General features: G+C 41.5%; 8 protein-coding genes and 1 long non-coding RNA gene across 17 annotated transcripts; 3 read left to right on the top strand and 6 right to left on the bottom strand.

The window, feature by feature from the left end:
* Positions 1-9,334: 9,334 nt before the first annotated feature.
* On the bottom strand, positions 9,335-16,237 carry fbxo30a (F-box protein 30a). The gene is made up of 3 exons (XM_058615760.1): positions 16,002-16,237; positions 12,366-14,411; positions 9,335-12,271 (listed from the first exon to the last, which is right to left on the bottom strand). The coding sequence occupies exons 2-3, from the start codon at positions 14,358-14,360 to the stop codon at positions 12,068-12,070; spliced, it is 2,199 nt and encodes a 732-aa protein (XP_058471743.1). The 5' UTR covers positions 14,361-14,411; positions 16,002-16,237; the 3' UTR covers positions 9,335-12,067.
* An 898-nt stretch (positions 16,238-17,135) lies between these two features.
* si:dkeyp-110a12.4 (alpha-tectorin) lies at positions 17,136-24,581 on the bottom strand. Its single transcript, XM_058615496.1, has 9 exons — positions 23,643-24,581; positions 22,725-22,813; positions 22,533-22,637; positions 20,604-20,764; positions 20,379-20,514; positions 19,341-19,435; positions 18,184-18,352; positions 17,844-17,958; positions 17,136-17,527 (listed from the first exon to the last, which is right to left on the bottom strand). The coding sequence occupies exons 1-9, from the start codon at positions 23,719-23,721 to the stop codon at positions 17,352-17,354; spliced, it is 1,125 nt and encodes a 374-aa protein (XP_058471479.1). The 5' UTR covers positions 23,722-24,581; the 3' UTR covers positions 17,136-17,351.
* A 92-nt stretch (positions 24,582-24,673) lies between these two features.
* Positions 24,674-38,036, bottom strand: shprh (SNF2 histone linker PHD RING helicase). Of its 2 annotated transcripts, XM_058615494.1 has the most exons (31): positions 37,877-38,036; positions 36,415-36,999; positions 35,746-35,829; positions 35,522-35,651; positions 35,185-35,403; positions 35,005-35,083; positions 34,759-34,909; positions 34,545-34,647; positions 34,200-34,459; positions 33,482-34,108; positions 33,079-33,330; positions 32,896-32,974; positions 32,561-32,724; positions 32,215-32,471; positions 31,839-31,960; positions 31,478-31,566; positions 30,983-31,075; positions 30,755-30,862; positions 30,138-30,280; positions 29,872-30,045; positions 29,567-29,629; positions 29,262-29,487; positions 28,457-28,594; positions 27,825-27,926; positions 27,661-27,732; positions 26,881-27,069; positions 26,554-26,646; positions 26,362-26,448; positions 25,741-25,919; positions 25,248-25,328; positions 24,674-25,165 (listed from the first exon to the last, which is right to left on the bottom strand). In XM_058615494.1, exons 2-31 carry the CDS (start codon positions 36,988-36,990, stop codon positions 25,075-25,077), a joined length of 5,031 nt encoding a protein of 1,676 aa, XP_058471477.1. In that variant the 5' UTR covers positions 36,991-36,999; positions 37,877-38,036; the 3' UTR covers positions 24,674-25,074. The 2 variants fall into 2 exon arrangements, with proteins under 2 accessions (XP_058471477.1, XP_058471478.1); XM_058615495.1 differs by lacking the exon at positions 35,746-35,829.
* Positions 38,037-39,310: 1,274 nt separating this feature from the next.
* On the top strand, positions 39,311-58,172 carry grm1b (glutamate receptor, metabotropic 1b). Of its 4 annotated transcripts, XM_058615313.1 has the most exons (12): positions 39,311-39,403; positions 40,132-40,962; positions 41,950-42,199; positions 47,665-47,900; positions 48,177-48,191; positions 48,804-48,815; positions 51,688-51,934; positions 53,085-53,253; positions 53,761-53,887; positions 54,873-55,800; positions 55,917-55,947; positions 57,051-57,139. In XM_058615313.1, exons 2-11 carry the CDS (start codon positions 40,251-40,253, stop codon positions 55,936-55,938), a joined length of 2,718 nt encoding a protein of 905 aa, XP_058471296.1. In that variant the 5' UTR covers positions 39,311-39,403; positions 40,132-40,250; the 3' UTR covers positions 55,939-55,947; positions 57,051-57,139. The 4 variants fall into 4 exon arrangements, with proteins under 4 accessions (XP_058471296.1, XP_058471293.1, XP_058471295.1 ...); XM_058615310.1 differs by lacking the exon at positions 55,917-55,947 and having other exon boundaries at positions 57,016-58,172; XM_058615312.1 differs by lacking the exon at positions 55,917-55,947 and having other exon boundaries at positions 57,051-57,259.
* On the bottom strand, positions 51,800-63,852 carry LOC131444719 (uncharacterized). The gene is made up of 3 exons (XR_009233767.1): positions 63,696-63,852; positions 53,076-53,231; positions 51,800-51,927 (listed from the first exon to the last, which is right to left on the bottom strand). It is a non-coding gene; the product is annotated as an uncharacterized LOC131444719 (long non-coding RNA).
* Positions 63,758-68,912, top strand: LOC131444718 (obg-like ATPase 1). Its single transcript, XM_058615317.1, has 11 exons — positions 63,758-63,862; positions 64,162-64,259; positions 64,821-64,964; positions 65,186-65,313; positions 65,783-65,958; positions 66,045-66,125; positions 66,233-66,330; positions 66,419-66,559; positions 66,740-66,836; positions 67,383-67,505; positions 67,601-68,912. Exons 2-11 carry the CDS (start codon positions 64,162-64,164, stop codon positions 67,700-67,702), a joined length of 1,188 nt encoding a protein of 395 aa, XP_058471300.1. The 5' UTR covers positions 63,758-63,862; the 3' UTR covers positions 67,703-68,912.
* Positions 68,913-70,265: 1,353 nt separating this feature from the next.
* Positions 70,266-80,442, top strand: LOC131444717 (transcription factor Sp3-like). Of its 3 annotated transcripts, XR_009233766.1 has the most exons (9): positions 70,266-70,849; positions 72,396-72,626; positions 73,269-73,844; positions 74,465-74,653; positions 75,303-75,507; positions 75,602-75,791; positions 76,127-76,323; positions 77,592-78,567; positions 78,675-80,442. XR_009233766.1 is itself a non-coding variant. In XM_058615314.1 (8 exons), exons 1-8 carry the CDS (start codon positions 70,781-70,783, stop codon positions 77,837-77,839), a joined length of 1,905 nt encoding a protein of 634 aa, XP_058471297.1. In that variant the 5' UTR covers positions 70,266-70,780; the 3' UTR covers positions 77,840-80,442. The 3 variants fall into 3 exon arrangements, 2 of the variants coding, with proteins under 2 accessions (XP_058471297.1, XP_058471299.1); XM_058615314.1 differs by having other exon boundaries at positions 77,592-80,442; XM_058615316.1 differs by having other exon boundaries at positions 70,266-70,425; positions 77,592-80,442.
* Positions 80,443-80,863: 421 nt separating this feature from the next.
* On the bottom strand, positions 80,864-109,395 carry uggt1 (UDP-glucose glycoprotein glucosyltransferase 1). Of its 3 annotated transcripts, none has more exons than XM_058615308.1 (41): positions 109,319-109,395; positions 107,208-107,346; positions 106,565-106,644; positions 106,186-106,316; positions 105,981-106,093; positions 105,720-105,894; positions 104,993-105,089; positions 104,805-104,883; positions 104,422-104,522; positions 100,656-100,755; positions 100,489-100,549; positions 97,686-97,777; positions 96,870-97,020; positions 96,542-96,661; positions 96,364-96,449; positions 95,840-95,975; positions 95,516-95,647; positions 94,736-94,900; positions 93,664-93,784; positions 93,345-93,443; positions 93,128-93,151; positions 92,519-92,613; positions 91,968-92,174; positions 91,702-91,833; positions 91,452-91,582; positions 91,255-91,350; positions 90,982-91,084; positions 90,804-90,883; positions 89,638-89,827; positions 88,976-89,134; positions 88,307-88,392; positions 88,111-88,195; positions 87,449-87,537; positions 86,963-87,067; positions 86,756-86,840; positions 85,263-85,445; positions 84,377-84,537; positions 83,943-84,057; positions 82,707-82,823; positions 82,090-82,261; positions 80,864-81,694 (listed from the first exon to the last, which is right to left on the bottom strand). In XM_058615308.1, the coding sequence occupies exons 2-41, from the start codon at positions 107,336-107,338 to the stop codon at positions 81,675-81,677; spliced, it is 4,605 nt and encodes a 1,534-aa protein (XP_058471291.1). In that variant the 5' UTR covers positions 107,339-107,346; positions 109,319-109,395; the 3' UTR covers positions 80,864-81,674. The 3 variants fall into 3 exon arrangements, with proteins under 3 accessions (XP_058471291.1, XP_058471290.1, XP_058471292.1); XM_058615307.1 differs by having other exon boundaries at positions 107,208-107,368; positions 109,319-109,368; XM_058615309.1 differs by lacking the exon at positions 93,128-93,151 and having other exon boundaries at positions 107,208-107,368; positions 109,319-109,367.
* Positions 109,396-114,445: 5,050 nt separating this feature from the next.
* On the bottom strand, positions 114,446-178,528 carry hs6st1a (heparan sulfate 6-O-sulfotransferase 1a). The gene is made up of 4 exons (XM_058615228.1): positions 177,641-178,528; positions 124,390-124,612; positions 122,022-122,270; positions 114,446-118,206 (listed from the first exon to the last, which is right to left on the bottom strand). The coding sequence occupies exons 1-4, from the start codon at positions 178,138-178,140 to the stop codon at positions 117,865-117,867; spliced, it is 1,314 nt and encodes a 437-aa protein (XP_058471211.1). The 5' UTR covers positions 178,141-178,528; the 3' UTR covers positions 114,446-117,864.
* Positions 178,529-216,699: the final 38,171 nt, after the last annotated feature.

Consider the following 216,699-nt stretch of genomic DNA (forward strand, 5'->3'; position numbering starts at 1 on the left):
ATACTATACTATGACTTTTTGACTGATTTTGGACGACATACTATACTATGACTTTTTTGACTGATTTTGGACGACATACTAACCTATGACGTTTTTGACTGATTTTGGACGACATACTAACCTATGACTTTTTTGACTGATTTTGGACGACATACTAACCTATGACTTTTTGGACTGATTTTGGACGACATACTATAGTATGACTTTTTGGACTGATTTTGGACGACATACTAACCTATGACTTTTTGGACTGATTTTGGACGACATACTATACTATGACTTTTTGGACTGATTTTGGACAACATACTAACCTATGACGTTTTTGACTGATTTTGGACGACATACTAACCTATGACTTTTTTGACTGATTTTGGACGACATTCTAACCTATGACGTTTTTGACTGATTTTGGACGACATACTAACCTATGACGTTTTTGACTGATTTTGGACGACATACTAACCTATGACATCTTTGACTGATTTTGGACGACATACAAACCTAGGACTTTTTGGACTGATTTTGGAAGACATACTATACTATGACGTTTTTGACTGATTTTGGACGACCTACTGACCTATAACATTTTACCTGACTTTTGAGACCAGATAGTGTTTTTTTCAGTTGGCTGTGTGGTTTGTGACGCTCCTGTTACAATACTGGTCTCTACGGAACACTGGTTCGAATCCCATCAGTGACTAATACCTGAGAAGTTTTTGACTGATTTTGGACGACATACTAACCTATGACATTTTACGTGACTTTTGAGACCAAACAGCGGTTTTTTCAGTTGGCTGTGTGGTTTGTGACGCTCCTGTTACAATACTGGTCTCTACGGAACACTGGTTTGAATCCCATCAGTGACAAATACCTGAGAAGTTTTTGACTGATTTTGGACGACATACTAACCTATGACATTTTATGTGACTTTTGAGACCAAACAGCGTTTTTTTCAGTTGGCTGTGTGGTTTGTGACGCTCCTGTTACAATACTGGTCTCTACGGAACACTGGTTCGAATCCCATCAGTGACAAATACCTGAGACGTTTTTGGATGACATGCTAACCTATGACTTTTTTGAATGTTGTTGGACGACATACTAACATATGACTTTTTGGACTGATTTTGGACGACATACTAACCTATGACTTTTTGGACTGATTATGGACGACATACTAACCTATGACTTTTTTGACCGCTTTTGGACGACATACTATACTATGACTTTTTTGACCGATTTTGGACGACATACTATACTATGACTTTTTGGACTGATTTTGGACGACATACTAACCTATGACTTTTTGGACTGATTATGGACGACATACTTACCTATGACTTTTTGGACCGATTTTGGACGACATACTATACTATGACTTTTCTGACCGATTTTGGACGACATACTATACTATGACTTTTTGGACTGATTTTGGACGACATACTAACCTATGACTTTTTTGACAGATTTTGGACGACATACTAACCTATGACTTTTTGACTGATTTTGGATGACATACTATACTATGACTTTTTTGACTGATTTTGGACGACATACTAACCTATGACTTTTTGACAGATTTTAGACGACATACTAACCTATGACTTTTTGACTGATTTTGGACGACAGACTTTACTATGACTTTTTTGACTGATTTTGGACGACATACTAACCTATGACGTTTTTGACTGATTTTGGACGACATACTAACCTATGACTTTTTGGACTGATTTTGGACGACATAGTAACCTATGACTTTTTGGACTGATTTTGGACGACATACTATATTATGACTTTTTGGACTGATTTTGGACGACATACTAACCTATGACGTTTTTGACTGATTTTGGACGACATACTAACCTATGACTTTTTTGACTGATTTTGGACGACATACTAACCTATGACGTTTTACACAACTTTTGAGACCAACCAGTGTTTTTTTCAGTTGGCTGTGTGGTTTGTGACGCTCCTGTTACAATACTGGTCTCTACGGAACACTGGTTCGAATCCCATCAGTGACTAATACCTGAGACGTTTTTGGATGACATGCTAACCTATGACTTTTTTGAATGTTGTTGGACGACATACTAACATATGACTTTTTTGAATGTTGTTGGACGACATACTTACATATGACTTTTTGGACTGATTTTCGACGACATACTAACCTATGACTTTTTGGACTGATTATGGACGACATACTAACCTATGACTTTTTTGATCGATTTTGGACGACATACTATACTATGACTTTTTGGACTGATTTTGGACGACATAATAACCTATGACTTTTTGGACTGATTATGGACGACATACTAACCTATGACTTTTTTGACCGATTTTGGACGACATACTATACTATGACTTTTCTGACCGATTTTGGACGACATACTATACTATGACTTTTTGGACTGATTTTGGACGACATACTAACCTATGACTTTTTTGACAGATTTTGGACGACATACTAACCTATGACTTTTTGACTGATTTTGGACGACATACTATACTATGACTTTTTTGACTGATTTTGGACGACATACTATACTATGACGTTTTTGAATGATTTTGGACGACATACTATACTATGACGTTTTTTGACCGATTATGGACGACATACTAACCTTTGACATTTTGGACTGATTTTGGACGACATACTATACTATGACTTTTTGGACTGATTTTGGACGACATACTATACTATGACTGTTTTGACTGATTTTGGACGACTTACTAACTTATGACTTTTTTGACTGATTTTGGACGACAAACTAACCTATGACGTTTTTGACTGATTTTGGACGACATACTATACTATGACTTTTTTGACTGATTTTGGACGACATACTAACCTATGACGTTTTTGACCGATTTTGGACGACATACTAACCTATGACTTTTTGGACTGATTTTGGACGACATACTAACCTATGACGTTTTTGACCGATTTTGGACAACATACTATACTATGACGTTTTTTGACTGATTTTGGACGACATACTAACCTATGACGTTTTTGACCGATTTTGGACGACATACTAACATATGACTTTTTTGAATGTTGTTGGACGACATACTAACATATGACTTTTTGGACTGATTTTCGACGACATACTAACCTATGACTTTTTGGACTGATTATGGACGACATACTAACCTATGACTTTTTGGACTGATTATGGACGACATACTAACCTATGACTTTTTGGACTGATTTTGGACGACATACTAACCTATGACTTTTTTGATCGATTTTGGACGACATACTATACTATGACTTTTTGGACTGATTTTGGACGACGTACTAACCTATGACTTTTTGGACTGATTATGGACGACATACTAACCTATGACTTTTTTGACCGATTTTGGACGACATACTATACTATGACTTTTCTGACCGATTTTGGACGACATACTATACTATGACTTTTTGGACTGATTTTGGACGACATACTAACCTATGACTTTTTTGACAGATTTTGGACGACATACTAACCTATGACTTTTTGACTGATTTTGGACGACATACTATACTATGACTTTTTTGACTGATTTTGGACGACATACTATACTATGACGTTTTTGAATGATTTTGGACGACATACTATACTATGACGTTTTTTGACCGATTTTGGACGACATACTAACCTTTGACATTTTGGACTGATTTTGGACGACATACTATACTATGACTTTTTGGACTGATTTTGGACAACATACTAACCTATGACTTTTTGGACTGATTTTGGACGACAAAGTAACCTATGACTTTTTGGACTGATTTTGGACGACATACTAACCTTTGACATTTTGGACTGATTTTGGACGACATACTATACTATGACTTTTTGGACTGATTTTGGACGACATACTATACTATGACTGTTTTGACTGATTTTGGACGACTTACTAACTTATGACTTTTTTGACTGATTTTGGACGACAAACTAACCTATGACGTTTTTGACTGATTTTGGACGACATACTATACTATGACTTTTTTGACTGATTTTGGACGACATACTAACCTATGACGTTTTTGACCGATTTTGGACGACATACTAACCTATGACTTTTTGGACTGATTTTGGACGACATACTAACCTATGACGTTTTTGACCGATTTTGGACAACATACTATACTATGACGTTTTTTGACTGATTTTGGACGACATACTAACCTATGACGTTTTTGACCGATTTTGGACGACATACTAACATATGACTTTTTTGAATGTTGTTGGACGACATACTAACATATGACTTTTTGGACTGATTTTCGACGACATACTAACCTATGACTTTTTGGACTGATTATGGACGACATACTAACCTATGACTTTTTGGACTGATTATGGACGACATACTAACCTATGACTTTTTGGACTGATTTTGGACGACATACTAACCTATGACTTTTTTGATCGATTTTGGACGACATACTATACTATGACTTTTTGGACTGATTTTGGACGACGTACTAACCTATGACTTTTTGGACTGATTATGGACGACATACTAACCTATGACTTTTTTGACCGATTTTGGACGACATACTATACTATGACTTTTCTGACCGATTTTGGACGACATACTATACTATGACTTTTTGGACTGATTTTGGACGACATACTAACCTATGACTTTTTTGACAGATTTTGGACGACATACTAACCTATGACTTTTTGACTGATTTTGGACGACATACTATACTATGACTTTTTTGACTGATTTTGGACGACATACTATACTATGACGTTTTTGAATGATTTTGGACGACATACTATACTATGACGTTTTTTGACCGATTTTGGACGACATACTAACCTTTGACATTTTGGACTGATTTTGGACGACATACTATACTATGACTTTTTGGACTGATTTTGGACGACATACTATACTATGACTGTTTTGACTGATTTTGGACGACTTACTAACTTATGACTTTTTTGACTGATTTTGGACGACAAACTAACCTATGACGTTTTTGACTGATTTTGGACGACATACTATACTATGACTTTTTTGACTGATTTTGGACGACATACTAACCTATGACGTTTTTGACCGATTTTGGACGACATACTAACCTATGACTTTTTGGACTGATTTTGGACGACATACTAACCTATGACGTTTTTGACCGATTTTGGACAACATACTATGCTATGACGTTTTTTGACTGATTTTGGACGACATACTAACCTATGACGTTTTTGACCGATTTTGGACGACATACTAACATATGACTTTTTTGAATGTTGTTGGACGACATACTAACATATGACTTTTTGGACTGATTTTCGACGACATACTAACCTATGACTTTTTGGACTGATTATGGACGACATACTAACCTATGACTTTTTGGACTGATTATGGACGACATACTAACCTATGACTTTTTGGACTGATTTTGGACGACATACTAACCTATGACTTTTTTGATCGATTTTGGACGACATACTATACTATGACTTTTTGGACTGATTTTGGACGACGTACTAACCTATGACTTTTTGGACTGATTATGGACGACATACTAACCTATGACTTTTTTGACCGATTTTGGACGACATACTATACTATGACTTTTCTGACCGATTTTGGACGACATACTATACTATGACTTTTTGGACTGATTTTGGACGACATACTAACCTATGACTTTTTTGACAGATTTTGGACGACATACTAACCTATGACTTTTTGACTGATTTTGGACGACATACTATACTATGACTTTTTTGACTGATTTTGGACGACATACTATACTATGACGTTTTTGAATGATTTTGGACGACATACTATACTATGACGTTTTTTGACCGATTTTGGACGACATACTAACCTTTGACATTTTGGACTGATTTTGGACGACATACTATACTATGACTTTTTGGACTGATTTTGGACAACATACTAACCTATGACTTTTTGGACTGATTTTGGACGACAAAGTAACCTATGACTTTTTGGACTGATTTTGGATGACATACTATACTATGACTTTTTGGACTGATTTTGGACGACATACTAACCTATGACGTTTTTGACTGATTTTGGACGACATACTAACCTATGACTTTTTTGACTGATTTTGGACGACATACTAACCTATGACGTTTTACGCAACTTTTGAGACCAAACAGTGTTTTTTTCAGTTGGCTGTGTGGTTTGTGACGCTCCTGTTACAATACTGGTCTCTACGGAACACTGGTTCGAATCCCATCAGTGACTAATACCTGAGACGTTTTTGGATGACATGCTAACCTATGACTTTTTTGAATGTTGTTGGACGACATACTAACATATGACTTTTTTGAATGTTGTTGGACGACATACTGACATATGACTTTTTGGACTGATTTTCGACGACATACTAACCTATGACTTTTTGGACTGATTATGGACGACATACTAACCTATGACTTTTTTGATCGATTTTGGACGACATACTATACTATGACTTTTTGGACTGATTTTGGACGACATACTAACCTATGACTTTTTGGACTGATTATGGACGACATACTAACCTATGACTTTTTTGACCGATTTTGGACGACATACTATACTATGACTTTTCTGACCGATTTTGGACGACATACTATACTATGACTTTTTGGACTGATTTTGGACGACATACTAACCTATGACTTTTTTGACAGATTTTGGACGACATACTAACCTATGACTTTTTGACTGATTTTGGACGACATACTATACTATGACTTTTTTGACTGATTTTGGACGACATACTATACTATGACGTTTTTGAATGATTTTGGACGACATACTATACTATGACGTTTTTTGACCGATTTTGGACGACATACTAACCTTTGACATTTTGGACTGATTTTGGACGACATACTATACTATGACTTTTTGGACTGATTTTGGACGACATACTATACTATGACTGTTTTGACTGATTTTGGACAACTTACTAACTTATGACTTTTTTGACTGATTTTGGACGACAAACTAACCTATGACGTTTTTGACTGTTTTTGTACGACATACTATACTATGACTTTTTTGACTGATTTTGGACGACATACTAACCTATGACGTTTTTGACTGATTTTGGACGACATACTAACCTATGACTTTTTGGACTGATTTTGGACGACAAACTAACCTATGACGTTTTTGACCGATTTTGGACGACATACTAACATATGACTTTTTTGAATGTTGTTGGACGACATACTAACATATGACTTTTTGGACTGATTTTCGACGACATACTAACCTATGACTTTTTGGACTGATTATGGACGACATACTATACTATGACTTTTTTGACCGATTTTGGACGACATACTATACTATGACTTTTTGGACTGATTTTGGACGACAAACTAACCTATGACGTTTTTGACTGATTTTGGACGACATACTAACCTATGACTTTTTGACCGATTTTGGACGACATACTATACTATGACGTTTTTTGACTGATTTTGGACGACATACTATACTATGACTTTTTGGACTGATTTTGGACGACATACTAACCTATGACTTTTTTGACAGATTTTGGACGACATACTATACTATGACTTTTTGGACTGATTTTGGACGACATACTAACCTATGACTTTTTTGACAGATTTTGGACGACATACTATACTATGACTTTTTGGACTGATTTTGGACGACATACTATACTATGACTTTTTGGACTGATTTTGGACAACATACTAACCTATGACGTTTTTGACCGATTTTGGACGACATACTAACATATGACTTTTTTGAATGTTGTTGGACGACATACTAACATATGACTTTTTGGACTGATTTTCGACGACATACTAACCTATGACTTTTTGGACTGATTATGGACGACATACAATACTATGACTTTTTTGACCGATTTTGGACGACATACTAAGCTATGACTTTTTTGACAGATTTTGGACGACATACTAACCTATGACTTTTTGACTGATTTTGGACGACATACTATACTATGACTTTTTTGACTGATTTTGGACGACATACTATACTATGACGTTTTTGAATGATTTTGGACGACATACTATACTATGACGTTTTTTGACCGATTTTGGACGACATACTAACCTTTGACATTTTGGACTGATTTTGGACGACATACTATACTATGACTTTTTGGACTGATTTTGGACGACATACTATACTATGACTGTTTTGACTGATTTTGGACAACTTACTAACTTATGACTTTTTTGACTGATTTTGGACGACAAACTAACCTATGACGTTTTTGACTGATTTTGGACGACATACTATACTATGACTTTTTTGACTGATTTTGGACGACATACTAACCTATGACGTTTTTGACTGATTTTGGACGACATACTATACTATGACTTTTTGGACTGATTTTGGACGACATACTATACTATGACTTTTTGGACTGATTTTGGACGACATACTAACCTATGACTTTTTTGACAGATTTTGGACGACATACTATACTATGACTTTTTGGACTGATTTTGGACGACATACTAACCTATGACTTTTTTGACAGATTTTGGACGACATACTATACTATGACTTTTTGGACTGATTTTGGACGACATACTATACTATGACTTTTTGGACTGATTTTGGACGACATACTAACCTATGACGTTTTTGACCGATTTTGGACGACATACTAACATATGACTTTTTTGAATGTTGTTGGACGACATACTAACATATGACTTTTTGGACTGATTTTCGACGACATACTAACCTATGACTTTTTGGACTGATTATGGACGACATACAATACTATGACTTTTTTGACCGATTTTGGACGACATACTATACTATGACTTTTTTTGACTGATTTTGGACGACATACTAACCTATGATGTTTTTGACAGATTTTGGACGACATACTATACTATGACGTTTTGGAATGATTTTGGACGACATACTATACTATGACTTTTTTGACTGATTTTGGACGACATACTAACCTACGACTTTTTGGACTGATTTTGGACGACATACGAACCTATGACGTTTTTGACCGATTTTGGACGACATACTATAGTATGACTTTTTTGACAGTTTACGGATTACATGCTATACTATGACTTTTTTTTACCGATTTTGGACGACATGCTAAACTATGACGTTTAGTGTAATTTTGGACGACATATTATACTATGACGTTTTTGGGTGATTCTGGATGACATACTTTGGCATACTATGACATCTTTTGGAGATTTTGGACGACATACTATACTACAACATCTTAGTGTCCTTTTGGACAACATTTTTGTAATCCAGCCAATGTGGGTATCAATTACAGTAAATTAATACAAATAAAAACTGTACCAACCAAGGGCCTCTTTATTAAAATGCTTCAAAAGAACAAACAAATGAAGCTGGCATAATATTGTGAAACATAAACATACACACACACACACACACACACACACTTCATTCAGCAGGAGTGAAAACAAAGCATAAAAAACTCTGGTGAAAATGTTGGTACACTCCAGGTGCCTGCAATGACATGTCTGCATTGCAAAATCAAAAGTGATGAAATGCATGTTTCTTGAAAACTGTTTCAACCTCAAGCACAATTAAAAAGAAAAAAAAGAAAAAAAAAGGATTAAAAGGTGGAGACATGTTATCAGATCTGGATGAAAGTCATCATGATAACACGATTTTTTTTTTTAAATGTAACAACTCATATGAAAATATATTCTACACTGAGACATCAAACTCACATGCAGAGCACAGGTCAGTTAGAACGCTCCTTGGTATCCTGATTTTAACTTTACAGTACATACCTTCATGTGCAAATTAATTATCCAAACACAAATCTTGACATTACAGAGGCAGACTCTTTCTGAATTAAAGTACCAGTACAAAAATAAGAAATAAACCAAACACAGACTGGGACATATTCAAATAAAGACAGCTCAGTCTCAACAATGCTTGTTAGGCTTAACCTAAAAAATATAAAACAAGAAAAAAAAACCACAACTTTTTTTCACCAATTATCACATCTTATACTGTGACATTTTCAAAAAAAACAAGAATAGAAAATTCTCTCATATTAATGAGAAAAGTATGTCATGTTCACATGTTCTCAGCCCTAAATACCTAATCCAAACAAACCCCATGTTTTTAAAGCACATTCAAACCATCAGTGATCAGCACAACGCTGACTGGATGACAAACATGAAAACATGTTGTTTGTTAGTTCAGCACTGCAACACAAACACACACTGTTAATACTGAGTGGTACACCAGTCAGCTGTAAGACCCTACAACGATCAAGTAGCTGATATATCGTTTATTAGCGGCTGTACTATAGACATACTAAACGGTGACATTTTGGAGTGATTCTAGACGACATACTACACTATGATGTTTTGGGGTGATTTTGGACGACATACTATTTTATAACATTTTGGGGTGATCTTGGACAATACTAAACTGTTGAGAGAAACTTGAGAGACACAGTGACATGTAGTGACAGAAACATACAGATGTGATAAATAATGTGAACATAATTACTGATGCTCGTTACTGGAGGGAAGTGTGTGCCCGCTATGTTGCGTAAACACCTGGCCTGCAGGGTTTTATGAGGTCTGCCGTCAGCCACCGATGGATTTCTCCTATTTACTGGGCACAAACTGTACATTCCTACGAAAGCCGAGAACGACACTATGATCACTACTGTATTTTTCATTCTCTAATCTCAAGATCACAGAGGAATGACCTTGTATTACAGGATAACAAGGCTCATTTTCTTGTAATAAAAAAATATAAAAGGCTGTTCCCTCTGCTGATCTGTTTTTATGCCAGTAGCTGAAAATGTTACAAAAATGAGAATCTACTGATCAGGCTGTAGTTCAGTCAACAAGGAACACAAGCACATATTCATTTATCAATTTGATTATTCCGTAATCTCAAGATGACAAAATGGAAAAATATTGTTGTGTCAATGGCCGCTCTAAGTTTCTGTACATTCCTTTTTTTTACTTGATACATTTAGACTCTCAGAGAAAAGAACAGTTGCTGGTTACTCCTCAAAGCTGATAGATAAAACAAACCACAGCTAAAAATGCTACTGCAATGTTACATTGCGTCTCAGAGGTGAGGGAGAAACAGAAAATGTCAGTGCCACTTACAAAACCACAAAAACACACCACCTTTAGACACAATGACAGTGACGTGCTTATGCTGGTGAACAGAAATCCACTTCTACAGTTAGTAGGGCCAGGTCCCACTGATTTAAAAAAAATAAGTAAACTATAAAACTATAATTTGTAAAGTCAAAATGAAGTCAGACATCTGCCTTTCAGCTTGGTGGTTCCTGGGCCTGCCTTGTTTATAGGTTCATTTTTCTCCTTACGTGAAGTCTTACACAAGAGAAATCTATCAATGAATCAATTTCCGATTGAGTTTTATCAGAAAACATATTTCTATCAAGCAAGCCTTAACAGCGACACGCTTTGCTCACAGCTGTGTAGTGACATTCATGGAACCATCACAGATGTTTGGTCAGTATTAAAAATGTAGAATTAAGCCATGAAATCTATGGGCTGTAAGCAGTGTGCACACGCACGGTTACTCTATGGTATCATGATATAAAACTGTGCAGGACACCAGTTAACGAGAAGCAGAGACCCCAAGACTAGAAAATCAAGTGTATCACAAGTTAAGGCTCTACTCTTTTCCTCCATTGTAGCAAAGTACTGACTTTTCAATATAAATCTTGTTTTTTATTTTTTTTTTATCTGAATTTTTACACAATGTCAGAGTAGATAATGGTAGAGAAATCCATCATAGATTAGGATACAAAGCTAACAAGATTCTGCTGTAATATTTATGAGTGTTCCACTGGCTTTGTCTTATTTAAAGGCCTGTATTCATGGCAGAGTTTTTGATGTTTTATGTTCCTACTGTGACCTATCAAAATGTCTGCCCGTAGGTGTGAAGGTTTTTTCCCCTGTGGAGCAAAAAACACTCAACAGTAAACAACACCAAGCTGTAAACACTGTAAACACAATAGGATATCGTGTGGATTTGAGTCCAGGTGGTCTCATGCTACTGGTTTGAGAACTGAACGCAAACATCTTCCTTCTTTTGTGAGCTCTCTGGTGAAGCACATGGACGGCAGGGGGACGGCCTCCTCCCGGCGAGTGATCGTATTGAACTTGCACTTCTTGAGGTGGTCAGCCATGCTGGAGATGTTTGCAAACTTCCACTCGTTCACTGTACCGAACGCAGTGCTGAATCGCCACACCTGAAAGACAAGCGCAACGGATTATTTACAGCTTTCATTTTTTCCATCAATACAACAGACAAATCAGTCTGAAAGAGTAAAATACAAGGCCAACCTTATCTGTGATCTGCCAAGTCGGTGACCCATCAGCACGCTTTTTCTTCTCCCACAGCAGGACGACCATGCCGCGCATCAGGAGCAGGCTCGAACACACATCCCTCATAGTGCGGGATACTCTGGATAATTGGCACAAGCTGAAGCTGTCCAGGAAGCTTGCTATATGTTGCAAAACCTCAAAGGGAAGACCGCTGAACTGATCGCACTGCGCGGCAAACTGGCGCATGTGTCTTGGAAGTGTGTCCCCAGGTAGACCAGGCTGAACCCCAAAAGAGCCGAGGTGCCTGTCATGGATGATTCGGAAGCCTTGTACAGACGGGCAGAATCGTCTCTGGGAGTAGGTACAGCCATAGTAAGCCAAGGGGCAGCGTTGCTCCATCCAGCCGTTGAGTCCAGCGTGGATGTCCCCGTGAACATTTTTGAAATGAGATGAGAACTCATCACGCCGGAACAGTTGGCCGCACACAAACGTAAACATGGAGCGCTGCTTAGTTTGGTATCGGGCAAAATATTCGAGCACAAGGTCCAGCCTGAGAGTGTGGAAGGGACTGGGGCTGGAAAGCTGTGGGCTGCCGTGATCACAGGCTGAGGCTGACGCAATGTCCCCCACCATGGTGTTGGTTGCAAGAATGGCTGAAGGGAAGGAGAAAGTCTGAGTACCGAAGTCAATGTGGTAGCCATCCACAAATCTGCTGTCTGAGATCCCTCTGCCTCCTGGAGAGTCACCGAGACAAAACAGCAAAGCTGCAGTAATGAGATCGATGCCGTGGAGACCCATGGGGTCTTCAGCTACCTCTAGGTCAGATGTGTCGACTGCCTTGTCCTCCATCTTTGCTCGAAAGAAGTAAGGGTCTGACTGCAATGCCTGCCACCGATCGATTGTAAATATACCTCTAAATACTTGAAAGTTCTGTGATTGACGCTCCAAGAAATTACGCCTGAATGCAGGGGATAAATATTGCAAAAAGTGACCTTTCACGTGATGAGACAGCAGGAATGGCATTGGGGGCGTCACTGGTGCTGGCTGAGGTACTGTAGGCAACAGCGCTACAATGGGCAAATAATCACGAGACGCCTCCGGCCAGACATGGTTGGAATCATTTAGTGGCTCCTTAATCCTATCTTCCTTTTCATCAAAAAACAACTCTACAAAATCATCATCTCTCCAGCCATTACCATTTTCCTCTCCATCTGTCCCCACAGCGCAATCGACTCCACCTACTGCTCCAACCTCACAGTCTGAATCAGAATCATTCTCTTGCATATCTACATTCCTGCTTCCCTCTGCAACATAAACATTATGATTATCGCCATTCTCTCCATTGTGGAGCACTCCATTCTTATCAGGCTTTTCCCCATTTAGATTTCCTACAATTACATCAATATCCTTGGAATTCGAGAGAATGTCCAAGGCCACTGCCAGACTTCTGCTCGCCCCCATTGAGGCATTATACATCCCAGTATAGGGCTCTTCTTCCATTTGTACTTGTTTATTATCTAATCCCGTCTCTAGTAAACCTGATGCTGTGTCCAACTTATCACCGTCCTCGCCCTTTTTAACTCCATTCTTCGACACAGTGGACGTAGCTCTCAGGGACTCCAACAACATCCTCTGATCCTGCAGAGCCAAAGCCATGTCTAGCTGCTCCACATTATCAAAGTCTTTGCTCAAGTTCTCATAGGACTTGCGATCAGCATAGCTGATGGGCCAGCGGTTCCACTCCATAGTACAACATACTATACTGGCTGGGCAAGTCTTAAGATGTTGCGCCATCCTGGTCCTTGTAATGGTGAAGGGGCAGCCAAACTCGTGGTTCAGGCATGGCAGACGCTCATGTGGACAAAGCAGGCGATGTTCTTCGAGTTTGCACGAATGGAAAACTGCACCGCAGATGAGGGGACAGCACATGAGGTTGCAAGACACCCCGGTTTCTGGTCTTACCATGCATCTTCTGTTAATGCATTTGAGGCAGTGGGGGTGCAGGTTCTCCATTATACTGTGCAGCTCCTTGCCAAACAGGAAACGGGGGTGAAGAGTTTGACCCTGAAAAGTAGACAGAAAAAACAAGGTTCACAATTCTGAAAAGACAACAAAAAATGCCAGATAACAACAATGTTTTTGGGTAAACATTGGCAATAAGCATGCTGGTGTAACATTACCCCATGGATATTACATGCACAACACAGTACACAGATACAGCACACGTGAGCTCCCATGTCTTGAAAGTATTCTGTTACTTTTCCTCACATGTGTGTCTGTTTACTAAATCCCGAAGCCAGAGGTCACTAAATGTTAGACCAAATTCACTGGTGCTACTTTTCTGGCCCTTATAACACCAAAGGTCCAGGAATTTTGTGGTTTCAGTGTAAAAACTGACAACAAACAACATTATTTCATTATACTTTGCTACATTACACTCTTTGCTTTAAAAGACGGTTGTTGAATAAGCACAAACAATGCAACAAAAGGTTTTGTTATAAATTGCACTTGTTAAACAATATTAAGTTCTTGACCTTTGTTCGAGGAAACATTCTCTGTCTGAACCGCTTGGAATTTTAATTAACTACACCTGCTTTAAGCTATTCAGTATCATTCCACAACACCATTCTTAGATATCATAGACATAGACATGACACTTGCTCTTCCAAGACTTCAGGGAAAAGCCTGACCCTCATCCATCAGATACCAGAACTGTCCTTCACTCATGGAGTTTGGAGACAAACCCTATGAGAGTTTCAGCTTGTAATTCAAAGTGACTCCTGACCAAAGGTAAATCCCTCTGAGATCATAGCCCCGGGTTTATTTGGTGGTGTTACTTGTGTGGTGAGATAATGAATGCGGACTCAGCAGAGAACCAACCGAATTAAAGACCCACAACAATGCTGTAAGACTGAACACACCTGTGGTAGGCAACATAGCTAGTCAAAATAGCTGATATTAGTAATAAGTTTCTTCCAGGTCAAAATGAACATATACCTGTAATTTAGGTGTAACACTGCTACCACATTCTGTCCCTATTTCCAGTTTAAAAAACAAACAATATCTATATCGTTATTTTTAGACCCCTTTAACTAAATGTATACCAAGTCAAAATAAATTGAAGCTGTGCTCACTTGAAGGTATGTTGAAGGTATGTTGTTGTATTATCTTCATACTGAAGATAATATAAACTTTGATTCTGCCGAGTCAAAACCGAATGGACAGTCAAACTATTTTGAAAGACAAGTCGAAATTATTTGTTTGTTTGTCAGAATTAGCCATCAAAAGTTAAACCGGCTTCTTGCCATTGTTCAAGTGAGTGCGACCACTGCCAACAGCAGCAGCTCGCTGGCTAAATTACGCAAGCATTAAACTAGTGGCAAGGTTAGCAAACAGCTAAAAACACAAACAAACACAGCAGCCGGTTCTTTTTATTTTCACCAGACACAAAGTTTGAGCTCGTGTCATTTCAATGGCACGTATAAATACGCGTTATTGTAAGATACGTGTGCAACATACGGAGTGAAATGACATGCCACCTAAGTTTTAGAAGTTTTAACAAAAGAGCATCAACAACATGGCCAGGCAAGTTAGCATTAGCATTAGCTACATTTCGTTAGCATGGCTAGCTGCTCGCTTCCAGAAACTGCTTACCCGAGTTCAGCGGGATCTCCGGGGGGATTTTAACAGTATCTCTTTACTGCTGTCAGCTGCGTCAAAATCAACAGCACCGATAACTACATCCACACAATCATCTCGCGGTGTTAAATTTGTCCAAATCGTATTAAAACATGAAGTAGCAGCAAGTGTTTATGGTCTGCAGTAAAGTCCTTCGATGCTGCTCTGAGTCGGTCCGGTCGGAGTTTGTGTTGGTTGGTCATTGGTGCGCACGTCGCACTCTTACGTCATCACGTAAGACGTAAACTGACCACTCAGTATTATGGACGAAGAGCATGATGAGCCTGAACTGAAATAGAGAGGGGGAATGCCCGGAGCACTGATTTACATTTACCACTCAGGAACTAACATGTGCCTGTGATGGCTCTGCATTTCAATCGGTCCAGATTCTAATCTCTTAAAACATACATTTAAAAAGAGTGTGCTTGTAATACTGATACTGTTCATAATAGTTTCCCCCACAATATGTAAATCCACCTATTAAGGGGTGGATTTGTATTACAATCTATACAATCTAGATTAAAATCTATAAATATCAATTAAATGTCAGAAAATGTCGACCGCTGTTTTTCAAACCTGGAAAATATGATGTTCTCAAATGTTTTGTTTTGTCCACAAACCAAAATGAATCCGTTTTAATGATTTCTTTGTTATATGGAGCAAAGCAACCAGAAAATATTCACATTTAAGAAGCTTAAATCAGAACATTTGTTTTAATTTAAAAAACAAACAAAAAAAACCCTCAAGCATTTTATATTTTGAATCAATAAACCATCCATTTCCATGGGATGTTTGATTAACCTTATTTTAAACAAATGTTATTTTAACAATCTTTAGTAAAAAGCCGGAAAACCCAATTTGCTATGGTAATGACCAATTTAGAGTATATATTTGTCTTGTTTTGCTTTTGTTCTTTCTTTCTGTGTGTCTGTGTGTGTATGTTAGCATGAATCAGCATTTTAAAGTTGGAGCTGTCATGTACTTCATCTTCTTGGTTATAAAAATTAACCATATTTTACTGACTAGTCATGTTTTATGTAGTTTAGCATGAAGACAAACATTTCCCTCTCAAGTGTTGCTAAAGTGTAAAGTAGAATAAAATGGGAAAAATCAAGTAAAGGAGCTTTTATTTTCACCGCTGGGTAAAGGTTCAATAGGAAATAGGAAAACAACATAAACAATTCAATCTATAAAAGGAAAGACAATGTGAGCGCATTGATATTGTCATATATATCACACCTATGCTTATGTGTTTACATTTGTACATGTGTCTCTCTGTGTTTGTTTGTCCATGTGTCTGCTCAGGAAAGCCCCTCATCCCACGGTTCATGAGGCCACCTCTGAGATGTGGTGAATGTTGGACAGAGTGAGTTGCGCTTCTCGTGCCGGGTAGAAGCGTCTCGAGCGCAACCACAGCCTCCCAAACACTCCTGTGATCAGCAGCAGGACGGCCAGCAGCCCTCCAAGAACAAAGGTCGCCACGGGAGGGACTCCGCCCGCATCTACATTAAAAAGGACGCACATATAATTAGCATCCAAATACTTTTCACACCCTCTCCTTCACTGTTTAATTCCCTGGAAAAAGCACAACAAACCTTGAGAACTGAAGAAGCTTCTTTATATGAGACGTAAAAAAATCAAGTTGCTACTGAGTTTTGAGAGGACACCAGTGTGATTGACAGCTGGTATCATCCAATAGGAGCCTGACACTACATAGTCCTTACTCAGTGGGGATTATTTTCTATCAACTAAAAACTAACACTAAAAAAACCCAGATAACCACAGAGACTGTATATAATGTAAACAAAAAAAACATACTCATATTGGGCTTTTCATTGTTGTCCAGTAGTCGTCTGATTGGTCCATAAGACACTGTATGGGACAGAGGGACATCTCTCCTCATCCTCACTGATACATCTTCATTGTTGCAGTTCTGTTCAACGACACACAAACAAAACAAAGGAGATTCTTCACGTTTCAGGGTCAAGCTGTTCATATTTTAAAATACGTCACTTGTTGCTCACGTAGCAGGAAAAACAATTATAGCCTGGTGGGACTATATTAAGGCTGTAAGCTACACATATTATAGCATGGCTACTTGTCTGAACTGGCCTCTGACTCCCAGTGTGTGGAATAGGTGTAGCATGAGCTCACTCACAGGCTGACACAGTCCAGGGGTGTTGTGACAGATCTGGACGTTGCAGTGGAGGAAGACGTTGGTGTAAGAGCTGCCGACAAACTTAAACATTTGTATCCTGAACATGGCCTCGGGGCCGAGGCCGTTCGTCAGGACACGCAGGGTCTGTTGGTTTATCAACACCGGGCAGCTAGAGAGAGACACAGAAAACAAGTCAGGGAGATTTAAATCTAAAATTATATATACAGTTAAAACAGGAGGAAAAATAAACATATATCAATGTAAGAAATTAGGAAGTCGTGTTTCAACACAGTGAGAGACAGATTTATTTCTGAGTGTTTCCCGTTCACCCCCCCTCTCTCTTCCGGCATTGTGAAATCATTGTGCAGTTTCATTGCTGTGCTCTGCTCTGCTCTGCTCTCCCTAACAGTACCAAATACTGCCTGGTTGTCAAGGACATGCACAGCTGTCGGAGCCTCTCAGACAGGAGTCACATGACCGCCGGGGCTGTGAGTTGTTGTCTGGCTAACTCTCTAAGCAACAAATTCTCTTATTTCAGATTTCAACAGCGCACACACATGCAAGTGTGGTGAAATGACACAGGCACGGTGTAAAGTGTAAGCAGGTTTCGACACACACACACACACAGTCTCCTGTGTGAACTCAACCTCATTATTGTTATTATTATTCATGAGCGAGACCTTTACCATTGATTTCTTTATTATTTCTTAATGGTTGACTTTTGCTATTAGATAAGTATGAATTTTAGGTTTTGCTTTAGGTTTCAATCAAGGGATCCTCGTCAATTTAACAGGCCAGTCTTTACTGTGCTGCACAGTATGTTTAAAAAGTGCAATACATATATGTATATATATATATATATATATATATATATGTATATATACCCTCTTCAGCTTAAAAAACAGTACAGCTGAAGAGGGTGGAATTCAATCACAGATAATGATATATTGTCAAATAGACTAAACTACAAATTTAACATTAATGTTAATGAAAATATCGCAAGTAATCAATTTACAGCACAGCTAAAGAAAAAGACGGTGGCAACTTATACCATAATATTTAAAAAAAATATATTTCTTGTGGAAATTTGTGGCGATTCACTAAATCGGTTTATTAGAAACATTCAAGAAATTTGCACAACCATTTTGTGGGCAGACCTGTCTCTGATGAAGGTGTACTGTATATTACTGTATGGATCACTGGTTGGCGTCGCCCAGCACCTCTCGATACGCAGCATCAGGTGAGCCGGGATCTGTGGGACAGAAGGGAGTCGAGCGACAAGTCAACAAGAGGTTAAAACAACACGGGAGAGAAGATGAAGAGCATGTGTGCAGTGTTGGATTTCCTGCATGACTTGACAACTATATCGCAACAACAGACAACATGTTGCCTAACGTCCCGCAAGAACGTCCTCGACCTAATCCAAAAATAGCTGTCAATAGTGGGAATATTTCAAATGCTATCATGTTTTCTTCTGTCTGGCTTCAGCTTTAACATTTTGTTTTGAAAGCACAAAATATCTGGCACACTCAAGTTAATATAACATGCCGGTATTAAGGTTCAGGACTGTACATGATAAATTAACGTAGAAATAAGTATATTTTTTTCTCAATCAGTTCTTCAATAGCACATGATTAATGTTTTTTCTTTCTGATTAGAGGAGCAATAGACAATAAAGTATGGCACATATGAGCCTGGTTACAGGTGAAGTCTGTGAACTTTTGTTTGAAAAAAAATCAACATGGTACCGGGCCAATCACAAATGCAAAGGCTTGAATGGGAAAAAGGAGACAGATTTCAATCAGTGTTAGAAGAATGTTGTTCTTCTTCATTTGCATAGACCAGCCTTTGTGTTTCAAAATGCAAAACTCGCTCTCTGACTGGTTTGTCCATTCAGGCTGTTGTAGAAAGATAGCCCCTTTTCCACCTATGGTCCCAGCTCACCTCGCCTCGCATCGGCACAGCACGGCACGGCACGGTTTAGGTTGGTTTTCCACTACAAAAATAGTAACTACTCAATGTGGGCGGAGTCATCACTGCTGACTTTGTTTTACACGCGACACACACAAACGAGTGACCAGTGAGGCGGTGGAAACACGCCATAAGGCTACAAAAACCAGTACATCCAAAACTAATAATCCATTCTAAATGTTACATTCTGGACCTTTAATACTCTGTATTGAACTTTGATTTACCATGAAAACCTTCACAAAGATGTCATCGTCCAGAGTCAGTGACGGCACAGTCGTCCACCTGTCCTCAAAGGCTTCGTCCTTGTACAGCAACATGGACACGGAGAAGTTCCCGTCCTCTGTGTTTAGAGTTATTGTTCTGTGGCGATTAAAACAAACACACGTTAACAGCAAATACACCAAATCAGGGTATTTTAGGGTTAAAAAAAACAAAACAACAAGACCGACCTGACATCCACTCTGACCATGTTGTCGCCGTTGGGTTGTTGGACCAAATAGTTGTTGGGATAGCGGCACACAAACGTGATGTTGATGTAGTTCCTCGTTATGACGTCCGAGTCGTTGTTGTGTATGGCGTTTATGAACATGATGTGTGTGTCGTCTGAGGCCTGAGGAGAGGCAGACGATGTTAGTGGGAATAAAATAATTTCTTTGAAGCAGACGCTGTCCTTTAAATTGCTTTTTTTTACAAGACAAACAATGGGAAATGCAACATAATCAATTTACAGTTGACTATTAGGCAAATGAAAGAAGATAATTAGTTAAAATGTACATTTATCTACAAAATCGTACTGGTGTTTATAAATAATTTGACTGTAGATTTGTCTCACTGCGCAGTATTGTATTCTGTATATTTTAATGTTGTATTCTGTATGTTTGAATTGTTGTAACCCTGTCACTGTTTGTTGTTGACGCTCAATTTTATTTCTCGTTAAATTAAGGCTTTTAGGTTTTTGGCACTTGATACAGAATTTACACTCTGTCAGGAGTCAGTGAGGAGACTTAAAGCCACATATTCCTTTGCTGTAAAGTGATGTTGATGAAATCATAAAACAGGGTCCGGTTTAAAAGGCTGTCCGAGGTCCGTCTGGGCACCCGCTGAGTGCAGGCGGAGGAGTGGTGGTCAGTTTTTTTTACTGCCTCTTTGTAAACACACAACCCCCCAGCATGAGCACCAGCAGCAGGTTTGTACAGAGGCAACAGGTCCTGATTACTTGATGACAGAACCTGCTGGTGCTTGCACTTATCACTCACAAACACAGAAGTACTGCTGAAACGCGAGCAACGGTGCCGTCGAGTGTAAACGTCTGACCTTTAAACCCAAAATGTTCAGTCATTCCTCCTCCGACGGCTTGGGTTTAAGAGGTCCAATGGTCAAGGTGAAAGCCAGATTGACACAACTGTGGCATTCTTCAGCTTTAGCAACGTCCATCTAATCCAACAAAGACAAACTTCCCTAAGGCTCCATGCAATAACCTTGTGAAAGTACTGCGGTAGAGGACCGGGTGAGTTAACCTTTTGCTCGCTTTACGAGAAGAACCTTCACACATTCCAGGCGAGAAATTCAAGGACTCTTTGGCGAACTGAAGGAGGGATTCAAACCTCTTTAAATACTAAATCCATGCAAATGGCTGGATTGAAATAATCAAGGGCGCTTGTTGGCCAGTGATTTATGGCCTTCCTTTTCAGTGAGCCTCAACAAATAATCATCATTCCCATGTAAATTCTGATAATTTAAGACCACAGAGCCATTCAACGTCCCAGTGCTGCATTGAATAAGGTTGTGGGCTGTTGTAGGGAAAAGGAACAACACCACCCTTCTTTCTTGACACACACACCACTCCCCCCAGTGTCTTTTCTCTTCACTCCCTTTCTGTCTGGCCTCAGAATATGCGCCTTTCTCTGTCCATCTTATTATACTTGCTATGAGCTAATTCCAAACTACACATCTGAGTGAACACAGAACAGAGAGTCTCAGTCCACATTTACGTCACAGCAGAAAGGGGGGGGGGGTGTCAGTGCTGCTCCAGTTCCCACGACAACGAGACCATCGTAAAATGGATAATTTACTATGATGGTGATTTTATGTTGTCAATAATGGAGATACTGAGTGTAGTTTGTCTTCATAGTAGTTAAAACCATTTCATTCTTCCTTTTGTTTAGCACTTCTTCTAAATGTCTGCGTTCTCGTGCAACATTTGATTAGTTTTTTCCTTAAAGTAAAACTGTTAAATCCTTCTTGAAGCTCTATGTTGCACATTCCTATAACCTCTGTATATACTGTACGTTTAAACATAGTAATGGAAAAAAGCAGTCAAAATGCTCTGTGTTCTAAGGGTTAATAGCAAACATTTGTTAAATCTCTGAAGGTCGTACCATTATAGTCCCACAGTCTGAAAGATTTGTCTTTATGCTGAAAACATAGTCGTCTCCGACCTCAACGCCGCGGCACTCGGGATCATTTAAATGCAAATCCCAAACCTAAACATAGGAAAAAAACAAATCACACAGCAGATATTAGATGAAATAAGTCGGGAGGGAACGTCTACTTTAAGGGCAAACACTTACATGAACTGGAGGCACTTTGTTGAGGAAAAAAGCGCTGGGAATAATAACCTCCATGTGGTCGTTGGTGCAAACAACAGTTTCATTGAGCTCTGATGGAAAAATAACAACATTAAAAGCAAATTATACATCACACAGAATATATTGTGCAGGTAATAAGAAAAGATAAGGATTTTTTTTAATAATAATTAATATATACCACAGTATTCTTGTATTTTTATTTTGTCTACTTTTATTCTTTTACATACATTTTTAGAAGGAAATATGCGTTTTCAGCTAATTTAATAAAACGACTTAAATATGATGCTGATATTATACAAATTAGTAAAATGAAGCTGACTGATAATGAATGAATAATGATGTAATAAAATGACTGTTTTTATGCATTTATACATTAGTAACAAGGATTGAAAATAATTTGTAATAAGGATTGAAAAACAAACAAAAAAACAAAAAAAAATTAATTTTTCATTGAATTTTTTTTCATATATTTAATTTTGCAGATAAGCTATATGCTATAATATGTTATTAAATCTAATTCCTCATATGTTAATTAATTGATGGTGTTTTATTTGTGCGGCTGCCTGTTTTGGCCAAGTCTCCCGAGAGAAAGAGGTTCTTAATCTCATCCGGACTTTATTTTTGCTGGTTAAATAAAAGTTATATATTAAAAAAATAGCTTGAGTTTCACCTCTCAAATGACCGTCACATTTTCAATAAAACACAAAATCGAGCCCTGCTTCCTTCACATCGCATTTAGGAAATTTCATAACCTGGACGACAGACAATCTTCACAGAGATAAACGTCTTCAATAAGATCTTCAGTATGAAAACAGTTTCTCTATAATGATTAAATACAATTTAAAAAGTCTGACATCGTGTTCCAGGCTGTTTATGATGCTGACAAAAGTGTGAGCTCACCCTCCTCCTCAAGCTCTGCTGGCATGACCATCCTCAAGGTGAAGAGTAACCAGGAAAAAAACAAAGTGGCAGGTGCCATTTTCCAGACTCTCTCTCTGCTTTCTCTCTCAGCTCAGAAACTCCACTACCTTTTGGCCCCTCTTTCCTCGAACCTCTGTGAATCTTCTGGGTGACTATTTCTGTGGACTCACTGTCACCACCAAGACGTAGTACCTCTATCTTCTAACTCCGACCCTCGAAACACGGCTGTAATGAAGTGGGAGCCTCCCATCTGGCCTTAAAACACCCGCTTGAATGATGTTCCCACCAACAATGAGATTCCGCACATGAATAGGAGAACTGAGGGGAGTCCAAGGTAACACGCATGTCACCGCCTACCACAGCGATGTCGTCTTAGTAAACATCTTACAACTTTTCTTACTATAGCAGGGCAACAAGATGCCTGGTAACCATGCAGGAGTGGGACAACAGCACTGAGCTGGCACTCTTTGTTGTCTACATCCTTTGTCTGAACATTTTAAAAATCTTTACTGGAGCGGGAATACGCAAAAAAAAGAAAAGAAACTCATTATGAATCGAGGACAATTCAGTGATGATGCCAAGGACCTGTGAGTGTATGTGTGTGGTGGAACAGACCATAAAACATTATTTTGATCAAATTCTGAATGAAACAGCTTTACAATGTCCAGACAATTTGTTAAGTGGAAGAGGATGAGGTACCTGCTGCAAACAGGCAGAAAACAACGTTTTATCAGTTTGATTTACAAGATTCGTTTCCAAGACACTGAATCTCTGAAGCTTCTTCTGCCTTTTTTGTCTTGCAAATAGGACAGGACTCAAGTGTCAGACGGGATTGTTTTAACAGACAAATGGCTTAAAGAAGATCGTCCGGAACAAGAGGATCCCGCTTAAAATCTCTCACTTCTGTAAAGAAGTAAAAGTGCAACAAACAGTCCAAGGTCAACGACTTCCTGCCTGCCTGCCTCCATTTTTATGACATAATCACAATAAAATCACTGGACAACAAGAGCTAGAGTCAGAACAGGGTGGTGGTTTTATTTCCTGAAGAGTCTGGATTTTCTCCATGTGTATTTTGTCGCTTTGTTAAAAATTCACATTGTTATATTAGATTAACACCAAGAACAATTCTGTACAGTACAGGAGGCAGATTTGCACTTGCACAGCTGAGGAAGTCAAGTTACAATTAAGACAAGTGAGGCTAAGAGATTTCAAACAGGAGCTTATATTCAAATACAAAACAAGGTTGTAGTCTGTTGCAAGTCATTTGCTAAAATATCCTTTTGGAAATGTGTTTAATAATTTAGCAATGCCCCTACAAAATGAGTGGAATGTGCAAAATCAGAGTAGTTCTATCACCACTGAGTAGAAGAGAGTGAGTTGTTTTTGCCTTTGCATCTTCAGCAGGTGCAGCTCAGTGTTCACTGTCATCGGTGAACAGATCAGCGAGGTCAGCGACTGTCAATACTGCAGCCTCCGAGTGCTTCATGGTTGTGCTGGTGTGACTAGAATAGAAAAACAAAAAAACGTTCAGAATCCCACCCACACAGAATGAAGGGGTTTATTGAACACAGTGTGAACTCGTACCTCTTCTCTGCAGTCTTCAGCATTGTCTGCATTCTCTCTTCAATCGTGGATTTAATGAGGAATCTGTGAACAAATGTTGGCCTGGTGCAAAAGGAGAACAGAGATAAACACCAGTGTTTGGATATATTCAGAGAACAGCCATGATGTCGTATGAATTTTGACTCAATTAAAGTTACAGTATACAGATGTGAAGGAGAAGGTGGAACTAAATTTGAGGTTTTTAAGATTATTTAGGTTTAGGATAATTGATGACACTTCTGTCTATACCCAAACCTTTAAGCTGCTGGTTGTTGCTTTGCAGGGGTTCAAGTGAACCAAATGTAGGAGGCGGACTACAACGCAGGGCATAAACACAACCAAACCATGCGCGCGTTTAGAGCGATGGCCAGGAGAATTTGACACTTTATGTGACATCTAAAGTCAGTGGCTTAAAGATTTCAACATCTGCAGATGTGCAAAAAACCTGCAAAATATCCCATCGGTTGCGTCTTACTTGGTTTGGCCGATCCGGTGCACTCTGCCGATGGCCTGGAGCTCGTGAGCCGGGTTGAGGATGGGCTCAACCAGCAACACGTGCGTGGCTTCAATGATGTTCAGGCCGTTGGAGCCCGTGTGGAGAGGGAGGAGAAGAATGTTGATCTTGTCTTCGTACTTAAAGGAACACAGATTCTCCTGGAGAGATCGATGATTTGATCGTTAGAAATTAAAAAGAGCTACCACAGCAAAATGTACCAGATTATGACGATTCTTGTGTTTAATCCGTTTATAACAAATGTAATAGAAATAAAATAATATTTATCAGTCTGGAAACTTGGTAACATGACTGTTACACAAATTAAAGATTGGATTTTGGGATAAAGGATAAGAGTTTGAAAGAATAATTGAGAAGACATGCTGACGGAGAAAATGTGAAAGTAACCTGTCCATCAAATTTCCATATGGGATTAAAATTATGAGTTTGCATGTTGTTAAATAGTTCTAACCTTAAAATAAAGTGTTGGGAATAATAATATTTTCGGTGTAGTGGTGGAAAAAGTGGACACTCAACATATTTGTGGAGCACCTCTGTTGTCGAAGTAGCAGCGTGTGAGTTATGAAATGAAACGATTCAAACCTGAAATTTGTGAATTCCATTGATTTGTGAAAACTCCATATTGTTGTCAAACAACGCCTTGGCAATAATGTCCAGGACGCTCTGCCACTGTGGAGGAGAGAGAGTTAGAAACAAACTGGGTCAGATCCAAAATGGATATCATCACAGTAAATCACTATCTCTTGCAGGGAGGCAGGGATAGTTTACAGTTACCGTGGAGAAAACGAGACACTTGGCCCCGGGGTCGGTCACTTGAATCTTCTTAAGTGTTCTCACAACTGCCTCCACTTTTGTAGAATGGCTTCCCTGGCAAAAAGCAGGTGGAGGATAGTTAGGTTACACAGCTGGTCAGCAGTCAGTAATGTAACTAACCCCCCCCCCACAACAACTGATACAGTCATATATAATATTTAAAATCATACAGGTAGGCAACAAAATAGTTTTTCACCATGAAGTGAAATGAATAATAACTGTCAGACATGATGAATATCCTGCGCTGGGCCTGTATCACATGACATGATGATATTTGGCTCCACTGACCTTGACTGGGATGTCCTGGTCCTGACTGGATGACTGTGTGGTGAACACATAGGAGATCTCGGCGTGCGACGTGGTCTGCCTGCAGATGGCACACTTGATGGCGCGTCGCCTCGAGCCGATGCTGTACTGCTCCACGATGATGGAAATGCACTCGTTACAGAAGCAGTGGCCACACGTCAGCACTGCCCACTAGGGAAGAGAACAGAAAAGTACCAAATGACTTCATTAGTTACAGCTGATTAATTAGTTCCAGTGTGGAACATCTATTGCCCCCTGGAGACTAGATTTTTGAAGTTCGGCACTTTATGTGATGCATATCTGTCTTTTAACATACAGTTAGCTTGAAAAAGGTTCCTTCCAATGCAGCTCAATAACTCTGATGAGTGCCAGAAAGGAAAAGAACTTCACAGTCTTTCAGTACAACTCTGTTTGGGGCCTGAGGCCTTCGCTCATCACAATATTCGTTTCTGGTCTAGTTCAGAACACCGACAAAGTTAAGTATTAATCCAAATCCTAATCACTCATAAACTGAAACTAGTATAAAAACTTGTTAGGATCCTGGAGGAGAAGGAATGGCTTCAATCTAGACATAATCACAGACCCTGATAAGTGTTGATTAAACATTTGTACACATGGTGAGGTTCTCTGTCCTTCTCCACTCACTGCAGGGTAAATTATTCAGGTTGTTCTACAGGAACATGTTTTTCATTTAATTTTAAGACTCTAAAGTCCACTATAAGCAGGTTCACTGACTTTTTCTTTCAGCTATATAATACTCACTTCCTGCCCCAGAGGTCGAGCACAGATGGGACACGGCTCAGGATTGAGACCTCCAGTAGATTTGTCCTGGGACTGCAAGACAAGAATTTTTTATTATGTCTCTGCATGAGTCACTGAGGAGTTTTGGTAATCTGCTCTTGTGGTCACTGTTAACTGTAAATTACCCTCTCCAGATTTGTGAGATACAGAAGCTGGCCAAGCTTCTTTTGAAGCTGAGACTTGGCCACGGCGTGGTCATTCAGAAGCTTGACTCTGTTCTGCTCCACCTGGAAACACAACAGTTGAGGACTGGGTTCAGGAATGCAATAAAAAAAAGAGTTAACACAGAATATAACGTCTTTGGAAACATTCAGCAATTAAGTCAGACGTTGCAAAGGTAAAAGATAACTTTTATTTCCATTACTATGCTTAAACATGCAGTATATACAGAGTCTATAAGAAAATTGGATTGAATCTGTGAAATGTGGAAATACGTCCCAGTTTAAAAGTTCACATGGCTCGTTTTTATGAACAAAAACAAAAGAAAAACGCTCTATTTTGTGTTATCTGCACAATTATTGCTACTTTATATCACTACTAAAAATGTGACATAAAATGAATCACAACTTTGACTCAACATTCTTTAAAGCCTGAATATGTGACCTATAAACACACACCCTCAGGATGTCCATATAAGTGGAAATTAAAGAAACACTTTTTTTTATTTTTGTAAATTGAGGGTCTAAATATTGATGTTATTGATATTTTAGTTTTTTTCAAATTTCAATAGAGGGCTGTCATTTTTGGTAAAATTCACCTCATGTGGCTCAATAATGTGTAGGAGTTTGGGCTTCGGCTCGTCGGGGAGACGCACACGTAGCCTCTCTGTGGCCATTCCCAACTCGTCGATGGCCGACACGTTATTCCGCAGCACCATCCAGTACTCGTGCAGCACCTGAGGATCGAGAGACAGAGGATCGGTGTCACTAATATTTAAACATGTGCGAGGGTTAAGATCATGACACTGGTTCTAGCTTTACAAATGTATTTGTCAGCACATAACACGTTTAGGAATACAAACTCACACCCAGTAGAGGTTAACAATGAACCTTAAACTCAAGGATTTAGGGGTGCTTTGATTTTGTGCAGATATACCGGGGACAACAACAATAAAATACCAAGTAAATAGAAAATGTTACATAAAATGATAGAATTAAAATAAGAGATAAGAAAAACTGAGGTGATAAATTATGAAGATTGACACTGAATATACATATATCTATCATATTTCCCAGAAGCATTATTAGGAGATCTTGATGTTTAAAATAATGTAGTTATATTGTATAGCGAGTTTTAAATGAAACAGTGACTAAAATATTAAATATAATTATAATTTACTACAATAAACACTTTAAATCCAGTTTAAATGTTTAAATCCATTTCACATTTGTAAACATGTCTGAATTAAAGAGCCATTATTAGTCTCAAAGGTACAATGTAGTTTAACGTGAGAGCCATTAAACAACTATTAAAAGCTGCAGTGGAAGAATCTTATGTCACTTTTATGAGCATTTTGTGCTCACTTAAACTTTTTTATTGTAGGCGTTTGTACTTGTACAAACCTTGTACTCCTTCTTCCAGTTCTCAAACAGCTCCATGAAAGTGTTGCCCTCCTCCACCAGCTCTGGATCCACGCGTTTAGCTTTGGCAAAAGACAAAATGGCCTTCAGCGTGCGCTCGGTCTCACTGGCGGCCCAGAGACCTCGACTGGTTGTGGGGAGACGGTCGTCGACCAACCCTTCCTCGTCTTCAATCATTTCCTCAAAGATGGCCGTCTGACCCTTCACCCTGTTAGACAGTTGTTGTTGTCGTCATATTTTTATGCAAGTAGATTAATAAAACCAAGGGGCTATAGAAAGCTACTTACGTGTGAGAAAACAGCTTGGACTCGTAATCTACAAACAGTTCATCTGCTTTGCAAAAGACGCAGCTAAAAGAATTATAAAAAACAAAGAGTAGTCATTGATAGTATTAGTTATGAATTGACAGATACATTAGATAAATAGATAAAGACACAGATAAATACATAGACAGACAGATTAAAAGGACAGGCAGACAGCACAGTACCATAGTAAGACAAAGAAGCAAGAAAAGGAATGAAGGTGTACAGTAGCATTCAACATTCATAAGCTGAGCTGATACCCTAAAAGTGCAAAAAATAAAAAGTCTCACTTGTTGAGTGGCAGTCTCATGGGTCTGAGGTGACAGACGGTGACCTCATCGATCACCTTCTGTGAAACTGGGCCTTCGAGATCCTTCACTGCGTCCTGCACGGTCTTTTGGGAATCCACCAGATCTTGCATTTGCGTGGTGAGCAGGAACTGCAAACCGCAAGCATCACGGAACCTACACGGACACACACACACTTGCTTTTAGTGTGTTTTTTTCTCAGCATAACTAATCGCAATCACCTTATTTTTGTTCAATAGATTCCGCACTTGTCAGCCATGGAGAGCTTGCTGGCTTGTTGTTTGTAGCTGGACGTAAGCTCATTCTTGACACGAGACACCAGCTCGTCATCGGTGGAGCAGCGGATCGACCGCTGTATCACGTCCAGCCACCAGGGGGCGTTAAGCTTGACCTTGACAAAGAAAGTTTAATTATCAATTTTTATAATATGATATTTGTGATATGAAGACGAGTCATTTTTTGAGTCTGTTTTACATTTATATTAGTTTACTTTTGTAGTAGTTTAGTCGTAGGGTGTGAATATTGGATAAGTTTAATTTTAAAAGCTGGGGAAAACTGTTCATCTTTAAGTTAAATTAAAAGGTAGCAGTGTTTTCAATTAATTGTTTTCTGTTTTCATTTTGCAGGTAAGATTCGGTTTGAAAAGATAAGTTTTGGTTTGTTATTTAGGCATTGATCCGCTCTGAAAATTAATAAAACTTCTAAAAATGTTGGCTTTCTTTGGAAAGACACACACACGTTACCCCTGGTTTCCTCCTGGACATAACAATAACTCAAAAACACTAATCTGACTTTAACTTGGTAAATCATCAGTTATTTTTTACATCACAATCTATACAAATGCGAAGTAAAAGATGTTTCTCACTTTGCGTCGTAGCTCTTTGATGTTCAGTAACACCGGCTGCAGAGCCTGATGAGCGTCCGCCACCTCAGAGTCATATTTGGTCATGTAGTGCTGCCGCAGCTGCTCGGCCTGAGGAGTCAAAGTGGGTGAGAGCAACAGAAGACAAGAAAGTGTGACGAATATTCTCATCAGAAACAAGCTCAACAATAATGACCAACATGAGCAGGAGACAGGCACGGGTTTATTTACCTCCTCACTCAGTCTGTCGTCTCTCAGTGTAGGAGGTATCCCGGGGTGCTTTGCACTCAGCAGTTCCATCAAATTATGTGTAGCATGAAGTCTCTGATATGATAAAAAAAAATATATAGTTACAAAGTCATTTTGAAGTAATTCTTAAGGTTTTTGTATTCATAAAAATGACATAAAATCATTGAATATCTATTTTAATCACAGATATTAAAGCAATAACAAAGGAACTACTTTGATGACATTGGGAAGCAGCGTGGGATCATTTGTTTTAGAATTGTTGTTTTGTTTTTCTACGGATTTGAAGAGATTACACAATTCAACAAAGTATATAACAACCTGTAATTTTCATATATATATATATTTTAATGCTGAACTCTTTACATCCATCGTAAACAAACGCACGTTCAACTAATCTGATGCATTTATTCATTTTATTTATCCAGTGTATTTGAGAGACGTGTGAAAAAAAGACGTGAAGAGTATGAGGCCACATACCTGTAATGAATCCGTCTTCAGTCTGTCTTTGTGCTCCTCTGATGAGCGAAGCACTTCTCTATACATCTCCACTGCCTCCACAAAGTCATCTAAAAAGGTGGCAAAGGGAAACGTCCATCATTAGTGACACTCGACACGTCTGTCGCATGTAGCATTAATGAGACGTGCCATACAAACCACTCCGACACGCTCGGCCACATTATACACATCGCCTCACAGAGGCCTCCTTCCACAAAACATCTCGGTACAAAGAGTGTTGGGAGACATACAGCTGAGATCATGCCTTGTGTTTTGTTTGAACTGATTCCCATGGGAAACTGGGAGCAGATGGAGCACAAAAACAGAGGTGAGGTTTTTATACCTCTGATGATGTGAATTCCAGCCAGGCCGTTGAGAGCGCACACCAATTGTCTGTGTGCTTCTTCACATTCCACTCGACATTTCTTCTGCAGAGACTTCAGGAGCTCCTCCATTGTCATGGTGCTGCAGAGAGGACACAAACAAACCCCACTTAACAAACCCTCAAACACAAATTACACGGAATGGGTCAACTTTAAATAGACACAACCACAAACTGTGTCATTGAGAAAAAGAGATGCTATGGTCCTTTACAGTTACTAATCCTGTGAAACCCCAGTTCATTTAGCTAACTGTTAATTAACCGGTGCAGCTGCCTCCAAAATAAGACGCAGCTTCTCCACCGAGTGCCTTGAAACATAATGTCAAGGATCATCTACCTTTTCTGCAGAGGCAGGAACTCGCCCCTCACAGCCTGTGGATGGCAGCAGGCCTGACGCAGACGCAGCAGTGGGCAGAGGATGGTGTTGACGGTGCGACGGTCCAGGCTGCCAAGTTTCAGGCTCCAGTCAGATATCTTCCTGAGTTTGACCAGGGCGTCCTGGGAGCAGACCTCATGTTGACGGTGGTAGAAGTGACCCTCGACGGGGGAGAAGCGCAGCCAGTGAACCTCTTCTGTCTGAGGAGGAATCTGGATCTGGAAACATAGGAATACGAAAAAGTGAAATTAGCACAAACCCTGAAACTGTGCTGAAGTGAACACAATACAACAATTTTTAAACCAACCTGATCGATGACATCTTTTTTGGCAGATCGCCAGAGTAACTGAGCGATTACATTGTACAGAGGTTCTGTGTTTCCATGTCGATAAGGCCGATAAAGCAGCTGGTGCCACCAGTGCTTCACCCAGTATGGATCGACTCCCAAGAAAAGTACAAGACCATACAGATCTGGACACAGAAAAAAGACAAATCACAAGGGAACTAAAAAAGGTTTGAATGATTTTTTCAAAATTCTAGGATAAGTAGCCTTTGTTGTACATCAGATTAAAATAAAATGCCAAAAACCCAATCACAGGACATTGATCACAGCATTGATACCACAGATGTTTTTGGTATTACCTTCTAAGCCTCTTTGGACTGGAGTGCCGCTGACACACCAGCGGTTGACAGATGCAAGGCGGAGAGCCATTTCTGCAGCCTGACAGCAAAATGACAGGAAGCACAAATTAAGTTTCAACTAATTTCAACTAAAACTATCTTAACTATCAAATTAACTATCTATTATCTATTCTTCCATTTTACCTTCGCAGTTGGGCATTCAACCATCTGAGCCTCGTCCAGACAGATGCGCCACCACTCCACAGCCACCAGAGGACTGGGAACAGCCATGTATCGCTTTTGGTTACGGAAGCGGCGTCCATCTTTGCTGTTACTGTGGGGAATGTCCACGTAGTTGAGCTCCGACCGCAGCACGTCGTACGTGGTGATGACCACGTCATGCTCAGCGAGCATATGTGGCTGGATGAACCCGTGTTTCTTCACACCCTGATAAACCTGAGATGAAGAAGTCACATTGATTTAGGTGAATAACTCTGTCAGTATATGTTCTTTGGAATTACAAGTTAAAAAGCAGTGGAATCAGGGGGTAAAATGCCGTGTGGATATCAAACACATATGAGAAGAGTCATATATCCATTTTTCTCACCAGCACACGGAGGGAAGAGGACCTAATGTGTCGGTTGATCTCCTCCACCCACTGGTGGCAGATGGAGCTTGGCGAGATGATGAGGGTGGCAACAGTGGAGACAGGTTTCATAGCGACCAGGCAGTGAGGGCAATAGAAAGGTGTCGTTTCAAGGCTTTCCTCTTTGTAGTTCACACACTCTGCATGCTGCCACAGCTGACAGTTCATACACTGGACGCGGGCCTTGTAGTCAACGATGCCCAGTTCGCCACAGATGCACTCAAACCGGTAGTCTGGTGTGTTAAAGGGAACCCGAGACGCTCTGGTGGGGGTTTTTGTCTCCTCCTGGGTATCGAGTAGATCATTCATTCTGGACACCTCATGTGTGTCTGACTCACTTTTATCCTGAGACATCTCTAAGGATGCTTTGGACACATCCAACGTGTTATCTGACTGAGCTGTTGTCTCATTCAGACCTTCATCCCACTCCTCTTTGGTTTCTCTGTCCTCTGGTGCGGGACAGTCAGATGTAAGAGGACTCAGATCTCTCTCATCTTCTGTGAGAGCGTTTTGAAGAGCTGCTTCTGCTTTCTCTTTTGCTCGTCTCTGAAACATTTTTCTGGGTGTGCCCTCTGTGGTTTTTGAAATCTAAAATAAGAAAGCAACGAAGAAAGGTTAAACGTGACAACAGTAATATTTGTGGCATAAAAAATTCACACGGGAAGCAGTTTATTCTTACAGACTTGGATGCTCCTGCTAGTTTCTTCTTTATTTCTTTGAAGTTTTTTCCCAGTTTGAATGACCCGGCCAGACCACGTCCTTTAACCCGGTTAACCAGGCCTTCGTCTATTAGCTTCTCCAGCGTCTTCTTGATGTGGTTGCGGTTCTTTAACAGGTCATAACCGTAAGTGGCGCGGATGTAAGTGAACACAGCATTGACTGAGGCTCCCTTTCCAGATCTCATCTCCTTTATTGCCGTGAGTAGCATGACACGCACAGCTGGTGAAAAATGCACAACATTTATTAGAAACTGTAAATCAAATCGCAAAGGTTGTGATGTTTAAGAGGATTACAAATGATATACCTGGGTAAGATATTTTCATTTTAGGCTGAACTTCAGGCTTGCAGCGGATTACTTTCTTTCTTTCCAATGGAGGGGGAGGAACAAAGTAGTTGACAGATTTTCCCTGCAAGATACACAACCATAAACAGAGTCTTTTAATATAATGATTAAAAAGAAGAAAATATTAACAACAAAAGAGAAAAAGAAGGCAAGAAAATTGCATTTTTATCCTCACCTCTGGCAAGGTAAGTGTCTCTTGCTCCAGATCTTGCCGGGTGTGAGACAAGATGAGAGCCAGGACTTCCACTGTCTTTCCGAGTCCCATCTCATCAGCCAGGATACCACCAGGCCACTCGATGCCAGCCAGTGGAAATTCTCGTATTAAACTGCAGAAAGAACAGGTAATTATGTTAACGAAAAAAAGGATTTGTTTGGTAGTAAAAATTTACAGAAATCAACTTTTAAAAATCAAATTTCTTACCAGCCAGTAAATGGATTGTAGAACAACTTCTTCCCACACAAACTGACCATCTCCCTCCAGAGGAAATGCAGTGATTGTTCTGCAATTAAATAACAATCTTAAAAGACTAATTACGAAAATGTAATTATTACCAAATAAAACTGCCATTTAAGGATAAGGAATAATGTGTTTGTAAAGTACCTTTATGTGAAGTGTTTTTGTATTTTTCTCTCTTTAGCATCCAGTTGACAGCTTGAAACTGATAAGGTCTGAGCACAGGAATAAGAGCCTTGTGCTGGACGTCATAGGTAGTCTCCTGGCTCTCCCTCTGGTGTAAATGTCTGACGTAATCGTAGAGCTCCTCGATATTCTGCCTCTCCAAGTCGGTGTCACACTCCTCTTCCTCATTTTCAACAACTTCTACATAACAAATACAGCTGCAAAATTAACTCTTACTCGTGATTAATACAGAGTTACAAAGGGTTGAACTTGGCTTGCTTTGCATTAAACATCATAGACATTAGGACCAGACGCTTACCAGGGATGATGAAATCATAGAAATACTCCATTAACTTCTGCATGACTTGATTTGCTTTCTTCAGACGAGCATTTCCCTCACTGAGGAACTCAGGCTTCCCGAGCCCAGTTTCCAGCAAGTATATCCCAACCTGCCAAATGTAGACAAATATTAAAAGATGAAAAAATGTCAAATGTAACAATGTTAACAAGACATGTCAGCTGTTTGGCTAAAGTTCAACTTAAGTCTATGGCAGTGTATTTGTAGATCTCCTCGATATTCTGCCTCTCCAGGTCGGTGTCATAGTTCTTCCTCACTGTCAACAACTTCTAACAAATACAGCAGCAAAAACAACTCTTATCCAGGATCTCAGTGGACCTTAATTAATACAGAATTACAAAGGGTTGAACTTGGCTTTCATTTGAATAATCTATCTTGACAGCAAAAATTTTTTGATGAAGCAAAAAAAAACAACACATTTGTGATGATTTGCACAAAGAACTAAGAAAACTCCATGTATTAGAATTTAAGGTCCAGTGTGTTAGAATAATGACATCTAATGGTGAGACTGCAGATTGCAACAAACTGAAGACACCCTGGCTGTCACCGCTTCCTTTTCACAAGCACGACAAGGAACTATGGAAGCCTTTGCTTACCAAGAGGTATGTTGCTCTGCTTAATTTTCTTAATAAGCTTCTGTTCCACAACACACGCTCTGGCTGGTTTGTCAATTCAGGCTGCTGTATAAACATAGCGCCACAAGATGGCGGGCCAATATCAGAGCTTTAAATACTAATGACAAGCTTTTAAAGCTACAAAAACAATACTTATGGGTAGTATATTCAATGTTAGTTATGTCGATATTCCAGACATGTTACATACGGGACCTTTAACAGCACTTGTTGCATTCATACCTTTATTGAGTCCTCTTTTTTCTGGTGGCAGAGCTGCATCACCCTCCTCTTTTGCAGCCAGTCAAAGTCCTCTAGTGGGATGCGAGTTAGGCTGCACTCCGCTGTGCAAGTGTCCTCATCAGGTGTCCACTGCAGTGCCGAGTCGTCATCACACCTGCTGTAACTGAGGCAGAGCTGGTCCCCCATTCTGTGGAGTGCAAATGCTTTCTGTTCACAGTCTGGTGGGAGCCATGCCGGCCGAATACTGAACTCCCCGATGAGAGCCTTCCAGACATGACTTAGCTTTGAAGTTGGCACAACAGTCAGTGCCAGAGAGGCCGAGGCGACAATGCCGTCTGATGACGTACAAGGGAGTTCCTCTGTGAACTGGACAGACCGCGTGTAGGCAGCCTCAGTGCCTGAGTTTGACGAACTACTGGGAGTAAGTTCACTTGACAAAAAGGAGCAGGTAGGTGTCTGGTCATCATTTTCCTGGACCACTTCATTTTTGCGATCATCCAGCATGTTCCAGTTGAGCCTCTTCTTGGCCTCTTCATCGACCCTCACAGGAGGGGCCTTCTTTCTTTTGCTACTCATGACTGGATTCTGCCAAGAGAGAGTGAGTGAACACATAGTTGATCAGAAAATAATCACACCTTAGAAGAACTTGGTAGAAAATGTCACTTATCACAACTGTATATTTAAGTGTAATAAATATCCAACATATATCTTGATATTGTACATATGTATTGGTGTTTAACACATCTAGACCGACATTAAAGCATGAGTGATATAACTTGGACATAACATAAGTTGCACTTAAGGTAAGTAACATAAGGAGCACTTTTTAATGATATCACACTTGATTAGTTTGAGTGCACTAAACCAACCACTTAGGACAAACCACCCATTACAGAGTGGACATAATTAGGTAGATAGCAAAGCATTTCTAGAATCACCTTTTCTCCAAACAGTTTTATTTATTTGACGAGAACAACACTAATGAGTAACGTGCAACAGGCTAAAAAGTGCATTTTATCTTATAGGCTTACAGGTATTCATATGCACACAGGACACAGTTGATGTAATAATAATAATAATAATAATGCAGCTAATTATCGCATTCAAGTGATTGTCATTCTCTACACCCAAATTTCATTCAGTAATCTATGCTACCAAACCTTTTCTCCTCTAGCTAATGACTCTGGACTGTTCATTAAATGTAGGATGAATTACATAAGCACCATAGGTTTGTGTTAGTACAATAATACAAACATGTAGTTAAACACGTGTTAACTTTTATAAACAGCCTGGTTTTATAAGTTTTACGCTCACAGTGTAGGAGCAGTGCTGCTGTTATAAAAACACTGTTACACAATGAAAACAGTTGTGTGTGTCGCTACGTGTTTTATCGCCTGAATGCGAATAACCAGACATGAAATAAACACATTTCCTGTTACCAGTGTCACACACACACACCGACCTGCTTTGTTTCGCTGCACCGCGAATCGTTTTTTGTTGTTTTTAACCACAGAAGCTTCACATTTCTTCAGTGAAAAGCACCAAAACAGAGACACACTTCCTCTAGGGGGAGTTCAGTCTTGGTGTTCCGCCATCTTTAAATTCAGGAAGTGATGTCAGAGTAGGAGGTAATGACTACAACAATAAAAGCACAAGAAAACTTGGGATTTTAAAACGAAGTCGGAATCATTTCTGTGGATAAACTAAATTGTATACATTTATCATCACATACTTTTGTGTCGTTATCCGGGTATTTTCCATTGACAAGTAATATGATGTAATTTGTCTTTGATCAATGATTATTTATTTGACTTTTATTCAGTCTTTGTATAAAGTATCTAAAATTTATATTTTATCTTATTTTATCTTATTATCTTACGAGGAAATGACTTTGGTAGAAGTTGAGGTCACTTTTTTTTAATATTACGTATCAAAAGTAATTTTCTGATATAAAATGTACTTAAGTTTTAGAAGTAAAACTATTAAAAAAGTGAGGGGTTCAGAGTGCGTTGTCTTTCAATTGGAAGGTTGTTGACTCTGCTAGTCTGTATGTGTCCTTGAGCCAGGCACTTAACTCCATGTTTGAAGTGTGTGAATGGGTAAAAACTGTAAAGCAGTTCATCAACACTAGAAAAGCTCTAGAAGGGACGCTATCTTAATTACAGTTGCATTAAAAACACCCATATTTACGACAACCACACTAAACACAACAAAACAGAGTTTTATATATTCAAGTACAAATATAAACAAAAAAAAATTATGTCTGGTCTCCCATAAATAAATCTCATGTGTTTTTGATTTCTGAGGCTATTTTCTAATAGAACTATCATATTAAAAGAGACAGTTTTTTTGGGGGGGGGCAGTAATTGAAGTACCACACAATGGCCACAGGATGGTAGCAGAGTACATTATTTTTTTTATAGCTGCAGCGATGAATCGAAAGAGCATCACTGTTGTCGGCGTCTGTTATCGACTGCAGGACGAATTAATATGAAGTTTGAACTCTCTCTCTCTCTCTCTCTCTGTATGTGTCTGTGTGGTTTTTATCAGGAATATGAACAGCCTTGCATTTCACAAATATATGGTATATTTATGCAGGTCAACATCATTCCAAATGTGATTTTTTTTTCTATTATCATTATTTTATATGAATTAAACCCATGGATAAAAAAAAAAAATCCACCCCAGTCATTTATTAGTCCTACACGGTATGTGTGTGTGTGTGTGTGAATACCTCTCAAAGTGTGTGTGTGTGTGATTGTGTGTGGTTTTTCGAATCAGGGGCACTGCAGCGAGCGTGACCCGCTTTCAAGATGCAGTGAAGACGAGGAGAAGAAGGGGGGACCTCTTCATCAGTGCAGAGAGAGAGGGAGAGAGGGAGAGGGAGAGAGAGAGAGAGACTGACTCACAGTGATTTCGCAGCAGAAGAGCTGGAGTCCACAAAGAATACACACAGACTCGCTGCAATGTCCCCAACTGTCTGGTACAGGTAGGTGAAGTCATGTCACCTTTTCAAAGGTCGGTGCTTTTTGTTGTTCCCTGAAGCTGCTATATTCATGTCCGGTTACTGTTATTATTTTGTTGGTCAATTAAGCTTAAGCACCACGTTTTAATTGGGAATGCATGTGCTTGTGCGTGTGGGTGACGATGCTGCAAATGTAGAAGATGATGATGAAGAAGAAGAAGAAGAAGAAGAAGAAGAAGCTGCTGCTAAATGATTCACTCACTGGTTGTGGATCTGCGAATAAAGAGCCAGTCACACTGTGTGTGACAGGGGGAACCATCAGACAGTGTGTGTGTGTGTGTGTGTGTGTGATGTCTGAGGATAAAAGTTGAAGAAACAGTTGGTGACAGGGGTGAGGATCAGTTCTAACAGACACCAGCAGCTGTCCATGGTGCTGAAACTCAGAGGGGTTTCTCCATCACAAAGACACCTCTGTATTCCACAGACACAGCGTGTCGTGTCTTCAAAGCTTGATATTCATTGTTGTTATTCCATCCTATAGACCATAATAGTTATAGAATTCTTGTGGGTTGTCCCCCCCCATGTTTTATGCATGTTTGTGAGTCTGTCTTTAATATGAGTAGATTAGGTCAGAACTAAACTAAATATGCATTATTTCCTTTGGTTGATGAAATCATTTATATATTCACAAATCACTGCTGCTGTAGTTATGTGTAAAAATAAGAATTGATGACCCTTGTTCCATTATACAGGTCGACGACACTGAAAGAGAAGCAGCAGCTGAGTTATTTGCCATTTCATCCCAAAGAGGATTGATGGACCCCAATTATGGACAAGTGGACTTGATTCTACTCTCAGCTCCTGTAGCACAATGTCGAGTATTATGATTTACCTGACTGCCACTTTGTACTTGCCTGTTTTACTGTTTGAGGCCTTCGCATTGTCCAACAGCAAGTATGAGAAGTCACTGGTGCCCAGTTCTGCCTCTCGCCTGGTGGCCAGGATGGACGGGGACATAATAATCGGCGCCCTCTTCTCTGTTCACCACCAACCGTCCGCTGAGAAGGTGGCAGAGAGGAAATGTGGCGAGGTCAGGGAGCAGTACGGCATCCAAAGGGTGGAGGCCATGTTCCACGCCCTGGATCGGATTAACTCAGACCCAAATCTGTTACCCAACATCACCCTGGGCTGTGAGATCAGAGACTCCTGCTGGCACTCGTCTGTGGCTCTGGAGCAGAGCATCGAGTTCATACGAGACTCGCTCATCTCCCTCCGGGACGACAAAGACGGCTCCAAGTGGTGCATCGAGGGGACGCCGTCCAGTCAGCCACCACCGACCAAGAAGCCCATCGCAGGTGTCATCGGTCCAGGCTCCAGCTCTGTTGCAATCCAAGTCCAAAACCTTCTGCAGTTGTTCAACATACCGCAGATCGCGTACTCGGCCACCAGTATTGACCTGAGCGACAAGACTTTGTTCAAGTACTTCCTCAGGGTGGTGCCTTCAGACACCCTTCAAGCCAGAGCACTGCTGGACATCATCAAGAGATACAACTGGACGTATGTGTCTGCCGTGCACACAGAGGGTAAGACGGGAGTCACTGCTGCCTATGCATGAATGTGAGGAGCTTAGGAGTCGATATGATTCATGATATCAGCGGTTACGGTAGTGCATTAGGGCCACATGTAAAGAAAAGAAAAGAAAGAAAAATAAATAAAACAGCATGAATTCAGAGCATGAATTTACTTTTTTCTCAGAATTCTGACTTTAATCTCAGAATTGTGAATTTAATCTCAGAATTTTTTCTTAGAATTCTGACTTTTTTCTCAGAATTCTGACTTTTTTTCCCCAGAGAAAAATGTCAGAATTCTGACTTTCTCACAATTCATGATGTTTTTTTTTTTTATTTCATGTGGCCCTAATACTCTTCCATAGATCAGTCATGTTTATATCAGATGGTAATAGCTGTATGTATGTTAAGTTATAAACAGATCCAGTGGATCATAATGTATATATTTCAGGTGCTGGTTCTGTAAAACACAGGTGACAAAGTGTTTAAGTCTTTGTGGAGGTCTGTGCTCTCCGAACGCTCTTGCTCTTTACTCTGTTGTTCATCTATTTATTATTTTGGCAACAGAAAATCGATGCTACAGATATGAGAAGTTTCAAGGGCAGGACGAGGACAGCCTGAAAGTTTGAATAATTTCTTTAAATAATTTGTCATTTTCTTGGCTTTTTATCAGCGACGCTGCATGGATACATTACTGTTTGTGGATATTTGGATCGGCACCCAAAAAAAAAAGTGCTCTCCTTGTCCTTAGCAACTGCATCAAGGTCACCTTCACCCCGAGTGCTCCAGTTGTGCTGTTCTTGATTCCATAAAAAGAGATCTGGGGACATAATGGACCATTTTAATGCTAAAAGGAAAGAGCAAAGTCTCCCTGGATAGTTTTACCAAAGGAAAAAAAAAACCTGTTTGACATATGAATCCAGTCTGAACTTTTAAACAGATCCTTCTCTGTTTTCCCCCCCTTGGGATGAAACTCCCCTGACAGCACCTTTTGTCTTTCAGGTAACTATGGAGAAAGTGGGATGGAAGTGTTCAAAGAGCTGGCCTCGCAGGACGGCATCTGCATCGCTCACTCTGACAAGATCTACAGCAACGCTGGCGAGAAGCACTTTGACAGGCTGCTGCGGAAGCTGCGCGAGCGTCTGCCCAAGGCCCGAGTTGTTGTCTGCTTCTGTGAAGGCATGACAGTCCGAGGACTGCTCATGGCCATGAGACGGCTCGGAGTAGCCGGAGAGTTCCTCCTAATTGGCAGGTTTGTTGCTGTCTTTTCCCCTCAGGGGAGTTTAGTCTTGTATGTCTTTCATTTTTTTTTGGTTTAAAAGTTTTCAAAATAACTGTAAACTAAAAGAAATATTTCCCTGGTGCTGTGGAAGGCTTCAGGGGGAAAATGAAAAAGATCAGAGACACTGAAAACATTTGTTCATGGTTTATCTGCAGAGAAAACTGTTTCACGCGAACATCAGCTTAATAATAGTTCTTAGCCCTTAGTGCTCACGTGGCACGGATCTGTGCCACAGGTGGGCCCATGTTAATTTGCCATGGGAATAATAGACAACTCCTTATATGGGCATCCTGGGGGGGAGGGGGGCGGCTGTTTATAGGTCACATATTTTCCTTCTTCTTATGTGTTGTTGAGTCAAAGTTATGATTCATTTTCATTTGCATTTTTAGTAGCAATAAATGTGCAGAAGTCACAAAAATAGAGCGTTGAACAAATAATCTTCACCATGAACAAATAATACCTCATTATCTCAACATATGTCAAATCAAAGTCCATAATGAACACAATCTAACACAAAGTCTATCCAGTAAGATCATTCTGTCTCATTTTCTGTAAATTAAATTTTATTCTGTGATTTTCCTCTTTGCACCTCAACATAAACATCATCTGCAGACCATTTCCATTATTTTTGTATTATTATTATTATTTCTAGCTTTAAACACAACCCTTTAAAGTATTTTCAAATTCTCTAAATCTGTGAAAATCCTGTTTAAAAATCACATTACTTGTTTCTGTTAAACGTACACAGGGGTTTAATATCAGTGACTTACATGTGTCACAACTAAGTGAAAAGTTAAGAATGTATTCAATACTTTGACTGTTAACGCTTACGTCTCAATCTAATATAACATTTAGCTTATGTTAATAATAATAGGCCTTTATAGGATGCAGATATACCATGAAAACTTTATTTTAGAAGCTGTATTGAGGTGTAATTTTCTATTTGATCAAAATTATCTCTATTATTTGCACCGATATCTTGGAAAAAATGTGTTTTTCGCATCAGGTTTTTTGACACCTTGCAGCTCCAAAGGGGTAATCATCTGAAAATATCCCTCTCAAGTAACATTACCACTGAGATTGTAAAAAAAGTCAATTTATTTTGACATTGTTGTATGTTGTATTGCCCCCATTTGAAATGCAAAGCCACACACAGCACAGAGTACAGTACTCTGCTCTAAAAATACTCTATATACATACCGACAATCATCACGCCTCAAACACACACCTCGAGCAGTGACACTGCTACAATATTTATCTGCACTCAGGATGGAAGCTACACACAAAGTTCATATTGAACCAAAATATTCTTTTTCCTCTCTACTGGGTCTCTAGTCCCGGGAAAGCAGAAGATGCTTTGAGTCAGGATCACTAATGAATTATGCATCCATGTATATAGTAAGCCCCCCCCCCCCCTCCCTGTCAGATCACAGTCAGGACGGTGCTAATATGGGACAGCACCTCCAGCGTAAGCCGGTGAGCGTGGAAGTCTTGAAAATCAAAGCTCATATCAGCACTTAAACCAGACGTGGCTTTCTTTTACGAAGTCTCTGCTCGTCTTTATCATAGCCTGAAACGAGGCTACGATAAAAGCTCTCGCTGTGGTTAACTTTGCACGTTAATGAGCAGCTGCTTTTATTCATGAACGCTGACGACTCAAAACTTAAATGATAAAATACAAGTGCATGTAGGAAAAAATGGAGTTAAATTTAAATTTAAATTTAAAACCTAAACTGCGCTGCTACTAAAATGTTAATGGGAGAATTTTTTTTTCTTTTCCTTTTGTTTTTTTGATGTTATGAAATACTTTACAGTACAATATTAAAGTCGCCTAATACCATCTTATTTCTTTAGTACCTCATAAAAAAAACACACACCTGTACTAGTTCAAATCAATCATTCAGACATTTTAAATTTATACAATAAATTAAAATAACAATATTAATAGTCAAACTTAAGTTGCATGAAGATAAGTTGCTTTGAATTGATTTTATCCATTTAGGTTTTTATCAAATGAAGTCAATTTCTTTTAAAACGTTTATCAAACATTTTCATTTCTTTTTAGTGAACAGTTTCTACAAGATCACTCCAGGATATTTGTTATGTAATAGAGGATGAAGATTCATAGTTGAGTTGAATTGAACTAATTACTACATTTTTAAGTTTGTCAATCATTTTCTTGTCTTTTTTCCGTGTGTGAATTGATGTTAAAATAATGTTAAAGGTAAATAAGGAGGGTGTGTTGCATATGCATATGTGTATGAGTGTGTGTGTGCTTTTTTCTGGGTCAAGGAGACTATACTGGAAAAGGGAAAATGTTTTTTTTAGAGCGATGCAGTAAGTGAACACATGCAGGCCTGTGTAATGGGCCAAATATAAAAAAAAGAGATGCTGGTCATTAGCCATCCATCTTCTGCTGTGTGGTGGATGAAAGAAATGTCTGTTTGTCACAGCACAGATCCCACACAGCTCAAAAAAACACACAACTCATTTGATCAACTCTCAAGCTAAAACTCCCATTGCTTTGGAAATAATGAAAAGAAAAATATCAGCTTTAGTGGTTTAATTCTTTGAAAGCTTCCTTGGCCAATTGCTTAATGATTCCGCATAATTCAGGTCTTATAAACGCAGGGTTTTTAAGGACTCGTAAAAGCGTTGATATCTGATTCGTGCTATAATTTAAATCCGTACAGTGCTTTCGTGTGCTGTCGTCAGATCTGTAGGTGTTTGGCACGGGCAGTGTTGGAGAGTGATGGGAGTGTGATGCTGAGAAGCAGATGGCCAGGTACTGTTGATACTGTCACACTGGACAGCTATTGTCGGCTCGTTTTTTGAAGTGCCAGCCAAGCCAAACGTGCTGCTGGCTCGACATGAAAAAAGCCAAGTGTGAAAGCTGGTTATGGTTATTATTTTTGTCCCGTGGATGAACTACAGTTAGTGCAACAATAATAGCCCCAGTTTAGTGGTTTTGCTCCGGATTTATCTCTGTTGTCTTTGTGAGAGAAAATCATTTCTGATTTGATCAAATCACAGAATGACTCGGAAACTAATGCGTGCATACTCATTCCTAACACAGGGACGTGTGGCATTTAACCCTTAGAACGCAGAGCATTTAGGCTGCTTCTTTTCAATTACTATGTTTAAACATACAGTATATACAGAGGCTATAAGAATGTGCAATATAGAGTGACTTATTCCGGTTTTTTTTCAGCGCAACCTAGACAATCTGATGAAAAAAAAAAAAAATTCACCAACTATAGAAACAAACCTGAGCAAAAAGGTACTCAAAATGTGTGAAATTTGGAAATACATCACAGTTCAAAGTTCACTTGGCTAGTTTTTATGAAAAGATACAAAAGAAAAACGCTCTATTTTTGGGACTCCTGCACAATTATTGCTACTTTATATCACGACTAGAAATGCGACATAAAATTAATCATAACTTTGACTCAACAACACATAAGAAAACGCCTGAATATGTGACCTATAAACACACACCCCCAGGATGTCCATATAAGGAGTTCCCGGCATTTTACCGTGGGTGCACCTGTGGCACAGATCTGTGTCGCGTAAGCACTAAGGGTTAATAGATGGGGCACATTTAAATCATGCACGAACATCCGGGGACACAGAAAAGTTACAAAAATGACAAGCAGACAAAAAAATACACTGACATACAAACTAAAAATAAACAGAAAGCCCACAAAGTCACCGAAATTCTAAACTCTCGAAATAAAGTCGGACCGAGTGTGATGATGACGCACAGTCACGAAATGCTTCTATGTTTAGTCTGTACTCTGGGAGCAGTTGGCAGCCTCTGGGAGGTAACAAAGGTTTTTATACATTAACAGCCACTGATGTGAGTTTGTCCCAAGCCACTGACAGATTTACAGACAGTGAAGAGACCTGAGGACTGACGTGAGGAGTTCACGTTTGACATGTTAAATTGTGCGAGTCCTACCTGGATATCATCATGAACATGTTGCAGTACTCAGAAGATTCATTAGTGATTATTTTAGCTCACTGTCCAACATCACGCACAGATTCTCAACTTATTTTTGGTGTTCAGAGGTGAACACGAGCTCGATCTTTTAATTTCAGTGTGCTTTAAAAATAAGAAGAAGCAGCTTTCAACGCCTCAAATCCTCCTCTTTAAATACATATTCCTCAGTGCACTCCTTCATTTCTGACTCATACAAAATGCACTACAGTTTGGCACATATGCAAATTATAGCGATGCATAATCCCACTGTAAAAAAAAATACCCGAGAGGCATTTGCAACTCAAATGAAGGGGTTTTTCTTTCAGGGGCATTGGGGTATGTTTTCATTTGTGAAGCAGCAAACAAAGCCCTCTGTCTAATCTGCATGGTGTTTTGTGGGAGGATTAAACAAGATTGCCTTTCAAAGTATTATCTACGCGGCTAAAATATAAATACCAATAACTTACCAGTGTGGAAACAAAGTCACACTCGGAAGAATCTGTGCGTGCATGATGGTGGAAGCTCGATTGTCTGCTCCAGCACTGATCTGTGAATTCTCACCGGACTTGTGATTCAGTCTGTGGACTTTCTTTCCTTTTTTTCTTCTTTCCCTCTTCTGGCGAGTACAGTCAGCTCTCCGTGCCCCTCAGCAGGGAGCCTGAAAGTCAAAGAAACAAAAGGGGGAGACACTTTCTGCAGTATTCAATCAATCAGACTCGGGGTTTATGAGGCTTTATGTGGCTTCACACAGACATTTGGTGCCTATTACAACCCAATAAAACACATACTTGCCATAAAATTGGGACATCTATAACGGAGGCAGTTGATTTTATTTGAACCGAGTCCGGATTTAGGTTTAAAATTTAAATTAAAAGCTTCTGTTTCAAATAACTGAAGCTTTCTCTCTTTTTAACTGGCTTCATAAAGGCTAATGAAACCAAAACTAAAAGCATGTAATCCTTCCATTTCTCTTCCACAGTGTTGCTTCTTCTGTTATTAACATCTGTTTATCTGAAGTTGTAGCTTTTATCTCCTTTAGTAGCTGGAAACTTTGCCATTGAGTGTATACATATACAGTATATTAGCAGGAAATAACACCTATAACAAGAATTACAACATATAATATGCAATAATCTTGGAGGACATCGACTTGGGCCACACAACCACTATAGTGAGGTGAGATTTATCACTCAACAGCAAATCATTCGCCAGTGTTGTGCTAAAATTGGTTACATGTGACTATTTTATGCCAAATATTAATTTCACAAGTGTTTGGTAGTAAATGTCCTCAAACACTCTAGAAATATCTTCACCAAAGAGATAAATGTTGCAAACGGCCTTCTGTGTTTCCCAGAGGTCATTGGGGGTTTGTTTTTTCTCATGAAACACACTTAGCTCTGTGACTCCAATGTAATATTGATATAAGTGATGTCTTCTCTCCCTCTACCTGCAGCGATGGCTGGGCCGACCGTGTCGAGGTGGTGGAGGGATACGAGCAGGAGGCCGTGGGTGGCATCACCGTCAAGCTTCAGTCGGACGAAGTCTCCTCCTTTGACAACTACTTTCTGAAGCTCAGGCTCAGCACCAACACGCGCAACCCCTGGTTCCCGGAGTTCTGGCAGTACCGGTTTCAGTGCCGCCTTCCCGGACACCCGCAAGAGAACATGAATTATGCACGGAACTGCACAGGTACCTGAAACGGCTCGTCAGGCAATAATATGATGTTTCCTGCAGTTTTTTCATGGTTTACAATTTCATACACCAGTGTGCACGTCAGCTTGTCTTCTTCAACTGTTCCGATGATGTGTGCAATACCCAGAGGACGAGGCCGAAAGGCCCCATAAACTGGAACACACCCTTTAATTATGAATTAGACTGCTACGGGGTAGACCTCTCACCAAGTCAGCCCAATAACAAATATTTCTTTTCCATATTGTTCATTTTCTGTGACACTTGGCTTTACAGAGGATGAGGAACTAGGTAAATTAAATCATCTTTTCAAACAAAAAGAGCAAAACAAAAGCTTTCAGAAACAATGCTCGACAAGCATGTTTCCAAAACATGTTTTTTTTAAGATAAACACTCATGCATATTTTCCTTTTTTTTAAAAAATAGAAGCCCATATATATATATATATATATATATTTACGTTTTCAATGATCTTTCACAAACATCTTCTATTTTTCCAGACCATTCTGAAATAATGTCAACGTAAATATATTTATTGATAAAACGTAAATATAAAATAATGCATGCAGCAAAGAAAAAGAGACAGCATTCTTTTAAGTTGACACCTCAAGACTCTTCATTGAATTATTTATTTTTTTCCCATTGCATCTTCCTTTCTACAGTTATTTTCTTTGCAGTAGTCACACATGGCGGTGGTGTATTATACTGAGAATAGAGCCTCTCTTCTTTATTATGCACACACCTCAAGCTTTAATTCATTTCCTTCCTTCAGAGCACCATATTTTTATAAGCCATTATTACAGTATTTATTTTGTCTCATAAGTGTACATAGAGAGTTATTGTTTGCTGTCCTGTTCTTTTTTATTTATTATTTATGCTTTTATTTATTTATTGATGATGTAGAACTCCGGGACGGTGAGTGAATCCCTCTGAATGGAACCATAATGCTCCTCACTTTGGCAATATACATAGAGGTCGACTGATATTAAGGGTTTTTTAATCACATATTGGGACAAATAACGTCTTTCAACTTTCACTGTATCTATAATCTCAGTTGACCTCTAATATATGAAGCTATTGGGATGTTTTTTTTTTATTAATTTACTGGTTTGTTTTTGTTGTTGTAATGCAGTGAGAGCCCCACAATTGCTCTCATCTGCTCTCACGTTGTGCTCTCACACCCTTCCTGGCCTTACGATGGTTGTATAAACAGCCCAATAACATTTGAGTGAGATGGTGTCGGGGCTAATCCAGCTTTAGCTGCATGGAGAAGGAGAAAGACAACGGCGAAGCCACTTTGCAGTAGAGCATAATTCTCCGACGAAGCTTATCCATTAGATAGAAGGTTCATTTAGCAGCAGCCAACCACAGTAGGTCTTCTGCTTGCATGCTGGTATCATGACATCATTGCATCATCATGACTGAGGCTCACACAGCTCTGTGAGTGAGGCGCGTGTCAACGCCAAGGAGCTGCTCAAAACTAGGTCACCCATCACTACCAGCGGCAGCAGCAGCAGCAGCAGTTCCAGCCAGACAGACAACCAGCTGCCACCTGGATGAGTCTACTGTTAACGGGGTTTGTTTGCGCTGGTCGACGGTGGTTTCCCCGCAGTTTAACGATCACTGGCCTTCATGATTAAGGCTTAGTGCTGCAGTAGTGGAAGATGCTTATAAAAGTCGCAGTCTCACCTATCATACTGTTAAATCAGGGGCCTCAAACTAAAAATGACCTAGGGGCCAGTGAACTTCTAGTCTGGTCAGGAGGGGGCCATCAAGTGGAAAAAAAATATATTTGAGTGATTTAAATAAAATTATATCTTGATAATCCATCATGATGTTGCATTTACAAAATATTTAGGATGATATTGCACACCATTTCAAAGTAAAAGTGTTTTTTTATATATAGTTCACAAAAAAAATATATTTATGATGCTAAATGAATATGACAATAACAAAAACAGACAACATCAAAACACCTTGTAGAATTTAATGAAAACATGAGACAAGCTTCTATATAATTAAATGTTGAGTTTCAAAAATATTGTTCACTGTTGGTCAGTTTGGGCCAGTTTTCATTATAACTTTACAATAAGTTTAGGGCCACAAGATATCGACTGGGGGACCTCGAGTTTGACACCCCTGTGTTAAATGTTGTTGGGTGCGGCGAGTGAATCCTGTTTTGGGAAAAACACGGAAGGTGTAGCATCTCTAACAGAATCTGATTCAGTGTCAAAACAAAAGAGTTCTGATAGAAACGTGACTGTGGACTTGTCATCTTTTGAGCAATCTGGCCGGTCGTTATATGTGCATAACCAATCAAATTGCAGGAAAAAAATGGTCACAATCTTTCCTTCTCTTCCTATGGTGTTTAATAAAGAGCAGACGTGTTGTTATGATGTCACAGTAGCGTTGACCTTTGACGATTTGGATATATAATGTAAGCACTTATTGTATCCAATTAGACGTTATATGAGGTCACATTGACGTTGACTTGCTCAAGGTGCTTGTGAAATATGTCATACATGTGATGAGGATAGGGCTGAACAATTAATCCAACTTGTATCGAAATCCCAACACAGCCTACTGTAATATTTGTGTCAAAATATCATTTTAGATTAATTATTGTCTCGATCTGTACACGTCTTATTCTACAGGCTGTAGGGAACATCTTTGTTTGGCACAAATATCACACAGTGATCATTTTAAAGACGTTTTTCCAACAAAAATGAGAATGATAATAATGATGTATATAATATGACCATTCCCTCATCATGAATCATATCGCAATTCCTGTCAAAATAATCGCATTTAGCTATTGATTCAAAATCGGTCGGCCCTAGATGAGGACAAAAGGACACGCAACCAGAAGAACCATAGGGACGATTCATAAAAGTTCAAAAGTTATAATGAAAACATGTAGGGAGAAAAATGCTCTCTGATTTCTTCCTAGAATAATTTCTAACTATTCAAGATAAGATCACAAACGATAAAAAATGATTTGATTCCTTGTTTACAGATATAGCTGTAAGAAATTATTCTTGGAAAATAAATAACCTGTAAAATCCAGTACAATCAAACAAGGATTCCAGGCATGTTTCATATAATGTTATTATCATGCTTTAACACAATATTTTGGTCATTAACCACTTATTTTGACATAAAATCTAATTAAATTAAAAACTCATTATTGTTCTAAATGTACTAAATGGACAGTTTAGTACATTTACGGTAAGAGGTGGTATTGCTTTTGGAAAGAAAGAAGGAGTTGAATGCATGATGTAGCAATGACATTATACTGCGTTGAACTATAGTACCTTTAAAGAGCAACTGAAGAAACCTGCTTCCTCTGCTTCTAGCTTGTATTACACTGAACTGATAGGGTGTGTTTGAATGTCACATACACTTTGTCTCATCTGCTCAACGTGTTTGTCTGAGGAGCAACAAATCACGCAGAAAAACAACAGATCCAAACGCAATGTGCACCAGTGTGAAACAAACTCAAACCGAATCCCGAAATGGATGTTTGCGCCATGGTAACAAGGTCTCTTCTGAGGTTTCCACACACACAGAGAGACGCCTGTCTTCAGAGATGTAATGACACGAATGCACCTGTGAGCACCCTATCATTGCTTTGTAATAAGCGACATTATCTACACCTGAGATTTAGAAAAGCATAACACGCTACTGCTTGCAGCCTCAAAGCTCCTCCTGTAAGATGTTGTCTTTTTAAAAAAAGACAAAGGACGAGTTGCAAGTGAATTCACACCTGTCTTTCGTGTGTGGACAGGTTACGAAAGTCTCGAGGACAACTACGTCCAGGACAGCAAGATGGGCTTCGTCATCAACGCCATCTATGCCATGGCCCACGGGCTGCACGACATGCACACTCACCTCTGCCCCGGCCACGTGGGTCTGTGTGACGACATGGTGCCCGTCGACGGACGCCACTTGCTGGACTTCCTGCTCAAAACGTCTTTCACGGGCGTCTCCGGAGAGGACATATGGTTCGACGAGAACGGGGACTCACCTGGGAGGTAAAACACACATTTTCTTAATTGATTCACTTTTTCAAATACACGTGTTTATGATTAGTGACTTCAGTCGAGCAGCACAGATCCAACGTTGTCTCCTCAATGAGCAGTGCCTGGTTCACAGTCCTCTCTGAGTGACACCTGTAATTATCTTGGCCAGGTCTCCTTTCGTAAGAGAGAGAACGATCTCTAGGGGCTTTCTGGTTAAATAAAGGTTTGAAATGAAAATCTAAATTCACAGTTCACCACAGACAGCAATTTTAGAGTAGACTTATTCAATATTATGTCAATATTTCATAGTTTTCTTTGTTTACTTTTATAACATTTTCAGGACATTTGACTCGAAATGAAATTTAAAGCTCTACACAAAATGACTGCAAAATTCTATCAGTATGTGGTAATACATTTTAAAGATAACTGTATTGTACTTGTATTAGTAATAATGAAAACGTGGGTTTTTTTCCCTGCAGCCTTTCAGTTCATTTGTGACAGATTCATTTAATTCTGCCCTAAACACGGATGTACAAAAAATAATCTCTTAATAAGATAAAACAGTTGTGATCTTAAACCAAAGGTCCTGCTTAAAGTCCAGGATCATGAAATACAGAGAATGTAAGGACTCGTCATATATGATGTTAAACTTAAATCGTCTGAATCTTTGTGAGAGTTTGGGACTCTGATATAGATATTCATATCAATCTCACCATCAGCTTACTACCGTTTTGAGAAGAGCAAGCAATTTTCATACTAATATTAATCTAGTGTCGACTATGCAGTGTAGTAGTAGTAAGGAAAAATTGCTCTCTACATCATAAATTGATGAATAGTGTTTACACTGTGAGAACAAGGTGTTTTTTATATATATATTGAATGTGTCAAACATCATTTTTCATCAGTGAGGAACTGAAACTGCAGCATCAGGTGAAGCTGATTGTGGGCTGGGTTAGACGTTTTTTTTTTTTTATTACCGACCAGAGAACACGTAAGATGAAAGCCAGAAATAAAAACCTGTGTCTCTGCAGGAGCATTGATCATCAGGCTGACAGACGGCCGTCTGTTCTGAGTGGCAGTAAAACTCGATTTTCCTCTCTTAAAAATCGATTTGGTGATGGTGAAACCATTGTCTCCTTTCCCTTCTACTCACCCTCATCAGGTATGAGATTATGAACTTCCAGCGCATGCAGCCCGGGGTTTACGACTACATCAACACCGGCTCCTGGCACAAGGGCATCCTCAGTCTCGACGATGACATGCTCCAGATGAACCGCAGTGACATGGTCCGCTCTGTGTGCAGTGAGCCCTGCTCCAAAGGAGAGATCAAGGCAAAGGATCACACACCCCTGTTTTTTATATTGTCAGACGATAAGATCACATTGTGTCTTCACCAGGTTGTGAAAAAGAATAAATGACTAAAGGTAGATAATACGCCATCAAGGCTGTGGTTATTGTGTTAATAATTAATTAAGAAATGAATGAACTCATTTTGATCCTCTGACCCAGAGCCACAAAACTGTACTCTTTCAGAACCTCCCAATGGGATCAAGAAAAATCTAATTGGACTTGATAATTGTGCCACATGAGGGTCACAGGGGGGCGCTGTGCCAATCTCAGCCGACATAGAGCGACAGGCGGGGTCACACCCTGGACAGATTGCCAGTCCATCGCAGGGCCACATAGAGACAAACTTTTCCTTTGTTTTCATACTGCATTAATATTTTCTGTATACAAATCCATACGAGTTTTGCACAGCACTGTAAAACATAACTGTGTGTATTAAAGATTTCCAGAGAGTATAACTACACATTTCTCTTCACGTTTTCTCAAACCAGGTGATCAGGAAGGGTGAAGTGAGCTGCTGCTGGATTTGCACAGCCTGCAAAGACAACGAGTACGTCCAGGACGAGTTCACGTGCAAAGCCTGTGAGCTGGGCTGGTGGCCGGACAAAGAACTGGAAGGTGCGGTTGTCACCCTTTTTCTTGAGCACTCAGTTTTTAAACTGCACCAGAGCTGAACAAACAGCGATTGTTTTTTTATTTGACAGAACAGTTAAATGTTTTGGGGGAATATGTTGATTTGCTTACTGACTCAGCCCCACAGTGCCTGCACATGTACATTTAATAAATTATGTGTTTGTGGGTTTTAATTACCCAGAACAACATTTTTCTCTGCATTTCTGCAATCGACACGTTTCACATATGACCTCTGAGGTTCCTTACGTTCCTGTTACACGATTAAAGCTTTCAGAGATTATTGTTTAGATGTAAGAAAAGTGAAGTTCTTACATGCCTTCATTCCACTGTCTGTAGTCTGCACAGTTTTGTCTGCACCGTCCTAGTTTCATTGCCTTCCTACGACATCTGAGAGCCATTCATCATCTTCACCATTTCATCCAGCAACAGCCCCACTTCACTTAGCACTCTCCTGGCCCACTTTCAAAGGCCGTCTGTCCTGTACAAAGACACTTTCTTAACAGAACCATTTTACCTCCACGCCTCCCTTCATTTTAAAAACACAAGCTCATTAGATGCACAAAAAAAAGAGAAGATGTGCAGCAAAGTGGTGATTTAAAGCTTATTCTCTGCTGCACTTTTCTTAACCTAGCCCTCCTTCAGTTATACTGTAACCTCATTAAATATTCAGTGTGTTCTCATCATGAAGCAGAAAGCAGATCTTATTTGGATCCGTGTGAAATGCGACGGTTTCCTTTGTCCTGCTGCTGCATTGGCCCTCTCCTGCGACGACTGCAGCCCAGCCCCGGCCATGGCTCAGTAAAAAAGGGTTTATTTATAGTTGAGCTCAAAACCTACTTTTCAACTTGCTGCATTTTCTCAGGCAAAACATTTTTGAACATTTTCATGAAATGAATATGGTTAGCTTCATACAGCAAAGTTCTGCCCACAAATTTTATGAGCTGCCTGTGTTTTTTTCCCCCACTTTCAGTCTGTGAGCCAATTCCCCTGCGCTACTTGGAGTGGAGTAATCCAGAGTCCATTATCCAGGTGGTCTTCTCCTGCGTGGGCATCCTGATCACGTCATTTGTTGCCTTAGTCTTTGTCTTGTACCGTGACACACCTGTGGTCAAATCCTCCAGCCGGGAGCTCTGCTACATCATCCTCGCTGGCATCTTCCTGGGTTATCTGTGTCCCTTCACTCTCATTGCCCGTCCCACTGTGGCCTCCTGCTACCTGCAGCGACTTCTCGTTGGACTCTCAGCCGCGATGTGCTACTCTGCCCTGGTAACTAAAACCAACCGCATTGCCCGAATCCTGGCAGGCAGCAAGAAGAAGATTTGCACCAGAAAGCCGAGGTTCATGAGTGCTTGGGCGCAGGTGGTTATCGCCTCTATCCTGATCAGTGTCCAGCTCACGTTGGAGGTGACCCTCATCATCATGGAGCCACCTGAGCCAATCAAGTCCTACCCCAGCATCAGAGAGGTCTTCCTGATCTGCAACACTAGCAATCTCGGCGTCGTTGCCCCTTTGGGCTACAACGGCCTGCTCATCATGAGCTGCACATATTACGCCTTCAAGACTCGCAATGTTCCTGCAAATTTCAATGAGGCCAAATACATCGCCTTCACCATGTACACCACATGTATAATCTGGCTGGCGTTTGTACCAATCTATTTTGGGAGCAATTACAAGATCATCACAACGTCGTTCTCAGTGAGCCTCAGTGTGACTGTCGCTCTGGGCTGCATGTTCACACCAAAGATGTACATCATCATTGCCAAACCAGAGCGAAATGTGCGCAGCGCCTTCACCACCTCGGATGCTGTGCGCATGCACGTCGGAGACGGCAAAATTGCCTGCCGAAGCAACAGCCTGCTCAGCATGTTCAAGAGGAAGAAGAACGCTGGCAACGGCAGGTAGGTTCTTTAATTGAGTCTGTGAGTCCTGCTCCTGAGGCACCTCAGGGATGCTGGTTTTACTGTAATTCCCTCTCAAAGGGGAACCTGATGTCTCACTGTATTCATTCTCATAGGATCACCTGTTGTAAAGTGTGACGGATGTAGGTCAGTACTCAATTCACACAGACATTTTAACTTTGAATCTGTTGGCAAATTTAAAACAAGCATCTCTGTGTGCTAAGGGAGGACAATTGAAACCACAAATACAGAATACAGGGTTTCTGCAGGGTTAACTAAATCAAATCTAAGACTTCCTAGTGGTATAAATCAGCCATTCACAAACTTCAGAATAAAGCAACCCAAGTCACCAAAAACCTATATTCAATCTGATCAATATGCAAGACCATATGATTGGGTATTTCATCACATATTATACATATTTTATCATTTCAATTTTGAACTTCAGAATATAAAACAAACACTTATAAATGATCCATAAATTGTCTATAATACTCGATCCACATGAACATAACACTTTGCAGAGCCACTTTTCAAAACGGGTCAATAATATTTTAGAGTTATTCGAATCTTAATTACAAAACTGCAAAATTTAAAACCTACAGATTTCATTTATGTTTTTGACGCCCTTTGCAGTACCTTCACAGACCATAATGGAGATGCAGCAGTGAGTGAGTCCCACCCTTTGTGACTCACTAATATAAATAATTAAATAAATGGTTCGTGAAGCTAAGCAAACCAAAATTGAACGGGTTATTTTTAAGTCTTTGTTAAGATCCTGCCCATTAAACATCATTGAGTCTCCCATTGTTTTCATAGCCAACATTAGTGTGTGCTTGATGATGATGACCTATGCCGAGGAGGTTGTAGGGATATTTTCTGGGGATGTAGATTATAGCTCAGGGACGAAATTACTCGATTTTGTAGATCATCCAAACATGGAGACTGAATTGCCTTGGTGGAAGTTTGAACTCTCTGTCCCTAGCTTTGTTGTTTTGCTGATATTCACCACCACAACAATACGACTTAAAGTTTTTTAGTGAGACAAGGGGAAAATAATTTAAAAAAACAACAACCCTGCAGATACCTTTAAATAATATTTACAATTTCAAATATTATTTACATTGTTGTTTTTTTTATAAACTAGAAATAAAGTTTTTGTCTTTACATTTCTGGTTCCCTTTGAAGTAACAGCCATCTTTATTTTGTTCATAGTTCTAATGGAAAGTCTGTGTCATGGTCTGAACCAGGTGCAAGACATCCTCCCAAAGGGGATCATACATGGCACAGACTGTCAGTGCATGTGAAGAGACAGGAAGCAGGTTCCAATCAGATGGCTGTCATCAGACCCTTAACTAACACATACCATAATACGACACTGGAATTCTCAGACCTCAGCACGAAGACTCTGTACAATGTGGCTGAGGAGGAGGAAGAGGGTGACGCTATAAGATACAACCCCCCCATCACTCCCCCCATGATGGCCCACGGGCAAATACCTGCGTGTGGGCTACTAGAGGATGTGGACGAGGTGGTGGAGCTCTATACACCTCTACGTCTGCAAAAAAACAGTATTCTCCCCCAACATGTCATCATGGACCGCTTACAGGAGGAGGAGGAGGTGTTGGTGAGCAAATTTAACAGTGACATCCCGGAACTCAGTGATATGATAAGCATGCCTGAGGCTGTAAGCGGTGGCCTGCCTGTGTACCACCAGGCCCACCTCATCCAGCAGGAACCGGTCCTGCCTGTGCAATTCGACCCATTTGATGAGGAGCTCATCTCTCCTTTAGAGGAGGACGGGATGGACAGCGAACAGTTCGGTCTTCTTCATGGATACATGTACAACAACGCACAGATTCATGAGGAGGACTTGGTTCCGGTCAAATTAGCGGTGGAGGATTCTGTGGCTCTTATGCCTCCCTCCCCCTTCAGAGATCGTGCTGGTCCTCCAGCGAGCCCCTACCCAAACTCACCGGTGTCTGAGTCGATTTTGTGCACCCCTCCAAATGTGACGTACGCCGCTGTCATTCTCCAAGACTACAAACAAAGCTCCTCGACTCTGTGAAGGCATGTGGGAAGAAACCCATAGCCAGTTGTAGAATATTTTCAAGTTTATAATGACTTATTCTGTATATGATAATATATAAGCAAAAAGATCATTCTGTATTCTCCAATGTCATTTTCACTCTGTAACTTAATCGCTTTTACATGATAAGGGTGAACAACAAGCTGCCACATGTTAAAATATTTTAGATGTTAGATAAAAACGATCTGCCAGCCGTTTTAGGGATGAAATAGAATAGTTCTAAGTTTGTCTACAGTATGAGTGTACCTTTATGAATTAAAGTAATATAAATAGAATTATTTGATAAATGTAGCACATAATGTAACAAGCAAATTATTTTGTTGATTTAAAATAACTTTATGGCGAATATACTTTGTGTGTAATTCACAATCTTACAACATTTTAAAGACAAGTGTTTGGGTTTTTACATATTTATGAGGAAAGGAAAGATGTGGAAAGTTTTGGTGACATTTTACAAAAGAAAAACGTTTACATTATCCTTATCCTTACCTAATGGCCAGCTAATTATTAGATAAGAGTTAACAAGCTAATGATTAGCTAAGGTTTAGCTGATCATTAGCTAATGAATACCTTATCATTTAATGGTTGGTACATAATAACTACCTGTATGATGTTTTTTGTGTACTAGTTTTAGACTTCGGGGTAATATTTTTAATTATTTAATATTGGTCTGGTATATATAAACTTACAGCTAGCCACCACTAGCTTAGCTTTAATACAAGACAGAGTGGAGAAGCCCGTATCATCTATGCTAGGCTAAGCTAAGCTAATTTAGCATATTTTCCAGAATACCAATCTACGTTATGCTGGGGGTGAAGAGTAAACGTGTTCTTTGAAACAAACAAAATATACAAACAACTATCTGTGAATTTTTGATTGATACAGTACTGCCAAGCTAGTGCATGGTTCATGGACTGTATCATGAATGTAGCAGAGGACGTTCAAGTGCCACATTTTCATTAAGATTTTTTTGTACATTTATCTCATTTTTATGGTCTCTAGCACAACTAGTTTCAAATTTGTATATTTTATAATTAGGCTTAAGATTTCATACGTGTTTGAATTTACTGTGCGTATAAGATAAAGGATATACATATGTTTTGTGAATGTATGAATAGTGTATCATATTTTGGTATTCAGATTATATGCATTACAGTATTAGGAGGAACTCATTAGCTGCGTGTGCTTGTATTGTGTGACTGGGTGTGCACAGCAATCATTTTCCTAAATATTAAGACTGTCACAGCCTATTGAATCCGTAAAATGTGATAAAGTGCTATATTGTCTTTAACATTGATAATAAGCTATTTGCAGCATAATACACAGTATGGATTAAGTCTGCCATTTAAACAAATGTGTACTGTAGAGCATATGAAGGAAACTTCTTGGATTACAGTAAATTGATATTTTTTATGGTTTTGTCTCCTGTTTTTCATAGTAAAATGTGGTGGATTTAACGTATTGATTCCTGTTTTGGAACCAAAAGGGCAAAGCTATTTGGCTTTGGTCTGAAGGACGAAATAATCAAGAACATCCTGGGGGAATACTTTAAATTCAGCACAGACATTCAATTGGACTCATGGGTGAAAGGATTAGATTTTGGTGTCCAAAGGCCACAATGGCTCCTTGAAGATTTAAGTCCTTTTTGGTCAAGCCGCTGGGGAGGAAGCTGGAGTACCACGAGAAAACCCATGCACACATGGTGAGACAACAAACGCCGTCAAACTCTGACTTCTGCTTTAACATGACTAGCTGAATAAGTTTACAGTGTGTTCTACGTTTTCAAGCCTGGAACCTGCAGCAAGTAAAACTGCATCATTTTTACTCAACGTTTTCTCAGCTCTGAATTTAGTTCCCAGCCAGTGTCCATGGAAACATACCATTTTATTCCAGAAATGTAATGTGGTTAAAGTCTCACTTTACTTGTTACATAATGTTAAAGTGAAGGTCCAGTTGGATAATCTTAAATCATACCACTCATGATAAACAAATAGAAGCAGCACTTGCTCTGTATCTGGGGACACCATGAATTCAAATCCAAAAACTGAAATCCATCTGCCAAATAAAAACCTCCTACCTGCATGAAATTAATGAATCTTCATCGCTAGAACAAAACAGACTTATTTTTATCTTTCTTTATGGCCAAGAGTGGTTTGAAATTGAAAGAGTTGGGAGCAACAGTGGATTTTAACACTATAAAGACAATGCTGTCCTGTAATGGCCAACAAACATAACATGACAAGGAGGGACAGAGACTTGGCCGGCTTCTCTACACATAATATTCGCAGGCTGGTTTTTAAAAAAAGCTTTTTAGAGGAAAAATAGCATTTAGGGATAAACCTCTCTCTGAGGCATTATTAGCTGAATAAAGCCAATTGGAGCCAAGTAATACCTTCATCATACCAATTATCATAGTCAACACTAAATTGCTAACAACAAGGGGACTGCCTCATTATTGCTTACCAAAAGGGATCATTAAAACATCTCTAGTTGTGCCATATTAATTTGCATCACTTAAATACAGTGTTAACAAAAGCTGGTCCTGTTTTATTAATAAATATGGGTCACCAGGGGCCCACAAACACAATTTATTTTACCTTTATCACCTACATGTTGCTTCAGTTATGTCAATAACGATATTTAGTACAATATGAACAACATTTATAAATAGCATTTATTAAAAGAGATGTGTACATATAGGCGATAAGCCTAAGCCTATAGGCATCTCCTAGCATTTGTTTTTCTTTCTTCACTTCTACTACTGTTACACAAAACTACACTGCTGTTACTATAATGCATTTCATCATTACAGTAGAAGGCTTTTTTTAAAAAAAAGATAATTCAGTGGGTTTTTAAATGGTTTCTTTTGCATCTACACATACGAGAACATACAGCTAGTGACTTGTGCATTGTTCTGCAAATCCACTGTGTTTTGTACAGTAAATAGTTTTTACTGTAACTAATTATTTAGTGGCATGGTTGTGTTCTTTTCTGTATAAGCTGGAAGTTGACATGCACCGCATTTTTTTCAAATCAACTAGTGATTGGTTTAATAAATGCATACATGTTTCTTGTTTGATGATTTTTACATCTGACTAATTTCTGTTTGCAGTGCTGCAACTCAAATTATAATTATATGGATGGACATTGATTATACATACAGTATGTGTGAAGTTAAACACGACCGCTATATAACCTGCTCGTAAAAATTTGTTCAAATTTGAAGACACACGTGCACAGCTTGCAGCCATGGTTCAAATGCTTTAATTCAACGTATACAATGTTCGTGATCATATTCTACCTCACCATTCGTATGACAGTATAAATATTGATGGGGCAAACGATGCTGTGTGACAGTGAAAAGCACCACAGGGTCTGGATCAAAGTGAACCAGCCCACTCCGCTGCTGGAGACCAAAGAGCCAAACACAGGCTTCTGTTGGTTAAACGCTCCAACAAGACCGGATTTTGACACCGAGTTGTGAATAAATATCCATGAGCTATTTCAGCCTGTGAGCCGTACAAATTTATATTCATATTTCTCCCCGTTTTCTTTTTTTTCAATATTGTGTGGGCTGCCTCATAAACACCTCTGTGGAGACAACTGAGCTCAATTCTCAGATAAACCACTGATAGTCAGGCTCATTTATTTGCTAATAAACAAGTCAGCATGAAGCACGTCGTGCTGGGAAAAGTCTGCGAAACTCCCCGTGCAACCAAGATGTGTTGGTGACTGACCCACTACTGTATAATGAGAGGCCAGGAACTGTGAAACAGTGACAACCGTTTTCTCAAACCACAGAAACAGAAAGTGTGTGTGAGAGAAAGAGAGAGAGGAAGAGGGAGAGAGAGAGAGAGAGAGAGAATGCCCTGAAACATTTTAATAATTCAGGCTGTCACATATTCCTCCTTAAGTCACAACCTATCCGATCCCCGCTCTGGGTGTTACTTGTCTGTTATGCAATCCATGCATATAATTATCTGTTAATCACTTCACAGTGAGATGAGCTGAGTCCCAGGCATCAGCACTGCAGCTTGGCTTGATATGGCCAATAGCAAAGAAAAGCTACCAGCATGACCTGGTTTTACTGGAGGGAGGAAATATTAAGCGAAAATGCACCACCCAGAGTGAACTGTGTCAACGAACGGGTGTGCTGAACTGAAGAGGGTTCAAGAAATGTCACATGTCAATGGTAGAAAACATGTTCCAAAAAGACATTATTGTAATGCACTGTATATTCTCTACTGGAAACTATGATGTATTTCATGTAGAGGATAATCAAACACACAAAGCATTCTGGGAATGACGTATTATAATATTGACTAGAAACTTAAGGTTGAGCCACCACCAACGATTGCTTTCATAATCGATTAATCTGTCAATTATTTACTTGTTTTGTCTGTAAAATAGAAATTGTTACACTGAAAAAACTTATTTAATTAAATCATACTAAAATTCAGGCTTTATGAGGTTAAATGAGTTGCTACAAATGCAAATTATGTGAAGTGCAAGTGACTTACTCAGCACTTAGGAGATGCAATAATAATAACAATAATAATGTAAACTGCTTTGTAGATATTTAAGGAGAGTGAGACCTTGGCCTTTATGTTCACTGACATGTTGTCTATTACTCGGGTTATTTTTGTACACCAATCTGGTCTTTGCTGTCCTATAGTTTTACTTCCCTGTGTCCTTGCTCTGCATCTAGGGAACTGCTCCACATCTTGCTGGTGGATACCTGTACACAGCTTTTGTCCAAATTCTGGCTCCGTCCAGGTAAATCATGCAAATGTTTAAATGCAGCCACAGAAGACGCCACATTTGTGATCCTTGCCTACATACAGTATATCCACTACGCTCACCAAGTAAGCTGCACTATAAATACCAGAAGGTAGTGTATATTTCTTGATAGAATCTTGCCTGGGGGAAAGTGAGGAAAGAAGTGACAAGCAACTTCTAATTACGGATATGTGCCCCAGATTTGAGAGACCTGATTTCAGGAGTCAAAGCGAGATGCTGCCCCCAATTCTTTTTTCACATCGGACACAAAAGCTGGACCTCTTAACTTGTTGTTCATAAATATGAAAGTCTGGATGTGAGTCACACTCTCTGCAACACATCCCTTTACTTGTGCAATATTGATATTGTCCTATTTTATCTGCCCCGCAGTGTGCATCTTCTCAGGAGGCTTTGTGCCTATTATTAATGATTGCATGAACATGTGTAGTAGGTTTACTAAGAGTAAAGCACAGTCACCTCCTTGCTGTGCATCTGTCAGTCTCTTACTGGGTGTTGGCCATTTTATAATGGCCTGTGTTAATTACCTGGCTGTGAAAAGCAAATAAAAGCAGCAGCCTTTAACTACACAGGCTTTGTGTGTGTTAAAATAACTTTAGTCCGTCTTGCAAAGAAATTCTTAATGTGCACTAAAATGCCAGAATGAGAATTAACTAATAATTAAAAATGACTCCAATTTCAGTAAGATTAAATCATATGTTGCTATCCATGGTGCTCCGTTTGCTTTACAAGGTGAGTTCTTAGTAGACTGCGCCATCTAGTGTAGAACATATGTTAAAACTCACGTGGATCTACCAAATAAAACCAAGAAGAAGAAGCAGTAGTTTTCAGTTGGGCCACGCGAGGGCGTAATATCCCATACTAAACCGAGTAAATCGACGAATGGGGACTTTAATAACGTCTGCATGTATAACATAATACTCATTGAAAATGTAATTCACCCAAAATGTAAAAATTACAACACAATAAAAACCTAAAATCAAAGTAATACTGTTTGCATTGAACTTACCTCTAGCGTGACGTTTCAGTTTATCCTTCCGACCAATCAGAGAACGCGGAAGTAAACTCACGCACCTGCGCAGTGTTGTTCAGCCTGTCTTTCCAGCGGGGCGGCTAGTGTGGCGATATCACAACCCCAAACTCCACGTAGACCACGGGCTAAGGAATAACACACAGGTACTGCATCAGTGGGTTATATAGCCTTATGACTTCCCAGATGTTTGCACTGAGTTGTAAAATACAGTCAGGACTCTGTGTTCGGTGAAACCTTCTTGCTAACAACCAAATGGGATTCCTGTTAGCCGCTAGCTTAACGCTAGCATGCTGTGTTTGAATGAGCATAGGACTGAACACGTTTTTAGTGGCGCTGCCTCGTCAACAAAAAAAAAAAATAGAGAGCCCGGTGATGGTTGTCACATTACCCCGACTGTGATGGCGTGTTTTTGACGTGCGTGTCATGGTTGTGTCTCTTGCAGATGGCTCCAAAGAAGGGAGAAGCACCCAAAGAGGCTCCACTGATTGGACGATTCGGCACATCTCTGAAAATTGGAATAGTGGGATTACCTAATGTCGGGTACGTACCTGTGTGTGTGTATATATACCTGGTCTAATAATCATTATACTCTTATTTATTTATTTTTTTCTATTATTCTTCACTTCAGGAAATGTTCAATTTAAAAACACATAATTACATTTTACTGAAAAGCATCTTTTGTTGTGCTCACTCTTTTACGCTGATTTGTTTTTTTATATTATTGACACAATATACACTGTATATCAGTATGGGTTATCGGCCCAAGCACTCTCAATATATTAGCATATCAGATATTGGCAAAAAGTCCAATGTGGTTCAACACTGTTGAAATGAATCCCATGTATTGTGTTGTATTTCAATGTCTTGCTTGAAAAAATGTGTGTTGGTTTTTTTTAATTTCTTTAAACTTTCATGTGCATTACATTATAAAAAATATCTCTTGTTTATATTACCTACCGTAATATTACAGACATGCCTATTCATAGATTTTCTAATGATTTGTAACCTGCATTCATTTTGATTTGATGATCCATAGTCTTTAATCTTTACAACTTAATTTATTGTCACAAAATACCAAAGCAAAGTCCTTATATGTTACAGGAAATCTACTTTTTTCAACGTGCTGACCAAAAGTCAAGCAGCGGCAGAGAACTTCCCATTCTGCACCATCGACCCAAACGAGAGCAGGGTACCTGTTCCCGATGAGCGCTTTGACTTCCTCTGCCAGTACCACAAACCAGCCAGGTGTGTAGAATCGATAGAATCGGTGAGAAGATGTGACAACGACAGTGTGTTGTGGGTTTTGTTTGTTTAACGTCCGTCCTGAATCGGGTTTTTAACAGTCATATTTAGTGCTGTCCATGTGTAATCAGATCTCAGATAAATTTGAATACCAAAGTCTGGTCAAAGCCATTATGCATCTCATTAACAATCTAGTCTTTTCTTTTTTCTTTGTGTGTTTACAGTAAAGTCCCTGCCTTCCTAAATGTTGTGGACATCGCTGGTCTGGTGAAGGGAGCTCACGCAGGACAGGGACTTGGAAATAACTTCCTCTCCCACATCAGTGCCTGTGATGCCATTTTCCACATGACCCGTGAGTTGTCATTTGCTTCACGCTGCAGCTGCTGGGTAACAGCAACTGTGTGAAGGGTTAGAGTTGACAGCTGAAACGGGGCAGGCATTTAGAGTGCTGCACTTTTTAAAGGGGGGATAGACGGGTCTACTCAGCCAGACAGTCTTATGGCTGAGTGTGTAATTTGGTTCTGACATGCTTTTTCCAATTGTCAAATATTGAAAGGCAGTATTAGTTGTAATATGTTTGTATTTTTGACAATTTTGGCTTGTTTTGTTACATTTTGAAAAGGGAAAGCGTGTGTGCACAAAGGTTAGATCAGTTCTCTTATTGAACGCTTCAGGAAGTGTTTGCTTAATTAGAAATGACTAAAATGCAGATTTTGCTAATGAGAAGAATTCAACATCCACAGTAGTGGGCGGTTGCCAGACTTCAAAATGTGTAAATCTCTGTAACAGCCTGGCTGCATCTGTCAATGTTCGTTTGGTAGGTGCATTTGATGATGAGGACATTGTCCACGTGGAGGGTAACGTAGACCCGGTGAGAGACATTGAAATCATCCACGAGGAACTGCGGCTAAAAGACGAGGAACTGATTGCTCCAATTATTGACAAACTGGAGAAAACCGCCGTCAGGGGAAGCGACAAAAAACTGAAACCTGAATATGTAAGTAAAGTTGGTTGGCATGAGCATCATCGTGTTTTTGTTTGCATATTTTTATCAACAACCTCACCTGCTGCTTCTTGCTCCAGGACATCATGTTGAAGATACATAACTGGGTGGTAGAGGAGAAGAAACACATCAGATTTTGCCATGATTGGAACGAAAAAGAGGTATTTCGAGTGTTTGGGATTAAATGTGTCTGAGCTGTGAAATATCCTAAAAACAAAACTATTGATTGCAAAATTATGATCTGTACGTTTTTGATTCCTTTTCTCAGATTGAAGTGTTGAATAAACACCTTTTACTGACGTCCAAGCCCATGATCTATCTGGTGAATCTCTCGGAAAAGGATTACATCAGAAAAAAGAACAAGTGGTAGGCTACACATCCCATACATTATTCATGTGTTCCCTACATTGAGATGAATTCATAAAAGGATTCATAAAGCTCACCACTTCTGCAGGCTGGCAAAAATCAAGGAGTGGGTCGATGCTCATGACCCTGGTGCGCTGGTGATTCCTCTGAGTGGAGCGGTGGAGTCCAAGCTGCAGGAAATGGAGGAAGAGGAGAGGAATAAGTTCTGTGAGGAGCAGAAGACCCAGAGGTGAGACAAAAAAGGTTCAGAAAAAAGTTTAAACCGTTTGATTAGTCTTTTTTTAATGTTGATTATCCACATTTTCCAGACTGTAATGTCTTGGATTCATATCGGTCATTTTATTGATGTATTTTTGGTTTTTTTTATGAAACGTCAAAAATCATTTTGCTTTTTCTGTGTTTATTTAAGTGTTCTGACCAAAATAATAAAGACCGGCTATGCAGCGCTGCAGCTGGAATATTTCTTCACAGCGGGCCCAGATGAGGTGCGAGCTTGGACCATTAGGGTAAGTCATGTGATACAAAAATTTATTTGACCTGCCTCGTGTTTTTTTGGGCCAGTTTTCCTTTTTTCACATTTGCCTGCCCAGTTCTGCGATACGGACATTTAAAGTTTAAAGACAGAATGTGAAGTACTTCTTCGTGTCATGGGCAGAATATTGGGGTAATAGCCTACTGTTTGCTATAAATTTAAAATAAATGGCTTAAAAAAACATTTTCCATTTCACATCTATCTTCATTTGAAAGATCAAATCTGATTAATAATTACTTCAGACAGCCTGATGCAATTCTAGGATGGATTTTTAAGGTTTATTTTTTAAGAATTATCCTCTATTTACAGTAGAGTTGCACTTTGTAAACTCCACAAGTAAAATAGGTATGAAAACTGAAATATCTCTAAACTGGATTTGGAATCTTGTGAATTGGAATCAAATTGATTCAGGAAATCAGTAGCTATACCCAGCCCTAATCATTTGTAGTCCTTTCTGTTAAAGGTTTCTCTAGGAGACAGTGCGCTGATGTCTTAACACCATCCTGTTCTGTTTCAACAGAAAGGTTCAAGGGCTCCTCAGGCTGCAGGAAAGATTCACACTGACTTTGAGAAAGGCTTCATCATGGCTGAGGTGATGAAGTACAGCGACTTCAAAGAGGAGGGCAGTGAGAATGCAGTCAAGGTGTGTATTTGTGCAAGCGACAACTGCCTTTACTAAATAGAACAATCTTGTTGAATCAATTTCCTCTGATGTTTACCATCTTTTTTTTCCCCCAGGCTGTGGGCAAATACAGACAACTGGGCAGGAACTACATCGTGGAAGACGGGGACATCATCTTTTTCAAATTCAACACACCCAACGCCCCCAAAAAGAAATAATGAGATGACACAATCACCAGAGGGAGAGCTCAGAATACTGCTCGGTACTGCAGAGAGCTACACTGTCTGCTGGTTTTCATTTTTCTCTCGTAAATTCAGAGGATCAACAAGAGCCTGGACCAGAATATCTGGAGAGTTAACATTTTTTTTATACAACATTAATTCCTATGTCAACAAATGTGAGCAGCTTTTGAAACTGCACAGCCAGTCAAATATTTTGGAAAAAGAAGCAACAAATAAGTTTAGTTAAAAATATCAACTTAGTGTTTTACTGGAAATCAGATTAGAAGCCTGAAGCTGAATTTAAATTGCTTACTTGATTAAAGCTCTGAATGTAGCAAAGCATCCCCAGTTTAATAAGTGTTATTTTTCATCATTTAAAGCTTTAAGATACTTAGAGGAATCAAATGTGGTCTTAAAGATAAATATAAATGAAACCTTTGAGCGACGAAACCTTATCTTAAAGTCGACACTTGCCTCTATGATCCTAATGAGTCTTTAAATTAGTGTGTTATCATCATTAATAAACAGTGTAGTAGTTTCCTTGTCAGAGTTAACAAAAACGACCCTATTCTGATTTGGTACTTGGAACTTTTCATAGTTTCCCCGTTAGTTGATCTTCCCTAGATTAACAAAGTTGTATCACTTGAAACAAGAAAATAACAAAAAATTCTAACTTCATAATTTGATGGCCAGAGAGTTTACTTCATAAGAGAGAGAAATCCATCACCGTGTTGCCTTCAGGCGCAGTGTCGGGCTGTATTCTGAGCAGAAGAGCTATTTTAGACAGACCAATGCAGGCATCCCTGACGGTGCCAACCCTTGAACAGAGGATGTTGTCATACATAAAAATTATACAGCTGCTTTTATTGACTATTTGGGGCTTGTGGAAAAAAAGGACTCTTCACGTTATGAACTCTATCCTGCTTTATGAGACAATTCTTCTTTGTGAATTCTGGAGCGCTACAAGAGAAAAGCTTTCCATCGTCTGGACTACATCTGGTTTCACCTGTTCTCAGTACCTTCACAGTGTGATTGTCTTTATTTTCCAGAGAATTTACCTTCACCTTTCCAAATAACATGCCAAATTTGCAGAAGCAGAAGCTCGGCCCTCTTTATGAAGAAAGCTTGAAAGATGTTACTGCAGGTCTAATAACTAACAATCTCATTGATATGCATGTCAATAAATGGAGACAAACCTCTGTCATTACTTTGTGTATTTCTTATTTTGACTTGGAATTGGGGAAAAACTAATGTTGCATTTTGAATTCTGCTTTACTGAACTTGGTGTGAAGCAGTTTCAAACAGATTAAAGCTTCAGTGTGTAACTTCTGTCAAGAAAACACAGTTTGACTAGCTCCAAGACTTGGCCCTGTGCCTCAAATAGAACCTATAATTTCTTAATTTTAAATTTGAGCTGATTATGCTTAATCGGCATTGTGTAAACTCATTTTTGTACAGTATAAATTACGCTCTAAAGCTTTAAAGCATTCATAAAGTGCATTTGTCATATAAATTCAATATAATAGCGTTATTTTTGGGGCATTGCAATTCCTTCCTCTTGTGTCTACCTATTATTAAAATATTTCAGAATCTTTTCTGGACTTGATTAAAAAAAGACTACTGAGAACTTTGGTTCACCTTGTTTTCGAAGGTATCTAAATTTAAACGCCAAAATTCAGTCTGCATTTCTTGTTCTACAGAAATAAAGTTTACATTATGCCAGAGTCACTGTGTGTCAGTTCATAAATGCACCATTTAACAAGTTTAAGATTACAATTTAAAAGCGATAAGGTGTAGTGGTTCTCTCATGCTCCATACAATTCCCTTTGTAAAATAACTTCTAAATTCGCTCACATCCTCTAGGTCTACTTGTAATGAATGCACACACCATTGACTAATCTCTGTTCATGTGACCGTGGTTGTATGTTCAAACACTGAATTATTCAGCATATGCCTAATCTGTTGATATGTGTGTGTACATGTGATTGTAATTAAGAACGAAAAGAGAGTAAGTGGACCATTGAGAGGGAGAGTTTATCTACTAAAAGAGCTGCTTTTTTGTTGTTTAATAACAATGAGTTCAGACAAAGTAGCTGCTGCTGATGTAGCTTGTACTTGAACCTATTTTTCATTAGTGATGGAAAAGTTTGGATTTGACTGTAACAGCTGTGATGATTTTCAATGGTAGTATAATGGAAACCAGCTGGCAAACATAAAGTAACCATAACTTAAAAAAACGGGCCTGTTTTGGCAAAAAGAATCCCACCAATGTGCAAAGGAATGGCAAAACGTGGTTAATACGTTTATTTTTATTCTTCTACGGTTAGTTATGCGATTAGTTTCGACAGAGAAACCCCTGTTTTACAACTGTCTGCACTCAAACTCTTAACGACTGCATTCCTTCTCTCAACAACAAACAGGAAACACACGTCTTATACAAATAATGATTGGCGTGCTGGTTATCCAATGACGTGTCGCTGTACATCACACTCAGCCAGTCACACTAGAGAAGAAGGGCGGGACGTCCTGTAATGCGATGCAAATTGGTCGACTGACCGTGTTGGTCCCACCTTTTTGTGTTTCCCGCACCGTCAATCAAAATAGAAAAAAATCGACCCGAATTCACCGATCAACACTAGCCCGCCTTTGATAAAACAATCATGTTCGGAGTTTACTAGATCAGATAATCCTCCCGCTTACTAGCACTCACGATATGACTGGTACGTATACATTTAGCGCATCGAGGTGTGCAACTAATCGGTGAGTTTGTCCGGAAAACAGCGAAACGAGCTGCGTCTTTTTTATCTTTCGCTCCGATGCTAACTAGCTAGACATGGTTAGCTAACCGAGCTAGCGGGCTAGCCACGGAGTTGACAAAGTAAACAGTCGATCTGGGCCGAAATCGCCCCGGAACCCCCGCTGCAAAGTTGAGTTTCGCAGTTGGCTTCTTTTGGACTGGAGGGTGGGGATGCTTTGCGGGATTTTCTGGCTGCTAGGAGTTGAAGATTACAGAGTTTTGCCGAGTTTCCCCCTCTCTCCCTGCTAGCGCTAGAGCAGCCGCTGAAACAAGGAGAAATGGCGTCCGCGGACGTGGACAGCAGTCAAAGCGAGTTCCTGCAACCCGGCGGCGCCGCGGAAACACAGGTATCCGACATTTTCTAGCTCGTCTTTGTCGCTCGCCTTCGACTGCCCTGTTGTGTTTTTGAGAGCATGAAGTTCACACGTTTTAAATTTTTGATGGCATGGGGTGAAAGCCGTACACTTCCTGTGTTCCCCTCAATAACGGCCACCCACTTTACCCCTGTAAAACCCGCCCATAGTGGGTAGGACACTGAAGTCAGTCACTTGGGTCGGCTCGCTGGAAGATAGCCGCTGTACCTTGGGGTTGGAGGATGCAGAGGTGTGCCATTGTAGCACGGATTGCCTCCATAATCACAGTAAACAGTGGCGTTCAATTCTGTTGTAGTAGCCACCCATCCCCCACTCCCTGCTCTCGTATAGGTATGGGGGCAGATCACGATATGATTGTGTCATAAGGCGTTCACGGTATGTGATCGTGGTGAATTGACATTATCAAGATAAAAGTGAATGTGAGAAATCGTTTAAATTTCATGTTGAGTGACTTGGGAATGCTGCATGGCTCGCCTACATACAGTCCTAGTGGTTTTATTTTGAAGTGTCACAAAGGGGAGCCTCTTCTTCTCAGAATAAGTTGGTAATGGTCATTTTTGGTTATTGTGATGATTGTGAATCTGGAACATGGCGTCTTGGTGATTTATTATGACCTTCTCTTTTAAAATCTTCACTTTAAAATATGGATCAGTAGTAACATGTTTTTGTGTCACATCATTATTCCATTAATTTATCCGTTTCCTCCGCATGTGTAACTAAATGTTGACAATGCAGACAGAGTTTTGACAAATCTCTCTGTCTGTTTCCATTTACAAAGAAAGAACTAATTGAAAGCACATTTTTGGAATTATCTCTACGACGATGTGACTCTCGATTCTTCTTGGTCTGGATAATGCTGACATGAATTAGTTTTAAATCACCCCGTGCCAAATCTCAAACTATTTCTGAGCCATTCTCTTCTCTCTAAGTTGGTGATTGTGTTTAGATTGTGCCTGGTTTGTCGTCCATCTTAGTGATGCCCCCATGGCCACAGCCACAGACTTCTTTGTTTCTTTCTAGGTTTTTTTCTGTATTTAGATTTCATGTCACTTATTTTAGGGTTTGTTTGAAGTATGGACAAAAACAGAAATGGAAACGTTTTTTTCCCCCAAATTGGATTTATACCACATTTGGAGGTGGTTAAATGTAATTTGACAATGTGATGACACCCTTCGCTGCACACCAAAGCGCGATTTGACCACATTATGGAACATTTCAGGATATACTAGTCTACTCTGTCGCACCAGAAAAACTCAACTTGTCATGTAAATTGTTTCTGCATCTGTGGTAAAAAGCTGCACCACAAACATGGGTTAGTTACGGACACAAATCTGACCGGAACACTCGCAGTTTACAGTGCAGACAGAAATATATCTGATTGGAGAGTAAAAGTCTGATTTACCTGCAGTCTGAACATATCCTCTGTCTTTTTATGTATCGGCACAGTCTCTGCACCCGTTACTGTGATCTAATTTGAAACTTGAGATAATTTTTAACTTGTGTTCATTTTATTTCCCAGACGACCGACATGTCCGCCATTCAACTAACGGGTTCAGACCGATGGGAGGTGTTAACACCTGTCTCAGCTGGGAAGGACGACCAGGGAGTTCTTCACATTCCAAACTCGGGGATCGTTACGTCCAACGGGCAGTACGTGCTTCCTCTCGGGAGTCTTCAGAGCCAGCCCATTTATGTTACAGCGTCTGGGAATGAGGCTGCAGCCAACGGAGTGTCAGGCATTCAGTATCAGGTAAAAAAAAAAAAAAGGGAGAAGGAGAACCAGCACCCTGGTTGATCTGATTACAAGATCAACGCATTCAATGTGTCCCGTATGCACTCTGGGATCACAACAAACACACTTGTTGTGGTTTAAAGATGGCCGCATTCTTTTGCACGTTTGAGCGCAAATACGTCCTCGGGGCAGATTAAATGTCCTTTTGAATTGCCGTTGTTTTCACACTCCTCAGGGTCTATATGTCTGCAGCCACCTACACAATATTAACACCGATCGCCACATGATTTTTGTTATTGAACTATTCCTATGTGGTGTTACTGCAGTGCACTGGTTTACTACCTATCAGTTGTGATCATACATAGACACATTCACCCCAGCACACATGAACACATCTATTTGTATAATAACAACTTTCAAAATAATTACAAGGTGCTTTACAATAAATAGGTGTTAAAATGATTTGTCATACAAATTTAAATGTAAAATGTAACAACAAAAACCATGTGACAAAAGGGAGTTTAAGAAGAGATTTTAAAGATGATTCCCGAGGTTTCTGTTACTGTTTAGCGCTGGTGAAGTGAGATCTTGTTGCCAAAGATAGGAAAGGCTTACTTTTCCGCTGGTGATTTTACTTATAGCTGTCACTCCTCTGTCCAGGTCATCCCCCAAATCCAAAATGCAGATGGGACCCTTGCGGGATTCTCCACACAGGGAATGGACGACGGCACGGGTCAGATCCACCTCCTCCAAGACGGCAGCCAGTGCAGCATCGGGACAACATCGACCACAGACCTTCTGACGCAGGCGGGGCACGTGCAGTCAATCCAAGGTGTCTCGCTGACTGGGGGGGCAACGTACACCAGCTCGGTACCCGTAGGGCTGCCCGGCAACATAACATTCGTCCCCATAAACAGCGTGGACCTGGAGTCACTAGGGCTCACAGGAGCGCAGACAGTCCCCATCGCAACTGGGGTAACACCCGAAGGCCAACTGATCATGAGCGGACAGACGCTGGACACTCAAGGTCAGGGCGTTGGCAAGCAGTCGCTGGTGACTGTGAGCGGCGCCAACCATGAGCTCTACGTGCCAACCACCACCTCGTCCAACTCTTCCCACCTCCCCGCCACCATCGACGGCACTGGAGTTCTGACCCAAGCCACGGCCGTGTCCGCTGGCGTGTCTGACCCCTCCTCGGAGAACTACAACTCTCACAACCACCTGCAGCAAATCCAGGTGAGCCCACGCCGACTATATGATGCCATGTGTGTCAAGCCTGAGCCCTTTCGTTGTTCTGGAGGATTGTGTATATAAAATATATAAAAACTAGCCATGAGTGAAGGTGGACATTTGACGGTGCCATAATTTGGATGTATCCAATATGTGTTCGTACTTTCACTGTTAAGTTCCTACTTAAAAATACCTTCCTTTTTTTTTCCATTTCGTTTAGAAAAGTTCCCGTTCAGTTGCTTGTGCTTCTTTGGTAAAATATAAAAAAATTACTGTGTTATTTTGTTACTAGTGTTCAAACCCAATTATATTATCACTAGTATCTAAAAATATGAATGAATGTACAGCTTTAGTCATGGGAGTCACTGCCTTCCAGTCCATAATAGAAGACATTTTTCCAATAATTAGTCATAATTTACTTGTTTTACTTTGTAAAAAAAAAACCCTCATGATCAAATGCATTTGTAAATGTTGTAGTTTAACCAGCTTTTAGAACATTTCCAACCTCAAATTTCTTTAACTGTGGGAAATATTCCAACTGTGACAAAGGCACTGTTTAACCCGTCTGATTCCAAGACTTGACAGACCGCACAACTGTACAAAACAAACCTTGTTTTTTCTTCCAGGTGTCCTCCGCCAACACCACTATCTCACAGCCCATCCTGCATCTGTCCGGGGATAATCAGGGTCAAGGTCAGGACCTGAATGCAGCTGGTCAGACCATGCAGAGCGTGCAGCTGGTCAACCCTGGGACCTTCCTCATCCAGGCCCAAACGGTGTCCGCCACAGGACAGATCCAGTGGCAGACCTTCCAGGTAAGAACCAGGGTTCAGTCCTAAAAGGCATTGAATTAATTCATCGAATAAACATGGCTTTAATTAGTATTAAAGGTCCAGTGTGTATAACGTAGGTGAGAAAATGTTCTTTTGTCAGAAATAAACATACTTAATCTCAAGTATACAACCACAAATGAGCCTTTTTTTATTTATATCAGGATGTGGGTCAGCTCTATGGAGGACAACATGTTTTTACAGTAGCCCACAATGGACAAACTAAACATTCTGAATTTTGAGGCTTACATAGGTTCTCTAACACAGTTGGAAGGGAAGGATGAGACGTAACGGGCAACTTAGCCCATAAATGATGTAATGATTCACACTGTACCTTTTTTAAAAAGTCTTAAAAATCATGGGAAGAATAAACTTATGATTCTTTTCCAAAGTTGTAGTTGAAAATCGTCTATTTTTTAATTGAACAAAAAGCTACTTGGCTGTTCATGCGTCAGTCGCTTTAACCTGGATGACGTGGGAAAAGGCAAATACAGTAAAAAAAAATGTCTCACAGGTCTCTGACAGATCTCCAGATAACATTTGCATCTTTATTGTGAAATTGGTCTTAAATTTCAGTCTTAAAAGTCTTGAATTGTGTAGTGTTTTTATGCATATATCGGTTCTATCTCACTAGGTTCAAGGTGTCCAGTCACTCCAGGGGCTCCAGTTGCCCCAAGGCCAGGGTCAGGCCCAGCAGCTGACCTTAGCCCCTGTTCAGACCCTCCCTTTGGGCCAGGCGGGCCAGGTCAGTCTACCCAACCTCCAGACTGTCACAGTCAACTCTGTAACACAAGGTGGAGTTCAGTACACACACGGAGACGATCCAAACAGTCCAGCTGGTACGTTACTCCCCCCCCCCCCCCACCTGCATGTACTTAACATTCTCACACACACACACAGAACTCACATCACTCGTCATTCATTGTGTTTCAGGTATACACATAAAAGAGGAGCCAGACTCTGAGGAGTGGCAGCTGAGTGGAGATTCCACGCTGAACCCAAGCGACCTGAACAACCTGCGCGTTCAGATGGTGGACGAGGACATGGACATGCCGAGCGGCGAAGGCAAGCGGCTCCGCAGAGTAGCCTGCACCTGCCCCAACTGCAAGGAGTCTGGAGGAAGGTGAGCAAGATGAACAGTATCATATAAAAATGTTATCTTAAATTGGATCAGATTCCTTTGTAGTTGCAGAACCTTTCTGAAATATCACTTGTTAAACAACAGTAATGGAAATCTATATCCTATATAATCCTTTATGTTCATTTGTTAATATTAATATATAAAGAAACCAGGAAATATTTGCGTATAATTTAATAAGTAATTCAATCGTTGCAGCCCTGGGCATTTTACCCTTTCTTTCCTTACGTTTAAATGTTCCATTCACTCACTCTTGTAATTTTCCCACCTGGACGATTGGAAACGTCCGCTCACTCCACATTTCTCCGTTTGTGTCGCAGAGGTTCGGGCATGGGGAAGAAGAAGCAGCACATCTGTCACATCGCCGGCTGCGGGAAGGTTTACGGCAAGACGTCCCACCTCCGAGCTCACCTGCGCTGGCACAGCGGGGAGAGGCCGTTCGTCTGCAACTGGATGTTCTGCGGAAAGAGATTCACCAGGAGCGACGAGCTGCAGAGACACCGGAGGACACACACAGGTGAGACATTCGACTCCCTGTTGTCTTTCTGTTCACGTCCATCACCGTTTCACTGTTCACTTGATACAAACTTTATGACGCCATGACATTTGCATTGTTTCTTGTAGACATTTGTCAAAATGTTGTTGTCGCTGAGATAAGAGGGTCGAGCATGAACGTGTAAAGTGAGGAAATTAAAAAATCTGAACGCTCAACGTGAGGCAGTTTTGATCAAAACATTAATCAGCAGGGACCTTTAGTTTAGTGCTTAAAGATGACAGCGTATTAACACTTGGAATGTGATTTGCATTCACTACACTGTGAAATATGAGTTGGAATCAGCAGGACTTTAACAGCGTTAAATATTGAACTCAGTTTCATTAGAAAGTAAAAATAATAATAATATGATGCAATCGATTACTTATCAGCTGTTTTGTCAAACCGATTGTAGTGTTTTGTAAGTTTTTTTTATTTTATTTTATGCTTCTTAAATGTTAAATGTTTCCTGGTTCCTTTGCTCCATAGAACAAAGAATTATTTTGCTTTGTGGGCAAAAACAAGACTTTTCCAGGTTTGAGAAACACCAGTCAACGTTTTCTGACATTTCAGGGACCAAACAAGTCCTCGATTAATCGGTGGAATATAATTGACCGATTGATCGGTCTTGAAAATAATCGTTAGCTGCAGCCCTGATAATAATGTTAGCTGTATCACACTTTTCAAAATAGTTTCTCAAAGTGCTTTCCTTAGAATAAAGCAAAAGCAATAGGGCAGTGGAATAAAACAGTAAAACCAAGGTAAATAATGTAGTTAAAGTAATAAATCCACAATTATTGAAAGGTCTTTAAAGAAAACAAAGATTTTTAAAAAAAAATAATAATCACAGCCTTTGAATGCAACACACAGGCTCTAGTATATAGTGGAGTTGAAATAGTTGTATAATTGCACATTTTAAGATACTTTCATTGATGGAAACAACAATATTTTTATGTTACACTCAAGCTAAAAAGGTAAATTCATGTGTTTTTTCCTTTTTTAACTTAAGCCTCATTAACAGAGAACACTGGCATACTGGACTTTTGTCACGTCAGCGCTCTCTGGTGGTCAGACTGTGTAATGACGTCACCACCAGTGATGTGAAACAGACTTTGTGGCCCACACTTTGTGCTGCAGTTTCTCATTACTTACAGCAAACACACACACGTCAAGTGTTCCACAGCCAAACTGAGTGGTGTTTTCTTTTCTTTTTTTTAAAATTTAAATGTCTGTTTCCCGTCCTCTTGTCGCAGGAGAGAAGAAGTTTGTGTGCACAGAATGTTCCAAGAGGTTCATGCGGAGCGACCACCTGGCCAAGCACATAAAGACTCACCAGAATAAAAAAGGCGGGGTTCCCGTCGCCACGTCTCCGCCCACCACCGACACCCTCATCACGGCCGACGGCACCACGCTCATCCTCCAGACCACTAACGACCTCGTAGGCAATCAGGAGATCCCTCTGCAGCTGGTCACCGTGGCGCCGGGTGAGGTCTTGGAATGAGGCGTTGTTTTTCTCCTCGGTTTTTGTCTTTTTTTTGAGAACTGGCCTATCACAGGGACTCTCGGGCTTTTCCCCTCCCTCCCCCCTCCCTTCCTTTTTTTTACATAATGAATATATACGTAAATATATATGACAAATATATATATTTTAAGTAAGAGTTATCATGACTTTATGTTTGTTTTTTGCAGTCTTTTTATAGGCGGGCAAAAACAAACATTAAATGTGGTTGCTATGTACACACGTCACACACACACACATACACATACACACACACACACAGAGAGACAGAAAACACTCGACACACAACATGAATACTCAAACTCAATGAAATGCCTTATTTTGTATCATACTCTTGTATAAAATGCTGGAGGTGCATGTGTGTTTTTAAGCTTTGCAGATGATGATGATGATGTAACTGTTTGTGAAAACGCAGACGACAAAACGACGTCTCGGGAGTTTTTCGGGGGGAGAAAAAAAAAAACGAAGGAGCGAACCTCTCTGGGATCATTGAATCGTGTCTGTGGGAGAGTTTCGGGTTTAAAACCGACCTCTCCGTTTGAAGCAGCGCAAAAACCGTCCGCGCTCAACCCCGTTTTCCAAAATGCCTTTTTTTTTAAGCGTTCAGAGGAGTTGTTGGACTGTTTGTGGTCAAATGTGATTATTGGCTTTCTTGCTGAGGGTTACGTGATAGAGAGTGTGTGTGTGTGTGTGTGTGACAGCGCCGCCAGGTTTGCACACTGAAATACGCAGCCAGCAACCACCAGGTATCTTAGCTTAGCATAGCATTAAAGGTCCAGTGTGTAGGAATTAGTGACATCTAATGGTGAGACTGCAGATTACACCAAACTGAGGACTGCACATACCAGGAAGGATGTTGTTCACAACAACATCCTTCCTTCAAGCTCATCAGCTTATGAGGTTAACATAGTTACAGAGGTTGTTTTGTCTGTTAAGGTTGCCATAGAAACGTGGCGGCACAAGATGGTGGCCTATTTTAAATGATTATACTCTTATACAAACATAGTTATGGGTAGTATATTCGACTTCCGCTCCTAAATGATACAAACTGGACCTTTAATTCACGCAATGACTCCGCCTCTCATTACGTTTTTAAGCTGCAATGTTGTTTGTCGAGGGCGGGACATTCAATCACCGAGTTCCGGCTCCTGATTGGTTAAAAAGTCAGACTCACAGATGAAATTTTTAACTGAAATATTTCACCGACAGCTTTTGTCGCGTTTGTTTAATCCACTCAGAAGAAATTTAAGTGGGGGTAAAAAACAATTGGCAGTTTTAAAGGGGTATTTTTAAGGGTAGTATTCACCTTTCAAGGACGTTACCAAGAAATAGTCCGGTACGTGGTTGTTTATTTTATTTTTTTAACACTTGAGCTACAAAAAAAAATTAAGACTGATTACATGTCATTTTTTTGATTCTGATTTGTTTGACACATTTAAATTTCAAGTTATTTTGGGCGGTGAGCACTGGACACAAAATTGCAGTTTTTGTCACATATTTTTCCCTCTTCTTTTATCTTAATCAAATAATTTCAGAGTGTCGCTTTGGAGATTTGCACTTGGTCGTATTGTGATTTAGATATTTTCACCGTTAATAATTGCGCAGCTCGTTCTGTCGGGTGCATTGTTGTTACGTCACATCGCGCTGTGACCTTTTTGAACACAGACTGACACGTTTCTCATCTAGTTCTCAGCAAGAAAGTGAGTAAACTGGTTTTTCTTTTGTTGCTTTTTTTTTTTTAAATGTCAAACTTCCAATCACTGACATCCAGCAGGGCGGCGACACAGGTGTGATGTCGTGTTGTTTCAAGCAGCAGCAGAGAAGGACCGTGGCAGTGGTGTCGCCGTCACTGATTTGACGTTTTCCCCCCTCGAAGGACGGAGGGGGGAAAAAAGGGCAACTTCTTCCAGCATGTGGTCCGTGTGAACAGAACCTGTCCTCACACCGTCCTCTGTGCTCGTCCACATCTATACGCGTCTTCATTTTTGTCTCCTTTTCGCATATTTTTGTTGTAAATTTGCATTGTATGTCATTTTTTTTTGTCACGTGTCCTTTTCGCCAACCTGGGTGTCGTCTAAATCAAAAGCCACGCCCACACACGGCTGCGGGAGCAGAAACACGCAACAGTGTTGCCATGTGGAGAAGAACCCAAACGCGGATGCAACCAATTGTCAAGCCCCAAAGGGTGGGGGGCGTTTTTGTCATGGAACATTCCAGTCGGTTACCAGATGATGTGGGATTAAGTTTCCTGGCCAGATGTCGCTCAAAAGGAAAAACAATCATGCCATTGTTTTGTGTGTATTTTAATTATTTTTTTCCCCCCATTTTGTTTGTTTAATTTTTGAATTCATGTAATCCTTCCCCACGTTTGTCTTTTACGTTTGTAGCATTCATTTACATGTATATTATCTTATTTTCCACATTGTTTATAGAAGCCATTAACTAGTTATCAGAATTTGATGTATCAGAAACTTATTTTAAGTGATTTTTTGTTTTTTAAAGAATTGGTGTAAAAATTGAATGTTACCTTTTGTAAAACATTTTTTTCAAATGAATCACAATAAAAGTCTGAAACATTTACAGGGGACATGTGTTCGTCTGTTCTACAGTGTTTCAATCAGTTTTAATAATTTCTTTTCAGAAGCTTAAAAAAATCAGTTAATTATGAAAAATACTCAAACTGATTAATTGTAGCCCTTCAAACTATTTTAACTCGAGACTTCACAGCATCAGCTTCTTTAATGTGAATATTTTCTGGTTTTATTGTTTCCATTCGACAAAGAAATAAAAAGATTTTTGGTTTGGGGAAACACTGATAAAATAATACTGGATGAATCCATCATCACCTATCCTAAAATAGTTTGGATCCATTACTTTACCACAACAGTTAAAACAAGTCATCCTCACTCCTCGTGTCTGCTCGTATTGCATGTACAGACATTGTAATGAAATAAACACGTTAAAGCTCAACATTATTTAAGTGAAAAATACATGAAACTGTGACGATTCACTGGACCACGTCTTTATTGGGGGGGGGGGGGGGATTTTACTGAACAAAATGATCAGTCGGCCAAAACTAACCCACTGACATTAACTGAGAACTAGAAAACAACTCAAAAACACATCATGACAACTCTTCACCCTCAAACCCTGAGAGTCTAAGCGATTGTTTTTAGGTTCCTTAAAAAACTGCCAAGAGGTTTTATTTGGGATCTTCATGCCTGATGATGATGAGTGTGAACATGAAGTCCTCATCCACATTAAATAGAAAAGTTTAGACGAGGCACGATGTCCACGACAATCTGAGGTGATTTTTCCACACAAGATAAATTGTTAGAAATGTTCAAATTTTCCCTTAAGGTTTGAAAACCCGCCAAAATGATCCACGACTTCCCGAACTTTCAACAGAGCACAACACGTACAAGTAAGTACAAACCTATAAATCTACCTCGCAGAAAAACCCCGAATACCACCACCAGAAACCCAAGTTCACCAGCAGTGAGATCCAGAGTCCTTTAACCACAGGGCAGAATCCCGATCAGTGCAAACATACCAGAAAATAAGAGTGGGATCCACTGAACAAAAAGACTTTCTCACACACACGTACACACACACATACACACACACGCACGGCCATAGAAATGTCCATTCACACTTTAATAAAAGGAAAGATGAAAAATAAAGAATCCCTAACGTTTGATTGGTGTAGACCTGTCAGCGGTCAGTCTGTCACCAGGTCCAGAGAAGCTGGTCTTCATGAAGCAGACTCTTTAAACAGAGTCCAGTTCACCGCTTCACTGCAGCTACTGCTGGATCCTCACAACTCTGTGTGAGCATCTGACAACAAAAGAAAACAAAGATAAACATCACACACTTCTGGACACTTTTCTCACAATTATACTCAGGTTTGTTTTTTTTGTTGTTTTTTTTTAAAGAGAGTTTGTAGGACCGTCACCTGCTCAAGTCCAGGATATCTCAAGAATCTGTTCACTGCTTAAACGGCTCACTCCTTGCACCAAAGTCCATAGAGGAAATGTGGGATTTGACATCACAACATAAAGGAGTATTTTCTCTATGGACTCTGGTGCAGGAGATAAGAGCCGTTCACAAACATGTGTTTTCTTCCATCTAACAGTGAGACAGTGTCTGTTTTTGTTTGAGCGAGTGTCGGCGTCTGTCTAGCTTGTGGTAAAATCAGTGTCTCACTCTCACTTTAAATATATTGTGATTACCTGTGTCCTCCTCCTCCTCCTGCTGCTGCTGCTGCTGCTGCTGCGTTCTGTGGTTTGCTGCTTTCTGGACTCTGGTCTGCAGACGTTTAACCTCCTGGTCATAATCAGACCACTCGGCCACGATCCTCACCGCTGCCTGCAGCTTTGGCTCCTTGGTCATCGGGTTGTTACACTAAAATCAGGAGAAATGAAACGGGTGATGAGAACAGGATCTGCCTCTGTTTTATGCATGTTATACTTGTGTACATTTAATGATTAAGTGTAAATGTGTGTGTTTCAGTAGCCAAGTGAAATAAAATGGTTTTCCCACAAGTTTGTGACTAAACCCTGCAGTGACTTAGTCTTAATTAAAAAAAAAAAACCCTGTTGGAACTTTATTTTAATGATCTTTAAAATACAACTTACCCTACAAATCCAACATGTTCACTTACAGAAGATGTAATAATTACATACATTTCATCTCATAATCACCCTTTAAGCTCAAAAAACCCTCACCCTCTGCCCTCTAGTGGTCTTTAAGAGACACTACACTTGTAATAAGTCCCATCTCTCCCTCCTGCAGCTGGATTTGTCCTGATATTATTCCCAACACAAACACCTTGAGTTTTATTTTTTACCAAGTCTATAGTCTTGGCGCTTTTCTTGGTGCTGTCGTCACACCACGTCTCGCACCACAGCCACTCCTGAGGCAGAGACTTGATGGGAACCTGGTGGATCATGTTGTTGGGCAGATCCTGACCAATGGGAAAAAAAAACAAAAAACAGTTGAACAGTGAGACAATGTGCGAAGCAGGAACAGAAATGATTACTATTTTTACACAGAACTTTTATAATGGTCTCATTATAGTTTCTCATGTGAATCACAGCAGGACGTGTCACTTCAATGCTGGAGATTCATTACCGTCAATTTCTTTCTTCAGACATTAACTGGTACAAGAATATTGTGCAGACAGGGGTTTGTGTGCTTGCTATCTATCAATCTGTCTGTGTCTTTGTGAAATATTCTCAGAGAACTTTTCTCTTGGTCGAATCACCTTAGCTCCGAGGACAGACATGGTTGGTCTTTAAGGGCGCGTTCACACCAGCTCGGAAAGTCCAGTTGGTTTGGGGAGGTGTGAATGTGTAACCGAACGTGAATAAAACTGGGAACACACTACCCTTAGATATCAGGGAAGCCAACTCACTAGATATTTAATATATAAAACATAAAAACTTATCTTTTTACTCTTGCCTTCAACAAGCTCTTTTTTATTCCTGTGTTGTGTTTTATTTGCATTTTTAGTGCATTTTAAAGTTAAAACAGGGTTTTAACCTCTTGACTCTTTTCTACTTTTGTGTATTTTATTGTTTTAGTTGCATCTTTTGTTTTATTTCAAAGTTAAAAAAGGGTTTTTACTATTTTGACTTTAGACTCTTTTCTTTATTTTATTGAAATGCAATTTATTGTTGCATTTCCTTTTTATTGTAAAGCACTTTTAGCTGCCGTCCTCGTATGAAAGGTGCTATACAAATAAAGTTTATTGCTATCAAAGAAGCAAACTTTGGTCCACCTAAAAACGTAGGTCTCAGTTTACTTAAAGAGAACCAAATGCAGCAAGATAAAAGCTCTTATAGAAATATGGTCAGACGAAAACATATCACAACTGCTAGTAAGCACCCACAAGAACAGAAGAAGAAGACCTTGCAGGTTTGGTTCATTTCAGTGTGAAGGCAAACTCGGACCGGCTGAATGAGTCGCGGGTCAACCCCCAATTGACCCGAGTTTAGCGTAATATTAGGTGTGAAAACGACCTAAATTCAGACCCTTACTGATTTAAAAAGAGCACATATGGACAGACAGTGAAGAGACAGACCTGGTCCAGATTGGAGAGGCTGTTTGGATCTTGGCTGAGACCCTGGTATTGTCCTCTGAGTCGATCTCCTGCTGCTATTTTCCTGAATTTCTTGAGGTCGACCACATACAGGGCACTGCACGAGACAAATGACAATAACAGTACAGATGAATTGAAGGTCAGTGTGTGTGTATTTGTGTTTGTTACCTCTTCAGGACCTTGTCTGGCATAAACACTGATAAACACTGACATTGCTAGGACCAGTAGGTCCAATTTAGGGCTAAGACTTGAATTGTGGTTAGGTTAATGTTATGGTTAGACATTAACCTAAAGCTTTGTTTAGATTGTCCAAATGAATGAACTTAAATCTAGTTTCCTACAAAGAATGACTGTAAAGCCTGTGTGTGTGTGTTTGAGTGTTTTAAACTAGAGCCGACGGACCACAGTGTCTGTACCTGATGTGATATTTGCGTCCGGCGAGGTGACTCGCCCAGTAGCCAGACTTCCAGAAGCGATAGCCATCCATCTCTCTCCGACTCTCGCAGAACGGAGTGTAACCGTACGGAGCTCCTTCCAGGTCAAAGTCACGCAGATCCTTCAGGTCTGTTCGCACAATCTGCCCGAGGAGAGGACGAGGCGTAAATGATACACATGGATCACTTCAGGGCACCGACTACCACAATATTTTCTCACTTGTTTATAAAGAGACAAAAAACAGCGAAAGTCATCTTCATATTGTGTTTCGTATGTCTAATTCAAGTAAAAAGAACAGAATATCAACAGAAAACATGATAAAAGCAGCAAATACTTGTTTTTATCTCCTAAAAACGATTAAAATGGATTAGAATTTGTATGTTCAGATGTAAAAGGAACACCCGAGTTGCCAGGGTTAGCAATACAAGTCAATATTAACACAGTACATAGTATTTTGAACACAAACAGCAACATGTCCTCAGATAAAATCTAAACCAAAGGAGGAACAAATACAAACGAAGTGCAACCAAAACTAAAAGTACTGCAGTGTTTTTACTGTTGAAGCAAGTGGCAGCCACCTTAGAATCCTATGTCCTATTTGACAACAACTGGAACACACCATCATTTAATTCAATTTCACTTCAAACTGCTGTTAAACAAAAATATTAAAGATTAATTTAAAAAGTAGGCCAACTCTGACTGATCACAGTTAGACCAAAGGGTAAAAAGTAAATATTTGATCGCAAATTCCAAAGTGTTTAAAGGATCAAACACAATCCAACACCCCAATTATCATCAGTGAAGAGAACGGGTTCCTTCAAATATTTGCACAGCACAGTGTTTGTGCAGCTACACACGTGAGCTCACCTGGTCTGCGTCCACAAACAGGAACTTGTCAACAGCGAGAGGAAACAGCACGTCCAGGAACAGGATCTTGTAGCCCCAGATGATCCTCTGCTTCTCCGTCTGCTGGTGTAGCCAGCGCGGCCACTTGTACTGCACCAGCTCGTACTGGAAGCCATATTCCTTTGCCATGTAGGGGATGAACTCCTGTGACACGGTCACACACACACAAACACAGCTGCTGTCAGTGGCTTTTAAATGATGCACTTCTGACATCTTATGCACCAAACGATTGATTACTCGATTCATCGAGAAAATAATTGACCGATGAATTGATTATGAAAATAATCTCTAAACCAGAATATACTGTACATGCTTACAGTAAATACACCAATGCAAAAACACAATTTAGGGAGCATTTTTTATCCATGACGTCACAGGTTTGCAAAAAACAGATGTGGTTATGGTACACACGACGTTAAGGGCTGCAACTAATGCTTATTTCATAATCCTGATTAATTGAGTACTTGTTTGGTTCTCAAATTTATTGTTTTGTTCACAAAGCAGAATCATTCCGTTTTTAATTCATTCTGATTTGTTTACATCTCTTTTTATGTCCTAATTTTTTTTAGTTATGTGTGTATTAGTCTCGTAAATCTGAACGTTAAATGGTTGATGAACAAATTTGATTTGATTAATTGACGAGATAAAGCACAAGAAAACATAATTAACAGACAGTTGTCATCACATTATGATATTTCAAACTCATTTTGTCCATCGTTTGAGAAGCTTAAATTGCATTTGATTAGCTGTAAATGTGTTCTATAGATAGTGTTTGATTGATGATTATTGCTTCATAAAAGCAGGCAAACTTGAGTGGATCCTACAAGCACTTATGATTGCTGAGCTACCATCTTTAGTCATTTAACTGCTCTCATCTAATCAAAGGACTGCAGTTGAAAATTAGCAGGCTGACATGACAGCGACACATTCACAGAAGTGTCGTGTTGTTCATTTTTAATCACACCGTTATCCACCGTTAAACCGGCCCCAAGATTCTTTGGTGAATGCCACGGGAGGTGGTTTGAGAAGGAGAAAAACTCTCTGAAGTGTCATAATATAAAAGAATATTCAAAGAATTCCTTGAAATTGCAACATCTTCTGACACCTGTAGGTAACAGTGTGACAGACAGTGGATATAAAGGCAGTAAAACAATGATATGTGGAGGATAACCAGGCTTAACAACTAAAACCAGAGCGAAAGTGGTAAAGATGAGACATTAATGATGGCAACGGATGAAACTGTGAGCTGAAAAAAAAAACACTGAAGTGCTACAATTTTATTTATCAGGTGATTTTCGTCTGCAGCATTTTTCACGTTGATTTTCAGAGCTCATCTTTGTAAAGAAAAAGCTGCTGCCAATCATAGAAAATCACCAAATCAATGGTGTGACGCCAAAGACAGTTTTAAAAGAAACAATCAATGAAAAGAAAAAAAAAAAAAGATAAATTCTTACCTTGAATGCCGGGGACAGGTAGTTCTTGAGGAACCAGAACTTGACGGGAGTCTTGGTGTTTTTCAGAACTGACAGCATCATGATTCTGAAAGAATGAAAATGTTTCAAAAGACTGGCGATAAACGAGTAAAAATCAATGCATTCTTTATTCACACAAGAAGAAGAATGGATGATCTTTGTGCCCGTCCTCTGATCTCCGACACTGACCTGAGGAACCTCTCGTACAGATGCCCCGAGGCCACGGAGAAGATGTTGATCACATCGTCTTTCTCCTGCTTTGGCTCCTCCACCTTTCCTCCACTTGTAAACCCTCTGAAAGACAAAAGACTAAATAAACATATTTTTACACATTTAAAAAAAAAAAAAAAAACAAGAAAAAAAAACTTTTATTTTCAACTCAAAATACATTTATGAGAGAGATTTTCTTGAGTTCATCTCTTTGTGTTTAAGCTGGTGGTGGAAACAATTTAAGGATGCAACTAACAATTATGGTAATTATTGATTAATCAATGTCCTTTTAGGATTTCTAGATTGTAATGGTGTGTTTTCACTAGCGCTACTCGCCTCGTCTCAGCACAGCACGGTTATTTTGCGCTTCCATTAGCGACAGTACCTGGTACTATACTTAGTAACCACGTTGAGGAGGTACAAACTTAATTAACTTCCAGAAGGAGGGGGCGAGTAGGTTTGTACCTGGTCAGAGATTTCCAGAAGCCTGTGTCGGTCTCCTCGGTCCCATCACTCAGCAGTTCCTCGTTCAACTTGTCGGATTTCTTCTGGACCTGATCGACATGCAGGGTTAAAAATCAATTACTCAAAGGCATTAAGTTAAAGGCTAAAGGTTAATTTGTCCTATTTTGCAGCCCCAATTTGAAGAATAAACAAAACCGGCCTACCCTAAGAAATTAAACAAAAATGTATCCTGACAACACTGACCTCTGGTTTTGCAAATTTCTTTTAACCTTTAACCTCTTTAACTATTATGATACAACTTTATTCTATTTTATGGGGTCCTCCGCATACTGCATTAAAATATGTCACTGCTATATCCCATCAAAAGTGAAACATTAAAAAAGCAAAGGGGTGACAGGTGATGTATGACGTTCCCCATGTAATTTATATGTTGTGCATTATGTAAAAGGCTCAACACAGACTGGAGTCTCTACCTCACATTAAAATTTATGAGCTCAGAAATTGAGGGGATTTAAAATGTCGTCACTCACTCACTGTCCTGGACCTGATTTTATTTATCCGGGGACAAAAATTAAATCAGTTCAATGCGCTGAAGGGCATATGCCTGTCACCGTGCAGGCTGTTGTGCCAGACAGGCGTCACTTTATCAGTGGTGAACCGACCTTGACTTTAATGATCCTGCTCTTGAAGTTGTTCAGCACGACTATAGTGTCGTCAGAGTCTGCCGGAGAATCAGTGCCATCGTGACTGTAGATCAGAGAGGGAAAAAAAAATATTAAAATTATAATAGAATCTTTACAACTGTTGTTTACTTCCAATAATAAAAGCATGTGCTGAACTTAAAAGCTAATCAGTCACCTGTAAATCTTGTAGATTTCATCGGAGCGTCCTTTCCTCAGCTTCAGGATCCAGGCGCCTGGGTTGGCCTTGAGCTGGAAGTAACCCTGCAGAGCAGAACACAGATTATTTATTACATTTTTGATAGGAAAAAGAGGACAAAAATAATATGGAAATCAAAACAAAGATTGACTTAAAAAGCCAGTGAGAAGCCGTCTTAAATAGGAGTGTCTGTGAGTCTGTGGCCAACAACAAACTGTATTTATGTTTTGGTTTGGTGTATTATGGGTATTTCCTGTTTTTCTTTGCTTCATACAACAAAGAAATCATTAAGACATTAGAAAAACAAGATCATCGTTTCCAGGTTGGGAAACGACGATCTTTACATATTTCAATACATTTTCTGACAATGTATAGACCAAATGATTCCTCGAATAACCAAGAAAATAATTGACTGATGAATTGATTATAAAAAGCATAGTGTAACGGTCATATGCTCCCATCTCTTTAAATAAATGTGCATTTTTACAAATGATATATATGTATATAAAACCTCAATTAACAGGCTTCTTCAACCCTCACTTAGGAGTAAAAATCCATCTTTTATTAGCCAAAATCTTTCATAACAATTATCAATAGCAAATGATTTTAAATGGCATTGTTTGAATGTTCAGCAGGCTGAAAGCTTACCAAGTTTGCCATTACGATAGTGTCCACAATGACTGGCTCAGAGGCCGTTCCCAGTGTGAACTGCAGTCCACGAGGCGGTTGGCCCGAGCTGACGTCAAAGCAATGACCTTCCAACAAAAGATGCTCCAGCTCGTACTCTGCTGCCACAATGTTCTCCACCTGTTAGCACCGCAGGAGACGAGGCACGTTTATTTTGTGCAGCCCAATATCAAAGTCCCGCTGACTAGGCTTCACAATTTCATGAAATATAAAAAGAAAAAAAAACAAAAGGGAAGGAGACCTCAGAGAAAAGAAATCTCCGATTAAAACAGAGATCACACCTGCAGAGGAGGTAAAAACAAGTGAAAGAAAAATCTGTTACGATTCATAAGAAATATAGAGTAAAAACAACAAGGGTTTAATTAGAAACTGCACATTTGTTGAAGTGCTACTCAAGTTTCACCTCGTTAAATAATCCTCACTATAACGTTAAATGACTAATGAAAACAACATATGAGTAATAAAACCAAAACAGTCCCTCCTTTATGTAGAGCAGCCTTTTATACAAATAAATCAAATAGAAATGTTAGTGAAGTGTCCAGCTACATGGATCCAGAACCTGAACAGTGACTGAGTTTGAAATATTTCATCACAGTTAATCCAGACGCACAGATTCTCTTTACCTCCTGCAGGTAGATGTTGTCCAGGTCGTAGCGAGTGCGCACAGACTCCACCATCCAGCTCTCGGGAGTGTTGAGGTTTAGGGTGAAGAGCGGAGACTGAGGCATGTCCAGGAACTTGGCCATGGGGCCAGGAGAGAAGCTACTGTCGCTCTGAAACGTCACCTCAGGCTCCAGCACGTAGCGATAAAAGCTGGAAGACAACACAGGAGAATCACAGCAACTAGTTAAACATTGAGCTCAACCAGCATTAGGTGGATGAATAACACCGATGTTTTCTACTGGTTTTCACAGACAAATGTCCAAATTTCCTGAACTGGCTTGTTAAAATGATAAGCACTAGAATTACAGGTGCCTGTTACCGATGTCTTTTGGCTAACTCCCTGTTTGTTGCTGCCGTTAACAACCCTCTCTCCTTCTTTGTCCATGTGGGATACTGGAAAGTATTCTCCTAGATTCACTGTCAGAAAACCAGAGACGGAGAGACACCTGCCACAGAGCAAACTTTAGATCGGCGACAGCTGTCAGAACACAGAGCTAGTGACATAGATTTTAATAAAAGGATTTCGCTGACAGTCTGTCAAAGCAATCACAACTAAAAATTTCCCTTGCTCGCTCTTTTCAGAGCTGTTAGAATATCTAATGCACTGCGGGTGCAAGGTCTGGAAAAAGTCTGCGCCTAACAATGCTTCTCACAGTGACTATATTTGCAAGTTTATTAATGCATCTCCTTGAAGGCTTGAGGTAAAAAAAAAAAAAAAAAAAAAACAACAACAACATTGTGAAACTGTCTTAAACTGGATTTAGAAATTATTTTAGAATAAAAAAATGTTTCTCATGTTTTAAAGTTATGTTTCCTGCTAAAAAAAAAAAAGAACACGAATCATCACATTTGAATGTTTTTTCTAATCTAACTGTGTTTCTGAAGATTATTTATGTACATTTTAAGGTTTTCTAATGAATAACATTTGCTTAATTTATATGTTTATGGTGTTTTTCCCACATTATCCTTACAACAATGCAAATTTAAATTAATGTAGAGCTATATAGACATAGACAGGGTGGCTAAATGACACTCAACGAAAGTTACTGGACATAAAGGTGAATATCTACCGGTGTCACTAGGATGTATGGTTTTGAGTATTTGCAGGAATAGTTTGTGTCCTCACCTCTTGAGAGGGATTTCAGACAGTTTGGATTGGCAGTTCATGAAAACCCGCATGTTGACATTTATCAGCTGCCTCAGGACCTGCAGATGTAGAGGGGGGGAAAGATGTTAAACATGTGGTCCAATTAATCAACTGGACTGATCAGGAAGAGACAGAAAAAGATGGACAGTCACACTACCACTAGGAGAGGAGCGAGCTTTTGTGCATCTCTAGTTACTGGATCCACGACGGCAACAACATCAAAGTACACATCTCCCTCTTTAGGACGGATCTTCACGGCACTACAGGAATAAAAACACAACAACAATTTGAAATGGACCCTGCGTTTTTGACTTCTTAGAAGTGAACAACATGCAGTGACACAATCGCCCTGAAACATTTACTGCACGGACTCCCCTAGGAAATCAAAGAGGTCTGCTTGTCTAATTATGTGCAAGCGTCACAACTTTACCTGTAGCGGTCATCAGCAAAGTCATATTCTGCTCGGGCTTCTCCTTTGGGCTGGGAGGAGAGCAGAGCATCGACCTTCATCACAAGGTCACTGGCCCTGCGAGAAAACCACAATTTAACTCACAAAACTCAACAAACAGTGAAAATATAATTTTTCTGGAGTGTTACAGAGTAACTCAACTTGATGAAATAAAATACCTGTCTTCCTCAATGCCAAACTGCTGAACTTTGCTTTTAATTCGCTCTCCAGATGTCTTCAGGATGATGTTCTCCAAAAGCAGGAAGTCATCCTGATTAAACACCTCCTCATCCTCCAGTGGACCTATGATCTGTGAATAATGAACGAATAACGCTTGTAAATGTACACATTCACACGTTAATACAAACTAATGTATTTCAGTGCAGGTTTTAAGTTCTACCAACGACAATAAACCAGACTGTCACTCACTCTGCCGTTGCTTATGACTGCTCTCTGTCCTTTCTTCAGTTTGAGCACATCTCGGCAGTAGGCAGCATGGGAGAGCAGGACATCAAATTTGTTTTCTTCATATGCACTCTTGAACAGAGACACATCCATACCCTGAGGGGGAAAAAAAACACTTATTTATTCTAAATCTTTTTCATTTCATCAAAAAAAAAAGTGACAAGAGAAGAGATCTATAATTCTGAATCATGACCTCTGCAAAGAAAAGTGAAGTTATTCATCTCCCTCACCCCGACAGCGAACTCGCCAATGTCGACGCCCTTCTGCAGCGCTGTGGCCGTCTCTTCTTTGGCCATCTTAGTGATGAAGTTCTTGGCGTTGTTGGCAGACTGTGTCTGCATGGCGGCCCAGATCGCTCTGGCCACGTGTGTCGTCTCTGCGGGCAGATCAGCCGACGGGTTGTTGATCATCCCCAGTCGCACGTTATTGCTGGTTTTCTAAATGTGGAGAAGGTGAAAAGTAAAATCGCACAACTGAAGACAAAACTTGTGCTTTTTGACTTTAAACCACCTATAACTTAACTTTTAAATGTTACAGGACCATAACAACTACTCATAGTTTGAGCAATATATAAAACAAGGATATAGTATGGTTAAAATCAGGCTACATATGCTGGCTAAATTAGCATGCAGCTATTTTAAATGATATCAATCTCATTTAAATCAGCAAAAATGTTAATATCCCAAAATGTTGAGTTATTACTTTAAGTTTTGAATGTTTGCACAGGATCATTTCAATCAGGCAGCTCAATAAAACTCTGGTAAACTATAGGTTTCTGTACCATGTGTCTTATGGCATCGTAAAGGAGCTGTCGTCCTGACGGCTTGTCGAAGTCTCCCACCACCCAGAAGGTCACAGGACGGATGTAAGCATCATCTGCCAACCACAGAAGAAGAAAAACAGAGGTGAAGTTGGGCATGTGCTGGGCAAGTTTGGTAAATCAGACTCAACCAAATCTAGCATGAGTACTGTACTATATTACACCACAAGTAATCAAAAAAGTGACTATATTATATTAATACTATGTTATAGTATATTACAAAATTATTTTATGCAAAATTCAGACTTTCGGCATCTCATTCTCCATGCAGCTACAAGATGTGACGTTTAATGTCGTCTAAACGGACATGCTTCCCTTGAGAAGACGGAGGAAATTATGTTAGAAATCACAAATATTTTTGTGAGATTTTTTCACTGCAGACAAACAAGCACCACATGCATAAATTAGTCATTTATGTCTTGTGAGGATTGCAACACAGATGGAGGAATGGTGGTGGATCCACTCACACATCTAAACATTGCCAGCAACATTGTTCAGAGAACACAGGAAAAAGAAAAAAAAAAAGAGCAAGTGAGGAGGAGAGGAAATAATGAGGAGAAGTGTGATTACCATGCCTGTTGGTGGTGGTCATCCCTGGTGTAGGGATTTTTTTTTTTTTTTTTTTTTTTTTTAAACACATGAATATAAACAGAAAAAAGGAGAGGAGGAGAGAACAGAAGGAGAATACATGAGGAGAGTTTAGCCTGGAACGTGACTAATGCATCTTTCACTAGAAACAAATGCACGTCCACAAACTCTCATTCAGTCACACAAGACACTCCTGCACCTTTCTTGGTCATGTAGTTCATGCTGTTGGCCACAGCCGTGCTCTTCTCTTTACTGTCCAGTGTCGAGAAGCGAGCATAATCGTCTACAAAGAAGTTATCTGGGGGGAAAAAAGAGGTGAAAATGCATGACTTGGAGATTACATGTGTTGCCAATATGTTGATAGGGACTACACAAACGATAAGAAGCAAGTGGATAAACACTCATTACACTGGTGTCCACTCATATGTGCCATATTTTATCATGTCTTTTCCTCTAAATGGGACCACAATTTACAAAGTCAACCTCATGTGCTACTGAAGAACCTCCCATGTACTCACTGGTATCAGACAAGTCCAGGTATGTCCTGCTCGTGGACAGCACTCTGGGGTTGATGCGAGGAACAACGTTGGCCTGGTTCATGATGTAGTCTACCACGTCATGATCCGTAGCCAGTTCACCCTGGGAGCCGCATGAGCAAAGTTTCAATAATGTGAAAAGGACAAATCACAGAGGACAGTAATGCAGGAGGCCCTGGGCCATTCTGCTTTCCATCCCCACAGTAACGGAGAGCATTTCCAAACTTTAACAGCTTCTCCACTGCAGTTACTAATGTCTGCATATCGACTGAAAAGTTGGCCACTGACAAGTAAGGATTAAACATTAAACAGGAGAGAACAAGAGTGATGACTAACACTCTGTTCAGCAATAACACTAAAATCAAATTAAGCACTGTCCACTGTGCTTAATTGCCCTTTGAAACACCTTTGAAAGAACCAATTCAAAAAGTGGGATCAATTAATTGCAGGGGCAACATTAAAACTGAAGCAAATGGCAGCTGGAGCACCTCAAAGATTCTGTGTGAAAGACAGTTTCTTCCCAATAATCCTTAATAGTGTACTTCATGAAAAATTAACAACTTTCTTCTAAATAGCTTGATTTAAAAGAAGAAGGAAAAAGACTCAGCAGCGGAATGCCCCAACTGCTATAATCAGTTAACTTAATTATCAGTGAATGTGTGACCACATCTATTTAGTTTTATATAATGAGATGAATCTAGGTTTTTGTTGCTGAACATGAGTACAGTCTGAATCTCCTTGTTCAAGGATGGAAGAAACAACTGCACAGAACGTTAGTGTGTTATTTTAGAATTATGCAAATAAAATAAAAATGTTTTAATTCAAACTAATTTTGTATCATCTACAAATAGAAAATAGATTTTTGCTTTGAAGACAAATAAGAAAAAAAACCCCACAATGAATATGTTAAATGCTCCTAGAGGGTTTTCTTCACTCAATCTAATACAGGCAAAACAAGCCATCTTTATAAAAACAATACTAATAAAATAACAAAATCTCACTTAAAATCACTGTTTTGCATTGACACTATTATCAAAGAGTGTGTGTGACTGACCAGGTAGACGGCCCTCTGGTAGAAGGAGGTAGTCTCCAGGATCTTTTGCATGGTGACTGTCTCCAGTTCGTCCGGATCCAGCTGTTCATGCTGGTAAGGGATGCCATTGTACATGACAACAGGTAATGGGCCCACTCCTGTCTGCTCATAGTATGCTCGGGCTTCCTAGTAAAGGAGACACACAGAGGTATTGTTTGTCTAATAAAAAAAAAAGCTTAGGTCCCTAAATAGGATCTATAAAAGCCACTCCAAGCTTATGTGGGTTTGACATTTATAGCAGCTCCAGGTCAGGCAACAACAACCTTTATAAAAGGCATTTGACAGAGTTAAAACGAAAACAAAATACACATGTATCTGCTGTCCGGTCTCATTATTGGTTCAGAGAGCTGATTTTACAATCCTATTTTCTAAAATCTTTACTTTTCACAAACAAAATAATTATTGTGTCTTTTCAAACTGAGCTCATAAAATCATGATAAAAAACAGAAGCTGAGTTTAGCTATTTAAGAACACTAAATAAACACTGATCACGTCTCCAAGTTAATTACAGATTCATTTTCTCCACTGCTTATGCTTTAAGGGTTGTGGAGGCCAGAGCTAATTCCAGCTGACATTAAGCAAGAGGCGAAGTATATCATAGACAAGTCACCACTTTTAACTCAAAATATATTTTCAATTAGTTTCAAAAAAATACATTAATTCACTAATAACTGACGCAACAACATTGGATTTGATAATAACCCCAAAATGAACGTAGCATCCATAATAAACCAGACTGACCTTCCTGTTGCTGTCATAGCTGGAGTCGGCTCCCAGGATGCTGCTGACCTCCACGTAGGGGAACCTCTTCTCCAGCACCTTCACCACATCGCCAACACTTAGCTTTGCACCAACAGGCACCCGGTTATACATCTGAAAGGAAAGAGGGAGACAGCAAAGGAAGGACAAGAAGAGGTGATATTAAAGGATGCATGTCTCTGCTCATCCATGCAGGTTTTTTAAGTGGTGTCAAAATAACCAATATAATTTTATGAGAAAACATCAAAGCCTCTACACGCTCCAATCAGCAGTCTTTATTGCAGGGACGGCAAAAGGTCAACTCACCGAAATGACAGCTTCAAAAGCATTCTGACTGTTCACTTCATCGCTGATGTAGTTGTAGGCGCGCACCAGTGCCACGCCAGCATCCTGCATGCCATCTACGTCATCTTCATCCGACACCACAAACACCAACCCGATCCTGAAACACAAGCAGAAAGCAAATACGTTTACCAAATAACTCTAATGTGTATTGGACAGCTGAAATGCAGAGTGAGTGCCGTCTAGTTCATCAGTATTCAAACTAATGAACTGTCCCAAGACGCCACATGCTGGGAGGCATTAAAGGTCTCCTTAAACTGCCTGACAAAATTGGGATTTTAACTTTTAACTACACGTCCTTTCTCAGCAGACTGTTGCAGCAGCTTCATTATGATTTGCCTTGGTTTTAAAAGGAACTGTGGTGCGATAAAAATCATTAATATTGCATTTTGAATATTCATTAGGGGAATACATGGATATACAAACACCCAGAACATAAAGAATCAATTTTAACACTCCACCACTAACTTGATGACACAAACACAAACCTGAGTGGGATGTTGTTGGCATAAAACATCTCTGCGACACTCAGCAGCTCAGTGGCAGCCTCCTGAGTTGGGTCCAGAATAATTACCTGCAACACACACACACACACAAAACACTCACACACAAAGATCCATAATCGCTTTTGAGTCCCAGAACTTGATTAATCAGGGACAGACATACCAGATTGTGGAAATTCTTGCGGATCTGTCTGATGACTCCAGGGAATGTTGGTCTGAGCAGCTCCTGAACGTTGTAGGGCCAAGAGCTGTACCTGTGGTCTGTTTCCAGGTTGTTAATCCACTAAAAAACAGAAAAAAAAGATGAAATTTTAGTTGACTAATCAGTGGGCTGGAAACCAGGGTGTCAGTAATCAATATTTTTTTGTTTTTTTCAGGCATCAACTCCACATCTTCAAAAAATGAATCGAAATGACAGCCCAAATAAAAAGGTAAAACCGGCAACTGATCTGTCAGTAGATGACTTGGTGGTTGAAGACTGGATTTCTTACACTGATGGCAGAGCTGCGGATGTCGACGGCGTAGTCCGAGTCAGAGGGCTGGACGTTGAGCTTCAGGATGTCGTGGATGTAAGGCGTCTCGACGTGCAGTGAGCGCAGACCGTCCATCACTCTCGTCTCACTGCGCAGCATCTCAAACACACTGCAGGGGAGAGGGGGGGCAGAGGTGAGCCAATGTTTGAAGACTTATAGTGAAATTGTGAGGGTGTGTGTTTTTCTGTAGGTATAAATGAGAACATGAAGCTGTGAACGGGACTGCTGGAGGCAGATTATAGGCATGAGAAAGGTACTCATGTTCAGACAAAACAAGGAAATTGAAGACATGGCTGCAGGTGAGAGAAACTGATTAGAAAATGCCTGGTCATCAGCAGATTGGAAAATAACAACTTGTTACACCTCTACATTTCAGTCTTCAGGGGATGATCTGGACGACTGAGGACCTTCACAGGTATGCTACATTTCTGTCATTTTACCAACTACTATTTCAGTGGGCCTGGCTTAAACTGAATATCTTTGGACTGGTTTTTGTTTGCTGGGTATTCTGGCACGCATTATTTTACTGACTTCATGAAAAACTGGCACAATTGTATTACTATAAACTGCTGTATGATCAGTGGGTTTCTGTTGCTAAGAGACACAAACAGTGGTGTGAAATGGAGCTGCTCCATAACGTCTTAAAAAAACACTTCAAAAGTGTAACACAACACTGTTTCATTTAAACATCCGCCTTGTCTGTTTTTACATAGCTGTAAAACTGAATGATAATATAGTAGAAATAAACAATCAACAATAATTGCATGTCTGTACCTGAAGATGTCTTGCGTGTCCAGATCTATGTGCAGTCCATTGATGAATAAGGCTGAATCTCCGGGCTGCAGGCCCAGAGTCCCCTTGAAAAACTACGGAGAAATGAACATCAGCACAAGTCAACAACCTGTTCCTCACCAAACACTTAAAACTCCTCGTTCCCCCTGCAGTGAACGACCTGCCACATTGTGTAGCGTGTAAAGTCAAAGATGACCATGGTGTGGTCAACTATATTGCAAAACCTGAGGCAATTGTCTGGTTGTTCCCAGACACACATCAACATCTCCGAACAAGCAGTGACAGCTCTATTTAAAGTCTGTTTAGACCAAACGAACCATGCACGAAACAAATCGAATTATTAGAGAAAGAGTATGTGAATGCATGTGTGTGTGTGTGTGTGTGTGTGTTTTCATGGCAATGAGGAGCAGTGTGTGTGTGCATTTGTCAGCACAGGAAAAAGAAAAGCTCAAAGTCGTCCTGGCACGGTCAAATCTCATTAGAGAAAGACAAAGACATCAGATTAATCATACTCGAGACACTGCAATTACAACAAGACATGATTAACACTAATATTGTTCATCCCCCTTAAACAGTGTGTGGACGCATGTGTGTGCGTGAGAGAGAGAGAGAGAAATGTCTGCGTGCAAGTGAATGTGTCCAAACTACTTCAATCAATAATCCTTTCTCGCTGCAGGACTCAGTGTGCCTGCTGAATGAATCACCGAATCAGTAATTAGGACATTTTGCTGCTCTCTGCCAACACCCACCCAAACTACTGTCTGCACACCAAGATAATGTGAACACAGCTTGAGGAGGAGAGAGGAGGGGGAAGACGGGGAAGTGAAAAAAAAAAACAACTGACAAGAAAAAGGGGTGATTACCTATTCCATTAGCAGGGCAAACCCAAACACGTTGTCAGAAATGAAACGCTTTTCAAATCAGACGTTGTTTACGATTTATCACATAATAAAAGGTGAGCGGGACAAAACAAAAACAGGAGAGCAGGTTCTCATTTTGAGATATTTCCCTAAAGACAAAGGCTAAGAGGCTGCAGCACTTGTGGTTGTGGCTGCACGCAATAACGCGCTCTGTTTTTCTTTATTTTTCTTCCTTATTGGAGCGGATTGGGAAACAGCTAAACCTTAATTATCCCCGGCAACTCGACAACACAGTCAGCAGAAAGGTAAGGATGCTGGCATGCTGCGGAGCAAAGACAGAGGCAAGTAAATGAGGACGAGGAAGTCGCACAGTGATGTACAGACTGTGGGAACTGTGATGAAGGAAAATCTGTGGGTTTTTTTGAGACTATTATGAATATTTTAAACATAAAACATAATGTAACACACCATAAAGGCTCCCCTTTTTAATGGAAATCATCAACATGCACACTGAGGCTCAATATTTTATATCTGTTGACAAAACAAAAACAAAAGAAAAAGAAGAGAGTACAAGGGCGTCCTGGTGATTTAAGGATTTAAAATACTAATGTCTCTAGCAAAGGTCCATTACCGCATATCATCCTCCTTCCATCATCCTTATCTGATAATGGCAAAACGTACTTGACAATAACATAAAACATAACGATTAAACCTTTTTGGATATTCGGATATATAATAAAAAATAAAACAGCAATAGAGTATTGAATGTAAATCATGAAATACAAAAAAAGAGAGCAAGCTCGTAAAGCAATTTATTTCCACCTAACTCAAAACATGTCATATAAAATACAGAGCTTTGACCTTTAAAACATAAGGCTGGGGATTTTTTTTTTTTTTTAATTCTTGTCAACAAAGCCCATAAAAGGCCTTTTATTTATTATTTTACATATAAGTTTCATCTTTTTAGCCACAGCTCAGTGTAGCTTACAGGGTTTGTCAACACCGTAAAGGCTTATTGTTCTCCAAAACACACAAAATTACATAACAAAAACTAAACACATTAATGAGCCTCACCATTGCACTGGCTGATATGCAACTACATTACCAGGAGCAGTGGCACTGTAGTTTATTTGAAGTAAATACTACTCTGCTGCAAATACTTACCAGACCATTAAACAGCTGAAAATTGTTTACTATGAAGGCATTATTTCTTCTGGCTTAATAAGAGTTGCTAGAAACTACAGAGCCAAAAAAATTTAATTCAGTGAATCATTTAGCCTTCATCGGAAATTTAAACAATATATGACCCACAGCAGAGGATCTACATCTTTAGTATGAATATGTGGACCGTGGGCTAATTGTCACTGACAAAAATACAGACTAAGGTCATCATTTTGACAGGGCATTGCACACTTGATGGACATGGCACAAGGCAGTGTCCAGTGTCTCTCTAGCATCCTACAGGCATACACCCGCCTCCTACAACTGCCATAACACTGCCTGCAACTGACGGGATGAAAGCTTTCGCTCGTGGGCTGTCTGCTGTCAGATTTCAAGCCAGACCAACATGGCAGCTCATACGGAGAATTTCCCTCTTGTGAGAACACGATTTATTAAATTATATGTTTCTGAATAGATTTATTTAATGAGATATAAGCTGTTGCTGTCTTTTTTTTATTTTGAAAACCAGGGGATTAGAACAAAAACAAAAGTCGGACGTTTTGCGAGATAGCCATAAAGTAGCCTGAGCTTCAAATTCCCATATCTCAAAACACATGACTTCACTACCACAACACACTGCAGGGCTGTTTTGTATGGACAATGAATGGGAAGTGTGGAGGTCAATGAACCAGTGGACAGATACCGGCTATAAAATAGAGAGATAAAGGACAGTATCAATGATAAGATGATAAACAAACACATACCTTCTGATTCTCTTCGATCTCTTTGCGTATCTCTGAGTTGACCACTGTTTTAGTGATGGATCTGCGATGGGAAATACACAGACTGAACTGTGAAACAGCCGTCTAATGGATATGTGTGGAAATACAAACTGATACTTTTTGTGTATGTGTCAGTCTGTCTTCTTTACCTGGCTTTGGTGGGGAAGTTCTGACTGAGGTCTTTCATGACATTGAGGGCATCAACAGCGGGAGCAGCAAGAATGCGAGCTGCCGTCTGGAAGCTCAGATCTATTTAATAAAAGATAGCGGGCATAGAGGGCAACAGATTAGAAAAGACATGAAAGGAGAAAATCAGAGAGAAGAGCAGGAGGCATACAAGAGAGTGCAGGGGGGAAAAAGAAAATGTTCCACAAAATAAAGGCATCAGGAACATTTGTAGTGTACGAAGAAACTGACAAAACGTTAAAAGGCTCAAGTTTCTGCTCATCATTTGGTGCTGTGTGTTACTGTTATTATGAATTAACTAAAAGGAGCTATGTATGCGTGTGTGAGGCTGTGTGAACATGTTTTACCACCTTAGATGAGTGTGATCACATGCTAACATTTTCCAAAGTAGTACAGCTGAAGCTGTTTTTTTGGTCGTAAACTAATTATGGAGCAAATTAAAGCTTGAACAATGTGACTGAGATTCACATGGAGGGGGACGGACATGAATATGTGCACCACATTACACAACAGTCTACCTATATATATATATACATATACACACACATATAGATATATATTTCTCATTAGCACACACTTTATCCTATGTTCTAAAGTGCAGAAGAATCATTGTCATTTAGAAATGAGATCACGTGTAGTTGGGAATCGCGATTTTTTTAACGATTTCAAACTATCATAAGTGTATCACTATCAGTCAAACTCTAGTACAAACTTTGACAGACCCATGAGCCATTTTGCTAACATGGTGTAAAAAAGCATCAGTTTAGCCAATTTATACATTCATTTGAAACTAATTTCATGTTTTCTTCCCAACTTAATTTGTCTGGAAACACCGAGGCATATAAACCCAAATTGAGAATTTCAACTGGAATTTTATTTTATACAATATATATTTTAAGTACTGTATATAACATATTGTATAATAGACATCTTTTCCTTGTGACGAAGGGGTGAATGTGCTGAGGATTGATTTGCGGAGGATCATTTCGGTTGCAGGGAGAATCTTTGTAATGGTGTTGTAGCCTGTGTGATTATTAGCCCCTAGGGGTCTCCCTCTCTTTATGAACACACCGAGATAATGAGCCCCAGTGGGGTAGAAAGATAAAGACAGACGCCAACATGACAGTCTGACTCTGAGCTCAGTCGAACCCCTTCATCCCCTCACAGCATTTATTCAACACAATCAAATCAACAAAAGAAAGAAGGCAGATTCTTATATGTTAGTTTAACGACGGTTTATAGAAACAAGACCGATAACCTCTAATTAAGCAATATCAAACGAGAGGAAGTGCTGTTGTACAGTAACATCATAGACACGAGGCCGCAGATATCACAGCGTTCATACTCAGTATAAAGTTCTACAAACTCAGCCTAAGAGTTAGAAGCTATAACAGATTTAATGAGTTCCGCAACCACACCGATTTGAACAATGAGCTTTTCATACATGCTACACAGGTTATGTCGACTACTTTGTACATTTATTTGTATCCATTAATTCTGCAACCAGAGAAAATCGTGTCAGTTGAGAGTTGTTTTGGCGGTTTGTATAAATCTAGCGAGTCAACAGTCATCAAAGAGTCAACAGCTTGTTAGTTCACTGCACCATCGTTTCCAACTCCCAAGACGGAACAGGTTTTTTTTTTTTTTCTACGTTTAGACTATATTTTTTGTGTTCATGACGCATAATAAAGTCATCATTCTTATATTTAGTATCGCACCTGTGCCCACTCACTGACATGATCTCCCTCGCTGATGTCACATCAGCACTCTGGGAGGTTTGCACGGAAGTGTCCTGCTCCTTCTCCTCGTCCTCTCCTCACGACTAGTTCCTATTTAATTCAAATGTTGTTTCTCTAAAAGATGTCTTTTCGGCAGACTTTGTAACAGTGTAGGTTCAGGTTGATGGTGCCTGACAGTGTAATTATTTATATTATGTATTATTATTATGAACATCTGTGAAGCAGAGTAATGCTACAGTTAAAAGTCCAAGCTCTGTTGGCGTTCGATGACCACTCATTGAATGCTTACAACTGGTCAGAAATAACTGTTGTACAATGTTTGTCCACAAATGGGCAGGTAACCTGGACACCTCTGGTTCAGTCACAATCATTTATCCAAAAGGGGGCATTTTTGAAACAAAACACAGTGGAGAGCCACGGCTGAAACATTTCAGTTAACAACCAAGCTTGTGACTGCTGAATCTGCTACTGCAACAAAGTGGGCAATATATTTTCTCTACAGCAATGTGAATTCAGATCATTCTCTGTTGCTGTTTTATATCACACTTTTAGTTATTTTGCATTCAGACAGAGGCACTTTAGTGTCACTCAATTCCGGGTCGATATAAACCAGGAACAGCAACATAAACTAACCAAAAGTATGGGTGAGGTAAGAAAAATGGACAGAATCCAGAAGCATATACAATTAAGTCTGTGATTCATCAGATGATGCAACTCTAATCAATAACACTTTTATGCTGCAGCAGGGAATGCTCTGATCTTACGACTCAGATGCATCAAGATGACACTGATCGATCGCAGTCATCGATTACAGAAGTAGACATAAAACATTTTTTGCTGCAGGTTCACTGATGGAATGATCCCTCTGTTAAAGCAACAGAAGTAGATATTCATTTATCTTTTAATGATCAATGAAAAGGCAAAATAAATAAAATAAGGAAAAATGAAACATCAACAGGGATGCAATTCCTCCCACTGGAATTAGTTAACTTTAAATGCTCTCAGTGTGATGTAGTGGGGTGATTTTATGAAAATGTTTTCATCAGTTTCACAAAAGAGAAACCAAAGTTAAACCCACGTACATATTTAAAGAGCGTTTATACCTGTAGTTAGGTAGATTTGGTCAAGGATTGGCTGACCCAATATAAAATCTATATTTCAAATAATTGAACTTCATGTATACTTGGTATCACCAAGTATTACCGGCCAAGAAAAAAATGATCTTGATTAAATTGTATACAATATTAAATGTTCTCAGATCACACTCGAAATCTAATAATTTTATTAAGGTAAATTTTGTTACAGTTCCTTAGGCCTTAACAAGTGATTGAATGAAGGCGTTCACAACATCTTTGGTAAACAAAGAGAACACATTGACTTCCTTTTCTTAGTCTTTATACAGTTATTTAATCAAAATGTTGCAATGCTATCTTTTCTGTGCTCCTATTTTATTTGCCATCTTGCTGGCAAGTTAAGCAAAGCATGCATGAAACCTGCTGTGAGACCACTTTTCTGTGAAATTATGAGGACAGAAAGATCTGTGGGTCAAGAAACAATTGATTACAGTTTGATAGTGAAGAGGATCTGGGATTTTTGCCACAAGATAATTATCTTTTGTGAGATGTAGCTATGAAACTAATGGGCAGAGAGCTCAGTCAGAGTCCTGGGGGTATATTTACAGGATCTAAAAATCGATTCCCTCAACATCTAAGTGACAGAAATAATGCCTTTAGGTGTTAACTGTAAGTTAAAAAAGTGTTTATCTTTGGCACACGGTCTGGGGACTTTACAGTTTACTTTATTTCACCTATCACCATCTGTTCTTTTTGTCAACAGTCAATGAAGTTATTTCTAACTGATGTAATATGAAAAAGCACAAACAAACACTTCCCATGTGGCATGTTTGTATCAGCATATTCAACCATGTTACAGTGGGAAACAAAAGAATAGAAACTCAGTTGTGGAGAATGAAATATGGAAGGAGAGTTACCTTGCATTTGCCAGACTTTCAGAGGTGCCATTTCATTGGTGCTCTCAATCAAATGTTTCCTCAACTCTTTTAGCTGCTCTTTAAGCTCCGGGTAGAGCGTCCTGTGAAGAAAAAGACAGACAGCGAGAGTTTAAATGCTTCTCCTGAATACTTAAATAGCAAATTGCTAATTAAGAGTGATTGGACTCATTCAAAGATAAATTAGTTTATTTTAAGGTTAGTTTATTCAAGATAAAAAAAAGGGTTAGAGTCAGTGCTTTGAGAGAAGAAAATTGGAGAGGAGAGAAGGGGAAAAAAAATCTTGGCTGATGTGAGCGTGGTGCAGCTCCTGGAGCAAATCCAAGCTTTGAATTTTTATCATGGCCTGACACAGAACCACTCACTTGAGTTTGCCAAAAAGAAATCCCTGGACCTCGTCCACTGGATCATTCTCTCCAATCACTGTAGCGTTCACCTCTGTTCCTGAAACCCCAATCAATTAACTCGTTATTCACATCAGGACTCCTCGGGGATTACACAATCATTGCCATCTGCGTATCTATCGACAGTGTGTGTTCTTGCGTGTGTGTACCTTGGACTTGTGTGTCGTCCTTTGCCTTGTACTCCTGGTTTTTGATTGCAAGCTCCACTCCATACCCAGACAGATACACTGTCCTTCCGCTGGGATTCTGGAAAAAAAAAAAAATATGAATCTCACAACAGAAATAGCTACACAAATACACAAGATCTGATCAAGACTTCAAATACAGACAACCAGCTGTAGCTAGCAAAGTGTTGAAGATGTTACATGTTCCACGATTAGACAAATATTCAGAGTATTGTCATATAAAAGCTACGAAAACCAGCACATGTACGTCCTGGTGCGAAAACAAGATAAATGTTATTTTTGTGATTTTAAAAATTATTTTAACTGTCAGAGCTGTTCTCAATTCACTGTGTCAACTAATTCATTAATCCACTAATCGTCTTAAACGCTAATCTCTGTCTTTTTAGTATAATCTCATTATTTACACTGGACCAAAGCAATGCAGCCACTGCAGCAGCAGCTTACAGAATTTCCAGTGAATAAAGATGTACAGAAAACATGCTTAATATATGAGCATACACTAATGAAGACAAAGAGATGCAAAATCTATTCAGTGGACTTAAGTATGCGATGTATAAATGCCAAAATGATCTATGATACTGCCAGTATAATACCTTATCAGCTGATAAACAGCTTTGCGAAATACATGTCACTACTATATTCATCATTCAGATATCACAGTATTACTGTTGGTGACAAGAGATATACCTACAGCCAGGTAATGGCGGAGCACATAAGTGACCAGGCCTTGGCTGACTTTGGATGATACAACTTCATGAAGCCTCTGGAAATCCGGTTTTCCAAACTCGGCATAGAGGATGACAACAGGACCATCTGGGTTTGATCCTGGGTATTTGTGGTCACCTTTGAACAGGAACGGCTTTGGCCTGCATGAATAAGGACAGTGAAGTCAATCATAATGTCATTACACGGATTTACGAACATCAAAATCAGTGTGCATGTTTTTAAATACCGTTCAGGTGCAGATTTCAGCATTGCTGCCAAGCTTTCGACATCACAAGTCTTCTCTCCGTGGACGCTGAAAAAAGCTGAGCAGCCAGATGGAGGGGGCTCATTGGACGCTATCTAAAAATATGAAGAAGAGTAGGATGATTCAACACATTTAAATGGTGTTTCCAGAAGACACAGAGTTCAAATTCAAGTCATCCTTCTGTTACCTGTTGGAAAGAGTGCACCGTTGCAGAGTAGGCTCTTAGGGAAAGAGCAAACTTCAGCATGTTCACCTGGACGGAGCTAAGCAAGGCACTGGCTTTCTTCAGTATCAGGTCATAGTAGGCCTGATCTGTGTCTATGTTGGGACAACAGGAGCACAGTGTTAGCTGATTCTATTTACTACAACAACGTAGAAAGAAAATGAACAAAATAAAGTTTTCATCTCTATTCTGTAGTGTTATTGCTTGCATAAGTGTTTGGTCAAAACACTGACACTGCAATTGCTGCCAAGACACTTGCATACACATCATAAATTCAGCCACTCGCAGCACAGAGACTAATAATGAAAACTGGTCTGGAGAAGCTGAAGCAGCAGTACTTTACCATCATGCTCTCCTGCTATGTTTTGATTGGCCTCAACAAAGTCCCAGAACTTCTCCTGGCTCTCCTCTGCCAGGAACTCACTGAGAAAGAGGAAGACAAAGGTGACAGGTACTGTACATTAGATCTTATTGACACACTATTTATAAATTGCACAGGGTGTGTTAAAGCTGCAGTGTGTAACTTTTGGAGAGTTCTGTTGTTGATTTTAATAGTCTGCCTCTGTTTGGTCTTACTGTGCACAGTATTTAGTCCAACTAACATACCTGGATAATGTGATTCATAGTCTGATTACTCCTGCATGTATATGCTGAGTCGGACTGGAGCCCTAAACTCGATTAAACTGTGCATGTAAATTTACTGACAGAGAGAGTTGTATGGTGCTGAAAAGCTTAATCAGCATGGTGTAAAGAGCTAGATTTGGATTAACAATACACTTAAACCATAGAAAAGTAAGAGGAGAGGGCCAGCTGTAGTCAACTTGCTGAAAGGACAAAATAAGAAGAAGATGAAATGTGCTTAGAAGAAACTCTCTGTAATGATCCTACCAGCTCTCAGGACATTGCTGTTATCTGCTTCCCACACATAATGTCAGATGTAATGTAAGGTGGCTGCTACTGCATTTTTAAGCAGTGCAGTGTTGTACCTGGCTTCAAGCAGCAGAGGAGTATCCGCCCATTTGGTTGTCAGGGTGGTGGTGACGGCTTTGGAGTCCGTACCCCCAGAAACAGCAGAGAGCAGTGACAGCAGCAGGACCCACAGAAGCCACATTCTCATACTCGAGTCTGGGAAAACAGTGGTAGGAGACTTTGAGTGGGAGGGAGACACACATATGATGAAGAAATAAGACTTGTTTTTAGGAGTGGGCAAAAGAGAAAAAAGATAGAGGTTTAATTCTATCTATTCTGTTATTATTACAATATTCAGTATATCAGTTAATCAAAGATTGATTTTTGCTGCCAAGTGAAGAAATGTATTATTGTGGTTAAAGCTTATTTGTGAACAAACAAAAGTTTAACAAAGAGAGTAACATTTCACTAATCTGGGGTATAAGATTTTTGTTTTCTGCAAGTGTGTGTGATCTCATGACCTTGTGCCACTGATTTCAGCTAAACAATCTTCCCACAGGGATAATGTTTGTTTGCTTAATTGCTCAAACAAGATTTAGAGGTTCTTAGCCAGAATGAGGTGCCAATTTGTTTTTGTGCTAGTATCATTATTTTCAAGCGATTATATCACTATATTGTAGAAGAGGTTTGTTCAGCCCCTTCTTGTCCCACTGTCACACTACTTCTCTTGCAAATACAACGACAATGTACCTAAAATAGCTGGATCAAGACACGATCTTATGTAAGAGGAGGTCCTCTTCTTGGCTTTTCCCAACAGAGAGGAACAATATTAATCTGATGAATAACGAAACAGAGAAAAATAAGAAAACATGTGGGACAGTGAAAATAATAGGAACACTTAAGTTCAACAGCACCACAGCTCACATACTCTGAAGTTGTCATACAGGAAAACAATACTGAACACATCGCCTTTGTCAAGGGTGACGATTTATTGCAGGAATGTTGTTAATTGTTATACTGGATTTGTCTTAGTGTAATTGATAGACACATTCAGGTCACAGGGACATACAAATAGGTTGGGCCCTGTCATGCCTTTATTAGGTACACTTTATTTAGCTACTTATTTATACATGTTCAATATGACCTATTAAAACTATAACCAAGTATTAGAATGGCCAGTACAAATGTAAATGTGCTGGCTAACTGCTTAGTTAATTTAAAATTACCCTATAAAACTGAAATTGGCGTTGATCATCCACACTACAAGGAAAAAGTAACTAGAACTACTTATCAAAACGAAGGTATGCATTCCAGCATCTCTAGATAAGCTACAGCAGCAGAAGACCACAGTGCCTATGGCAAGCAGTTTTAACATTTAATCTGTAGACAGGATATTCACTATCAATATGCAATTTCACTTGTCATTTACAGGTATAGGGTTTGCTAGAGATGTCTACAATAACCTGAATTATGGATATCTGTGACATCATTTTTGACTAGTCAGTACGACCAGCTATACGCAATGGTCATTCCAGTTAGTCAAACTTGGCGATTAAATGTTAAAAAAGGCTTGTCATAAGTGCCACTCCCGCCACTTTATTACCTGTGCACCTAATAAAGTGGCCTGTGTGAGTGTATTCATTGCAAGCTAGGGCACATAAACATAAGGTGATGAAGAAGACGAAAAACAAGACATCGACTTCTACATTATCTGGTCGTTTCCTGGTAACAGGAGGCGATGAGTTTGTTAGCACTGTGTAAACAAACAGCTCCATGATCTCCGTCCAATAGGAAACTTCAGCGTGGCTCCTCAAGTCTGAACATCCGGACTGTGTCAATGACAACCGGAGCGCTAGCAACAAGCTAACGGCGAGCATCACCCCACTGTAGCCTTTGCCCACTTTAAGCATATTCGGCGTGTATTATATTCAAATAGATAGATCGTCAGTAGCGTATAAACGTAAGGTTTGCAGTGAATTTAAATGGCTTAAGTAATTTCTAAAAAAAAACAAAAAAAAACGCTGCCAATTAGCTAGCTAACTCTTACAAGAGGGAAACTGCCCGTTTTGACTTGCCTCGGTTCACTCACAGAAAGCTCTAGTGACAGCCTCTAAACCTGCAATGAAAACCTCATTAAATGCACTCTGTTAAAGCTTATTCGCATAAAAAAATGAAGATTTATCCTCACCGAAGCCGGCAACGTAGCTTCCTGTATCTACGGTTCCGCTACTAGTGGGAGGGTCCTGCCAGCCGTATTAGGTAACCACAAACGTCGCCTGATAAAAAATGACTCTGATTAAAAGCACTACATCGGGGACTCAAACTCAAAATAACCGGGGGCCACATGAGCTTCGTGTCCGGTCAGGAGAAGTTTTTATTGTTTTTGTCGTTTAATTTATTATTTCCTTTTTTATATGCTGTGTGAGCTTTATATATTTGTATTTATTCTGTCTTATCTATTATTCTGTGCAGCACTTTGTTCCACTGGTGTGGTTGTTTTTAAAGTGCTTCACAAATAAGTTGAATTGCACTGGAGAATTTCAAAATAAAAAGTTGTTTCATGCAACAATACGTAGTTCACAATAAAAGAAAAACATATTTATGATGCAAAATTAATCTATTAATAAAAAAAACATACAGAAATGACTCATTATAACTTGATCATTTGGAGGGCCACATGAAGTCGATTGGAGGCCACGAGTTTGTGACCACTTTACTACATAATAAACAGGGAAACATAACGCAAAGCAACAAGTGCCACTCAGTATTACAAAACTGAAGGAAATGTAATCTAGCAATTAGTTCATAATTCATAGTCTTCTTTCTTTCATTTATAAATAATTACTTATACATGTAATGTGTATAACTACTTATTCAAGCACAGGACATTTAAAGTAAAGACTTAATTACAAGATACGACACATTTTAAAAAATAGTTCTGACTGCAAATTAAATGGGGTCATACAATTAGAAATCATAGAACTATGAGAGCACTACTAAAATCATCCCTCATATTACTGGGACAGTACAAATGTGGCCTAACTAATACAAAAAAATTGATGTTTTTTCGCAGCAGTACACATTGGCATATCCCATTTGACCCTAAAGTTAATAATCACTAACACACACAACTGTCTGTCTGTGGATGTAAATACCTGTAAAAGTCACTTTAACTGACACTTAATGAGAGGCCAATTTATAAACATGAGTGGGATGTTACACTCATTTCATCTGACAGCAGCGCCTGCAACTAAGAAGCAGGAAGTTGTTCCATGATACAACATTTTATCATGCCATTTCCAGGTGTGTGCATGTGACATGGGTGTGAATATGTGTAGACACAGATTTATGTTCTTTTCTACTGTATATATTGCTATTTTTTATTTTTTTTATTTTGCCAGATTAATAAAATACTAAAAACTGAAGCAGTTTAAGAAGGATTCTCCATTTCAAGTGAACAGTAAATAAATAAATTTGAGGCTGTGTATTCAATTCTGAAACTGCAAATGCAGTTTGCATGAGCACGGAATATTAACCAAGGGAAATAAATCATGTATTTAAAAAAAGGCCAGAGCAGTCTCCCTGGTTATTGATATTTGCAACGTGGTAATAAAAATGTAGAGAAAGCTGAACTCCCTGTGGTCCATTTTGTGAATCTTTACCTTGAATGTGTGTAATAGTCTCTGTCTTTTGAACTGGCTGTCCTCTGGGGGCAGACTGGTGAAATGTGCCAGGCTGCTGGCTGTCTGCTACCTGTTGTGCGGTCGTGACAAAAAGAGAAGATGAAAGGTACAGAGACACTGTTCCAGGGTGTAAAGACATGGGTTTTTGCGTTTTCATTTACTTGCTCTGCTGCCTAAATTAAATTGGACAGCTGATCCTCAAGAGGGAACAGTTCCAGGATTTGATTTAACATTGTATAAAAAAGCAGCAACATTAATTATCCTGTTGGATTTGACCTTCATTTTGATGTGCACGTGCACACACACGCACGCACACACACACTTTCATGTGTTTCCCTGTGTGTGCAAAGGCCAAAATGTCCCCACTAGAGTCCCCTCAAGTATAACTAAACATATCTTCACACAGGCTGCCCATGAGGCCTGTTCATCTGTCAGGAAGGTGACATCTTCAGATGAATTATGGGAGATGGTTGTCATCTTCTCTGGGGTCATGAAAGAAATGGTGAGTGTGAGCTGTTGGCTCCGTCGCCCTCACACTATCACACGTCAGCCATTTTAGAGGTTGAAAGCCTCGGCGGGGGACCAAGACGACCTCAATTAAACCTCCATTAATATTAATACTTTTTGTCGTTTCACGTGAGTTGCCACTAATTATATGTGTCCCTGGCTGTATAATAGGGGTCAGCCGGGGTCTCCCACATGAAGCTAATTCACCACTTTACAGCCAACCGCACAATGGGCTGGCCCGAGCTCCAGTGTTAAGTACAGATGGAGACAAGGGGCAAACTTTAGCACCTTCGTGTTTGTAAAAGTTACACACACTCTGGCGTGTACGCAAACTGTTACTCGGCGAGAGATTTTCTAATAACACGACTGAATGTGAATTGAATTGAATGTGTATATCTTCAAAATAAAGCATTCAGATCACCAAGATAACACAAGTCACCAGCCACTTTTGTTTAACTGCTCATTAACCCTTAGAACACACGTTACTATGTTTAAACATCCAGTTTTTTCCGCACAACCTGGCAATCTGATGAGAAAATGTCAATTTTCACCAACTATACAAACACACCTGAGCAAAAAGTACTCAAAATGTTTAAAATCGGATTGAATTGGTGAAATTTGGAAATACGTCACAGTTCAAAGTTCACTTTTTATGAACAAAAAGACAAGAAAAAACATTTTTAAAGCCCATATAAGGAGTCGTGTATTATTCCCACGGCAATTTACTGAGGGTTAATGTAAATATGGAATCATTCAGTCGTGTTGAGACATGCTGCTGGGGTTCAAATGGAATCCAGCATCAGAATGGTGAATAAAGGTGATTTAATTTGGTCTTTTTCGCACACACACCAATTAGTAACAGTGAATTTGTCCTCTGCTATTAACCCATGCCTTGCTCAGGGGCACTCCAGCGCATGGCCGTCCCCGGGGGTTGAACCAGCCACCTTCCAGTTGTCCTCGCTCATGGGTGATGGACTGGTGACCTGTCCAGGGTTTACCCCCCGCCTTTTTACCCTGTGTCGGCTGGCATGGATGTTGATGTCTAGGGTTGACAGAAAATACACAGTGAGCAGCAGTTGTTTCGTTGATGCCAGAGGTCAGAGTAGAACGTCCAGACTGGTTTGAGATGAGAGAAAGGCTTCACTAACTCAAAAAGAGACGTGACAAGGACCTTGATAGCGAAAACAAAGTGGCTGTCGAGTGCAGAAGAAGACATGAAGACGTACTGTATAGGCAGGTGGGGGAGACAACACACTATACATAATCTCAAGGCACTTTGGATGGTAAGGTTGAGACCTTACAATATTATCATGCATATAAATGGGAAAAAAATATACCATAATAGCTTTAGATTCAGTGTTTGGCTCTGACCCAGAGGTTGTATCCTGCTTCATTTCTCCCACATCAACATTCATCATAGCTTTATGTCGAGGTTAATAAGTTTGCAACGGATCACATCGTTATGGGCTCTAAGGCCAGAGCGCTCGCTCTCATGCACACACACACACACACACACACACACACAGAGCATAATGGGATTGCAGTGGGATTCTCATTGGTTTTAGTGGAGCAGAGCTCAGTGTAAGCAGAGTCCGCTCTGCCTGGGAGGTTGGATTCTTCTCTTAAATCCTTTAATATCATGAGGGACGATTTGTCTTGACCTGAGAGATTAGCCAGACCCTGGAATGGAAGGTCAGGTAATGCCCAGATGTCCACTGTACTCATATTTATGTTATTACTGAAAGAAAAACGCTCACTCCCACGCTGGATTGCACCCTCTTTTTGCCCCATGAATTTACTTTTCTTCTTTTTTTTTTTCCCTGACAAAACAGGGCATTGAAACTCTGTAAATTGTGTGAGCCCAGTGATTTATCCACATTGTTTATTTGATGATGAAGGTCTGCTAAGCCACGGCGCGGCTGGAAATGACTCAAACGTAGACAAAAGACCAGAGTCCATCATGACCAGCTCCAGTGCCAATGGGGGGCAATCCTTCAGAACGACAATAGCCGGGCTCTGGTGCATGTAAGGGAGGCACTCGGTGTGAACTTATCAGTACAATTCCTTGCTGAACATAAACAATAATAATGCAAGAAAGAAAAAAAAAGCACGGGACCAGTAATGAGGAGCTGCAGCATCTTTGACCCCCCGGATTAATGGATTGCAGCCAGAGTTCGTACAATCGCTCAGAGCCGTATTCCCGTGGACAGGAAGCACTTACTTTTCTCTCAGTGATGCACACGTGTACGCTCGGCCCAACAAAAGCTCTGCAGCACAGACGTTAGGGTTTGTTTAGTCCTGCACTTGAAATGACAGTGACCCAGAACTGTGGGCAGGAGCAGAAACCAGCCGTCCGAGATCCTGCACAGTCTTCCCTTCCTTTCCTCTCCCTCTCGTCTGTTGTCTGTTCCTGTCAGGCACAAAAGCATCTCCCTTTCTCTGCCATAAACGTCCTCTCCGAGTACTCGTGTCATTTACACTCTTGCTCTTGTTGCACTTACATCTCCCTCCGGCTAACTGCCGCTGCTCATCAGCACTCATTTTCTCGCCGCTCTTTGTGTGCGAGTGAGGGGTTCAAAGTTGAAGCTCAATGGGACCGATGATGAGACCACTCTGTGCTCCATCTCCACTGCATTCTCATTCAAGGACGGGGGATATTTATGTCCTCCCTCCAGTCGCCAAATAAACGCCCACCCCCCAACAGCCGAGGAAGAAGTGCATTTTTGTGTATATTTACGCGTGTTAGTCAGAGCACAGAGTGTTTGCAGATTGAATTAGACTGTAGATCAGCACTGACAGGGCTGAGGCTATCATTACGAAGGGGAACAGGCTGCTTTATGGGGGTCACAGTCCTGTGGTTAGTGTGGGTGAGTGGTAGAAAATGTCCTCTGGTTATAGATTGGCCTGTGGACTGAAGTGTAGAAACCTGGAGGGCAAAGCTCCCCACACAAGCTGTCGGGAATAATATCACTGGGAAAAAAAAAGGAGATTTGGCCGCATTTCAAGTTCAGCGTCTTGGAGTAAAAAAAAATCCATCTAAAACAGGAGTGCGCGCTTGATCATAAAGCGACAGAACGGGGAACATCATAAAAACCATATCCAGACAACCACGACACAGTCAGGGCTGTAAAAATGAAATATTTTTAATTGGTGGTTTTCATGAGTCATTTTTGCAATCATAAGAAACAAACCCAGAATTATGCATACAGACAGAGCCAGAGAAGGACTTAACATCAATCTGAAAGGGGGAAAAAAATAAAAATATATAGTCTCTATCACACTCTCTTTTAATGGAAACACAAAGGAGGAACGATGCTAGTGACACCTGGGCTGCTTCACTGTCGCCAAAGCAAAACGCTGTTAAGACATTAGATATACATCGTGATGAGACATAACATATTTGAGTATAGCTTTACAGCATCAATGTCTGGAATAATTTCAGCAACAACAACAACAAAAAAAAAAGAAAGACACACGGTTGTTCAGGTGGGGGAGGGATTTGTCGAAATCAGACGTTCGCTTGAAAAACAGGGAACTCTGAAACTAAAAAAAAAAATTGGACATTTATAGGTCTTTGTCTTCTGTGGTTAACCACTAATGAAGAGCCACATACTGGTTTGAAGTTCAAACATGTTCTAATACAAGGCGGACAATTGTTGGGCAAAGTGCCTGGAGCTGAGGAGCTCCGGTTTCAAGACAACAATGAAGGGAGGGAGGGGGGGGGGGGGGGAGTTTAAAATGAAACAAAAAAGGAACATCTCTCTCTTTCCATATCCATTTTCTCCGTCCCCATTGTACTACTTTGAAGGCGACACACACACACACACACACAAAAAGGCAGCACATCAACTCTGGATGTGTCCCAATACCTTTCATCATCATCATCATCATCTGCCCCCTCTTTAATTCTGCTCTTCCCTTCATAAATCACCACTGTTTTAAAAAGGAGAGAGAAGATCAAAAAAAAATAAAGACACCGGAGCATCCAGGGCGATTAGATGGAAATGTAACGAGGACGACGGCGGGCAGTTAAACGGTTTCTCTTATCGCCGCGTTGTTAACAACACGGTATTTATTTATAGTGATGATGCTGAAAGAAGCAGCAGTTCATCTGCGTGCGTCCTTAAAAATCTGGACTACATTCACTTTGACTTCTCCTCGTTGTTATTGCTCAGATTCCTTTTTCGTGCGAATAGGGTTGGGTTTTGATAAAAATCAGGATCCCATCATCGTTATTGGCGTTTTATCGGCGGCCGTAGCCGAAACGGAGCTAATGGCTAATGTTTCTGGGCGGGGCGACGTGGCAAAACAACAGTTCTGACAATAGGGTCATACATACTAAAAACAATCCTAGTTTTGCTCTTGAGTGACAGAGATAAACCCGTTAAACTATGAAACATTTAAAAAAGGAATACAATGCTTCATCTCAAAGTGTGTTTGCACGATGCAGAAACATTCTATTGATTTACCAGCGCGTACAGAACCTTTGTTATTATTATTCAAATCATATTGTGGTCATTGTTGTTATTGCCCAGTCCTCAACCAACCGTTAATGGAACTGTCATTGACACTAGGGATCGGAATTTGATTTGAAAATGGAGCCGGCTATCATGACCCAACGCTGCAGCACGGACACGGAGTTCTTTGAAACATCAGTTGAGATTTTTGGGCTTAATCCTATAGTTCAATGGAGTCTTCATATGTAACCCAGTAATGGAGGAAACGAGAGAAATGAAGATAACGGCTAAGGGACCGGGGGCAATCGTCTCACTGCGACACTGCTGTCAGCGGGACTTTAGCTTCCTCCGCTGCAAGATAATTGGCCATGAAAACTAGTCGTTGACAAAACTCTGCACACATTCTCTTTCAGTCAGGCACACTATTTACAAACACACACACACACACACACACCAATCAAAGGCATACTCAACATACTATTTACACACGCACACGAGTAGTCAGAGAAATGACTGTAATAGATATAATATCTGGCAATAGTTATGTTGACTATGATCCAAGTACATAGAGGCACTGCTACCTCGCCTCGTCCTCTCTCTCTCTCCCATCAGGGTCACGGTGGCTGAGATTTCGGTCGCACTAACGAACTGCGGGTCACCAGAGCAACGCGCGCCCTTTATCAGCAGGTGGGACGGACGCTCGTTCCAGACACGGCGCAGCTTTAACAACGCTCTTGGTCAGAGAAATAATAATAAAAAAAAAATTAAAAAAAAGAGGGAGAAACTGAAAATGCCACCCACTACATTAAGGGCTCACATTGCCATGGTGACCAGCAGTTCCACAACTCCCATCTCGAGCGTTTGTCTGAGTGAAAGCTTCCAAAAGCGCTCGCCGCTCACACTAACTGCGCGGGTTCTTGGCAACAACCCGCAGCAGACTGTCTCCTCTCTCCCTCCCTTTGGTTCCTTCGCACCTACATGTGAAATCAGGGTCTGTAATTGGCTCGCAGTCTCTGTGGGACTGAGACACACACACACACACACACACACACATACGACAGAAAGGGAGAAATAACGAAAGTTTAGCGAGCGGCAGATGCTTTGGGAAGCTTGAAGAGAGAAACAGGACACTTTTGTCTTTCTGCCCCCCCAGGATACAAGGCTTCAGTAATGGCTATGGTCCACGGCACGTCCTTCCCGTCCCATTATCTTTGACTTTAAGAAACAAAAATAAAGAAATAAAAGGAATCACTTGTCCTTTAGGCAGCAATATTGGTCTCAGTGTCATTACAATTCTGCTTTAAAAAAAAAAAAAACAACAAACACAAAAGGAAAATACAAACAAACAAAAATAAAATCATCATCCTAAAATGAGTCACTATTTCATGAACGAAGCGTGTTCATGGGTGAAATGGCTGATTTTTTTTTTTTTCTTTCATTACACAACTCAGTCCATCTTCTGTCTTTACAGCACAGTCTCGTGGATTCCCATTGTTTTTGTTTTTTTTATCTTCTTTGTTCAAGCTCAGCTATGCACATACTCTCATTCCTCCTCCCAGTTTCTTTTTCAAATCGGAGCGTCCAGGTAGTCGACCGGTCCTTAGCAAAAGGACAAGCAAGAATTCACAGACTTTAGTTTCTTAATGTTCTCATGCTCCACATCAGGCCACGGAGAACGAGAGGGACACGGCAGGAGGACGAGGACGAGGACGAGGACGAGATGTGTTGTCAGCAACTCTTATAAACATCTCTCTTCTGCTCAGTCAGTAATGATGATGAAGATGAGAGAGACATGAACTAAGTGTGGGGGGGGGGAAAGGGTAAGCGGTTGCTATTAACAACTGGGCGAACCTCAATAGCATGAGCTGATGCAATCGACCAAGCCCTGGTCTCCATAGCAACCACTTGGACTCTCATTCCCGCAGCCCAACTCTCTGGTTAAGTCTTTTATTTGGGTCTTTGATGCAGGTGCCACCTTCTGTGTGTCTGTGTGTGTCTGTGTGTGTGTGTGTGTGTGTATGTGTGTGTGGGGGCCGTTCCTGTTACATTATGCACCACATGTCTGCGTGTTCGCTCTCATTCGGCTGCTACCAGCGGTTGATGATCTGGTTCATGTAGTCCTCGGTGGGGAGCCGGCTGCCCGCCTCCTCCGTCCGGCCCCCCGCCTCCTCGCCCCCCTCCTCCCGCTCCTCGCGCTCCATTTCGCCGTCCTCCAGCGTCGGCACGGAGCTCTGGCGGTTGCGGGAGGGCCACAGGCTGACGCCCAGGCCCAGGCCCTGGTGGCTCTGCAGCTGCTGCTGCATGTGGTGCTTGATGCGCTGCTGCCGCCGCTCCTGCTGCCGCGTGTACTGGTAGCGCTGCTGGAACAGGTCGCGGGCGTAGTCGTACAGCTCCATGTCGAGCTCGTTTAACTCCTCGATGCGCTGGATCTAACAGGGAGGGAGGGAGGGAGGGAGTAAAATGTTATAAACAAGTTAATATTTGAGCTCTCATAATTCAGAGAGGGGCGACATGTGGGAAAGAAAGATAATTTAACCCTTTAACACCCTCAAAATGTCTGTCTGGACTTTTTTTTTTGGCTTAATTTAACCATAAAAGGACCAGAGAATGTCCTGTAACTAAGTGTTTTTGCCCATTTTTCCACAAAAACTTCCAATATCTGTCAGTTCTTTACAATTCACTGCACTTAAAATGAGGAAAACCACTGCAGTTGTAAATGAACAACAGATTCTGCGTGTTAAATCTCCAGTTGGAACAGTATGAAACGTATTTACAATAACATTTGTTTGAGTTTTTGAAACTATGCACAGGTGTTCTTTCCACTCACTCGTAATAACCAAACGCCGGCTTTGATGTGCAACTTCTCAGCTTTCAGAAACTGTCGGGATTTTTCCGATAGCGCGAACTGTCACGTGACTACAGTGGGCCAACGCGTCGTTGTCAGCTATACTTATACGTATACAATGACGAGAAAAAATCACGTATACATTTCAACATAGTGCCACATTTGACAACTTGAGGATAAATACTTGTGTGATTATGGCAAAGCAAACACTCTGCAGATCTACGGAAGCAAAAAAAACATACTGTACGTCTATGTTTCCTCTAAGAACCCGGAGGATAAACCAATTAAGACTGATGATGGATTACTAACTTTTTACTGAGTCTTTCTCCTTCAGTTTACCCTAAGCTAAGTATGTGTGACATTGCTCAAGAGGCCAAACTGTTGTTTTTAAACTTTAATGAGGAAGATCTCAGAGAGCACTCTTCCTAACAGCTAACAGTCAAATATGTATATTTTGCGTCTTTTGCGTGTTGAGTCAAAGTTATGATTCATTCTATATCGCATTTTTTGTAGTGATATAAAGTAGCAATAATTGTGCAGAAGTCACAAAAACGGAGCGTTTCTCTTTCATTTTTTCTTTTTCAAGTGAACTTTGAACTGTGACGTATTTCACAATTTTCACAAATTCAATCCTATTTTAAACATTTTGAGTACTTTTTTGCTCAGGTGTGTTTATACTGTCGAGTTGGTGAAAAGGACATTTTTTGTCTAGGTTGTGCTGAAAAAAAAAAGGATATAAGACACATTATATATTACACATTATTATAGCTGTATGTTTTAAAATAGTAATGGAAAAAAGCAGCCTTTTTTTTTTAAATAACCTGCATTACAATAGTGTGATTTACTTAACAAAGTAAAACCTGTGGAAATGTCTGGTTTACATATACAGAATAAAATGTGTGTTATCATGATTCATATTGTAAAGTGGGAAAGCAGTGAATTGCAAAAAAGTGGGTCCCATCTCTAAAAAGTTTGGGAAACACTGATCCACTGAAACCAAGGGAACTAAATTTATAAAAGTTCTAAAAGTTTGAAACTCATAATGAATGCTCCTGTTTTCATTTCTGTCACATCTGAGGACTCGTGGATTTACAAAGAACAAACAACAGACTTACACTCGGCGATAATTCACTTTCTCATTAGTATGCAACCATTATGAAATAGTAATGTGGACCCTAAAGCACTAAAGCTTCATTATTGTTATTTATTTATTTCTTTTTGAATAAGTCGTACTAGCCACAGATCAAGTCTGTGTTTGATCAACTATTTGTTATTCACGGCTGCAAAAGCCAGCACAGACACTCCCAAAAACACGACAAATAGTGCACGGAGTGTCGTGTCGTGTTCCTCTGTCCCTTTAGAAAAGTTCCCACAGAGCAAATTAGACTGATTATATAACATGTGCACAAACATTTTTTAATGGCTTTCAACGGAGCTGAGACAGAGACAGAGATGTTGGCAATATGTGTGAGAGAGAGGCGACTGAAGCGCGCTAGCCCGAGCTTTAATGGCGCGTTTTATCTGCCGCGTGTGAACACAACACAGAGCAGGAAATACGTTCTCATTAACAGAATCCCTTTGAAATCTGAAATATCATTTGTGAGCAACGTGTGTGTGTGTGTGTGACAATAGAGAGCTGTGGAGTGCTGCGTCGATGTTAGAAAATGTGAAATGTTTGATGTGCAGTGCACAGGGGGGAGGGGGGGGGGGGGGGGGGGGGACACACACGGCACAGAGCCGCGGAGCCGCCACACGCTTAAGGTTAATACACTTGTCATCACCTGCTGATGTAATTTATTTGACTTTTGTAAGAATAATGAAGTGTTTTCACAATGTCGCACGTAGCTCCTCAGAGGATTTCATTTAAAGGGCTGATTTTAGAATCTAATTTTCAGTCATATACCCCACACACACACACACACACACACACACACGGGGCTGACCTTATCGCTCAGGATACACATCACCACACGATATTCTCTCGGCCTCTGTCACTTTTATTTCTCGCTCTCCTTCCTGCCTGGGTTTTTTGATGTATAAGTTAGCAGAATGCTGTGTACAGGAGAGGACTTTTGTTTTTCCACAAAATGGAGCCTCAGAACCTCCCACACAGGACCGGAGTGTGAAGAACATGTTTGAAGCTGCTGCTGCTGGGTTTTTTTTTTTTTTTGTCATCACATCACATTTCACAGCATGTAAAAAAAACACCACTGTTTTTCATTTTCTGCAGTAAGACAATCGTGCTTTTCATTTTCTATACATTAATAATAATAATAAGAATTATTAGAAAGAAACATAAGGGAAATTATATACTCCTCATACATGTGTGTTCTATTATTTACAGTATCTCGCTGTCTTTCAGAACTAAATGGACTAAAGAAAAAAGCAATTACATACTTTGTTTAAGGATCATGATCGTGAGATGTTGTTATTATAATCCAGCACGCCGTGTTAAACTTATAAATATGTACTATAGCTGTTAATACATTATTTACAGTGTTGCACATGCACTATTTTCTCCGGAGTTTTTCCCCCTCACAGTCTTGAGATTTGAATCTACTGAAGAAAAAATGTTAAGAGAAGCCGCGTAAACACGGCGAAGTGAAATACTAGTTTGGCTGAAAACAACGGCACAGACAGCTCAGTCACAAGTGACAGCTCTCTGTTTTTGTTTATGTGGCTGAAAAGTGCTACAAGTGTGTCTCCTCGATAATTCATCTTCGGGTTAATGCAGAATTGTTCCCTTAAAACTACCCGTCATCCTGGCATCTGTGGGGAGGAGAGGAGGGAGCCGTGCTCTCCATTATTTTTCATTTGGATTGCAGTAGCCGCTCTTCCACAGAGATCATGCACTTATTGTTGTGTTTAACCCTTAGAACACAGAGCATTATGTGCGATATAGAGTAGTTTCTTATATCCTTTTTTCAGCACAAACAAAAAGAAAATAATTTTTCTATTTTTGTGACTTCTGCACAATTATTGCTACTATACATCACCACTTTAAAGCCTGAATATGTGACCTATTAACACACACACACACCCAGGATATCCATATAAGGAGTTGTGTATTATTCTCACGGGTGCACCTGCGCCACTAAGGGTTAATATCAAATTATAATGAGATTTTTCCATATGTATTCATCTTTTTTGTAAACTATACATGTGGTTTTATTTTGAAATTTGGTGAAATTGCATCAGAACAAAAATTGCCATATAAAAATGATATTATTGTCCCCCCCTACTCAAAAAGTTGGATTAGAAAAATCTACTGAATGAAATGTCATTTCAAAGAGCATTTTTGGCATCATTTCCCAACAAAAAGGGAAATGATAGATGAAAAAAGAATAGAAAATGATCAATCAATCCACTGAAGGAGAGAGAGCGAGCCGCTGAACTCACCGTGGTATTATCCAGATCCACCCCTGACGCCCGGGTGCTGTTGTATTGCATGAAGGGCCTGATGAAGCGCAACCTGAACGTCCGCTCGAACAGGAACTGGGTTTTCCGCTGGTACTCCGTCAGACCGAAGAAGGCCATGTCTCGCAGGTTCTTCTTGGCCGACTCCAGGAGGAGCTGCGCCCTCTTCTTCTCCGGAACCGTGGACATGTTGTAGCAGCCGACGAGGCTCAGGTCTGCCAGCATACGCACCTGAAGAGAAGGGGTTCATTTGTTCACGTGCGACAGTGTCTACATGCATCAAAAACACGTAAAAAGTATGTACACAAGTCAAATTATAAACAAAATGGCTCTGGTGTCGTAATATTGTGTTAAACAATCAAAAGGAAAAATAATCAGAAAACGAATCATCTATGGCGGCCACCAATGATTACCATCTTCACTAATTAACCGCCAACTGTTCTTGTGATTAATCAGTAACTAAATTAAAAATAAAAGCGGACTGCTTGATTTAATTGATCAACACATTTGGTTACATTGTTTTTGTTCACAAAGAAGTGTCAGGGTTTTATGTATTTGACAAGCGGCAAATGTTCGGCATCTGATAGAAATACGACGATCACTTGCCAACATAGACTCAGACTGCTTATTATTATTATTGTTATTATTATTCTTATTATAGCTCTATATCTAAATGAATACATGTGCAAATATGATGTCAATATCCTGGTTGTCCTTTCTTGAAAGAGACAAATCACGGACAAACTTTGAAGAAAATGAAGTCATTAAACGTTATTAATCGACTTTGGAAGACATCACTTTAAATGTTTAATCACATTTATGAAAACAGTGAAAAGAAAATCAGTTAAAAAAAACAAAAAACTAAATTAAGAGTGAAAAATCATCAATTTGTTGAACTTGGGTTAAAAAAAACCAGTGTCTGTGTGTGTGTGTGTGTCTCGAATGTTTCCGTGGGAGACTACACTGCAAAAAAATTGAGCTTCAAGAAAGTAAAATAAGCTTGTTAATGGGAAATTGTTCTAATTTTTTTATTTTAAGGAACATTACTGTCTGAAAGTGATTTATAAGCGAGTTTTTAAGAATTCTAGCCAAGTAACATTAGTTTTTAGTCATTTGGGAGAATATTTGGCTTATTTGTGTGTATCATTTTATCGTAAAATGACATTAAATTGACAAGATAGCATGAGAAACAAATCTGCGGTGTTGATCGCCAGCGGGCAAACTCCCAAATATATATAAATAAACGGATGCGGCGTTCCAGACGTCAAGTTTGTTTACATCGCCATGGTAGCGGGAAAAACACCAGTGCTGGTTTCAAGCCGTCAGTTCACTGTGCACTTTAAATCTACAGCGATTGAGCAATAAGAGTATAAAAACAGCCAGAGTGGACATTATTCCAGACCTGCGGTTATCTTCAAACTTTCTGATAAACTCTCCCTCGTGCTACTCCAGAGAATGCTTCGAAATCGTAACTGAAGCACGTAAAATATTCAGCTTCATCAGTCAATTCGTTTTGGATTCTGTTTCTTGTAGATTCCCACTGCTCCGTCTTCTACGGTCACTTTGAGTGTGTGTGTTTTATGGCAGCGATCCATCCACCGCTGTTGTCTCTCGGGATCTTTGACGAGCCGGTAAAATGCTGTCCGTTTTGGTATCCCCCCCAGGGGGTTCAACGGGGCTCAACCATCTTTACTTTTTATGAATACAACTGGCAAAGAGACAAGTCGCCCTGACATATCGCCTTAAATACTGGAAATGCTGCCGTTTATACACGTCACTGGATTTGAAATGCAGAAATCGGGTAAAAACAAATCCATATCTGGTAAATATTATCTTCATCCTTGCGCTACTGCATTACCATGTGACTAGATGACTAGAGAGTGGCTTTCACCATTATCTGTGTTTGGTTTCTCATGTGATCGGTCACACGGTAATCTAAACTAGTTTTATGCACAGGTGAATTCCCCGTGTTGGTGTTCTCCCGTGGACTTTTTTGATTAAACGGTACCAGCCGAAAATATCAGGGCAATAATCTGATAGCAGTCGTGCAGACAGGGAGAGACAGAAGTCAGGTCAGGTGCAGACAGGAGTGATGAATGGCACGAATTAAGGCCGAAATCAGCTGCTCTTTTTTTTCTTTTTCTTTTTTTTTAGTGTGCAGTGAAAGTGACTCTGAGCACCAATAAAAGCCTGCGAGAAACAACGAATTGTCTGAGGATTTATGGACCTTTTCGCCCTCTTCATCGCAAACATTTAAAGAACTACAGCACAGGGTGGCCGTGACCGTCAACGTGACAACGCCGCAGCATATGACATCTTTCTGGAGTCGAATTAAATCACTGCTGCCCACCTGTCTGTTGTTGGCCAGGTTGTAGGGACAGTCCATGAACTGCTGCAGCGTGCACCCGGACCAGTCGGAGCCCTCGTAGCAGGAGGGCAGCTCCTCCGGCGTCGGGGTGCGTCCGTCGCACATGTGGAGGGAGGTTTTCCACGTGGCTCCTCGCTGAACATGCCTCCACTCGCTCAGGTAACGCGACACGGGGTCTCTCAGCAGAGTGATGTAGTAGAACTTCCTGTTGGTGGGTCGAAGGGAAGGACACGGGGAGGAGAGAGAAAAAAAAAAAATACGTTCAATTCTAATTCTAATTGTCTTTCATATAGGTTGAATTAATCAATACAGCAAAAACAGAACAGGATGTAACAACAAATCAAGTGTTATGGATTAAATGAAGCAATTAGGAGACAACACATTCTATAACACTGCAGCCGATGTAATGCCCAAGTTGTCCATGTGGGGGCACTATTTACAACACTTTTCTGACAACAAAGTTCACTCCACAGCCTCCAAACTCAATGGCAGGAAGGCTACAGATGGAGGCTGTCATTCGTAATGGCATATTATTTGCATTTAACCACAGAAAGCGGGCGCGCGGTGCTCGAGAGAGTAAAGTGGGCCGCCGCAGATAAGAAGCGAGAGTACAAACGAGCGGGTCGAGGAGGATGTGGGTGCGGGTGGATTTGTCAGGCGGGAGGATCAGGTCAGCGCGCAGCAGGAAAAGAAACTGCTGGCACAAGCACATCTCACTGTGCAACGACACACACATCTCTGGGCTGTGAGCATCCTTATGTCACACGCACACACACACACACACACACACACACACACACACAGGCAGCAAACATCCTTCCTCTTTCCCCACACTCGCACAGAGAATTAGGTCTGTCTCCAAGAGATGACTCATCCGCATCCGAGATTTGGATGGGACTGTTTCTGTGGAGTGTGTGTGTGTGTGTAATGTGATGGTGCACAGTTCAATGTCTCTCCAGAGGGGACGCTCCCACCAGAGCAGAGACCTATCCAGGCCTTCACACTCCAGCTAATTACTGCAGTCTAATCAATCAACACATCCTCATTAACACACAACCTGTGTGTGTGTGTGTGTGTGGCTATGTGCCTGCAATGTGTCTGGACGCGATGGTATGGATTTGTCTGCTCGACAGACACAGACACACACACACACACACACACACCGCCGGTCAAAAACACACACTGGTCCTCTTCTCCTGGGGCTTCACATCACGTCAGAGGAATGTTTGCAGAGAGAAATTTTGTGTGCTGACAGGACGCCACGAAATCGGTCCACACAAGGCGGCGAGTCACACATGCACACACAGACTGCCTGCTTCCATCGCACTACAAAGCTCACCAGAGGGGGAGAGGAGGGGGTTGCTGGGTGGACATCAAGCCCCCCCCCACCCCCACCCCCAAGTGTCACACAAACAGTAGCAGTGTCTGGATATTAAAAAAAAAAGAGTGGCTAAGCCTGCTGAAATCCAGTGGCAGCAGGGAGATCCTGGGCAAAACACACACACACACAAGTCAAAGCTAAATCTAGCAAGAGCTGAGCGTTGGTGCATGATTAAACAACCGAACCTTTCATCCTGCAGCGGCGAGGGGATCCTGAACTGAACTGAATAAAACGATCCTGCACGACTGGGGCTCGGTAACAATTCATCGTTTATTTCAATATCAATAAAACGGGGGTTCAATCTTTTACGACACGACTTAATAACGGCTACGAATGTTCTGCCTCAAATATGGAAAATTTTTCTGACTAATAAGTTTAAAGGTGATATGTGTACTATCGTCGATAATCAATAATAGTTAAGTTTTTGATAATTAAAAGAAGCTTTCTGATTTCTCAGCTTCTTGAGTGTCATTATTTCCTTTCCAGTGTCTTTGCCCCGTATAACAAAGAATTTATTAAAACAGAATCATTTTGGTTTGTGATCTGTGCGATCCAGCCCTAATATGAAGACATAAAATACCCATGATACATCATTGGAGAGTAAGGGAATATGTTGAATTGGAATGCTGCCTTCACTGATAACAATGGTGCAGCTAGCTTATAACTAAAAAGCCAGAGTACAACTCTCAAAAACGTCTTGACCTGAAGGTTTACAGAGGAGATACGTCTGAATACAGATGAATGAAAGAGGAGAGGTTGGAGTTGGGAGGATATTTAATGTATATAACATTTTTACAGTCCATTATTGTTGTCACCTTGCCTTATCAACCTGATACACCTGAATTGAAGCAGAAATGAAACAGATCTTAGTCGTAGCAGGAAGATGGAGAAAATACATCCACATTTTTGCACATTTTATCTGTATCACTGTCCTTTAGCCTGAGGCAGTGATGGTTGGCAAACCCCCAGGCCACTGCACTTGAAATTTCAGTTGAATATGATGCCATCAACCCTCACAAAGCCCTTCTAATTTGTGAGGAGCAGTCAGAAATGACCTCACAAAGAAAGGTTGGAATCAAAATGTGTCGCCGTAGCCTACAACACACACACAAATGAAAGCTAAATCTAGCAACAGCTGAGTGCTGGTGCGTGATTAAACAACCAAACCCTACATCCCGCAGAGGCCGAGGAGTTCTTGGACTGAATAAAACAGCTCAAACACAAACTGCATCTGGGGAAAGTAATCAACCACACCCTGAATCCATCCACAGCACGGAGAGAGTGAGAGTGATTGATCCCTGTAAATGAAACAGATCTCAGTAGCAGCGGGGGGATCGCGGACAATGAGAGGACTAAACCCTAAATCCAGTGGCAGCTGGGAGAACCCAGGCAACGGACCAAACAGACCCTCAATCCGAGGACGGCGGGGAGATCACGGCCATGGAAACGAGTATCTGAACTCCAAATCCCATCAACCTAAACCTCAAATCTCATCCGCTCCCGATCTAATCAGAAGCAGAGGAGGCACAGTCGGACTGGAGCCTGCAGCAGAGTGGGCCACATTATGGAGATTCCAATGATGACATTATCAGGATTCCAAAACACTCCCCTGAGTGTGTGTGTGTGTGTGTGAGCTTTCTGTGTGTGTTTCTAGGTAAGACTACGCCTATTAAATCAGTGATGACATTTTCCCCCTCTTGGCTTCTGTTGAAAAAAAAAACACCACGGCACTGTTTGGCTCCTGCTACAGAGAGACGGAAAGAGAGAGCGAGGGAAAGAGTGAAAAACAGGGAGACAGAAAGTGGGAGAGAGCAAGAACGAGAGCGTGGGGGGGGGGAGGGGGATTCGGGGGGCGGAAGAGAATTTCAATTAGTTTTCTAATACTGTGAAAGCAGTGAGGGCCCAAGTGATTTATCAAAGTTATAGCTCCGGCTATAATGAAGGCTCAGGCATATTACCAGGCAAAATAAATAAATTAAAAAGAAAAAACATGCGCAGGATGCAACACACACATAGTAATCCCAACGCCGGGTGTTTGTACATACAGGGCCAAATAAATGATCTTAAACGGCGCGGCTGCCTGTCATGTTCGCTGGGTCGGGCAGACTCAACAACTGGTGCCGTGGAGACTTTCCTCGCCTTAAAGCCTAATGATGTCTGACTGTGTACTCAAATCGCTAGGTAATGATGTTTCCACACAGACAGACGCGCACACGTATATATATATATATATAATTATTCAATCACCTGCAAATCCACTTCCTGTGACACATGAACACGCTCCCGCTCCCCAGCTGATGTTTTATTTACAGGTGATGTTGCTTATAGCTGAAGCACCCGTCACGTTCAAATAGATATAGTTATTGATACACTGACATATAATCCATATTGTCAAGATTCATTTCCATGCATCCGACTGGGAGCCGGGCACTTGCACACGGCTGCCATCAGCAAAAAGGTAAAAAAAAAACAAAAAAGGTAAACCTACCGCCTAAACTGATTTACCGAAAGACTCCTAAGGTCCTAATCTATGACTGCTATATGCCGGCCACTGATTGGTCAGAGTGCCGTCACAGGAAGAGACGTCCGACACAAGACTCAAGCCGAACTGTGTATCAGTCATTGCAGTTTCACGCAGCCGTGCAGCGATGACTCCGCCCACGTTGAGTAGGTACTATTTTGTAGTGGAAAACCAACCTAAACTGTGCCGTGGCGAGCTGGAACCATAGCGGAAAAGGGCCATTAGTAAGTTCAAATATGTTGTTTACAATTTATACAATTCATTAGGTGAGCTAACAGAGATAACATGGAGAAATTGCACATTCCCTCCTACTTCAACGCTTCTACGCAGCACTCTCACAGGCTGAGGTTTCAGCACTCCCCTCCTGCGTGTGACTGCAGTCTGGGAAACGCGGTCTGACTTGCACCCATTTTGTTTTCAGTCACAAACGGAAGGATCCTCCTCACACCCTCACAGAAGCACAAATAACTACATTCATCAGGTGTCAGACATGTTGACGAGTCAGTGAGCGCTCCATCGCCGCATTGATTTATCCCATCAGACCGGCGGGAGAGCAGCTGTAGGCTGATAAAAATGAGCGGGTGTTTGGTCGGAGGGAAGTGTGATGGAGCTATTGTCTGCACCACTGTGGGATCTGGACTGAACAAGGACAGTTGTGTCCCTTATCTCTCACTCTCTCCTTTATTCTTATCACTTCAACCGAACACAAAAACCCCAGTCCCCTAAGTGCAGGACGACGTGTCCCAGTGAGAAAAAGGAGTCAAACACAAAATAACTCACAGTGTCATCCTCCCCTGTGTTTACCCGCGCCACAAACAAGTGCGAATGAGACACTCGTTCCGCATTTTCTCCACCTCGCCGAGAGCGCAATTATCGGAGGAAACACTCGAAAACATCATCGGTATGATAACATGTTCAAACTAACAGAGTGAGACGTCAGCAGCTCCAACGGCCACATCAGTCAAACTCCAGTGTGTTATTGGGTCAGTGCGAGTTTGCCGAGCGTTATCAAGAGGAAACACACAGGAGGCTTTTCCTGTTTTGGTCTGGGAGAAAATAAGCCCTTTGCCCGTTTCCTGTGGGTCACAAATCACCACTCTGGGAACCTTCACCTTTTCCATTTAACCTCTTTTAGCCCTTTTGTGTTTAAATCTTTCCCTTTCCGTCACCCGTCTTCTTTCAGACCATCTCTTACTCTCGTCTTCCCCCTGCAGCCGAGTCTGACATCAGTGTGTTCTCCCCCCAAGATGCAACGTGACGGAGGAGCGATGTGGTCCAGGGCTGCAACTAATGACTGAATTTGTATTTGTTCATTCATCTGTTGATTATTTTCTCAATAGCTGATTTGTGGAAAATGTTTATCAGAGTTTCCAAAAACCTCAACATGACGACATCCACAAAGCGTCTTTTGTTTTGTCCACAAACCAAAAGATATTCAGTTCGTTGGCATCGACGATGAAAGAAACCAGAAAATATTCACATTTAAAAGGGCGTAAAATTAAGCAACTTGTTTTTAATTAAGAAAGAAAAAAAACTCCACCCAAACCCATTTAATGGAATAAATATCAAAGTGGTCGGCGGTTCATTTAGACGTCAGTACAGGAGGGATAGAAAAGTGGGGATTATTCATTTCAAATGTATGTTTTTGCCATAGTTTGTGGCTGTGACACGCTGCAGCTACAGAGTGTTCTCAAGGGAGGGTGAAAAAGTTGTTTACATACGAGGTTATGACTCAACGCCATGATTTACCAGCGCACGCGGACATGTGAACACCCAGATACACAAACACGGGCGACGCCAACATCATCCCACGGCGCAGAGCAACCATGATTTAGTAATAGTCCGCGGACGTTTGTGGAAAGCAGACGGCCGTAATCCCACGTCTGAAATCACCTCAGAGAAAAGGAGAAGGGACAGGTTTCCCCTCACCCGAGAACCGTTTGTGCGTTTGAGCCGATCACAATTTAAAAGCACAGACAGAGACAAGAGAAGGTGGGAGAATTAAAGCGCCGCTGGCAAAACAAACAACCAAATCAAGATCAAACAAAGACAGAGAAAACAAGATTTATGGTCAGTGGCAGAAATGTCGGTGTGTTTCTTGGCCTGGCTCGAAGAGAAAGAAATAAATCACCCGCCGGACGCTACAACAATCTGCCAACAATCCATCACCTGTGACGCTTCACTTGTTTCAACATTTCGCGGCAGGGTGTGAGAGCGGCGACTTTAACGTCCACGCAAGCCTCGCTTCCACGGAGGAGACGGAGCAGCCAAACATCAGCCTTTACGTGGATCTTTTCATAATCGTCCGTCGAAACTTGACGCCAAGACAGTTTCTGCGGCCATTTGTCTGTCAGTTTGTGCGCGGCATAAATCACGACGTTAAGAACAGATTTTGATTAAATCTTCTGACGACGTAAGTTATGGCCTAAGGAAGAAATGATTAGATTTTGATGTTGATCCAGATCCACATCTGGATTCTGGTTTGTTTTTTTTAACCTCGTGACATAGGGGAGTTTTCAAAATGGTCCTTAATAACTCTGCTGAAAACATAAGTCTTGACTTAAAAACACATGTAAGTGGACCACATATGGGGTCTAAAGTCCAGACCTTGATCTGTGTTGACAATGCAGGAGACGGAGCCTTGGCAAGCGTTTGTAAGTGTTGATGTTTTATACACATTACAATAATTACATTATTGACACATGACCAAAGAATTAACCCAGCCTGCTGTCAAACTCAAAGCATTCGACTTTTTCATACTTGAGTTGTGGACACGTGGGGGTCACGCGGTTGCCTCCTTTGCAGCAAGAAGACCCGGGGTTTGAGCCCCGGTTTGTCTGCATGGAGTTTGCATGTTCTCCCCATGTGTGCGTGGGTTTTCTCTGGGTTCTCTGGCTTCCTCTCACATTCCAAAAACATGCAGATTTGGGGATGACGTATATCTGGTCCTGCGATGGACTGGCGATCTGTCCAGGTTGTGACCCCGCCTGCCGCCCTATGTCAGCTGAGATTGGCACAGAACCCCCCCGCGACCCTCGGGTGGAGGATAAAACGGTAGATGATGGATGGATGGATCGATATGTTTGGTCTGGGCACACACAATTGGCAGGGCTCAGTCCGAGGGGTGGGATCAATGGTTATCTTTCAAATTCCCTCTGCACGTCAGCGGTGTCTCACCCTTTTATCAAGACTTGAACATGATTTGGAGGATGAAAAGAACGAGGAGGAAGCCTCCACTGTAGAAACCACGACAGGACCGCGAGCCTACCCTTTGAAGACACCCAGGGCCTTGAAAAAGTTCTGCCATAAAACTTGCAAGTCCTGGAAGACCTAATAATCGACGCAGCATCACCGTGTGATTGGCCAAACCAGAGTTTGGATTTTGCAGCTCGCGATCTAACGAGGAGTTTCTACACGGAACTCTGGCCGCAAATTAAACTTGCTGCCGCTAGGGTGCGCCGCAGAGTTCCAGGCTAACATAAAAAAGAAACCAGCAGCAACACAGAAGGTGTTCAGGTCGTAGCTGCCTCTCGCCCAATGTCAGCTGGCTTAAACGACCCTCCAAGGATTAAGCCGTACAGATGATAGATGGTCGATCGACGGAATAACTGTGTGTTAGTTGGACCGAGCCCCACCCTGAGAGCACAGTATCGGAGTGCCGGTCTGTGAGCCTCCACTCCCTTTTTTTTTGCCTTTAGAGGAATGGTCCAAGGAATGTGCTGGCTGCAGACGCAGATGATATCAGCCCCGTCAGTGTTCGCTCGCGTGTGTGTGTGTGTGTGTGTGTGTGTTTATAGCAGAGGGAGAGAGTGAGGAACAACATGTCGAGACTTAATTCTTCCGCAGCGTCCTTCCTGCACTCGTCTGTTTAGACGCTCCGTTTGCATAAACACCGACAAGGTCACCCTCTAAAGCCATGAGTTGTCACGTTGCAAAAAGGCATAGCATGTACCAGGATGAACAATCAGACGAGGATTCAGGCTATAAACGGCGAAGAAAAGAAAAAAGAACAAGCGCCTCATCTTCATATCTGCAGCACATAATGAGCGGCCTCTCGTCCTCTCAAGGCTAAATTTTACCCTTCGCCTCTCCTCTCCTCTCCTCTCCTCTCCCTCCTACCTTCTCTCCTTTACTCATGTCATCCCATGTGTTCTGGGTGTCTTTTTGGTCAATACTGACGCACTGAGACAAGACAGAAATAGACCCCCCAGGTTCTGACAAGCTCTTGAGGCATCTTTTCTACTCGCCCTGGCTTACTCTTGATACCACTCATTCTCTCTCTCTCTCGCGCTCGCTCTGTGTTAGTCGATCAATATCCAGCCCGAGGACTCAGACAGCTCACCTTGGTAGATTGGACTTTAAACACAGAAGACGTATAAAAGACGGAGAGAGAGAGAGAAATAACCTGAGTAAGAGTAGACAGCGGTGACGTCGGCGGAGAGCGAGAGAGAGGGGGACTTGGTGGGGACGAGCTGGAGCGAGGCAGCCATCTGGAGATTGGGTTTAAAGAGAAACTAACTTGGGCCAAGAACAAATGGTTTCTCAATAGTTTCCGTCCAAAACTTTCCATATTTTCTATATGCTATAAAATCCCGACTGCGACTCGCAGACGTTTGGGCGCAATTTGATCCGCTGTGTGCTGATGTGGTCGACCAGAGTCTGGTCTTCATGAGCCATACGCTCAAAACTGACAGCTCCTTTTCTTTCTTTATTAAATGATCTATTATTTCCTCGGGGGTAATAAATGCATTGTTCTCTTTATGACAAACTGGGAATATTTCCCGGAAGGCAAAAAAAGTGTCAACCAAAACAACAACAACAACAAAGAGAATGCGATATTTAATTTATAAAGGCACTCGTGAGGAAATGCACGAGACCCTCTTGTGTCAGGCGGCAGAGACGGAGGAAAATGAATTAAAAGATTTATCGATTGCCAGAAATAGTTTAAGCCTCGTCTTTCTAACGGGGCTCATTGATGAATTATTTCTGCTCTAATTACGCGACACACAAAGAGTTGATTTAAAACTGGAACAAAGTACATTAAAATAGTTATTGTTTAATGAGAGCACATTAGTCACGAGTCCCGTTGTGATGGAGACGCTATGTTATATTATTTTCAATTAATCCAACTGACACCTTATTACTCTAACATTTTGATAATTCATTAATAATTTAAGTTTGAATTCATAGGGAAAACAGCGGGCTCCAACCTCTACGACTCAATATTTGCCGCTTTGGCTGGCTTTTGAGAAAATTACTATGATTAAACTTAAACTTATATCTAAACATAGAATATAATAGAATATAACTATATCCACAATCAAACTATCAAGTAAACCGGTGGGCTATTTTCTGAATGAATCAACTATTAATCATAAAATAGTGCCCAGTGATATAAAAGTGAGAGAGGCGACACATTTAATGATCAAATGTTAATTAATTTCACAGTTAATTTAAAATATTCAATAGTTTCAAAAATCTTGGTTCACTCAAACTGCGAAGCCGCAGCTATTTATTAACATTATTACTTTTGTCTTGATTAAAACAGTGTTAGTATCGCTCCCAAAAATGTCTTTTATTAGAATGAAAATGCAGCGTTTTCATCCCCACGGAGGGAAACTGCTTTGGCATCAGTGTCAAGTTTTATTAAAAAAAATAAAAAGAAAAAGAAAGTGGCAATTTCATTATGAAAAACCTGTAGAAAGGAAAATACAGCAACGGCGCGTCAGGGGCCAAGATTTAAACGTATCAGGCAAAGTGTTTTATTAGATCAAGGACTAAAGCGAGGCCTGTTCATGGGGTTTGTGTACAGTACAGTGTTTCTTCAGTCTCCGTCACAGCGGGACAATAAATCTGGGTTCCAGGGGCCCCGGCAGCCACTGAACTATTCAGGCACAGTTTTTATCTGCATGCAAGGTATTCTTTACTAAACAAATTGCAAGTTGGCAACAATAAGTGACAGTTGCCGTGCGACCACGCGGGCGAAAGGAGCGTGTGAAAATGACACGATTCGCTGCAATTTTTGCCACAAAAAAAACCGAGCTTTTTTTGCAGAAAAAGAAGAACATGTTGAAGAACGCCCGCAATACGGATCCAGACGGACGTTACAGTAGAGAAATGGTCCAAAACAAAAGAGAAAGAGAGAGACAGGGGAGGGAATCCCCCGAGTGCAAAGCTATGCTCAGCAGGAATGTACTGCCGCCTGTTCTCTCATGTAACTGGACTGGCAACGGCCCAGAAAACTGTCTGACAGAGACACACAGAGAGGGAGGCGGGGGGGAGACGGAGAGGAAAGATGGATTGGGTGAGAGGGAGACAGGAGGAGGACAAGCAGGGTTTTCTGAGTAATCGCGGATCATTTTTCATGTTTCACAATTTAAAAGTAATGCGGTGTTTTCTGACGCGACAGACCGCACATGCATGTGTGTGTGTGTGGTTACTTACGCGGAGCGGAAGGAAATATTTACACGCCGTGCGATTCTGTGTCACGTCTTTAAAGCGCTATACGTCAACTGCTGGTGACGCTGTTGCATTTAAGCCTCCGACCACTAGCTGGCAGCAGGATTTCAGCCCATTTGACCCTCTTTCTACTTCCTCTCATGAGACAAAGAAAACATGACATTATTATTATTAGTGTGAGAATGTCTCTAACTATAAAAGCATGTTATATTTGAGGTTACAATCCTGAAAGAAAGGCCATTACTTTACTTTTATACTAATTTTCGTCACTAAAACAACTTCTTAGATTAATCGAATTTGTTATTTGGTCCATATAATTTTAAAAAGAAGACTTAAACCTTCAACTAGCTCCTTTTTACTCCACCCTTTGTTGGATTTTACCATTTTATTTTGCATCTTTTGTTGCATTTCAAAGTTAGACTTGAGACTTTTCCTTTCCATTCCACGCTGTGCTGTGTTTTAGTGTTGCATTTGCTGCAATCCTTGTAAATGAAAGGTGTTTATTACTTTTTATTGTTAAATAGACGACCACAGTCGAGCTGTATATTTGAGCTATTTTTAATTTTCCAAACACACTGCATTGGCTCGGGGTTTTGAAATGAATTCCAACCCCCAAAATTTCAACGCTTATCTTTAATTTCATGGCTTCGAGCCACGCCATCATGATCACGACAAAGTTAGCAGTGGCGCTTCAACCCGAGTCCCACAGTAATAAAGAAGTGATTACTGGCTAAACTGTGTCAACTCAAAGGACTTATCTGCAGTAGTTTCCTGTTCAGAGACAACACAATCATTACCATGAAAAACAGCCGCAGTCGAAACAAGAACCAGGATGTGAGAAGGACGCAGACAGAGGTTTGGGTTGTTCAAGGTAACTGGAATCACCCGGATAACCTTGTGTGTGTGTGTGTGTGTGTGTGTGTGTGTGTGTGTGTGTGTGTGTGCGCAAGTGTTTGTGCAAATGCTTTTCCAACTGGTGTCGTGTTCATTTGTCTCCTGACACTGAGGTCAAAGCAATCATTTCTCTAATACGCTGACATATGGGCATGCTGCACTTAACTCCGCCCAGTCCCACCACACACACACACACACACACACCTGCATGTGATGACATAATCCTTGCTGCATGTGTTGAAGTCAGACTGTTGATACGTCCCAGTCGCTCACGTCATGCGTCGAAGGGAAGGGGGGGGGAAAAAAGAAGAGAAGGGAAGAGAAGGGGGCAAGGAAGGAAGAGGAGGAGACATGGATTCGGTATTTGGGGGCAATTAAAAGGCTGGGTAACGAGGCTAATGAGAAGACAGGTGGCCCCATTACAGAAACAGGCGTGCACACACACACACACACACACTCATTAACACACTTGTACACACAAAACCTCCCCTCTGGCGGGGATTAGTGCGAGTTCAAGTGTGTGTGTGTGTGTGTGTGTGAGAGAAAGAGAGAGAGACCCCTGTTTCCCTGTTAATCAGTCGTCACATATGAGATTGGAGGCAACAGGGTGTTTTTTGTGTGCACTTATTGTGTATGTGTGTGTGTGTGTCTGGAGGCGAGAGTGTGAAATTGGAGTGATAAGGCAGTTAACATTCAAACCTCCCCACCTGGCCGTTGCAACACCCCACACACACACACACACACACACACACACACATACACAAGTGCTTGTTTCTCTCCCTCACTATTCAGCACCACAGCCCTATATTTGTGTGTGTGTGTGTGTGTGTGTGTGTGAAAAGTAGGCATTTGTTGTATGTATAAAGAGGATAATGAGGCGAGCACTGCAGATAAGTATGCGTTTGTGAGTTGAGAACGAGAGAAGTGGAAGGGGGAAAAGATGGCCGGCATTAAGTGGAATCTTCTTTTTTGTTTATTTACGAAACACTCTCGTCAAAAGGTAGTGTGTCAAGGAAAACAAAATAGGGGCCGATGTGGCTGTAATTACACCGGCAAGCAGGCAAGCGCGCCGGTGATGCTTGAGCCGCAGAGCTTCACACAGACGTGCGGTAATACGCGGCGCAAACACACACAAACAAAAAAAAAGTCACACGAGGATACCGCCCCGGTCTCTGGGCATCCTTGAAGAAAAGTTTAAAAAAAAAGGGCAAGAAAACGAGGCGCGGGAAGAAAAGACTAGTCTCTGAAGGGCTACAAAAAAAAATCTCCAGCAACGAAAGGCACAAAGAAGCACAGAGAGGGAAAGAGACAGAGAGAGGAGAAAGGAAGATAGATAGATAAAGAGGTGGTGGAGAGGTAGAGGCGAGGTGGAGGGAGCGAGGAGACCGCGGAGGAAGCAGCGCGAGCGACCTAGTGACATTTGGAGGATGCTTCTGCATATCAATGGAGCTTGTAAAGGCAGTGGTTGTTATTATCTTTTAGGAAAAGAGGGGAGACGATGGAGGAGGTGAAGCGGCGACGAGGGCGGTCAGAGCGGCCTGGAGACGAGCCTGGGGCTGGATTTAAAATCTGCAGCCCCAGATCCACTACCTCACCCTGGGGAATAGGAAGAGGACAATTGGCTCCTTTGAATCGGGGGGGAAAATGTGTGAAGGAAGGGGCATATGAGTGACGTGTGTGTGTGTGTGTGTGTGTGAGGGGTCCTACAAGCCCAATTAAGCCTGACTGCATGTCGGAGGGCTGTGCCAAACATGCTCCACCTGTTTAGAGGGGGACCATGGGGCTAATGAGCACTGCCTCGAGGGAGGGAGGGAGGGAGGGAAGAGCATGGGAGAGACACAGAGGAAAGGGGGGGGGGAGAAAAAAAAGAAAAAGAAAATTCCAGGGATTTAAAGAATAAGGATGACATTCCCCAGTTTTTTTTTTGTCCGCTCCTCCTGCCTTCTCTCCAATTATGCAGCCGCGACTGGGAGACACAATGTCAGAGGGACTTCACCGCTAAAATTAGCCTTTGTTATCATCAACGCAATCATACGGTACAGTCTGGATGTGTGTGTGTGTGTGTGTGTGTGTGTGTGACATGCAAACACAAGAGCGCTCAGTCAGTCAGGATGTTTAAAAAAAAAGTCACGTGGGAACATAAAACATACGTATAAGCGCGTTAGAGTCTGCATTAAATCGCACGAGTGCAGCCAGATAATTAGGGGCGGGTCAAAATATCGATGTGGGGATATATCTCAAGTGAACAGTTCCCGCCAGCTTCACTCGGCGAGCGTCGCTACTCGATGTCTCCTCCATGCCTAACCCTAAAATTGAGTTGTTTCTTGTACGTGATATTCTTAGAAGCCGTCTCCTCTTCCACTTTTCTGAGATTTCTCTCAAAATCCTCCACTGTAGTGAAAACTTCTTGACTTCTAGCTTGGGGAATAGTTGGCGGCACCGCAGCCCTCCAAAAAATCCTCAGCTGACCTTAAGAGATGCTCCATGCGTCGCTATATGATTTCTTGCGATATATTCATAACCACACAATTGTTGCATTGTGATATTATCAGTATCGTGCACCACAATGATAGATGAAGATAATACGAGGGTTAGATGATATAAGTGAGGGGGAAAAAATATGGTGAAATCCAGGCCGATATATTACACGAGACGAAAACAAGCAGCCGGGGAAATTAAAACCAGTGAGCAGGGAGGAGAGGCAGAGGAGCAGGGGTCCTAATGAAATAATAAAAGCCAAACATTGTGCAACAACACTTTGTAAAAGAACGCCTCTGTGTTGTGCAAGCGCGAGTGTCTGTGCGAGTGCTGGGGAGTTTGGGTGAAAGAAGCCCATTGTCTGGCGGTGTAACTTAAGCTCACAGCCACAGCGTTGCCTTGAATGAGCTGTGAGGCTGTGGCATCCCTTCCTTCCCTGTGTCCTTCACTCCTTCCCTTTATGTCCACCCTATTCGCTGGATGCCCCTCTTAAAGAGATAGTTCATCATCATTGAGGCAGGGGGGGGGGGGGCGGGGGGGGGACATGCTTATTCGCTCCCTCGCCAAGAATGAGACGGGAAGTCGACATAGCTCTGATGTCTTTCCAGTAAATATGAGGCCACGGCTCGGCATTAAAACAAGACATTTGGATAAAACAGCAAGCGTGGCTCCTGCTAAATATCCTCCAAAAGTGACGCACATGTCATATTAATGCTTATAAATGAGTTTTTAAAAAAGCAGTGGTGGTCATGGCAACAAAACTGTGTTTTTTGACTTGGTTTTATTGTATTTTTAACAACTGTGGTTCTTAAACGGTCCTTTCTGTCTGGTCAGCACCATCGTTACTGAAGTGAAACTGAACAAAAATAGTCGCCAGTCAATGCTATCGGCTGAGAAATAATTCAGCATTTATCTCCCTGTACATCGTCGTTGTTGTTGGTTTTTATAAGTGGATTTCTACTAAATGATACAACATGTGAACTTTGCACATGCTGACGGGTAGATTTCTGATTCATAACAGGAACAAGACTCACAAACTGAGGCTGACTGTGCCACATTTATGCTGATCTAAGGTAACAAGCTGTGAGCTATGAGACTGTTATCAGGTTTTCATTCCATTTAGCACTAGAGAATTTAAAAAAATGCTTTCATTATCAAACTGACCAGTGGCTCTGAACAACTAACATTTACCAAATTCAGGTGACCAGAACAGTGAAGGGAATGAAATAGCTTATTTGATTTTTCACACAAGACTACACAAACACACACACACACGCACGCACGCACAATCAACTGGCAGCTGCTAACCCCGAGATTAAGGCCAGTGTGACAGACGTGATTTCAGGCTACATCTGTGACAGAGGGAGATAGAGAGAGAGAGAGAGAGGGAGAGGGGGAGGGAGAGGGAGGGGGGGGAGAGAAAAGAGAACAGAACAAACAAACGGAAGAGTAATTTGCAGCTCTAATATACATTGAGCAGCAAACTGTTACCGGCAAGTAGAGAGGAGACGGAAAAAACAAGAGGTGAAAAAAAGAAACTGAGGAGGAAGAAAAAGCAGCGAAGCCTCGCACCATCTGTCGGGTGCATATTGACGCACCCTGATTCAAAGGGGCCGGCCGTCACGGTCGCAAGAATACAATGTCGGGGGTAACGGGAAAGAAGAGATGCTTTTATCAGACAAACTTTTAAGAACAAGAATAAGAGGAAGTCCCTGCCTCTCTGCTGTGACTCTATTTTGAGTTTGAAACCCAGTCTTTGGTCATAAACTAAATTGAATTTGATCTCCATTTAGTCTGCAAACAAACAAGAGTTCGGCTCCCCTCTCACCTCTCGCTTCTTCAGTCCTTTTAGAAATAACAAGCGAGAAGAGGAGAAGATGATGAGCCTGAAAAGAACCATTCAGTACTGGTCCACGACTGGTCAAAAATCCCTGGATCAGATATCAGCGGTGTGTAAGACATACGGATAAATTAAAATGATACACAAATCGATTACTTGAAGTGCTATTATGATATATTAGAAATATTCCTGACAGTGGCTTCATGTTGTAGTTAAGACTAGTTGGCACTGGGGGCTTTCAGTCACTCGTTTTTACTATATTTGACTAAGGTTTTCTTAAAATAGACGACTTTTGGGTAAACTAACCACAATATATGGCCCGGCGAGTAATCCCATGGTCCATAAAATGTCAGAAAACATTAAAAAATGTTGATCAGTGTTTGTCAAACCTGGAAATAATGAGGTTCACGAATGTCTTGTTTCAATTTGAATGATTTCTTTGTGATTTGGAGCAAAGAAAGGGAGAAAATATTCACATTTAAGAAGCTGAAACTATCGTAAATCTTGTTTTAATCATGAAAAAACCCTCAAACCGATTATCAAAATAGTTGACGATTCATTTAGTAATCGATTAATAATTGTTTTTTCATGTAATCGTTTCAGGTCTAACCGCAAGTAGTCACGAGTTTGGAGTCCAAAGACTGAGGGTTTTTAAGGAATTAAAGCAAGTTTTCAGACTTTTTCCGCTTCTTAAATGTCAACACTTTCTGGTTACCTTGCTCTACGTAACAAAGAAATCATGGTTTGTTTTTTTGACAAGACGACAGGACGAGACATTTGAGAACATCATCCTTTCCAGGTGTGAGGAGCACTGTTCGACATTTTCAGGAGTAGACGACCACTCGATTAATCGGGAAAATAATCGACAGGTTCATCGATTATGGAAATCATCGTTAGTCGCAGCCCTAAATCGAATTCAAAGTCCAAAAATCAAAAACGAAACAAAAATAGAGCGTATTAGACTGATATTGGCATCACTTTCCCCTCAAAAAAATCCCACTCAGTCTGTCACAATAATTCAAACAAAGGAGGGAGAAAGGAGACAGACGAGAGGCTGGGAAAGACAGTGAGGAGGAGAGCTTCTCATTGATATGACAGTTAGATTTTCTGGGTGATGCCGTGAAGCAGCTTAAAAGGGCATCCCTCTATTATAAGGCCTGTGACATCTAGCCTCTCCAGCTCTTCACCGCTCACCCTGTATGTGTGTGTGTGTGTGTGTGTGTGTGAGTGTGGCTCTAAGCTGGCACATGTGTGCGTCTCTCCAAGTACATGTGTTTTTCCCTGTATGTGTGTGTGTGTCAGGCAGACCCTCCCCTGAGTTTCCAGTCCTGGATCACATGCGGGGGAATGTGGAGTTGGAGCAGCTGTCGTCCTGGCAACGCTCCTCGCCAACCAAGCGGGATAGAAAGTTACCAAGCATCAACACCCTAACATTTAACACAGCTGAGGACACGGTACATGCAGGGTGTGTGTGTGTGTGTGTGTGTGTGCGAGTCTGCTCCAATAAACATTTAAGTTCAACCACCAGACCCCCAACTCACCCAAGAGTCATTTAGTCAGAATTCAAAAGCAGAATCAACGTCAATGTTGAAATCTGGGACATTTCAACGTCGATAAACCAGCGCAAAAATTAATTTCAAGCCTGGCATCTATGGTGCCTTTCACAATTTGTGCCACCTGGTTGGATTTGGCAGGGAAATTTGCTCATTTGTCTTATGGAACTAAACTGGCATGAAGCTGTTGTTCTTCCAGAACAAACTGAGCTCAAGCTTTGGGATTATCTCAAAATGAAAGATGTATTAATGGGAAAAAAAGAGAGTCAAAAAGCGGAAATACACAATTTATCCCATCCACAAATATGAAAGAGAACAAGAGGCCAAGGGTCAGAGTCAGAGAATCAAAATGCAGTCAATTAATTCCCTTACATGAGGCCACAGAGATAATATATATGGGAAGATGGGGTTATCACTTTACTATCCCGTCCCTTTTAAAAATAAATTATATTATATATCATTGCAATAAACTCAAATCAATAGCTGAGATCAGGGTACGTGGTAAACCTACCACAAGGAAGTGAGACAAGAACAAACCCCTAAAATACAAAGTTTCCCCACAGTGGCACTCAGCCTTTACTTAAATGGAGCGGCACCATTAAAAAAAAAAGCACAAGAAATTATTAAAGACTTTTATTAAAAAACAAAATTGGCTCATTAAACGTCTGGGGAAACAAGTACTGATGCTACATCACATATAGCAAATGCATTAAGTTTAATGAACGGAGCAAAATGGGCTCAGTGTCTGCTCGTACGGCGACTAAGAGACGTATTCAGTCTGCCACAGATGATTAGCTGAAGAAAAGTGTGAACTTTCAAGAGAGAATATTTACGTCCCAACAATGAGTCAGTGAGTCAGTGAGTCAGCTGACCAGCGTCCACCGGGACAGTGAACTGTCCACAGACGTCTGCCTGGACACCACATCGATGGTCAGCTGCCAAATTGTGCTCCGTTACATTATCAGATGGTTATGGGAGTAAAGTGTTGTGTTAATCAACTGCACGATAAGTCCTGTTGTAGGGCTACAATGACTCATCGATTATTCATTGACTACTTAATTATTCATCAACTATTTTGATCACTAATTAATAGGTTGGAGTTTTTTTTCCTTTTAAATAATTCAATGAGAATATTTTTAAGAAATCATTAAGAAAAACAAGCTTTCTGATTTGTCCGCTTCTTAAAAGTGAATATTTACTGGATCCATTTGACAAGGAAATCATTTCAAGTGAAAAATGTTGGTTTACGGACAAAACAAGACATGATAACTTCGAGGTTTGTGAAACACCAATCCACATTTTTCAACATTTTATAGACCGAACAAACACTCTAGTAATTGAGAAAATAACTGACAGATTAATGTCTATTAAACCAGAGTAGCTGGATTCAATTAACCCAATCATTGGGGAGCAATGGGGATTGGGTACTTGTCTGATCAGGGTACCCAAAACCCAAACCCACCAGTAATAACCACATGTTTACTTTGACGTGCAACTCCTCAGCTCTCAGAAGACATTGGAATTTCTCCGATAGCACAAACCGTTGCGTAATTACGGCGACGCAAAGTGTCGCCTGTGATACGCTCAGTGTTAATTGGCCGATCCATTAAACAGTAATTGGAATGTGGAGATTATAACGAAGGTCCACCTTTCATACACATTCATAAAACCGTGAAGAATTAAATACACTTCGCTCACTTCATCGTCTCTCGCTTTCCTCTGTTCCGACATCTGAGGAAAACAACAACCTGTGTTTGTGTGACTATTGTAGTAAAAAAAAAATTATGCGAGGATGCATATTTTCACAGGGACACCATGACCAAAGCCCGGCCCCCTCCAAACCACCACAGAGCCGAACACCCCCACAAACAGACGGAACACCCAGTGAATGTGTCCCTCAACAAAGACTAACAATACAACGACTCTGTGTCCTTGGAAGACATCAAAGACCGTGTGGGTGGAGGCGGATATGTAATTAAATTCATCTGCCCAGCCAGAAGAAACACGTTCAAGAGAGCACATGTGTGCACGCAGGCAGGCAGGCACTCAAACACACCCGATAACGGGAAGAATCAGACGAATCCCACAGAATCCCAAACAAATCCTTGGATCAGATGCTGTGGTGCGTGGGTGCAGCGGGAGGGAGAAGAAACGCGGAGGGAAGACTGGGGTGTTAACACGGTCGACTGTGTGTGTGAGAGAGGGTCACATTCACAGCGTCTTTCACAAAGCCTGGGTGGGTCATGGGGAGATTTTGGAAATGGAAATCGCAAATCAAAACAACGATCAAATCTCAAAAGCTGCAATTTAAATCGGTGTCTATTTGACTGTTCTGTGCACATTTTATAAAAGAAAAATGTCATCGGAAACAAAACTGCATATCTTTAAGTTATAGACCAATATTGAAATAATGGACACATAAGTTAAAGGTCTAGTGTAATAATAATAATACATTAGTTTACATTCAACATGAAATAAAATATGATCTTGAATTACAGCTCTTTTTGTTATTTATGGATTAATTTTGCACCATCATCATGCTTTTTAACTACATATCAAAATAAAATACTTTTACTTTGAAATGACATGCAGTATCATCCTGAATATTTTTTAATTGCAACATCCAGACGGATGAATCGAGATATAATTTTTTTGGACTTGACTGGCCGCCGCCTGACCAGACTAGAAGTTCATTTTCAGTTTGAGACCATCCATGAAGTCCGCCATGTTTAGCTGGATTCAGTTGGTTCCAATATGCAAGCGAGTTCAACTCAATATCAGTTGACGATAAATGAATGAAAACGAACGATTTAAACAAATCGCATGTACTTCCTTTCGATTCAGATGCCACTAAACACAAATAAATAAAATATTAAAATATTAATATTATATAAAATAAAACACAAAAACACAAATACACACTGAGGAGCCGAGTGCTCTCCCTCATTCTCATGCTAACATTGCAAAGCCCTTGTAATTTAGTAAACAGCTAATGGCTCAGTCTGGGACAAAGACGAGATGAGCGCAGGGCCACGAGATGGATGGAGCGTAAAGACGCTCGATGGAGGAAATAAGAGAAATAGCCAATACTGTCGTCTTCTCCTCCTGATTAGCATTCAGGAGAAACTGGGGGAAAGGGTTAGCAGTCTGGTTCTTATCAGAGCCTGCCTGCACTACCTCCCACTCCGGGTCACCGTGCTGAAAGCTCGCCGTGTCTTCCCTCCCGTGTCTTCAAACTGCCTATTATCTGCTAATCCACCCACACTGGTTCATCCCTGTGTAACGGGAAACATTATTAAACGCTGTGAAAAAGGAGCAACCTCAAGGTACGTAGAGAGAGCTAATCACCCTAAAGCCTGCAGGACACGTCTGTTCATCGAGCCTACGCCTACTTTTTTTTCCCTTGCCTAGCAGTGGCGATGGTGTACGTACACAAAGCTCACAGCAGCAGCCCCGGCCTCGGGGGAGTGGTGGTGGGACAGAGGGATGAGCAAGAAATAGGGAGGGATTGGTGGTGTACAATGTGGACTTGTGCTGAGAGGTCAGGTATGATTCAAGGCTCAGAAAACGCTGCTGTAACTGAAGGATTTTTTTTACCAATCCTCTGCTTTATTTTGCAGCGCTTAACCTATGCACCACCAGCAGCTTCAAGGAGGCAAACATTGTCTCTAAAGGTTGGCGGTAACTCGGAGAAGCCAGGGGTTAAATTCCCCCTTAGACCTTCCTCCCCGGCATGGTTGTTAACAGAGAATGTTCCAGTGGAATTCCACAAGATATATGTCCGTGTGTGTGCGTGTATACTTGTATTTGTTACCTCTTTAGGGGCCTTTTCCGGAATAAACACTGACCTTATCGGGACCAGTAGTCCTCATGGAGACCAAAACCCTGGTCCTGATGAAGTAGAACCTCATTTCTGAGGTGCTGGTTATGTTAAAGAGTTAAGGGTCACGATTCAAACTGATTTATGATTGGTTAAGCTTTAGGGCTGATGATTTGTTCAGGCTTTCTCCAAATGAATGTCAGTGCAGTGTCCTAAGAAGAATAGTTGGGCAAGTGTGCGTGTGTGTGTGTTGGAAGGGAGAAGGTAAGCAGTCGTGGAATGATGATCCTCTGATTTCCCCCGGGGCCACATCTGCCCTCGTTGAGTGGGCCGCCTCTACAAAAGCCCCGTCCGACATTCCTGGAACATTTTGCCAGCATTCATCACCCTTCCAAGACCCTTCCTCAAACTCCCCCTCCCCACAGACCACTGCAGCGTGTGTGTGTACCCCCCCCCCCCCCCCCGGCCCTAGTAAAATCTGCCGCTGGATCCAGAAATGTCCAGAATGTCTGCTGTGAGACTTGCCAGAGCTGGAGAACAATTCCTCCCTCCCTCCCTCCCTCCCTGCAGCACCGGGGGTCATTGTTCATTCCTCACCCATCGCTCACTCCATCTCTTTTCTCTACCTCTGCAGGGATTTGTGGCTCTCTAATAGAGGCATCCACCATGTCCCACTAACTGCTGGAACAGCTGGAGCTGAGATACATGCACCTATTATGCGAGTGTGTGTGTGTGTGTGTGTGTGTGGGGCGGAGAATGTGATCAGTGGCAAACATCTGCAGCGAAAGACGTTGCAAGTGCCAATCCAGGGATATCGGTCACACCCCGACACATCGGCACGTCCGACCGCGTGCATGCATTTAGAAAACATGCATGGCTGAGGACGGCGTGGACTCGGAGTGCGGCGACACCCGCGGAACACAGAACAGGGGAGCGGCTCGAAAGGGGTTTTTATCACACGCGATAAATCACCCATCTTCTAATTGTCCCCGACTTCTCTGGTCTCTGACAATCTGTTCCCTGACAACCAGCCCATATAACTGACAAACGGTGCCCTCGACAACCGTCGTCCTGGGTAACCGGGGCGTTTATCAGAGGCCCCACTGTTCCATATGGAGTGGTTTCTGCTCGGCAAACTCCTGAAAGTTTGATAAGGTGAAGGTGGGCATGAAGCTCCATATTTAGCGGCTGCTGTCAAACTCTGATTTAGCACCGCAGGTAATTGCACGGAGTCACAACGGAGCAGGCGGGGAGCGAGCTAAGGGTGTGAAAGGAGGAGGGGGAGTAGTGTAAATTATGCTGAATAGCACTGCAGTGATATCCCCTTTGCTGTTGAAACAATGCATAGCCGCCGACCACTTTTCATTGAGACAGCAGCATCAAAGCAAGAATAATGGATCCTTGCAGAAACCTCAGCTCGATAGTTGGGGGGAAACAAAGCTCTCATTGTAATCTCAGACTCTCTCCGTCCTCGTGTGCATTTGTCCCGGCGTTAATCCTTTTCATATTACTCTAGCTTTACTGTAGGCCATTAGGAAAGAAGAATTAGAATTCTACTGTAGATTTCTAATCTGCTCCATTATATTCGGCTCTACGTTCAATAGCACTTGGCAGCAAAATAAAATCGTCCAAACAGAGGTTGTGAAGGCACATTAAGTCAAAGTTGTTGGAAGTTAACTCTTTTTTTTTTTTTTTATCAGAGCCCACGTCACACAATTTTTCTCTATTATTCTTCAGGTTGGAGTTCACGATTCACATTCTGGAGCCTGAAAACGGTGGCGAAAAAAACAACACCAGTTCAATCCAATCACACGGCACAATGTTCTCTGCTCCTGTTGTCTGTCTCGCTTTGTTCGCTGCTGTTCACAAGGTCAAGAAATGAACAATCTGTAACCTAAAGAGAACGAAAAGTCTTTAGTGTTCGGGCGAAATGGAGATAAAGTTTGCGTGGCGTGATTCGAGTGAAATTAAATCTCGATGCAGCACAAAATGTATATGGAACGGAAAAGGCAATAAATCGATCCAGGCGAAATAACCTTGTAGAAAGAGAAGCCCGTACGACATAAAGCTAACGAGCAGTTAAATGGACCATGTGAGGTGAGAACACCGTCTAAGTCAACTACTGTGAATCTTCATTATTGTTTACTGACTCTAAACAGCAAGTACAATAATCAATATCGCCAAGAGAAGCAGAAGAAGGAGACTATTGCCACAGTGGTATTGAGGAAAATAAGGAATAAGTCAGACTGATAGTCAACATACAGCCTTTATATAAAAACAGGCTGTAGTAGTGACTTCATATGGTGAAAGAAGGGGTCAGAAATTCCAGTGTGAGAGATGCTATGTTCATTATGGAACTCAAACTTCAAACACAGCCATGATTTTCCCATCAGCCCTAAATCTAACTGCGCTGATCGATCTGTAATTATTGCTCACATATGTGGCTCTCACATTACAGTCCGCAACTCTTTCCCCCTTTCTCCCTACACATCTGCGGAGGGAAATCTATCAGTGACGGGACTGATTCAATTCCTCACCCCGGCACGCGAGAACCGGGGAGGTCTATACGGCGGATGCACTGACCGCGGGGTTCAAAAAGGAAGCGACCACAGATACGAAACTACAGGACGCTATCGACTGCAACTCCACAGATCCATAACCACGGCGCTGGGACTGTCCTGCAGGGGGAGAGAGAGAAGAGAGAGAGAGAGAGAAAGAAGGCCAGCTGGAAAATAGATGCGGGGACTGTGATGTACAGCATCTTCTGGGGGCCAGGGGGCTCCGGCGATGATGATGATGATGATCATAATGGATTTTACAGGGTTTCCTGCATCAACTGCGGTGACACGGAGCAGAAGTCGCACAAAGAAAAAGAAAAAAACTGCTTTAAAAAAGCAGCGGCTCGGGGTTTTGTTTGCACAGAGTGGTGCAAATGAAGAGGACAAAGAGCGTGTGTACAAAGAGGACACTGAGAAAAGCCGACAATAAAGTCAGGCAGACACAGACGTCAGATAGCAGATAAGACTGTCCTGGTTTATGTCAAACTGACTCCAGTCCAAACATTCCTACATTTTAAAGGACACAGGTCTTTAAAAGAAATTGAATAAAACTAAATAAATTGAATCCTTATCTGGACTTATCTGGAAAAGTTAATGAACAGTATTAAAGTAGAAACCGACAGTCTGGCAGAGGGGGTAATTAAGAGATAGCCGTCGGTAGATTCATTTTGTCATGATATTTTTTTTATTTTTTTTGCTTTACTGGAGCATGGGCAGAGAGGGTCACAGCGAGCGGCGTGATTCATCCGGCGCTGCGAGGACACCTCGCCTCCACCATAACAGCAGACACTGGGTCTGAGAATTCAGCTGCACTTGTCCGCGCCGGGTGACCACATTGCTAACCAGCCCTGCAGGACACATTCGGAGGGATCGAAAACAATCGTGTAGCCAGACGCTTTGTGAGTCACCAGCATCCATTAAGTGATTAGAAGGGTATTCACAGTTCTCCGGGGGCAGTGGTAGGTTTGTCTCCGAGGCTGCCAGGTACAGCCTAAACCCCCGAGCTAAGAATGTGTGCTGTGAGATTAGATATCTATCTGAGGCCCCGTAGGGTTCATTGCACGAGGATGTTCTCAGCCAGGTGGATTCCTGTGTTGCTTGGGGAATTTGCCCACAGATCTTACAGCTAAAGGCCAGCCTTCACATTTACTGAAACTGTGGGCATTTATATTGTATTATTAGGTAACCTTTAGATTCTACAGAACCGGGATTTATTATACTCTACAGTATATATTTAGGGCTGGGTTTTGAACTTCACACTTGCGTTCACCGTCGAAAAAACATGCAATATGGGGGATTAGGTGAATTGGACACTCTAAATTGACCGTGAGAGTGAATGGTTGTTTGTCTCTATATGTGTCCCTGCGATGGATGGGCTAACTGTCCGGGGGCACACCGCCGCGACCCTCCTGTGAAGGATGAAGCGGTAAAAAATGGATGGATGGATGTCGAGAAGGAGTAACTTTGAGAGCGGCGAGTCCGACTGCGAGCTAAAACCAAATAAAGTTATTGTAATGTGTAATATTTTTTTATACTTTCTTATCTTTCAAGAATCTGTATCAAAGTCCATATATCGATATATACACAGAACTATTACTTGGGCCACTGACGATGCTTCACAGAGTCATTATGGCATTTCTATTTCAGGTATACTGGTTCTAATGTTTCCGGTATGTGAACAGCTGCTATACAACATATACTATATTTTATACTATAGTTAACAGGGGGCAGATACAGAATTGATTCAAACTTTTTTAAACACGAACGCCAGAGTTGCCAGAGTCTCAGTTGCATGAATGTGTTGCTCGTCTCTTTCCTGGGGGTGAGCAAAGTGGAAATCTTAAAGTTTGCACTGGTGGTTGAACAAACGATCGATACGAAGAGGTCACACTGGGCTCAGTGGGATTTCTACCGTTTTCTGACATTTAGCTTAAAAATGAAAAAGCAAAAATCACGTGCAGGTTGATTTATAATTGAAAGCTTTTCATGGCAAACCATGTCATGTTATTGCTAGAGTGCGTCGTTGTGCCTTTAAGTGGAATTCTTTAAGTAGAGGCAGTCCAATTATTGCTTATATATATATATATATATATATATATATATATATATATATATATATATATATATATAAAAACAAAAGATGCAACACTGGCAGTGAGGGTTAGCACAATAACATACAGCACATAATCAAAGGGGATGGAGATTTACGGCGCAACACAGAATAAATTGTTTCACATAATTGCATCTCCATCGCTCTCCGACCACAAAATCCACTAACACTTGGTTTAGCTGAATCTGCAGACACGAGACGGTGGTATTTGTTTTTTTGTTTTTTTTTTGTGTGGTGTTTTTGTTTCGAGTTGACAGACGAGTGTGTGATGGTGTAAATCAGCACTGTTTATTATTTTGGCTGCGTCCCCGCCCTGAAGCTACACTCCCACATGTATCTGAAACACTTTTAGTGCTTCCTTTTTTTTCGCTTATCTGGTCGTTCCTGCGAGGGAAAAACAAGGCAATCAAACACCAGGATAATAGGAATTTTTCCCCCTCGAGTTCATGACCAGTGTTCTAAAAAGCATACATTGCCAGACTATCTCATAAAAAACGCGTCGCACTATTACGTTCTCCTTGTACGCGTCGCTCTTCAGCGTCAATAGACACCATGTAATGTGGCTTTATCTTACGGCTGCATACATTAGACAAATGGATTTATCTGGTCTGACCTGCAGGGCACTCAGCTGAAGGATAATGTTGGTGGTTTTTAAGTCTGATCATTGATGTTCCCTTGCTCCTTTTACATGAACGCAGCCGCTATAATAATATCATTTCCCTTTGGAAAACCATTAACGAGCATTTACTTTCATATAGTAAGGAAAAGGGCTTCAGAAGATGGACTGTGATGCAGCGACATGGTTAAATCACTCTGCATGGGCCGAATGTGTTGGGATGCCTGCTGCTTCCTGTCAATCAGCTGAGACTCGCAGGGAGACAAAAGTTTCTGCCTGGAAAGCGTCCTGCAAAAACATGCCTGCAGCTCACAGACCATCACATCCATGTTTTCTCATGTGGGGAGCGTATGTGTGTGTGTGTGTGTCCATTTACAAATTGATGTGACACCATGACGAATGTTAATGACATTTTCCAGCCAATTTAAAATGGGAATATGCACCTCGATTACAAGAGTAAAACCTCCTCCGGCTGATGTCTACCTCAGCTAACATCCCAGCATCGGTTGAAATCTTTGTGCCTGAAAATATCTGGATATCAAATGTGCAGTGGGAGTCACTGCTCTCACTGTCAGGAAAATAAGGAAAAAAAGCCTCTCACAAGCACAGGGGGAGTTTGGGTCTGATCCGGTCTGATCCAGTCCTACACCGGCCCACAGTACTGCAGAGGTCAAGGACACCCCAGTGAAACCTCCACCTGTCAGTGCAGGTTTCGCAGGGGGCGGATTACGGCGGGATGTGGGGGGGGGGGGGGGCACAGATTAAAGGGTGGCAAACAGAGATCTGGAGTGCCAATCTGCCAAGCAGTGGGGGATCCTCCATTTTTAGAGCACACAGACACATGAAGTGGCCTCAAACTGTCGTGTATGCACATGCCTCGCTACCGCACATGAAATGTACTATATCATAGTCATACAAGGACCACGGCGTCATGAAAGGTTACTTACATTTGGAATTAATAACGCAGATCGCACCAGCAGAGTGAACAACAAGGTGAGCTGCAGCTCTGGGTAAGAAATGCTGAAAGTTAGCAAAGCTAAAAAGCCTCACTACCCTTCTCAAAAACATCTCAACCGAAGCAAAAGCCAGACGAGGCTCTGCAGTGGAGAGGTGTTCAAAGAGAGATAACTCAAAGTAGAGAGGAATCAAGAAACGGCTTCTCTCATACACATCGATGGCAGATATATAAACTACGTAATGTTTTTAGCAGCTCATTATTGTCACCTTGACGCCTCCTCTCGTCATGTGATCATTCATTGCCGCTGCGCCAAAGAAAGACATCATTTCATTTTCAAACTCCGCCTGTTCCTGACACATGAAAATTAGCCCAACCGATTAAGTGTTTATAAGAAATGAAAAACAGACAGTGGGACAGCTTTTATGTGGATGTGTACGAGCGTAACCCCGGGTATAAAAGTGGCCCTTTGTTTTGGTGTTTCAGAAATGTTGGCAACCACGCAATGCACTGTTTTGAACAGGGACAGCAGTAAGTGTTTTAAAACACTTAAGGTTGAACTCGGCAGCGTCCAATCCTGACCTCCTCTCCTCGCAGCACTGAGTCATGACAAACAGAATTACAAAGTAATGCTGATTCAAACTCTTAACTTTAATGCACTGTAGTTTGAAGGCACTGCAGCAAGTAATGCGCCTTGGGGCCTGATGTGGTGCCTGGGCTCTGAGGCTGTTTAACGCACTGCCTGAAGAACTCAGGGCTAAAAAAAACAACGAGTTCCAAGATTGACTTGTTAAAAATGTACCTTCACAGAGAAGCCTTCACATTATTTAGTTTTGGTTTGGATTCCAACTGGGTTTTCTGCAGATTACATTCACCTGCAGCCGCGCTTTTTAATTCATGTCTCGCAGTTTCATCTCGTTATGCTGTTAATCTTAATGGCTTTCCTCCCTCGCTGTTTTCCAAAACTCTCAACTCTGTTTTGAGGAAGATTTAAGTGTGAAGTTTAATGTAATTCAAGTCTTGCAGCTCATATAATTGTCTAAATTGGAATCCGCGAACATAAAGGGAGACATTTTTATTTTGCCTCGCCTTCTATCTGACAGCTTAGAGCAGCAAAAAAAAACACAATCAGTGCTGGATAGCACAGCATTAATGCTGGTTGTTATGGTGTTCCACTGCAACAACTTTCACTATAAGGTGATTCCGTCTTCAGATGCTGACATCAGTGGAAAAATGTGCACAATGCACACACTTAGAATTCGCCACTCGGGGAATGAGGGGCTGTTGGTGTTGGAAACTGTTTAGGTTAAACACACAGAGGGGAACGAAAGCCAGATGAGTTAATAATGCTCTCTGAAAACAAGAACATTACTCACAAACACTCGCGGCCACACGCAACTCCAGCAACTCCCCCTTAAACAAACGCACATGCGGAGACATGTGCAGACATGGACGCACGTTTGTCCCCTGCCCTTTCAACAGGACCTCCTCATCTCCATCCGTCCAACTTTCCCTTCATTCCCTGTTCTCTCTCTCTCTCTCTCTCTCCGGCTCCTTCCCACTGTTTGCCACCATTCAGGAAAGCAAAGTGTGAAAAATACTCTCGCCTCCAAACACTGATTTAATTAGCTGATTTAATTAACTGATTACAAAAAACTTCCATCTCAATGCTACAAACGGCAGCCGGCATTATTAATCCTTATAGCAGCAGCCACGCCGCTTCACTTCCCACTCGCTGCTGAAGCTGCCGCACCGAAGGAAACGGGACAGCTGCCCTACTTACACAATACACACGCACTCGCACAATCAAAACCGCTGCAAAACTCAAACGTGATGCGCGCACGTGTGTGTGTGTGTGTGTGTGTGTGCGAGCGTCGGCGTGCCTTCATTCAAAAGGGGGAACAGATGCTTAAAAACAAATAAATAAGTAAGAAAAAAACACTCTGTGGTTTAGAATCTGTCCCAGAGCTGTCACTTCCCTTTTTCCCCTGCTACAGTCACGTCTCTGAAGGTGTGTGTAAGTCAGCCTGCGTGTGTGTGTGTGTGTGTGTGTGTGTGTGTGTGTGTGTCTCAACTCATTGTCTGTCATCTCTGTCTGACAAAGGAGGAAAGAGGGTCCCAGTTAAATTAGCAAGTTTCATTCCATCAGTGTTCATCATTATTTCATGCACTTGTGAATTTTTCATATAGTCTGCATATGTGTGTGTGTGTGTGTGTGTGTGTGTGTGTGTGTGTGGTCCTGGCTTTGTGTATCAGCTTGCACAAAGTCTATATGCTGCTACTGTGTGTGTGTGCGTGTGCGTGCTGGGACATTAAGTATTAACTGAGCTGGGGGCTCAGAGATGAACATCCTGGTCCTTTGCTATCCCAGCATGCTCCGCTGCTCTCCTGTCTCGCCTTTCCAGGATAGGAGCCTGGGGAGCTGTCAAGACACACTGCACCACTTTCCCCGAGCGTGTGTGTTAAGTGCGAGTGTGTGTGTGTGAGTGTGTTGTCAAAGAATGGGAGGCGACTCATGCAAAACCCAGATGAGTTAATAATGCTGTTTGAGAATCCCTCTTCAAACACACCCCGCATTCTCAGACAGACAAGTGCGCACACACACACACACACGCGACACACGACACACGACACACAAAAAGAACACATGGGACGCTGCCTCCCTTCCTCTCTGCATGACATGCTCTTGTCTGGCCCCTCCTATTCCCTCGTCCTTTCCTTTCACAGCTGCAGGAGGAAGAAGAAAAAAAAGAAAAAGAAAAGGCAAAGACGAAAAGACAGACTGAGGAGATAGAGAGAAAAGGGAGAGGAAAGGATGTGTCTCCTTTCTCGACAGAGTGCTGACGTGAAGCAGGTGTCACCAGTAAAAATGTCTCCGCCGCCGCCTCTACTCGCAATATCACCGTTTTACTCTCACACCCGTATATATTATCTGGGTCATCCTTTCTTCTGATTCCCTGAGGGGGCACGGTTGTTCGAGAACAAAACGAGGAAAAATAAATTAAGAAATCGAGCGCGGAGGGGGAGTCGAGCACCCCCAAAAGTCTCTCACCACCAAGTCCACACACACACAAAAAAGACAGTTCTACTGTACATCAGTGTCTGTGTTCTGTGTTTCCGCCTGGGGAGCAGAGCATCACAAACCTCACTGACAAAGTGATTCAAGACGGATTGTTTTTTGGCTGTTTTTGTTGTTGTTGTTGTTGTTGTTGTGTCAGCCTTCTGTTTAGTTAAAGAGGAAAAAAAAAAAAGAGCTTAGAAACAAGAGGAAGATCACGAAGGGGAAGAAGATGAAGAGGAGGACGGCGCTTTCATGTTCGACATCAGTGGACTGAACGCGAACGCTCCGCAGTGGGGCCCAATGCAGCGGAGACCACGGAGAGATCCACACGCACACACACACCGTGTTCATGTAGCCGAATACACACACACGCATGTGGGAGGAAGCAGGGCACTGGACTGGAAACACAGATTTTCAACAGATTGTAAAACTGTGGACCACTCAGGGGAGAGAGGGAGGAGGGAACACACGAAAGGGAGAAAGAGAGAGAGGGGGAGAGAAAAGGGTAGGGCAAGAAGAGAGTTAATAAAGGATTGAAAAAACTAATTGAAGGAAATACAGATGGGCGATGGAATCTGGAGAAACGTGATTCCTGACTTCACGCACCGTAACAACTCACACCCACACACACACACACACACACATACATATTTGTATAGCTCTTGTAGTGAGGTCACTCATAGACTCATAATACTTTCCACTGCCACTTACCCTAACCTAAAGGCCCTGGTTTACTTCCGTGCCGAAGTGCGCGTCACATGTCACAGACCCTATTATGCCACTTCACCATCGGGGTGGCGGCACAAGTCTGGACACGGGGGAACTGGACGCATTCTTGCCACAGAAGAAGAGAATGATGCTACAGCTCCCTCAGACACGTCTGGTTCACAGATGAAAGGCCCGTCGGTCCGTTGGTCGCAAGGTCGAGGGTCGGATGACTTATCTTGGCGACTACTTCTTCTGTTGTCAAAATGTTTTTTTTAATACTCCACCAGAAGTTCTAAAATCAAGCTGTCATCAACGGCCAAAATCTGGCACATTGGGTATAAGTATACCGGCGCCTTAAACCATCACAATTAAGTGCATAAACCTATCCCTTAACCTAAACCTTAATTTAACCCTAACCCTAAAACCAGGTACATAAACAGCCCTTTCAAAGTGTGACAGAGCACCAGAGGACCAGCCAAAATGTCCCCAGTCTCATCCTGTGGTTGTTTTGTGGTCCCCCATATAAATGAGTACATACACACGGGCACAGAGGTCTGCACAGGTGCTTTTTCTGAGACTCCACTCTGCTGCAAACAAGAGATAAGGGACAGGAGTTAGAGGAGGCTGGTGGGGGGGGGGAGAACAGAAGAAGGAGGGAATGGCGAGAACACAAAATGATGGGGAATTAGAGGAGAGCGGAAGAGTTTCGCGGGGAGGGAGGGATCACAGGAGACGGCGCGGGGAAAAACAACATCCTGCAGGTGATGACACACGCGTGCACACGCTGTTCACACCTATAAACAAATCACACAAATGTAAAACCAGTCCCACAGGCGGCACGACTGCGAGGTAGGAAAAAGCCAATCCCACCTGGGATCGCTGCAACGTCCCGACACACACACACACACACACACAGACCTTCAAACTCGAGTTAACATTTAACTAGTTTAGTAAATCAGCCGCTGTGTGTTTTTGTGTGTGTTTGTGTGTGGCTCAGGGACAACAGTTGGCGATTGCATGAGCTCACGTAAAAAGGAGAATGATAGGGAGGCCGTGAAAAAGACATGGGAAGGTAAATAATGAGTTGCGCTCTGACACGGGGGGGGGGGGGGGGGGGGGACATCAGAGCGACACTGTGTAAACATCCAACAGCCACAAAAACCAGCGCTATCGCACTGTCTGAGATCAACCGGCTCAAAATGTCACTCATTGGCTCACTTACATGGGGGCGCATTGCAAATTCATCTGACCGACCATCGGGAGGCAGAGAGAAGAATGAATGACAGAGAGGGACGGAAGGACAAACCACGAGGTGCATGACCCATTTATGTAATGAAGAGAGACAGCGTGGCCGAGCAGACAGGTGGACGGGGAGAGGGCGACGGAGACGGACACGCGGACATGTTGGCTATGACAGAGAAAGGATGTCAAAAGTAAGGGGGTAGTTGTGGAAAGCAAGGGTGGACAGAACGAGTTGACACCTCATTATAAATGAATGAGGGACGTGCGCTCAAGGAGACTGATGCTCAGGGGAGAGACACACAAACACAAACTAGGTGACCAGATGGATGGGATGGGGGGGGAGTAGCAGAGGAGGGATTCTAAGCTTTGCTTTTGTCTTCTTCTTCCACATCTTCAGCAAGCAATCTCACACATTCTAAAACACCGAATACTAACGTAATGACTAAATGCCAAAACCTTAACCCTTTCCCATTCTGACCCTAACCCATACAACAGGTCTTAACCCTGAAAAGGCTTTTCTTTAAAGTAGTCCTAGAACGTTAAAGAGGTTCAAATAATCTGAAGTTGACGAGTGAAAGAAAGACACTGAATGGCGCGCGACGTGTCAACGTTGTCTTCGATCTATCATGCAACACACACACCAGAAAATGCCTGATGCCAACAAGCTGAAAATGGGACGTACCGCCACCTAGTGTAGCGGAGGCGGACGCGCTTCAATCCGTTCATCAATTCCCTGCCAGTGCTTGTGAATGCCGAGACAAGGACAGTCGTCCAATTAAACAGTGTAGGAAGTGAGAAGTTCCATCCCTGGGGTAGGACAGCAGATGGATAGGTAGGGACAGGGAGACGGGAGGAAGAAGCAGTAGATTTGCTTTTTGTCGTCCTCCAGATCTTCTACTTGTCACATACTTCACACACACACACACACACACGTACAAACAAACAAGCAGGTAGACAGAAGGACGGAGAAATTACAAAATGAGGTGACAAACACTGAGTAAGTGTGAAAAGCAAGGAGGGAGGAAGCCTGTGTGTGTGCCTGAAATAAGCCTGATGGCAGCTGTCGCCTTCTATCTGATGGAAGGGAGGCGAAGAAGAAGAAGAAGAAGAGACGCGGGGAGGGACAGAGAGAGATGAAGAGATGACAGAGTGTGCACAGTTAAGAAATAGAGAAATTGGGAAGGAGACGCAGTGGAACACAGAGGGAGGGACAAACAGAGAGATAGCGTCTCTTATTCCACGGGGACCACGTCTCATTCCAGATATCCACAGCAGTCAACACTGTCAGAAACCATATGTGAGAGTGTGTGTGTGTGCGTGTGTGTGTGTGTGTGTGGTAGGTGAAGCCGCAGAGTCACTTAACTTTCACCTCAGCGTTACATTAATCAAAGGGAGATGTGACAACGTCGACAGCTAACGGCAGCGTGGTCATACATATGTATTAACGAGCACGGTAACGGAGTTTGACTTTTATTTTGATATCATGTGGATATAGGCATAAGTGCTGCCGTCGATAATTCATTCTCCCCAAAAACAACAACAACAACAACCTAAACATTTTTAAAGACAAACTAGGATGGAGTCTGATTTTCGTTTGGCATTCAGAGCGTGAAAAGACAATTTAACAAGTTAATAAAACAGATTCCCACTTCAGTAAATCGACTTGGCAACATATGAACTGATCATTTCATCTCTAAAAAAAACTGGTCATGTATCGTAATAGTTTTATAAAGCCCTTAAATCTGAAATAGACTTAGATTAACTAACAAAATCTCACACTGCTATGTGATACGGGTTCATATCCACATAACAACGCAACACAACACTAGAACATTTTGTGAATGGCTTACTGTTAATGTGTAAACTGGGAGCAGGTATTTGCAAACAAAGTTGTGATTGTTTGACTTGTGTTGAAGGAAATGGCTCGTTTGAGGTGTGCTTCACCTTGACTGCACTTCCTGTTACACTTTGATATTGGTGTCAAATATTATAAATCCACAAGTTCTCTGTAATATAGAGTCATGTTGCACAGCCCTGATAGTTTGAAGAATAATTTGACTATTTGTGTGCATGTGATGTTGTCGAAACTAACCAACTCAAATCTATTAATATTCATGGGCACAGCATATAAGTTCCGAACAGACCATTTCTGCTTTAATAAAGCTTTTTTTTTTTTTTTGTTAGATGGATGAAGGTACAGTATTTTTATTTTTGGAAACTTTTCTGATGACTGAAGAGGAACAGATCTGACCCGTTTGATCCGCGTTTCTTCATTAGTCAGACGTCTGTAGCTGGAGAAAGCACTTCCTCCTCCACAGCTAAACAAACACGAAGCATCAGCATCTGCTGCGGATGTGGATCATTGCACTGATTAACGCACGCGCCGTCGTCATCGTCGTCGTCCTAATGTATTAAAAAGGATGATCCCGCGACTTACAAAATTAGATAGATAGTGAATTATCCCCTTTAACTATTAGGAACTGAAACAGAACGTAGAGTCCTGCGACTTCTGCGTTTGTGTCGTCGACGCAGGTTTGATGTCATCCTCGCGCCAAACAACGCTCACTTTTGGTGCAGTGAGACTTACAGAGCGCACTGCTTCCACAAGGTTTGACTGTGTTTGGTCCCGAGTGGAATTACACGGCCCAATTTCTTATACGGCCCAATAAACTGAAATAAGGGGAAAAGCAATCCCGGTTTGAGAAAAAAGAAAAAAAAAGAAAAAAAAAGCTGCTCCGACTGATTAAGCCGTTAAAAAAATAAATAAAAAGGCCTCAGCTGCAGAGACCCACGCTGACTGTTGAACTAGTGACCCAGGAAATGTGGCGGTCAGTGTGAAGTGTGTGAAATAAGTTGGTGAGAGTCGATTGACCGAGGAAAATCTAATCTCCAAAATAAAATGTAGGACAAAGTTGCCCATTTTTATACCACTTTTTTGTGTCTGATACCGATATTGCAAACTCAATTATCTACCGATACCGATATTAGTCCAATACAGTAATTTTTTTACCATTTATGAAAGCATGAAGCTGTTAACAACACATTTGTGCTGAGTCATTTCAAAGACATAGTTCTTCAACTGTGTGTATCAAACATTGTTCTCCCAAAAAGAAGAAATAAACAGCCTAAACATGACTCTTTTGGATTGTATTTGATTTCCATTGACGGTGTATGATTGTGGTATCATGATATGATAATAGGGTCAAATGTGAATTAAATGCCAACTACTTTCAATAAAAAGTAACTAAAGTCAGCCAGATATCCCAAAAAAACTAAAAATACTACACTACAATGTCAAATTAAAATATCATAGAATTCTTCATATATTGTGGCTCTAATAAAGCTGCCATTGTACAGGATTTGACCACTGTGTCTAACACAGAGCTGGACAGACAACTTCAGGATAACTTTGATTCATTGATATTTCACAATTTCTCATCAGTGCAACCCTCTAAGTCTCCAAACTGCCTTTGTTCTGGCACTGCACGATGAATCAAATAAAGCGAAGGCAATTCAATATCGACTGCTGCTGCTTCCAAATCACCCGAGGCTGTAATCTTTCTTTTTATATATCGAAAGCAAAAAAAGAAAAAAAGAAAAAAAAGATATAGTTTGAGGCCGCTTCTTACACGTCGTTATGTATCTCCTGGCCAATAAACACAGACAGAAGCTTGAGAAAATCCTTCAACTCATTAAAACGGAGGGAATCCCAAAGCAACTCTGCTGTACTTTCATTTATTTATGCACCGTGTATTACTTTTAAAGCAGTGAAATTTTAATTTAGACGTCTGAGGGAGGAATACGCGTCAATATGCCCCGCAGTTCCTGCCAATGTGCACTATTCCAGAGTGAAGAAACATGATGTTTTTGTCAATATTGCACAAGTCCTCTCCTCACACCCCCCCAGGCTATGGCTGTCATGTAATAACCTTACACACCTTTTAACTAAAAAAAAAAGAAAAAAAGAAGAGTACAATCGATATCAAATCATTGCCATGCATGACACATGAATCCTCTGGCTGTTTTTTGACCTGCAACCCTTCAGTGTTTGCCTGTCACAGCTCAGCCAGTGGCAAGGGAAGGGAAAAAGGGGACAGGTATGGATGTGGACAGAAATATTATTATATGAAAGCGTTATGCTGCAGGGCTGACATTTTTCTTAATCTGAAATCGGGAGGGGAAAGTTCAAACTCAAACTTTAAATTACCAGAATACATTTAAAATATACAGCCTAGAAGTGTGTCAGGCTGTTTGAAGTAATTAACAAGTTCTCCAGCAGAGGGCACTGTGAGCACAGCCTGATTGTGGCTGATCATTCAGTTAGGACTCTTTCCATTGTAGTTTGGCAAACTAAGATAGGGCCCCCACAAAGCTAGAAACGGCCCTGGTCATCACGTGTGTATGTGTGTGGGGGTGTATAGTCTGTCACATAATATCATATTTATAATGTAATATTCATTCAAGCATGATTTTGGGGAAAAAGTAACAGCCCTGTGACACTGTATCGGTGTTTTATAGGTGATAAACACATCTCTGTTTTATCTCCGAAACTGCATATTTGATGTGTTGGAAATAAACTCTTCAGGCAAACGCTTCATTATCATAATAATGCTGTCAAGAACGATTAATCAGAGGAGTGTTTATCAGAGTTTTTTCCGCGGCTGGGAGAGCGCCGTAAAGAAGAGTTGTAAAGGCGATTGTAATGGACCCCTGTGTGCGCAGTTGTTCATTTCAAAACACCAAAAGGCCAGAACACCACATCCAACCTTTTCACCCCATCACCCACTCACACACACACACACACATACACACACACTGAAGCCTGACCTCTTTATGCTGATTAACATTCCAGCAGGGGAGAAGAAGGGGGGGGATGAAGAGACACTTTCCTTCACCTTCTTGTCCTCTGTTTTCCTGCGTATTCTACGCCATCTCGGCTCTATCTCTGTGCCTTGCTTCACCGCTCTTTTCTTTTCCGTTTGCCTACTTGAGCTCAATTATCCCTCCCATACAATCTCACCCTATGAGGCACGTTTATTAAGCCCTTGCTGTCTGTCTTCCTCCATCTCCACTTTATTCATCTTTAAGGTCAATGTGTCTGTGCATATACGTGTGTGTGTTTGTGTGTGACTTGTGTGTGTGTGTGTGTGTGTCGTTTGGGCAGGTCGCGGCATGAATGTCAACTCAACTGACGAGAACTTCACTGAGTCACTGCGCCGGATCGAGTGTGTACATGCAGCCGACGCGCTGATGTACACCGACGAGCGCTTGAAAACACTTCAGTGGACTATGCACGGTTGCGTAAGCAGACACAAAACCCCCTCATAAATGAGTGACAAATTCATTAACTATTGCAAACCTCTAGTGCTTTAGCGAGACCTGCGGCTGGTGTTCGTCTCCACGCCTCCTCTTTCTTTCAAGGCTTTTCCGCGGCTGTTGACGTGCGCGCTGGTACGCCGCGTCCCTGATAAACGAGGCTTTTTGCGCTTGTGTGTTTGTATTTGTGCCTCTGAGACATGGGACACCACTATTAATGTCACTTTCTTTGATGGACTCTCCAGTTGGTTACAGTTGGTACAATTCCTCTCCGTCGTCTGTTTTGAAATGCGGCGACAAAACACACGCGGGTGTTTCATTAGTCGAGACAGTCGGAGTTCTCCATTTTCTCAGTTTTACAAATCAGTTTGCACCTCGGGTTGGGGGTTTATTGGGAACACCTTTTAATATTAAACACTCAGAATAAAAAATAAAAAAAATAAAATTGTATGCAGCCCAAACACCACCATAGTTGAATTAGGCATGTGCCACAATGTCAACATAAACATTACAAAAAGGTAAACAAACTAATCTGCACCAGTGTTCCTTATAAAGCTCGGACTCTAGAGCTTGTCCTCCATTAGATTGTTTAAGAAAAATGTAAATTACAGGTCAAACCCATTTGAAACTTAACTACTAACTTCCCATTAATTTATATCTACTCCTCCTACTGCAAAACTGTCTGAAAGTGGAGCTCCGACAGGGGGTGGGGGTTGATTTAAAGGTGCCCTGTGGAGTTTTTCACCACGAGTGACATTATAAAGCAAAGTGGGTCCTTGCTACGTTTGGTTCCTTGCAGCCAATGGGTTCACAATCACTTAAGTGAGTAAACAAGATTGAGTGAGAAGACGTCAGAGTGAGAAGACGACTGCTGGGAAGTAAACATGTATACAAACAAAGCAGAGCGATGCTCAATGTATGAAGAAATGTTGTTTATGACTAAATTCCACAGCTCCTTAAAGCAGAAACACCATCGATGGAGGATTCATTACTTATAAATCGCAATTTTCTTTGACATTTGTGATTATAAACGGACCATTTCTGTTTTAGTGCTAGTGTTTGTAGCGGCCTAAAAAAAAAAGGCCTCATCACGACATCACCATTTTTAGAAAACCTGAAAGTAACAGCAAGCAAAGTGGCTGGTGATTGCAGCCCCAGACGAGAGCGTGTACTTTCACTTAAGTCAGTCTGAAAATGTAAGCTACTTTTCAAACCCAATAACAACCTGCAAGAAACATCAAGAATATATATATATATATATATATATATATATATACACATATATATATATATATATACATATACATACACATACACATACATACATACATATATATATACACATACATATATATATATATATATATATATATATATACTGTATATACACACGCACATACATATATATATATAAATGAACCTTGTACCTTTTTTATGAGACATAACAGAAAGTGTTTGCTAATCTGGGTCAAAGGTGACATTCATAGCTGTGTACAAACACGGCGAATCATAAAAGAGAAAGAAAACCTCCCGTGCTTCACACAGTAAGTGAACAACCACAAAAACAAGACCGAGGCGAGCGGCTCACAGGGCGAGACAGACTTTCAGTTATGACTTATTACTCGTGGGGGGGGGGGAGAGAGAAATAAACAATGAAATAATGAAGAGACGTGGTGAACGAACAGAAACCTGGCACACCTACCTACGGGCGACGCTTCTTTACAAGTCAGGCAACCGTGCATACAGGACCACACAACCACATATGTGTAGGCTCACAAAAGGGAAAAGCAATCAACAAGAGAAAGCATGCATATTTGTGTGTGTGTGTGTGTGTGTGTGTGTGTGTGTATGCAGCTGAGTGTGAGCCAGACTCCAGCTGGGAAGGGAAGCAATAGCAATTCCTACTGACCTGAAAACTACTAGTCTGCCAGCCACCTCAAAATGCAAAATGAGAATGTCAGCGAGCACAGGGGGGGCGATGAAAATGCAGAAGGTGAGATTAAGAAATACCCCACCGCAACTACGATTTGAAACAACACACACACACACACACACTCAACACCCAGGTGCAGTGAGGGATTACGGGACGAAACAGGCCTGCGCTGCCCTCCTTTGTACTGTCGGCCCCAAAGAAAAGAAAATACGAGATGGAAAGAAGATGGACAGACAGATAGAGGAGACGGGGATTGTGCGTGCTGCACACACACACACACACAAAAACAAAACGAGTGTGTGTGTTTAAGTGTTGAGAGCGACTCTGTATGGGTGTGTGTGTGTGAATGTGTGGGAGTGCGTCTCTCTTTTGCCTTTGTGACTCCTGGGGTTCCCCGCGGTCAAGAGCGGATTCTCTTTCTCTCTCTTGTGCCCTCTTTTTATACACTCATGCCCCCCCCCACTCCTCTTTTTTATACACTCTCTCCCCTTTCCCTCCCTCTCTTTTAGCCCGGGCGATGAATGGCCCCCTCACTCTGATGAGTGACTGATGAATAAAGTACTTCTTTGAAGTCAAGAGTCACGGCAAGACTGGTCAAGCATGAAGAGATGCAAGAAGAGAAAAGGGGGAAAAGAAAAATGGTCAGAAGGAGGCGGGCGGGCGGGCGGGGGGGCCGGGTTTGGTATATACAAAAAAAAAAAAAGGGGGGAAACGTCAAACAGCGAAGATCCATAAAATCAGTGAGGGACGGAAGCAGATTGTGCGTGTGAGAGAGCACGGCCTGCATTTTTGCATGAGTGCCTCTGAGTATTTGCATTGTGGCGCCCAGCATGCAAAAGGCCAGCATCATGCAAGTGGGAAATAACCCAAGACCTGATGAGGAGTCATGTTTCTGGAACAAGCCTTCTGGACCGCACGCACTGCCCGGAGGTCTTTAGATTTTCATGGGCCTCAAACGCCGCTGCTTCCATTGCTGTTGGACACCGAAGCCGACAAACTGCTGATGGGATACACAATACCCATTACAGTGCTGCCCCGCTTTAATTACTTTTAGTTGTGTTCAGTGCAGTCACTGTGTTGGTTTTTTATGATTGTTTTCTTTTGGCCTTGGAGTTTTTTTTGGTTTTTTTTTGTTAACCAAACACATTTCAACCATTTTCAGTGAGGTACAAATATCTATTTTTTATAAAACTTTTATATAACTATCTAGTTCTTCACACGCAAGTGGCAAATGAACAGATTTGAGGGTGAAAGCGGGAGTCCTTGAGCTCCACTCCCTGCTCAGATGCAGTGGAAAAAAGGTGTGGCTACTTTGTTGTTGATAGCGCAAGCGTGCGACAACATGATAGCTCGTGTGCAGGGAACCATCTTAAAGTCAAAAACTTCAATACTTTTTATGAGGGAAACTCATTTGTGGAGATGCAGATTAGATAATACGGCAAGTCTCCACAGTCAAGAGCAGTCGATACCAGAGTGTGGGGCGGGGGAGATTCTCTGGACTTATCTTCAGTCGTTGTAAATATTAATCATAAAATGAGGCTGGGATTCATGGGACTGATGTAACCCAGTAAAAACAGTCAGAAACATCGTATGTATGACCGTTATCTTTAAAAAAAAAAAAGTGACTTTCCATATAAAAAATATTTAATTAACATCATGCACAGTTTTATACACTTCTAAGCCATCAAATCTAATCGTAAAATGCTTGAAATTATGGATGTACTGTGAGGTGGACAGTCGGAGCATTTGGTGGAGCCAAGGTCTAGAACCAGGGCAGCTGAGTTCCATGCTTTAAGAAATGTCTGTGTAAGTCATAGGTCTCCAAAAGTGATTGAATCAGTAGCGACTGGACTTCCTGAAGTTGTCTCACCTCTCCTTCGAGAGGCTTTCGAGAGGCCTCTTCACTTCTACTGGAGCAATGGAGGAGCCTCTTGGACGACATTTGAAAACATCCTTAAGAAATCTACAAGTCCGGTTGCTACGCATTAAAATCACTTTGTGGAGTAGTTAAAGGAATCTTAAATCAATCAGTCAAACAAACATACACTAACTGGAGGAAAGGTTGTCTGGGCACAGCATGCACGACTTGCACAATGAGACGTTGACTTACTGAAATCTCAGTATTTAGTGCTCCAAGGTTCCTTTGGCCACGGGGGGAACATTTGTTTGGGACTTTTAAAGCTCCCACCAACAATTTCTTGGTTTTCAAAGAATGACAAAAGCGTGTCTGCCCGTTCGCTGTGGGAGAATAGGTAGTTTAGATGACGGCAGTGTGACAGACAGCCATTCAGAAAGCTGCTTGATTGTCACTGTTTTGGCTCGATTTGTCCTTCCTATGTAATTAGAGAGGGAGACACTCAGCCAAGTCAAATTCTGACAGGCAAAAAACCAATGACAACTGTAAACGATTCAAATAGCTCAGACTGTTATTATAGCCGGTGTGGAGGCTGGTGCCTACTGATTATCCACCACAGACACATTATATCAGCACTTGAGGGGGTAGAGTTTGAATCACGTTCATCTCGTCTTACATCGCAGAACAAATAGAGGCATCGGCGAGCCAACACTGTGGCTCTGGATTCATTGTCTGGGTTTGAGGTATAATGGCGAATGAATGGCATCCCCATTTGAATCCTCAGGGTACGAGTCCAGTGAAGGAGGAGGAGTTTGGTACCTTGCAGAGCGAAATGCAAAAAACCTGAAAACAGATGTTCATATTTAGTTGTGAATTTATTAAAAAAAAAAAAACCTCCTGCCTCGGGTCTGAAAGGCATCGGCCGTTGATGAGTGAGTACGACTAACCCTTTCCTCTCATGTATGTAATAAAACATGAAGACACAGGCCTTTTACATTTGAGACACATCTACTCCTGGAAATATTCAAGCCTCAGAGGGACTGGGGTTTCCCTTCCTTTTAAACTCTTGCTTGTTAAGACGACCCAAGGCAAAATCTTAAAATATTGATACATTTTGGGTTCTTTTTTCATGTACTAATCCGCCAAAATGCCACAACAGGGAACTCTGCATGTGCCACAGCTTCTGAAAGTATAACACGAATGGGCTACAAGACTATTTCTTAAACTAGATGTTTTTTGAGAGGAGTCAAATAACTGGGCAGGTATGCGAACATCCACAATCTTGTATTCCTTTTGTAATTTAATCTACAAAAAGGAAGCTCTCTCACTCTATATATATATATATATATAAACATATATGGCATCTCCATTATAAAGGTCTCCAGGGTGAGAAAGAGAGAGCACAACTCTCCTCCTGTGTTTATCTCGATTTCACATCAGATCAGATCACTGGCAGATAAAAGCACTTCCTGACACATCACTTCCTCTCTCTGGAGGAAGCCGACACGCGCTGGGAACCCAAAACAACACTGTGCCGGCGGAGAGGATGAAGGGGTGAAACTTTTTTTTTTTTTTTTGACAGGGCATCAGAGAGGGCTCTGCTTCCAGATTAGAGGACGGGATACGAATTGGGGGAAAACAGCGGTAGAAGGTGGGGGAAAAAAAAAAGGGAGGTGAAACCTAAATACTCGTGGCCCAGATCCACATGCAGGATAAAGAGGAGGAAGAGGAGAAGGCAGAGCTGCGAGAAACAAAGAGGTGAAGGGAGACTAAGAATAGTTAAACTGGATTAGCTTTGACACTGACCTTTATTCAGCAGGGCGACACTGCTTCAATCTCCCATTTGCTTTTTACAGCAGTTACAGTCGAGGCCTGACCTACTTTTGACGCCACAATTATCTGTGCAGAAAGGTGACTTATTGATTTAACTACTCATAAAAGAATTAGTGTGTATAAACAGAACGTGGAGGCCGCATTCTCAAGCCCGCACTGTTTATGTCGAGTTAAAGATGCCTGCGTAATGTAGAGTGAACAGCTGTGAAGGAAGACTCTGTCCCATAGAGAGAGAAATACCTTCAAAATCACCATGACATGACTAATGACAAAGAAAAAAAACACCCATTAAATCGTACACAGTCTTACATAACAGAATCCCATATGAATCACTTTATATAATGGGTGAGATAAAGGACGAAGAAAAAGATCTGATATGATTTCAGTGTATGACAAATGTGAATTCCCGCACGTCCACGGCACTAATTCTGGGGAAAAGCGTCACTCTTTGACAAAAGGAGCCGAGAGCACTGACAGGCCGGGAAAACACGACGCGTCCAGACATGTCCGTGATGCAAGAGGAGATGAAACCGTGTTTCTGACAGTGATGAATACGACAAAAATGCTCACAGAGGACGAGGTCGAATGTGAGAAGTATTACGCGTGTGGAAAAAAACTCAAGTATGTAAAAAAAAATCACAATTATAATCAATTATAATCAATTTAATGCTTTTATCAACATAGAAAAGTGGATCGGCTTGCTTTGTGCAAATGTTTGGTTTTTTTTATTGACACAATGCCTCTGTCACGCTGCATATTTTGAGTTATTCCTCTTATAGTGAGAGCCGCACAATAATAAGAGGGTGTGTATCAGCCTGCTGTGCTGTGAATGAAGTGCCTGTGAATTAAGAGTCCCGGGGTTTAATGTGTTGTTGCCGTAATGAGCTAATCCGAGCTAAAGGAGCTAGCGGTCTTCGGTGGTCTCCTTACTACGGTTCAAGGTCTGCCAGCTTGGTTGGTAACACTGCATACATCATTACTTGGATGTGGGGAGTGCGTCGAGAAATGATCCAGGCTGCGTTGGATACGGAGAGCCCGCTTGGAGGCGGAGAAGCGTACAGCGCTCGCCATCCACTCAAAACGGAACGTTAGCCTACTACTCTCTGGCCGGCTCGCAAGCCCAAACAAGTGTGTGCAACGTGCCTGTTGTTTTGTCTCCGGTCTACATAGATCCAGATCCAGTGTGGTGTTGTAGTTTTTCTAACGTTACTAGTTGTTACAACAGCATGTGAAAAATATTACGAAGTTTGCTAGGCCAAAAAGAACGTTAATCTTGCACTAAAAAGATTGACGCCGTTAAAATGGGTTTGCGCTAACGCCGTTAGTAACGCGTTAAACTGACAGCACTACACCAAATATGATCAATTTAACCTCTCCTGAAGCGGACGGTCGACCCAGCTAAAGGTGACGAGTAAATACTAACGGTAAACATTTAGAAGAACTGAAATCTTATCGAAAATCTGCTGTGTCCATAACATTTTAGATCACACGCACGTCAAATTACCGCACAGACCTGTGAACACCGATCACACGAACCACACGGTAACATGCAAGCCCTGCTTGGATGCACAAAAGAAAGGCAGAAGACACACACATACGCACGCACACACACACATACACACACAAACACATGTGCCGCTTCAACAACGAGAAACTGGGGGGGGGGGGGATTGTTGTGAGACAGCTCTGCCCTTGAGTGGAGCAGACAGACCGAGTGTAGCAGAACGAGGAATCTCTCGCTTTTCTCTTTCACTCCGTCTTTAAATGAATGGCATCAGCACTTAAGCTCCTCTGATGACACACACACACACACAAAAAGACACTGAGGTCCTGAGATGACGTTCAGAAAAATGCAGAGTCGTGATGGGAAAAAGACACGCCAAGGCGTGGAAAGGATGCCAACACAACGCTATCATTCATTCCCTTTTTGAGATTGAATGATAGCGAAAGTTAACCCACTGAGTCTGTGTGTGTGTGTGTGTGTGTGTGCGTCTAAAGAGGAGACAGTCACAATTAGTTAAAACCCCGCCCCCAAATTCACAGAGGCAGTGCTGGATTTGCATTTTTCCCACAATTCAATTAACACGCTTGTCAGCCTCCTCTTTCCGTTCACATGCCTCCTTTGGCCATCTCTCACTCACACACACAAACACAAAAACACACACACACACACACACACACACACAAATACTCTCTCCCACAGATGCACATCAGCCTGAATTTATTCATAAACACGCGCGCAGCAGCAAATGGACGCGTTCATTTGTTTGTTTACACGGAAAGGAGTGGTGCTCGAGCTGAGGGATGCGGAGAAGCTCCGGGGTCACTTCCTGTCTGGACTTGTCACATCCACGGGACACGAGAAGACAGAGCTCTCTAATGGACGCGCAGAGACGTCCTCGGGGACGTGCCTCTCGTCTGTCCTTCTCCATCTCCAGAGAGGAGTGGTAGCCGTCAAACCATAGGGCACCACGGGGTGTGGGTGTAAAAAGAGAGACGGAGACTCGGGGTCGATATGTGCCAGGAGATGAGGCCAACTCCGATTTAGAAACCCAGACCTCGGAAGAGGGACAGACTGCACTGACATTGCTGCGGGGGCCGGCTAATGACTCCAGCTCACTGCCCGTCTGATTAATAGCCTGTAATCCCATTCTCATTCTAGCATTCCACAGCACCGCTCATTATTAACCACGACAGAAACGTCCACTAATCAGTCAGTGCCTTTTAGCTAGCATGGCTAATGCTAGGCTAGGCTAATTCAATAGGCAGTAATCCAGTTGGTGGTGGAGCTGCTGCTGCGGCGGCGGCGGCGGCGTAACACTCCTCATTACCAGCCATAGAAATGCCTGCTAATCATTCCCCGCATGCTTATTTGTCCACGGGGCCACGGAATCACATCACTGGAGGTGGCGGGTGACATTTGACAGTTGGAAGCTGTGCATGGACGAGACGGCACGACGCGCAAAGCCGCGCGGCCAGAATAATAATGAAGAGACACATCACTGTGGCTCTTCACTGCTACTTTCTCTCCCGTATCTCCTGCCATCTTCGGTGCTCGTACAGCCCGGAGAAACCTCTGCTCTGTGTCAGCGTCATTCAGCTTTTATCAATCATTGAAAAACCCCTCGCTAATCCATAGCGGCTAATCAATAATGAAGGCTTGCAGGCAGAGCAAAGATAACCCTTCGCAAAGGCAACACCCCGACGGAGACAGCCACCAGCGGTCAGGCGGATTCCTCTCCGTGTTCTGTCTTTAAAGTGCACCGAAGTGAAACAGCCGGGGCAAATCAATGGTGGCATCAGCCTTAACTCAACTTGACGCACTGGTTTGTATTCTGGACAGTTTCGGTTTAGCGTCGATGCTGTCACTGTGAACCGCCAGCCAAACAGACGAGTCCGCGGGCTGGAAGCAACAGTTTTGGCTTTAATAAGGCCCTTTCTTTCTTTTTTTTTTGAAATCCTTGATCAACCAAAGCCAAACAGTCATCTGCTAACAAACTGGCTTCACATGGTGGAGTCACAAACAAAGCACTGCGTACAGTATGTGTGTGTGTGTGTGTAAATCACGGGGGCCCCAACAAAGGTTTCCACATATCCTCATGATTCTTTCAAACCGGGAATTTTGGAGCTGGGTTTTTTTACGTCACTGAGACCTGAGGCTGAACCTCGGCTGAACTCTCGTCATGGAGAGGGAGCAGCAGTGTAGGTAAGAGAGGCCTGTCAACACTTGCCTCGAGTTATTGAAGAAGGAAAAAAAACGCATAGGGGTCTTATCTCGGCCTTTTATGTGCGACGATTGTGTGCGAGTCCACCGTCCTTTCACTACGGCGTGTGTAAAAACATGAAGAGCCACAAACTCCACTGCTTACTCAGCTGTCAGCGCGCTGAATCTAGTGTTGAATCGGAGGCTATAATTAGTGGTGGGATATCTTTCGAGTGAGTAATACACCATTGTAGAAATAATTATCGTGCTATTTATAGGACTGGGCTCGAAAAACAACATTAAAGCGGGGCCTCTCGGGCAACAGAAGCATACGTGTTAAGTGTCGCATGCGAGGTGAGATTTAGCTGAAAATGCTCTGTGAGCCAACAACAGGGTCATAATGAAAGCTTCAGAGAGCCATGAGATGATGGACACGAGTGTGGAAAAGAGAGTGCTTTTAAACTTAAACTTACTGGGTAATTTCGCCTATTCAGTCCTCGCGAAAGTATAAAACACAATAAGCCACTAGAACATAATGGCTGCACTTACAGGCAGCTCAATATGTCCAATAACAATATCACAGTGTCCACAGTGTTGAGTGTCTACTGATAATGATGCCGATCCCGTACCAGTCCTTGAACACTCGCGCCAATTATTTTTTGCTTCTTTTATCCTTTTCTGTTTTTCAAAATACATAAATAGATCCAGTTATTTGGACCAGTATCAGTACTTGGGAGTTAAAAAGATGGTAAATAAAGGGCTACGGGTTTAGAGTTTAACATCTCTAAATAAAAAAGGTTTATAATGAGTAACCTGTGGCCACATAGAGGATAATTAATAATTAAACGATGTCACTGATTCATTTTATGCCAGTCGAAAGGCAAATGAATCTATTTACGTGACGCAAACACATGCTGCTTCCTTGTACACCAAGGATACAGGTGTTACAAGTGTTAAGCCACGCCTGATAATCTCAGCTCAAACCTACTTTCCAGTCAGAGAAGCGGGCTTGTGCCGTAAGCAACGGCAATTTGAGCCCAGTAAACAGGGCAGGGAATAAGTGGCTGGAGGGGGGATGTGGGAATGCTCGCCGGGAATGTTGGAACGCGGCGCGGGGCCGCACTCGCAGGATGAGCGGACGTAACCGGCTTTGGTGCGCCTGGCCGCAAGCGCTTAAACCCGGTTAATCTGATTGGATTAACACCGACCTGCCTGGCTACACATGAGCGCGCACACATGCACTTTATGTGGACACGGACACATTCGCACACACACACACACAAACACACTTTTTTGTGCTATATGCCAATCAGGCGAGGCTGCCTCTGCAGCTTCCTGGAGTTCATCTGGTTTCTGTTGGCTGACTGGCTGATGGCACCATGCTGAGCTACCACACACACACACACACAGAACCATCGTAGAAGGCAGTGATTTGTGCTGAGAATTTGAAACAGACCTATTGAAAGAAGAGCAATGCCAAGTGCCTGACAACCGTATTAATTGACCAGCCCCCTCAATGAAACTAAACGTTTTCACCCCCCCTCCCATCTTTTATCTTTTTCAATCATTCCCTGACGACTCGCCTCTTGTCCCACACTCATCCCGTCATCTTCCTCATATTGCTCTTCAACTCCTCTGCCACCACCCCTGCCTCTTTCCTCCCCCCCCCCCCCCCCCCCCCCCCAGTCATCCTCCTTCCCCCTCATACTCATACATGTAATCATTCATTAGAATCAAGGCAGTTGTCCATTAGGCAAAGCGGCCATTTTGGAAATTGCAGCAAATCTTCCATGAAAAGACATTTCCTCTAATGCGGTCGTCACACTCGGCGGTGAAGGGAGCGAGAGAGAGAGAGAGAGGGGTGAAAGTGAGGGAGAGAGACGGATAGATAGAGCCCCCGGCCATGGAGCCACCGTGTGGAAAGCTAGCTGCTATTTGATTAGACAGTGACACCATCAAGGAGGCAAGGACACAGGAAAGGATGGAAGGAGAGGGCGGGAAAGAGGGAGAGAAAAATCTTGAGAGAGGACTGAGATAGCGAGCAGTAAAATTAGCCACATCACTTTGCTTACCAAGATGCTCTATGACATGACATAGGATTAACACACACACACACACACACACACACACACACACCAGATGGTATTCTCATCTGAGTGTGAGGCTCTAATTTGAGCAAAGTGATAGGAACCTCCTTAACCAATTAGAAGCCCCATTTCAAGGCCTTACATTAGATTGTGTGTTTGTTTTACACACTCATTAGTGCACGCGTGTGTGTGTGTTCGACAAGTGTGTGTGTCAGTGTGTCCCCGGGGATCAGCGACGAACAGTAAAACTGATATGAAAGGTGAGAAATGACAAATCCAGTCCCGAGCGTCGCCGACTGCAGACTCCAACTTCCTCTCTCCCACGGTGCCACTGTTGGTCTCCATCTCATCTCTCCACCAATCAAAGCCAGACCTGTCTCTCCTATTGCTAAGCATTCATCTTGCTGCCGCTCGCTCCCACTTAATGCGCCCTTCCTCTAAAGCGGACACATTTGTCTCCAGACCAAACTGAGCTTAATCCATTGTAGCATTCTCCCCCCCCCCCCCCCCCACTCTCACGCAGCTTCCCCCAGTGTCTCAAAAAAAAGCATTTTTAATGCTCCCATTTTCAAAAACACAAATTATAATGATACTGACTCTGTAAAGTTACAGTACCGATACAAAACAGTTCAATCAGCCTTTTAGTCAATGAGAAATGATTTTTACAACCTCACTAATATCAGAGAGGCCGTTTCTCGCTGATTTAAAGGGTAACGGACACACTTCGAAGTTCTCAAATGGAGTTTTTAGGTGTTCTATGTTTGAAAACTGGCAATGCGAGCCTTCTTTAATGTTCCTTTTCTTCCTAGGACATGTTTATCACTCATAAAAGGACTTATATAACCAATGTTTCTCCTAAAGAAAGCGATCTTCAGGGATAAATGAACAATAACCAAGATACAAGGGCAGTACAAGTGTTGGTGATGATAAATAGAAATAGAATACGCATGTTTATTGGTTTTCATAATCAAATTAAAACATAATGTCAACTGTATTTTGTGCAGCGCTGATCAATTCATGAATAGATTTGCTTTTTGCTTTTCAGTATGTGGCTGATAAATGTGATTTTTTTTGCAGCATTTGTGTCAAATGACAGTTGGACGAGAGATGAGCCGTAGATAGAGATAGATGCTGGATCTCTGCACTATGACGACTGCTGCTGCTGCTGCTGCTGCTGCGTGGTCAGTGATTTCTAGTTAGGCTGCGTCGTCTTTTTCTTTACCTTGTTTAAAAAAGACACAACTCCAAAACCACTCTGCCCTGCTATGTGGGCAGGTATGTGGCGTGTCAGCTTCTGCGGCAACACGACTGTTTGTCTCCACCGGACTGACAGTACGCACGGCCCCCGACTTGAAAGCAAGACACACACACACACACACACACACACACAGACACACAACGCAGTGCCAAGAAATCCCGGGCCTCGCCACAGCTCTGTAAACACAGATGATCTTTTTCACACTTGCTCCGGCCTCCTCACCACACTGCTACTGCCCTCAAGACAAATGTCCCTGAACAAGCACTGCCACACTGACACAAGGGAGCCAAACAAAGAGGGACCCATGGACTTAAAACACACTCACACAGAAGCACACGCAGAGAGAGAGAGAGAGAGAGAGAGGAAAAAAAGAAGAAGAGAAACAAAAATAGGAAGATTAACAGAGAGTGTGTTTGCAGTTTCTCTTCAGAGTTCATAGCTGCAGCGATTCACTCCTCCTCCCTGAGGAAGTGGAGCTGTGTGTGTGTGTAATATGGAGCAGCTTTGTTTTTCTTCAGGGTGCCATTAAGCTTATAGTCCCTTGTTTCTTCTGTCAGGAGTGATAGGATAGTTGATTATACCAGGGGCGAGATCCTCTCTGTGCTGCGCTCACACTCGCACATACAGGAGTAGGACTCTCTCTTCTCCTCTGCCTCCCTGTCTCTCTCTTTCTCTTTCTGTTCCTGCGGCTTCTTCAGGTGCACACAAACACAGACACTCTTGTACATACACACTCTCCCTCTCACACACACATTAAGGCTTTTGAAAAAGTGCTCACAGAGTGATGAAAGACCGTTTATCCTGCAACCACTGTGATATCTCAGCACCATGCAGAATGGCCGGACGCGTTATCACCTCTGACCGGGGGGGAGAGCGCGGGAGTCGGGACTGACGCCAGCAGCAAATACCAGGGCTTGTGTGTGTGTATGATTGTGTGTCCCAGCGGTAATAATCACCCGGATTAGAGCGGAGCCAAACCCCCGCGGGGTCCCTCCACCTTCCCCCCCCCCCTACCAACCGAGCCCCTGCCCTGCCCAGCCTGCAGCTCTGATCCCCACTTTAAGCAGCCATGGGAAGAAGAGCAGCCGGCCTGACATCTCCACCACGCCTGCCTGCCTGCCTGCCAGACAGATACAGACAGACAGACAGACAGACAGACAAATGCTCCTTTCTTCAAAACCCCTCATATCTCTAACCCTCTTTTTTTGTCCTATTGATCATCCACAGCCAAAATTAAATATCGAGCCAGCTCAGACAAGACAAAGACTCTGCCCCGCTCAACAAGCGCACGCGTTAACCACAAGGGTGCAGTGAAATGGAAGTTGATACAGCTGTCAATATGTCTGGGTGAGGGATGCAATATGTTGGCAACAACAATGAGGAGGCATGGAGAGGTTATAACTTAATAAGAATGTGTGTCGCGTCTCGAAAAAACCCAGCAGTCAACGTGAGGGATCATCACTGCGTGAAAGTGTTTTTCCTGGATGCACCGCGCTGCCTGATATGTATTCTAGCAAATCTCCCTATGTGATTCAGTGTGGGGGGGGGCACCCCGATACTGGCACCCATCAACAGTTGTCAGAGACGCCACGGAGTTCCTGTGACAGACAGCACACCACTGAATTGTCAATCAACGTCTTGTCTCTGTATCCCTCCACACACACACACACACACACACACAATTCCGCCTCGTCTTCTTCTTCTCATAACGACAACAAAGACGACCCACAGGACGAGACAAACCTCACAACCCGAACAATAACGAGGTGAATAATGTGGGATTGGAGAGAGCAGACTGTGTTTGAAGTATTCACTTATGGGATTATTACACCATTAACGATCCTCTGATTTAAAGTGGACTAAAAATGGCAATGATTCGATTAGAGCTGCAACAAAATGAAACTATAATCTATTCATCTGTCCATTCAGTTGTTGTTTGGTCAATAAGATGTCAGAAAATATTTGTTCAAACAGCATAAAAAATAGTGAAAATAGTCAGTTGGTGACCAACATTGAAGCTCTGAATTCAACGATTATATATCTTGCAAATGACCTGTCTTTCATAGCGACATAACAAGAGGTTTTAGCCCAGATTTGCGGAAATGTTTCTGCCCAGAAAGAAGTTTGACAGGCACAATTAAGTGGTTTCTTCATCTGTCACTCAGGAGCAAAAAGAAAAATCAACCTTTAATAAATATCTGACATTTTGCATGGAATTGATCAATATTTACCACCTGATTAAACCTAATATGACTGCCTCTGGAGGGGAATGATGTAATGAATAATGCAACAACAAGTAGGTGTGTCAAAGCAGATAAGACCCATAACTTGATAACTGTATGTTTATTGATATGTATTCAGTGTTTAAAACAGTGTTTCTTTTATTTGGTGCCATTTTGTGTTTTTAACTACAGTCACATCTTTCTGGGTTTGTTTTAGTACATCTATCATATCATATCATATCATCTATCTTCCTCCATTGGCAATACAGCAACAGTTCAATATACTGTATATATATATAGATAGATAGATAATAAAAACTCTGTGAGGTTTCTGTCCATGTGAACTTGAAACTATGGCTTTGGGGGGGATATCCAAGTGTGATTTTGCTATCAAAACATGAATTTCTCTATATTCTATGGCCATGATGAGACCTAAAAGATGTGAACTTATTCCAACATGTATGTTAATGTGCATAGAAGATAGATTCATTTAGAATGACAATGACTTATCGTCATATTTTTCATTGATATGTAGCAATAAATTAGAAAGATTTGAAAGGTTTTAGTCTGTCCACAAACAAAACACATTTTTTTTAAATTCCTGCTGCACTGCAGAATTTCTTGTGTGCTTGGATTTGGATTTTGCACTCGTGCATTGCGATATCGATTAATCGTGCAGCCCTCATGATCGAAAAAGCTCCAGTTGTAAAGTTGCAGCACTTTAAAGGTCAGAGGGGAGCTGGTTCATCGACCACGGGTTTTTAAACTTCAACCTCACGCTTCTGTGTCTGACACAAAAGCCCAAAACCAAACAAAGTGCGAGCTCTTACCTTAGGTTTTTCTGCTTGCTCTCCTTCTTGTTGAGGACCCCCGGAACACAGTTGGTCAGCTCGGTCCAGTCGGCGTGCAAGCCGCAGCTCCAGCCCGTGGAGAACCGGGAGAAGAGCCAGGTCTCTTTGCGGTTGGGCCGGTAGCAGGTACACTTCTTCTGGCCCGGTCTGCAATCGCACGGAACCTCCAGGCGAACATTCTGGACCAGGTGCCTGCCGAAGGTAGTCCCGCCGGTCTTCTGGATGTGCAAAAACACGATCACGTCCTCTCCTTTGATTTGGAAATCGATCGTCCTCTCCAGGTCCCTGACGGGGAAGAAGTATTTCTTAACGTAATGGGGGTCCGGAGTGGGGAAGATGTCCCCCTCGTCCTCCTCCGCGAAGTAACCGTGCGGGGAGCCGAAATTGATCACCCCGGGGGCCACGTACTGATAGAGAATCAGCATGAAACACACGGATCCGACGACGATCAACAAGAATTTGCTGCTCCTCTCGACCATGTTCCTTCCAAGTGCGGTCCCCACAGTACGCTACCATTTCCCAGTCAAGCCCATAACAGGCAGCGGGGCGCTCGGCTTCTTCATACTCGCTCTCTCCCCCTTCTCCTCCGCCGCCAGGAAGCTCTCGTTTTCGGGGCTCAAGAGTGTCTCGCTCCGCTTCGAGGCGACCGGCGAAGTTGGCTCATCGTTCAACACCGCGAAACACTCATTGTTAGACGACACCGTTCTCCTTGCTCTCTGCCGAGTCTCCTCCGCTCACTTTACTTTGGTTTGTGCTCCTCACAACACACACACACCGCACTCACTCACTCACTCACTCACTCGCTCTCTGCGTCTCCATGGAGCCGTGTACCCCGGATGAAGCGTGGAGCGAAGACGTACCTTTTCAACCTCTCTCTCTCTCTCTCTCTCTCTCTCTTTCTCTCTCTCCCTCGCTCTCTCTCTCCCTCACTCGCTCGCTCGCTCTCTCCCTCGCTCTCCCTCACTCGCTCACTCGCTCGCTCGCTCTCTCCCTCGCTCTCTCTCTCTCTCCCTCACTCGCTCGCTCGCTCTCTCTCTCGCGCGCGCTCTCTCTCTCTCTCTCTGAAAACACTGTGAAAGGGAGAGTCTGTTTAATTTATTGGTTCACACGTAACGACCGCGTCACCCGCCAGCAGCCAATAGCAAGTGGTCAATAGATAGATAGATAGATAGATAGATAGATAGATAGATAGACAGACAGACAGACAGACAGACAGATCGATGATAGATAAAAGGAAGGAAGTTAAGTAGGTAGGTAGGTAGGTAGTAAGGACAGAAGGTTGGTAGATGGATGGAATGATGATGGATATAAGGTAGGAAGGAAGGTAGGTAGGTAGGTAGGTAGGTAGGTAGGCCGGAAGGTAGGAAGGAAGGAAGGAAGGAACAAACAAAGTTTGAGAAACACAGGTCCTCCAGAGATGGTCTGGAGGACCTGTGTGTGTGTGTGTGTGTGTGTGTGAACGCAAGTTCTCTGGAAATCCTTCTGCATCATATTCCACATGAGAACAGCAAACTCCAGACCCATCTACCCATCTCTCTGGAAATCATCCAGACGTCATGTTTGAGCACAAAACATGAATATGGATTTCCCTTCCTGGCGATCAATACGGTTGTCTGAATCTGAATCTGAAACTCACTTTAACGCGTCAGGAAATCATTTGATAAAGCGCAACAGTACGCTACCCCGCATGTATCTAACTGGAGTCCTTTAGTTTGCCTCCAAAGATTCATTTACAGGCTAAAAAACCCCAAACCTATGAAAAAGTGCATTAAACACAACGCACTGTTCTGTACCAGGCAGAGATGGATTACCACGCTGGCCCAGACTGTAGCCCACAGGGCTCCAGATTGTCTGTGTAGGTTTTTACTTTGTACTAACTTGATTATTTATGAATGTGTTTGGTAATATCAACCACTAAACACGACAAAAAGGAAATGATAGGGCTCTCAGAGGGACTAAACTGCTCTGTGCTATTTACGGCAAACTAAAAGTATGCTTTTTTTTTCACCCATCACTTCAGCACTAACAAGTCTCTTGAAATGAATCATCATTTATAGACGCTAAAAAAAGAGAAAGCATTAATGTAACATCAAAATCTAACGCTCCCGCGCTCGTAAAGTGGTCGAATTCATGGCTGATTCATAGGGTTAATTATATAAGTGGTCAAAGTGAGCGATTCTGTCCCAACACTAATGTCGGTTTAATCTCTTAAGTAATGGGCAGGTCAGCAGTGTGCATGAATTCCAATTACATATCTTATTAAATCATTAAAAAAAGAAAAGAAAGGGAAATTACTTTTACTAAAAGCCATTTCTTTAAAAAATGTCTGTTGTAAGTTTTGTGAAATATGTGAAATATTGATTTTGGAGGGAAATCTACAACCAAGAGCCATTTTATTAGGCACACAGGACGTCTAATAAACAGGTGGTTATTTGAGTTATTATTGCCTTTCTGAGATGTTTTTTTTCTCGAGGAAATCCCAGTGGATCAACAGTTTGAAATACTTAGACCAACCATGCCTTGTTGAAAGTCTCTTAAATGACCTTTGACCCCCACGACGATGCTCAGTTTGAACTGGTTGAACTGGACAGGTCAGCTGATGTCATGTGACTGGCTGAATACATATCTGCGTCAAAAGGTGAAATACAAATAAAGAAACAGTGTGATGTAAAGTGTGGTATTTCACTATAAAATCTTGATATTTTATCTCTTATTTACACAAAACAAGCTTAGGTTTCTGTATAAACATATAAATACCTATAAAATGTTATTATTTTAGATATCTTGGATTCATTTTACCTATATTGTCTATTACAATATTGTCCCTTTATTCCATTTTTAATGTATCTATCATGATTGTATTTGTACCTATTTTAACACTTTCAGTCATCTTATGTTATGCTGTTAAGGTTTTCTTTTCTTTTTCTTTTTTATGAATAAATCTGCCTTGAATTAAACGGTGAATAAAGTATTGTATTTAGTGCAGCTTTACTGCAGCTTCCTCGTTCCCATCACAGGCCAATTACACTTAAAATCTCCCACCGAGTCAATTAGGAGAACACCTCAAGTTGTCCGACAACCATCAGACCAACCAGTACCTGTGGTTCACGCTGCCTCTCGCGTGGCCACCGCTAGTGGTCAGCACTGAGTCCTGCTGCTCTTCGCCTCTTAATTCAGCCCCAAACGACGTGTCAGGGATGTTTACGTGATTCCCACGGGCGATTACAGTGGAACATGTTTTGACTAATCACATCCACGAGTGGAGAACAGAGGCGTGTTTCCACACACACACACACACACGTCTCCACCAGCAGCTGACTGTGTGGTTTTTCTCCCCCCTCTCACTGTTTTTTTATCTCCCTCTCTCTCTCTCTCTCCAGAGGTTTACATGCAGTTTCGCAGGCCTGTATTCACTGCTGCTGCTGCTGCTGGTGGTGGTTGTTGTGGTAATAGAGGCAGAGTCACGTGACCAGGCCCTGATTCACACATGTTCCTTAAATGAAGCTTTAATCACTAAGATCAGGCTCAATCTGAGGCCTCGGGGGTGTGAAAGCAGCAGCAGTGGAGTTGTGGCCGATGGTAAATGAGAGAGTTGTGTTTTCCCTCAGTGGTTTTGGGACGACGATGATGATGATGATGATGATGGGATGTGTGTTAAGTCAGGCTGGAGTCACCTGTGTGACTCTGTGCTCTCACAGTGTCCATGATTTCCCAGCAGGATGTGGATCTATGAAGATCCTCCTCCTCCTCCTCCTCCTCAAACCTGTCATAACTTATAATTTGAAATATTATGTCAGGCGGCCGTCACTTGTGTCAGGAGCCCAGCAACTCTTTCTGCAACGTCCTGCACATTCTTGTGCTTTAACCCTATGGAATTAGATTTGTGTCAATATTTCCAAACAACACTTTTTAAGAAGCAAAAAAAACTTCAAAAACTTCAAAAATATTGTATTCTATTGTTTGAAAATACACTTGTTCTTTGCGCTCCCTGATTTGTTCTTTGCGTAGTGGTTTTTTGTTTGTGGGCGGGCCTTAGAAAGCTGCCTGCTGATTGGCTACTGAGTTTTGAAGCGACAGCTCAACAGACCAGAGTCGCTGTCCGTGTGGAACTCGTTCTCTGGCGACATTCAACAAAAATAATTGTGGATATGTAACGTTTATAATCTGACAAACGTTAGATTAACTTCTGCACAATTATTGCTACTTTATATCATGACTAAAAACGTGATAGAAAATGAATCATAACTTTGACTCAACAACACATTTTTTAAAGCCTGAATATGTGACCTGTGAACACCCCGCCCCAGGATGTCCATATAAGGAGTTGTGTATTATTCCCACGGCAAATTGACCATGGGTGCACCTGTGGCACAGATCCGTGCGTGCGTGATCACTAACGTTTAAAATAAGTTAAAGGCTTAGGTGTTAAAGGGTTAACCTCATCTCCTCTGAGCTCACCACAGCCGTACACGCGTGTGTGAGTGTGTGTGTGTGTGTGTGTGGACGTGATGTCATCATTTCACAGGAATTAATTGCATTTGTGTGGAAAAACCAAACCGTCTGGGTCTTGGACCGACTCGGCCTTCGCTTCCCGAGATTACACAAGCATGACGGGGGGGACGCCGCCATGTGCGAGCCAGCCGTCTTTTTGAATAATTCACAATTCTTATTTACATGTTTTTTAACTTACACCGAAGCAGCGTCCGCGCGCGTCACACTGCTGATCGTGACTTCCGCGTCGCCCCTGGCGTCACCAAGCTTCTATTAAAGACTGGGGCTGGGAGAGAAAGTGACTGCGAATATTAATACTGTGTGTTAACTTCTGTGTGTGTGTGTGTGTGTGTTGTTGCTCTAACCCTGTGCACAGTGTCATTATGAGCAGCGTTACTTAAAGAAGATGGATGTCACAGAGTGTGTTGCCCTCTGGCTTGGGTATAGAGAGATATGACAGTCTGTTTATCATCAAAACCACTTTTTTTTCCCGCTGCCTCTCGCATAATGATCCTGTTTAGATGGATCTTTCCCTCCTGTTTCCAGAAGCTCTGAGCTGTGTATAATGTCCTGCCTCAGTGTCTCTCACACACACACACACACACACACACACAAGTTTTTGTTTCTTTTTACACATTTTTGTTAATGAAGTTTGCCTTGGGATGAGCAAATAGTCGTCACATACAGTGTGTTTACAGGAAGAGACTCTACTGACACTCCCTCCCACACACACACACACACACATATGCAAATATTTACAAGTGAATGAGACCCAGAAAATGCCCTCAATTAAAATTTCCAGCGCATTAATACATTAATAAGTGGCCCGTGGATTAGAGCGGACTCTCGTGTTGACACAAGCGAAACGGGGCTCGTTTTATGAAGCTCCACTTAGATCACCATGTCCGTCACGCACACACACACACACACACACACACACACAAATGCTCAGACATGCCCCCGACAGTCTGTTTATGCTTTGTTTTTTTATTCAGCCAGCGGTCAGGACTGAATACCACACACACACACACACACACACACACAGAGAGAAAAACAAAATAATGCCAATAGGGTATTATAAGACACACAAAAGCACGAGTGTACACACACACACACACACACACAAAACCAATTGTCTCAAGTTAAATTCTTTAATGCCGCTGCATATCTCTCAAAAGAATTAGTCATCTGTTTTCATCACGCTCGCAAAAAGAAGCCCTGAAAGATGAGCTATTCCGTTCCAGACACAAATATTGTTTTTGGACGTGCCTATGGGGGGAAGTTGCATATACTGTAAAAAGAAAACAAAACTGGGCACCGCTGTGTTTCCTACATTCCACAGTCTGTTAGTGTTTGAGAGCGAGAGAGAGTTCACTCAGGAGGCTTGAGAGTGTGTGTGTGTGTGTGTGTGTCTGAGTCATTATCATCTGACGGCAAGCGCACGTGAGAATCTACGTGGCTCTACGTGAATAAACACACGTTAATGTGCTTCTTCCCCCCCCCCCCCGCCGCGTCCCGTCCCGTCTCGGAGAATAACTTCATATTTTATTCATATGTTTGGTTAATTATGTTCAAAATGGAAAAGTAATTGCCGCCCGGGTTGCGTCCGCGGTCGATGCAGACGGTGCTACGTTTATGCGAGAGGTGGACCGTGACATTGCAGACTCCCAGGTTTTAGGTTAATTACGTTACTTTTATTCAGGCTGCTTTTAAATAGAAATGAAAGTCCATTACATTCAACGCGGCGCCAAATGAGTTCCGACGAAGCTCCGTATTTCTCCATGCTGCACACAGGAAGTGATTAGAGAAAAGGAGGAAGCAACAGTTTGAAGGATTAAACGGCTAAAACAAGTCAGAGACAGAAGGAGGTGCCGGATCATCTATATGATCATCTATAGCTATATGTCACACAGTTTGGTTATCACTCAGAATTCCTCAGATGTTACGCACTGCAGCTTTAAAAAAAAAAATTAAAATAAAAGCAACTTAGAAGCTTCCTGTCTGTAGTTGTTCCTGTTTGGTGATTGTCATAAAGACGCAGCACTCGTACAGACACAAGTACTTCTAAGGTCAACGTCAAGTTTATTGATATATTACATTAAAAAAAAACTATCTGTGTTGCTCCCAAAATGCTGTACAAGTTTAAGTAAAGTCAAAAGAAATAAGGTAAAAAAAGAGTCAACAAAGAAAATAATGCTCATTAAAACATTATTAAATTGGTCACTACTGATTATTGTGCCGTAATAAACAGCGTGAGTGGAATTCTCAGTATTGTTTTGGATATGGAATAAATCACTATCAAATCACACAGTATCATGGACTGGGTATTTTTTCTATTATTATTATATTAAGGGATCAGTTTATGTTATGATACCACATTATACAAGTACAAAAGGAAAAAGGAAAAATACTTTTTTACCGTCAAATAACACATTTATCTCTGGAAACTATACATTTTATGGCTAAAGTGGACGTTTAAGTACAACAACCAAGTATCTGTACATCGGTACTTCCCTCCTCTGCTTTTACAGCCACAACAAGTATTTGTACGACAAGAACCAAGAGTGGATATTGTTAATTTTTATTCTCTAAATGAACGTTTTCCTGTTTCCTGTCATGTCCTGAACTAACGGAGCACATTAGCATGCTAACGTTGACGCTAACTAGCGCTAGAGTACATGTGCAGCTGATGGGAACTCACGGCATTAGCTGACATTTGAATTATAAGACAAATACATAAAGACATGTCGCCCGCAAATGTCAACCATCACGATTGTGCCAGCAAGGTAAAATCTTTAGGATTCACCCTCTGGGAACCATGACTGTGCCATTCATAAACGTCTGTAATGACCCGTGTAGATGTTCAAATGTTGACGGGATAACGGTGAGAATATCCCGCAGATACAAGTTTCATGGGGACGATGAAGGTGAAAATGTCACCGCAATCCATCCCAGGGACAGACCTGAAATAATATTCCTGATACTGGTGATAAAAATCCTAATCTATGTCTCTCCCACAACGGATTAGCTGTTGTTACATTTGAATATCAAACTGTAACTGTCCTTTTCATTTGCTGCATCAAAGACTGGAATTTATTTCAAAACCCCACAGAAACTGGATGATTTTATCTCTTTTAAAGGCCATTTAAGGTGATTTTTAATGGCACTTGTACATGTTTGACCACGATATGACACTGTTTTGTAAATAAGAAGTTGCTCTTGTAGTTTTGCCTGGTAACATAAAGGTTAAATAAAATTAAAATAAAGCAAAATAAGTGTGTGCACTGTGTTAAGTCACTCCACTGCCTACTTTAAAGGTAGTCACGGCACAAATGAAACACTGTGCTAATCATTGCAGTAATAGTCATAATAGTACTTTAATTGTCATCACAGAAATGGGGTGAAAATATTAGACCACAGTATCAGGTGATATGGCATCAATTGTCATGAACTAATAACTATAAAACATTTGTACAGTGCAAAAAAAAAAAAGTATTTTCAATAATGTTTCTGGGGGAAACTTTCTTAGTTTTTTGCGTAAAAAGAGAAATAAATGTTTTGCACACACACAAAAAATCTAATTTAAGAAGAAAAAGATCCAACTTTGTCTTAATAGGATATTACAGCTTTACTTTAACATTTAATTAATAATAGCAAGTTTAAATTCACTATCACTGATTGCAAAATAGAAATGAAAAAAAAAGGTATATATCCTTAAAATCATCTTAATCAAGAAAAACAAGATTATTTTTAAGGTCAGTTTTAAGGCAAGATTTGCTTAACCCATAGGAAGATTCTTTTTCTTAAAACTTGAAAAATTGAGTATACAGTATTTGTTTCTGACACCTGTTGAAGCTGCATGGCGGCTCAAGATGGCGGCCTAGGTTAAGCAAGGCCCTTACCTTAAGTCAAAGGCTTATTCTAAACCCTACAAAAACCAATTAAAGCAATTAAACACCTACAAACACCTGAGATATGTTTCCTAAATGTCACACACTGGACCTTTAATACGCACAATGTTTTCTTCCAACACTACTTTTGTCTGTTGCAATGACCCCTGCTCATCGCTCAGGGTCACCATAGGTCACCGCTCCTGTGTGCGACCACGACGGGGACGGATGGAAAGTGTTTGCTCGTGGAATGTTGAATGAAGCAGCGTCGGCGTCTCACTGCGCAAACATTCCCGCGTGAGTACCCACACGTCTACGTTTGCTATGCGCTTTCTTGCTGCTGCTGTTGTTGTTGTTGTTGTTTTCAAGGGACACGTTGACCCTTGAACTTTGCTGTCAGAGGTCGTGCCGTTTCGTATGCCCGCACCGGGATGGGTTTAGCGCTTAATTCTCCCTTCGCAGACATGAGGGATTAAAAGTGCACAGGCGTGTGCCTGGAGAGAATTGGATTATCTCATGTTTTGGAGGCCGTCGCTAATGATTAAGGCGTTATTTAAAATGCTTAACATGACCGCCGTCTACTGTTTACCGGCATGTGATCGTGTATTGATCGGTGGAGATTACGCGGGGCTCAGTAGCTGACGTGTCGCAAATGAGGAAGGATTTTGCAAATTTTTTTTTTTAAAAAAGGGAACAACGGGAGTGAAATGCCACGTTATCAAGATGTGAATTTGAAATTTGAAAGGTTGCCCATGCAAAAAAATGAAAAAAAAGAAAAAAATGACATAGATTCCAACTTTTTGGTGAAGGAAATACCTTGTGATCGTTGGTGAATAATATTGCACTCAATATCAATTTTCTTTGTCAACATTTGCCCTGGGAAATTTAGCTGCTACAAAGGCATCGGGCTCAAATAACCAAAGCTCTTTGTTTGAGTGGAGTGCAATCTGATCTAGCTGCTGCTCCAGTTCTTGGAACACAGCGGACGGCTAATGGAAGCCACGTAACCTCACACTGTCTCACCCTCCTCCTCCTCCTTCCTCTCCTCCCTTTATTCCTCTCTTCCTTTCTCATCTGCCACTCTCTTTTCCTCTTTTGCCTCACCATGTCTTTTAATCGTAAGACACATGGCATCGGGTTCCCACACGGAGAAATCCACACGATCCTCCGTCGCACCACTTATCCCCTTTGAAATAAACGGACAATAATTACTGGCCCGTGGGTGGTTTTCACCTCAGAGTCCCACGTTCTCCTCCTCTCATGTGCGTCAGCTCTTTCATCTGAGCCTTGTTTCCCCGCCGCCGTCAGAACAGAACCTCCATCTTCATGTCAATTACACATTATTGGCATGACTGATTGGCAAATACAGTGCGGTTCCAAATATAGCTGCAGAGTCTGGCCTCAGTGTTGTCTTCCTGCCATGAGCAGGTTACAGCAAACTGTAACCAAAACTCGATTTTTTAATCACGCAGCGGACGTGCCAGTGCACCGTCTCAGGATCGGGACTTGAAAACAAATGCCTGCCTGTCTGCCTGCCATGTCAGTGCTGGTCCAATGCATCAATAACACGTGAAACCGAGGGAAAGTAGAGAAACATTTATTTTCCCCCTACAATTAAGATTCCAGGGAAGTTTTGAATCGTGTTAACAGCTTCAGGTGGAATAAAATTATTAGTTTATTCCTCAGGCATATAGACAAGCCAGCAGACCGTTGTTTATCGAATGTAGATCTACATCAAGTTCTGACAGCCTCATAATCAGTAGGAGCAGCTGTGCATGACACTCTGCTTATCCCTTTAACACCTAAGCGTCCTGCTTATTTTAACCATAAAAGGGCCAGAACATGTCCTGTGAGTAAGTGCTTTTTTCCCCCATTTTTCCTGAATAACTGGAGTTATTTGCAATTTACTGCACGTTAAAATACTGTTTTAACAATTTAAAATGAAGAAAAACAAAAAGTTTTATTTAAAAAAACACTGCAGTTGAAATTTGAACAGTGTAAAACGTATTTAAAATAACATTTGTTTGAGTTTTTGTCTCAATGTCCAAAAACAGGCCACAAAAATGGAAACTATGTAAGTGTTTTTCCAACTCTCTCCTCTCTGGTAACAAAGATGCAGCTGATTCGCCAAAATTACCGTAATAACCACCGTAATTACAGTGATGCAAAGTGTGCTTGCGAAAACGTGTCAAACACTGGACAACTTACAGTATTATTAAATATTTTTAATACTTACTTGTCATAATAAATTAAGGTTAAGGTACTTTCTGCAAAACATCACATCAACAGGCTTTACATGTTCATTTTCTAATGCAATTAAATGACAGCAAATGCAGTTTAGAAGCGAGGAGATCAGTCTAAACAGCTCTGATATACTCGAGGAAATTGTTGTTTATTCCACCTAAAATATCCACCGTGGGTCAATACATAGGCGTCCCCTCAGTCACACAGGAAACACAGCAGCAGATGAATGCTGAGATAAAAACCAGCATGCAGCACAGTGGACGTGGTACAGTATATTTCCTCCTCATCCATCATGATGTTCTCATATTCCGTTCCCTTTGCTGCATTTTTTTTTTCCAGATGCACAGTGAAGATAAAACCGGTCCCATGATGAATATTGAAAGATGGAAGCCAGAACACTGAGCTCCTCCTCCTCGTCCTCCTCTCCCTTTCTCTCCCGCTGCCTCGTCTGCCTCCTAAGTATAAGCAGATTAAAGTTAATGATCTAAAGTGAATTAGATATTTAATCATCTTATCATCTTAGCGTAGTCAGGTCATAACTCGGCGCTGATCGGAAATCCAGCCTGTTTGACAGTGCACAGCGAGGCACAATAAGCTGAATTCAGAGGTCAGCTTGTAGCCTCCAATAGGTTCCACTAAATCAATTTGGAAGTTGGGAAATTAAATTCACCCTCATGATATTTCCCCCCCTCCAGCTTTGATATGATGTTGAAATTGTGTGATTGAGGACAAACAGTAACGGAGCAGATCTGACCCAGAAAAATGAAAAATAACCTGAGATACGCCTCCGATGATTCCTCTAATTTCCTTCCACTTTTCCACAAGTGCTCTAATCATCGTCACCCCCGGTCCCCCATGCTTCACTCCATCACCCTCCATCTGAACTCACAATGATTGAGGTGCGAGCACTTTGATTTTGCACACGTGTTTGTCTCTCACACACGCGCAGACGCTCATTTGTGCACAGCCTTCCATCGCTGAGTTTCTCCCTCTCGCGCTCTCATTTCCTCGCTTCTTTCTTGTGTCCGTACATTAGAATTCATTTCCATGTGCTCAGCCGCCGTCGTCTTTACGGTCTTGAAATTGATGCCGTGGTCTGTATTCCTGTCATGTGTGTCTCTGTGTGAGGTTTCTATAGAACCCAGGTTATCCCAGTAAAAAAGATGCTATCATCGTGATTCCCGATGCCAGTTGTTGGTCTGACCTGTGGTATTTATGTTTTATTTTTTGAAATACGTCACAAATATGTCGAAAACAAGCTGGAGGAAGAAGAAAACAATAACATAAACAAGCACAATGACTTTTCTTTTCCTTCAGTCCCTCATTGAAATTCATCCAAAAGTAAACTAATTTAAGTCACTAATCAAAGCAATTAAGATGAAATAAAACCACCTAGTGGCTAAATGAAGATGAATGTGAAATGGAAATGATAGTAAAATGAAATAATAAAAAATATTGACCACTGTCACAAGTACTAAGATTTGCTGAAACCATTAGTGGCTAACAGCTTTGCTAACAGTCAGTCACTTCTTAGCATTGTAAATAATAAGCATAGCTTTTAGCCTAACATGTTTATAATATTATTGTAAACAAGTTAGGCTAAAAGCTATGCTAACAGCTGGAAATTAAGTAAAATTAATTTTAACCTATTAAACACTGTCCTAGGTTACAAAACGTAAGCTTTGCTAAAGACATTAACAGCTAACAGCTATGCTAACAGCCGGAAGATGATTGCACCTCTAAGTATTGTAAATATTGTTGTTTTTTTTAAAAGAGGAAAAAAGGTTAAGGCTAATGGTTATGCTAACAGCTGGAAAAGCAATTGAAATAATTTAAATATATTAAACACTGTCCTAACTCGTAAGCTTTGCTAAAAACATCCATGACTAACAGCTGTGCTACCAGCCAGAAGATGACTGTGCTTATTAGCTATTGCTCTGATAATCATTATAAACGTGAAATTAAAATACTGAGTTGTAAAAAGTAAAGTGCACCACAAACATTTGCTTATAATGATGCTGGAATGAGCGTCGCTGCCTTAAATGAAGCAGACAGGGATTAAGCAGAGTTTTTTTTCCCCACCAGTGAGAGAATGTGTGAATATTTTTGAATATTTTGAATAAAAGCTCTGTACATGAGTTCTTCTACAACAGTAAATAACAAATGCTGTCATGTTAACAATACTCTGCTGTGAGTCATGCCACCACTTCAGCATGAGCGTCAGTGTTCACAGTCACACAGATCTGATGATGGAGTTTTGTGGTGACAGACAGTGTGACAGAGAAGTGAAAGGAAAGACATGGAGAGGGAAGTGGAAGTATGATGGAGGCAAACGCGACTCGGGCTTTTGTTGGGGAGAGATTGTGGCTGCTAGTCCACTAACACAGTCGGGTCCTTCATTGTTGTCAAAATGATATCAGAGGCTTCCTGCACTGTGGAGTAAACAAACATCAAAAGCCTAATGAAAAAAACTGTTTCTAGAGACACTGCGTCAACTTCCTTTCATTTGGACAGCCTTAAACTAGTATCCCTAACCTTAATCATAACCAGTTAACCAATTTCTCAGAATACCTGAGGACTACTGGTCCTGACAAGGTACAATACACAATACACAATACACAGAGGCACACACACACACACAGAGTCTCAAGGCAGACATGTTCACACATTCACACACAGTGGAGACAATGTTCTGTCAGTGAATTTGTCTAAATGTCATATTATTGAGGCAGCCACATGCGCTTCTTCCTCAACAACCAGTCAGACAAAAAAAAAAAATGTTTTTCGGGAGAAAAAAAAAGGTTGGGATGTTTCAGTCAGTTGGGGAGTATTCATATCGAGAATGCTGGTGTTATTGTTGTGTTTTTGGCTCTGCAGCATTTGTCACTACCTTGTTTGTGCTGCATTTTTTACATGATTTTTACTGCGTCCAGGGTTAGTCAAAGTTGGGAGCCAAAGTTTTCGGACTATTTTCCTGTTTCTGCAGTCTCTGCGATCATTATATTACTAGAATAATAAACTGTGGTTCCCTGCAGTTCCTCTTCACATGTTAAACTTAATTTATGGTAGATTAGACGTGTGTTTTCACTGGTATACTATTAAAAAAAGGGCCTTATTTAATGTTTGTTTGCCAAAAACTCTTTCAAATGTCCCTAGTTTTGAAATTTGATGTAAAGCAAGTCACCGCTCCCGACACCAGACAGCTGCAACACACCAGACCGGATCCACTCATCCATTTCAGCTGTTTGGAAAGCGTCTGTTCCCCCACGGTGGGCGGAACGCTACACCTGGCAGACGACAGAGGCTGCGTTTAAATCAAACTCCATCCTTTATCTTTCTCACACACGTGTGCAGCGCCAGTCGCAATATCTGCACCAGTGACATCCTGGGTCTACGAGTCCTGACCGTATAACCTCCCAGTTTCATAAAGCTCTTTGGTGTCTTTGTGTACTCTATTTAAAAATAAATAAATAAATGAAGACAAACAAACATCATTCACAACATAGAGAGAGTTCTTCCTCACAGAGTTAATTAGCATTGATTGATGTCTCTGTATTAATATCAAGTCACAGTAACAGCGAGATAATATGTTCAGTCATTTACTAAAGTAAATTATACACTTGATGAACCGCTAACAGGTTAACACTTTACATTACAGTACATGGTTATAGTAAAGTAATCATTTTGTAATTGGGAGGTAATAGAATGGTGAATACCAGCTTATTTGAAATGCAATTAGATAATAGGATAGGCTAAGATGATCCTAAACTTTGTGCTGTAACACACATTTACAGCAAAGACAGCAAAGGTAATAAATAATAAACCTGCAAATTCACATCTATGAATATACAATACGGCAAATATTGACTATTATGACGTTTATACATTAAATAACCACATATATACAGCATGAGCTTGAAATAACATGACAGCGTTATATTTTACACAGGGTGAGCATTACGGTGTTATACTGTACACAGGATGAGTATTACTCTGTTATACTGTACACAGGGTGAGCATTACGGTGTTATACTGTACACAGGATGAGTATTACTCTGTTATACTGTACACAGGATGAGTATTACGGCGTTGTATTGTACACAGGATGAGTATTACTGTGTTATACTGTACACAGGATGAGTATTACGGCGTTGTATTGTACACAGGATGAGTATTACGGCGTTGTATTGTACACAGGATGAGTATTACTGTGTTATACTGTACACTGGAAGAGTATTACAGCATTGTATTGTACACAGGATGAGTATTACTGTGTTATACTGTACACAGGATGAGTATTACGGTGTTATATTGTACACAGGATGAGTATTACTGTGTTATACTGTACACAGGATGAGTATTACTGTGTTGTATTGTACACAGGATGAGTATTACAGTGTTATATTGCACACAAAATGAGTATTATGGTGTTGTATTGTACACAGGATGAGTATTACTGTGTTATATTGTACACAAGATGAGTATTACGGTGTTATATTGCACACAAAATTAGTATTGTACACAGGATGAGTATTATGGTGTTGTATTGTACACAGGATGAGTATTAGTGTTATATTGCACAAAGGATGAGTATTACTGTGTTATACTGTACACAGGATGAGTATTACGGCGTTGTATTGTACACAGGATGAGTATTACTGTGTTATATTGTACACAGGATGAGTATTACGGTGTTATATTGCACACAAAATGAGTATTATGGTGTTGTATTGTACACAGGATGAGTATTATGGTGTTGTATTGTACACAGGATGAGTATTACGGTGTTATATTGTACACAAAATGAGTATTATGGTGTTGTATTGTACACAGGATGAGTATTACTGTGTTGTATTGTACACAGGATGAGTATTACAGTGTTATATTGCACACAAAATGAGTATTATGGTGTTGTATTGTACACAGGATGAGTATTACTGTGTTATATTGTACACAAGATGAGTATTACGGTGTTATATTGCACACAAAATTAGTATTGTACACAGGATGAGTATTATGGTGTTGTATTGTACACAGGATGAGTATTAGTGTTATATTGCACAAAGGATGAGTATTACTGTGTTATACTGTACATAGGATGAGTACTAAGGTGTTATATTGCACACAGGATAAGTATTACGGTGTTATACTGCACACAGAATGAGTATTACCGTGTTATATTGTACACAGAATGAGTAATACTAACTTTAACCATGTTATTTCCAAAGTAATATCCAGGTTGCCTGAGCTTTCAGAGTGAAAGGGTAAGAGAGGACATGACTCTGCACAGGCACAGATTGTCTTTACTGTGTGCATGTTTCTAAGGTTTTGTTAAGCCCACTGTTCAGCTGTGGCATTGAAATCATTTAGTTGTTCAATGGTATTGTTTCAGAACGGTAAATTAAACAGTGTTTTTGTTCGGTCACCACAGGCATTCATTCATACGGGTTTATTTTGGATGCAGCAGTGCACGGCTACAAGGACGTCCTCCTCATTTCAAGTCAGTTCTCATTCTGGCATTCACTTAAAGACCGTTTGAAAACCACATACTTAAGCACACGCGGCGATGCCAGCGAGGAGAAACTGACATCGGTTAACCATGTTTTGCCTAATCCATTAAACTGTCAAAGGAAATCCAACGGCACCAAAGCGAGGGAACGACTTTCGTTACTGTGACTTCTCCGCGGTAACGTGACTATGTGCCAACGTGTAATGTCAAGAAAATTAATAACCTTTTGTTCTTAACGGGGGGAAAGCAACAGTTGCAGGAAATACCTGATTTATTGGCCTTGTGTGTATGCTTGACTGGGTTTTTGAAAGGCCTGACTGCGACGGCGGCGGTGCGGAAAAATCAAATGAAAGGTTATTTCTTGTAGCTGTAGTCAAAATAATTAAATCTCCTGTAAAAATAGATCATTTCACTCCATTCGTTATATGAGATGGAGGAAAAATCTGTTTTTTTTGGTCCACTTATCCACTTATATTATCATCAGAAAACAATAATTTTATGTGGCTTGACTGAACAGTCCCCTGATTGAAAACAGGACTATTATATTACTATTGTTGTTATTGCACCAGTGTTTTTAATGCGTCCCGTATCTTGAGAACACTGATTGTATTGTTACTGCTACACTTGTCACAAATACAGAAAAGGCTGATGAATGTGTGCTGTCCTCATAAATAAAAGAAAAGGACATAATTTCCCATTTTAAAAAAAACAAACCAAAAAAACAGCTGTATTCATTCAGGGAGTTGATCTTTTTTAGCCTAACGTGGCACCTGTGTAATTTAGTATTCCTCTAATTAGCCTGAATTATCAACGTCTGCTAATTGCCAGTAGCACAGTGTTCAGGTAATCATGCAGTAGCACTGTGCTGGAGAAGACAACAGCTGTTACATGTTCACTGGAAAATAATGACAGAGTGTTTGTGAATGTGTTAACAAGGCTCGAGTGATGACAATACACTATTATGCCATTAATAAAGTACCTCAACAGCAGTAATGTAATATAACAAAGTTAAAAGGACAAAAAGGGAAGGTGATCATGGAAAAAACGAAAAGCAAAATAAGTTACCGTGGCTGGGATGAAACGCTGAGAAGGCAAGGATGAGCGTTACCAGTAAGAAAACAAAACAATGGCAAAAACTGGTGAGCTGCTCCAGGCTTTGAAACTGGAGTGAGTGGCAATCAGAGTAATCTGCAGCAGGTGAGTTGGAGGGAAAACCAGGTAAAGGGGTTTCTTCGGCCAGCCTGCAGGGACAAAGACAAGCAGACACGCCCACAAACCGGCAAAGGTGGAAAGGTGGAAAGTAATGAAGTACATTTACTTTTATGTTACTGTAATTGATTAGGTTTTTTGTACTCATGCAGTCATTTTTAAAATTGGGAATTTTACTTTTACTTAAGTATGTTTTTTACTTAAGTACTGTACCTCACTATTAAATCACATCCATTACTCAGTAAAAAAAAATGGTTTGGCAGTGAATGATGAGGACATGTGAGATTTGTGTCCTTTTTGCGTGACACAGGAAAGAACCATATTGAAAAAGTAACTTTTACTAGTAAACAAGCTACTTTTGTTACTTAACATTATTAGACCAGTACTTTTAGTTGTACTGTAAATTTGTATCTAAATAGTGGTACTTTTACTTGAGTAGAAAATTTCAGTACTCTTTCCACCTCTGCATTTAGGTGGATCAGTGGGCTCATCAGAAGGTTGAGGGTTTGATTCCTCGTCTACATGCTGCTGGGTCCCTGGGTGAGACACTTAACATAAACATGCTCCTGATGGCAGCGTGTGAATGGTGATGAGCGATGTGTGATGGGAAAAGTGCTGCGTATAGATGTGCCGTATGAACGTGTGAATGGAAAAAACTGCTGTGTAAAGACGCTTTTTCAGTGTTCATCAAGACTAGAGATAAATAAAGACAACAGTTCATTTTGGAGTTTGTGGCGGGTTCAGGGAAACATTCAGGTCCTGGGTGTATGTCTTGGATAAATGATTGTTACATTGATGTTAAATGTGTGACATGAAATATAAATCAACAGTTTGACTCCAGATATTTGACTTCAGAGTTAAAGCTAAATTACCTAAATTATACTTTGATAACTTACTTCTTTCTTTCTTCTTCCCTCCCTATTCCCGTGTCCTCCGTGTGTGGCAGAGTAGTTACATCATTAGTATGCCATTAGCTCTGATCATTGATTCCTTGTGCAGATCTCCCCCCCCCCTCCCCCAGCGTTCGCTGACACAGAATTCTGAGGAGATCCGTGAACTTTATCACCTTCAGCGTTCCGGTTTTCTCCCCCAGAATTCCCACTGGATCAGCACTTTCCTCCCCTCCAGACCTTTTCTAATTATCCCGTTCCTGCCTTTCAATAAATAATTACAATAAAGGTCATCAATCAAAACCGAAACATTGATAACTGAAGAGAAAGTCCAATATCCCCTTGGCACAGCACGGATGCTGTCATAAATACCATGACGTACTGTGCGTGTGTGTGTGTGTGTAGCCACAAATAATTTTCACATAAATCATGTGCTGCGGGGTAGAAAAGAGAGAGAGAGAGAGAGAGAGAGAGAGAGCAGTGAATGTACTGCACACATGGGCTGCTGTGATTAAGGTTTGTCTGTATGTGTGTGTGTGTGTGTGTGTGTGTAGTTTTCAGATGATAAGGGCGACAAATGTAAACAAAATACAATCAAACACAGCAGTTTGACCGAGAATTAAGCTCAGACTAAGCCCCCCCCCCCCCACATACACACACACATACACAGTGCTGCACCCTAAGCTGCCCTACTGCATTTTGATTAGCACACGCACACACACACACACACACATGCACACACACGCACACACACCTGGATATGTTAATGTGAATCTGCAGCAAGAGCCGTGGGGAAGTCTCATTGGTGCCAGTGATTGGTTACTATCTGTCTCGCCTGAAGGAGCGGTGAGGCAGCCAGGCCTCCTGCCGGGCTCAGCCCAGAGACGAGCTCTGATAACGGGGTGAAAATGTGAGCCATCTTTAGTGTCGGCCTGGAGGAAGCGCTGAGCCTCCGAGCCTTTTTGAAACCGAAATGAGTTGATGATCTGAATGTCTGACAGATCAGTGGAAAGAACTTAATAGTCGAGTTACAGGGGAATGACTATACGCCCATTAATGTGACACAATAGAAGTTTGTCCAACTCTGCTACACTAGGGGGCGATGTTATTCTGGTTAACCCATTATGTCACAGACCAAAACAACTTTAGCTCGAGGCTAGCACAATGTTGAGCCCCGTCTATTAACCCCTAGTGCCCGTAGGTGCACCCTTGGTAAATTGCTGTGGGTATAACACACAACTCCTTATATGGACATCCTGAGAGTGTGTGTTTATAGGTCACATAGTCAGGCTTTACAAATTTTTTTCATCTTATGTTTTATGTTATAAGAAAAAACAGGGAGTAGTGATAATTGTGCAGACGCCACAAAATAGAACGTTTTTATTTTATTTTACTTTGCTCATAAAAATGAACCTTTGAAATGTGACGTACTTCCAAATTTCACAAATTCAACCCGGTTTTAAAACATTTGGGTACTTTTTGCTCATGAATCTTGTAAGTGAGTAAGTAAATTTAATTATAGCATATGGAATCACAAACAGTTAAATTAAAATACATAAAATACTGATAAATACTGAAAAAAACATAGGTTTGTTCAAACAGAAACAGGAAAACAAGCAAAAAGAATCAAACAAGAAGAACCCTTGTTTAACTAAAAGCCTGATTGAATGAAAACAAAAGTTTTTAACTGCTTTCTGAAAGCGAAAACTTTAAAAGGCAGAGCATCTGTAGTCATGAGGAAAAAAGCAGCCTAAATACTCTGTGTTCTACTGTAAGGGTTAACTTTGAAATATTACATTTGTTTTTAGAATTTAGTCTTGACGCTAGTCCAAAAATACAATTTTTTTTGATTCTGCCATGTTTTCCTCACTGTTGTCGTGGTCCTCTTCTGGCTATTGGCTTCTTCTAATTTTCAGGGTCAAAGCCCAGCGGGTGGGAACTGTGGAACGGTCCAGTTGGACGCCTTCCCACTGTGTTAGGTGGGTGGCGTGGATGGACTTTAATCCAAAATCAGTCAGCCTCATGTTTACATGTGTTCTAAAAGCCAGTTTTCAGTTGGACCAACACAATAATGAATGCTTTTTTGTTGTTGTTGTCATATAAACATTGACTGGTGTTGCAGTCTCACACACACACACAGTAACACAAGAGCTGGCTGTCACCTGCGCCTTCACCTGGTTGGAGGGAAATTATAAAATCAGAGAGAGAACATTTTCTGTGAGAAGAGTTAACAGCCTTGTTAGATGTGTTTGCACGTGGGAGCACAAATGCATTCATTATCCTGTTGCTGATGGAGGCATTGTGCTCTGCATGTCAACACACACACTGCCACCCCCGAACACTCATCATAATGCAAAGCCAATCGCAAACACACACGCACAGCTTCAGTGACTCTGAAATGAGGAAATGACTTCCATTGGACTTGAAAATATTCTCATCCTTTTCTCTTCTCTCCCTATCTGTGTCCTTCATTCCCATCTAATTGGTCCAAATACATGCCGGCGGTGGCACAAACAGCACTAAATTAGTTTTCATCAAAACAAAATTGCACCTGAGCTCGACCTGCAAATGTGCTGAACACACAAAGATGAAGTGGTTCGGCTTTTAGAAGCATTGGGAGCTGAGTGATGACGGCTCAGAAGGCACAGATTTGCTGAAATGGAGATTTTTGGAGATTGTGTTTGGTAGAAATACAGTTTCCTGTTAGGGAAAGGGTAATGAGTAGAGAGAAGTATATCTGTCTATGGGCGAGCAGAAGGAGGGAGGGAGAGAGAGAAAGGGCTTCTCAGGCATCGCCAAAGTGACAGAGCGTGAAACGGTTTGCAAGGCATGTCTAAAGATAGAGGGAAGAGCTGAGAGGGAAGAGAAGACAGAGGTGGCAGTGGGTGGTTAACAAGCCAATAACGCTGCATTCTGAACAGGTGAAAACTGCGTCACAGAGCAGATCCTCGTCCAAGCGGATTGCCAGTTCTCATCATCAGCCACTGCTGCAGATCGACTCACTGTAAAGCACGATACGTACACAATAAAGACTTCCTGATGAGGAGTTATCCATGTTCAAAGTCTGATTTCATTCTTGAAAGCATACAGCTGTCACAACCGAACAAAGATTTGGACCAAAGTGCATGACTCGGGAGACGAAATAAAAATAATCAACAATCTTTTATTTTGAAAGTGCAACGAAAAACCACTTATGAGGGAAAAACTGTTAGAAAGAACAAGGGCTAAAGCTAACAACCAAAACCACTCATCAGGGGAAAACTACTAGCAAAAACAAGGGCTAACGCTAACAAACAAAACCACTCTTTCAAGGTCAAAACTACTAGCAAAAACAAGGGCTAATGCTAACAAACAACACCACTCTTTCAAGGGCAAAACTACTAGCAAAAACAAGGGCTAACGCTAACAAACAAAACCACTCTTTCAAGGGCAAAACTACTAGCAAAAACAAGGGCTAACGCTAACAAACAAAACCACTCTTTCAAGGGAAAAACTACTAGCAAAAACAAGGGCTAACACTAACAAACAAAACCACTCTTTCAAGGGCAAAACTACTAGCAAAAACAAGGGCTAAAGCTAACAAACAAAACCACTCTTTCAAGGGCAAAACTACTAGCAAAAACCATGGCTAAAGCTAACAAACAAAACCACCCTTTCGAGGGGAAAGGGGGAGACACAAGGGTGAGGGCCAAGTGACCTGAAACGAGAGGAACAGCCTGGATTTACAGGAAAATTAATATAAAATTAATATAAACCATGGCTGGTATGCGATCACACAGTAGTAAAAAAAATCCAAAATACTAAGTGAAAAAAATCTACTTCTGACTACTTTTCATTTTGAGATATTTAAATATTTCCCCCGCCCACACACACACACACACACACACACACACAGTATTAATCTTATTATTAATCTATAGTTATTGATATTAATCTGTTCAGTGCTGGTCCCAGATGCACAAACACACTATTAGATGTATGTGTGTTTTTGTATTTGTGGCTTTGTGGGGTCCAAAAAAACGTATAAACCTTACAGAGTGATGACATTTTGGGTTAAAGGTTGGGTAAAGGTCCTCACTATGAATGAAGAGCAAACATGTGTGTGTGTGCATGTGTGTGTACATTTCTGTGTAAATAGGATATAAATAAAGCACTTTCTGAGATTAAAGCGCTGACTCTGAACTTAGAACGTGACAACAGGAACAGCAGATCTTCAATTTAGGCATACAGTATTGTATGTTTTTGAACACACAGCTTAAAGAAACCAAGGTGGTGGGTTTTTTTTGTTATTTTTTTTAATTATCACTCAGCAATGGGCTGCTGTTGCTGGAAGTCAGCAGTAAAGTCCGGACCCCAGTCCAGCTACGTCGCTGTTTCACTTGCTGAAAGGCAGACAGAGCATCTGTCATCAGCACGGCACGAGTGTCAGCAAACGTCTGTGTGTCATAAATTTCACCCAGTCATGAGTTTCACACTGAGCGCCAAACACAATCGCTCTGAATTAATATTTATCTGAATGGCTTTGATTCATGGATGATGACTGTGGTGATTGCCTTTAAAAGCTCAAATAATGATGAAAGTTAATGGAAAGTTGCAAGTTGGCTGCACACTCACACACACACACACACACACCTGTTTTTATCTCTTAGTGAGGCCACATCTTAGACATAATGCATTCTCTAGCCTAGGCATGTCCAAAGTCCGGCCCACGGGCCAATCACGGCCCTCAGTTAGAGTTTGTGCGGCCCACAGCCTCGGTTTTGTGATGTCTTATTTATGGCCACAGGGACAGAGTGCGACAGAAAAACAGCCTAAGCCTTACCCTTACACTTAAGATAACCCTACCCTAAACCCAATTTCTAACCTTAACTCTAAAACCAAGTCTAAACCTTGAAAAAGGCCCTTTAAAGTTATGGGCCCCAGACAAAATGTCCTCACAAGGTCAACATGTCCTCTCAAAGATAGGTTTGTATGTTTTTTGTGTGGAGGCATCAACTGAAAAACCTTCTCATTCACTTTAACCCTTTAACACCTAAGCCTCAAAATGTCTGTCTGGACTTTTAGACTTGTTTTAACCATAAAAAGGCCATAAATTGTCCTTTAACTAAGTGCCTTTGCCCCATTATTCCAGAAAAATGTTCAATGTCTTGCAGTTATTGACAATTTACTGCAAGAGTTTTTGTCTCAATGTCCAAAAACAGGCCGAAAAATGGAAACGTATGTACAGGCGTTTTTCCAACTCTTTCCCCTCTGGCGACAAAGACGCTGATTCTCCAGCTTCCTGCAACAGCGCAAGTGAAATTACCGTAATAACCACACGTTGGCTTTGACGTGCAACCTTTTGGCTTTCGGAAATCGTTGGAAATGTTTCCGATATAACACAATACCATCACGTAATTACGGTAATACAAGTGTCGCCTGCGATACGTTCTGTGTTAAAGGGTTTAATGCGAGAACTTTTCAAGCGTCTGCCAATCAAATCACATTTATTTGTCACACACATCACAGCACAAGCTTGAGGACGAGGTTTTTCTCCATGTTACCGATGTAACGACAGACAGCGCTCTGCTAACATCTGATAGCCTCGCCCAGCAACGAGCGTCAGACCTGTTGACGAGACGCACACATGAGAGTCCAGGGTTTAATGTGCTCATTTTACAAGAAAGAACATGCTTTAGTTCAGTGAAGAATTAGGTGGTTGAAGGGAATGTTTCCGTGATGTTTTCCTCTCTGTTTTCTGGGCCTGCCAGTTTGCACCACCTACACGTATACAGCATAACAGCTCCTCTACACCTTGTTCACTTGTCACAACCTGGTGATGTATACCAGCCCTCGCGCCTCGCAGGCCGCAGGGAGTGTGAAGCATGAGGTGATGAACCCAGATTCACACTGAGGTTATCATCTTTCAAAGAAGTCATTTCTTAGAAAACTTTTTTTTCTCTCTCTCTATTTTTTTCTTTTTCTTTCCGAAGCTCTACTGCAGCGTTTGCAGAACACCAGAGGAGGGATTTTGAGAAACATCATTTGCTCGTGAGTTTAATGGACCGAACAAAAACTAAATTGACAGTTCAGACAGGTGTTACCTCCCCTGAAGTGCTATTATATTGTACCATTAGCCTACTAATCCATCCATTACCTATAGTCATATCCAGCTTTTGAGACGCTGCCATGTTTGCAGTTCTGCAGCTGGACTGCTAATTTTGTCTGGATGAAGTGGACTCAGCTCCATACGAAACTTATCGTGCATCACTTTTTTTGACTTTAATAACGGTAAAATCGTTACTTTTTAAAGGAGTAATGCACCTCCCGAGTCACCTAATGATGACCTAATGCTTAGTTTATCTTTTTTTATTGTGTGTGTTCCCTTTTTTCCGTCACACCTCAGGTAACATGAGGCGTTACCAGTGTTGTTACTGTCACTGAAATGTGTGTGTGCTGCTGCTGCTGCTGACACCCGTCATTACAAGACCTCCACACATCCAACTGCTGACTTCTCCTTTTTTTCCTTTTTCTCTCTCTCTCTCTCTGCAGTGAGAGGAGCAAGAGAGGGAGGCAGCACTGCCTGCAAACTGCCATCACACACAATATCAACGGCTTATATGTGTGTGTGTGTGTGTGTGTGGCGGTCACATTAAATAAGGTCTAGGTGCACTCAGCGTTTAAAGACGGTTTTACTCAGACATCAGCACTGATTCTAATAGAGAGATAATTGCTCCCAACAAGATGGGGGGAAGTCTGTCTCTCTCTCTCTCTCTCTTCCTCTCTCTTAAATGCACACACACACACTCTCTCTCTCTCTTCCTTGTGCACCTCTGCACCTCCATCCTTTCTTCCTGTCTTCCTCCCACCACCTAATCCCAAGGAAATGACTAACACCTGTCACGATTTATCCATGCTGTAAGACAATTAATCAGACATTGCAGCAAATGTCACTACATTGCACACACAGACACACACACACACACACACACACAGAGTGCAGGTGCACGCATGCTCCGCAGAAGCGACTCAATAGCCCTGATGTGAAAAGTATATGCTGTGTATATAAACATCCCCTTTAAACATGACTGAGTCATTTTCATGCCGCAGACCTCGCAGAGTGTGTAAATGCACTCCCCATTGTAGAGTGAATTACTTTCCCATAATGCACTCCGTCGGCCTGACCTTGGCAAAGAGACGCTGCCCACAGTTCTATAAAAAAGGCGCTGTCACAGACGCAACACAACACAAGTCAGCGCGGCAACGAGACGAGAGGGGAGGAGACGGAGGAAGGAAGCAAGGAAGGGTTGGAAATGTAACCTTGCTCCATTGTACTGTATTTTGACATGAATGTTGGTATATGTTGTAACTCTATCTCCCGCAGTGATGGTGGTTTTTACTGTCCTGACCCTCTTCCTGGTCTTTCCTCGACCGCTTAACCTCGAGCTATATCAGGTTAAACTATTTTAACCCCTTACGTCACCAGGACGTTAAACGTTACGTCAACGCCACTCCGTCTTCAACGTGCATAAATTCTGCTCTGTGAATAAATACCTGCACCTGTCACTCAGTTTTTAGAGTGTTTTAAAGTTGAGAAATGTACATAAACGCTGCTGGGGCTGCGTTTTACTAAAGACGTGCAAAACTACGGACACCTTTAGAAACGATGTCACGACCAATCAAAAATGAAATGATCTCCATATTTCCCCCATTTGATCACGTCGACTCAGTAACGGCTATCGTAATTTCTTTTTTCCTTTTTTTAATTAGCTGAGCTACTGCGACGACCCTCATCGTGGCCTCGGGCAGTCACAGAAATGGCAGAAAGTGCTTCTGAATAGTTTGGACTCGAGACGCCGTAAACCATCCCAGGTTTTTATAAAGCTCTGCGTTTCATTTCTCCGCTGTCACCGCTTTATCGGCCTCTCACATCCCGTCTCGCTCCCACTTTAAACTTTGTCCCCCTCTTCCTCTCGATTTCTTTGCATTTTTAATGTGTTGCTCCCTCACTCGTGTTTTTGATTAATATTGATTTAGGTGTAATGGTGGGGCTACGGGGACCCTGCATTTCAATAACGTCTAATTACAAGCGCAGGCGCGCGCACACACACACGCCAAACTTCGATAAATCTAATTGTGAGTTCCACTCATGACGCCCCTGAGTCCTGGCCCACAAATTACAACGGCAATCTGACATTGTCAGAAAATACGGCTGCCGCTCTGTGTGGCTAAAAAGATTTTAGACGTTTTATTTGATCCAGCCCTTTTTCGGGCTTTCCTCACTTCCTCTTCTCATCATCCCATCCTCTCTCTCCCTCTCTCGGCCCACCCTTCTGCCTGACTTTGTTTCAGCTGTTGAATCGGCATCAATCACGGGGAAATCTAATTTGTCAAACCTCAATCTAACAGCGGCCCGCAACCCTGCGCCGCTGTCTGTGCGTCTGGAGCCCCACAAATGAGATGTGTGATAAGGCAACAGAGGGAGGGGAGGTTCTGCCCGGAATAAAAAAAAAAAAAAGCGACTTCTGCACTTTGAAGTCGGCGCAGATGAAAAGAACAACAGAAGACTCTTTGTGGTACAAAGGGGAGCATTTCTCCCCTTCATCCATCTTCCCTCATTCCGACACCTTTCCTCGCGCAGCCAGTCTGTCACTCTGTGAACTGTCACATATCACACACACAGGCGCCAAATCTGCATCACTTACCTGCTATATCTACCTACCACTGGGAAGAGATCTGAGTCTCAGTGTGTGTGTGTGTCGTCCTCGTCTGCGTATATATCTGCATATACCTTGAGGGTTTTGAGGCTGGCGGTTTAATTTAGGCCGCGGGTGTTTGTTGCAGGTGATGAGGACGTGCGGCGCACGCCGTCTGTCTATTTGTGTTCCCATTTCTGGGCTGTGTGCTTTTTGGTTGCCACTCGCATGCAGGCAATCTTCTCCGCTATTATTTTAGAACATCCTGGCTGTTTCCCCTGTCACTTTGATTTCTGCAGCATGCGCTCGCTGTCACGTCTCGAAAGACACTGTCAGCTCCGATGTTAGGGACGCCCTGTACATCTTGTGACCCATCAGCCCACAGCCAGCCTTCATCACCCTCCCTCCACCACCACCACCCTCTTCCCTCCACCAGTCCCATGTCCCTGACATGGGAGTCATTTGTCTTCTTTGTGTCCGCTGCGATGATGTGGGATAACATCAGGGGCCAGTGGAGCAGACAGGGGAGTATTGGAATATCGATCCTCCTCTGCTTTCGCTGTCCTCCTGTGACTGGTGCTGATGGAGTTTGGCTCCATACATTGTTTCTTAAACCTTTTTGTGGATGTGTTGTGTGTGTCTGTGTGTGTGTGTGTGTGTGCGTGCGTGTGAGAAAGACAGCAATTTATTTGCAGGGAGTTGTTTGTGGCAGTATAAGACTGCACGTGTTCCAGTTAACTCCTCTCTGCACAATCGTAACCATTACTTTCCAGTGTTGGTGTACGCTCTGCAGTGACTGTCGTATAAAAGTACACAATCTTAAAGGTCCAGTGTGCAAGAGTTAGTGACGTCTAATGGATCTTTGTTTGTGTGTAAGTACATATAAAAGTCGTACTAAGGCTTATTTTAAAGCAATTGTACACTTATACAAACATAATTATGGTTATTATTACTTACTATACAGCTTTAAATAGAACCTTCTTCTCTAAATTCCTGTTATAGAGAGCCACGACTGCACTGAGTTAAGAAATAACCAGCTGACGCGTATCATCGCGGAGCCTTTATTGCCCACTCTGCCTGACCGTTGTTGTCTGGTCAGCATTGCCGACTTTGGCACTGAAAAAAAAGTGTTGTTTATGTGATGACACCTGCACGGTTGTTGTAGAGACATCAACAGGACCAAACACACAGTTTTGCAGAGCCATTCTTCTTCATTTGTGAGACACTGGACAGCCTAAACAAAGCCTTATCCTTAACCACTTAATGCATAATCCTATAACCTTCACCGAACCCCACTTTCAAGCCATGAGGCTCTGTGTTAGTAGGACCAGGTTTTGGTCCGCATGAGGGGTTACTGGTCCTGACACGGTCAGTGTTTATGCCAGGTCCTGAAGAGGCACCAAATACAAATACACACACACATACAGTTGATGGGACAAGATCGACACATGATAGGCGAGAAGAGAGGATAAGCATCTGTGAAAGATCCAAAACAAACACACGCGCACACACGCACCCACACACACACACACACACACACTGTTGTACAGTACAAGGCCTGATTGTGATCTGCGACCGCAGTCTGTGGCCGCGCTCATTCCTAACACACTGAGAACAAAGCAGTAATTCCAATTTTACTCCCACCTTCCACTTCACAGGGACCAAGATGCAGCATATCATCCTTTAGGGCACGCGCACACACACACACACACACACACACAGCAGACCAGCAATCTTCAACACCACCAAAAGTAATTTGTCATGTTCATGATAAATTATAGCCTCTCAGGATCATAGCATACAGTGGTTGAAAACTAAAGAGAGAGAGAGAGAGAGCAGTTATTTACAGCTGCCATTGATATTTTGTGCTAAGAGCAGACAAATGAGACATGACAAAATATGGTAAGACGAGGAGGCGTTTGAGTGTCGTGTGGTTACTTCAGCGTGCTATTTGAAGCTGCTGCTGGTGGTGGTGGGGGGGGGGGGGGTAAACTGTGGGTCATTTACACGGGGGGTGGGGTGGGGGCACGTTTGACAATTTAATTTGTCATTGCAGTTTTCTTTGGGATCAAACCTTGAATTAAAATTGCAGCGACAGCCCAGCCCAAAATATTAAAACATGCGGTCTATATAAGTTCGTTTTTTTTTGTGGTTTGGAGAAATCTGTCCACGGGGTTTTTCTGTGTGAATGACATGACAAAAAACATGCAGTATTTGCTTTTTGCTGTCTTTTTATTAAAGAATTTCAGAAATATTCAATCTAGAGAAAGTATGTGATGTTGAATTCACAATGGACCGTAATTGAACAGCACAGAATGGTGTAAAAAGTGGCTTTAATTTCCCAAAACACATTGGCACGATTCTCTTGGGACCATGAATCTCTCAGAGAGATATTTTAGCCTGTATTGGCAGAAACTTTGATGTTTGTGTAAAGTGTGAATAACGCGTTCCCCTCCTCGCCTGAGGCGGCGCTGCATCGAGAATTACTGAAGGAGAAGACGAGACAAACAATGAACAAGAAAACTCGCTCATCTGTCGGTTAACGCGGAGCAACTTCTGTTTCCTCCACACACGCGTATGTTTTGGTTGTGTTTACCCACAATACAATGCCCTGCGTTGTAACCCCACTTCCTGCAACCGAGACCTACGTTTTTAGGGCGGACAAGAGTTTGGTTGTGCATTCACACCCCCCCAAACAAACCGGACTTTCCGAGCACACAAACTAGGGTTTAATTAAGAAGGAGCTGGTGTGAGTGCACCCTAAGCCTTTAATATACACTTTAGACAAGGGACTTGTCTCACAGAGGACGTCATCTTGCCTCAATGGACATTTTAAAGCTGAACGGCTCAACCTACAAAAACCTAATGCAAAAAGCATTGACGCAGAGGAAGGAAATGGTATTTATATCCTTTCTGGTACAGTATGTGAAGGCTTGGGAAAGGGAAAGTTAAGAGGAAACCTCTGTTTAATGCACTCTGCAGCCTCACCATTAAGTGGTAAATGGTTTGTATTTATATATGTGCGCTGCCGTCAAGAGCAACATGGGGGTTAAGTGTCTTGCCCAAGGACACATCGGCATGTAGACTAGTGGATTTTTGGGACATTTGAATGTCCCAAAAAACAGATACTGCAGCTTCTATGTTCGCGACACAAATGGTATTGATTAAAAGCTGATTCTCACTCCTGTATTTCACTCTGAGGTGACAACTGGTCTTAATGTCAGAATCTGAAGCCTCTGGATTCATGATTTGGTCGTCGCATGCAAACAAGACGAGCTGAAACAGCCAACACTAGCAATTCAGACCATTACCTCCTCACGGGAATGTTTACTGATGTTGTAAATCAAGTGAGAAGTCAGCTCATGTAGGCTTTTCCCATATGCTTCCATTTAAAAGCATAAACCTAAACCTTTCTCTTTTTTCTTTTTGCAACCATTGAAGTCGCCCCCTGTGGCTATTCAATATATTTTTAATCTCTATTTGGCTTCAGTAGGAACTGAGTGGACTACATCCATGGTCTATGCTTTCACTGAAGGTCATTCTCATGTGTAATATGCCCCGTTTTATCTTTACTTCAATGTTAATGCTGGATGCAGGGTTAATGTAGCTGCGTATATTTGTACATCATGATGTTTTGGGTTTTTTTTTACCTTTCAACTGCTGTGGTACTTGACTGCATGCGCCAGAAATCTCATTTTACAAAAAAAATATCTGCATGGCTTCCACTGTGTTTATGAGGAAATGCGTGTGGGGTTATTTGAATTCCCATCGTAAGCCTGCCTGACAGCTATTTCTGCAGAAACTTGGGGTAAACAGGCACATAACAATTATCTGTTTTTTAAAAAAAAAAGAAATATAGCCAGTGTGGGTTTTTTTTAAGAAAAAGCATTAGTCTTGGAGGTGCAGGGGAGGAAGAATGGGGGGATTCTTATAGTGGCCTCATACAGTATATGTGTTTACAGAGGGCAAATGCCCACAGGGCCAGCATGAGGCATGGATAGACACAGCCAGGGGAGAAGTCATCTGTTTCTTGGCTCGTAGCTGTTCCAACACTCATAATGCTTCCATCCCCTGGGTGGTATTTCTTCTATAATAGCCTCCAACTATGCAGCACTGAGAAACAACCTTGCTAATTCTCACACACACACAAACACACTGTAAGGTAGAGGAAGCAAAGATATGTGAGAGAGAGAGAGATGGATAGAGGTGGTGGTTGCGGTGGTGCCGGGGTGTCCTGTGCTTCTATTCCCATGGTCGAACAGACCTCTTTTGTATTCAGGTAAGCTGGCTTAACCAGGGAAATGCTGATAACTCCTTGGCACAAGGTCACACATGATATGCCATTAAAAAGCAAATGTGCGTATGTGTAGTCCACACAAAACACACGCAGGTTTGACAGGTCAACAGAATTATGTAAACCACGTTGTTTCATCTTCATAATCAGTCAGTGGGTTTTCGCGGCGTCAGGTCACTGACACGATTATCCTATTACATGAGATGAAATAAGGGAGATGGAGAGAGGCGGTGGTGGGCGAGGAGACCCAGGCTGAAAAAAAGAGAAAAAGAATATTAAAAATGGCTCAGGAATGCAGGAGTGTCTTTGGGTACAGTGAGGAAAATACACAGGAAATACAATAGATTCTTGCATGGCTGCTCAAAAAAATCTACCTTGTGTGCATGTGTGCGTGCGTGTGCATATGTATTGTGTATAAAGGTGTGCTGGAGAAACTAAGGTGGAAGGAGAAAGATGGGATGAATCATGTGGAGTGACAGAGGGAGAGGGGGATTTCAGAGTGAACTTTGAGTGTACATCTCATATATTCTCATCTGGCCGCAGGGAGAGCTGTGACTGGCTCTCTACTTCACTGTCAGCCATGACAGACTCCACTGATTGGTTTTATTCACCACTCTCTCTCTCTCTCTCCGTGTGTGTGTGTGTGCAATCACACACGTTTAGGTGTTGATGTTTGTACGAGTGTAAATCTGACAGTGATGTAAATTACCTTTTTCTGAATCGCTTGATCTTGGACACAGCTCACTTGCCTGCTTATGTTCAAAAACAAACACACTTTTGTAATTTTGTTTATTATCATTATTCTAGAGGAAACATTTCCACTAAGAAGAAAGAAAAAAAATGTAGATTTGAGTTCACTGTCAATATCTAAGGTTAATATATATAACTTGTTGGCCTTTTTCACCGCAGACATTTTGACAGGACACTGTAGGGCTCAATCCTATTTCACCCGTCATCCCAGCCACTTAGCTTTACCCCTCCATTTTGTGCTTCCATGTGTGTAAGCCTAAGTTGTCCCAATTCTTGTCGAGGTAGAGGAGTAGGGTGAAGTATGAAGACTAACTAGCACTTTAAACCAAGACTTTTATGGGGCACACTTACACAAACGTTATGATATATTTCGAAGACGTAAGTTAACATTGTCTGTCTACATTCTTATTCATCCAGGTCATTCTTATCCAAAACACATTGAGTCAGTAGCAACCTCCAAGTCCAGTTGCTAACGACTCAACGTGTTCCCGGAAAGCTAACATTAATTAGCATGTTGTGTTGCTACGCTGACCACAACAAAACGTACAGTCTCTTGTTCATAAACGGGTCCAACAGTATATCCAGGCACTGAAGACACTTTCTGACAAGACAAGCCCACGCTAACCCATGCTAGCCCATACTAACCCATACTAGCACACACTACTAGCCCACATTAACTCATGCTAGCCGACACTAACCCACTCTAGCCCACATTAACTCATGCTAGCCCACACAAGCCCATGCTAGCCCACACTAGCCCACACTAACGCACTCTAGCCCACATTAATGCATGCTAGCTCACATTAATTCATGCTTGCCCACACAAACCCACACTAGCCCACATTAACTCATGCAAGCCCACACTAACGCACTCTAGCCCACATTAATGCATGCTAGCTCACATTAACTCATGCTAGCCCACACAAGCCCATGCTAGCCCACACGAACCCACACTAGCCCACACTAGCTCACATTAACGCATGATAGCTCACATTAATTCATGCTAGCCCACGCAAACCCACACTAGCCCAAACAAACACATGCTAGCCCACACAAGCGTAAAAACATGGCCTTGTTTACACTGTAGCTCAAATCAGATTTTTAACCACATCCACATATTTAGCTTGATTTGTTTTCGCAGTCTAGACCTAAAAAACGCATAACATCTGATTTATCCAAAACTGATTCAAACCACATGGAGGCGGTTTTGAATGCGATTGTGATCGGATTTTTACAGATTTGTTTCAATCTGATAGTAATTTAAAAAACAGATGAAAGTTTGCGCTGTGTCACCTGAAACAGGTACATACTGTATTTCTGTCGTCCATTTTGTTTATTTTGTTTGGACTACTTGTTTTTCCAGAGATTGGCTTGTAACTATAGAAATCTATGAGGACTAGGCTACACAGTGTCTATATGGACACAGGCAGACCACAGCTGATCACGTGCAATGTATAATGTGAACACTTGTTTAGGATGATCAGATTCTGGTTGTATACAAATCTGATTCTGGCTGCAGTTTAAACAAGGCCCATGATGACTTATCACATTCTTGACGGGGTGTCCCACATTTAGGGGAATTAACCACTAGGAAAAGCACAAGTATAAATAATAAATGATTGCTGGGTTCCACTCAGCTTCCTCCATTTCAGGATACATGCTGGTTCTCTACTTATGCTATCCTGACTACTCAATCATTAAAGTCATTATTATTTTGAACATCGAACAATCAGCATTTTTTTTATATAATATAGCAGTTTTCGTACTGATAAAATAACACAAAGTTAGTAACACAGGGCTTCACATTAACAGGCCACAGACACATTTACACAACTCAATATTACTAAAACATTAAGGCCAGAATCGATCACACACGAAACGGGAGCTGAGGAAATTCTATCTCACCAGTTTGCAAATGAGGAGACACCAGCTGTAGAGTTATAAATAAATATATGATAAATGCTCCTGGAAACTGAGGCGTGATTCACATGTCATGTTCTGGTACCTGATGTGAGTGAATAACATTTTTACCCAAAAGTGTATGTCCCAAAGCGGCCGAGCTGCATTTTAATTTCATAAGAAATGTATTTTTCTGAAACACAATCCTTTTCCTGAATATCAGTGTAATAGTGTGAATGTGGTGGTTAGGATTAGGCACAATGAGTAACCTGTGGTTGGGTTAATAGCCACAAAAAAATCACCTGCTTGTGGAAGAGATGGATGATTTTCCCTCAAAGAATAAACATCCTTTCCATTAAAAACTCACCATGTCACAGGATTAAAACCTTGCTGACTGTACTCATAAAATCCATTAAAACACCTTTCTTACAAGAGTCAATTCAAAAAAAGCCGTTTAGTTTGTGTGGTAATGTCAGTTTTGCGGGCTAAAGAAATATTGCCGTGTTGCTTTAACTGCTATGTTAGTTTTTCCTGTTGTTATTATGTCTGGCTGCAATAACATCATATGGTTTCCGCAGTTTGAACCACCTCATATCACTTTTTCTTTGGTGAAATTATGTGTCTACTCGTGTTTATCTGGTCTGACACTTTCATTTTGGAGTCCTAGACCCTTTGTTGGTTGGCTCAACTTTGTGGAGATGATTCATCTTCTAATGGACAGATCTCTGTGAGTGCTATTCACTCATCACATCTCTCGGCGGTGCACATAGCAACTGTCTACCTGTTTCTTTACTAAGAACATGTCACACACCCCGACCCAGCAAAAAAAGATGGTTGTCATGGTGAGAAGAAAAAGGAGCACAAAGGAAGAGTCTTTAAAGAGTCTGTTTTGCAGGAGGATTATTTCAGTGAATGTGTTTTTTTTTAACTCTGTGATACTTTTATGATTCTGTTCGTGCTGTAACTTATTATCTTTTGTTTTTTAGAACGTGTAGGATGATTATTTTCTGTGTCTGGTGTTGATTAGTGTCATTCAAAACACAATAATAATGTTGTGTTTTGTGTTATAATCTGGAATATTCTTCCAAGATGAACAGTGGCCACATTTCACATTTTCTTCTGACGACATACTGTACATCGTACATCTTAAGACGATCTCATCTAAATCTGTCCTTAATTATGCCGCTTACAGCAAACAGACAAAACACAGGCAACAACATGCAGAGGTTAATTGAACACTACATTTCCCTGTGTCAGCAGGGATTGGCTACAATGTTTATACTGTAAATATAAAGCTAACGCTGTATATATACTGCTTACTCACAGCCTGTACCGCATTTTCTATTTTTATGAATGTAATATTTTTATTTTTATTTCCCTATCTTATCTGCTCTAGTTCTTGTCTTTAGCAGAGAAAATGAGTTGCACACAAATACATTCTGTAGCGGCTCAGGTTGCTGTACAGTGTGTAAATTCTCGCAATAGTATGTAAAACGTGTCCCAACAGTTGTGCACGGTGTATGAAATGAGTTCAAACCTCAGAAGGAAGCAATTGGAGGCGAATAAAAACCAACACGTGAGAATGAGGAGAGACAAGGGAGAGATGTGATGAAGGTGGAGATCGCTAAGATTTTACATTTAAAGTGATAAATCTGATTTATGGGGGGGGAGTATGGTGCCAAGCTTTTATAGCTGACCTTAAAACATTTTGTTTTCCCTTCCTGTCCAATGAACTGCAGAGGAAGCTCAAGTGTTTTATTTAATGAAAAAAGAAAATAATGGACAGAGCAGAAATGACAAACGTAATAAAAGCAACAAGAGCCCGGCATCGGCCAACGTCCCAGTCTGAAAGTGATCAATATTGAGTCATTAGGGGGAATGAATTAAGAGAGAATCAGAGGACTGAGGCTTTTTAGAAAACAACACTTGAGTAATACTTGAGTACAAGTATTGTACCAGAAAATGACTTTAGTAGAAGTCTTAAAGAATATGACATTTACTCTATGACATTCTCTATGATACTCTATGAATATGACATTTACTCCATCAAACGTAATTAGAACGTTTTAGAAGTAAAAGTATTAATAAAGGGAAGTTAGGAGTGAGTGACAGCGGTGGTGTGGCGGTAGAGCGAGTCGTCTTTGGATTGTGGGTTTGATTCCAAAGCAAGACACCTCGCCTCACGTCGTCCAATGGGTAGATGCACTGTATGAATGGGTGAATAGCAAAACTGTAGCTTAAAAGAGTGTTCAACAAAATAAATGCAGACCATAAATGTAAATAACAGAGTACTTAAGTACAGTAACAAAGTACTTCTACTTGGTAACATGATATTACAACACTGTATGGCAGCACCTCATTTATTTAGAAAACCCATGAGCTCAGTGAAGAGTCCAGGGGGGAAAAAATCTACCAACAACAACAACAACAACATATTTTCAAGTCGTAAAAACTGAAATACGCAAACCTGGGTTTATCAGCAGCCTCGCTGTGCTCCGTAATGGAATGATATTCAAATCCCCAGCTCCCCCCCTGAACATTCTGCTGCATGGCTGCGATCCAAAACAGAAACCTCCTTCACTGCACCCTTGACGCCACAACCCTAATGGTCCTTTTTGATGACGAGGCAGGGGAACAGAAAACACCCTAACAGTCAATTTTCCTGACGGACTTCCTCATGATGGATTCTGACGTGGGTGTTTGACTCGAGCTGCAGCAGGTAAAGAGGGTTGAGGTGGGATTTGGAGGTGGTGGTGGGGGGGGGGAATTACAGCATCCTTTTCGGCTTTGGCACGTGGCCAGCTGTGTTGCCGGCATGCTTGACACATGCTGCGGTGCATTATAATCACCTCAGCCGCCACTCAGTCGCCTGCCCCCTGCTCTCAGAGCGTGCAGCATCAGCTCAATCAAATAAGCTTTTCTGATCACTGAGCCTCTGGAGGAAAGTCCAGAGCAAAGGAAACATGTCAGTCTAATATCATCGACACAGGAGGTATCCCTTTTAAAGGCCCTGGTATACTTACGCGCAATCCACGGTGCACGTTGGGTCCGTGCGCTGTGTGCAGAAGTATACCAGGGCCTTAAGGACTAAACAAAGCATCAGCCCTAACCTTAACTACAACTAGTTAATGCCTAACCTTAACCTTAACTACCACCTAATTCAAAATCTTATCCCTCAACATAATCCTTTCCTCAGAATTGAGGTTAGGGCCCAAGTCTTGGTCTCCATGTGGACTGACAAGGTCAGTGTTTATGACAGAGAAGGTCCTGAGGTGTCCACACACACACACACACACACACACACACACACTTTGTGCCACAGAGATCAAGACTAAGCGGGGACTCACGTCAGCACACGCTTCTGAGTGTCTGAGTGAGCGGATCAGCGTTTCAGAATACTCGACTGGATCAAGAGTTGCTGTGTAAGAACTTCCGCCATTGATTGATGGTAATGAGTCCGGCGAAGGATCTCAGTGATCTCAGTGAACAGAGACATTGGGAATTGGGAAGAGGGAGACAAAAAAAAAAGTCACACAGTTCAGCAGAAGGAGAGGTGGTGACAAAATGAGGGAAGATAAAAAATCCAGGCCATCTGGAGAGCTGGAATTACATTAGCGATGCACATACAGCCCTTATGTGCCTGTCTAATCAACACATACAGTCACACAGGCCGAGGTGTTTCATGTACGTGTGTGTGTGTGTGAAAATGTGTGTGTGTGAGCGAGCGCTTAAAGAAACGTTTATCCTTGAAAGTTTTACACAAAAAACCTCCCCGTGTTTTGTAAGGGCACATATATTATTTTGACCTACTTGTTTTTTGACCTGTCACCAACCATGATGTCGTTCACAAGGACATGAGGCAAATGTCTCACCTGGAGGAGGAGGAGGAGGAGGAGGAGGGAATGGAGGCAGGGCGTATCGAAGCGAGACGCTGCAGTTCAGGACAAGGTCGACACCAAATGTCAAAAGATTTGACGTGGATTGTTCTGCTGTTTTTAAGGTGATATGTCGTCCTTTTTTTATGGTGCGGATGTTGTGATTAAAACCTGCTTTATGTGACCAAATCTTACCACATTTGAAAACCTTTCAACTTTACTTCAAGCAAGCAAGTCGTCTTCATATAACCTGAGTTTAAATGAATTAACAGCTCACCTGAAGACTGATGGTCTGTGTACTTGACGGACAACAGGTCACAATAGTTGACGGTTCATTTAATAATTGATAAATAATCAATTAATTGAATAATTGTTCCTTCCCTATTTGAGACCCATAAGCATGTGTGTGAACTGTGTTTTATTCCCACTGCAATTTACCAAGGGTGCTCACATGGCACTAAGGGTTAAAAAGCTTTACCAATTAAAGTTACTTTTCAAAATGTATCAACCATTTTCTAGTGTAGGTTTTAAGTTGATCTTGGAGCGTGATTTGCACAAAACTTTCACCAGGACAAACATTTACAGTACAAGTGAGCATGTGGAGTATCTACAACCACACAGAAAACACGGCGTGTCTTACATTACCACTATTACCCCACGTAAGAGCTCCCCCACATTCCCGTTTACTCAATATTTCATGCATGAATAATCCAATAGAAGCGAAAGTGCATTATTTCCACCAGGGCCCCTGCTAGATTAGCGGAGGGGGGTTTGGCACAGTCTCCCCAAGGCCTTCCAGGCTTCTCCCAGGAACACAGAGCAAAAGTAATCAGACGCAAGACACATCTTTCTTATCTTCGGCCGACTCCTAACAAGCACATAATTGCTCATATCTTTGCTGAGCTGGAGAATGAATACCCCGGAGACTGGCTATGTATATATATATATATATATATATATATATATATATACACACCCTGATAGAGAGATGAGGACAGGTTGCTATAGGAACAAGAAACAACCGTGGGGAGTGAAAGAGCAGCAAAGTTGAAAGACATAACTGTATACTGCAGTATGTGTCACCTTTGGACTAGTTCCCGTCGTATTGTTCTACAGTGAACTGAAGTGGAAGTAATCAGGCTTCTTTGAGAGGAGGAAGAATGTCACGGTAATGAGAAATAATCATCGGTAATTATGAAACTGAACTTAACTATTCGCAGCCGTTACTCGGCGACAACTTCCATCGCTATTAGAGCCACAGCCAGTTATTTTCCAGAGGTTGTAATAAAGTAAATAGAGAGCGGCTGTGTGT

Source organism: Solea solea, chromosome 18 (assembly GCF_958295425.1).
Source record: "Solea solea chromosome 18, fSolSol10.1, whole genome shotgun sequence".
Classification (NCBI taxonomy): Eukaryota; Metazoa; Chordata; class Actinopteri; order Pleuronectiformes; family Soleidae; genus Solea; species Solea solea.

What these genes read in the sequence shown, in the direction of transcription:
- si:dkeyp-110a12.4 (XM_058615496.1), bottom strand. Translation starts at nt 23,721, where the DNA reads ATGGCACCTGCCACTTTGTTTTTTTCCTGGTTACTCTTCACCTTGAGG. An exon ending in AGCAGAGCTTGAGGAGGAGG is followed by an intron (nt 22,814 to 23,642) that starts GTGAGCTCACAC and finishes TTTTTCCATCAG; the next exon opens with AGCTCAATGAAACTGTTGTT. An exon ending in TCTTTGTGAAGGTTTTCATG is followed by an intron (nt 19,436 to 20,378) that starts GTAAATCAAAGT and finishes TCTGTCCCACAG; the next exon opens with ATCCCGGCTCACCTGATGCT.
- fbxo30a (XM_058615760.1), bottom strand. Translation starts at nt 14,360, where the DNA reads ATGGAGAACCTGCACCCCCACTGCCTCAAATGCATTAACAGAAGATGC. An exon ending in CTTGGCAGATCACAGATAAG is followed by an intron (nt 12,272 to 12,365) that starts GTTGGCCTTGTA and finishes CTTGTCTTTCAG; the next exon opens with GTGTGGCGATTCAGCACTGC.
- grm1b (XM_058615310.1), top strand. Translation starts at nt 40,251, where the DNA reads ATGTCGAGTATTATGATTTACCTGACTGCCACTTTGTACTTGCCTGTT. An exon ending in GAGTTCCTCCTAATTGGCAG is followed by an intron (nt 42,200 to 47,664) that starts GTTTGTTGCTGT and finishes CTCTACCTGCAG; the next exon opens with CGATGGCTGGGCCGACCGTG. An exon ending in AAGAACGCTGGCAACGGCAG is followed by an intron (nt 55,801 to 57,015) that starts GTAGGTTCTTTA and finishes TTTTGTTCATAG; the next exon opens with TTCTAATGGAAAGTCTGTGT.
- LOC131444718 (XM_058615317.1), top strand. Translation starts at nt 64,162, where the DNA reads ATGGCTCCAAAGAAGGGAGAAGCACCCAAAGAGGCTCCACTGATTGGA. An exon ending in CAGTACCACAAACCAGCCAG is followed by an intron (nt 64,965 to 65,185) that starts GTGTGTAGAATC and finishes GTGTGTTTACAG; the next exon opens with TAAAGTCCCTGCCTTCCTAA. An exon ending in GAGGAGCAGAAGACCCAGAG is followed by an intron (nt 66,560 to 66,739) that starts GTGAGACAAAAA and finishes TGTTTATTTAAG; the next exon opens with TGTTCTGACCAAAATAATAA.
- LOC131444717 (XM_058615314.1), top strand. Translation starts at nt 70,781, where the DNA reads ATGGCGTCCGCGGACGTGGACAGCAGTCAAAGCGAGTTCCTGCAACCC. An exon ending in GCGGCGCCGCGGAAACACAG is followed by an intron (nt 70,850 to 72,395) that starts GTATCCGACATT and finishes TTTATTTCCCAG; the next exon opens with ACGACCGACATGTCCGCCAT. An exon ending in ACACCGGAGGACACACACAG is followed by an intron (nt 76,324 to 77,591) that starts GTGAGACATTCG and finishes CTCTTGTCGCAG; the next exon opens with GAGAGAAGAAGTTTGTGTGC.
- shprh (XM_058615494.1), bottom strand. Translation starts at nt 36,990, where the DNA reads ATGAGTAGCAAAAGAAAGAAGGCCCCTCCTGTGAGGGTCGATGAAGAG. An exon ending in TAGCAGGAGCATCCAAGTCT is followed by an intron (nt 34,109 to 34,199) that starts GTAAGAATAAAC and finishes TTCTTATTTTAG; the next exon opens with ATTTCAAAAACCACAGAGGG. An exon ending in ACCAGGACATCCCAGTCAAG is followed by an intron (nt 26,647 to 26,880) that starts GTCAGTGGAGCC and finishes GCTTTTTGCCAG; the next exon opens with GGAAGCCATTCTACAAAAGT.
- uggt1 (XM_058615308.1), bottom strand. Translation starts at nt 107,338, where the DNA reads ATGAGAATGTGGCTTCTGTGGGTCCTGCTGCTGTCACTGCTCTCTGCT. An exon ending in CTTTTGAAGCTGTCATTTCG is followed by an intron (nt 95,648 to 95,839) that starts GTGAGTTGACCT and finishes CTTTCCTTTCAG; the next exon opens with ATGTATAACCGGGTGCCTGT. An exon ending in TTGGCGAGTTCGCTGTCGGG is followed by an intron (nt 91,834 to 91,967) that starts GTGAGGGAGATG and finishes TTTCCCCCTCAG; the next exon opens with GGTATGGATGTGTCTCTGTT.
- hs6st1a (XM_058615228.1), bottom strand. Translation starts at nt 178,140, where the DNA reads ATGGTCGAGAGGAGCAGCAAATTCTTGTTGATCGTCGTCGGATCCGTG. An exon ending in ACCTGGCCAACAACAGACAG is followed by an intron (nt 122,271 to 124,389) that starts GTGGGCAGCAGT and finishes CCTTCTCTTCAG; the next exon opens with GTGCGTATGCTGGCAGACCT. An exon ending in TGGATCTGGATAATACCACG is followed by an intron (nt 118,207 to 122,021) that starts GTGAGTTCAGCG and finishes CCTCCCTGTTAG; the next exon opens with ATCCAGCGCATCGAGGAGTT.